The sequence below is a fragment of the Corvus cornix genome, chromosome 3 (assembly GCF_000738735.6).
Source record: "Corvus cornix cornix isolate S_Up_H32 chromosome 3, ASM73873v5, whole genome shotgun sequence".
NCBI lineage: Eukaryota > Metazoa > Chordata > Aves > Passeriformes > Corvidae > Corvus > Corvus cornix.
This window is the reverse complement of record NC_047056.1, coordinates 27,142,700-27,388,823: the sequence shown is the minus strand read 5'-3', so window position 1 is coordinate 27,388,823 and position 246,124 is coordinate 27,142,700. Positions and strand designations below refer to the sequence as shown.

Sequence of the window (246,124 nt, the reverse complement as noted above, 5' to 3'; positions counted from 1 at the left end):
ACCTGTGGGAAACATTAAAAGAAATTGGCAACAGCCAGCATTTAACTTTGTGTGACAGGAAATGTAAGCTTTGAGGCTAGTCCCAAAATCTAGGTGATTTTGGTCCAGAAGTCAAATTTTCATTTTTAGGCACAAACCACTGTAATTATAAACAGGCAGTTTGTACCTGCAGATAGACAATGAACTGTCTGGTTGCCCAAATGACACTTAACACTTCTGGTGTGCTTTTGAGTGAGATGCCTTTTGATGTACTGAATCTGGATATGCTTACCTTGGGTTCAGTAGAACATAACAGGTTTTCAGGTACCTTGTGGTCTCACTTTGTGAAATTAAAACATTTCAGGTAGCTTTGCACTCTTCATCATCTATATGATATCACTTATCAACCAACTGAAGACTCTATGTTTTAATCCTTGGAAAGACTGCTACACCTCATATTCCTCAGAATCTCCTCAGGCCACACAAGTAAAATTTGGATGGTAAATCTGAGCTTCCCATTCAGAGCTGGACCCGAGTCCATCATTCCCTGGGCTTGGCCTATGCTTATTGAGTGAAAATTACTGTAGTGCCATCTAGTGCTACTCTGCTGATCCTTGTATTTGCTGTATAGTTCCCAAGGACATTGCTCTGGATTCAATATTCTATCTCTAAACACTGAAACATTGAAAAGGCAATTACCTTTCTTGGCAACATTCCCCATTTTTTCTCAGGCAAGTCATAGTATAGATTAAATACAATTTCTATAATAGACTTTGCAGCAGTGCATTAAATTTGGCTTTGAGCAGTGTGACAGTGTGGAGTGGGGAAGGAAGTGGAGATTATCTTGCAAAGAGCATGTGTTCCCATATCTTCAAAATGTGCAACTTATAAAAATAGGAATGCGGAAACTGCTCTGGAAAGTATGCTTATAGAAGGGAAGGAATCCTTGCTTGCAAAGATGATTTTGAAGCATCAAGCCCAGCCCAGTTAGTGAAGAAACTATTCTTTCCCCTGTATATATGGGGATATATTTTTCAATCTCTGTTGAAAAACCTACAGGTATTGTCACACCCTAAGGAGATGAAAAAGACTTCAAAGAGTTTTTGTGCAATTCTGTTCACTAAAATGTACCTGGTTCATGCAGCAATTCTTCCTGTTAACCCATCCAGGTCTCCTGCATTCCAAGACTGGGAGAACTAGAGGATTTTGGTCTGGATATGGGACAGCTGCCCTAACTGTAGTTGAAAACCAGCTACCCAAAAGGCAGCATCTGGCTGTCTGCAGCCTGAAGCAGTGTGCCTTGAGACACCTAATCCCATATTATTGAAATGTTTCTAAGCTATTCCTACAAAGACAGTCCTAGTGAGAAGCCAATTGGAAACAAGCACTTGGGGGCTTGTGAAGATCCTGCTGGCTTCCCATCTACACCTGCAGAAGTTTTTGAATCTGACCTCAAGGCACCTTGTGGTCAAGTAAATGTGCTTTGTTGAATGTGACAGTGATTTTGTGAGCTGTGGTACAATGTGACCTGTGGCCTGTTAGATTAAAAAAGTAGCTGCTGTTGCCAGATGTTCCACGTGTCTCCTCAGACCTCTTATTTAAAGTACTGGCAGCAGCTACCCACAAGCAGTCCAGCACCCAGTGGGCCAAATGACTATTTCTGTTTTCTTGAAGAGCTATAATGTCAACACATTCATCTGAAGTAGTTCGAAGCCATGCCCATGATAGCAACTGTGGGTAAATAATTTCAGGTGTGTAGCAGGTTCCACTTAAATCAGTAAAGTGTGTCCTATGATTTCTTTCATCTCACAATCATTATATAGTTCAAGAACTATACTGGGCTTGCTCTTAAAAAGTTCTACTGACACTCCCAGCATCCACCTTTTCATCATACCTTCAATATGGAACTAAAATTAGACTCTGTTCCTGAAATGAATATATTGCTCTTCAATACACAAGCTGCAAATTGAACAATAAATTCTTGTCTTAGCATGGAATTAAGTTGAGCTAAGATAGGAAATTTTATGTTTCGCCACCTCTAAAATAATAAAGTAAGTAATAGAAATTGTTTTCCATGCTGTCAGCTTGAAACTTACAGCAATTTACTGGCTAACAGAGCAAATTTTGCCTGATAGGAGAACTATATGTATGATAGTAAAATAGGTAACAGAGGGAAGTTTATAAAACTCTAAATGAATATTTACAAGAATTTAACCCAACATACAAATCTAGAAGCATTATCACTATTTTTTTTTACCTTAGGAATAGGCACAAACTTCCACATACTTGATATAAATGTCTAGACCTTATTTTGTTTGAGTGAATCCATGTCTATTTAATAAGCAGAATAGTGCCAACAATTTTATAGAGAGCTCCACATGTTTTTTTTTTCCTCTGGAATGTCTCCAAGCAAGTCACACTCTTAAAAAAATATATTTGGCCCTCATCCTGCAAAGCCTTGTGTGTGTGTCAAGTTTTACATGCTGTGAAGAGCCTCATTGATTTAAATAGAGTTACTCACAAAGTAAAATGTTAAGCCTCTGCACAGATTTCACCAGGTTCAGAACTTTTGTTTGAAATATATTTATGTGTTCTCAAGTTTCCTTTTGAAAGAGCCCCTACTGTCCATTGCTCCATTTTTGTGTACCCAACACTTTCTATAGCTGTTCTAGCATTACTCCAGCCTGAATTTGCTGGAACATTTCGCAAGATCCTGTGAGCTGTGGAAGAGGAAACTGCAAGTAGGAAACTTACCCAGTCTATATTTTTCACAGATCAAGACTGCAATACATGACACTTTGAGCAGTATTAATATATTTATGTGAGTTAGTGACAGATAGAATTTGATCCAAAAAAAGTGTCTAAAATACACTCAGCAGGATGCCCCCTGCTCCCCACCATGAATGCCAATAACTTTCATTCTTACAAAAGTTTCTAGTGCTGTTCCTGAAAAAATTCCAATGTGACTTGAGAGTGACACAGTATAGTACCATATTCCTCACAGGAGCTCACAGGAGATTATTCCAGAGTCTCTGCTGCTGCCCAACACCTTCTCAAATCGCAAAGGGGTGAAAAACCCTCACGTGAGAAGACACTTCTCAGATTTTGCCATGTAAGTCCTACAGAACGACAGCAAACCTAACATCTTCCTGAAGTCTTTGAGGTGACAGTATAAGCTATTTCAGAGGTGTTCACTGTCTATCTTGGATCATGCTTAAGTTAGAAAACTGAAAGCAGTGATTTATAATTACCATCTGACAGCCATCCCTTTGGAACATATCACAGGAACTGTGGCAAAGACCAATATGGTTTAATTCAGGGATATTCGTACTGACTTTTACTTTCCATTCTATGTTAGCTCTGATAGGAGTTTCAATTTTAAGACCGTGCTAAACATGTCTCAGCAGTAAAATATACTAAGAGTGTAAATGAACTATCTAAATTTTACCCTTTTTTAAAGGTCAGGATTACATTCCTGTTTTATCTAGAAAATATTTCACACATTTTGTGAGAACAATGTATTAAACAAAATTGAGCTGATTGACAGTGGCACAGCTAAAGACAGTACACAACTGTCTCATTAATTTAAAATGTCAGATACATGTTCTGCTCTGGTATACTTCAAACAGGATAAGAGATTTAAATAGAACAGGTGTAGATGAATTTTCCACTGTCAAGCAATAAATATAACTTAAGAAACAATATAGAAGCAGAAGACTTTAAATACAAGTACTTCCTTCCCCTAGGAGTTGCACAGAGGAGCCAACACATGTGACTTCGGAAGATTCAGTGACATCTGGCTTCACATTTTTCCTGCATATTATGTGATATTTGGCATATAAATTTGTCTTCTTTGATACTGTTCTGACTGCTAAACCTTTAACCTGACTTAATTTCTGTCTGAAGGACTTTTTCTTATCTGCTTTATTTTGCATGTTTTGTTGGTGGGTTGGTTGGTTTCTTTTTTTTTTTTTATTACTCTTTGCTGCTTTTACCTGTGGGACAGAACTGGTCTAATTTGTCCCTTCTTTCATGGATGATCCTGAATACAGTACCAAGCAACAGAGTAGGGAACCAACCACTGCTCCAATACAAGACCTTTCCAGAGACCTGTGTGAATAAATGATCCTCCACTCAACCTGATGAAGGAAGATAAATAACCATCTACTTCTATATTAAGCATGTATTTATTGTGTAAGAGTCACGTAATGGGTGTGTGCACATGAGCATGAAGGGAGAGGTCAAAACACTGTTCTAGAAGATACTGGTGTTGAGTGCTAGAGGTTGATGCAGCGAGACATGGAGGCTTAAGAAGGTGAAGAAAGGAAGGAAGAGTAGGAAGAAAGCTGGAGAAAGGAGGGTGGGAGTGAAAACTAGGATGCACAGGAAGAGAGAAAAGTGGGTGAATGAACTAAAAGAGACGCGGCAAGCAACAGCAATGGGCTGGCAAATGGAGGCTGATGCAGAAATAGCAGAAGCCGAATTTTGGAGTTCAGGATGTGGTTGGGTCCAGAAGGACAAGGCCCTTCCCAGCTATTGCTGTGCATCGCTGGACAATGGGAGAAAAGAAGGCATTTGAGGGCTATGGCTTTTACTGCCTGATCTCAGCCTTAAATGGATGCTTTGAGGAAGGATAAGATTTTAAAATGCTGAGGGAGAGAGAAAGAAACAACAAGGGAAGGTGAGATAGGAGACAAGCCTCAATGTGACTTGTGATTTTATTTCAGGCTGCTTGCCAACGCATGTTTTATTTATTTTTCTGGTTACTATTGGATAATGTAAAAATGTGTGTCAAGTTGTGACCTGTCAAACGTGCTCAGAGGGTTTTCAGTCCTTAACAGGGAAAAGATTCTGCCACTCCCCAGGTTAAAAATTTAATATGGCCAAGGGCTGTCTGTGAGTACAGTGGAGAATCCAGTTGTAGCAGTGGAGGTGGTCTCCGATAAAGATACCAGATAAAAGTGAAAGCAAACTGGAAACTCAGCTGTGCAGAAGCCTGTAAGTGGGAATGTCATCTGTAGCCTAACATCACACTGAAATAAAATACATCTATAATGAACTCTTCCAGCCTTAAGAAAGATTCTGATACCTTGATGGCCTCGACTATGGCACACTGGTGCCTGGGATCCTCTTCCCAGCTGCTGCTGCTCTTCCAGTGGGAGGGAGCCTGTCTGATCTGCACTGAGACCTTGACTCGTAGTTGTGATGGCAGCAGGAAGCCCATTTCAAACTGTCTCGCCCCAGATATCTTCTTTATCCCTAACCCAGAACCTTTAAGAGTGAAGAGGAAATTGCACACTGGATGCTGTCATTGAGCTTCAGGGCTCAGGGCTCAGGTGCAAAGGTGCTGCACCATCCATCTCCCTAAGGCACCTGGTCCTCTACCAGGCTCCACTGCTGGGGCAGGAGAATTCCAGAGCCAGTACTGCAAAGCCAGCCTACAGAGCAGAGGAAGGATGGAGGGAGTTATTTCACCCATTCTCTGTTCCCTGTTGTCAAGTAATAGTGCATGGGCAAGTTGTTTTCATAACTCACTGCAGATTATCTGGTATTTAATAGGACTTGCTGGTTTTGCTTTCAAAAGAATTGACATGTTGCAGGATTGTCAGCTCTGAAGCCAATCTCTGGCAAAGCTATCCCATTTCACATTGCTGACTAACACACCCATCTCTCAGTGGCACTGTTTCTTATCCCTTCTGTTTAATAGTCAGATTGATTTTCATTCTTTATTACCATTTCTTTAGTTTTACACAGTTCACTGCTGTAACTCCAAATAATCTCCATCTGGAATATCACTTTGGCTCTCTTTTTTCATATTACTGGGAACTCATTTAGTTTTGTCAGTGTTTCAGTTTAACTCTGCCTTCTTTTTTTTTTTTTTTTTTTTTTTTCCAATTTTGGTAGTGACTTGCTGGAAGGTTGTTAGCTGAGTTTCTTGGGGGATTGCATTAGCTTTTCATTCTGGTTTAAAGGTACAAAATGCTCAAAGTTAACAGATTGTGTCACAGCAGAGGTGTCATAATTTTTTCAAAAAACAGGAATAATGCTTGTAACGGATTCCTTTTTTGTCTTCCCAACACTTGCTGTATATTTGTGATGGACAATATCAAGTTAGCAAGTTTAGATATAAACTTTCACAACTGTTCAGTTGTTTTCCCAATCTCTGTAACTCCTTTGTGGAAGTGGAATGCCTTTCCCCCCGCTCCAATATTTATGCAGTTTCATGTCTCAGTAAGTTTAAATATTATTTTTATTTAATAGCAATAATGTGGACTTCTATATAACTTTACTTGTCTTTCCATAAGATTGGTTTTTCTCTATTATTTTTTCCCCTTACAAATGTAAGAGACATCTTAGAACAGACTTGCCTTTTTATCAAGTGTTCAATTAAAATCAGTTAAAGGCTCCTCTTTATGATTTCTGCACATGCAGAGCAGAAAGCAATGAACTGATTCAGGACCAGGCTCGGTCCTCTTTTTCACAGCAGATCCAGAGATCTCTGCTGACTGCTCTGGAGTTGTGGTGTCTTCGTTCACATGAGAACAAAACTTCTGCTTTAATGTGTAGCCAGCAGCACAGTTCTCTTATTGTCAGGAAGATGTTAATTCCTGTTAGTGTTTAAACTTTGCTTTCAGAATGGCAAGTTGACACCTACTGGTGCAGCAATCAAACTCTCTCAGATATGAGGGATTAGCTGTAGATGTCTCTTAACCTTTTTCCCCTTCCTTGGGCCTAAAATTTGGCAGATTCATAATCTGCTCAGGAGCCTTTCTGTAATATGGCTGAAATGTGTTTTACAATGAAGTGAGGCAAGAAATGGACACAGAAATTATTCTTTTTATTTTCTATTCATTTAGCACTGCTGTGTAATTTGAGATTCTCTGGCAGAAAAAAAATACTTGGTTTGCTGATGTGACTTCTGTGATCTCCAGTAAATATTGTCAGAATTGAAAAGTTTGAAAAGGAGTTTTCACTCTCTGAGTTTTCAGTAGTCTACTCTTATCCAACTCTGTAGATTTCATTCTAGGCTTCTGCATGTAAGTTGAAGAAATCCTGTCCCAATAAATAGAGCTTCCCTTCAGTAAGAGAGACACTGACAGAATCCTTCCCCCCACTCCACACAGATAAAATCCCTTCTTTTGTGGGGCCAGAGCTCTTGGGTTTACCTTAAGGGTTTCAGGGAAACTGGAGAAGGCTGGCCCTTGGCGTTTGCCATTTCAAAAGCCAGGCTGGGTATCTTTCCACTGGAATTGGTGGGCTTGGTTAGTGAAATCCAGCTGCCTCTGCCATGCCAGAATAAGACAAGATGATCTGCAATGGTTCTTTCTGGCTGCAGGGCTTATGAATAAATGAAGTGATTAAGACATATGGAAAAAGCCCACGTTCTTGAGGAGTCTTAACAGTAAATATGTTCATGTCCATGAGAAGCAGAGTTAGAGAGGCTTAAAGGACCTTCAAATTATTTCCCAAGATCTGCAAACTTTGCTTTCTATTTTTTTTAAGGTAAAGGTTTTCCATAGAATTCATCTGTAATTTGAACACATCTGGCACCTTTTATTATTTTTGTGTAGTTAATTACCTTCTGCTCCTGACAGAGGACTACTGACATGGCACTGTAACAGCACTAACACTGTGGCTGCAGGATTCCCATGTCCCATTCATTCTGTCACAACACATTTTTCTACCCCTGGGATATTTTTCAGCTCTTACTGACTGATCTCTTCTACAGTGGAGAGACACTAAAAACAGTAGTGGGTTCTGCTGTTATATGTTTGCTTGCTAAAAAGACTTACTCCTTTTGTTGAGATATTTACAAAAACTAATTCAAGTTGGTTTAGAAAACATATGAGTTGCATTATTTTTTCTAAGAATTTCAATGGTTTAAAGAAAGTATCTTTTTATAGCTCCTAGGCTCTGAAGGAGCATAAGTTTTCCATAAAATAATGCTTTATTTTTCAAAAAGAGTTGGGTTTACTCCACATGCCAGAAGTTAAGATATTTGAGAATGTGAAAATCTATTTCTATTTTCATTGGAAAAGAATTCCCATTTCTGATGATATATGATCTTACAGCTTTGTAAGGTGATATTAGCCTCTATTACTGCTAACATTTATTTTGGACAAAAAGTCAGTGGGGAAGACTATGGGGCTTAGCAAGAGAGTTGAGACCATAGTAACTACATTAATTGTCCTGGCACTTCTAATATTTCTTCAAATAAATTTGTCTTAGTGTTACAGATCCATTACAATTAAATGCCAGTCAGCTTTACAGTGTTGTAATGTGGTTTTTAGGATTTAGAATGACATCATATGAAATTTTTTCTCAGACCACCGTATTTTTTTGAAATAAAGCTCATTGTTAAGATAATTATTTACCTTGTCTTGCCTTAGAGATTTGCCTTTTCTTTATAACAATGCTGCCTCCACATCTTTCAGATAAGGGCCATGCATGGAGCTGGGCACCTCAGCTGCAGCCCCAACCTTGTTTAAAAGTTAGTGCAAAAAAAAGGAAAATTCTGGAATGAAGTGAAAACAATTAAATGGAAGGACTGAACTGAAGTGCAATGAAATGAACCGAAACTTAATGAAATAATACTCATAGAAATCTTGAGATATCATTTCCTTTCATACAAATAAAGAATTTTCATAAAAGGAAATTAAATGAGAAATCAATAAATAAAGTGAAATAAAAAGAGAGGAAAGGAAATAGAATGTAATTAAATGAGATTGAAAAAAAGAGAAAATTCCGAAATTAAATGAAAACAGTTAAACACAATGGAATGAACTGAAGTGCAGTGAAATGACACGTACCTTAATGAAATGATACTCATGAAAATCTTAAAATTTCATGTCCTTTCATGAAATGAAGAATTTTCTCTTCATGAAAGGAAATGAAATAAGAAAAGAAGGAATGAAGTGAAATGAAAAGACAGGAGAGGAAATGGAATGAAATGAAATGAGATTGAAAAAAAAGAAAATTCTTAGGAGAAGTTGTATCATTGAAATGGAATGGAATAAAGTGAAGTGCACTGAAATGAACCGAAACTTAATGAAATGACACTCATGGAAATCTTGAGATTTCATTTCCCTTCACGAAATGACAATTCTTCATGAAACAAGAAATCAGGGAATGAAGTTAAATGGAAAGACAGGAAAGGAAATAGAATGACATGAAATGAAATTGAAAAAAAGAGAATTCTGAAATGACTTACAGGTGTTCTAAGCCCTTTTGCAGCAGCAGCTGGAGTCTGCTTGGTGTGTAAGAAGACAACAGATGCTTCTGATTAGTTAACTGAATCTCAGTGGTTCCACAGCATGTGCTTCAGGAAGGAGTTTCTCTTTCCTTGAAATATTTGATGGAATTTGCCAGAATCTGAACTATTAAAGCTGGAAAGTTACTCTCAAACTTTGAATGCATCCCTCTCGGTCCTAATTTTTTGCCAGCTGTAATCTTGTTGAGTGGTCAACTTGAAATAAAGGGCATAGAATGTAACATTCAGCTACAATCAACCCTATGTAATCATTCTATATTATTTTTTACACTCGTGAACATTCAGGTTGCCTGTACAGTCTATATACACCTATCCTAAAGTGTTAAAGTCCCTGAATGCAAACACTAAGCAAACAATCTGGGGGTATGAGGGGTGTGGGGAATGCTACAGACATCTGTGGTTGTGATAAAAGGAGTTAAGTACTTTGCTCTGTCTTCAGTTTCCTGATGACAGGAGTGGAAAACAATTACCATTTTTCCAATTGAGTCCTAAGTTTATTGTCTTGGGAACATTCCTTGCAGATGACAGAAAGAGAAGAAACTATCCTACCAGATGTACTTCCAGCTATTCCATTACTTATCTCTCCTGCCACTTGGAAGTCTGTTTATTTGGTTTATTAAATATTACAGCTTACTGTTTAAAATGTCATACAGCAGGACTGGTAGAACTGCTGTGTTATCCTCCTTTGTTCAGCTCTTATGTGACAAGGTCATTGTTTAATGAGTGTAGGCACATATAACCTTCAAGACACAACAAGGCAATAAACTGTTCTCTTTTTCCTGTCGGCTGTAAAATCTGCAGGATGACTGACAATTATAAACACCTCAGGAGGTGAGGTATGAGATTCCTTTTAATACTGGATTCTGATATATACACTCTGTGTTGGAGGCATGGTCTCCCTAGCAAAGAGCTGTGTTAAGCAAGTAAATTGGAACATATGAAATGTTCCATTCTTAAGGCTCCACTGCATCTTCCTGTTACTAATGGACAATCAACATCAGTAACTTCCCCCCCTGCCCCACTCTTCTGTTTCTGCATCAGACAGAAAAAGCTAATTTTTGTCTGTCAGATTCAGACAAGGGCAGCTGGTGAACTTCTTAAGCACTTTACAATAAAGTATAAACTCCTGCCCCTGTGCTTCCTACATGGCACACACAGTTCAATGAGGAATGCATCATTCACAGGACCTTACAGTCGACATTGGTCTGTACTTTAAAAATTCACGTGATACAAACATTTAAATAGGTTAGCTCCATTTAGTTTCTACTGTCTCTTCACTGAGATGAGCAATGCAGTGATTAAACCCCATGCCATGATCTGTGTATGATACAAAACAGAGTACAAGTGCACACTTGTGAATTAGCTCAGATTACCTTTGTTCTGATGAGAATGAGTGCAGTGATCTGGGACAGAAGTGAGAAATGGAAGGACAAAGGCAGCACAGTCATTGTCCAAAACAGGTACTCACAGGTTGGTAGTCAGGCACAAGAGGCTTCCTGCCACCAGTGCAATTTGCACATCCAGAGGCAGCCAAGGCATGGCAGCTCTAGGGGGAAAAAATGGGCAGGAGTATTGTTAAATTGATGGGAAAGGTCATTTATAGCTGTCACTCCATCTGAGCAAAGTAAATACAGGTTTTCCTGAATTCTGACAGCATTAACAAGACTAGAGATCTATAGCTGGAAGGGATTTCCTGGTATCATTTACTCCATTCTCCAGCATCAGCACAGAATAATGCCTATCATGCTATTCCTGACAGATGCTTATTTTTTAACAGCTGCCAGTTAGGGTGATTCTGCAATGATCACAAGCAGCATTCCCTCATGCTACTTCATTGCTCTTCTAACCTGACATTTTTTCTAATTGCTAATCCAAATCTCTGTGATTACAAACTAAAGTAATTATTTCTTATCTTTGTATCTGGAGTGGTACAAAGCCAATTGAATCGGCTTCATGACAACTGAAAACATACTCAGCAGATTCCTGTAATTTCCCTTTTCTCAGTTTCCTCTTTTTTTTCAGCCTAGATTCCTTCTATTCTTTCTCAGAGCTCAGGGCTTCTGAGCTGCCTGTCAACTTTTCACTCAGCTCTCTCTAGGTTTTCATTCTTTTAAAAACACAGTGCCCAAAATGTCTGTGGAAGAAAAACACAGTGCCAAACAGATCCCAAAAATTATCTTCTTTGGCTTATGTGTGGTCCTGTTATTAAAACTTCCCAGAACATTGTTGGTTTTGCAATCCTGCCTTGTCAGTGACTCATGTTCAGATTGTGACCCACATAACCCAGGGTGCTTCGTTGCAGAGAGGGCTGTGGTGAGTGAGCCCTGCTTAAGGGTCTTTAGCTGACTCTGAGGGACAGATGAGGGTGGATCATGGGGTAGATCATGTCATGCTGTGACAGCTGTGAGGGAAGAGGGCCTCAGGGCCTGTATCCACCAGCCACAACCAAACTAGACACAGCTCAAGGATAATGCTGTCAAATAGTTTGCACGGGGACCTGGATGCTATCAGTCCCAGAGAAAGACTTGTTCCTGCTGCTGGTTTTATGAGTAGATCCTTGCATTCATCAGGTCATTTAATACAATCAAAATGGACTGAAACAGAAGTAAATAGAGTCCATGGGCAGAGGGCAGTGGGGAACAGAGATGTCAAGGACATGCAGGTCAGTTTAGATACCTACAGGTCATGGGTCTCAAGACTGTCATGCCTATGCCTTTCACTCTCAGTGTGCTGAAGAAAGACCAGAGGAGGGAGTTCGCGCCACTAATGGTGTGCTTTTCTTCAGGGCTTCTTCTCACCTTGCTTCCACCTCCAAATTAGTAGAGGTTTCATCCCACCTAACATCTAAAACTGGTGTCATATGTAAGCCCCTTTTGGGAAAGGGAAAAGTCTGGGAAAAGAAGAACTACCTTTTGAGCCCTGGATTCACCCCATTCCAAAATAAATGTCTTAGAGATGAGGTATGAATCATCTCCTGAATGTGCTGCCTCTCTCCATTGATCAGTGAGGGAGTGACTAGGTCAGCCTTAGGCCAGGTGTCAAATTATTTGACAGCCATGGAAAGGCAATCCCAATTATTTCCTTAATGATGGGCCAGACTCTCTAGTCAAGCTGATTACTTTTCCAGAAAAGCACTCGTAATCTGTTCCATGCATAACAAAATTCACTATATGTATGAGAATCCATAAAGTTAAGTTTAAATGCTGAATATCCTCTCTGTTCTCTGTCTTCCACACATCCTCTGCCTCTAGCTCCAGTTATCTATAGCAGATTGTCTTTTCCCAGCCATTCCTGGCAATACCTCAATAACCAGCAGCTGGGTCACATTCATGGAGTCACAAGAACAAGACAAAGCTATCAGTTAAAAACTGTATCTCCTCTCCCTGGCTTTCATTGGCCTGCCATTAACTGACAAAGGGATGTCATTTTATTTTGCCTGCCCACATTTCTTGCAGCACGTAGAAGGAAGTGCAATTTGCTGTCACAGCAATTTTTCCCTTTCACGCTTGGCTAGACACACTGTACATTTCACACAGATCTTTTCACTCAGCTGCTGCAAGCAATGGCCCCGAGGTACCAGAAATCAGAGACTGCTGTCTCAGCTTTGTTAGAAGCCATAGAATTCTATGCTAAAACAATACACGCTTTACTCATCTTACTAAAACAAATACTTTGGTAGCAAACTCATGAAGTGCAAACTGTTGGCAGAAAGGTTTTGCTGGTAGATTTTTGCAGAGTAGCACTTGTACTAATACATACATTTATATGTATCTTTGGTTCTGTTTCTGCCAAACTTCATGAAAGAACTGGAAGGTAAACCTCAATCCCTAGAAAGAAGGATAATGAGCAGCTAAATGTGGAAGGCAAAGGGCTGCTGTTATGGTTGGGTCAGAAACTGCAGAACAGCTCCAGTCTAGAGCAGAAGCAGAAGATCATTTTCTCCATCCAGGCTGTGCTTGAAGATTTATCTAACACCGTACTTACCTCCATGAAGAGTACTGTGCATTTGCCACTAGTGGGCACACAAATGTTCTTTTCTGACACTGACTTGATCTACTAGTTCCAGTGTAACATCATGGGAGAGACAAGGGACTGGAAATCACAAGCACAGGAAGTCTTTTCTGTATCCTGATCTGCTATATTTGTATTTTGTAACTGGAAAAACACAGTTGTGTGAAATTAATTAGGTGATGGTTCAGAGCACCGTTAGCTTTTATTTTGGCTGAAAGCTCTTTGTAGCGATGTTCTGTACTCAGTGGTTGAGAGTTGGTCTGCGTTTTCAAACGCTAGATGGTGCCAAGGGTTCACACATAAAGAAAAGCAACAAAAATATTCCATTTACCAGCAATACCAGCATAGTTTGGTCTTTCTGTAGTTCTGTGAATTAGTTCAAAATCTATTCTTAGAATGTCTCAATACCAAGGAAGTGACAGTGAAAAAAATCTGTACAAGAGGGTACTAACCTAAGTAACCCAAGTCACAGCTAAATTATTGTTAGAGTCCCCAGAGAGAACAGCAATTCAGACATGAAGTTTCAATACAGGGACATTATCAGCACAGATCTAGTGTTTTCTTCAACAGAAATTTTTATATTTGCTCATTCAGTACTCTTACTGGTCTCACTATACAACCAAACTCTCAGGAAAGAGAAACAAATTACACCAACTTTAAATCAGAAATGTGTAATATCCACTGCATACTGCTTTACAGCAATATTTGGGGGAAAATCTGTAGCCATTTTTCAAGCCCGTATCATACTTTCTTAAGGCAATTTGTATAAAACTATTATCTGTGAGATTATCATACTGATAGTTTGCAGGAAGACTGTTATTAAATTAATAGCAAGCAAAGGTCAAAAAAAGGAGTATTTCATACCTCATCAGCTTTTTTATTCTAATACTCTATTGTTTCAAGTTATTGACACTGTTTGATTTTCCCAGTCCAGATTTTCCTGTTTGTACTCAGTCAGAGTTCTGAGGAAGAGGAGTGTCTGTCTGCCAAGGATATGCAAGACTGTGGAGTTATCTGAGTCTTGGGGAAAGTGCCCAGTTCATGCAGTTACCTGTCAGTACAGGTGCTAGATCTCAATCCTGCATTCAGGATTCTCGTAAGGAGCCTCTCGTGGATATCAATGTAGCTGGAAGAGAGTCTATCTTCTCAGTGGAGAGAAGCACCATTTCTTAAAGCCTTCTGATCCAAGTCTTTAGGAAGGATCCTTGGATCCACACTTGATGTAAAATTGTTCCCTGAAACCAGGCTGTGATGCCTCCCCAGTGCTGTCTCTGTGTGTTTTGTGGCAGTTCTGTGTATGTAAATAAAGGAAGTTCCTCCTCGATGACCGGCCCGCAGGACCACAGGTGCCTCTCCCCAGCAGGCTGACCCAGCCCACAGGACACAGGAAAAACATGCTGCAGCCCAGCACAGAGCAGGCTGAGTAAACAGAAGGCACCTTGTCTCTGTTGTTTGTACGTGTTGCATTTACCAGAACTCAGCTGCCTCAACAAACTTGTGTACAGAAGCTGTGGTGGGGACTGACAAACATTCCAAAGGGGGAACAACAGTGTATCTCTGCCTAATGGACAATGGCATTTGGAGACACAACAAAGTCCAAGGAGTTGTGAAGAACGAAGACAGATCAATAATACAGAATTATCTGGGTGGCATCATCAACTGGACACAGAAGGCATAATCAAACAAAGTTTTACATCTAGGATGAAAGCATATCCCTCATACTCAGACAACAGGTGAAGGCTGGGAGAGCTCTCGTGAAAATGTGACATTGGAAAGGATTTGGCAATGAGTAAGGTGGAGCGTCTGCTGAGCATTCAGCCTCTGCTCTGATTCTGCAGCCAAGAGCACTAATGCAATCCATAAATGTATTTATAAATCAAAAATGAAGGGACGTATTTGACATTTGTGTGATTGATCTCCACTAATTTCAGTGTGGAGACCCTGAGAAAGTTTAGAGTAGACTGAGAGTTGCCATTAAGAATTGGAAAGCAGTTTGCAGTGAAATATTTCAGGAATTTGCTTTGCTTTTCTTATGAAACATACGTAAGTCTATGACCTCCTGTGCAGTTTCTCTGCAGATTAATTCACATGCCCACTGGGTGCCCTCTGTCATTTCTGTAGATCAGCTAATTAGGGTGAGGTCATTTCAATCTCATTTTGACTCTGTTGCATTTTGCAAAGTTAGGTTAAATATTCTTTAAAAAAAGAGAGGCCCAATGACAGGAGATGAATCTATTATCCATTCATTATGGATCTAATATAAGAAATAAGGACTTTGTTTAAAAACTCACTTCTGAGAACCACCCACCGCAAGTTTCATGCCACACCTGTCCGTGCAACTGATTGCTGCAACACCACTCCCCAAAATCCAGGGAAGTCCTGAGTACACAGGTGAGTACTACTGACACAGGACTACAGTTCACATGTTCGGGGGATGAACACAAGCTGGAGGGTACTGCTGCATTTGCAGGCCAAATGCAGCCTTGCTGCCCTGATGCTGAGCAGTCCTGCCTTTAAGCACTCCTTCACAGACAGAGTGTTGTTTCCTAACATTGTCATTGCAGATCATCTGTCAAAGACTGAATAGCTTCAAAAGACTAACTTCAATTTCTAGGTGTCCTTGCAAAACCACCTACACAGCATCAACTCAAGCCCAGAGCCAGGAGTCTTCAAACTAAATGATACTGCAGATAAATGAGCTGCAGTGCTCAATAAGCAAAACTTTCCCTGTAACAAGCAAAACATCAAATAAATGTTTTTTATTTATCCTTTTTTAATGGGAGATGAGAGGAGATAAAAGAAAAAACAGCAACAGATCCACTAGATATATGTGAATAATACATAATTCACAGGTCAACTACATCACTCCCAGCATAAGATTAGAAATAGATCCATCATAATACTCCTTCAAAAGCTGTCAGGAATGACTGAGATAAACAGCTACTGCTCTCAGATTGATGTTCAGGCTCAAGAGGGATGAACTGGTGAGTACATCTATGAGCAAGCTGTGAGAAGAATGTTCATTGTCTAGAGTTGGCGAGCAGCTTACAGAAATAAGGTCATTTTGTGATACAGACCACATCAGTGTTCTCAACCTACAATACAGTACTATTATAGATCATTAGAATGGCCTTGGGCATCAGAACTGTGTTTCCTAACTTTCCTTCCCAACTTAAACTGGCTATGTGATACCATGCCAGAATTTTCACTTCCACAAGTGTGAGTTTTACACACATGTTCACCTAAAGAAACTCTGTTTATATACCAAGTAAGTGTTAGGCTAAGGAGCTAAGGAATAAATAAATACTTAACCAGATCACCGCCCATTTACCAGTTTATAGCCATTAACAAATTTTATAAGTTATCCATATTTGAATTTTTCAGCTGGAAAAAAAAAATCTTAGTATTTCCATGCTTCATAGTGAAGTTACGAGGTCTAATCCATGACACTGTGAAGTGTTATGAGGGCCTCAGCTAGAAGATAGCTAGAACAGTAAGATTTATTTGAAAGTACAGAAAATGATCTGAACAATTAATAGGAGGGAAATATACTCTGTTTCACTCTGTTAGGATGAATGGCATTTTGCCTGGAATATGAGTCATGGAGAACATTATATTCTGAGTGGAAGACATGGCTAGGCAAGAAGGAAGGGGGAATAGTAATCTGGAGGATAAATTTCAGGAAGAAATAACTAAGAATACACTGAGGTGGAGATTAATGCATGAATAACTACTGTAAGAATAAAAGCTCAGTTACATCTTATCACTTTGAAAGTCACTCAAGTTAAAAGGCTCAAGAATTCTGCTGAGAGAATTAATCACATCTCAAAGCCTGTCAATACAGCACGTAAGAGCATAGGACACCTGCCTCTACAAAGAATTTTCAGTACAGGTTTGATGAATCACAGTCAGAGCTTTCCTGAGTCACTGCGAAATCTTCATTAACAGTTTCAGACCCAAATAAACATTTGCAAACTGAAACTCACAGCTTTCCCACAGAACAGTAAAGGTTTAGCAGAAACAGCCTGGTCCAATACAAAGCTTTGAGGGAAGTGAAATGTGAGAAAAGCCAGAGACTCAAAATTGTAATGTTATTCATTGCTTCTGTACAGAATCCCCCAGAATTACTGATGGCATATTCATCTTCTCTGGTCACACGTAGACATTTTATTGGTACTCAGACAAGTACTTTGGCAAAAAGACAGTAGCAATGCTGGCACCTATCACCACACACAGTAGTCTCAGATTGTGGTGGCAGCAGTTTCCGTTTTCTCTTTTTTTTGTGGACTAGGGTCACTCGGCCTCATCTGGTACCATATGGTATTGCTGTTATCATCACCAGTGACTGTTCAAAAGGAAGGACTGTTCAAAAGCATGTCAGGACTGAGAGGGGGAAAGCTTTGGGCATATCTTAGTGACAGCAGGAAAAAGCAGAAAAACTGCCAGTGCACAATGACTAAATCTTATTTGAACTGCTTGCCAAATGCAGGCCTATGCACTGTCATTAACAGAAACCAGTCCTAGTAAATGTCATTTGTGTAGAGTTTTTGTAAGCCCTGATTTGACACATCTATTACTGACATCACCCAAGTCCTGCTTTGAGGAATTTTTGATTGAATGTGCTGATACAGACTGCATCCAAAGCTGCTGATATTATTTCCAGAGGACTTTCGGAAAAATATTGCTTGCAGCAATAAGCTGGAAAAAAGATGCATCTAGTATTTTTCACACATTATATAGCTTAAAAATACATTGGATAATTTAAGTTTGATTTGCTGCTATAGTTGAATCTATTCACTTATGCTATGAGCACAAAAGCAGCTCACACACACACTTAAATGCACTCTGCCTTATTTTTTTTGTATTACTGTGCACATGGCCTCCGAATTTTGGCTTGGAAATGTAGGAAGCTTATCACCTAGAACCTCTTTTTAAGGCTATCAGTTTTATTTAATTATATTCAGATTTTAAATTTATGGTTTTGATTTTTCTGTCTTGATTCAATGCCCAGTGAAGTCAATGGAAAACTCCTATTGACCTAAAAGGAAGTTGTTTCAGGCACTTTTGTGTGCCTGGTTTGATTCAACATTAAAGCTCTTCTTTAAATATGTTCCCCACATTTAAAATGGGTTTGGAACTGTCACAAAGTACTGAACTGTTTTCTGAATGCAGAGATGTGACTAAACAGTGCTGCTTGTGAGAGCCTGCCCCACCTCTCACTGAAATCAGCGGGAGCTATTTCATTTACTGCAGGGGAAGCTGAGCTAGAGCTGAAGATCAGAATGAAATTTATTCCAGGATTTATTCCAGAAAGTGAAAACCTAATATAAAAACCAGATGGTTTTGCCCTTTCTGGGTCTTTATTGAGTTGGAGAGAAGGTAGGATCCCAGTGCTGGTCACAACCGAATGACTCAAATTAAATGAAATCTGCTGATTTAAATTTCCAGAGTTATGTGAAACTCTCCACTTTCATCTTAAAAAAAAAAAAAGAAAAAGAACAAAAGCAGAAAAGTAAACAAACTGCTTTTAAAACTACAGAGAAAGGCGGAAAACAATAAATCCTAAGAGCTCAAAAATAAGGCAGCCAAGTCTCTGCTCCCAGAATGATCTGTGGTAAAATGCTATGATTTTTAAATCAGCTGCATAGTTTGGAGGACTGATTCACTCTGAAATGCTTAGTGTCATTAATGCCTCTGTCTCATTATGCTGGATAATTATTCTCTGGGCCATGACATTTCTCTCAACAGAATCCGCACTCCACTAATGCCAGAGGCTGTCCAAAAAGCCAAAATTTAAATAGGGAAAAGTCATGCAAGCATGTCAGCAAAATTAGTTTTATCATGAACTCACGTGCAAATAGATTAAATATGCTGTTTAAATGACAACATTATAGTCTGCCTTGTTCCTTGTATGAAATCAAAGTGGAAGAGAGGTTAGAAGACCTTCTGCAAAACTATGTAAGAAGGCACCAGATCACGTTTTTTCTAGAGGGAAGCCTGTGCCATATACAGAATGTATCTTTGGTGAATGGATGATGTTTGGAATTCCAAGACTCTATTACTGTTACAAGAAGGATTACTGACAACCCTAATTCCGTATGTGATCTGCTGCTCATCTGCTGTACTCAGATTTCTACAACACAGGAACTATTGCAAGAGCAGCTATACCACATACTGCTCATAAAATGTCTGAGTACTTTATCAGCCCTGCATACCTCACTAGCTTATGCTGCTCTGCTGTTCAAAAGGAAAATGCTTGTTGTTTTCTCACCTGTGAACATCTTCAGGACCTTCTCCCCCATTGTCTCCTGCAATATGTGAAATATGCCCTACAGACCTGGGCAGTAAGATTTTCACTAAGGCTAGGAAAACCAGACATTCCTGATATGAAGCACGCAGCCAGCAGCTGGCTGCTTTCCTCTTTTCTTAAAGCACCATATTACCACTTCTTGAGAAATCATTTTTACTTAATGAGATATCCTCTTGCTATCATGGGTCATGGTTAAACCTCATGGGTCTGCCACATCAGATGCATAAAGAATCTTTTTAATGGAAAACAAGTTTATTTTTTAAAAGGTCCTGCTGCCAAAAGCTGGAGGGCTTTTATAATTTTATGAATCCCTGAGCTTTTGCTTCCTTTTCTCCATTTTTAATAACAGGGATGATAAATAATCTGACTTTTAATCCCACAGATTACATTTGTAAGGTTTAAAATCTTCATTTTTCTTTGGAAACCCATTGTGCACATTACTTCTATCACTGCCACTGCTGGGTTTTTTTTAAATTCTAGATATTCACATAGCAGTTGGTTAGAAAATTCTCCTATTTTTTTTTTTGTTGAAAGTATGTAAAGGATAAGCCTTTTAGTAGGGACCTTTATGAGTCAGTATTTAAAGACCATTTAAAAAGCTATCACCATGCAAAAAGAAAAATCAGCAAATAGTTACAAACACATCGGTCATGAATGAAATGAAAGTAAGAACAAACAACAACCCAATTTTGTACCAATTTTGTTCATCCACTGAGAATCTATTCCAGACCCGCCTTCTAAGATGCTTCCCTTTCAATTACGTGTAACAATTTGATACCAAAACCAAAGGCCAAATCTTGAAATTGTTCACATATAGGTATTACCTCTGTTCACATGGAATTTGCTTGGGCTAACATGATTAAAGTGATGGTGGTCCCAAAGTGTTCACTGAACCAGGTCATACAGCAGGCCAGAAGGAACTCACAGACAGTGATCTTAAGACCAAAGAAACATCTAGGAGCAGTTTAAAAGGAATGAACATTTAGAGTGATGATGAGAAGAGATATTTGCAGAGCTCATCCTTCATACTTAATCTGACTGTGCTTTCCCTTTCTTTTGCTAAGGCCTTCTGGGATTCACCTCTATTTTTCCACTGGCAAGCTGCTCAGTTCTTTGGCCAGTTTAAGGCTATGATAATACTGTAACTTTGTTAATAATTGGCAAAAGCATTTTTTAGGGAGTACTGCAGCGATGACTTAAAGGAAGAACTTGAATGAAAAAAATGGAAGACAGTGCAGGGAAGAAGTGCACACAAAAGAAAGGTACTTTATGGAAAGTGTGAAAAATACTCAAAAAAATCTCCTTCAATAGATTGCACCTTCTGCTCATTTTCTCTAATGCTGGAAAATTTCCTTCTTTTTTATCACTGCTTTCTGAGTTGAACCCTTTTATTTGTGAAAAGAAAGAATGATTTATCCAGTGCTTTTGCTGTGGCTCACATTTCATTTGGGGATCATGGCTTCTATGTGTCAACTTGATTTTGCTCTCGTTGTAATTCAAATGTTTGGGAAGAGATTCCTCTACTGCTGCAGTGCATGGGAGACCTATTTTCTCATGCCCTCAGCATACTCACTACTTGTAAACTTGGGGTTCTGGTTTGACTTTTCAGAGTTTATTTGATTTTTTTTCCTATATAATAAATCCATGTAATTTCTTCAGTATTTTGAAAGTATTCTAAGTATTCTAAGACTTCACATTTAGAAGGACCTCTCACTGTGCCTTGATTTGCCATCAGTAGAACAGGGATAAAGTTGCTGCTCTTCTTCAGGCATTCATAATTCCCACTGAAATTAATGACAACAGGGCAAGTATTGCTCATGAAAACACTATGCAAACTACACCAAGGAGGTACCTCTGCCCAAAGCCAGAAAAACTTAATCCAAATTTTACATTCACTGACTTAATCTTCAGATCCTTCCACAACTGAAACACCTGCTACATTTATTCGCTAGAATGCCATTTAAATTAAAAATTCTTTTTTTCTAACCAGTGAACTTTCTTTTTTTTCACTTTCAGCCATACACTTTTGCTGTGTACACACTGCTTAGCTACAGCATGGCCCCAGTACTTACTCCATATGAATCTCTGGCAGCTTAAATGACTTGGAACACACAAAAATATACCTACCTGCCTTAGGAAAAATCCGGCTTCTGATCCAGACTCGCATAAACTGCACCTCAAAAGAGACTGATTAATAACTTGAATCACTGTTTTAATTATGATTTAATACAGCAAATGGAAATTCCTGACTTGGATCATTTTATCGTTTTCCATTTCCATGGGGTTTTTACTTCACAGGAAGAGCTGGAGTCTCATTGATTAGTAATGTAGCATTCATTTGCAACAGAACCTAGCTTTTGCATTACATTGGGGCTTCCTTCTGCTAATCAGTAAGACATGTTCTCTTCATGCACAATCACTTAACATGGCATGTATTTATTCTGATTTCTCATGTCTATATTTTATGCTAGAAAAAACTGATATTAAGAGTCAATTCACTTTTGATTCCTGATTAGTGTTAAGCTATGCTTACATGAAAATTGGAATTCAAATATATTATAAACATTCAGAATATTGAAGTAGTGCTTTACTAGCTGAATAAAATCAGGTTAAATACTCAGCTATAGGAATAAAAATGCCTGTCAAAATAAAATTTCCATTTAAAATGTCACCTTGTCTTTGTGAGCTGGATGATTGTTCCTGGGCATTCCATCCTTCACAACGTTATGAAGGTAATGTTATTCTGAAACTGGAGGGAACTAAGTTTCTCAACTCCTTAGCATCTCAGCTGTAAAATACATGTGCCCTGTTTACCTCTACAACTACTAGGCTCTATTTCAGATGCAGTAGTGAATTTCCTATCGGTATTGCTGGGAAGACTTGCAAGCTTGAAGACCACAGTTTAAGAGCTCAGTGGTTACAGTTTCTGATTTGTACCGATACTGCTGTGATCACAGGTTGCTCCACAGATTTAGTTGGCACAGAAATCCTCTTTTTTCATTACTTTATTTAATCTTCACCTTCCCTTCTAGGATCACTCCTACTGGTTATTCAACACTTAGACCCTTTCTTTTTGCAGGTGTGTCCTTGAGTCATGACAAAACTGGCAGATAAAAAGCTCTGCATTGCCTCCCAACCTGACAAAGAAAAATTACCTTCAGGGAGCAGCTGCAAGGTACACAGGTAAAACTCTATCTCCACCTCAAGTTCTGCCCTCTCATAGCAGGCAAGGGTCATTCACAGTCAACAGGAACAGTGCCAACGATAGATTGTGATTTGTTTAGACCAGTAACAAAGATTATCTCAGAATTTTTTTTTTTGTAGGAAATTACAGCTTACATAATACGATTTTATTATAGTTTATATGGGTAATTGCAGCCTTTTATTGGCAGGGCTGTGTCGTGCCATAGAAATGCTGTCTTTTGTGAAAGCATTTCCCAATCAGACTTCTTGAAACCTTGCACACAAAACACTTGCCATCATCTACAAGGAAAAGATTGGCAGGAGGGTGTTCGGTGTGAGAGGTACTTAATTGAGGAGTTGGCACCTCACCCTGAATTGAAATAGCTTCAAGGACATGCTGCAAATATTTTCCTAATGCCCAGACATCTCGGTGGGCAGGGACTTGGCAGGAAGCTGAGGCCTGTATGAAGGGTAGGTTCTGTGGTCTGCTTAGTTAAGATCTAACCACCATATGTACATATTTTACTGGCACCTGCTGATGGCCCTGCTGGGCATCTGCTAGGTTTGCCAGATCACTTTTGCAAACAAATCAAGGATACCTGTAACTTCCAGACTGGTGCCTCTTTCTGGGTAGAAAAAAAGAGTTCTCACAATACAGGAGCTCTCCTCTCTGTTGAAGGGGATGATGCTGTCAAATAATGAGCATACTCCCTACACTTGAAAAAATGGTCCATATACCCCAAAGCCAAAAAAAGCATTTGCCAGTGACCCTACTGTATTCCTACTGTAATTGCAACAAACAGACTGTGATGTTGGAGGTTGCTTTATGACAGTGACAGCAAGGCTGATAATGCATTGGAAATAGATCACACTGGTAAAATAAGATCTCTTTGTTGTGGCTGACAGACATGTTACAGAAAAAGCAAAGGTTTTCATAGTTGACCTTAGAAGATTGTAAAATTTATGAATGTTTAAAATATGTATTAAAATAAGTGGGTGCTGGTTTAACTCTGGCCTCATAGACTTGGCTGGAGGGGAGGAACAAATAGGTTAAACCACAGCTGAACTGCAGAAAGAGAGGCAGGTATTTCACTGGCTAATACAAATGGGACTGGGAGTCCTTAATGTCCCCTTTAAATGCACCCCAGAACTGCCACAACAGTCACATAATCTAAACTGTAACAGCAGCTGAGTATTTTTTTAAACAAAAATATTTTGAGAGATAATTCTACAAAGAATATAGCAATGGTGACTAGTACATAAGATATTATGAGTAAGCCTGAATGCCTTTTTAGTCAGATTAGATATGGTGGTGTATGATCATCTATATTCCCAGCCCAGAACTCCTTCTTGGTACTACACCAACTGGCTTTTCAAAGCATGACACAAATGCTTTCAGCACAACAGACTACTTCATTTCTTGGTGTTCAAATCTGATGGTGTGTGCCTGGAGCACAGCGGGACCATCTCCATGCTACTTCACAAGTACAAGCTATCAAAGCTGATTTTGGACCCAGATTCCATGACCTTGGTGAAGTCATTTGCAGCTAGCTCCACAGAGGAGACAGCAGTGCTCCAGTGCTTCATTTTAGGCCAATTCACGTGCAGTGGGATATTCTGTCTTGAGATGGGCACCGCTGCTTATCTGCACAAAAGTACATTTCAGAGCTGTTCTCAAAAGTTAAGAATGATACTCCTGTGAACCTTTGTCCAGACATAATATTCTAGAATATCAAACTCAGATTGAAGATTTAACATATCATTTTATGGATGCATATGCATTGTATTGCTCATTGTTGACAACAGCAGGACAGTCACCAGTATCTTTAAGGGCAAATGGCCTGAAGTTGTGCCAAGGGAAGTTCAGGTTGAGTATTAGGAAAAATGCCTTCACTGAAAGCATTTTTAAGCATTGGAACAGCCTGCCCAGGAAAGTTGTGGAGTCACACTCCCTGGAAGTGTTCAAAAAACAAGCAGACCTAGTGCTTTGTTATATGCTTTAGTGTGCATGGTGGTATTTGGTGAAAGTCTGGACTTGAAGACCTTGAGGTTTTTTCCACTCCTAATTGTTCTATGATTATTTTGCAGTCTTGCAAGAAGATTCAAAATCCAAAGAAGAATTTTCTCATGCTGATCAAGAATTAAATGGAAACAGACTCCAACAGTTCGACAGCACCAACAGTAAAAACAATTGCCAGACACTAGAGCTACCATATGTGGTGTTTGTGTTATGTTTGGAGAAACTGTATCAGAGAAACAGCGACTTCACAGCTTTGTTCTCACTATTTGTTAGCACCTTGCAGTCTCCTAAAATTCTTGCTAGAGAATAAAAGTATTTAATTCACAGCCACGCAACAAAAAACAGATAAGGTATTCTCTCACTGTTCGCAGCACAGTGCCACTGTAACTTTTTACTAGTGAGAATCTAAAATGACCTACTCATTCCCACACAAGAAAACAAAACCAAACCAACTCAGCCTACCTACTACCAAAGCCTACAGAAGAAAAACTTAACTACATATTCCCAAAGACACACAGGCATTACCCAGATGTCAAGGAGAACTGGATGACCAAACGTCCTTAGACCAATAAGCCCTGCTCTTGAGGATTCAGCCCCACTTAAAAGGGTTTTATGGATTACTTTCTAAAAGATGCCTTGATTAAAAAAGGTGTCTGTCTTGGGGTGACTTTATGATGTGTATCCCCTATCGCTGCTCTATGCCCAGACATGATTCCTGTGCCTGTCTCTGTCTTTAAAACTGGGTGCAAGAGAAAGAAAAAAAGCCAGACGAACTTTTCAAAGCAGTTTGTGCTCCAAGGTCACTCTCTCTCTCTGCGTGCTTCTGTGGCGGCAAACGTGGAGGAAAGTACCCTTTTTGCTGCTTTTCAGCCAGCTTTTGGCTCTGTTTCTCCGGAGAGAGATGGAGAGTTAAACTTTTTTTTCTCCCTGGGACTTTGGCTTCTTCTTCTCTTCTGGACTGTTCAACAGTACCAGAACACACTGGGAGACCTTACATCTCCAGCCTGGAGAGGCCTATGCCAAGAACCCAGCTCCAAAGACACACCCACAGAAAGGACTGACATCTTCCCAGGTTTCTCTCCACAGCGAGAGCTTTCATTATTTAGCATTATTCTTTTCCCATTGTGCATTGTGTCTGTTAAATAAATAGGTTTTTTCCCTTTCACCTTCCTCTGAGAAAATTTTTTTCTTCCCAAACCCAGTGGGGGAGGGATGGCTGTAATCTGCACTCTATCAGAGCACGTTCAAATTTGGACATTCCTCCGAATTTGTCTCAAACCAGGACAGTCTCCCCAGACAGCATTCTGCCTATGAACAGCCAGAAAATACAAGATTGATGTAATCTGCTTCTCCACTGTGCTCTATCCTTTCTGGCTGGCAGAATTCGGGTGCAAGCTAGTATTCCCAGCTGGCATGGTTAGACAAACACGCCACAATGCTCCAGAAACTGCTACCTGTTAAGCTGCCCTTTGGAATTCATGGCCCACCAGAAAAACAGCAAGGCAATTATGTGCCCATACCTAAAAGTCACTAGCAGAAATTTGGTTAAGTGAACTACAATGAAATATGGATATGTGGTTGTGGAGAGCCATTCTCCTCCAGAACTGCCCCTTTCCTCCACACAAATGCTTCTATATCCTGAAATTAGGACTCTCTAATACACAGAAATGTTACGGGGCCTTCTGCAGAATCCAAAGAAGAGTACAAACCTATATTTGTTTAGCTCTCAAAAAACATTTTTAATAATTTTCCTTAACCTAATCTTCTAAGACAACTTGGAGAAGGGTTGAATGACATACTGTATCATGCAATGAAGTACCATGCAATGTGTATCAGTACTGCACTATCAGCCTGCTTTGATTTATCAAAAATGTTCAGTCATCAGTTAACAGGCCGCCTGATTCCTCCAGTGAGGGCAATTTATTTACCATTAGCTAGAAATTCCAGCTCAGAAGCAGTTTCCCACTTTTTGAAGGGAATACAGAACCAATAAGGTAACACAAAAAATCAGCTTCTATTGTGTCACTACATACCCACTAGCAGCAAGCTGAATTTTTATTAAAATTTTACTGGAAAGAAATCTGCAGTAACAGTAAATCAGATAGTGATGGTATATAAAAAATACCACTTGTTCTGATATGCCACATGTTGTACCTTATTTAGACTGTGCAGTACCTTATTACACAGCTTGATGTGAGCATGCATTCTCAATGAAATAAATTTAATGGGAATTAGGTCCCTAACTACCCTTAGATATTTGCACCTCTAAACCAAATGAGGAGCAATACTTGGGAGAAAGAGATACTATACTGCATCAGGAAGAGTGACAAAATCTGACTGTTAACTTGAATTTGAATCAAAATTTTACCTTCTTTAGATTTTGGGGGGTTTTTCCTATAGGATTATTGATTTATTCAGCATTCCTAGTTTCACCAGTTTTATGAATACAGCATTTTTCAAATGCAAATGTACTTTCAGATATAGTTGTTCTTCAATGCACTGTAATCCCATTGACCCAATGTCTTGACAAAACACCCTACAACAAGCTGGATATGCCTTAATCTTTGGCAGAATTGGGATAATATATCATAGCCCATATGTGTTCAAGTAAGAACAAATTGAACTGATAGTTTTATGTATGAAATGTTCAATGAATGTCAAAATTCCTACCTAACTTTAATCAGTGCTGAAAGCTGACCAGTTATACAGAGGAAGTGTTTACATAAACAAAACAGCTGCATAGCCCAAAGCATTAAGTACTGGTATGAAACTTAACACATAAAATGTTATGGAAAACTGTTTGAATGGACCTACCTCGAGGGGGAAAAAATCCCATATGAAAACTCTGCTCTGTTTTTCAAACTAATTCCCTCATTAAAGTGCTTCTTGTGTCAAACTCCTGTCGTAGTGTGTCCTGGTCACACAGGTACCAAAGTATTGCACATGGAAAGGGCGCACAGAGGCAAGCCATCTCCCAGACATCTGCATATGCCACAGCTCTTTTCAGTGAGTTCTAGCCCCAACCTGACACCAACTTCCTCATCAGCCTTGGACAGATCAGCTGAATGCTTCCTATTTATCCACCTGGTGTGGGATTGTAGGGGAAAATGAATGCTTACCAAGTGCTCAGTGACAGAAATGTGAGCCTGTGTTCCACACACTTTTACTGCTCCTAGTCCGACCATTTTCTACCTCAATCCAAATGGTGATCTTTTTTATTACGAATATAAAGGCAGGAATAAAGCCAGAGCATATGGCACTTTATGGCTGAGCAGTGTTTATAGAATTGCATTTCACAGCTAGCATGTGACAAGCACACTTGTCAAAACCTGGCTAACCTATATATTCACCTCTAAAGAATCTTCAGGACCTTGCCATATATAATCTCATACTGGAAAGGACTTGAAACTTTTAATTATTTGCTTAGATAAACTTAAACTTTAAAAAAAAAGTCCCTGGCCCCCAGCTGTTTCTGAAGAAAACCAAAACAAAACACAACACAATCTTCAGAAATATTTCATGGAATAAAAAAGCATGGAGATTGCAAGCTGGTTTATAACCTTAATATCTGCGTGATCATTTGTTTTTAATTCAGCTAAGATAAATAATTTAAAAGGTTTTCTCTTTTATAATGAATGTGGCAGTCTTTAAAAACTGTTTTTTTCTTTTTAATTCATGTGTCATAATACCTAGTCATCTATTTTTTCCTCAGTGCAAGTATTAGTACTGCACTTACTCAAAGTTTACCAATAACAAGTGCTTGTATGTTACCCAGGAAATCTGGATCCAAAAAAATAAAGGGTGGGAGAGGAGTGTTGTGAATATTATCAGCAGAAACTGGAGAAATAAATTGCATTTGCTGTTCTCTAAAAAGTTTTTCTAGAAGCTTCAAAGACAGTTCACTATTTGTAATGTTTTAGAGTTTGCCACAGAAATTAAATTTGAATACTAGAACCTGAATTCTGCTGCTTTTACTAACAGACACTTCTTTCCTTAGCTACCACCAGGAGCTTCTCTGCCCAGTGCCTCCACAGTAGCACTGCAGGATGCCACACAGACTGAGAACATGATGCCCCCTTCTTCCTCTCCAGGGCAGCCCTCCCAAATTTATGTAAATCCATACTGATCTACTTACCTGCCCACTATTTCTAAGATAGGCTGGGAAATGTGCCAGTTTGGTGAGTCTCTGAATTTATATGTCACATATTCTGATGAGAAGGGCAGCAATTAATGTTACTAACACCTCATTATCCAAACCAGGATCTATTTTAAGGTAGAGCGACTCAGTCACAGCTTCAGGCTCACTTCAAATTCAGGCTGACACCACTGCATAAACAAAATATGCCTGATCTTTCAAAGATATCTTTGGAACTCTAATAACAAACAAACCAAACCAAACCAATCTAAAAATCAGCAGAAATAACTGTTCTCCTATATAATTTTTTTTTACTTCCCATCCTTTAGGAAACAACGCCTTTGAAAGCCATAAAATGAAAGCTATTCATCACTGAAATGTCATATCATCATTTTTTCAAAAGCCTCCCATAGAAAGACAGACAATTTAAGATGTCAGAGTAAAGACTTTGCTTAATCCAATTTTAATCTGTAAAAGACGACAATTGGACTGGGCTAGAAGCCAGCTCCCAGAGAGCCAAGCCTTTTGTCACACATAGTCTTATTTGCACTGCTGTGTTACTGAACAGTAGTAAACATATCAGAAGAGTAAATATCCATGACACAATCTGGGAGCTCTATCAACTTAAAATCTTTACCTTCTATGGCAGCAAGGAACAAACAAAAATCAACAGCAAGTAATGATTTCCTGGACACTGGGCTGGTTATGATATATTTAAGATGCATGTGATGAGACCCATTAGCCAGTAGAAAATGGCAAATGGGAGTTTTGTGTGTTTGCATGTGACCTGAAACAGTTAACAATAATGATATTTAATCATCAGCACCGTGATGACGCAGAAAACAAACCCTCCTCAGCATCTGTTTTCCCAATGGCACATGGCAGATGAACATACAGCAAGTGAATTTGCTGGAAGTGCTTATGCCTAGTGAGTCACTAACATTGCTAAATTCAGTTTGCATGTTTTAGTGCAAAGAGAGAGACAGAAAGGAAGGAGTAGTTTTGAGAAGTTTTCTACTAGAAAGTCAGTCTGAAAATGCCTGCTCAATTAGGTACTTATTTGGTCATCAAGTCACCAGTGCCTGAAAAATCTACTTGCTATTTATCACAAATGAATGGCATCAAGGCAAAAAACCAAGAGTCAGTAGTGTCCTCCTGAACCATGTAACAAAGTAACCTTTTACTACCAATGCCCACATGGAGAACACCTCATCCATCTCTTTCTTCAGTTTCTTGGCAAGATTTCAGGTTCCTTCAACAGAGCTTTTTCTGTTGCCCTTAAGTGCGAGAAGTAAGCGCTCCCTGTCAACAGAGCACTTGCGTGTTCTGCATTAGCCAGACATGATGAACACACATTCTGCAAAGTGAACTATGGCCCCTCCCATAGAAGTTGATAAAAAACCAGTTCCTGATGAATTTTAGATGACAACTTCTTCCATAAAAGCACATATTTGGGAGGAAGACAAGCAGTTCAAAACCAACTGGTCTTCCTATGAGGCACAGCTATAATCCCCACAAAAAGGAATACTAGGATTTGTTATTTGGAAGGCCTGCCATCTGGCTTTCTCATATTGTCCAACCAGTCCTGCTAATTGGGAGAGCAAAAATACTTTTGCTTAATAGCAAACCTCAGCTGTGAAGCAGCAATCTGTTCATTCTCCCATGATATTCAGGGTCAGTTTTTCTGTCACTACTATTCCCTTTTGCACCTGGCCACCTTTATTTTCTAAACCACTGATCTAGTAAGAAACTCTTAAGCAAAGGAGATATGCTCATGATCCCACACTGAACCAGTGCTCACTGAATAGCCTGTTCTATCATGCAACTGGTAGGTCAGTGCCTGGGGAACAACATGCCAAAAACCACTCTTGGATTCTCCAACACCCAAAGTAAATGACAGAAAAAGGTCCATCTTTAGGCCATATATACTTACAGGAGATCAGGAAGCCCAGTTCCAATCCAGGAAAAGCAATGACTTGTCAAGAGGATTTCTAAAGACTTCAGTAGCTGCAGAATTTCATTCACAGCATAGAGGCCCTACCATAAGCTAAATTTTGTCATTCTAGATGTAAAGAGCTTATGCTCCTGGCTTGTGTCTTTCAATGAATAATGAATCTCCCATGCTGGGGAATCTTCTGTGTCTGGGAAACGTACAGCTTTGTATTAGAAAAATAAAGCAACATGGTTCATTGCACTATTTTGAACAGCTGTCTTTCAATTTTTGCACATCCCTCTTATGACCACTGACAATACAAAGGCACCAGCCATTCTTGCCCAGAACTGTGGGGAGATTGGCAGAGGGCTGTGGCCTAAGTGTCTCTGGGTAGAGCAGAACTGGAAGATTTGTACAATCTGAGGCACTGCAGAGAGATGGGCTGATGATAGGAGTGATGCCAGAACAAGCAGGTGCAACAGACTTACCATTTGAAACCTGTATATCTCTTATTTTGCCAAAAAATAAAAATTAAAAAAAAAAAAAAGAGAGATTTTGGTGCAAGTCTGAGCCATTTTCAAGAAAAACTGAAAGCAAAGTGGTCAGTGACATCCTTGTATAGAAGACAAAGTCTTTCTGGTTATTATTCTGCTAATGAAGGAATGAACCCAAGATGGAAAAAACCACCACCACATTTCTACAAGTAAACAATTAAAATAGTCTTAATGCTTTGGAACAATATTGCCAAATGATCATACTTGAATGGTCCTTTTTCCAGCTCCTGCAGCAGGAAGAGCAGGGTTAAAAAAACAAAACAACAGGGGGAAGAATGGGAGAACACCCTGACACAACAAGGACCCTTCAACAGCTCCTGTTTAATTTTCATCTGATTGGCTTCTCCAGTCACAGTAGCATTATGTAGCTAATTGTTCTCTTAATAGTTTGCACCAAAATGCTGCTTATACTTAGCTCACTAATAGCTCTGGCCAATGGATACACAAAGGAACAGCAAGGACAGTGTAAGAATTCAGCTGTACCAAAGAAAATTCTAGTCCTACTAAATTTGGCAGCACAAATCTCTTATGTTACCTGTGATTTAGAGGACAGGCTGATCATCTGGGAATATTACTGTGTTCTTCTCAGTATATTAAACAAAACTGGCAACTTTCCATTACAAATTTTATTTTGTTTTTCACTGCATAATGTCTCAGGAAAGACGTCCCATCCTTACAATACAATTTTAGCATCAACAATATGCTTTTACATGAAAATTCAATTATACTGAGGGTGTATATAAGTTTAATAGCCACCCTTAAGTGCTCCTCTGTCCAGGCTGCCTTGAACTGTGGTACATCTCTGAGGTTTTAAGGAGATGGATGCCTTGCGATCTAAATTTAAAGCAGTGAGACTTCAAAATAATGCTTGGAAAATGAGCTTTTCTGAAAGTTCACTGTTGCATCAGCAAATTTTACAGATCTCTGGAACTGATACTCTCATGAAGCTGAGGAGCATTAAGAGCTACAGATGAAAGATCCTGAGCACATAAAAACCACTGGAAAAACAAAAGAGTTTGTATCCACCATTAAAAAAACCAAAACAAAACCTGTCTTTCTTTTACAACAAAAGGAGATTCTAACATGCAAAAACAGCTTTCCAGTAATAGGACACAAATGTACAAAAGCTCAATTCACTAAATAATTATGAACCAAGCATCACATTATTTAAATTCCTGTTGTTCTTTAATTGGTTTCAAAAGGAGGTAAGAGTTCATTCAGTGCCAATAGTCATAGAGTGCAATAAACATCCAGTTCATACCAATTCATTCAAGAATTATGATGTCAGGCTTTTGAAATAGAGATAGTGGCCAGTTGTAGGAAGACAAGTTTTATTCACAGAATAGTAAAAATCAATCTTATTGCACATACCCATAAAGGTTGAAGAGTTCAGGGATTGTTGGGGAATCTGCCATCTGAAATTTTCACACACACTGCTGACAAGATTTGCTGCAAAACGTGAAGCCAATTACAGACAATTTCTTTTCACCCATATAAAGGATGAGTCATAGAGATATACACTAATATGAGAATTCCTTGATGTGTTTGGAAACAAGAGGCCAGCACCAAGCTCTCCCCAGCTAGCTAATCCATGTATCTCCATGCAATTGTTGCAGTAGGAGAAGCTTTTACAATAAAAAGCAGCAGCATTGCTCTCTTCTTTTAGGAGACCCAGCTCATTCCACTATCCCAACAAAGCTTCTCAGCAAATATAAAATGCCAAAAATAATTACCTCTTTAGCAACTGCAGGAAGCCAACACATTTGAACAAGAAACTTTGGTGATAAATGCTCAACAATGGATAGTTAAGGATGACAGAAAATGTCAGACAATCCCCTTTAGAGGGCTACTTGCAGCACAACTACAGCATGAGGAAGGCAACAGCAAAGAGGATAACTATGTGCCCAGTGTTCTTCATTTTGCCCCACAGAAAGAAAGCAATTTTTAAGTTTCCATTAGTCATGCAATTTCCTCAGTAATGAGAACAAAAGGAAACCTAAAAGAATATCTATTCATAGGGAAATTCCCATTGATAGTTTTTCTGTTACAGTTGCAGAAGCATAAAATTGCCAAGAGGAGGCTGCAGGGAGGAATAAACACTTAAATAGGTCTAGTAAAATCTTTACCATGAATTAAGAATGAATAATTCTTTGCCCTTAAATTAAGAATTAATTAAGAATGAATGATTCTTTTTTCTTAAAATACATGCAAAGGCAGTAGTTATTATGCTCCATGACAGAAATTGCTTTAATATGTAGAAACTAAGCAAAGGACAAAAGAATCACAGAGCCACAGTCAGCCTCTCATGTTCAGAGACTCACTTCAAGTCTTGTATCAAACCAGAGCTGAAAAGCAGGTAGCCTGCTTTGATCTTTCAAATTTGACACGTATGTAAGCAATTACATCATAGAATTCAAGAGCCAGTTTCAAAGCAAGTATTTAAAAGCCAGACTAACTTAGAAAATGACGAGACTGAGATATTTAGAAATCGATGCTCATTATTTTATTGCCCTGGGCCACCTGATACTGTATGTAAAGTCACCTTGGAGGCTAACAACAGAATAGCTGATCAGTCTTAATGCCTGTGCTGGTTTTGGATGGGGTGGAGTTAGTTTTCTTCCCAGTGGCTTGTTGGGGCTGTGTTCTGGATTTGTGCTGAACACAGAGCTGATAATACAGAGATGTTTTTGCTATTGCAGAGCAGGGCTTACACAGAGCCAAGGCCTTTTCTGCCTTTTGTACTGCCACAATGGCAAGGAAGTTGGGGCTGCCTGGAGGTTGGGAGGAGACACAGCCAGGACAGGTGACCCCAACTGACCTAAAGGATATTCTAGACCACACAACACCATGCTCAGTGCATAAAGTGGGAGGAAGAAGAAGGAAGGGGGGATATTCTGAGTGATGAGTTTGTCTTCCCAAGAAACCATAATAGGTGAGGGGCCCTGCTCTCCTGGAGATGGCTGAACACCTGCCTGCCCACAGGAAGCAATGAATTTCTTCCTTGTTTTGCTTTCCTTATTAAACTGTCTTTATCCCATGAGTTTCAAACTTTTACCCTTCCAATTCTCTCCCCAATCCTGATGGTGGGGGAGTGAGTGAGCAGCTCCATGGGGCTTGGTTGCTGGCTGGGGCTAAACCACAACAATGCCAAAGAAAGAACTGGCAGGGCAACACACCAGATTTCAGTAGCTTAACAATTTGTGATTTAACCAACCATACTGTAGGCAGAAACAAAATACAACAGGACAATTGCTTTAAAATCTGAAGAGCAAGGACGTACTAGTTTGGGAAGAGAATAATTATAAATACTTATAGGCACGGAACTAAATGAAGATACTTTAATGAGGTGACGCAAGCTCATATTTTATACATCTACGAAACATTACCGTAAGATAAGCAGAAGACTTGTGATAGGCAAAAAAAAAGAGTATTCATCTCAAAGATCTGTGTTCTGATGGTAACATAGTTTCAACCTATCCACCAGGATCTTCTCATTCCTGTTGAACTGTATCAGTTGCTGAAAGCCATTACCTTTAAATACCAGCTAATATTAGTGCTAAACCAACAATAATCCAATATTATGTACATTTTAGGCAAATAATCAGGCTGTCTTTACCTCTCATTCCAAGTAAATGTACTATCTTCCAGAAAGCACTATTCACAAATGATTTTGGAGAAAAGTTACTGTACAAAGACACAGAAGCTAAAGTTCATAAAAACACTAGCCAGTACAATTAGACAGAAGTTTGCTTGTAGTTCTTCGTATCCAAGACCTTCTTGCCACACATGGAGCAGATGCCTATAAGCACACAAAAAGTGTGTAAATTATTTTAAAATCATTAAAGTCTTTCTTCAAAAACAGTTGCTGTTTTTGTAAAGATCTTTTTAAAAAAAATTGTTCAAATGGGCTCTCACTGACAATCTTATCTGTGCATGTTCTCAAAAGATACTATGAACTTAGAAGTAACATTGTAACTCCTAATACAAATTAGTATCTGCAGCATATGTGTAATGCTTCCACTTTAGAACATAAGCTCTCTTTTGAGAGCATTATGATTCACGATACTGCCTGAAGCCTCTGTAATTTGCTGGAATGCCCGAAGAGAGCCAGGAGAGGCTCACATCTGACAAACAGGTAAAAATGGTGTATTGTTAATCGTTTAAAGTCCTGTAGCCAAATGAGGCATGAGGTGGACAGGAAGTAGCAGGACTAAGAAAATACAGTCACCAACAAACTGACTGCTAAATGGGGCATTAACAGGTGGGGGGCTTCAGACAACTGAGAAAGTTTAGAACACGTTTTCACAGAATTAAGGTATTTATGGAGCAAGAATACTTGAGAAGTGAACACTGATGTCCCAAAGGACTCCTAAACTCTAGGAGTGTCAAGTCAAAAGACCAGAGCACCAAAACGTACACAAGTTTGGCAGAGGAGTGGGTTGTCTCAATCTCTCCCCCTCCTTCCAAAGCAGAAAGGTGCTAAATCTTTTATCCGTAGGACCACTTCTCAATTTACACAAACATTGACCAGCAGACAAAAAATGTCAAGTGGCATCTGCTCCTGCTCTCTCCAAATCGTGTGCTTTCATATACTGACATCATGACTGGACATGTATCTAGCAGTCCATTAGGGAAGAGAACAGCAGGGAACATGCCACATGATTTACTCTGGAGACCAAAATTCAGCCCACTAAATATTGACTTCAAGTCTAAACTGAGGAGTAATTAACTTAAGATTGCCTCCCAATTTTGGAGATATGCAACAGCTGAAGCACTAAGCTGTATGACTGCATTTGCTTCGAGAAATATGCCCCAATTACATCTTTGATGGTTAGAGCTACAACCTAAAGCACTTAGAAAGGTCTTAATTTTATGAAGAAGACAGGTTCAACCTGGAAGGATACACAAGCAGACAAAGATCAAATCCCGAAGCCCACCCAAGCCAGCCACAAATTTAAGAAAGAGAACAAGGTTCTACCACTTGGGATTCAGCCATCTGGTGAGCACCTAGCAGGCAACATTCCTACAGCAGGCTGCTAAACCACTGGCTTAGTGACACAGGACATATTTATTGAACAATTAATTTCATAAACAAAGCTTACTACTGGTTAGCTGTAGCTCTACATCTAAAAATCAGTTCACCTTATGTGCTATAATGACTCCTTGGCCTTAAATCATGATGCTTTTTCCCCACCCAGGAATTTTAGATTTAGCTGTTATAAAAAGGGGAGAAGAGAGAAGTGAGCAGAAGAGGGACTGCAACAAGCAATTGAGTTTTACAAGACCTGGGATTTTTTAAATTAAGGAAAATCAAACTTGTTAGATGACAGTTCTCCATGCAATTGCCAAGATTAAGTTTAGAGTTATTTTTCCAAATCTACTGATTTAGATACCACAAACATTCTAAAAGAAGCAGAATTACAGAATTACAAAGGTTTAAAAGAATCTCCTTCAGTCTCCAGTCCTGCCCCACTCAAAACAGCCAACTTGGATAAGGCTGGCTCAGGACTGTTCAAGTCATGCTCTGAATACCTCCTGTAAAGATTCTACAACCTCTGTTACTAGAATATTTGATCACTCCCACACTGAAAAATCGCTTTCCTTTTATGTAATTAGAATTTTCCACATTCTAACCTGTGTACACTATTTCTTAATCTATTACTGTGTACCTCAGAAGGGTCTGACTCCATGTTCCCCGTGCCGTCCTATTAGTAGCTGAAGACAGCAATTAAATCTCATCTTAGCCTTCTCTTCCTAATTACAAATTCAGGTGTTGTACTTCCTCTCTGGTTTCAAGCCAAACTGGGGTATTTTGGCACTCAGTGAAACTCACCTTTTTTATAGGCACATCCTTGACAATAGTGGGACCCTGGCTGATGGACAGAACTCTTACAAATGCGACATATTGCAAATTTGTTCTTTCCATAAGGATCAAATCTGAGAAAAAGGAAGAGTATTTTATTTATACACCTTGAAATGAAGTATTTTTTCTGCCTCATCCTAAAAAGTCCAAGCCAGAGGGTGCAGTCAGAAACTCCAGCAAAAACTGTTATTTAGAAAAGGGACACACAAGAATTATTTCTAATAGGCTGCACAAAGTATGCAGAAAAGCTCCCACTCTCCCCATTAAGAAACATTTCTTCCATCACAGACAAAAACTTCATGAAAGCAGAACTAAAAATATGTATTTTTATTAAGATACTACATGACTTTGAACTTAAACACCTTCCAGCAGCATTTTGCCCCCTTGCAAACAGACAGTCCCTCAGACATGAAGGAAATACTCAAGAGATTATCCTGACAATATTAGCACAGAAAATAAGCATTTCCCGGCTTCTCTCCTATAAAACCATCAAATCCTAGCAATTCCAGTGAGAACTGCAATAAAATACTTGCCCAGACTCTCAGATTGAGCAGAAAGCACCCATGAAATATGGATGGATGCATTTGTACTGACAAATCAAACACCATAATCCCCACAGTTATTATTTACTTAGTGTGTTTTGGACAAGTCTGGAGTAGTTGCTCAGGTATGCAGGAAACAGGCCTCAGTTAGTTTGCTAACCGATGTTCTTAGCCAAAATCAGCGTTCAATACTAACCTTGCCTTCTTTGAGGTCAACGCCTTGTTTTCATTTAATTTGCGACCACCGCTTTCTACAAAAAGAATAAATCAATAACTGAATAAATCTCCCAGTTCCAAGCATACTTCAAAAATCTTTGTTTACAACTTTTACACATATGCAAATAAAGTTACAGAGAGAGATAAAACACTCAGCACAGCATTAGGGGACAGGATAACAGAACACTTTATACTGCCTTTAAATACTCTGTGTATTGTCCTCGCATACAAGAAGGAAAAAAACCCAAAAAACAAAACAGACAAGTTCAACACTGAAGAGTCCTGGACAAATAAATTCCCAATGCATTAAATTAGCATGGGAGGGAAAGTACACAAGTTAATATTTAACCTGATTAATAATATAAAGTTTTGGTCTTAAGATGGTGACATAGCTCGGGTGCCCAACTGGCTTTAGAATACCTCAAAACCAAGTTGTTAAACCTTCCTGAGGTTACCTGTAGTGTTTCTTGCACCATCTTTCCATGTATCGGGAGTGATCACTGTCCCAAGCTTCTTCTCGCCTACATAAGGAAACATTACAAAGGAAAAGACTCAGAAGCACAGAATCAGTTAGGGTGGAACAGACCTCTGAGATCATCGAGTCCCACCCGTGAGCAATCACCTCCATGTAACTAGACCATGGCACTGAGTGCCACATCCAGGCTTTCCTTAAGCACCTCCAGGGACGGTGACTCCGCTGCCTCCCTGGGCAGCCCATTCCAATGTGTAATCTCCCTCTCCAGGACGAAATTCTTCTGAATGTCCAACCTAAGCCTTCCCATCCCAGTTTAAGACCACATCCTCTTGTCCCGTCGGTGGTCACCCGGGAGAAGAGGCCGACCCCCGCCTGGCTCCGCCCTCCCTTCAGGGAGCTGCAGAGAGCAGCAAGGCCATCTCTGAGCCTCCTCCTCTCCAGACTAAACCACCACAGCACCCTCGGCCGCTCCTCATCAGACTCTGCGCTCCAGACACTTCCCCAGCTCCGCTGCCCTTCCTGGGACCTGCTCCACAGGTCTTTTTTTGTAGTGAGGGGCCAAGAACTGAACACAGCACTCGAGATGCGGCCTCAGCAGTGCCGAGTTCAGGGGGGACAATCACTTTCCCGTTCCTGCTGCTCACGCTACTGCTGATAGAGGACAGAATCATTTAAACTATGTGTATTAATACGCTCCACAGGCGGAGAATGACAGCTCACACGGGGCCCTGCCGGGAGCCGCCACCCGCGGCCCGCCCTGAGCAGCCCAGGACCCGCGGCTGCTGCTCCGCTCGGGGCAGCCCGGGACCCCCACGGGGAGGGCAGGGCAGGGCAGGGTCCGGCAGGTCGGGCAGGGCCCCCACACCCCCGTACTCACACTTGTCGCACACCATGGCAGCCCCTCCGCAGCCGCCGCCGCTTCCGGCACCGCCCCGGAGGTGCCGTCGGTCAGGCCCCGCCGCCTTCCGCTGCCGGGCGGCGCCGCGCGCTCCGCGGTGAGGGGCGGGAGGGGCGCCTGCGGCCCGCGCGGGATTTGTTTTTTTCAGCGAGCGCTCTTCTCCTGCCCCAAAATCCGCACTTTCGCCCCCGGCCTGCGCTCAGAGCTCTGCCCTGCGCCGCGCGGCTGGGGAAGATGCTGCCCTGCGGCGCTGCTGCCGTGCGTCGGTGACGGGGCGGGACTCGGTGTCTTGCAGGTGGCCGCTGCCCGGACACCATGAGAGGGGCGGAAATCAGGAGGCTCCTGGCTGCCAACCTGCTCTGCGCAGTGTCCATCGTCCTGGCCGCGGTTGGCCCCGCTTTCTTCCTGGACGGATTCAGCGTCCTGGGAACGCACCTCACGTGGCTGTGTGTTTGTTCTGTTTCTGTTGGTACCCTTAATATAATCTTGCACTTAGTCCTTAAACCAAGTCAGTCTCCTAAGAGAAGTTCCTTTGCTCACAAGGTAAGATTTTTTTTAATTCTTAAATTGCTACCAGACAATACAGAGGGGAAGCAAATTCTCTGGTGGTGAATTTTCATCTTCCATGAATGAGTTGAGTGTAGCACCTTTTGAAACAAATTTTTCAGTATTTTCATGATGTTAAACTTTCTCTACCTGTAAATAACCTGTTCAGGTGAGTGATTCTATGCTTTCCGTTTTCGTGTCAATACAATGTTGTTTGCAGTCCCAAGAATTTGTATGTTGGCAAAACCTGGTAAAATGAAATGGCACAGAACTCATTTTGTAGTCCAGGCCTGACTCATCTTGATAAGTGGATATACCAAGAAGAAATGTTATCACACGTTTTTCGTGTGATGACTTTAAAGGAAAAAAACAGTTTCAGAATCTGAGACATAAAAGAGATACTACATTACATTTAAACAATTTTTTAAAAATCATATGGAAAATATTAAAATGGCTGGATTTCCTTGTGTGATGAAATCTGCATACAGAAGAATCTGAAGTTGGGAGAAACTTTTTGTAGTGACAGTTTGCAACAGGGAGCGTTGAAGGTATGAATCCCAATGAAATACTTTCGAACAGAATGATTTTGGAGCAGCACACGACTTGCCCAGCAGTGGGGGAGTACCCCAGAGCTTTGAAATCAGGTGGATAGTCTTGCACTCCTGACCTGCTGAGCCAGGCAAGATGCAGTGAATTTAAGATGCCAAGTTCAAAATATAGTTTTAGTTAATGTAATTTTGATTTTCTGTGTTGCAGGGTTTTTTTATATTGTATGTTTTCTTGCTTTGAAATATTTTTTCACGTTTTGTGAGAGTTGCCTTTTAATGAATGGACATGACAGTCAGATGTAAAACAAATGTAAAAATATCTAATAAAATGACTTCTGTTTATCTTGTCATTTCTGGTTATATTTTTTGTATGTTTGCCCTGTTTAATGGGGTGCATGAAAAAAATTTTAGATGGAGTGCGATCTTTTAAAATTAATTATTTAAAGTATTAATATATGGAAAACTGTTTTGAAATATGCCATGCTATTGTATTGTGCTGTAGCTGAAATTAAAGAAGTAGAGTACAGTGCTGTTGATAAGATATAGACTGTGAGTGTTACTTATGTTCTGTTTTGAAACATGATTCTGATATTTCGTTGCTCTTTTTTAGATATCCAGATTTCTAAAATGCTGTATATACTTTTTCATGTCTTGCATACTATTTCATGCGATTATTGTTCTTTATGGAGCACCTCTCATAGAGTAAGTCAGAAGACCCTCTCTTTCTCTAAACATTCTAAGGGGCAGCTCTCCTTGCAGATGTTGGTATAAGTACTTGTGTATTTTCTGGTACACTGGAAGTTAAGGGATAAGCTCCTAGCTGGGGGATGAAGGGTGGCTGTTTTAGCTTTCTCTTGTTGGTGGTATTTTTTTTGTTGGCTTGTTCAGTTTTTTTTTTTTTGGAAGCCAGCTCTTAAACAAGACTGCTGTAAGTAAAAATTGTAAGACAGTTACAAACAAACTATTTATGGTAAACATAAGGGCACAAACATTTTTTGGAGTTTCATTTAGTCATTTTTCCCATAAGATTCTAAACCACCTGTCTTGCATATCTTCCATCCTTTTGATATTAGTGTTTTAACTTTTATGAAAGTTTAAAAAAAATACGAAGCAACCTGGGTTTTGAGAGATAGACTAAGTTACTGACTAATAATAGCATCATGTAGTTTGGTTTCATGGTTGCTATCATAACACCAAACTGGAAAAATAAATGGAATAATGAAGTAAATATCCAAGCATACTTCAGTTTAGAAGTAGCGATCTATGTGAGGTACACCTGTGGTTTTACAAAATGTTACAGGTGTCAGGCATTTCAAAATATTACCACATTTCACTCTTGAGGTAACAGCAGAACTGTTTCCAGCTTCCTTTACTATTCTACAGAGTAAGAAGAAAATAAGTTATTTTTCTGCATGAGGTTTAAGAAAGCACACACTTTCACAAGTTGACTTAGAGGGGCTTTTTTCTTCCTAAATCTTGGAACTCTTAGAACATTAGCAACCACCTCACTTAATTTTGTAATATTCTGGTTTTTTGTAGGTCAGTGACTGAGACATTTTTGTTTGCAGTTCTCCTGTCTACCTTTACTACTTTACAGTGCTTGTGTTTGCTGGGACCAAACATACAGGCATGGATACGGGTATTTAGTAAAAACGGGTGAGTTCTAATCTAAAGTTTCTGATATTTCTCTGAATAGAAATGGACAGAATTGATGTCAACAATATCTAATGGAATTTTTTGTAAAGAAAAGGAAACTTCCTGAATGATGGATGGTTTTTGTATTTGTGATTACAGACATATGAAAGCTTCTCTGACAAAGAAAGATTTATTTGAAGACACTGTTTCAGAAAAATGGCTTTTTATTTTTGGTGTCCAGATGCTAAATCTCACTTTGTATGTGTTTGAAGGAAGTAAAGTTTCCAACACATATTCCACTGGGGTAAAAACATTGTGCAGTCCTACATGATGGTTGTCAAATAAAGGGGAGACCTGACACTGAGCTGTGCATGGAGAATCTTGCACATGATTCAATAGTACCTTCATAAATACAACTTTTAAAGTAGGAATAGGAGGCCAAAACAAGCACTGTTTTAAACTTGAATATAATGTGGAAAATTATACATAATTACTGTGTTCTTAAGTATGTAATCTTAACCCATGCTCTTTTTCCAGTTACAAAGAAAGCTGGTTTTGGTGTCAGAGTTTTCAAGCATTAATTTTTTTTTCAGGAGTGTGTTTAAAGTAAAATGAGCCTTCTAACCACATTTTTGACCTCCAGTGGCAGCCATGGCATTATCATGTATCAAGGATAATGTATTTTTCAGAAGATTTCCATTTCTTCTGCCTTTTTTCATTCCATAAATAATAGCATGGTTGAAAGACTGGGACACTGAAGCAGGCTTCACATATGCTTGAGATTGAATAAGATTTTAGTATTCATTCCCTTTTAATAGTTTGTAATGGTGAACTCTCATCTCAAAAGAAAGTGAGAAGTTGTATTATGCTGCTGACCTATGGAATTATTTTTGGTTTGCACTCCTGTAGAACAAGGACAAAGCTAGACTTTAATACCAGCTTCACGTATTGAATTCTGGTTTATCTCAGTTCTCAACTTAATGAAAAATATCTTGAGTCCTTGTTCAAGTAATTTACACAGTTTTTTTCAGTGGAAGGCTTAAATAGAGTGTAATAAAAGCAAGGAGTTGTTTAGCCAGAATATATCATTGCTGATTCCCTTAGTCATCTTGGGAGGTTTTACAACAGGAAATAACAGCTGAATTGAAGTAACAGATGTTTGACAATATCAGTCTGTGCCAGGTAGATTTTGAATGCCTGTCAATTTCTTTCTTCCCTAGTTTAGATCTTAATGCCATTTCAGCACAATTTTTGCATAGGAAACAGTTGTCTTGTTTTGACATTTTTTGTTGTGAGGACTTGTAAGTACTTCATACTAGTGAGCCATGTGACATTATTGGAGTAAAATGTCTATTGTTAATCATGTTTGTTTACATTTGAGTGAATATAGACTATTAAGAAATATTGTAGCAATTTTTTTTAATGGATTGTAGCAGGCTGCCCATTTAAAAATAATCCTGTGTCTTTTCATTTGACCTCATGAAATTGGAACCTCTTATGTCTGGGCATGAGATGAGTGTAGACATGATGTATTAAAAGGCTGTCTCTAACTGAGCCATGTGGAATGAGATGGGACTGGTTAAATGGAAGAAAAGGATGGTGGGGTAAAATCAACAGAGCTACTTGCCTTGTAAGTAGAGTTTAGGGAATTGAGTTGCACTGGAACAGTAAGCTTGAAAGTCTGATTAAGTGTATAGCTTAATATGAAAAAAGAATGTATTTTAAAAGCACCTGAGTGCAATTTAGACTTAAGTAACCTTAAGCCTATATGCACATAGAATGTGTGAGAAAAGTAAGTCCGTATATTCTACATCACAAACCCTTCCATTCTTAGGTGGCTATAAATAGGGCCCTTTTCACTAATTCTGCATTTGGAAAGGGGTGGGCCCATGCCAGCACTTCTGGACTCCTTATTCTGCCATCTAGACTTGTGGCTGATGTCAGTGTCATGACACTGACCATATGCTGTCATGTGCTCTGTGAGCAGTTAGAGGGAACTGAAAGCTACAGAAAGGGTTATCAGCATTAGTGGCAGCACGTGGTTATTATTTAAATAGTGTTTCTTAGCTGAAATAGCCTCCTGCATAAAAGTCTTTAAGAAATCAGTTTTCAGTGGCCTTTTTTTATTTTCGTTCTTCTGGAGACTGTTTATTTCAAATCACTGCTCTGAGAAATGGTGTTGAAATTTCTGGTATAATAGCAATTATAAGGTGTCACCAGGGTAGATGAGATTTTTATTTGGATATTGCCAAAAAATAGTATAAAACCATGGTGTTAGGGCTCCTTCCAGTTTTCATTATGCCTCTTCTGTCACTTTGTTTGTGAACTGCACACTCTTACAGACTTGAAATGTCCCTTGTAAATGTGGGCATCATCACACACCAAGGGCTGCTTAGTATTTAGTCCTGCTGCAGCCAAGAATTCCAAACCTTGTCTATGAAGGAGCTGTCTCAGTAGATTATTTTATGTCAGCTAATGTCTTAATTCAAACATTATTTAAAGCTGAACTGAATGTATTGTATTATTTAAAGGGGTTAAATAGTTACTTTAGGCTTCAAAAGACCTTTCTGCCACTAGTGTTCATTTATTATCTTAAATATTGCTAGTTTGTCTGCAGTTGTATCTTAGTTATTCATAGTTTAAAATGAAAGAAACCTAGAAAATGCAAAGTTTATAAACATTGCTGCAGTTGTTAGCCTCATGAAAATGAGGAGTTTATGTGGTGGTTTAAAGAATACCTGCAAAAATCCCAATAGCTGTCATTCCATGGAGAAAAGTGAGTAATGGAAGCATTGCTCCTTCAGGATAATGCTGGAGGACAAGTCAGGTTGTCTTTGGGTAGCCAGCCCATGCTGCAGAGTGGTTCAATTAGCAGCTGAAATAGTTGCCAAACTGCCAATGGCTGTTTTTCACTTGGGCACTGTGCCTTGCTAATTCTGTTGTTTTGCTTTTGGACTCTGATACCTCCATATGGTACAGCACTCTCTGGTGAATCTGCCACACACACAAGATGTCTGGTGAGGTATAACTGTACCTCGGTTAGTCCTTGGTGTATTCTGTTGTCCCTTTCGCTGCTTTAAGGCTGTAGTGAATGTTCTCTTCCTCATTCTGCCTAGCAGCTCTGCTCAATTATTCAGCTTCTGAAAATAATTCACAACAATTTTCTTTGTGCAGACTGGTAAACAGTTTTACAGGTACATCAGGACTTTTCTCTTCAAGAAAAAAAATCTCAAACTGGTAGAATTGTGAGTTGGAGTGTTCTAAGTTAAAGGGATTGTGTTATTGCAGAAGAAAGAGTTCTGCTCAAAATGTCAAACTTGCACTGTCAGTATTGTAGTCTGCAGGACCTTTTTTTGCAAACATTGAAAAACATTTGCTTTAAACTTGTGAGCTGTTTAGCCAATATCAAATGCAGCAGTGTGTAGTCAGAAGTAAAGTCAGAAATTTTATTCTCTTCAAAACCAAGTGTTCATATCACGCAACCTCAACAGCACATGCAAAGTTCAGAGTTTACTATGAATATAGTCTTCAAGCCATAAAAATGCACGTATTTTTCCTCTGTTAGCTGAAGCTAGGTGTATATTTATAATCTGAGATGTATCAAACTTAAATCTCAGATCTTGTACTGTAGTGATTTGGAGCAGGGATTCTAGCCTGGTTCTCCTCTCTTGGAACTGTACCTACTGTGTTCTGATCTTCTGTTGCTCATTTCTTAATTGGTACCAAGTACCCAAATGTTCGTGGCCTGAGCAAAGCAGAGCGATCCATTGGTACACTGATGGTAGCAAGTGCTCATCTGTTTAACAGAAATCCAGCTTTCCAAAAACTTTTGAAATCAGTACTGGTAGAAGGCTATAAACTGAGAACTGAAGTAGTTCAATGTCTCTTATAATATGTGCCATGATTGGTAGTGTAAGAGTTCTTTAGTGTGCAAAAAATTTATCCTGCAGCCAGTGTACTTGAACTTGGATGCCCTGGCTGCAATGTGCAGTTGCATTTACTTGCAGTGTTTCTTTTCAGTTGATGGAAACTTGTTTTGAAATATTCTCATAGTGAACTCCTATTTTAAATTTCAAATTGTCATAGTCATCAAATATGTCTGCACCACAGAATCCTTTGTGACTGTGCTTGTGCTTTTCTGTGCAGTCCTACAGTACCCTTTCATGTCTGCCTCTCCCTGCAATGCACACAGTTATTGAGGTAGATTTATTTGCTCAGTCTAGCAGTGTTTCAAGCTCAATAGGAGTGTTTCCAGGTAAAATAAATTAGCTTTTGCAGTAAACATCTCAAGAAAAAAAAATTCCCGAAAGTGTGGTATAAAAAGATTGTAATTATAGCTAAAATTTGCAACTTAGATTTTACCTATAGTTTGTATGTTTTAGAAAAAACCTGCATGCTATTGATCAAATATGTGAATTTTTATTTCTGTTTATAGCCTCAAAAGTTTTGGGAGAAATCTGATCTAACTCTCTGCCATGATAACTTTTGCTGTTGTTGAAAACTTTTAACACACTTTTTACAGAGCTATGTCCGTCTGGGAAAGCAGTCTACAGATTACTTCTGTGTGCAGTATCCTTGGAGCTTGGTTTGGAGCCTTTCCTATTCCTCTTGATTGGGATCGGCCTTGGCAGGTTAGTATGTACACCCTTATCATAAATGTACAAAATACTAATTTTCTGGAGATGCATGCTACACAAAATTGTTCTGAAGCTGTACAGGTGTATTGGACTTAGTCATAAGCTGTTTCTGCAGAGTTATGTCAACTCATTGGAAGCGTCTGTGCTTAGGGTGTAAGGAAGTAAAATATGTTATTTTTACTTCCAGTTTAAGTAAATTCTTTGTTACAGACTTGTGAGTGTCTGTTGCATGCAAACTTTATAAAGAAATAGAGCTCTAAGGACTTGGATAAGCAGAAGCTAGACAAGCTGGAGGAGAAATGTGAAATGGTGAAGATGGCTTCAAGCTTGCCTTCAGGCTAGTAGCTTTTTTTGTTCATGGGTAGGGAAAGAAGGATGCTTTCCTTGTGTTTTAGCTCCCCTCTGTCTCCCATAACAGCACTTAACAGAAGGTATTTTCAATGGATTTGGATCGATTTATTAAAATGGTGTAGCCAAAGCACTGTACTAAACACTTCTGATTTCAAAGGAAGGCAGACAGTAGCTTTGTAGTTGAACAAGAAAAATGTGAAGTTGGCATTGCAGATTCTATTTTTATAAATTCAAATGTTTATGCTATTTTCTTACTGTGTTTTTGGCATGAAGACATGATTCAATTAAATATAACTGAAGTCTGCAATTGCCATAAAATGATGGTACTAGTAACTAGTACTTCTTCTTAGATGTGCTCACTGGATATTTTTTTTCATCCAGTTACCAAACTCATACACTCTTAGCTGAGTAGTGTCTACCAGGCCTGTTTGTAAGCAGATGATTTCGGAGGTTTCTTCCAGAAATCAGTGTAACAGGCAGCACACTTTCCTCTGTGATATTGTAGAGATGTTGTGGCTTACAGCTGCAATTAAAATTTGTCTTCCCTAAGTAGCTCACAGCCTGCTTTTTTGCCATTAGTCTTCTATTGCAGTAGTGTAATGAGACATTAAAATTTGTATTTCAGAAATAATGGAGGAGTAGGTTAATATTTTGAGTAAAAATCTGGGGTTTTCTTCCCTGAAAACACTTGGTTTTACTCTTGCAAGATGTTTTATCATCAGTCTGACGTAGGTGTGTGTTGGCACTAATTAATTGTTGACAGACATGAATGTAACCCAAAAATCAAGGGATTCATTGAAATACAATCTCCTATCTTCTTGCCAAGCCATACTCACTTCCCTGTCCCAATGAAAGGCAAGCACTTTTTCCTTGCTCAGGTGGGATTTTAAAGCAGCGTGTCACATCTGGCAGGTTTTGTTTTATTCCTAAAATCTCAGACTTTGCTAATACGCTGTGTATAAAAACTTCACCTTTTATGCAGCAGTGATATGAGGAAAGCTCATATCACATGAAGTGAGAGGACTCTGATTAACAAAACAAAGATGCTAATAGCTGAAGACAGATACTTAAGGTAGAGTTAATTTTTAACTTTTTGTCCATCCTCACATCTTCCTATAGTGGAAGGCAGAAGTTTGATAATGGTCTGAAAACTTTTCTGTTTGAAAACTCTTCCAAATCAATAAAAGCCAAACATGATTGAAAATTTAGCTCTGTAATCTACACTTAAACATCTAAAAATACTGACTCCTCAGAACCGCATAGTGTTTGCAGAAACTTCAGATGCCCAAACTTGTCACTGGCTGTTTCTGGGTATGAATGCTCCCCAGTGCTCCCTGTGTGTCTGCAATTTCCCTTTTCCTTCACCATCTCCACCCTCATATCTGACATACTCCTAATACCAAAGTTAGCAGGGGAGAGTTTCTCACTCTCAGATTAAGTCCCAAGCGAGGTCTGAAAGAAATCATGTAGATCTTAATGTGGACTTAAAAGTAATCAAACCCAGTCAAAACCAAATTAATTCTAGACATCTGCATGAGTAAAGTATTAAGCTTCTGACATCAGCTCTTTCTCATATTAGCCTAAAAACAGAGAGCCTGAGGATTACAGTTTTGGATTTACCCTTTTCCTATCCAAAAATGGACTCAAATGGAACAGCTTAGTCTTTGAACTCAAGACCAGCTTTTGAGATAAAAAGAGGTTTCATTAGTGATTGTTTTCCTTTTTGTATTTTAGCCTTTGTGCTGTTAACAATTTTTTTTTTTGATCTGTAGTAGAAATGGTTCTGCTTTAAAGCAGAAAATGTGTTTTAAATCTTACTACTCAGGCAAGACTAAAGTGGTATTACTATTTAGAAAGCAGTGTTGAGGCCTTTAAGCCTGCTTATTGCAAAATCTGGTTCTGATGTTGGTATTGATTATAGTTAGTATTTGTGGCGTAACAGGTGATGGAAACACAGCTGCATTGCTACCTATAACTTCAGACAATTCATTATTGGGGGACTGTCACAGACAAGGTGAAATTGGTACTACAAGAACTGGATGGATCAGCAATAACTGAGAAATATCACGTGATAAAGCAAACCAAAGGGTTGTTGCTGCTGCCCTTGGGCTCTATTAGTAGCCCTGGAATGCCAAAAGTTGTCAAAAACACGTAATATCCAGCTGGTACAAAAAAATGCTGTGAGATTTGGAGGAAAAATGCTATTGCTATTGATTTAGCTCTGTTAGAGCAATATAGTATGGCACAAGGTTCACACAAAAAGTTAAGCACTTGAATTGGCACGTTTTTCCACTTCATCAGGATTTAGCACTTGATCAAATCTGGTATCTACGCTTTAAACTGTGGACAGTTTGAGAGTGTCTGCAGTAAACTTTTAAATTGGCAAATCATTGAGGAAGGGGAGAATGTAAAGCTGCTTCTGTGAAGTTGGTTTGTTCACAGAAATAGCTCCAAATGCACATGGTCTGTAGTCACTCACCTAAAGCACACAAGAGGTTGAGGGGAGCAGTGAGAATGCTGGAATCCCGGTAGAGTATTAGCTAAAGCTGTCTGCACTATTCTGTAAGATACTTGGCTGAATTGCCACACTCACACGTAGGGCAGTTCTTCTGCTGTCGCTTTGCCACTTTGTGTCCTTCAAAGAAAAAGCAACATTGGTTTCATTTTTTGCTAATCTGCTTCCCTGCCCTTGGCAGTCTGTATTGGGACTGGCATATTTTCCTGCAAACTTACTAGAAGAACTGGAAAATTACCTGGTAGTCATTGCTTTACATCGTGGTTGAGATGTATCAGTAGAAGCTGAGAAGTCTGTTGTACTGTTACCTGGATCTTACCTGGTCAGAAAATCAGATGTCAGTGTCCTATGCATCTTTCACTAGAATTTGCTTTTACTTCAAAGTACTTCAGGGCTCTATGGAGTAAACCTGATGATGAATTTTATAACAAGAGTTCCAGTTCATGTGCTAATGGCTAAAGCCCAAATGCTACTTCATCCTGAGTTATTTAAAAACAAAAGGAAACATGTTGCTTCTTTATACATACCTCTTGTGACATGCAACAAAACTGAGATAAATACAGATGTCTCAGAAAATCTTCACTTTATTTTCCATGTTTATGTTTGAAAAATACTGCATACAGGGGATATTCAGACTAGTGTGCCTCTCTACCCTTAAAAATAATAATGTTAATTGCATTTTTTTAAGCATACAACAACTTTTATGCTAAGTAAATATTACTTAACAGGAACAGAATATTGTTTCAGAAATAAACTAACATTAATTATCTGAATAATGTTTGAGAATGGAAATGAAAAATATATAAAGCACTTCTGTTAGAAGTATTAAATATATTGCTGAAAGTCAGTTTGTGTCCTATGATTCATTGTTTTTCATTATTCTGTTGTTTTCTTAAAGCAACTTGTAAACATGCCATGTGCGTTACTCCTCTGCTAGCTTTAAGAAAAAAATTGTAACTATGCAAAACAGTTGGTCAGGGAGGCCTAGTCTACTGTTGTTCCTCGTTGTAGGTCTGCAGAATTCAGCCTGTCTTAGATAAAGGTAAAGATCACTGTCTTACAGGAATGCAGGTTAGGCGCTATAATAGTTACATTTCTGTATTAAAAACAAGAAAACCCAAAACAACAAACTTTCCAAGACTTGTTCTTCCAGGCATGTTTCAGTTAGACTGGTAGACTAATTTTGCCAGTGTTTTGAGATTGTTATCTTATTCTTCAGCAATTTTTATAATAGTTTGCAACACTTAATTGTGATCATTTAAATAAGGCTATTCTAGACAATTTAAAGAGTTGTACATCCATCTCCAGTTGCCTCTAGGCTGCTGAAGCACAATGGGTATGTAAGGGTTACAGTTAGCTAGGACAGTTCTACAAAGAAATAGAAAATAACTTCCTTTGTTACAGTTGCTTAGTTTTTCCAGATTGCCTGTTTCAAGTTGATGGTGTACTTTTAATAACCACATGTAATTAGGATCCTGGCCTCACGTGTCACTGAGAAGTGGAACCTTAGACTAGACACATCCTTTCTCTACTTAGCCTGAGGAAGTTAGTTGCAGAACAAGATGGTATAGTTAAAGATCACAACTTTATCAGCACACTTTATATGTGGTGGAACTACTATTCCAGACACAGCATTCGTCACTGACAACAACTGGATTTAGCTCACTGGGAAGTTCCTGGGTTTATTGCATGTTTGATAACAGACTTTTAAAACATGTCTCTGGGTTTGTTGTGTGCATACCCTCCCAAACATCTGGGTTTTTTGTAGCATTATTTTGAGCTGTAGTACCTGTTACTAGTGGTAAAAAGTGAGTTTGAAATAATATTCTGCTTACAGTGTTATTATTAGGTAGAAGTAAAATTGCTATATTCCTACTTCGTGGTGGATGCTGCAAACATAATAGGTAGTGCTGATATAGCTCACCTGAGTTGACTGACTGCCATGTAATTTAGCCAATATGACTGTAAATATTAGCCTTAGATACCTCTCAGACATTTGTAGCCTGAAAAGTCATCCGGAGAATCTTGGGTACAGTTCTTGGTGCTTACTCAAGTAAGCTGAAATGGGACTATAAACTTTCACACTACTTTGGTTCTTAACACAGCTCAGAGGGTTTCCTTCTTGTATTTCTCTTTGGATCTACTACTTACTGTGAAAGTTTTGTTAGAAGAGAAGTTGCTTAATATGAGAAGAAGGGATAATATGCAGTTGTAGTTGTTTTAAACAGAGGTAGAAGCTTGTTCCACTTTAGTGTGGTTATCATTGTTTATTTAATAAGGTGTTTTCTAAATGTAAACGTTAATGGTGAGATCAAAGGCAGTTATGCTTGCTATAACTTTAGAACACAAATCCATGAAACCAACTTCTAGTTACAAATGCCAGCCTGAAAAAAACCTCACACTTTCTTCTTGGTGTGTGCTTGTCAACACACACATTCTGTACAATGTGATAAGACACTTGTAGTTAACGTGTGCACGCAACCAAAATAGATTAAAGGCATGTACTGAAGTTTTTAAGACAGTACAGACTAAACAATTAGGAATTTAAGGCATATTAGAAACAGGGAGGGAAAATAATTGTGCTCATTTATTCAGTTTAGAATGAAACAAAAATAATTACATAGCCTTCTAATTGACAGTCAAATGGGTCTTTTGAAACAGTAAGCATACCAAAAAAAATGTGTTTAGGAATATGAGAAAAGCACTCTTAATTTTACTAAAAAGAAATAAGTACAGTAGATTGCCCCACTGTATTTGCATTTGTATAATGAAAGTTCCAGCAGGCAGCTGCTTACTTCGTGGTATTTTTAAAAACATTGTGTTGCTCCTCTGATCTATAAGAATCTGGCCTTTATGTCCTTATCAATGTCTATGTAATTCCCCTTGCATGGGATGCATGTTACAGACCTGTAATAGATGACAGAACTGTCATGCAGTCAGAATTCTGGTTTAACTAGCTACATGCACAGTCCAGCAGAGCTAGATACCTTGCTGAGATCCTGCAACATGCTCTGCTTTCCATGCAATATGCTAAGCATTCTCACGTTATAGAATCTTAGGTGTTCTAAAGAGTGCTGAGGAAACAAGCTCACTTGTGTCCTGAAAGGTTGGCAATTCCTATTTCAAGTCATTATTCTTAAAATGAGTTCTAATATATACTAAAAACCTTGCAGTTCTGCAGTGTCTGTTTAGCTAGACTAAAGAAATCCCTGTGAAGTCCTAACACTGCTGCCAGATGAAAATGCAAAAAGAAAATTTAAGCTAATAGCAGAAGTCAGAATAATTTTGCATTAACCACTGGCTCATGCTCCATCCTTTAAAATGTGTTTTTTGTTCTTGTTAAGATTTGTTTTTGCCAAGCTGCTGTTCAGGTTCCTAGTAATCATCTACAGGTTGTTAAAATTGCCCTTTTCATCCTGCATTTGATATGTAAACTGATTCTTGTGTTAGGCTGTGAGAATGGTAGCTGATGCTTCCCAGCTGCTGAGACAGATAAGGCATTTCATGACAGTTTCATGAAAAATGTTCTGTTCTGTCTCCTGTAGTCCCCACACTTTCCTCTCCACATCAGCCTTTTTCCCCTCAACAAAAGTGCAGCTAGGCCATGTGGCCTAAGTTATTCCCTTGCTGCTGACCCAGCCCAGATGTGACATCAGTACTGGGGTAGGATATGTCAGCTTCCTCAAGGCAGAAGGGAGCATGAAGTAAGGAGGAACTGAGCTGAAAAGTTCTCAGAGATCAAGAGGGGTGTATTACAAGTTGCATATTTTAAGCAAGCAGAATGGAATCTCTTGGAACAGGCAGACAGATATTTGCTGCTTAGATTTTTATCACTTACAGGCAGTTCATACCAAGTCAAGGACATTAAACCAAGTTTGAGGTAATATGAAAGACGGGGCAAAAGCAGGCCAATCGAGTAAGTCAAAGTCATTTAAAAAAGTCCAGAAGAAAGTGAGAGCCTCAGAAAAATGAGGCCAGCAGCTAATACAAAATAAAGCAACCCACTTCCACAGAAAAAAGCAACCCATTTTCATATACAGTCACAAGCATGTGGAAGTGGTGTTATTTTAGTGCAGCCAATGTGCTTAAGAGCCATATCTTATCTGTCTTTGACAACTTGCTGCTTTAGATATACCCATGGGTGCATTGGGCTATATGTAGCCTAAAAGCCATCAGCCAAGAATAAAAGGTGCAAAACTGGTATTATTACCTGTTTGTTAGTGGATTTTGCCCTGTCTTGAGGGTTAGAGAAAATAAGGTAAGGACAGCAACGCTCTTAAGTCCAGGCTTTTAACTGCTGTGCTTAGGGAGTTTTCAAAAGGCCAGTCAAACTGCCTTCAGAACTACTTTGGGCTGTCCAAGCAGCACAGTAAGAACAAGAGCCTGGCTTAGTACCCCTCTGTTCCATGCCACTAGAAGGGAGGAGATGGTGTCTCTTTCTGTCTTATTCATAGATGCGGAGATGGAGTGTTTTATGGTTTCTTCCCTTTGTTCCCTATCTTTGTCACCTGCCATTCGTGAGTGTTCAGAGGTCAGAGACTCAACTGTTAAGAGAGAGCTTGAAACTTATGTAAGGTAACACTGGTTTTTAAAAACCAAAGCAAAAATTGAATGTTTTAGAAGACAGAGGCATAATTAATATTAAAAGTTACATAGCTATTGAAAAACCATGTCCCAAGTTGCAGTTCAGTCAGGTGAAAGAGGCTACATCATCAGAGATCTTTTTAATCATACCAATAATCACCCACTATACACAAAATAGCACAATATACAGGGTCATTGAGTCATCAGGGATATTCACTCTCTAGTTAGGGGAATATGATCAATTCAGAGTCCATCATCTACCTATACTTCTGCAAAGCAAATAGGCAACTACAAATTCACCTAATGTAGGTAAAAATTTCATGAAGGGTTGATTATTGATCACTCAGCAAATCTGATGTAAAAGCAAGTTAAGTAACTTGATGTAAAAGTTAAGAAGCTGTTGTCCGTAGTTTTGTGGATATTAGGGTGGTATTTGACTTCATCAGTGGGTAAGAAAGTATGACTTGTGTTCCATCTGAATGTTACTGAGTGAGCGGAAGGGTTTCAGGGACTTTTTTATTGTTTTGTCCTTTAGACGTGTGTAATATGCAAAATGCTAGAAACAATTACATTTCATTTAAAAGCTGAAAAGATCCACCTGAAGTGTAAGTTTAGCCAAGGCCACAAACTTATGTGAGTTTTGAATATGTGTAGTACCTTACCATGCCAAAGCCTCTCAAGGCTTTTTATGGATGATCTACAACACACAGTAAATGAATGAAAACAAGCAAATCTTTGGCTTGAGAGGCAACTGCTGAAATACTCAGCAACAAAAACAAGCAGCAGAGACAGAATGTATGAAAATGAAAGAATGAAACAAGGTCAATAAAGAGTACCTAAGGCACCTTGTTTAATAGTCATCTTTGCTACACTCCTTAAGACCTCCAAATAACATATAAAGCTGTAAATGCTAAGGAATGTGAAGATGAAACAGCTGAGGAGATTGAAGATGAAAGAGCAGAGGACAAAATACATTACTCTTATTCATAGTTAAAATTCCCATGATCAAAGGATGTGAATAAATATATTCTTTTAAGTGATAATGAAGAGAAGAATCAGAGCTAGGAAAATGAATGAAAGGAGGAACCAGGACCGTTAAGAGTAAGTTCATTTGATATTCATGAATTGCAAGTCAAAGTGAAGTAGAAAAGAAGGCTGGAGATTGGGATATTTCCTCTATTGTCTAGTGCATTTCTCAGTCTCAAGTACTACAGAGGGGGGAAATATCCCCCTTAATTTAAAAAACAAAAGAATAGGAGAGTCCAGTCTGTACTTTGTTTAGGAATATGCATAGTACAGCAGGAACTGCAAAACTGTCCTTGCAAAAAAAAAAAAAAAAAATTCAAAGGAGAATTTTGAAGAGGCGTGGGAATTGTGTTTATTCTACAATAAATATTTTAATCACCACTTAGTTGAGACTTTCATCAAATGCAGTATGTAGTGGACTGGTAATACGAGCTACATCTGATGACAGACTGGTTAAGTCTTGGTTTGGCCACTCCTCCCCGCAAATCAATACCAATTAAAAAAATAAAGGGCAGGGGAGAATTCCATTACTACTCTGGTTCAGTACAAGATGGTTTGTTAAAGTGAGTCGGCTCTATTGAGTTGGCTTCCTGTTCTTGCAATAGAAAATAAGAGCTTATAATTAAAGCTCTCTTTGACATAACTGGCTTACTACAAGTTTGATGATCTGGGTGCAAGATGTTCAGTCAGCTTCCAAATTTATGTTCCCTCCCTACTGCTAGCCAGAGGGAAATTTATGCTTTTACATACTTTACAAGAAAAAAAAGCCAACAAGCCTCTATCCATCTCAGTCTCTGGCCTTATTTGAATACTAGTTCATCTCTACACAGCTAAAAGTTTCAAAACACCATGAGAGATTGAAAGGAGAAATTGCTGAGAAGTCTGTAGGTATCCAAATGTATGCAGCAGAGTAGGAAGTTAGGTCAGCTGAATGCTTCAGGGGATATAAATACTTCTAAGGGGTTTTTTTCACATAGTTTTTGGACTATCAAACTAAAGTCTGCAATAGCCAGAAGCCTGCTTACATTTTAATGCATATTAATTAAAAACTGTACAACAGCATTTAGTGTTCATGAAGATGATTGTTACGCTTTTGGCATTTTTAGGAAAGCACATCCAGCTTTAAAGTAGAATAAGACTACTGTCTTTCAGTACCTAGACTTTGTGCTCATGAAGTACAAAAAGCCACAGACATTTTCCTCATTGTCTGCTTTTACCTTGCGTTCTCCCCTCAGGTATGGCCCATTTCCTGTTCCCTCGGAGCTACCTTTGGCTATACGGCTGGTCTGATTATTGCACCTCTGTGGATACACTGGAACCGGAAGCAGATTACATACAAAAGCAGATAACTGGAGCAAAGAGAGACAAGGTATTTCTTTGTGCAGATTCCATACAGACTGTGCAAAAGTTGGTTTTTTTAAGATAGATATATATATATATATATATAGTCAAAGCAGAAGACTGTCCAAATTCAATTAAAGTATTTCAGGCCAAGCATCACCACTCAATAAAATCACATAGTTGCCATTTCAGCATGGTGCAGTTTTTGCTTCCTCTAGACTGTGTAACCCTGAGAGACTGTACCTTCCAGTCTGAATAAAATACTTGTAACAGATGTGGTGGCTTCTTATTACAAGTTCGTTGAGTTTGATTTTAATCCTCTGGATTTCACTGGTTGTAGAAGGCAGAATCGTAGGTTTAGCTTTCAAACCTGTAACAAATTCTCTGTGTACTTAATGCATTGTATTTAAAATCAGTAGAATTTCACAGTAAGCCTGGCCATTGTCAAATGTCTCTCACGTGATCAAACAGCAGTTTATGCATCTTGAGCCTATTCTCTTCTTCACTGTGTGTTTCTTTGGAGTTAGAATGGCTATAATAGCTTCATCAAAAACGGTCTTCAGTCCTTTCTGTGTTAAAGCTGAACACTCCACGTAGCAGTAGGCTCCTATCTGTCAAGAAAGTAAGTTATTTCAATAGCAGTACGTCTCAGCTGTTCAATTCCATCTGGGCACTGCTGCTTTTTTTTTTTCCCCCCATAGTAACATTACAATGTTTGGCTGCAATCTAAAAAAGTTATATGCATGTGCACCCCCTGTAGGAGAAAATAAGATTTGTGTTTCATCCAAAGATCTGGAAGGTATTTAATTTGGTTGGTTTATATAGGAAACAAATATGGTCTTTAGATTGGCAGTGGGGGCCTAAGATATGTTCAATAATTAAAGAGCAAAAAAAGAATTACATGACCCATTTGTGTTTCAAAAATAAAGGCTCTGTAAGTGTCCTGGTAAGAATTATCCACACAGTAGTTAAAATGGTAGTATGACATTTTCAAATAATTTCTAAAAGATACTTCCAGCATTTTGCTTAGCAGGAGAGGTCCCTTCCAGCCTCAACCAGTCTGGATTTTAATTATATTGACTAATATTTATATAGCTTGTATAGCTTTTACAAGTGTCTACAGTGAAAATTAGAACTACTACTAACAAGAAGTGTAATTACATAAGTCTGCTTGTTACCTTTATTCATTAATGTAAGTAAGTACTGTTAACTGGTAAGCAGTCACAAGGTTTCATATGTGGACTGGTAAAAGATATGCAAAAAGTGGTAAAGGAAGACAAAGTCAGGTAGAAATAGGGGGGTTTTGTTGTTGTTGTTGTTGTTACTTGGTTTCATTAAGGAGTATCCAGTTTACCTCTTTTGCTAACTTCTGTCCTTGCTCCACAGATATGGGCTTCTCTTTCATATCATTCAGTCTTGCCAGAGTTTTTGGGTCATCACGGAGATCAATCTAGCAAGAAAGATTGAAGTCATGCTGGAATACTTCCTCTAAACAAAAGTCAGCAGGCAATATGATACCCTCATTTTAAAGGAGAATTATTTAATGGAATATTATCTCTATAAAAATGGAGTCATGTCACGATTCAAATCATGGACCCTTCCTGATTCAGAAGCCCTGTATTTAAGCTGTGAACCCTTAATCCAGAAGGAACAAACATTTATTCTGTATTCAGCTCTTCAATTAGATGTGATCATCTTAGAATACCAAATGCAGAGCTGAAAGATTAACCCAAAGGTAACACCAACATGTGGGTCACTTCATAAATGAAGCCCAGTCCACTACCCACAAAAAACAAGAGGAAATTTTCTCACTTCTCCCCTTCCTCCTCTGCTTCAGCAAATGTTGCATGTGACTAATAGTTGTAGACCCAGTAATTCCAGTAACGTGGGCATGAGCAGACAATTCTAGTCCATAAGTCCCGTGACTTTTTAGAAAGTCACATGGGAGACGTGCAGCCAATCTTGCCACCCTGTTTACAATGGACATAAGTTTTTTTAACAAAGTGGAGATAGCTCATTGGAGAACAAGATATATCTAGGTTTTTCTGCCACCTCTAAGGGTTGTTCCTCCAAAGGCAGAAGGAGGTGCTGCTCAGGTCCTTTTGGGCCTGAACTTCCAGCCCAGAGAAAAGGCACCATACAATGATCCTAATTGTTTAAATAAAGTAGAACAGAACCAAATATACCTGTGTTCCTACTAGTAAAAAGGGAACATTAGGTGCATATTCCTTCAACTCTGGTACCCACTCTTCCTTCACATTTTGAAATGAAGCAGGGTTTACCACTGAGAAGCAGATAAGGAAGACATCGGTCATAGGGTAAGATAAAGGTCTCAGACGATCATAGTCTTCCTAAGGAAGAAAAATTCTGTTATCTGCAATATTAAATTGTTGCCTGTATTTTGTTAATTTTAACAGTTATATTCAGAAACTGTATTTGCATTTCATGAAGGTTGTTGAGGTAAACTTTCTGAATGTTTAAAACTATTCCAGGTTAGTGTCACTGTTAGAGCAAAATCTACATATGAAGATAACTACATGTCAATATAAGTATTTTGAAAAATGTGTTAATACTGATAGAAACTTCTCTATGAGAATATACAGAAGACTACCATTTAAAAAGTTTTTACTTAAGGAACAAAACCAAAAGGCTTATGGTTCAAACATACTTGCAGATCAAAGATTAGTATTTGTAGAGAAATGAGCAGATGAGACTGCTGTAGAGTCATTCAGGTTACACAAAGCTAGGCTAGATTAAGGCTATTCAGTGCATTTAAATGTTCTATTTTGGATCATACATAGAGGTGATATTTAAAGCCCTCTTTAGAATTTTCATTGTAGAAGCCTTACAGTCCTGTTGCTAATGTTCAGGGCAGTAGGAAGGATCAGAAGGGACCTCTTGTCTCTAGACTGTGCTTTCTATTAGCAAGCCCAGCAAAGGATCAGAAGGAACAGAAATTCAGGGTCAAGAACACTAACAGGGTTAATTAATGCCTTTGTGTTCGTTTGTTTGTTGGGGGTTTGGGGGAGGAGTTACTGTGAAAAGTTTATTTAGGATGTTTAGAACCACAGCATTTAAAGCCAGCAGCCCTACTGCCAGGGCATACAATAGTGTGGCAAGACAAGTACCTGGGAGCATTGCCTGCACTGTAAATCAAATTTCTCTCTGGCAAGGGAGAAAGTGGATTCTTGCCCTCTGTTTTAGCTAACAGCCAGAGGGAACATGCCCCAGCTTCCCTCTGCAAGGCTTCCTTTGGTCTTTGGCAGTGAACCGACGCCTTACCATTCCTACCATAGGGTTTTGGTGGTTTTTGTAACGTAGATAACTAAGACTGAGCCCAGGCATTGCAGAGACACTGATAAATGCTGGATTTATGCCTTCCACAGGAAACACCAGTTTATTATGGCAGCTGCAGCAGTCTCCCTCTTCCCCATGTAAACTCCCCATCTTAATTAAATCTCACAAATAATGGAATGATTTGTTCATTAAACATAGAGACAGAAATGTAATTCAAGTCCATGTTTGAAATGAGTCAGAAAATTAAATTTTTGTTTCCTTGGCAACAGCCACATTACCAGATTATTAACCTACAGTCACACCCTCAAAAACACCCTTCATTGATTTGTTAGGTTTTAAACATGGTCACTAGAATATCAGAAAAACTGTGAGAACTTCCTCAGAAAACAGTTTCTGCTATACCCATCTTTCTATTTGGAAGTCAACAGCTATGGGAAGAGAGCTGTTACTCTCATTGTGAACTGGAGGAAAGACAAGCACAGGCAGAAATTCTGCAGTGGCAAGGAGGTGATCATTACTTGTCATACTCTTGTGCCATTTTGAGTATCCACTCTACTGTCACTTTTGTACACAGGCTTGTCACTTAGCTAGAGCATTCTTAATTGTTAACATGGCTTCCCAATTCCATAACCACAGTAACTGACACCACTGTGAAGCTACCGCATTTGACAGGCCTTTTCCCTGCCAGTGTCAGGCTCTTGTCCTGATTCAGAAGAAAAAAACAGTAACCCTGTCTTTTCCAAATCTGTGGACATTCATCACAGAAAGCAGAAATAACTTCAAGAACATCAAGACAGGAAGTTGAAACTCTTCAATATTCAGTTGGGGTTTTTTTGGCATGTATTTTACGTTTCACTTCTACTACTGAATATAGCTAGATCCTGCTCAGGGTTGCACTCTGTTTTCTGGGGTGGAGATCAAAATCCTAAAAGAAGCTTCCCAACTGCCAATTACTCTGTTCCCTGGAGTACACAACCTGCATGAAAGAACGTACAGTAGATCCATCAGTTGCTCTCAAATTCAGCTCTAAATCATATGTGGGGTATTAGTGTATAGGTTGTGTTTTTTAAAAATCTAGTTTAAAGCTGTAATTTATTCCTACCACCAAAGAGCTGCCATCCCTATACTCTACATTTTCTCAAAATGTCATATTTGGATTACGATAACTAGAATACTGCCTGCACTAAACGCTGGAGTGGAGAAAGCATTTCATGTCAGCAGAAATTACTGTAAGTCCATTAACCTTAAAATAGCTCTTTAGTTAATCCATTTCAAATTACAGATGGACCTTTATTCATAGCAAATATTAATCATTTTCTTAAAGCCAGTCTCAGGTCTGATCTCCTTTCCTGCTCCTGCATTTGTTTATGTGCCTTTTGATTTATACCCTGTCCCACTCGCACTGGGTAAGCTGTGGGTCCATGCAGTGTAATTAAGAAGTTAAACTGAAGGCAAGTACAATGTGATTGGATACATCATGTACCGCAGCCAAAGATGTGTATGGTATTTGCTACAGTGGCTTCACTGCATTTACTCTTCCTTAAATTATCAGAAAATTTGGCTGTACCCACCAGTCCTGCTGCTTGAAACATGTCTGTGCTCTCAGGCTCTCCTTTAAACCTTGTCTGTGCTCTGAACATTAGGTGTGCATCAATATTAATAGTGGCAGTAGTTCTAACAAAGCCTCCCACCACATGATTGGACTGGTCCTGAGTCCTCCTGTGAGAAACCCAACTTAAATTTTGTCAGCATCTCGTAGGCCATCTGTGCTTAAAGACTCCTTCCGCTTCCCAACAGCCCCTCAGAAACAGCAATAAACCTGTAAAACTGATGTATTGGGCCAACATAACTGCTGCAATTGGTAGAAGAATCTGAAATACCAAATTAATTTAGACAAAATATTAGAGAAGCCTGGAAAAATCTTATTGCTTCAACTATAATTTATTTCCTGAATCTAGTATAAGGGAAATAAATGTGGTTTATTCTAAAATTAAATGCAACACCAAAATTGATTATCCTAGCCAGTCAACATAAATTCCTATTTGAGTGCATGTACACACCACCCTATACAGCAATTAGACTAATTAGACAATCTGATTGGGGGAGGCACTGCATATATATTTAGGCTTTAAAAATATTTAAGGATACTAGCAGGAATATTTTAAGAATGTGAATAAGATGGGCAAGAAAGCCCCTAAGGATCAAAATAGTCAGTATAAGTCTCAAAAACTCCAGGCTATAATGGTGAAACAGCTCATTCTCCAACATACTCTAGAGTTTTTAAAAAATTGTTTGCTGAAGCAGGTGAATACAGACAGAAAATACGAGGGCTGTAATAACTCCAAACAAAATTGGACACAAGGATGTTGATTTAATTAATGTTCTGTGGAGCTGTGATCCCTCTAAAAGACATGACACTGCAGCAGGGCTGTTCATCATTTCCCTAGTATCCCTGCGGAAACCCAGGACAGCTGCCAGTACACAACAGACATGAAAAAGGAGATGAGATGGACTAAGGACTTGGCTTCTCAACTACTACAAATGGGGCGTTTTGTTTTAGAGTGGAGGGTGGAAGTTCAGACTTTTAAATTACCATGTCTTCTTATGGTAGGCTACAGTTATGTCTAGCATTGCCTTTATCTTGGTTCCTTAAAATCTTGGTTCCTTAAAATCTTTAGGTCTCCTATGTTACAGTACCTAAAAATCTGCCTGAGATTTTCTGCTGCCTTATACTTGAATACTGTATTTTGGATGGTGAAGTGGATTTGCTCTAACATGTCCAAAATCTGGCTATTTCCAACATTTACCTGTTCATAAACAGAGGTCTTGAGAAACTTTTTGTATGCAGACTGAAGAATGGTATTGCAATTCCACAGCATTATAATATTCATTTCATGGGTTTGCTCAGACCAAAAGCAGATTGCAGTGCCCCATTTCAAGTCATGCATTTGATTTTGAACTAATACTTTTACCCAGTTCTATAGATAGATATCAGCTGAGAGACACAGCTAAAACCACACAAACTGTGTTCCTAACTCTGCCACTGACACAGTATGTAGTCCTGAACAAATCATTATCCTCTCTCTATTTGCATCTTCCCATCTGTAGGGGTTTGCTAGTTTAATAATGCATTAGTCTTTGCAAAGTACTCCAAAAGCCTTTGATGTACACAGCTTATGTGCAGTGGGATACTTTTTAAAAAATAAACTCAGACAAAGTGGAGTATAATTATTTCTGGACAACCTTCTTGACCCACAAAAAGCATTATTTCCTTATATTTATTAGAAAACTGAAATGAGAGGTGCAGGCATACAGAGATTCTGTCATACTAGAGACCTTGTAGCTTCCCTGACTTGTGGTATCACGCTCCTCCCAGCTCAAGTTAAAGTGATGGACACAGAGACAGAGGTCCTTACCCTGCTGTCAGTAATGTGAGACCACAGGCCTCCTTCTCATCTGGAATGGTATTAGGGTCTCTCTGTCCACTTTGGAGAGATGAAAGGCAATTAGTCCTTTGCAGCCAATATCTTCCCTCATCTTGACCAAGACCTTTGAGGAATTTCACACCTCTCAGGTCTGCCATTGCAAGTAGCAAAGACAATGTTAACCTAGATCTGTCTGTTTGATTTTTATTTCCTTGCTAGTGTTTTTAAAAAAACAGGAGAAACCAAATTCTGATATGTCATTAACACTGACGCAGGGGCCTAAGATGTGTCATGTTTTAATACACAGTGTCTTGTTCTGACAGAACCGAAGTAATGAATTATTTTATGTGTTTTGCAGCTTAGGAATGAAATTTTAACAATGCACCTCCAGTTGTTATACTGACATACCCTTGATAAACCTATTTCTATTCCAAGAGGTATAAAGTAGATGGGTGGAAACAAAATAAAGCTTGCACCACTGGAAGAAAAACTGGAGCTCAAAACCGCTGGGTTTGTGATCTCTGTGTTAGCAACCATCTGTTGCTTTCACAGCTTACAACACCAATCGTAAGAAGAGGTTCTCACTCCCAACCATCTGTTTTTAGAGGGGAAGCCAAAAATAGACATCAGGCAGAGTTGCTAGAGGAATCCAACCTTCATGCAGCAAAGGGTAAATCACTACTGCTCAGAGGGGCTCAGTGAGGCAGAGTTTTGCAGAGTAAAATCCCAGGTAAAAGTCTAAGTTTTAACCATTTCATAGTAACAAGATTCAGAAGTCCTCTCTCACTATGAATTGCCATATTTCAAGTTTTGAAATGCATTTCAAAGCTATCCTTCAAGACTGCATTTTTCAGTTTTCCTACCTGAAAATAAGTTTCTGTTTCAGAAGACTCCCTGTAATATTTTGGAAAACATAACAAGTGAACCATAATGACTGCTGTACATAACATATGGACTTAGTAACAGCTCCCAGCTACCTCTGGACACATCTTGCCATCTCCCGCAAATTGGAATTAAAGGCTGATCTGCAGCTTTGCCATAAGCACCAGGCAAAGCCTCTGAAGGCTTTGAAAGCAACTGCTTACTCCTGAAGCACACCAGGAAACAGACTTCACTCTGCTGAATCACCCTGTGGTTTCTGATTCTATGAGATGCTTGGTGGGGGAGGAGAGAGAGGGAAGTGGCCTGTGCTGCCCCATGCCAAGCATAAATTGCTTCCCTGGCTAAAAAACACACTTCAAATTTTTCAGTCTGGGCTGAGTAACACTGTAACCCTTTGCAAGGAAGGGGAGTGGAGTGTCCCCCAGGATGCTGGTTTCCTGGCACTGCCACTCACCAGGCACCATTAACGCAGGACCATTTGGCACAAAGCTGCAGTTTGGACTGACACTGCATTGCCATAAAACGTCTGCTTGTCCAATTCCGCAGCCCAAGCTCTGCTACGCTGATGACTGTATTTGATTATCCAGTTGCCTACATCTGTAGCCCCTAGCTTCTGAACAGCAAAACAAGAGCGATGCAGTGATTATTCCCTGGCTGCAGGGGAAAAGTGCACTACAGACCCTCTGTCTCTTCACAGGCTTCTGAGGATACAGCTTGCATTGCTAAAGAAAGCAGAATTGCCCAGTTGTGGTTTGTTCGCACAGGTTTCCCAGAGAGTGCAAAAAGCTGCTGGTTTGGGCCCAGCATCTATTTTTAATTTTTAGAAAAGGCTGCAAGAATGCAGGGTAAGTGCTCTTCCATTGTATTCTAAAAATGAAGTAAACTGATCTAAATCCATTTCTGAATTCCTGTGAGGAGGACTGTTCAAAGGACATATGAATCATACATTGAAAAAGCCCAGGGTTTGTGAATTACCTTTTTTTTTTAAACAAAACTTTCCTCGTAGCATATTTGGGAACTGTGCAGGTGCTTACATGTCTGAAAAGCTTTTCTGGATAGAGAGAAATAACTAGCTGGAAGATGGAGCCTAGTAAGATGGATTTTAGAGCATTAGAGACAGGAAGAACAGAATGTTTCTTTTATTATACACAAAATTTTCATTAAGCGATCAGATTTGATCCCAGCCTTAATGTGGGATTCAATACTGTCCAAATGCTACATCTAGCCATGTGGTGATGCTAAACTACTTTCCTAGATGGTCTCAATAGCACACTCCCTTCTCTCCATCACCATGAGAACTTCGACTTGCTGGTTTCTTCTTGGTTGTCTAAAAGTGAAAGTCCATGAATTTTCTCTGTAGGGCTTATTATTTTAGCATCTGTATCAATGGAACATGTATTCAGCTGACTGCAAGCACAGTTCTACTTCAACACATTCACTTAAGCCAGTTGCCTACCCACTATGGAGCTCCTAAGAAGTGGCAGAGTAGCTGCCATGGACAAACCTTTCACTCCTTGCCCATAAGAAATCTCAGTCCTGCAGTGTGTTTCTTTCTCACTGTCAGTGACTTTATGAACAGCACTCTTTCCACACCGGATTTCCATTTTCTCCAGGAAAGGAATTCACCCCAGTTGTTGTGTCTGCAGCCATGAACAATCAGGATTTTCCATTCTTTCAGATACAGCAAATCAAAGTTAAAAAATTTAATGCACCCTGACATGGAGATCTGGTCAGATCCTCTGCAGAACCTGCTCTTTGGAAAGATGGGTTCTCTCACTATTTTCACAGAACAATATGACCTGTTCTCACAGGCAAAACAGCCTATAGAATAGAGTTGGTTTAACACTGTTATCCCTATAAGACATGTCTTTTAATTTGCTATCTATATAAAGACTGATCAGACAAGCAAGACTGATCAGTTAAGTGTCCCACTCCCTTTCACCTTTTATAAGTAAACCCCTTCAGTCCAGTGTTGAGCAACAGATAGAAGACTACAGCTTCACACTGCCTCCTCAAGATTAGCTCCCATCACACAGCTTCTCAGGAGAGTGCCAGGGCCATCATCTGCACCTTGAGTGAACACATCACAATGAAAGAGTTTCTGGAATTAAAGGAGTTCCTAAGAGTCTTCTGCACCTTGTTTTATATCAAGTCCCATTTGGTAGGACTAACAGCTTCCATTGAAGAACATGGTAAAACACTCAGCAGATGTTAAGGCAATTGAAAAACTGCCTATGGTTTTTCTTTCTTAAATAGGGAATTCGTAAGCCATCTCACTGCCCGTGGCTGGCCTATCTCTTGGTCGTAACTGAAGATGCATTCCAGGTCACACCTGGCATCCATCCCTTGTTGATTCCAACACTGAATCCCAACTGGAAATCAGACCAACAAGGAATTAGCATTAAGTTCATTCTAATGATGATCTTAAAGTCTTGATGGCTACATCTAATTTAGAGCACAAGCTGCCTGAGGTTCTCTGAGTCTGTGTTTTATTCACATGAAGCAATACACTCACCTAGGATGCTGACAGATGTTGCTTTGCTCTGGAGAATAATGCTACCACCTGCATTTTTATGTGCACACCAGCGAGTGCCAGACATAGCAAAGAATTATTGCACACGTGCCACAGCACAGATGCAGCATGGAGCGGGATTAAAACAGACTGGGGACAGTAACTTAAAAGTGTCAAATGACAAAACCTCTTCAGAACTGCTGAAAGTGTCACATAGCATTCAGACATTTTTCTTAACGCAGCTCACCCAGTCACTAATTCAAACAAATAGACTGCTTATAAAACCATGGAACAGAGCAGTAAAAAGATACAGTTCTTCTCCTCTCTGTCCTTATTTTACATTTTTTCTCATTAGAGGAGGAGCAGTTTGTTAGAAATGCAATTGCTAATTTGGAGGCCTAAAAAAAAAAGTCCTGATGTTCTGCCCCAAAGCATCCTTTTTTGAGATGTTGAAGATTCACAGTAGAACTGCAGGATGTGGAATCGGTGTGCTTTATATTATTTAATTACCAGGTTCCTGGAGTCTCTATAAAGCACATCCTTTTCACCTTTAAATGAAAGATTAATTTCTAGTACCCCACAGATACAGAGAAAGCTTGATACATGAAGATACATGAAGGCCAAAAGTTTAAAGACATGCAGCAAAGGGCAAAACCATTTTATTTTCCTAGGTTTTTTAGGTAGTGGTGTATGAGGACAGGAATAGCTGACTCGTCATTTTGCATACCTGGGACTGACAAAACCTTATTGCTGAAGTAGGTTTTACATCCACTTTGTCCATGTGTTCTTAATAAAGGAACTGGAACAAAGTTTACTGAAATCAGCAGTAGGGTGCCAGCTAACAGAGCTTTGGATCAGACCCTAACACACTGTAAGCTCTTTTACACTGCAGGTCCGTGCTACTGAGACAGTGCTCTCATCTAAATGATATTTACTTTCTTTTAAGATGTAGTTTGGAGGCTGAGTCAGGAGTTAGGCTATAAATGAAAACTGCATTTTTTTATACTTCTCCTATTTACCAAAATACAGAGAGCTCTTTGCAAAGGAAACAAATTTCAAAGGAGAAGTCTGACTATGGACCTGATGAAAATTCCCAGGATCTCATATGTTCTCTATCAGAAAAACTCTGCAAGTCATGCTACCTTACCCAGTTGTCCCATTCCATCACTCCTGCCTCCTGCAGCACAGCTGTAGATTATATGATACTCAGCTGAGTGCAGGTGCACACACCATCTTAAAATGAACTTGGGCAGTAAGAGGATATGCAATAACATTGTGCTGGAAGAGCAGTAACTATTGCTTGTATTCAGTATTTCCTTTTTAGCTGGTGATGTTTGGACAGCATTGAAAGAGGCCACTGTGCGTCAAAGAAATTAAAAATAAGTAAAATTCAGACAGAATTCTGTCACAAACTGAAAGATATCTACTGACTCTTAACCCAGGAAAAAAAAGGGCTTTTTACTTGCCCATGTAATCAATGTTTAGCAAGGGTCTGCCCTCGGTCAGTAGTCTTCATAAAAATGTGCTTTTAACATATCAAAAATGGAAGTTTCAGAGAACTGTCAAGCTTGGTTTGCTTTGTGTTCTTTATTTTGGTCTGTCATTAACTTGCTGTTAATGTGGCAAAGATATTCTGGATCTAGATTTTCGAATGCATCCCTCAGGTTTGATTTTAACATAACTCAGTGTCGCTATTCAGAAGTACTGTGGGGCTTTTGGCAGTCCAAAAATGAAATGTACCTGTCTTGAGTTTCCAACATCTATCTAGTGTATGCTTCTGGGAACTCAGAATGCCATCTCCCATTCTGCAACTCCCCATCTGGTGATAACAGTACTTACCTATCCTAGGAAAGCTACCGTGCTTTCAAAGCATGAGTCACAGCTCACAAGGAGGCGTTTAGATGCAGGCTTTGCGCTGAGAGTATTATTGTTGCAAGGCCATTTTTAATAGCAAATCTGAAGGTATAAAGTCCTCTTCCTTTTAAAGAGAAAGCCTGTCTTTGCTTAAACCTTATCTAGAGAACTCCAAATATAGAGATTGTTAGCTCAGGCATTTCACCTCCTCTTAAAAGGAGAAAAACCTAAATTGCAAAGAGACAATCTAGGCATGTTTTTATTTTATCTGCATACATCCAGTTGTTAAATCTACGTGGCTGGCAACATCCTGAGGCACAGAGCAGCTTCAGCGGAGGCTGAGCTATTCATAGGCCAGCACGCTGGGCCGGGAGTGAGCTCATGAGCTCACAGCCTCCCAGTGCCAGCTGCCAGCTCGGCTGGGACATGTAAAGGGAGCGAGGGAAAATACATGTGGGAGGAGGGAGGCGCGGGGGGGCAGAAAGGGGACATGATGTTAGTTGCTAACATATCACGTCTAGATCTGCCAAAATCATGTTGGAGGTCTCTGTGTTTACACCTCTGCAGTAAAGGGTGGCAGGCTTTGCAGTGTGTGAGACTGCTTCGCTCCAGGCTGACATTTGGAGCTACAGCTGCCTGGTAGGGGCAACTCAGAAGTAGCAATGTGCTCTGAGGAGGGACATTTCTTATTTCACAACAGACCAGCAGCTGCCTCTCTTCTCAGTAAGAGACTGGAGTGGTACCTAGGGCTAGACCAGGGCTACCTTCCAAAGCCAAGACAAACAGCCACCAAGGAGTATAAAGATTACTGCTATTTATTTATAGCAACCACCACAAGTTTAGGGACCACCCATTTTAATAACCACACCTCACATTTATAACCGTTTGTTTTTAAACCTCTCCTTAATGTGGACACTCATCTCCCTAATACCTGAGTTAGCTTTACACACTTAAGCAGCCTGGCCAGCTCTAACACAGAATTGCTTTAGCATCAAGGCTTCAGTTAACAACCAAAAAATCAGTGTTAAGATGAATTAAGATGGCTATGGCTGCAACCAGTGTGACCATCTGAGCTGAGACGTGCCAAGAAGTGGCTTGTTCTGCGCTTGTGCTTAGCATGTTTTGTGGTACTGTTCTGGTGACAGGTGAGAAGGTACCAAGAGCTTCATTGTATCAGACCACGTATTAGGGCCTTTAAGGCAGAGGTATAAAAGCAGAAAGCCAAGGAACACAGTTTACCTCAGCTTTGTCTGACCAGGCCCCACTAGTATCAACAGTAAGTGATGCTGAGGGATGTAAATGTTATTATGAGGCACTGCACCATAGTAAGATTCACCATACCCTGCTCTGCACTGCCCAGATGCTGGCTTGGTGCCAAACCTGCACCAAGCAGCCATGCCATGCCTCAGCATCTCTCTTCCCAGAGCAACACGAGCAGTACAGGCTCTGCTATGGCACCTCCCCCATCCTTCCTCTAGGTCCCAACCATCCTGCACAGCAAAGACATAGGAGCAGAGCAAGACTTCCCCCTGTACATGGTCAGCACACACTGGAAGAAAGGGACACCATGAATGAAAATCCTATAGCAAAAGGAACTGGCAGGAGGATGGACTCCAACTGCCATTTTAAACAACAACGTTCAATATAGAGCAAAATCCCCAAAAGGCAACTGCTCTGTGTCCTACCATTTATCCCGACCATTTGGGACATGGCAAGGGGACATGTGGCACTCCTCTTTGCTAGTGCTTGCAGACTTTTCTCCAAAAGTGTTTAACATCTTGAGAGTTGGGAGTATTACTTGTGATATTACGGAAGAGCAAGATGATAATCACTTGCCAGCAGTTCAAAAGCACTCCAACATGGTGATCTTAACAGACCCCTGATGAAGCCATGGTTCTCTTCCCAAGCTGATTTTGCCATGTAGCCCTGTTCAATGAAGAGCAATATTGACACACAGTCTCCCAGAAGAGGCTGCTGCAAGGCCTGACGCATCCAAGCATCAATATCACAGGCACCTCATGTTTAAACTTCAGTGCATTGATGCAAGTCTTCAGTGCAGGTAGGTTCCACAGTTCTCATCTTCTGCGGAAACCAAGACCTGCTCTAAGCCCACCCAGTGCAAGCAGCAAGGCTAAAAGGAGCTGCTGGCTCCACCTGTGGGAAGAATTGCTGGAGGAATGGCACCAAATTCCCACCCACCTCCTGACATGGGAGGCCACCTCCACAGCTGCAAACCCAGATGGGCTCTCAGAGCCTCCACTGCCCAACAGCTGTACTGGCTATTTTCTGCTGAACCAGGGCCTCAGTATTTTCAGCCAGAGAAAAGCCTTCTTGAACTCACACACACCCAGAGGCCTGTGTATAAACTGAACTTTGTGAACCACTAGTGGCATTCTTCCTTGCTATATATATTACCAGGGAAAAGAATGGGATTTTAATAGATTTATTCTCAACCTATTTTAAACTCATGAAGATATGAGGCCTTATGTCATCATTATGGTTACTACATGTGATCCTGTGTGTGTTGTGAAGAAGTGAGCTAGAAATGAGTACTGCAGGAACTCAAAAGCTTGCAACTCCTCTGCCAAAGCAAAGTCTGTCACAAGTTGCTAAATACATAACCACGCCAAGTTAAAGAGACCCACACATTGATAAGTCAGTATTTTAGGGTGATGAGCCTGCTGTTCACCAGCTATGAATCAAAAGGTCTTTAATCTTTCTTCTTCTATGGGCTTTCCGCATGGATTTAGAGTAGGTCACTATCTGAGCTTTCATTTACCCCTTCACTCCTCTTCCCCCTGAACTGAGACCTGTAGATTGTACCTATTTACTTTGTCCAGAGCTGGAAGTATAAACATGATGATGATTGTGGACTGCTTAGCTACCACAGCGATCATGCACAGCCAAGTTTTATAAAATTCTACTCTCAGGCCAATATTTTGCAATAAGATTATTTGGGGATGACAGAGACAAAAGCACTGATGTATGCTGGCATAGAAATCCCAACTTTGGGCAGCAATGCATCCGATCCATATGGAAGTCTATGGAAGCACCAGGCATGTACCAGGTACAGCATGCTGTTTCCTCAACACAGAGAAGACATTATCAACTCATGTCTTTTCTGCTCTTTACTGAATATATTTAAGCTTTAGTGTAAGTTTTCTATTACTGCACAGCTTTGAGAAGACAGGCTTGTCAGCTGCTCTGACAAAGCAGCTTTTAACTGAATGAAGTTGCTGGACTGGCATCTTGATACAGACTCCCTTCTTTAGTTGTACTGGATGTTGGGATGGGGCTCCCATGGGCAGTCTCAGATGTCCACCAGTTCCCCAAACATGCTGAAGTGGGATGGGGATAGTGGTAAAGATTTTATTAGTACCACAGGTCTGACTAAAAGGGGAGTTTTGCCAAGACCGGATATATCTGTAAAGGTAACCTCATTAAAATACCCTGTGTGAACTGAGGGTCCTCTGAATCAGGCCAACAAGATCTATTCCTAGGTGCCTCAAAAACTGCCCTGGAATTCAAAATGAAGATTTCAGCTTTTCAGGAATGGGGAAAAAAGCTTACCTCAACTTTTTCTATATACAGCTTCACAGTGAAAAGTTTTTCTTGGTATAACAAGAACACCTTCATTTGCTGTTTGTTGTAAACTGGCCAGTTTTCCCTACTAACTTTTGAGGAGGCCAAAGGTCCCCTGGGTTCGCACTCAGCACATTCAGGCAGTTGGATACCACAAAACCACCTTAGTTAAGGTTACACGGAGCTAACAACACATACTCACATTAGTAGCAACAAGCCCAGCACAAGCAGTTTGAGACGGCATCCCCAAATACATTATGCACACTTACAGAAGTGCTAGGGTTGCTTTTACACTTTCCAATGCTCATTATAAAAAAAAAATTACTTGCACACTAACCAAATGCTTTGTCTGAGCACTACATCCTCACTTGCAACCTACTTAAGCAACATTTTAAAGCCATGTTCTGAACCAATTACTACTGAAAAACAGGACTATGATAGTAATAAGAAGTGCATTTAAATGTGACTAGTTTGTGTTTATGTCAATGAGATGACAACCATGAAGTCAGTGTTTGTGGGAAGAGTCTCACCCTTCAGGGTATCAGCTTTCTGGAAATGGCACTGTTTCCTACAATTCTCATGGAATTAGGTTTTTTACTTATTTCAGGCCTAACAAAGATATAAGGCTGGTTAAATGCTGATTCCCTAACTCAAGGCTATATGCAGATCTAAAAAGGTACACTGATTCAGGCAGCAGTTGTTCAATTAAGTATAGGAATAACATGGTTAAAAAGTACGGCTTCAGTCTATGCGAGTTCAGCGAGATTATCTTACTAGTTGCTCTTTACAACAAGGAAGCATGTCTGAGGTCATGTGAGACCAAAGCACATGCTCACACTGTAAGAAGAAGTTTTAGTATAAGGAATGCACAACTTTACAGAAACCCGTGCTGTGTTTCCGTATATGCTCTGCACCTCCTTGGGAGACGCCTGCACCTCCTGGGACCAGGCCCTTCACAAACTGTTTCAAATAAGGGATCCCCAGAAAGCTGGGAATACTCCGGAGACCATGCTCGGCCCATTGCTGGCGCCATGCAAGTTAAGCTAAGGAAGAGATGACTTGAATCACGAAGCCCTTTAGAAACCACTAGGCCAGTGACCCCTCCAAACATCCAGCATTTTATCCATCATTAAAGTTACTTAAGAGCCATGCTGACATCAAAAGCATCTTTCACAACTGCCTGTAATAATCTTAACCAAATGAACCATTTGAGTTGTCTGGGACAGCAAAAGAAACCCAGGTTATCTCAAAGGCAGTGGCTGAGAATTACATGTTATTATTTTCCACCTTTAGTTTGAACAACTCTTTGTAGCTATTTGAGTGCTGTAAACCACAACCAGGGCAAGCTGCGGCCGCCTGGCTCTCCATCCGACCCGAGGCGGCTGAGGCAGCATGTGCCCTCTGTGCTGAACGGGGCGCATTTCCCCACCTGAAGGCCGACGGGAGGGTCGGCACCCCGGGGAAGGGGGTGGCTGGCCGGGGGGCGATGCCCGGCCCGGAGAACTGCCCTGCAGGCGCCGGGCATCTTCCCACCCCAGCGCCGGGCGATGCCGTGGCGCCTCGGCCCCAGCACCGCTAAAAATAAAGCCCGTCTCCTCCTGTCCGCCCTCGGGAATCGAGGTTGGATCGATGGTTTTCTTTCAAAGCCGGATTTTATCAATCGACCCCCACCCTCGCCGACCCGCCTCTGAACTGCCCAGCCCGGACCACAGCTCTGCGAATAACTTCAGCGCCGGGATCGCCGCCCGGCGGGGGAACGGGGCCGGGGGTCCGCGGGCGGCGCTCGGCACTCACCTGGCCGGCGGTGTCGTACAGCCCCAGCAGGTACTGCTTGCCCCCGACGGTAACGCTGACTGCGAGGGGGGAGAAACACACCGGGTGAGGGGGGGAAAACCCGGCCGCTCCCCCCCCCCGGCAGGGCAAGGCCGGGGGCTGAAGGGAGGAGGGATGGGAGAGAGCGGCTGCCGCCGCCGGCGGTAGCGGGGCCCCCCGCCCGCTCACCTGCGTAGTGGTCGAAGACGGTGGGCACGTACTCCTCGGGGAAGGCGTCGTTGGCGTAGCTCATCAGCAGGCACGTCTTGCCCACGGCGCCGTCCCCCACCACCACGCACTTCAGCATGACCGCCGCGCTGCCATGGGCCATGGCCGGAGCCCGCCCTCATGGCCCCGCGGGCGCGCCCCGCCGAGCCGGGCCCCTCGGCATCGCCGCCGCCGCCGCTCAGCGGGCGCCCCCGCCGGCCCCCGCCGGGCGCGGCCCCCCGCCATCCGCCGCCGCGCTGGGCCCGGCGGGAGCCGCCTTCCCCGGCCGCGCCGCGCCGCGCAGGGAGCGCCCGCCCGGGCGCGGGGCCGGCGGAGGCGGGAGGGGCGCCCCCGCGGGGGCGGGCGGGCGGCGGGGCTGCAGGGCCGGGGCGAGGGCCGCTCTCGCACCGCAGCCCCGGCCCCGCTGCCCGCACACGCATGCACGGCAGCACCCGGCGCTTCCCCGCCCCGCAAGTTACTTGGGCGCTGCGGGCACCCCTTGCCCCGCGCAAGCAGCGGGGCCGCGTTGATTCTGTGGTGATCCCCCACCGCCGCCCTATGCGTACAAAGGAAACTCCGGTAGCATCCTCTGGTATTAGCCCCTAACTGTGCCGGTAAGTATGAAAATAATCAACGGGATGAGACAGGATTTTGTTCTGCACTGAGCTTATTGTCTTTGGGTCTGAAATTCTGTAGTGGGAACAGATGTAAGAACACCAACGTGTGTCATTTGAGCAGGCTTGAGTACCCGTTTCAGGGCTAAAGGACCGGAGGACAAGATCTAGAAAGAGTAGATACTACATGAAAAATGAGTGAAATCATGCTCCCACTAGTGTCAGTGGCAAAAGTTCCACTATTCGGTGGCACTAGGCTGTCACCCTAGCAAGCTGTTCCCAACCTCACGTTTTCAAATGGTGTGAAATACGTTTACAGTCAGACAGAAACAATTGCTTTTTTTAGTTTACAGTTTTCCCAGATTTATACTATAAGCCCTATCCAATTACAGCAAAACCAGCACACAACAGTGCAAGCCACGAGGAGACCTCCGTGTTGTGTAGTTTGTGTTTCTATTTGATCTGACATGCTTCAGGGAGAAAATAAATGCAAATCCCACATTGCACAAAGCTTATCTGAATACCCAATAAAACACATTTTCAAACCAGGAGAAAATACAAAAGTTATTACTTTGCAAGTTTTTCAGCTTAGTCAGTCAAGCTTTCATGTCTTCAGACCACAAAGGGTGCGACCAGGACATCCAAGGCTGCTCTGGTGCAATCTCTTCATAATTCACCAGAGAGCATCAAACCCAGGAACAGACAGAAGCTGCCCCAGGAGGAATTTCCTCAGCCCTTGGAAAATGCCAGCTATAAAAGAAAGCTGGATTTACTGAAGAGTCAGTCAACTGGCAGCCAGCGCGGGACTCAGTACACAGGTGTCCTAGACAACAACTTTTCTTAATGAGCAGATATGTCCTACATGAGCAGCTGTTTCAGGATGGGTTATGGCACCACATCCAGGAAAACTGCTTTAGAGGTTTCCAGGGATCCATGAGGGACTTGAAATCATGCAGATACTCAGTGGCCCTGGTGACATCCACTTCCCTTTTGCTGTACTTGCCAATGTGTACATTTAGGAGTACCCAACACTTGCATTCCTGGGCAGCAGCACTCCAGGCTGCCGTCTGCACAATCGATGGGAAGTACACTTCTTCCACTCTGCTGCTTGCTTAATTGCTAGTGTTGCTTCCCAAATCCTGTAATCATCATTTTGAACTTGCACAATCTCAGCCAAATGATTCTCATCCAGTCCTCCCTCTTGCTCAGACAGTGGATAGCCAATTAGTCTGCTCTAAATATTTAGAGAAAATGAAGATACAGAACTGGCAAACTGAAACACTCACCTCGTCCCTCTCCTAACCATTCTGGCTGGTTGTACAGCCAGGGAGTCATGTAGCTGCAGGATTGGGACTTCATAAAACCTAACAAAAGTCCCACAGTGATATGGCTCTATGGAATCACCCGTAGGAGCGCAGGACCGTTGGTTCCATCCACAGCATAAGTACTTTGTTTGTTTTTCGCCCTTTGCAGATGTCATTTTCCAGCCAGCACCTACAGCAGTGGGATAAGGAGGGTGCAACTGTAAGGAGAATATCCACTCTGAAAGTTCCTGGGAATTCGTTTACTGTCTTAAACTTCTCTGACTTTCAGCAGCTCCCTAAGAACGTGTTAAAGCCTCTGCTCAGTGTCAACTGACTGGCTCAGTGGAGGTTTTCAGTTCAGCTGTATCGGCACAACGGATACCTTATCACATCCTTCTTTCATATAGATTAACAATCTGTTCTGTGTAATATGCTTCCATTATTCAGGAGTCCAAATATAAAGAGTGTTAAAATAATTACCTATAACAAATATTATTTTAAATATCTTTATTAAAGACACTCAATCTAGCCATTTTCCCTGAATGTCTTTCATAAGGTTGTAAAATAAACCAGTATGTAATGTTAAAAAGAAACTCTTATCATCTTATTGACATTTAAAATGTATTTTTTATTCCTCATTGTTTGTTATAAAGTTGATAGGAAATGAAAAACAGCTCCATCTAATTTTTCACAAAAGAGAGAGTTTCTGACTAGTTCTAGGCTATGTACTGAATGGTTATTTTAGTATCATGTATAGTACTGAACAGCCCATTTTTTCATTTAAGGAATGAAAATTTTTCTTTGTAGGATTTCTGTAAGATTTTTATATGCATATGAGGCTGAGCACAGCCTCATATGCATATATGGGAGGGAGGAAGAAATGTAACTAGATTACCCTTAGAAATAATTCCAAATTATTCAGGTTCCAAATAATTCAGGTCGGTAGTGGAGGAAAATGTGTAGAGAAGGTCTAATAAATGATGGGAAGCCTATGAGGACACAGGTCTAGTGAAATTCCATAATGATTGTGCAGCTAAACATTTATTGGAAGTAATTTCTGGGGTACACAGACTTTGCAAGTAGGAACATGGAAGTGGACAATGAAGTAGAATCCTTCAAAAACCCTTCATCTGAGTTACCAGCAGCAGGGAAAATAGAAGAGAAAGGGATGGAGCAAGGCCTTAGTACAAGCAGCAAAAGACCTGTTTGGTCTATGGAACTAGGGAATAAGTGGTGTTAACCATGTAATCAACATATTTTGAAAAGATAGATCTGTCCATGTCCATTATTGACATGTCTCTGAATTTAACCTAGAAATTTACACAATATAGTACTTTTCATCAACTGTGCTGCCACTCTGTGTTGTGAGTGCACTCCAGCAATTCTCTGTCCCAATTCTCCTGTTCAGCTGCCAGATAAACTGTGGTGCCTCGGTTTGTCACTGGGTTGTTGTGCATCACTAGATTATGGCCATGCATCTCACTACAGAGGTGGACATCTTCCCAGGTTGGGTGAAATGACTTCATGGAAATAGCCAATATTTGAGGAAACACCCCTAAAAATGCCAAGTCCCAGTCAAAGCTCAAAGCAATGTATGAAAACCATTCGAATTAGTCCCACAAACTCCATCAAAGGATTAATTTTTTAGGCACCCCTGTCTGTGGAAGGTTGGAACCACGGTTTATGGTTCTCTAAAAAAACTTCTTGACTTATAAGGAATGTTAAGTCTTCAGGACAGTCAGTGAAAAGGGCAATGTCATCTGAATGCCCTGTTTGCACCATATTGTCTTTCAGACCAATCAATCTCTCATCCTCGAGCAGAGCTGTCCCTAAGCAGAAGGTTACACCTTAGTGAACATAACACAAGACTGGTTTTTAGTCAGAATAACTTACTGTTTTCATAAATGTTGAGAACATCACTTTTACAGTTTATGGATCTGATCATTACAGGTTTGTTTTTCTACCCAAGATTAGGTAATGCTGAGAATGTGCCTGTATCTCAGCTAATAGAGAGGAAAAAAATCACATATTTCTAACGTGCCAAAAAAGGACAGGCAATTCGATAGTTGCAGATCCAATTCCTTCTGAATGTCAGTTTCCACTCTAATTTCCTCTCAATTTAAAGGGTCACAGCTGCGTGCTTGCCTTCCTCGTGTCTTTCAAGAACATGGGGACATCTCCAAGCAAGGACCTGCACTATATGAAATCAGAATGACAGTATGACACATTTTAGGTCATCTGTGGCAGTCACCTGCTAGAGCATACTGGCTCTTTACTGTACCTGTAGAGGTCCCCTTCTCAGAATGGGGATGAATGTTGCAAACAGGGGAAACATCACTTGTTCTCTCAGGGGAGCAACCAAGTGTGCTCCCCTACCTGGAAAGCTCCTGCACAGGTCTCATCTTATTCTGTTATGCTGTTGCAGCTTGTGATCCTTTATTAACATTTCCTTTCTTTTTGCATGGATGTAACTGAGATGGGCGTTTTCACAAAAGCAAAATAGTAGCAAAATAGTAGCAGCAGGACCAAAACCGGGCATTGCTGAGAATGAGATACAATGTTTTAAAAATAAATTTGCACTTGCCACTGAGAAGTGTCACAATCACTGCTCTGTGCTTTTTTTCTTAATAACTCTAGAACAGGAGCTTTAAAAGTGGTCAAAGAAAATACATCAGTGGAAACATTTTCTCTGAAAAATCAGATCCTTTGAGAAGAATACCTTTTGAAATCATGTCAATTCCATGAAAATGTTTTAAGAAAGGCATACAAATGTTCTGACAGCTTCAAAGCATCCAATTTTTACTTTTTTCAGAGCAAAACATTTTAATTTCTAAATCACCATGGTTTCAATTTAAGTTAGTATAGTGTTAGAATATGGTGTAACATAAATGAAAAGGTACCATCATCAAACATTTCAATCAGCTTCATTTTTCTTGCAGAAGTTTTGGGGTTTTTTAGGGATTTCAAAATTTTCAGATTGCATTGTTATTTAGACCAAAGACAAATCTAAAAAATATTCATAAAAGTGAAATTTTATCCTCTGAACAGCTTGTGTCCTCCCTCATACTCATGGCAGCGGTAAAAGAGATATTAAGAAAAATAAAAAAGAAACAGCCAACCAAAAAAAGGAACAACAGTGTCTGGTTCAGATAACTTCTGAGGGGGTACTAAATTTCAAATATGAGAAGTCCACAGATCCAGGCCCATGCCTAAAATTAATCTTGTGGTTTTTTCAGGCCAACATAAAATTCAGTTTTCTACACAAGGATTTAAAGCACCAGAGAGAATAAATCCATTGGAAACTTGGTGAGATTAGGGCACCTGTCTCCCACAGTTTTCTTGACAAATCTTGAATTTCAAGATAGAGTATTAAAATATAAAATAAATTATGCCAGAGCACTTTTGGTACTATTTCATGTTCAGTGAAGGAACCCGAACAGAATTAAATTTCTACTCAGCTACTTAGCACTGGGCTAAGTGTCAAGAAGCAGCAATTCTTTTTCCTCAGGCCAACGTGAAAACAGTGCCTTGTAGTTCACCAAGCATTTTGTTGGAAATAAAATCTGCATCATGGTGGGGCTTTTTGTATGGCTAGAGTCACCACGAGTTCCAGGCACAGAAGAGAGGACTAAGCACTCAACATCCTCCGTTGATGCCACCTCTATGACTCATCCCCACAGCATCAGAGCATCCCTTTCATGGGTGCTCGGAAATACACACCTCTGACCCATCCCAATGCTCAAGACTGTATAGTCTGGCACGGCTGTTATGTACCATGGTGTACCAAAAGGAGAATGAAATGGAAATCTTAAACCTTGGCTCACTGCCAGAGACCAGAAGAACTATTGTTACACGAACCAGACAGAATTTGCAAAAAGAATACCGGCTCCTTCCTGTATTTTGAAACAAAACAAATCCTCCAAAATATCTGGTTCTGGAAAGTTAAAATTGAGTCCTACATGGCATTGGTGAGTTCCCTGGCAGAATCATGGTGCTGCTCCACTCAAAACTACCCTGAAACATGTTCTAGGGATGGCACAGTGCTGACAATTGAGTCTTAGTGTTTGATAATACACTTTGACTTTGTTTAATTTACTAGGATAGATGTCATCATTGCAAGGCATTGCAAGGCCTATGTGTTCCAAATCTCATTTTTATTTAGCTGCACTAATTCCAATGCAAATTATTTCCCTTGATTCTTACTAGTAATTACTATTTATTAATTCTGGTAAATCTGGTAATATTTCCCTTTGTGCAAAAAACAACTAACTAACCAAAAAATCCTCCAGCTCTAGATTTATATATGCATGAAAAAATACCTTTTAAATTTCACTTAATAATATAAATGAATCTGAGCCTAGAATTGGCATATGGATTCTCCCCAACCTTTGATGAAGCCTGGATTCAAGTTTGAATTTTAATGAAGTCTGGACTTCTTTCAACAGGTTCTTTGAATTTGATTCTACATCTGCTTGACAGACAGAAGCAAGTCCCTAAAATAGTTAGTCTTCTATAGTCAGTAAGATTCAGTTGTAAAGCCAAATGGTGATACAAACATCTTTCTTGATTTAAGATGTTTCACACATAAAAATGTGGCCACATGTTAACCCACAACAGTTATTCTGCTTCCTAGTGAAATAAAGTCTGGCATCATGTGGAGGTAAGGAATGGTAGTGGATGGGATACTGGGAAATGGGGGTGGAGAACATGAGAAATGAGTGGGAAGGCAGGCAACCCCGCAATAGCCCCACTCAGTCCTGCTTTAGGACCCAAACCCACCTTGCACTGGGAAGGAAAGATAGGTCCCTCTTTGGCTGTCCTCTTCAACAACTTGTCATGTAATCTGCCATGTGGTGAATGCTGGAGTGCGTTAAAAACAGCCCTGAGAACAGAAATCCAGGCTTGGGGAATCTAGCATGTGCAGGGGAGCATGGGCTGGAAGCAGCTCGCTGTGAAGCATTAGGAACTCCTTAGGTGCTAATAGCTTCTAAAAAGCTAATGGTTTAATAGGGCTGGAAGAGAAGAGCATGCTGGAAATTTTCTCAGGCAGGGTTTTGTATATCCTGATAGGAAATGGAGGGGAGGGAGAAGAGACCCATTATTTTCTTCTTAGGTATTTATTTGAATAGAAGTGGAACTGTAAATTCTGAGGATTCTCTCACCACGGTTTTGATAACTTCACATGCCAAAGATTTCAGTGAGTGGTGACAACCTCCTTCCATATAACAATGGAGAGAACAGGGCTTCAGAGTCACATGTTTATTTAATTTCATTAGTGCTGTTGTTGCAATAGTAACTATAAGCACCTAAAGAACCTCTAAGATCTAAAAAAAAAAATAGTCCTTATTAAAAACATTACTTTGCTGGAAAACTTTGCTGACATATGGTTAAGGCTGCTCACTTGTTTCCATGAAGTTGATATCAGCATAATTCAAACTTCTGAGAAACCAGGAAATACAGAGGATAATAAATTAATATTCAATTCAACCTTTTTAACAATGCTTAATATATCTGTAATGGAAATAATTCACCTTTTCAGTGAGTGGCTTTCAGAGAACATAGTCTGTAACTACTATAGTTCAGGCACCCCTTATCTTTGGAAAAGTGGACTGTATTCGAAGTGACACTTCTTTTACATGCATGCTCTGACCCAATTTCCTAGAAAAAAATTCCATGATAATTAAGTTTTATCTTTTCCCCCGACTCACCATTAGCCACACATGTATTATTAAGCCCACAGAATATTTTTCCTACTTTACTTTGCACTTTTGATCCCACCCACAGGAGTGATGAGCGCTGTGGGCCTGAGGCCCCATCTGAAGGTATGGCCTCCCACTTTCACTACAATTGTAGTTTACTAAGTTTTCTACAATTTGACACAGCAATAATCAACTCCCCAAATACTGCCAGTTCCCTGTTCCCACTGCCAGCTCTCAGGAGGGAGAAATAAAGGGTGCTTGAATGTTGACCTAGACTCTATATTTCCTGGCTTCCAGAAGTCTGAATTCTGCTGAAGCTGATATTTTATAAGAGCTCCAAATACTGCCAGGAAATCCTAACTCTGCATTAATTAAGGGGTTTTGTCAGTCAGTAAAAAGGAAAGATGCTTTAAAGACCTGATATTCACAATTTCCTTGTTTCTTAAAATATATTTGAGAGAGCATCTTTGCAATGTGTCGGTCTGTGATTCAGGATGAGAAAAAATTTCTGAGGAGTCCTGAAATTTCTAGGAAGGACTAGATGCATTGGTAGACTGGGTTGGGTTTTTTCTGTGTGAGGGATGGTAGCTTGGTTTTGAACACTTTTCTACTGACTGACTCTTTTATACCAGGTGAATGGTGTTCACCACCATTTTGCTATTTTATTCATTGCTCTCATGGGTTCTGTTTTAAATGAGAGTCAGAAAACAAGCTAAGGGTGAGCTGGCTTCTTTAGCAGGTATAGAGAGAAACCAGCTTTTACAAATGTATGCATAACTGTTTGAAGCCACAATCGCCACACCAGTTTTCAACTGAGCTCAGCTTTTATCTCTTCAGGAAAAAAAAAAAAAAAAAAGAAAAATAAAAAGGATAGTTATCACAAAATACTTGGTGGATCTCACTGGCACATTTTACAGCTGGGTTTTCAGAACTATTTGAGTGAGCTCTTTGTGAGGTACATGAACACCTTTCAAAACTGATCCAAGCTGTGTATGGATGAAAGATAGAGTCTTGACCTAGAACTACAGATAATCTAATCCTTTAGTTCAAGTTCTGTCAAAACTCAGTCACAAACTCATTACTGAATTTTTCAGTTCTAGAGCTCTGTAACAGGATGGAAATGCTGTGGCACAACAATAATGCTGACAGAAGAGAAGAGAGGAAGGACCAGTGGTGTCAGTGGAAACAGGGGATGAACACCTCTCACCGCTTCCATCCTCTGATGTAAACTTGTATACCACAGCTATCTCTCAAAGGTAACTGAAACCTTCTTGACCTTCCATTTCCAGAACCTGAAAACTCTCCTTTCAGGATGGCTGGAAAATGCTGTGGTGGCAAGGGCAAAGAAAAAATGTTTTAAAGTCAATTCAAGCATTTGAAGTTTTCAAAGAATAACATGAAGAAATGTTTTTCATTGGAAAACTGGTATTACTGTGCCAACTTAAGAATGGTGAAACACCTCAGGAGGCATTTGTGAATATTCATGAACATACAGGAGCACACCTACCACTCACTGCTCCTTCCACCCATTAAACCATCATCAGAAAGTGGTGGTAGATGCTGGGCAGTATCAAGAGCTCAAGGAGATAAAACCGATGTAGATTTCAGCTTATAGTAACAGACTTTGAAAAGGATTCAGCAGTGGCATGAGTCAGCCCAGTTGCATCAGCTCCTGTGATGTCTGAATTTGGTCAGAGGATGAATCCAAACAAAACAAATCTTGCTTTAGAAATAAGTTTTACATAGCCTTTGTGCAGTTGAGCAGTGCAGGAGAGGAAAAAAAGGTATTCAAGCACAGACGACTCCAGCACTCTCCCTGAGAAAGATTTCTGTGGCAACCAGTGATTAAGTGTGATTGAAGCCATGCAAAATATTTTCAGAGAGCTGTTTCTTCACAGGTCAAAACGCGCTTGCTTTTGAATTCACAGATTCCTAAATGAAACTGGCCACCTCCTCACATGCTCCAATGTGTGCCCCCTTCCTCTCCCAGAAGTAAGTAATATGATCATCTGTTCACTAGAATGACTGCCAAAATCCTGGGAGTAATGGTTGTAAATATTTTTAATTTCAAGCTGGTTGAGTTGTTCTGAAGTCTGTTGGCTTCAGACAAATCCCAGTTCCCTTAGTCACCATCCAGCTTCATGTTATCATAAAAGCCAGTAGGAAATTCTCCTTCATGTTTTCAGACAGGGAACTGCACTCTTCGAGTTATCCTCTAGCTGGAAAAGATAAAGAGGCTGCTGCTTCCTGTGTGTGAGTCTCTAATATCTATCTTACTGACCACAAGAAATCCAAAGACACAGACACAGGGACATAAGCATTTGCAGAAATAACTGTACATTATAAAGTCAGGAGAGGAAAGTAATATTGGCCACCTTCCCCCTAAGAGAGTAACACTGCTGTGTTTATGAACGCCCTTAATTTTGAACGACCTTATAGACTACTCTGAAATCAGAGATAACATCAACACCTCAGGTCCTTTCCTGGCAGTAGGGCTGGATGTAGCACAGTTACGTGGAAGTCAGCTTTGTGTGTTTGCATGCAAAGGTGCTGCATTAACGCACAGACTGCAAAACCACTGCTATAGCCATTAATTTACTTCTCTTGCAGCCACAGTCAATCAGTCCTGTTCACCAGGTCATGCCTTCTCAGATGGTAATCTGCAGTACCTTCCATCTCCTTTGCATCACCTACACAAACACAGACTCATCCCCCAGACAACTCCCAGATTTGGGACTTGATACACCCATCCTTTCCAGAGAGCTTGGAAAAGGGTTAAGTGCTAAAAGCAGAACCAGCAGAAGAGTGCTTATGCTAATGGCAGCTTTTATGCAAGTGCCCTGCCACCTGTATGACTGACTGCAGGATGCCAGCCTTTGCTCTGCTAGGGTATGCCTAGAAACATTTTAATGGCAAGTGGCCTGCTTTTTAAAAATCAGTAATAGAGGGGGAAATTTTGTTTAAAAAAATGGAGCCATGCTATAGAATAGCAACTGGACAAAAGCATTTCCAAACTTGATTCAGTCTGTATCCGTGTGTTTTTCCCACACATGCACAGCAAGTACTTTTTTGCAAGAATTGTATTTTTCTGCCATATTGTTTTTATTGAGAGGTTTCTTTTTCCTCAAAATCTGTGCTCTGAAGCTGTAATTTCCAAAGTCCTAACTTAGTTTGGTTTTATTAAAAATGTTGCCCTCCTGATTTGGAAAAAGAGGTGGAAAGCTGAACTGTAAAGTTTTAAATACTAGAGAATTTTTCAGCAGATCTAGGGATGGAAGTTTAGGGCCTGATGCTCAGTTTCTGGTTGTTGGAGTCAGCAGCACTATTAGCCTCAAGACCAGAAGGCTTAAAAACATTGGCTTAATGCTCATACAAGGATTTGAGCAGGATGTTTTCTTTCATTCTTCCTTCCCCACCCGTATGCTAGTATCAAATTACATACATTGCTTCAGATTTCCAACATTTCCCAATCTGGATTAATTTACATTTGGAGAGAGGGTGTGAATTAAACTGTTATAAAAGGCTTAGATGCAGTGCCAACTTGTTACTATGCTCTTTCAAGCATCAAATGCTTTTTCTATTAAGGAAGCTCTCAGAGAATTTCTTGCATCTGGAAATGGCTCTCATTGCGCAGCTCATTTATCAAATGCAAAGCATGACATATACAAACGAAGGCATTCATAGTAACACATCTCCTGCTGCAGTTAGAGGCTCTGTCATACTATGGCCTGCAGTAAGATATTGCTGTCTTCAAGGAGATTTCAGTCTGAGAAAAACCCAGCTCCTGCAGGGATGCAGGATGCAAGGGAAGAGTCAGAAGCAACCAGGAGACAAGCAGAGGACAGAGTGCACACCAAACTGCCACAGCTGACACACTCAGAACTCTCGGCCTTTGGCTTGAACTGCCTCAAACAGTCCAAAGTGAGAAGCTGGGCCTAATAGAACTTCCTAATTCATTAAATACCTAGGAGTGAAGATAAAGCCTGCCCTTGTCTTCTACAGATCTTTTCCCTTGAATTTTCTCATATGTCAAGTTCCTACAGACATACAATTCCATTTTCTGCCAAGGGATGTGATACGATTCCTATCCCTAGTTGGCTGCAAACACCACATTCACAGCATGCCTTTTAATTATAACACTAAAGCATGGGATGAGGCAGATTCAAATTTGGGTATGCCTAGAGGATGGTGTCACTCTTGCTGTTCTTGGTACTTGTGTCAGAGCTGGGTTAGTCACTAAGGACTTTGCTAGCAAGTTGTATTCAAGGTCCACATAACTTCTCCCTTGCCAGCATTAGCCTCTGCCAATTTGCTCTGTGAAAATTATTCAGGGATCACAAATTTCCCAGAGATCGCAATTTCCATCCTGAAGCATTATGGGCCAACACAACCTCAGGATGCTTTAGAATGTTCATTTACTTATGATCTTAAGCCTGCCTTAAGCTCATACTCACTGTCACCTGGCTAAGTGTCTTCTTCAACTGAGGGAATACAGGCAGGAGCATAGAGCTGAGTATCTGGTTTATTTCTGCAGAAGCAGAAGGGATTCAAAGCTTTGAGGAGAACTGCTGGTGAACTTTCTTTCTCCGTTGTTCACCTTTTCCAATGAACAGCTACAAGAGCCTTAGAGGTTCTGCATTCCCCCTTTACCAGATTTCTTTAGGGGCATGTGATGGGCTTTGTAGGGTAGCTGCAGAGAACAGCTCTTCTCCCACATCACCACTAGCCATCGGAGACAGCCCAAATGCTGCCAGCAAGGATCATAGTTCTTCTTCCCACCAGTTCAATAGCTTGCTTACTGTTCTCCCTGATTCTCTACTGAGTGGGGAGAGAATAATGCATCAGTTTATAACTCATCAAATGTGACCAGTGGTTTTATGGTGTTTAACAGATGAGATAAATGTGAACTGAAAAGTAAGGAAATTGCCAAGCAGAAGGTTTTAAACAATCAGAAAACAATTGCTTTAACATGGTGCTTAATGCTGTTGTGACTCATAGCCAGCAGTTGTAGGAGCAAAAATGGGTAAGTGTGCTTTAAAAAGATTGGAAAGATTTGTGAAGGATGATTACACCCTTGGCTAATAAATATGATGATGCATATGCAACCTCTGACTCAGGAAACTGTTCAACTTTGCCAAAAAATGCTACAATGTTCTAGGAGAAAAAAAACTCTTCTGAGAGAAATGTTCCCTAAGCATCAACCTTGGTCTCTGCTGATGTTAAGTTGCTGAGCTAGCTGAACTCTGGCATATTTCTTATATTTCTCCTAAAAACATCTGCATTTGGGTAACATAATGAGCAATCTGTGTCATACAAGGGCTAATCTATAAGGCCTTGTACAGTTCTGATGAATTTACTACTCACAACAAACACTTGGATATTGCTGGATCCTATGCAATTAAATACATCTCTGGTTCTAATAACTGGGGGGCTACCCAATACACAGTCTGTATTCGTTCTTCTCTGCCATGGCTCACCAAATAAAAATGGAAACTTGTAAACAATGGGAATGTGTTCACACTGTGCTGGCAGTGCTTCTGAGTCTGCAATACAGAAGGCTGGCTGCAGAGAGAGAGAGAGAGAAAACACTGGTGTGCTGCTGCACCTCCTGACGTAACCCACAACAGATCTGGCTATCCCCGTAGTCATAAAACAGTCACAGAAAAAAAAAACCCAAATCCCGAACTACTTTATCCAATGATTACATAACCTACACAGCCACACTGCAGCTGAGGTGAGAATCTTGCAGATAGCTTGGAAAAAGTTCTCAAACCCCAGCTGCTCCAGGCAGGAGACTGCATTCACTCCTGCTCAGCCTAACAGGCTCAGAGCTATCCTGAAGCACAGTAGTTAAATTTGCCACTCCAAACAGTCCCACCCAAGAGACTGTCCTGAAGCTTTTTACAGGGAAAGGATTTAATTAGAATGTGATTTTTGTGGTGCCATATTCAGTACAACAGAACCATCAAAATGTATGCTTTGTGATTTGTGGAGCAGGTTTGCTTAGGCAACTTTTAAGACAATCCCTAGGTAGAGAAAGGGCAAAGGCACCAGAGAGGAGGAGAGACTTTGCTGAGCAGGTTTGAATGTCATAAATGCACAGTTATGGCTTAGTATTTGTATCGCAGTTGACAGATGCTGCAGCGGTCACATGACTAGAACATGACCTCATATTTCGGCTCTCTCCCCTCCTCCCCCCGTGATGAGGGCAGCGCTGGCACTTAAATGAGCAGAAGGCATTTCCAGAAGGCTAGTTTGGAAGTTACTTAAAGGAGAAGCCTGAATTTTGGCACAGAGATATACTTTATACAGACTATTAACAGCGGCAGTGAAGCAAAACTCTTTACCTCCACTTGGGAAGTGCACTACAGTTGTTGTTAGGGTAGAAACATTGAATCCCAAATCCCATGGGCTTAGATCATTCCTTCCCAAGGAAAAATCTGCAGTAGGCGCAGTAGAGGGGAGAAATGCCTCCATGACCCTTCACAGGTTTACCCCGCAGACAGTGGAGCTGCTGCAAGCTCTGATGTCCTCAGGGGATCTGTGAGAGATGCTGCAGCCACGAGGAGGCCATCTCTGCCCTGATGCTGTCCCAGAAGCCACTCTGGATGCTCTGGCAGGGTGATTTCACAGGAGCATTGAGCATCCAGGAAGAATATATAATTTTATGGAGATTTTTCAAGGGTACTGAGTGAACTCCTAAGCCCATCCACACCTTTTTGCATAGGTTTTGGATTATGCAATTCCCAGAAGGGTCCTGGGAGGAAGACCCAGTATGATACTCTCTCAACAGCTGAACACCACTTCAGCAGGAAGGGGTAACCCACCGTTTCCAAATTTCCAAAGGTGCAATTGGCTCCATGGGGATAATTTTCTATAGCACTGTTAGAGAGGAACCGAAGTTGAGACTGGCTGAGAGGTAAAAGTCCTGAATTACAATCCCAGCTTTGGCACTGATCTCCATTACAAGCTATATCAACGGGAAGTGTTCTAAAAGTGCAGAGATTTTTGTATATTTTAGAGTCTTCCCAGTAATGCACCTGCATTTTGCAGCTATTCATGGACTACGGACCTGAAACTTTCCATACAGCTTTGCAGCTTTCCAAAGGATAAAAACTAAGAATTTTTTGTACAACTACTTGCCTCTAAGCCTTCTTTTCTTTAGCCTGGTGTTCGATTGAAATGTGGCCCGACTATTCTCACCTATGAGGAGCAGTAATTCTTTGGAGCCATAATAGCCCACTCAGCCACGTTAATGTTGATAGCACACCAGAACTGGCTGGGACTTCTCTGCTTCTGATACACAGGGGGTTTCAGTCACGTTTGGGTTTCACCATGAAGGTCTTTGCTTGAAAAGTCCTGGTTGCATACAGCAGTGGTTATTTTGATTATCCCAGCTGAAGCACGAGCATTCCCAGAAGGACCAGCAGCTCAGTGCCCTGCTGCTCGTGTCCTGCTTTGTCGCTGACCTGTTACAAGACTTTGCCGAACATCTTTGTATTATTACTTAGTTTCTTAAAGGAAAAAAAATTAAAAACTGATAATCTGGGGACAAGAAGAGGTCTGCGTGTGTGTGTCTTACACATATGGCAGGTATTACTACTTGACCATAAGCAAGGGTCTTCCAGTCCTTTGGAGTGTGCTTGGGTGGCTGAGCCTTCATCCCCAGCAAGCGCAGTGTCTGTCCTCCATCACACTTGAGGCCAAGGGCAGGGCTGTCACACCCGAGGCTCCGGGTTTTCCCTCAGGAAATCGAGCAGTGCCGGCGACAGCGCGCTGCTGCCAGCGCCGCTCCTGCCGCCCGCCGCCGCCATGTTGGGCGCCGCGCACGGCGCCATCTTGTGGCCCCTGAGGGCTGGTGGCGGGGGGACGCGGCACCGCCGGGCCTGGAGCGGCGCCGGCTGAGGACGCCGTTGTCCTTCTCGTCGTGGAGAGAAAGACAAGCATTTCCCAGTGTTGTAGGGCCGCCTGGTTCTCGGCACAGCGAGCGAGCAGCAGCAGTTTCAGTAGCCCACCTGTGATGCCTCCCTATGCTGGGTGGAGATGGGGATCGGAAGGCACCTTCCCGGTGGAAACCACACCAGCAGCCAAGAACTGCTGCTCACACTAGAATGAACCGGTTGCCGAACATCTGAAAAACCACGGTGATAAATATGCACCATTCCTGTTCACGGTGAGCCTGCCCCCAACTCCTCCTGAAAGCTGAAAACTCAGCTCTCAGCATCTCACTGAGATTTAAAATACTCAGGTGCCTTTCTTTCACGTTGCCTGGCCCGTGATAAGGTGTTTTCTGGTACGACGTTGAATTGAAAGTGAGTATTTGGGAAAAATAACCTGTTGAGCAGCTCCGTCATTCCTCAAATGCTGGTGGCAGTCGGCAGTGTCACCCTGATGCTGGTGGAGCAAGCTGACTTACCCCGGGTCGGAATGGGCTTCCCCCTCTGGAAGGCACCGAGCACCTCAGGAAGCGCTGGACAGAAAGCTCATGCACCTTCTGAGGCCTTTCATAGACAGCCTTTGGAGCTGGATTTGAACTGAATGAGATTGCCTGGAGTAGGATAGAGAGCAAAGTGGGATCAGTCATGGTTTTAGGTATTGACCTGTTTGTCACAACATTGTCCTTCGGGGAGTCTCACTTTATCCACCTTCTTGCTAAAGCTTTCCAAAAAGAGTTATTCAAGGCTGTGTACAGTCTGCTGTCCTATGTCACTGAATGAAAAGTTTTCAGAGACAGCGTATATTCATTATGTTACAAACACTGATCAAAACATCTAGGTTTCTACAGGTTTATGCCATGCACTTAGGTGCCAGTAAACATTTGAATATCTAGCTCTTAGTGTTTATCTCTTTTTCCCCCCCCCATTAATTTTCTTAGCACTGGTAAATTAAGTAGATACCAAATTATTGTTGCTATTTGGTAAAATGCTGATAGGGTGAAAGCAACAAGCAATCTTTCACATATTCTGTGGCATTCACTTGACATTTTAATCACTTAAAAGTAGTTAAAAAGTCACTCCTAGGAGGTAAAGCAGTACTGTGTGTGAGCCCCACCTAAGCCATGAACATTCAGGAGTGAAAAGAGATTATTTTCACAAGGTTCTAATAAGCCTACATGGCTTGAGTGTAGGCCATCCATGGTTTGTATCACTTACACACCCGACTCTCCCTAGCCAGTCTAGGAAAGGAATATAATCTATTGGTGAGGGCCTCAGGATATGCCCCCTTATAAATGTTGTGTGTCAGTGTAACTAAAATTTTATTCTGGGGGTAAATTAAATGATAGTATCATTGACATTATGTCTAGGGCTTTACAATTTTCTCTTTTGACTTGAACTGGGACATAAATTAAGCTTCAGACTCTGCTTTTCTGCTCACAATCTGCCTAATCAAAGAAGGAGATCCTCCTGAACATTTCAATGCCCAAGTTGCTGGTAGGAGTCCCTGATAGATTTCTCTTTTAAATTTAGCATAGCCCAGAATAGTAACTCTTACATAACGTATACAGAGCAAATATGGGACTTGCTATAATTTCAGTGAGAGACTGCGGATTTCCTGCTGAATAACTAAGGCAGACAGCGTTAGAGTCATGCCTCAAATACAAATCTTGAGCAAGTAAGCTCATTCGTACAAAGCAAGGGATAATGTTTCTTGTAGGTATCAGAATAGAGCTGACAACCAAATGGACTGTGACAGATCCCAGCTCCTCTCATGTGTCTGTGCATAGCATTGTGGCCTCTGGTTACCTCAAAACTTGCAGATGCATTGGACTCCCTGTTCCTGAGGCTAGAGAGAGACAGCAAGGCAAGAATTTGCACTCCATTGTCCACACGCCACTGGGGCTACTCAAGAATGGGAGTTCTTAAACAAATAAGATCTCTGCTTATTGACAGCTAGCTGGGGTCTGTGGAGCATATACTCCTCCACACAGCCCATGTGTCAGATGGGAGGTCTTGAAGGAGCAAAGGCCAGAACTAGACCTTTCTGGCATTGTATGTTTAGTAGGCCATCTAGCAAAAGAAATGAAATAGACCTTCAATCAATTTTCACCTCCTCCTGCCTTTTGTTTTCCATAGCTTAACACCTCCCCAGCAATGAATTGCAGGGCAATTGCAGAGTCGGCACATTATGTGTGTATCACAGCTGGAGCTTGATCCCTGCCATGTTCCAGGGGTGAATCTGTGAAATACTGCATCCTCTGGGTGCTCTCTGGCTCTTCAGGCTGTCAGCCTTTGCGGACTGTAGCTTACTGAGCTGAGTAGGAGTCAGCTGTTCCAGTAGGCAGGACACCAGGCTGCCGCAGCATCCCAGAGTTACTCCAGCGCTGTTATACAGGAGGATGCAGCAAGGACCTTCACTGTACTTAGTAAGATGGTAGTAGTCATGTGGACTCTTGAACAAGGTTTCATTTCACTGGGATCCGCAGATACAGAGTCCTAGAATTGCTGGCACCTTGCATACAAAGCGCAGGCTGGACAGAATCTGTCCCTGTGTCATTTGACAAAATTATTTACACTAAGGAATTTGCTTAGCTAAGAAACCTGATGGAAACACACACATGGCAAATAAGCAATTACCCCCATACTCATAGGCTTATGGAGATCAATCATACTGACTTATAGTCCCTGCGATTTCCTGGATTGCTTTATAAATAAAAAAACTAACAGGAAAGCCATTAAGTCATTATTAGATTAGCCTTGATGTTGCCTTGAGAATTTTTGATCTGATAAGAAGTATTCCCCCAGCTGATTTGGTAAGGTACCCTTTTTTTGTCGATATAAATGATGGTGCAGACAAGGCAGTGGAGTCTGAAAACCAGTTCATTACACAGAGGAAATGTATCAGTTTCATTAGAACGATGATATTGCACCAGTTTTACTGTGTGTTTCCTTTAAACCCTGCTTACCCTGGTGAAGTTTCCCTCAGACTAGTACAGAGTATGTACATACACACACTGCTGCAATGATTGAACTAAAGAAGCGTGATGCAATATTTTTTAGCTAAATGATTACAACTCTTCTATGAGTATTTAAGTGTGGCATTTATCTGTCCCTCAGACCGATAGCGATGCACTGATCCTGCTTTCTTGTGTCAGGAGCTAGTCTGTGACTGTTTTCTATGCTGATACAAAAGGCTGGGGATTGAACATGTGTGGTGTTTTCCTTCCTGCTTGCCTCCCCACAGACTCTAGGTTTTCTGGACCCATAGAAGTAACTGGAAGGGTAGCTTGAGTGTCCCACATTGTCATTCATAGCCGCGAGTATGCCTTTTCTGCTCCCACAGAGTCCCAGGAGTCCCAGCAATCCAGAGTTTCTAGATTCTGTGCCTTTATTCAGTGTCATGATTGCTGCTCAAAATACAATTTCCCTAAGGGGTAAAAAAAAAATAATCAGAGGAGTTTGCCTTTGTGAATGCAAAGATTGGCAATAAACCCCATGGTAAGGTGGGAAGGAAGACTCCAAAAAATTAGAAGTGAGAGATCTAGCATGTTATGAATATCTGAAACTCTTACTACAATTCATGCATGCATCTGCATGCTTTTAACAGTGAAGGATATTTGGGTGTACTGAATTCCTTGTTGTTCATAGTCTCTGTGACAGGAAAGGGTATCTTCCTAGAAGACTGCCTACTTTTCAGAGGAGAGCTCTGGACTTTAAACAGGAATTCCTGGGTTACTTTCTTTGCTCAGTCCTTTGGAAGAAGTCAGACTAGAGTGTCATAATTGATATATATGACTTAAACTCTTTGTAACTGAGATTTTGTTTCAGTAACACAGGGGAACAGTGCTATTGACCTTAAAGGGAGTTTAATCTCATGTGTCCGTGGAAGACTGCTGTACATATGCTGGCAGGTAGGCTCCAGCAGAAACTCCAGCATGCCAGTCTCTGGCAGCCTGGGTCTTATTTTGGATAACTGTAGAAAGCAAATGATTTAGGATATAAATCAGCAATAAACGGTATAATCCAAATTTAGAGGTTTAATTTAAAATAAAAATAACTTGATTTAAAGGGTTAGATTAGAAGCAGATTCAAAAGTAGTCATGTGGAAGACATTTAAATAATACAAATACCTTTATTTGTAAATTTTTTCAATAAGCATTTAAATAAAATACTTATGTTGAGGGTTTTGCCAGAAAACCCTTGGAGAATTCTTGGTTCAATCAGGTTCTTGCTGGTGCTGTAAATCTGCCTGTAAGAAGAGTTTCAGTTCTCTCACATGTCCTGGCAGGGGCCAGATAAACACCTTGGGGTACTCCTGCTGTGCTAAGGTCACCTTTATGCAGAGATACATCACAATGCTCTACTTAGCAGCATCAGAACAGGACTTAAATGATGCATAAATCTTGAGCTATTCAAGAGTTATTTTCACCCTCTCTCTATGAGAAGAAAAGCAAGTAGTTCCTTTAATCCTGTGTGGCTTCTGTATTAAAATAAGCCTTGATACTAATCCCTGGCTATCTGGATTTAGACTGACATATATCCTACAGCTTCAAATACCAGAACATCTGAGTTACCAATGTGCCCTTAAACCCAGAGCATTTATGTGCTTAATCACACCAAAGGACAGAAAAGTCATTATATTCCCAGTGTTTCCCTAACACTGCACAGGATTCCTTCAAAAACCCAGGCAGTTTTCCTGAAATTATTTCCTTTTGCTGCAGTGTTCTCAGTGTTCCCCATTGTGACTTGAAGAAACATGCAAGGTAAATGTCACAGAGCAGCACATCAAGGTTGAGTTGGCATCTTGCGTAAATTCAACTACACAATTTACAAACGGGCTTGCACGAAGTTTCACAAAAGGCAGGTGGCTTCACTTGTGTGTGAGCAGATTTTCTCCCTAACAGAAACATCAGGATTCCTAGGTCCTCGTCCTAACACAGTTGTCAAACTTGACCAAAAAGAAATATTAGTAAATTATAAGGCATCCATACTTCTGGGTTTTATGAGTATATATGTGATGGTAAAGTAGTGGTAACTACAATGCTCCTTTAGTGGTAACTTCAGCAGTGTCACTTCCTAGATGTACTGTGCACATTATATAAGATAAATAGGCCACCAACTTGTATCTCCTTGTGTCCCTGAAAGTGCAGAGGTACTTCATAAGATGGTGCTGCTCTGCAGCAGTTCACTTTGTTCTTTACCTTGTCTTTGTGTCCATGCCTTCCTTTCCATCTTCTGTTTCTCACCCCCATCTGTTGATAGGCACAGAAGTGGTTAACAGTGAATGTCCTGCCTCACTCAGTTCTGAAGGGCAGGGTCACTCTTGGGGTTGCCCACAATAAAGAAGTTGCACGTGCTAGAGCCACATATGTGCTTTATGCTTCTTGCTCCCCTCTGCCTGTATCACAGCAGGGTATCATGTCAGACAAACTCGGTCAGTTAGCAGGAACAGGGAAAAAATCTCCTTCTTCTCTCTCTAAAGTTTCTGCTTCATAAGCTCTCTTAGGCAAGGACTACCTGACTGTGGTTTCTCAGGCATCTTTAGACACTAAAAAAACCCAGCTACTGAACATCAGCAACCTCACAGATATGGGCAGCCAGAGGCAGCCAGAGCTCATCTCACCTGGCAGGTATGAAACCTGTCCTCTAAGTAAATGTAAAAGTCCTTAGCAGGAGGCAGCTAACATTGAAGAATCCCAGGAAATTAAGTCAAATCATAATGCTTTTTTGGAGATGGATACCAGTACTATATATGCTCCGATGCTAGAGAATCAGCAGATGAACAGCAAAGATTTCAACATACAAGAAAATATTGGCATGACCTCTGCTGGCAGAGGAAAGTTCTCAAGAGATTTTAATGCTCAGAGTAATGAAACTTCAGCTGCAAAGCACTCTGCCATGAGGCTTCTCACTAACTCATGCTAACCAAGAGGACAAAGCATCTGTTTCTGAAATCTCTCCTCTTCAGGTTACTGGAGAACCTTGGGCACAGATTTTAAAACCTGATCTCGAGATACCATATCAAGCCAAAATCACATCAATACCACTATCTTTTTTCCCATCTGAACTACAGCAACTACTGTTAGCTACAGCGAAAAGTGTCTCTGAAGGCAAGCTCCAGAAACACAATCTTTAATTTATGTATAGCCATTAATAAAGATGGAAGAGAGTTTCAGCTCCTTTTGGCACAATTTTCCAAAGATACTGCTTTTCCAAGAATAGTATCTTTGTAACTAGTAACTTTCCAAGAAAGTGTCTACACCTCAATCAAAGAAAAATTGCAACAGCTTTCTAAATGCCAGGATCATCTCCTTCCTCTTGTGACAAAGCATGGAGTAGGGAGTCATTAGGACACTGAGGGAGAATTGGGTGTTCATGTCTTCACAAGTGACTCGATCCGAAAGAACCTGTCAGGTTCTGGAAGAATGGATGTGGAGGTTCTTATGAAAATCAAGCTACGCAAGTTTGTTGCAGAACTGAGCACAGGCTGAACTTCTGAACTTTGGGGGGGGAAATGTACAGGCTTAAGAGACTTATGAATATTCACTTGTCTGCCCAGGGTCGCTTAAAACAAATTTTAATGGTCATACTGCATGATGGTCCCTGCATGATGAGCAGGGATACATATTAAAGGGGGAATATGTAGTAGGTGGCTGTACCTTCCCAGTACCTCAGCCAATGGGGAAGGGAGGAGGGCAACATGTGGTCAGGAATTTAGGATTAAAGGAGGCTGCATCCACCAAAAAATCAAGAGAGACCCCACAAGGGTATGGCCGAGTGGCCTCTCTCCCTTTATTTGAATAAAGTTGATTCTTGCAGGGCTCCTCTGTCTCCTTTGGGGACACTGGCCTTTCACAGTGTTGTGATTTTCCACACAACACCATCTCCCACATAGTTAATATTTCCTTTGCAGTGACTAAACAATGCAGCTGCTAAAGCCTACTGTGATGCCTAAAAGGATCTGATTGCTTTGAGCACTGCCTGGCTGAGGAACTCTTGGTCCTTGACAGTGAACACTCACATAATCACATGAAAAGAGAGATGCACATTTCTTCCAAAGGGTTATTTTGACAATTTTCACTTGTTTTGTTTGCAATTCAAGGATTTTTTTTTTGGTTTTGAAATAATGGAAACCTTTAAAGGAGTCAAAACAAAGCATGTTTAGAGAAAATTCCATTCTTTTGAGAAAGGAGAGGGTTTTTCTAATAGTTGTTTGTTCTCATCTAATTCTTACTTTAGTGACTGGCAGCAACTGAGACCCTCAAAGTAACCAAATATCTTTCCTTGGTTAAATTTTAGTAGGTAAGTTTACATTTGAAAGCTATATGCCAGGGGCAAAAAAACCCCAGACAAAAAAACCATGAAAACCAGGGACAGTCTGTTACCGTGCCAGTTTCAAGAGTGTCCCTTGGGATATACTAGCTGATGATATGCCCAGTGAATAGCTGCATGTAAGGTATAAAGTGACTGATCTCTATACTTCTAGTCCTCAGGAGTTTCTGTTTCAATACTCATGTAGTGAATGATTACAAAGTAAGGAATGTTTCTCCATTGCCTCTTCAAAGATGAAGGCTTGAAAGTTAAAAGTTTTAAACTGTTTCTAACCAAAACTTTAGAAACTGATTTATTTTAGAAAATGAGGCACCATGTTTGAAGGTCATTGAAATATCTTGTAGTTGATACATCAGTAGAGCAAGCAGTACACTCTTTGATACATCAGCAAACTTTGGCTGGATATCAACGAGCCAGCCACGGAACTTTAAGCCAGCAAAGATGAGTTCTCCACGGACCTGCTGTTGCTATGAGCTGGATGTGATGTTGCCACTCTCAAAACCCTCTGTAAGCAAGTGCCTAACCTGTCACAGGGGCTGCAAAATCTACGAAATGTCAGAACCTCTGCTGTCTGTGCTGTCCTTTGCTGTCCTGGTTGCTCCTATGAGGCTGCTCGTGCCCCACTCTATTGAGGACTGCATGCACCACATTTAGTGCTACAAAATCAGTGATTTCCCCACCCGTGCTAAATATTCAAAAATCATGACTCAGATTCTAGCATCGTGATTGTCTTAAAAATCATGAGATTTTTCTTTTTAAGGATATAAGAGCCTTAGAGCTTTTAAAATTGTCATCTGGCTTCTTGTTCTGGAGTTTTCATAACTATGAGAGCTGGAAGCCTGAAAAGAAAGTGTTTACTTTGTAATCACCTGACTGGTGTCTGTGACTTAAACAGAATCTTTAAGAGCCAGCAGTACCGGATTTGATTTGTATATCCCATTTTCACTGGGGGAAAAAAAAAGGAAATTGAAGAAATTTGGCTTCTATATCCTAGTGCTGAAGAGGGTTTTACACTGTTATTCAGTTTGTGCACTGCAGGCCTGGGAGCAAAATTGTCTGGTTACCTTTGGGGTCATGCCCTGGAGTCCTGCAGGGGCTGCAACAACGCTTAGTGTTGGCTGGAGCCTCCCCAGGGCCGGGGTCATTTGTGTTGCCCCTCCTAAGGTGCTGTGAAGCAGTGACTACCCCGAGCTTAGCAACTACAAGCTGGGCTCCTGATCTTCCCTGGATGCTGGAGCTGGGACAAAAGCCAATGTGTCAGTCCTCAACCAGTTCTTCATAGCCCAGAGGGACCCTTGGAGCAGAAAGTACTCTCAGCAGATTACTTACCTCTGTGTGATAATGCCAAAACAGATTTCAAGGCAGGAAATGCCCAAGTAAAATCTGCAGCGTTCTTAGATGAGATGGTTGAAATGTGCTAATTGTTTTGCATTTTCTTTTTTTAATATATTTTCTTATACAAGTTCCTTTTTGAAATGGAATTAGAAAAATTTAGAAAGAAAAGGTTTCCTGAAAGCCAGGAAATTATGATAAGAGGGAAAAACCACTTCATTTAAAAACACTTTATTTTAAATTTTGCACACCAATACTCAGAATTTTTAGCCCATGTACACATTTCACACTCACACATGCACAAAGTCCATAGTTAAAATGACTTAACCTTTTGTTAAAAAAAAAAAAGTGGTGATCCAAAAAATTACCTGACTGTATTTTGAGACAAATGAACTATGAGTTGGGTTCTGTTTTAGAAATGAACATATGTAGATGCTGCATCTAAATGTCCTGATAAAGTTTCATATAAGGAGCCCGTGTGCTCTAAGAGTGAAGGCTCAGAGCCCTGCCTGTTAGTTTTCTTACACTGCAGTCTTCACCATTGGCTGCTGCTGTGAGGCAACTGCAGAAAAATACACCACACAAGGTTTGGGGTTGCTGTTCTAGAGCAACAGGAGGTGCTGAGTCATTCTGGTTTGGTTTAAGAGCAGTGATGCAGGGCAGCAGTATCTAAGGCACAGGTTAGCCCCCAGACTTTAGAAGCAGCCTGTAAGTGTTCCTTCTGGGAAGGCGCTGCCCTGCCCTGCCCTGCCCTGCCCTGCACACATGTTCCCTGGATGGAGGCTTCCTTACTCCCCTCGGCCACAGGGCTTGGTTTTGTCCTCACTCCAGAGCAGTGTCTAGCAATTCAAGGGAAACAGGACTCCAGAAAGGGTGAGCCACAATCATAAAAACTATATTGTGAGTCCACTCCAGATGGAAAAGATTTTTATCTGTGAACTCCAGGTAATAGGGGAATCTGTGCTGTTTAATTCCTAAGTCTGAGGTTCTGCTTTGCAGTCAGCAAGTTTTGAGGTGGAAAACGAAGGAAGGATTTCTTACAAACTTTTTGTTGAGTGCGTAAATGAGGACATTTCAAGGTACATGAATCTAGTCATTCTTTTCTCAGTTGTATTGGGGACCTTGAGATCCATGACACAAGGGGTTATCTCTTAAACTCAAGGACTGACAAAATGACCCAACCAAGGCCACTGCTGTACATTAAGATGTGCACTGTAAGGTACAGTACAATACATTTATCATTAGTGTGACTTGCTGCTATTTACCATCCAAAAAATGCTGGAATTGAGACTCTTTGGTTCTTCCAGTGCTGGTAAATAAGCTCCATCTACTGGTTGTTGGGCATGACAAAGAGTTAGGACTGAAGACATTATTCGTTTATGTAACACTTGCACTAAGACAGTCATCCATGGAATTGTTAGAGTTGTCTTCTCTTAGATTCAATACAGTCAAGAACCTAAGCTTTTGCTTTTGGAATTCTGAGGGACAGCATAGAAAATGGATGCACAAATTTTCTGGCCAAACTAGTCCAGAATGTTTTTCCAAGGCAGAGGAGGAGATGAATATGCTGGAGATGACCAAAAACTGGGTGCATGCAGACATGCCTGGGTAAGAGTCCTAAGACTAGCAGGCTTAACTCACTGCAATAATGACACAGAGGTCCTGGAGTGCTCCTGACTTGCCCTAGGAAGATGGTGGCAGAGAGCATGGCGGTTGGGTCCCTTCCAGAACTTCCACACTCAATTTGCATTCATACCACTCAGCATTTCTATTACAGTTGTCTACAACAGTACTACAACTTTAAAGAAATCATTTTCCCAGGCCATTAAAATTTCTGAAGTCTTGAAGGTATTTCTTCATTTTGTACCAAATGAAACCGTGAACTTTCCAGAAAGCAAGGGTTTATGGTTTTTTTTCATAGCTTTCTTAGACTTTCCAACTTTGCATGCATCTGAGCTTGACCTAGACAATCAAAGTTTTAGGGCTAGTAACTAGGTCAGAGGGAAAACAGCCCATTAGGATGCAGGTGTAGATGAACCAAATCCCCTGTTGCAATATTGCAATATTAATGGGACAGGACAAGTATGTTCCAGGTGGATCTGGTAAGTCTAGGCATGGTAGCTAAAGTACTCACTTGGCTTACAAGAGAGCTTTGTGCAAGATTGCATCCTGAGTCCAGAAGGCCAGAGTCTCGTGAGTCTCAGACCTTCTAGACGACCACTCTTGTCAGCTAGCTGTAAGGCCAGGTTCCTTCTGCTTTCCTCAATGCCATATTTACTCTCTGATTCACAATAGAAGTTGCTACAGAAGGAGAAACTCCAATCCTAGAATCATCTATTGCCTATGGATTAGGACACTCACCTAAGAGATGGAAGACACAACTCGTCCCTTCTCTAAATCAGGCTGTTTCCACATCTCTCAGGTGAGGTCTCTGTTACTGGATTACAGGTTTTCTCTCTTATTACTAGGCTTTCTGCTGAACTGTGAAGAGGCATCACTTGGCTTTTTCTTCTGAGACCTCATGCCTGGATAACTTGTATACAGAAGCATACCTTTGGTATAGAGATAGATATTTAATGCCTTGGGGGAGCTCCCATTTTCTTCTACTTCCTGTCAGCTACTTTCAGCTAAGTCATGAGACTTTTAATGTATTTTCAAGCATGTAGCATGTTAACCACAATTTCTGCCTTCATAAAACATTTACGTTTCATAGCTGAAAAGAGAAGCATGTAAGCTTCTCCCTGTTTAGATAGAGTCTGAATGAGTCAACAATGCAAGACTGAGTTAATGAGTAATGTCACCAAGAGACAGGGTCCTTAAGAAATAGCTGTTGCCAATTTTAAGTCATGTTTTAACATGGCCCTCATGTCTGAAAATACTGTGTGATCATATAAAACTTCTGGCTTCAGTTTTTGTGTCTGTTGTTATTGGCAAACATTCCTTCTTTAATCAAACACTTTGGGACCTTATTGCTCTTGCACAAGAAATGTTTATGCATCAATACTCTCTGGACAGTTAAAAAGCACAATTTTCACCTGTGATTAAATGTGCTTTAATTTACATCTATGAGCATTTTTATTTGATGGCTCAGTTCTCATGGTTTCTCTTTACATCTAATGCCAGTGTGGAGATAACTAAAAACTAAGGGCAACTGCACCACTGTTTTGTTGTTCCCCACCGATAAGTTTCTGATACCATTTTCCCCTAAAGCTTTGAAGTACTCTTATCCCTCTGACCACTAACAAAGAATACAGCTCTGCCAGTCCATAAAAAGTGAGCAACTAACCAGTAGTGCCTCTTCTTCCTTGCCATTGCCACTGCTTAGAGAACAGGGCACTGAACTGCCTGCCAGTCCTCAGTGTATCAGCACCGAAAACCTGAGATGATGCTTGCCAAGTCTTTACTGGGGCTGAGGTTTGCACCAGGGAGACAAAGCAGGGCCATTTACCCCCCTGCTTGCTCAGTTTTCCTCACAAGGGCAAGAGAAAATGGAAGTTTCCACTGCTAAAGGGTGTAGCTGTGGTCATTGCAGTCCCATGTTAATACTGAAGAAACAGACTCGTAAATTGTGCTCTGTTCTTCTTCAGTGCACACTCACAACTGGAAATCATCAGCCCAAAGGTTAATGTGAAGATGCTCCTTTCCCTATTACCATTTTATCTTGTTGTCTGGGTTCCTATCACAGTCTAGCACTTATTTTGCTTTCTGTAGGGAGATGCAGCCAGAGTAGGCGGTAATGAACAGACAAATTGTGATGACTGTAACTTGGCCCTAATGCTACTCTGCCTGGAGAGTACTTTGGAAGTGGGACCATTGGCCAAGACCAGGTAATTTAGAACAGTCATCCTAACACAGTGAGATTGAATATGCAGGAAACCAGAAGACAGAAGAAAGCGAGCTCTTGAAATTGAAACAACAACAAACCAAAGATCCACAGCTTTTCAGATTTCTTGGGTAAAAAACCCAGTTCCACCAATGAGGGAGACACATGCCTTTTAGTTTCTGTGGAAAGATTTCATTGCAGACGTTCTGAGTTCCTGCATCTCTCCATAAGTACCATATTCCTATGCGTCATCTTTTTCACGCATGTACTTCCTTTGTGACATGAAGAATCTGCTCAGCTTCATATTTTTCTCTCCTGCCTCTTCCCTCCCAAGAGGGAGGCTGCCACTTACTGTCTGTGTATACTCCAAACCCCATCTCCTTCTCTCAGAACAAGGTACCTTTTCCTTCTCGTGGTACAATGGTCACAAGACTTCCCTTGGTCTGTGTGCTCCTTTGAGTTCCTTGAACTCTTAACATCTTTGTTTTCAAAAGCCACTTCCTGCTCTTTGTTCCTCCTTTTTTTTTCTGGGATTTTTCCATGACACATCTCCAGCTCTTACAGACCAGTGGGTGCAAGGACAGTCATACATTTTTTCTAAGACAGTTCCTCAGTCCTTTCTAAATGTACGACTATTAATGGCAGTGACTCACTTAGACATTTTTCCCTTTTCAGGGAGTTATATGACACCAGCTGTGGTAGAAAATTGCTGATTCACTATAATATTAACCTTCCCATGGTACAGCAATTTTATAGCTTTATCCAGCATTCATAAATTTGAAATAAATAGGTTTTTCTACCTGTCATTCTTAGTCATTTAGGACAAACTTTGGCCTCACGTGAGTTTATAGAATTGTTTGATGCAGGCATAAATACAAACATGACTAGTGCTTAGAAACATGGGGAAATTATACTGTATGTGGCAAAATGTGAAGCCTAGAACGTGTGAAAAAGGATATAATATACAATGCTCCAGTGCTTTGCATTTGGCATCATTTATACAGATCCAGGAGAAGGTTTCCACAACCATTTCACTTGGTGGCTGCTAGCAATGGTGTAAGTCACTCAACAGCAATGCTACAGACTCCAGACCAGAATTTTTTTCTGCTGTATGTGCTGTGTCATGATGAATGCCTCACAGAAAGGAAAAATGATGTCTGCTGTAGGAAACAGGTTGCTTTAAGCCATTTAAAAAAATTTCTTTCATTTAATTTCCCAGGCAAAGGAAGTATGGAGATCTGTTTGCAGAAACATAAGTAGATAGGATTAAAAATTATGAGCTCAAGCTGTCCAATAACTCACCTGTAATAAAACTCACGTAAACAGATGCCATTCCATGGGAAATGTCTTGTCTCTGGTTGACAAGAGACTCAGGAGACACTCAAACATAATGAGATTAAAATGAACCATTATTTTTCCAGGGGAGAAAACTGACAAAAAGGAATTCACTTGTGCAAACACTGTAGCAAATCAATGAAAGAACTAGTACGGACTCCCCAGGTTTACCCAGCATCATGGAGGAAGGTCAGGTTCGGCTTCCCACTAAGTGGAGTGCTGTGGGTATCAGAAGTGCTAGAAGGTTAAAGTGCTGGGGCTCTGCTGGGGTCTTCTAATGCTTCAGGGAAGAAGATGGGTATTCAAGGAACAGAAATATAACCTGTGGGGGAAAAGTGAAAACAGCAGAGAACCTATTTTAGACTGATGCATTATTTGCTCTCTACAATTTTTTTTCAGCCCAGAATTCAGGTATAATGGGAGAATGTTGGTTTCTAGATGAAAAGGTTTGTGTTTTAGCTTTGCCTGAGACCACTGAGTTGGGGTGTGGGACATGAAGGATTGTGTGAGAGCAGGGAGAGACTTCGCCTTTTTCCCTACTGCAGATGTGTATTTTGAGAGCTGGCCTTTGTTATGAGGGCAGCGCCTACACAGGCAGACCAACACTTTTCCTTTGATGAATTCTTAAAAGCCTGTCACTGAGTTTTGCTAGTTGGTTGGTTTTGCTTTGTGTTTTCTTTATGTGCCAAGTTTAGCAAAGGAAAATGTCTGCTTTTTCACTAGATTGCCTGTAGTTACAGGCTTGTGCTGATAGCACGGACAAGTATGTGGAAAGTATGGGCCAGTGAAGAATGGCTGATGCAAAGTGATTTTTGTTGCTGGTTGAATGTAAATGAAGACTTGCATTTACTGTGGTAAAAAGAGAATTTAGGGTCACTGTGGTTTCTTTCAGTTCTGTCTCTAACATTTTTTTTTTCAGTTACATGGTTCTTTCACTCAGGAGGAACACTGTTCCATTATTGTGATGTGCCCAAGCAAAATATAGAGCCACTTCAAGGCTGCTTTAATTGACAGAGAAGCTTCTGATTATCTTCTATTATCCCCAGCATATAAAGAATACAGTATTACAGTACAACATAGGCCACTCCTGAGAAACTGACAGGGTCCTCATCCCCTCTTAAGCAGTGGATGGTTCCTAGAGCAGGCAGGTATAGACCCCTTTCTTGTTGCTCTAGGAAAGCTTTTTACGTGGATATTTGCCCTCCAGAGCTTGTGTGTTGCCAGTTTAGCCCAATGGATCTTTGTGGTTACTGAAAAGAAAACCTGTGGAATAGACTCATACCAGATACTCAACCTCTCTATACATCAGTGTTCCCAGCTCAACATGAAGCCCATAATACCTGCTTAGCATTTTGCTGAGTGATAGATATGTGTCTGGCATTCACGTTTGCACAGCTGTTGGAGGCCCCTGCATAAGTATATGAGGAATATCATTATTGTTCATGTATTTACTTATTTGCATGATTTATCACTGAGGTATCTAGGCACTCCTGGCCCATCTATCAGATTAGAAATTACACCCTGCTCAAGTCCAGTTCTCCTGCTACTGCAAATATCTATCTATCTATCTATCTATCTAATCTGTCATGAACTAATAGAGCTCTAGCTAGCTAAGTATTCACTATCTTCTATTTTCCCTCTCCTTTTGTTTTGCAAAAGCTTCCATCCTCCTTATCTTGCTTTTAAATCTTCTCAGCAGGTATGCAAGTCCCAGTTCACCTGTATTTGAAAGTGAGTGACCAGAATCACATGACTTAACCAGAGTTGCAGGTAGCATCTCAGCTATGGCCTACTGAATATTCACACTTCTGCTGTGGCATTGCATACTGGGAGTACCTAGGATCACATTTCACAGAATCAGAGAATTGTTAGAGTTTGAAGGGATCTCTGGAGATCATCTAGTCCAATGACCCTGCCAAGGCAGGGTCACTTAGAGCCAGTTACACAGGAATGCACCCCGGTGGATTTTGAATATCTCCAGAGAGGGAGACTCCACAGTCTCCCAGGCCAGCCTGTACCAGTGCTTTGACACCCTCAAGATAAATTCTTCCTCATGTTGAGATGGAACTTCCTGTGTTTTAGTTTATGGCCACTGCTCCTCATCCTGTTGCTGGGCACCACCAAAAAGAGTCTGGCACCATCCTTTTGGCACCTGTGTTTGAGATATTGATATGCACTTAAAAGATCCCTCCTTAGTCTTCTCTTCTCTAGACTAAACAGGCCCAGCTTCCAGTCTCTCCTCATAAGAGATGATCCAGACACGTCATCATCTTTGTGGCCCTCTGCTGGATCCTCTCCGGGAGCTCCATGTCTCCCTTATCCCGAGGAGTCCAGAACTGGACACAGTATCCTTTTTCTCACAGCTGCAACCATAGCAGCCCATAGCCCGGATCCCTCTTTCTCAGTCACTTCCAAACTGATGAATCCCCAGTCTTCATCCCTAAAATGGACAGACTTGGGACTCATCCCAGTTCTGTGACCTCACCCTCCGCAGGTCAGCGCTGCTCCCTGCGCGATGCGCACCTCCTCGCGTACGGACCGCGCCTCCCGGCACCGCGCCGTGCCCCGGTTCCGCCGGCGGGGCCGGGCTGCGTGCGCGGGGCCGCGGCCGAGGGCCCGGGCGGAGGGGCCGGGCGGGCCGGCCCTGGCTCCCCCGCCGCGGGCGCTGCCGGCGCTCACGTAGCCGGGGGGGCGGCGCGGCGGCCCCGGGGAGCGGCGGTCGGGCCGCACGTAGCGGGGCCGGCACCGCGCCGCGCCGGTCACGTCGGCGGAGCCGGGCCGACGGCGCCTCGGGGGCGATTAAATCGAACTCTGTGTGCCGCCGACTGTCTCTTCCTTGGCTCCGGCCGCCGGTACCTTCCGACTTCCGCGGCTGCTGTCGGTGCAGCGCCTGCACGTGTGAGGTGCCCCCGTCCTGCCCCCCCAGCCCGGGGCTTGGCCGCTCCGTCCGGCGACACCCCCCTGCCCCCCTCTCCCGCCATCGGGAGCGGAAAAACTGATCTTCACGTTTCACCGGGAAAGCGGAGTCGTGGCTTGAAAGTCTCTCCTTACTGTTCCCAAAATTCTTAGGAAACGCACTGAATTTTCACATTAGGAGAGCTGTTTTTTCACCCAGAAGGTCCCGTATTCCACTGGGCTCAAGGAGGCATTTTGAGCAGAATAAGGACGTTTCTAGTGTGTCTCAATATGTAAAATAGGTTCCTAAATGGATTTTTTATCAGACACATTTAATAAGTCGCTGTTACGTGGACTTTATACACAGATAAACAGTTTCCCTGTATACCAAGTAGGTTCTCAAAAAAAGTGGCATCTGAAAAAATACAAAAAACTTCATTTGACTTGAAATGGTGAAAAGTATTTAAAAATGGTGGCCACTTAATTTTCCTGCTTTGTTACCCTTGTGTCCCGTAGGAAATGCTTCACCTCATAGGCATTCTAGTGATGGCTGTTTCAATTCTCATTTTATGGTTATGCATAATTTATGTATGCTGAACTGCATGTTGTTTCCTCTTTTCTTATAGCATCATCATGCCTGTCACCCTAAATCTGCTGCTTAATTCTTTCCTGTCCTCATGGCACTGCTGCTTCTTTTAATTTCTTCTTTATTGTAGCAGCTTTCATCCACTTTTCCTGTTCCTACGCACACTTCCACTACATATGCCAGCACCTGCCATTTAGCTCATTTCATCACCCAAGAAAATGAATTAACAATGGAAGATTAACAAACTGGTTTCCTGTCCTGAAAGGAATCCTTAATAATGCGTGTAAGGACCTGACTTTCGGGTCTGCTTCAGCTGCCATCAGTCTGCATGGATAATTAACAGTGTTCCCTAAAAAAAAATTTTAAAATTGTGCTCTATTGAGGGAAGATAATCAACCTTATTCACCCACAAAGATGGCATCCCTTAGAGTAAGGATGCAGGACAAGAGATAATTCCACAAAGGCCACTGGCTCAGTGAAGCAGGCTCTGATTGTAAGAAGACAGAAAGTCATTTTAAATCATGCCAGAGGCCAGACCAGATCCTTTCTGCCCCCAGATCGAAGAAAAGAGGAAGGCCTGTGCCTAACCCTGGTCCTGTTCCTGCTGTGTATTGTAGAATCTAAGTTTAGACTTTAAGAGATGAATATTTTGCAAATAGTCATCTCAGAGCTCAGACTGAATGGCTGGACAATGTTTTGTGTTTGGGAAAGAATTGTAAAACTGTCATAGTTCATCAATACTTTAGGGCATGTTAACAATGCACTTCAGTAAGACCTGCTTGGAGAGACTAAATTGGTTAGTTTCTGGTTTTCTGCAGTGGCAATCATATTGCATGTTCTAACTTTTATTTCCAAACAGTTGACATTCTTCTCTGAGTTGCCAAGATGCTTACAGAAATCCATTGGCTTAATGGTCAGGCCCTCTCCAGTTTTCACCCTGCAAAGAGAAAGGAAGTAGTCTCCATACATCTCACCATACAATAAATTAATCTAATAGCTAAGGTGTTTGACAACAGGCTAAGGTGTTTGCCCAGAAACAGCTTTGGCTTTCTATTACAGCAAAATGTTTAAGCTTTTGTCAGTGTTCTTTACTGTCCTCAGAATTTTTTGGTCTTGAAAATAGCTAAGAATTCTTGCTACTGCTTGCTGCTCGGTGCAAGATGCCTATCCTTTATTTCACTGCAAATTGTGCTTCAGCTGTAATTTAGAGGTCCTAGGACTGGTATCTGTTTTTAATTGTAGATAGTAGTGTGGTTATTGTGCACACTGAGAAGCACATGCAAGTATGAAGCTTTCCATGGGATAGCTCTGATCATAATTTTTGTGTCAGAACACAATTTTTTTGGTGAGATTATAAAACAAACCCTCATCAGTGGAATTATTCCATGAGAAGTCTGTGGGACAATACATTCATAAAAGGGACTAAGATGGAGGTAAGACCACAGGCCATAGCTAAAACTGGCAGCATATCTCTTCACTCTTTAACTAAAGGTAAAACTTCCTCACTGCCCTCCATGGTCCTGTAGATCAGCTAGAGTTACTTCTTACACCTGTTAAGAAGTCCTTCTGGATTTCAGATCCTGAAGGACCTAGATCTTCAACACAATCAGTAATCTTTAAGGCCTTATATTGAAATCGAGGTTATTCTCTCAATAAAGTAAATAATTTGTTTGGGCTTGATTTGGTTTATTTTTTCAAAAGACAATGTGTGTATGGAGATCAGAGTCTGTCTGGGAAACCATGCCTATAATTCCCTTTTCTTCTAGGTTTTTAAGAGAGATTATGAAATACATATCTTTATCCTCATGAGAGGGGATTTTGCAAACAGTAAACTGTTGGTAGACCAGAAATTCATGGAGGTGTTGGAAAGAGAAAGATTGTAGAGAGCTTATAAGCCACAAAGACTTCCACAAGGGGAGTGAGAGAGATAATTTATGGTGAAAGGGGGTGATACTATTTAACAGTGGGTGTCTAGGTGTCCTCTTGCAATAGAAAATTAGTGGACTGGAACTGCAGTATGGTAGTAACTTTCTTCATCCTGAAGTGAAAAATGCCAACCTAGCTGCAAAGCAACAGCATTGAGCCAGTAATGCAGATGTAAAATCTGTTTCTTCTGCATCAAACTTTACATCAAACATAACATTCCTAATTCACCTTCTAGTGGCTGTAAAAGTTCTTCCTCTTTATTAGTGTGTGTGTGAGCTGATAACCCGGACTTGCATGGGTGATAAAGTTTAATGGAAAAGAACCAGTCAAGAACATTTGCAGGATTTATGGCTGGTTCTATTTACCAAATTGAGTTTAGAAGTGGGGAATGAGGTTTTGATATACGTTTCTTCTTTTCGCTTGCTCATTTTGAGGTGAAGTCTAAGCTTGCATAATCTAAATAGTTTACAGTCATGCCAAGCTGAGGCTCATAGAGAACTGGTAAAAATGAGTACTATGATTTATTACTGGAGAGAGACATGAATATTCTCTTTCTAAATGGTTTCTAGGCTCACAGCACGGATTTTGTCTAATTCAGGCTGAATTACAAAAATGGGACTAGAACTGACTTCCTCAGTTTTGTTCTCAGATATTGAGTGCAGCCTTGCCTTGTAATCCCTTTTATACCCTTCAGTTGGCTCTAATCAGTATAAAAAATGGAGAGTGTCTTGGTGAACTGGTTCACCTCTCTGAATAACCATGCCATGCTCTGGTGATCCCAGCAGTACGCTAAGTACCTGGGAACTTCAGTCTTCCTTTAAACAGATCTTTCCTAGTATTTTCTTGCCATATCTACCCTTTGCTCCCCTGTTCTTTTGCTAATTTTTTCCCCCTTGCTTAGCAGTCTGGCAGAAATCTCTTTAATGTAACTGATATAACTGGTCAGCATTGTTTCAAGGGAGCACAGCACAAGATCATGCCAATACTTTTAAAAAGTAATGGTTCCCTTTTTCCTTGGTGGTGGCTTCCTTTTAGAGTAGTAACCCATTAAAAGAAAACATAGAATTATGGAGAGAGAAATGCATCATGTCAGATGTTCCTGGCAGTAGCTGTTGTGTATTCTAGAAAAACCTCTCATGGTAAAGTCAGACTGGTCTTGCTTGGGGTATTTAAGATGGTATTGCACATAGCATCAGGGAAGACAGTTTTCAGCTCCCAAGAAACTGATAAAATGTTGTGGTAGATATTCACTTCATCCATTCTTATACCATACTCAATTAATTGTTTTTTTTTTTTTTAAAAACCAGTTTATTATCGGTGAAATATTTTACAGGGCTCATAGGCCATCTGAAGGACAGAACGAGTTCTCCAGAAGTGAAGTACCAGAAAAAAACACGTACAGCTCATATCACATGCTAATCCTCCTCATAAGGTGTCGTTCATCCTTACATCTGAACGTTGTGAATTATGATCAGAAATTTCAGTGAAGGATGATATTGGAGAGGAAGAACTAATAGCAAGTAAATAATTCCAGAGTTTTTAAAATTATGTATAACAGAGTCAATACAGTAACAAGCAGCTGATGCTTCTCAATGAAAAAGAACAGCAGTTCCTTTTCTGTGTAGATAAGGAGTGTGATGATGAAGCAGTGCAAATAACAAAGCAATCTGCTTTTGGGACACATAAATGTCCTGTGATGTTTCAATAGGCTGCAAGGCAAAAAGAGCAAAAATAGATGATACATGTAGGAGGATTTAATCAGGTGGGGAAAACCAGTGCATTCTTTCTGCCTTCCCCAGCACTGCTCATACAGTGGTGGACAGTTGACCTCCCATCTGAATGACATTCAGCCATGAATATTTCAAGGGCAAGCACTTGTCAGTGACACTTGTCATGATCCACTGAAAAACATTTGAACTGCATGGGAGAATGTCAATGAATTGCAGGCTAATGGCATTACTTAGGGAAACCATTCAGCTGGTGTTTGATGATGGATATTAAATGTCTCTGAATATTCTGGCACTGAACTCTGCCTTTCTTGTGCATGAAATTCTTCTCCAGTACCAGAGGCAGAAACAGCAACATTCTGTATATTTTTATATCAGCTGCAGATTTTTTCTTTAAATCCCAGAGGATGAGTTAAATCATAGAATCATAGGGTCATAGAATCATTTAGGTTGGCAAAGATCTCTAAGATTATTGAGTCCAACCATTAACCCAGCACTGCCAGATTCACCGCTAAACCATGTCCCCAAGTGTCTCATCTATATGTCTTTTAAACACCTCCAGTGATGGGGACTCAACCACTAATCTGGGCAGCCTGTTCAAATCCTTGACAACCCTTTTGGTGAAGAATTTTTTCCTAATACCAATCTAAACTTCCCCTGGTGCATCTCAAAGCCATTTTCTCTTGTTCTATTGCTTGTAGCTTGGGAGACTGACCCCCACCTCACTACAACCTCCTTTCAGATAATAGTAGAATTTGCACAGTTTCTAGGAACTTGTATGCAGAGTCACTTGAAATCATTGCTACTTCTCATTTTTCATTCCTTTGGAGATTCTCTTCTGTAGCCCACTCCCCCAGAAGAGACTTCTGGGACATACAGCACACTGCTCTAAAACTGAAACACTGCTCCATTTACTTCTGTTACTGTAAGAACAGCACCATGCTGCATATTGGGTAGCAGGTAGCTGCTAAATTCTAGCATGAAAGTTAGTAATTTGATAGCACTGGTGTCTCTGAAGAATTACTCTGATTCACATGAGAATTGACTTAGACTAGTGTTAAGATTTTCCTTTGTGGCTTTTATCACTGGTAGACTACAAGCATTCACAGATATCACAGAAACTACTACTACATTTTCCAAACTATTTATGGATTTGTTTTCCTGTTTTCACACTGAATCATCCATGCAGGTATTGCATGACCTCAAAAGATTTCCTGGAACTGATGTTAACTGGATAATCCAGTACCAAATAAAGTTATTAGCTGTTGAGTTACTTACGGTGTATGTTATATTTCTACTTTCTAAAGTGTCTCTAAATCTGTGTCATAGAAAGAAAGAGAGGCTGTGGACATTCTTGTATGGCTCTTCATCTGACTTGCCGTAGCAGATTTCTTACTATCACCTGCTCCCTTTTGCTTTCAGTTGGGTAATTGTTAACAAGCTGCCACTTGCTTGAGACAACCAGAGCTTGTTTTGCAGTCAGTGGCTTGGGTCTGCAGTCAGCAGTCTGAATAACTGAAGACTCATTTCAGAGCTAGCTGAGTTTCCCCACAGCTGTACCGCCATCTGGCCTGTTTCTGTTACATCATGCTCCATGCCTCATTATTCTTTTCCTATGAGCTGTCCTTGTGTCTATTAACCATCACAACTGCTTGTTTTCCCTTGCCTGGGATTTGGTCCTCTAATCTACTCTTCAGTTTCTTCAGAATTTATTCAGTCACAGAGTATTTTTGATCTGACTGAATGAGTATTCCCTTGCCTCAGAAAAAAATGTGACCTCTGTAATGTAGGTTCCAACCTCTGCCATGCCTTGCTTATATACCCCTTTAACCAAAGAGATTTGGGGCTATACACTCCAGGCAGGCAGTCACAGCCTGGAGTGCTGTGGAATTCTGGAAAGATAAGTGGCTGTATGTAAATGCTCCAGAGGGAGTGTGGGAGAGAATGGGCTGTGGGCCTCTCCTCCTTGCAGAGGGTATGACAGTATATTCAAGGTACCACACAGCAAGTTAGCTGAAAAGGAAATTGCAGAAGAAGCTGCCTGTTGGAGGACACTGATGAGACATCAGGCATCTGTGAAGAGTGACAGTTCTGGGCAAGGAAGGGAAAAATGGATTTGCTTCCTTTAGTCAGATCTCAGAGCTGAAGATAGTGGTGAGTAACAGGAACCTTCCTGCAGTTCTGCTGGGCTAGAGAGAAAAGGGACTCTCTGCTTGTCAGGAGGAAGCCATGCTGAGGAGTGAGAGATGAGCTTCTCCTTGTTTCTCTACCACTTTGTCTTTTATCCATTCTGTAACTGATCAGGATTAGGATAACTTAATTGAGGACCCAGATTCCTGACATCAAGGTAAAAAAAAGCAGAGGGGACCCAGTAAAGTAAACTGAGAATGAGATTGAAGTTTTTTGCATTTTTCTTGATATTTTAGCATCTCCAAGGTGAATGAAATAGAGTTTGTCAATGTTAACTGGTTTATTGGCTGTCATTTTCACAAACTTATTTATCAATTTAAGAGGCTCGTGTCCCTTCCCTTGCTTGAAATGTCTCCCCCTGTCATCTGTGCCAAATGCCAGAGCAGCAGCAATGTAGGACTGAGCTCTAAGTGATGGTACAAAAGTCTGTCAGGATGACTGTGGCATGCTTGCCTTTCTTTTCTCAGAGCAAAAGTCACTTGTGCTTATAAGCAGAAAAAAAAAGCTAGAGAAAACTAGACTGTTTACTGTCTCACCTCATTTTTTGAAGCTTACCTCACTTCTGAGTCCTGTCATATCACATGGACTCTTCTGCTTTGCATCCCCTTCTGTCTTCTGGGCCCTGTATCATGTTGACTAAACCTTTAAAGTGTTTCTTGTTTTCAGGACTGAAGGTTTCTAGTTAGACTTGCATATAATGTTTTAAAGAAAGGACTGTTGAATACTGTCGTCATCGTGTGTAAACTTGCCTAATTCTGTGCCCTTTCAAATTGATGTCAGTTGAAGTAGGCTGGTGTCTTGGGGTGACTTTGTGATGTGTATCCCCTATTGCTGCCCCACGCCCAGAAATTAATTTTGTGCCTTTCTGTGCCTTTAAACTGAGCCTGAGAGGGGCAAGGAAATCTGAGCAAAACTTCTTCAAAGCAGTTTTTAGCTTGTTCAAGGTCACACAGAGACAGTGACTTTATTTTCAGTTGCAGCAGCAGAGTGAGAGTGGGGAAGGCACCCGGCTTGCTTTCGGCCAGTTTTTTCAGCTCCTTTTTCTTTCTCCAGAGAGAGACCGAGAGCTGAAGTTTTGTTTTCCTGGGACTTTGGTTTTTTTCCTTTTTTTTTTTCTCTGCTGGACTGTTTCAACATCAGAATACATCGGGAGGACTTTCTACCAAGGCCTTGGCCCTGGAGGTGGGCCCACCACCCCATCCCAGCTCCAAGGAGGGAGAGAGAGATCTACGGAAGGACTCTGAATTTTCCCCCAGGTTTCTCTCAGCAGAGCAGGAGGTTTTATTATTTAGCATTATTATCCTTTTCCAGTGTGTTTGTTAAATAAATAGTTTTTATCTCTCTCACTTTCCTTCGAGGAAAAAGTTTCTTTTTTCCCGAAGCTGGTGCGGGAGAGGTGGTTTGTGGCCTGCCTTCTCTCAGAGGATATATTTCTAAATTTGGCCAAACTGGCACAGCTGGTGGATGTTGTCTGAAGATCTCTTTATTTAGCAGGTGCAGGAAACCTGGACAAGCACTTCCATAAGAAAAGATGAGAGGAGAAGGAGATAGAAAACGGTGAAGAAGCTTGAATCTTAGACTATAACAACAGGCCTGCAGCAAACCCTGAAATGCTGTCACCATTAGATAGACATCCACCATCTATCTTTGAGAGTTTCACAATGTGTTTCTAAGGTATTGATTCCTTTATGCCATTTCTCTCCTCCCTGTGAACTGAAAAGCTAAGCACAAATGTACTTTTGAAATATCTGGTTATTCTCCATTTCTTATGAACAGTTTTAATCAAGACAACTGAGAACATCAAAAGAAAAGAAGATGATCTGTGCTTCTTTTGTAGCATATGAAGTGAAACAGACTTTAGGAACTGAACAAAAAGGAATAATTATGAGAACTGTTCTTCAAAGGAACTGAGACAGGAAAATATCTGACAGGCAGGCAATTTTCTTTTGTAATAGACATGGGGCAAAAAGAAATACTGGAAGAGCATGAGTCTACACTGCTAAGTACACAGAAGTGATAGAAAGAACTGACGAGGGTGATCAAACTACTCAAAGCCTGTTGTTTTCCACAGGGAAAACTATAAAAGCTTGGGCTTTGGCAGATGTAGTCATTGTTGGATAACTTCATGGATCTCCAAAAGAAATTAAACATTAAAAAGAAGAACAAAATCAGTGTCAAAGCTATTTCAGAAGAGCAGATGAAAGTACTCAGTAGCACCATCACAATGTGCATAGAATAGAAATGTGAATACAACCAGCAATCGGACTCACCATGAAGAAACTTAGGAACTATAGCATTCAACAGTAGCTCAATGGAATTCAGAAGTTGCGCATCAGTATCCTGACCTTCAAGATAACCATCTGAAAATGCTAAGCGGAGGAATAGACTTTTCTGTGTTTCTTCATAGACAGCTTTTTGCTCTCCTCATAGGATTCACGTTTGCTGGAGCTGTGGGTTTCAAGCTGTGACATTCTTCACAAAACTGAAATGTAGAATTGGGATTTATTTGAATCCTTCATCTGGTTTGGAATAGAGATACCAATTATATGTTCACATGTCTCCAAGTGAACAGTCTAATCGCTGTGCTGGTAGATGTTAGGATTGTCAAAGTGGAAGGCAGCTTTTATGGTTCTATTTTGTGCAAAGTAGACAAACACATAATAGGCCCATGTCCACAGGAATTAGAGTTTTGATGCCCTGTCAAGCAAGGGGGGATGAGGACCTGAGGATGTAATGGTATAAGGCCTTGAACAGTCTGTGTCAGGTGATCACTTTGCTGCAATAACTTTCCTTAGGACATAGGTAAAAAACTGAAGTCATTCATGAAGTGAATTATTCTCAGCAGTCTGAATATATTTTTTAGTTGGTTTTTTTTTTCTTCTAAACCTTTAGCCTTCCTTCTTCAGGGCAGAACTCATCATATGTTCATCATATTTTAATAATCTACCTCATCTACTTGAGCTTTCCAAGGAGTGTTTTGGCTTTGTCTGTGAATATGTTTGCACTATTGGCATATTTCATGATCTAATTTAAAACAGGTTAAGATGATTCTGAAGAGTAATTTCTGAAGGAAGGAGGTGTTAGCAAAATGCAGAAGCATTTCACAACTGAGCTGGGGATGATACTTCCTTCTGTGTCTGGCCCAGCCTTCCTTTTCCCATCCTTGCTTACTGGTTTATGGGCTGACTATTGACATGATTTCTCCATTTCCTCCTCAAACACCTTTTGCATTTAGGAGTTTTGGTTTTTTGTTTCTGAATCCCACCACATCCTCCATAATATTCTGTAAACTTCATGCTTCAAAGATGTTCTAAGTCTTTCAGATTGTTTGGCAGCAAAAGCTCTTTAATCAGCTTTGACAAATGTTCATTTAGATGTATTTTTCCATATATTATCCTAATGGGATACCTACAGGAAAATCCAATGACCTATTCACATTGCTTTTCCCCTTTTTGGAAAATATCAGACTGTACAGATAAGGCTGAAAGGCTCTGACACTGTTCACAGCAATGAGCTTATTTGAGCTAATAGAGAATCCATCATCTCTTCTTAAGAGTTGGCACAGGTTCCTTTCTCTTTTATAGATATTTTCTTTTGAGCATCATTTCTTTTCTCTTTCACCTTCCTTCAGATATTGGGTGTGAAACAGCCATAACTCTACTTCAAAATCTCTTCCTTCTATTTTCTTTTTTTGTTTTCTCTTACAACTGCTAGCAGAGAACCTGATGGTCATACACAGTAGCTATTATATATCATTTTGCTGGTATGTATTGACTTGAAACCTTTAACCTCACCTCTAATTTCTGAAAGCTCAAGCATAATGCTAACACATCATATGTCTATGATCTAAACAGGCATTTATCACCAAAATGGTGCTAAAATCAAGAGCTGTTATGGGTGCAAAAGATTTATTCTCATTCCCAGTTAGTTGATTTCTGGAGAATACCATGGTTTACACAAAAAAAAGCATGTATTGTTGATGGCTCCAATACTACTGATAAAAACCATTTTTATAATATTTTCAGAATAGTCTTTAGGTTTTTTGATTTTCACAAAAACATAAATGTACTTTCTTCTTCCGCTTTCTCCATGGCAGGTGATTAAAAAAAGCCATGAGATTTTAAAATCTGGCTCATGAAACACCGAGTTTCTGGGTATGTTTTACTCCTTCCATGAGAGAAAAGGCATGTACACAGAAAAAGAAACCCCTCTTTTATAACCTACTCTATTCTTCACTCTTACAAATTGTCTTCTCAGTGCAATTTGTGAACTTGCACCATCAAATCAAATTTCATACTTCTCTCCTTCTCATCACACACCAGCAACCCACATCCTCCCACATCCTGAGCCAGAAGTTCAGCTCCCAGCACAGCCTGAGTTCCTCCACAAGCACTGCAAATGAAGCAGCCAGTCAGCATGGAGCCACTGGCACACACAGAAACAAGCTGGTATTAATTGGTGGGCTGAAGGTAACACCCTTCGTAGAGTGATGGCTAATGTTCAGATCAGCTCAATGCTTCCCCACACAAGGAGTTGGAAATTGTTTTTTCCAGCTGGAAGTGGCTCTGAGCCTGTGATCACAAGGACTGTTTGGTCCCTCTGGGCACCCGCACCAGTCCCGGACTGTTCTCACTGTGAAGTTTTGCTAGAATTTACCAGAATTTCCCTGGATGTGACTTGTGCTCCATGCCTTCCAGCCTTTTCCAGTGTGTCTCTGAGAAGGATCTGGCTTGGTCTTTTCTACCACCACCCATTTGGTAGTTAATATAGCAGGTAGATACCTGCACAGACATTTCTCCTGTAGGCTGAACAAACACAGATCTCTAATTCATGTATTGCAGTTCTCGAGTCATGTTAGGATACCTCCATCGACCTCCTTCGGTTTGACAGTGTCTTTGTGTGCACTGGGGAGCTCAGACTGGGTACAGTACTCTGGATGTCATCTCAAAAGTCCTGAACAGAGAGAATAAGCACCTCCCTTGACCTTCTGTCTACACTTTCACTAGTGCAGCCTAGTACGCCATTGACCGTCCTCCCCCCAGGCGTACTGCTGACTCATAATCAGCTTCTCTGCAAACACAAGTTGCAACACGAGTTTGTGGCAGGGCTGCAGCAGATGTTCTCTGCTCTCTCACCACGACTGTTTATTTCTGGGTTTCCTTTTCATGATCTAGATGAGATACTGCTCCTTTAGCTTCCCCACTGGTGGTGGGGCAAGGGGGGGTAAATTGTGTCCAAGAGTAAGTTAGTGATGCTGTTGCTTGTTTCTGGATACTGATAATATATTATGTGGCCATCTAGTCAATATAGTCTATAATTAGGCACACACACCAGAGCACCAGAACTTTTCAATGTAGAGTGCTTTTGCAGCAAGCCCAGTAATGGAGGAAAGTCTCCTATAGGCTGTTCCTGTCCAGTTACATATCCATATCTACTCCAAAGTGCCTAGTTGCTATTTAATTGGAAACACAGATCATGACAGTATTCAGTGTCAGTGTGTGCTCCATCTCCCAACACGACAACTGTTTATAACTGTATTGGTGATGGACACTTCCCTGAAGTTTGTTATGTCTTTGTCCATACAGCCTAGTCACTTCATGCTGCTACATCTGGCTGTGCAAACCCATTTGTCATTCCTGGACTCACTCCAGAATGGTTTGCCAAGCTTTACAGACTGATGCATTTTCTTTGCTGTTATTATGTTGCCACAGTAGTTTATCTGGCAGCAGGAATGACAACTGCAGCAGGTCACTTTAGGGTCATACAGCACTCTTCTTCCTCATTATATAAGGCTGTCATTGCTTATAAGTATTGTCTTTTAAACTGGGTGTAAAGGAGGCTTGACTGTGTTGGGTGGTGAGCACCATTTCTTGGCTTATGCTGTGTAGGTTTTGTTATAACATTCCTTTCTGCGCTGTCCCACAATTGCACGATACCACCATTTAAAGAGATGGCTGCCTGTGGCAGCAGCAGAGATGCTGAGGAATGGGGCCAGGTGCTTACCAGGTAGAGACCTCCCAGTTAGTATTAGAAGAACATCTGTTAGTTGCCTCAGAGAACTATTGAAGGGGAAGCTCTGTGATCTGCTTCTTGAAAAAGGGAGATGCTTAGGAAGTTTCTCTAGAGATTGTGGCTGACAGAAAATATGTAAGGAAACAGGAGGCTGATAGCCTCAATGATAAAGACGAGTTGTGCTGGTAGGAATTATACTAAGGAGTAAGTACGAAGATCTAGAGCCATCTGGAAAGGCTGGGTGGATAAGCTTGTGTTGCTTGTTAAATTTTTCAGTAAATGAAAATCTCCAAAAGGCAGATGTTCTCTAGGACTTTTCTAACTTGCCAGGAGAATGAGGCAAGTAAAGGGGGCTGTGAGACATGATGTTAGCAGGGTTACAGTCTGCCAAGGGGATGCGTGCCACGGGATGGTGCAGGGCTGGCTTCCTCTCCATGCAATACACACAAATGCAGACTGAAGACAGAGACTGCCTTTCACATCGGGAGTGTCTATGTTCAGTTAATATTTCATTGCTCTTTTGCTCCTCTCTGAGTCATCTATTGTTCTTTGTTTCTGGGTCTTCTCCATGAGGGAGTTGAGTCTTGGTGATATTCATTTTCTTTGTTTTTTGGGAGCTAGTGCCATTTAAAGCTATTTGCTAGCTTGCTTTCTTTATTCAGTCCAAGTATTGGACTTGTTTCTTCTTTTGTGTCTTTGTCCTACATGGGTTTTCATGCCTTCTTTTTTTGCCTTGCTTCTCTAAAATGCCAAGCATCATCTCCCAAATTGCTCTTTATATGTGTGTCCTGAATTATCAACTTCCACCCAGTGGACTGAGAAGTACTGTTGTGCTTCCATTACTCTTATTGGAATTCTGCTTTGTTTTCAAAAAAATAAATCAGCTAGATAAATAAGTAATGTGCTCCATTTACAGAAGTAGAGCTGTGCCAGGAACAATTTGGCTTTTAACTGAATAATCTGACTTGGTTTATATGGTAATGTTCTGGGAGAAGAGACATATGTGTATCAAAACAGACATATTAGTGTCCAGTAAAGTTAGTCAAAAAGAGGAAGGCACCACCCCAAAAGCTTATAGAAATGTCAGATGTGTATATAAATATATATTTGAAAAAAGAGAAGAAATGGAGAATGTTCACAGTATTTCGTATCCAAATATAAAGGCATGCTGTAGTCTTGATATCTTGGTAAGTGATTTTTTTTCTCTTTAAAGTAATAACTATTTTTTTTGGAGAAGAATTGCTGATAACTGAGAAACACATCTCAAATGTTAATGTCATCCTGAGACAGTTCTGACCACGTAGTATGAGCTGGAGCACGCTGAGTAACTAGGCTGACATTTAATGTGAGTCGTATTAGTGTGGGGGTACTTCCAAGTACAGCTGTCATCGTGAGCCAGCTCCCAGAGTAGGAGGATAATAAGAGCAGGTATCCAAATAAATCCTGGTGTCAGCTCTGTGATGGTGTCTCAGGCTTGAGCAGGGTCCAATTGGTAACAGCATGAGTGGTACCGCTCTGCTCTCAGAATGCTGGAGATGGCTTCTCAAGTAGCTACATTGTGTATGCTAAGTTTTCTAAACACTAATTTTAGTGAATTATTTCATCTGAACATAGATATCCTGAATATTAAAAAAAAAGAGATTTGCCAGCTTCTATGTCTATAATGAATGCAATAAGCTTTGGTTCTAGAGAGAAAAGCAGAAAGTACCTCAAATGTGAAGCATCCCCCAACCAACATTTACACAGGAAGAAATGACATTTTGTCAGTTGTCATTCTCTGAAGGGATCCTGTATTCCAACACAGCTGCAGGCAGCTGCGAAACTCTTGTAGGTGTAAACAATGGGAGAAATAATTTCTGTAGTGTTGGCCCACAGCCAGCAGAAGAAAGGATGTGTTCATCTTTCAGGATTGGCCTTTTCTTAGCTCAGACTCAGTGATCCAGAACCTAAACAAAACTTTGGACTTAGAACATGGAGCAATACACTTGGAAGCAAAAATTTCATTAATGCTTCAGTGATACACAGACTGACTGCAGTGAAACCAGCAGCAAATGTAGCTCAGGTTTTGCAAATAATTTTATGGTTTTTTCAGAGGTAATTTCTAATATTACCTTGAATAACTGCAGAATTTAGTATAAAATTTCAGGAAAAACAAACTGATGAGGCTTTTGACCTGGCTGTTGACACATGTTGGCTTTCTTTGCTTTCTCAGAGGAGTCAGACACAACAAGCACAGCCTTCTACTCTCATCTTTCAACTCTCTTTCAAGCTTAAACAGCTTGACAGCATTGTTTCAATACCTGCCGTGGGAGAAGCCACGCTGCACCTTTTCACCAAAGTGAGTGGGGCTGGTCCCAGGCTTCAAATAAGCTTTTCTGAAGAGTAGTTAGAATTTTAATGAGTACAGAGTAAAGTGTGAGATTAAGGAAGCTCCAAAATACACACGTAATAAAAAAATTCTGTCATTCCATTAGCTACTGATATAAGAAGTTACCTGGATTTGGGTATGTCATTATTTTTGGGGTAAAAGAACACTGCTTTAGCTATAGTGCCTCAGAATTGTTGTGAAATATTCTAGGTGAAATTCTCAGATGATGAAAAACAGCAGAATATCGTGGAAGAAAATGAGGTTTGCTAAACAAGTCTAGATGATAGTCTGATCCCTGAAGGGTTTTAATATCTTAATAAATTACTAAAACACCAATATCATTTAACCAAACCATCACTCAGAAAATTAATTTTCCCTAATGGGTCACAGTATTATATGTATTTCCTGTTCTGTCCTTCATGACATACAAACACTTTAAAATAATCTTATATGTAGATATGTAAGTAGGTTTGTATATGGTAATTAGATTTTACAGGTAAATAGTTTTGCACTGTTTGTACAACATTGAAGAGCTCTTTTCTTGATGCGCAAAGAAAGACAACCATGGTAAATCAGCTCATGAAAGTGAAGTATCCCAGTGCTGGCAAAGGAACAGATCCTGAGTTCATTAGATAAGATGTAGAAAAAACAAAAGAATGTGTTTCATGGTAAAATTAGATTACTCTCTCAGTACACTTTAAGTAGTATTGTCTTTGTTATCTAGTATGTACAGCCAGGGTGTACATACATACGTTTGTCCTTATCTTCAGGAAATTCAAATGTATATTCCGAGTGGTCATCAAAATTCACTAAAAGGAACAGTGAAGCAGAGTACGTTAGGATAGTTTTCAAAAGTTCATGGGGATTGATCAAAAACTACATAAAGAAAGCATCTTAGCCTTTAAAGGGTTTGGGAATGTTGGTTATTGCCATTTTCTGGCCTTTATATTTGATGAGGGTTATGTGTATTTCAGTTTTACTGAAATATGTACTGTGTTCTTGCATGTAAATTTTGCTTGACCAAAAGAAGAAGAACTTGGCGTTTGTCTGGAATTTCTAAATGTTTGGCATCCTGGAAGTCCTGTTGCTGTTGCCAGTATACATAGATTGACTGTCCAGTGAATGCAGTGTGATCCCAACATGGGAATGATTGTGCATGTAGTTATTGTATCTACTCAGCATTTTCCTCTGCACACAGTTCTTTCTGGAATTAATGCCTCTGTGCATCAGGAACTTTATGTCTGCTTTTAAAAAGCAATGCACATAGGAGAATTGTGATGCTTGTTTCCTTTCTAAGAGGAATTTTATTTTATCTACTGCTGCAGTTGGAAGGAGAAAATATGAGCAAAGAAGGATGGTTGTACAGGTAAGGTGTAAGACTAAAGATTAGGCTCGGGTATGTCATTTGTTTTAGCCAGTGACTCAATTCCCCATATGGAAAGAGGAGATAACTCCCCTCACCATACCATTAATTAATATAATTGATTAATTTGTTAGCCACAAATGAACCCAACTGCATAAAAATCTATAGCAATAGTGTGTGTCCTGCAGAGCAGGTAATCATTTATTTCCTAAGAGGTGCTTGAGGAAGACTACCTGGCTACTTTAACAGCCTAAAAGCTGCAGTCTAAGGAAATACTTTGCCAGCCCTATCCCATTTTTCCAAATAACAGCATTTTGATCCAGTGTATTGGAAGGTTGCCTAAGCTGAGTGGTCTGAAACAGCTGGTGTCTACATGCAACACCATTTGCTGACTTGCCCATTTATTAATATTATGTAGGAATTTTTCAGTGCCTGACTACCAAAAATTCAACTCCTGGAATTCCTTTGGAATTCTTTGCACCTACTCACAATCTCTTATTACTGACATCCTACTCTAAATTTGGCCTTCAGCATAGATGCTCATATGAGATGCACTAGGCTTTACAGAGAAATTATCTTCAGATATTGAAATATGTAGTGAAGAGACACTTCCTACTCAGGCATGAACATCTCTGACTCCCTTAACATATGCAGTAATCCCAGCTGTTATGTACCTTACTGTGCCCTTGCAACTATGGAAAACTTATATAAAAAAGGAAATGAAAGTAAAAATTGATAATAACTGCAGCAAAAATTAAGGCAACAGTATATTGTCCTACTATGTGTTAGTTTCAGCTCTGCTGGCAAAGTACAGCAATCTTGGAGAGAGAAAAGGAAAGCAAAACAGCGCAATAGAGACCATAATTTGAAAATGGGAGTTGCAGCTTCCTCTTCTTTGGGTGCAAGGAAAAATTACATTAGCTTCTTCTCTGGTTTGTATATGAAGACATATTTTAAAACAGTAAATCAATGACAAGAGCATGTTTGAAACTGAAAGGTCTTGGGTACATGGAGAATGAGTGATTTTGTAAGTACCTATTTACTGTAGGAGGTTTACTGTTATGTCTGCCAAACAGTATCCTATGCCTCCCACTTGCCAGTTAAGTCATTCAGCAAAACCAAATTGATTTCCTGACTGCATTACAAGGTTTGATCCCTGGACAGAGATGAAAATCTTTTTTGCAGTTCTTGAAGATTTATGGGGAAAGAAATTCATGAGGATGTCTTGAGACTTGCTGAACAAATATGTAATTAGAAAGCATTTAAGGCATTATGATATGTGCATTCTCCATAAGGAATTCAGGGAAGCTAACTAATAAAAGCAAAGAGACTGCCATAGCTCTATTTCAGTGTCTTCTTAGAAAATACACATATGGCAAGCATAAGGTAAATATGCAAATACACATGTATCCTCTATCCCTTCTTGCTCTTTTACTGATTATTCAATAACTAGAACCTGTGTTTAAGTATGTAATTGGATCATTGGCAGCAAAAGCAATTAAAAACTAATATATTCAGCTAGAACTAATGATGGAATTCTAGAGAACTGTGTATCATTCTGTCTTCAGTGTGCTTTGGGATTTGGAAAATCTGTAAACTGACAAAACACTTGATAAATGATTCAACAGGAAGTGGTCTCAGTAACTCCATTAGTCTTTCTTATCTTCACTGTATCTGTCATCCAGCTCTCCACACATCACCTACCAAGCAAATATGCTCGCTTTGCCCTAGCATATGTGATAGATGAACAGGGCAAAAAGCAACGGAGGTCCTGTGTTTATTTATATGTTATAATCTGGAATTGATAGATCCTTTTCTGGAAGGTTCTTTATATAGAGTAATAACAATAGAAGAACTTTGTCTCCCTATGCCTGAATAACAAAGAAGAAAGTCTTTTGTAAGATTGTTAAAGGCCTCGTGTTACCTTACTACAGCGACATCTTTTACTGTATCACAAAGTCACAGTAAACTTGTGACCGGTCTCTGCAAGGAATTCCAGTTCATAGTTGGCAAACTGAAATGCTGGCATGTCTACAGTAGGGAATAGGGAAGAGTGCAGTGATTCCTGGGCTAACTATATCTATGAGATTCAGGCCAACACCTTGATGAGAAACTATTCAGGAACACTGAAATGGGGATAGCCATTTTCATGTTGCTTTATCTGATCCAATAAACCTGCCTCCCAGAAAAAGCTAACTTGCTTGTGCACAAGGACATTCTGGGAGCACACAAATTCTGGCAGAAAGCTTCACCACAACATATATATTCACCACAACATATTTATAAGGGAGAAAACAGTGACTGAGTAGGACAGTCTGTGACAGAGGTGGTAAACTCTGTCTCCCTCGAGGAGCCTGGATTCTGCCCCAGGGTCAAGACAGAAATGTGACAGAACATGACCTTGCCAACAACAAGCATTAGTTTGTTGTGGCAACACACCAGTCATGAAGTCAGCCAAGGGCAGAATCTCTGTGGCGGTTGTGTCCTGGCCCTTGAACTGGGACAGCTGGTTTCACATTTTCTGTATGGAAAAGTTGTGAAGAAGAGTCTGTTGCCTGCTGCCTACCCTGTCATTGCACATCAGTTAGCCATGACAGTAACTTGCTTTACTTTCTTTCTCTTCTGCTCCTCTTCCTCAAACTCAATAACAATTTGATTGACTTATTTACCCAAATCTTTTCTCAGATATGAAATCTATGTCTTATACCCACTTCTATGAATTGCAGCAAGTACTACAAACCTGGAAACAAGGGGTTTGACTTTCAGTTCACATGCTGAAATGTCAGTCTGGTTCTAGTCAGTTAAAAGGATAGGACTGGCTTCTAGCTAATGACTAGATATAGCCTACAAGTTGTGCTCTGACTATACTGGAGGCAGTAAGAAACCTAAGGTAGATTTCCATGAAAGATTTCCTTGTTTGAGCTACAGAAGGATATCGATTATATTACATTTTAAAGAAGTGTGGTTCACTGTTCTTACTTCCTGGTGGCCCCTAGCCAACTCCACAGGGAGTGCTGTATAAGTACACAGTGATTTTTGACAAATTCTCTCTTCAAAAGCCTACAGGTGAGATTTTTGGAAGATTTACCTACAGGCCCATATTCAGTGATCAATTTTTACATTCATATCTAGGCAAGGAACGTGATGAACATAAATGAGAATTAAGCCCCTAGCCACTATGCTATAGGCTCCAGTATGCCTTACAAGTATGTGCCTACTTTACTCTCAGTCACTCCTTTCCTTAACCTACATCTTTGTCAGCACATAGATATCCCCATTCTGTTCCAGAACATCCTTGAAGACGCTTTAGCATTATTACCAAAATAAGAAAAAACGTTCTTAAAAAAGGCAGCTCTCTTTGCCCTTCTTTTTCAGCTTTTTAATTATTTTTTTTCCTCACTACACCAATTATACATGGAGGATTTCAGCTATTATACACACAGTAGCCTAATTATGGAAAATGACCTAATTTCCTCAAGAAAACTGTGACTGAGTGACATCATTTGACTTCATGCTGTCTCACTAACATATTTGGCATCATGCAAGGGCATTCATCTATCCAATAAAGTTATGCACAATAAGAAATCATTTTGGAATGTGTTCTATTTTATCTCCTTAGATTAACACAATGACTTGGGCTTACCTTTAAAAAAATTATCACAGAGAGATCTCAGAGCTGAGTTTACTACCCTGAAAAGAGGTCCTCAGGAGAATTTAACATTCTGCTGTGTGTTCACTCCCTTGTGCTGGGCAGGCACCTTGCATTGCATCAGGGCTGTCTGTGCCGCGGGACAGAAGCACTGTCCTCTGCTGTGCCACCCTCTGCAGTTATGGTGTCTATCACCAACAGACCAGCAAGTACTGGGAGTGCATGCATTCTCTGTAGCTGAAGTATTGTGATTTCTGAGGTTTACATACTGATAAGGGAAGATATCAAATACAGCCCAAATAAAAGGTATTTTGTCTAGTGAGAATATGACTGGACCCTTTTCATACAGCTGTAGTCATTCAGTAGAGGACATTTCCAGCTGAGAAAAGGTAAGGAGTCATCTACCATATGGTATGTCAGGTTAAAGTAAGTACAATCTTAGCAACCTTCCAGCGTTGTTAGGATCAGAGCATAATTCATCTATATATCCTCATATACATGCCTTACTGTCTTTTATTTAAATAAGCCTTGTCTCAGTCTTCATTTTCTTTGTATTGTGTTTCGACCAGGAAAACCACTTGAGGCCCTCTCACCGCTTTAGTATTTCTGTGGGAGGCAGTGATTTCACTTTATTTTTTTAATTACTTAAAAGCAAGACCTGAAAATAAGCTGCTTTCAAATCTGTGTTCTTCTTGCACTGAAATCATTAGAATGTCACCCAGACAACTGGGTGGCAAAGCTGGTCCTTCTGCTGAATCTGACAACATTTCCTGTATATAACCTGTATAGAAATATGATTTATAACACCATGAGCAAATTCGAATACTTCTTTTCATTGCTGGTAACTCCTGGGTTTTCATCAACAGGAGAGATGATATCCATCTACATCTAATATAATTCAAATTCACAGTCACAGATGTGAGACTGCTGAAAGTTTCAGAATAGAGAGTTTGAACAAAAGCATTATTTTTAACACTCATTCAATGCTAACTTATGAGGAGGGGAAGAATGAATCTCTTGCATTTTAATTACTGCACACAGGAGGTAACGCTAAATAGTCTCAAATATATCCCCAAATCATAAAATCAAGGAGCAAAATAGGTTAGCCTTTCCCTGATAGGTTCTCTCTGAGCCATTGTGGGTACCTATGCTATACTTCCAAAGTTATTCCCATAATGATGAGAGCTAGATTATTTTTTTTAAGTGGCAATTTCTGTGTAGCTGCCTAGCTTCTGGAACCTGCAGCTCAAAAAGCTGTTGAAAATAATTGCTGATAAAGTCACGAGAAGTAGCAATACAGCAAAGGACAGAAAAATCCAAGATCCTCCCTAACTGCTTCAGGCCCTTCTGAGCTGTGATCAGTTCTTGCCCTTCAGTGGGCTGACAAACACCCCTTCTGAGTTGCCTGACCATACCCTGTGCCCTTATTTTACAACAGTAGGCACACTCATCACCAAGTGTATGTTTCATGTGAAACCACAGGAAATGGTGGTTTCAGCTATTTTAAGCCTAAACGTGGGCAGTATTTTACAGCTGGTTTGATTTCAAGAGAACCACAGCAGTTAAAAAATACTTCTTAACCTTCAGGGCTGTACCTAAAATTTCATAAGCCACATGAAGAGCCCCAAATTAATGAATAATAATTCCCACATTTTTGGCAGCTGATTTGTGATTTATTAGTACCCAAGTTGGGAACTACTGACCTTGGCAAAACAGTTTGTTAATTCAGTCAAGGCTACATTTCACGCCTTTTATTTGGCATTCTCCCATAGGCTGCAGCAAATCAAAGGGCAAATTTGGAAGCAAAAGGAAGGCACTGACTCACGAGTTGACTGAAACTTGTTTCGAATTTAGCAACTTCGTTCTGGGGCCCTCTAGCCAGAAATGTCTCTAAACTCAAAGCTGGAGGGGGCTTTAGAAGGCTTTAGGGTTTGCTGCCAGAAGTTTGCACAGTGAATTGGTGACTTCAGAGCTCGGACGGATGTTTGGACCCCAAGGTGAGCTCCTACCTCTCACAGGCTTAACAAACCTGATCAAAACCTTCCTGTTTTTTAATTCTGCAGTGGAAGGCTAAGGAAAGGGGACGAGGACAAGGGCAGTGCAGCAGCAAGGAAGATCGTTCCAGGAGATCGCCCGCAGTGCTCAGTCCCAGCGCGGCAGAGCTCGGCTGGCCGGGCGAGCCCCGGCTGACGGCGGCCGGTGCGCCAGCCGGAGCTTTGGCTCCCGCCGTGCCAGCAAAGCGCAGCCACAGGAGCCGGGAAGGCGGGACAACACAGCGATCCAACTATCCAACTATCCAGCGATCCAGCAGCTCCCGTGCTTCGCCAGCGAGCCCCGGGTGCTCCGGGACTGCCCCACAACAGGCGTGGCGGGAGCCCCGCCCTGGCCGCGCGGAGCGGGGCAGGGCGGGCTGTGAGTCTCAGGGGCTGGCTGAGAGCGTCGGGAGTGACCGTCGGAGGGAAAGCGCGGGCTGGCCCTGGGAGCGAGGCGCAAAGAAACTTTGGAGACCTTCAGTACTACGCAAGGGTGAGTGATTCCAGCTCTTCTGTAAGAGGAAGGAGGATGCTGTGGGTGGATTTTGATGTTCTGAAGAGTGTAATGTTAATTTCACTTATTTTCACCAATGCAATCCCAGAAGTGTTGCTCAGATAGAAAACCTGTACTAATTTGCTAAGAGTGATTTGCAAGTTGCTGTTATGAGGAGTGAGGTGAGATAGGATGAGAAAAAACTGTTTCTGCCAAGCAGCAGCTGTGTCCCAGGTGCTCAGCAGTGCCTGGGTGCTCAGGTGTGTGTGCTCCTTGTTACCCAGAGCATGGTAGGAACAGGTGAGGAAGGAGGGTGTCAGTAAAGGCAGGTGGTAGGACTCCTGCCCCGCTGGTTTTATGGAGCAATTTGTCTGTGGCAGAGTTTGGTGCAATTCTGCTAGTTGAATAAAGAGTTGCTGTTGGTCTCGATTGGATGCTTTTGCTCCAAGTCCATTTGGGACTGGCTTAAAGGCCAGTGTAACACTTGTTGGTAGTCATAAGTAGCCAGCTTCTAGCTGTAATGGATGTACTCTGGGTTTGGGGGGAGTGGGGAGAAGAGGCTTTCAGGTCTTCTGAGACTACTTTTTAGATTAACATAAGCTGCTGCTGGAGAAAAATATTTTAGGTCCTGCCTGCTGCCTTCAGCTATAGAATCTTCTTTGTAGGTCTTACAGAATGAGGTAGGTTCCCATTTGCATTACGGTCCTGAGGATGACTCTCCAAAGTACAATATTAAGGTATAAAAAGTGTGGGTTTGTGTATGCAGGTGGCTTCCTCTTGGTGGTGGGAACTGAGGCCTGACTGGGTAAGTGTTTGAACCTGGGATGCCATGGATCACAGCCTTGTCTGGACTCAGACTCCTTCAAAGAGCCTCACACCTTAAATCCTAGTGCTCTCTGTCACCTTCCATTTTCTTTCCCGAGATCCATTTAACCTAAATTACAACAAGGTTCTTGAATTATCCTTTTGTGTGTGCTTGGTTGTATAAGGGCTGGCTTTGACATGTTGTTGCATGTTTAAAATCAAGATACTACCCTTCTGCAGAAATGCACCATGTCTGCATAAACACTTGTGTTCTTGGCTTTTCCCTAAAAAATAAGGTGTCTGTAGTGCTGTGGTTAGGGTAATTAACTCTGCACTTCTGGGATTCCCTACTTGTTTGAAGCACACTTAGCACTTCATGGAGTCAAATCCTTTAAAGTGACCTGAAATACTCAACTTTGGATGTGTGTTATTGAAATGGGGATTTGGCTTCTTAAAAGCCATGATATCCTGAGATATGTTCTTACTTTATTGCTGCACAGAGAATTCCAAAATTCTGCCTTGATGCTTTTGTCCAAGGACCTTACCATGTAGATGATCAGACTAGCACTGAGGCTAGCTTTCACTGAAACCAGTGAAAACCATTCTGTTAACCTCAGTGGTAGCTACCTTACCTCCTCTGGCTTGTAAAAGCACTTGAGAGGATTATCACTGTAGAGGCCAATGGCGTATTGTAGCTGTAAAAGTCTCATTTCAGACACCAAACTTTTCGGGTCTGCACACTGGGCACCACCTTAGATAAAAGTGGTGTTTCCCATGGTGCTGTTCTGTTGCAGCAAAGGTGGAGTTGGTTGCGGCAAAGGAGTATTTGTTTGTTTGAAGGATTTTTTAGTATCTCAGTGAGAGAAACAAGAAAATAGGTCCTTGTTTGTTTTCTTATGCAGCCTTGAAATCACACTAAAGAAGTTCAATTTTCATTAAGATATCTCCCCCCTGCATTTTTTTTTTTTTTTTTTTTTTTTTTTTTGCATTCTGCACCTGAAAGTTTCACTGCTGTCTGAAACTCCTGATACCCACATAGGTCTGCCTTACTGGAGAAAACATATGAGTGTGTGACTTTTCTCACCATTTTATTGAAATTAATGAGATGGGACTTCATTGAAGTCAGTCACCAGCATGAACAAAGATGTGAATGTGTTAGGGAGCGAGATAGAGAAAAACTACAAGATGCATCTCTGAGATGATGAGGGTGATTCTGGTTGAAGGAACAAGATTCACGGGACTCTAGTTTCTCTGACTGGTGAACCTGTCTGTGGCTTTGCCACCTGCAGGGCAAGAGCAGATGAATCTCACAGGTGCTAAGTGTGATGGTGTGCAGCCAGACTAAGGGCTTTAGCAGGACGTTCATAGACATTAATCAGGATCTTGTTACTTAAATAATTTGAAGTAGTGCCATGCTCACAGCTGTTCCTCCATCCCTAGTTTGGTAAGCACTTCTCCAGTGCTCCTGAGGGCAGCCTGTGTCTGTCCCCAGTGCACTGCTGTTCTGCATGGCTCCGACACAAGCACCACCACCCCTGGTGCTCAGAGCTCTGGGTGCTGCTTCCTGCATGTCAGCTGGTGGCTCTGCTTTTCAACACTGGTGTCAGTAGAGGTAAATGGCTTGTACAACTTGGGTTATTTCCAACCAGGAAATAATATTTTTATCTTCTGAGTGTAATCACCCAAAATGTGGTGTCTCCCCAGGGCCTGGAGACCACCACCAGGCAGTTGGTGCTTTGGCTGGAAGTATCAGTATTAAAAGGAGGGGTCTAAAGCTTTGGAGGTGTTTGAAGTGGTGGAAGTTAGTGGAAAGGTTTGCATTTTTCTGGAAGCCAGTCTGTTCACTGGCAAGAAAGAAGATTCTGGACTGTATTTGGGGGCTGACATGGCTTTGAAGAAAAGTAGAGAAGGCTCTGGTCTGGTGTAGTTTTCTCTCCCCAGTTGTTCAGGTAGTCAAGCCTGTGCTCAGAAGGAAAAATGGACAGCAGGGCTGGCACAGTCTAGCTAGCTCCTAGTGACTTGAAACCAACCAGACAAAGAAGCCTCAGAAACCTTTGTCTTTGAGGGGAAGTGTTACATAAATTGCAAATTTTTAACTAATCATTTTTGCTCTGCTGGTATTTCATCTTGCAGAATCTGTGTGATTGTATCTCACCATGACCTTGCTGCCAGTGACCTTGGAAGCAAAGTGAGTTGGCTTCTATAAAATTGAGTGTGTGTTTAAAGATGAGCAGTATTTATGAGCCATTTTTGTTGAACAAAACCCGTGTGTGGGGCGCTGTTCCTTCTCTTACAGCATCTGTAAAAGGGAAATATCTCCCTCCCCTTTGAAACTTGCAGCAGCCAACTTGTAAGTTTTGACTTATACCCAAGATTTTTCGGTGGTGATATATAAACATCAAGCTTCTTAGATACATACAGTAAAATATGGTAGAGAACAGGTGTAACAGCACTGCTCTCTGTGAATCATCCTTAGTCTGAGACTGCCCTCTCTTGGAGGCCATCAGTTGCTTTTACACCCTCCTTTTGGTTTTTTTCTTTTTTTTTTTTTTTTCTTTTTCCTACCGGAGTAGGGGCTTGGTTCTCCTTCCAGAGGAATCACTAGAAAGTTTTGAAATAATCAAAATACTTTCTGCTATATTCAGCTCCAAGTAGACAACTGTCTTCTAGGTCTTGGGGTTTTTTATTTAATTTTTTCTTTTCCTTTAGAAGCAAGGGAAATTGATGGAAGATTAGAAATAAATCAACCTTTTGTTTTGATTCTAGCAAGGGTAGAGTTCCAAGGAGCCAAAGGGATGTAGATGATCAAACCTTGCTGAATTATTGGGAGGAATTTCAATGCCATAGGATGTCAATGCCATAGGAAATCTTGCTCTGTGTTAATATGCAGTGTCCTAAATCTTCTAGCTGATAATGTATGATGATTTTGAACTTCATTCTACTTAAATGTTACAAGTAACATCCTTTTAGTAATATGACCAGGGTAACAAGGGCTAAAAGTTTTCTTTAGCTAAAATAATGCTGAAATATTTGTTTAAATTTAGCTAGATTGACAAGTTAGTCTAGACCTGTTCATTCACCCTCATTCTGGCGCCTAAACCAGAAAACGTTTATTTTATTCGTCTGTCAAGGTTTTAAAAAATAATTTTCTGAGGTGATTTAACAGGACACAAAGTTGGTATGGTTGAGAACACTCTGCTATCCTGCTGTTAAAGCCTGACTTGACAGATTTTGGTGAGTAGCTTATTATTTGTTTTAGGGAGAAGACAAATTTGAATGCTTCTGCTGGCCTAGGAGCATATCCATTTTACTTTGCTACAATACTCCCCTGAAACCTGATTTTTGCGCAGTTTCATGGGATATCCTGAGGCCAGGGGAGAGATTCTTGACGTTCTGATCCATGTTCCCAACCAAACCAAACCAACATGTCCTTGACACTGAGCGTAAAACAATGGGTAGAAGACAGTCAGGCTTGCGGAAGGGAGGCAGTCCAGACAGTGCTGAAGGCACCTCACGGAGGCCACAGCAGCTCCAGTTGTTTTCACTTCAGTTGTTTTCAGGGGCATCTTCTCAGAGTGAGCCTACCTGCCTTCAGGTTGCAGACTTCAATGGGTTAAATTAGTTTTTTTGTTTGTCTGTGGTCACGTTATATGGCACTTCTTAACAAAATACTGGAAACTTGGGATTATCCCAGATCCTGTTTCTTTGCTGAACAAAGGTTCACTCAAGCCTTTACTGTCACATATTCCCAACAGCGTTCTTCAGCTCACTGCATTGGTGTCTGTTGTTGGTTTTGCTACAGTAACTCCAGTGGAGAAAATGCTTTATCTTTTCACAGGAGAACAAGGAAATTAATTGATTAACACTGGTTGGCTCACCAAAATCACATCAGCCTTCAAAGATATCCAGCTTAAAAAAGAATATTCTGAATGTCTGTCTCTGACAAGATTAGGTTTTCAAGGATGAAATAAGTTATCTTCTGTGTTCTTCCTGTGCAACGAACAATTTCTCTATTAAGACAAGAAAATGCCCGATTTTTTTTTTCCTTTTACCCCCACAAGTGGATGGATGTCTGAGAACATTCTCCTACGGTGGTGGGAGCATGTTACTTCCAGAGCCTGTAGGGGGTGGAAAATTATTTTGGCATCAAACCATAAGTCAGAGGTGCTGAATAAGTAGCCACTCTAAAAGCAGGAGTTTAAGAACATACTTTCCTAAGATGCTTTAAACTTTCAGCTATGGTGGAACAATTTTTTTAAGTTCAGTTGTTCTGAACCCTGGCTAACATCAAAATTGGAACAAGTGCTGTTCTGATTGGATACAATCTAGAATAGCTGCTGCAAAATTTGGCTTGGGCTTTGAATTTATATAGGGTTCAGTTGCTTGTAGCCACCATGGTATTTCAGCAAAGAAAATGGAAATAAGTAGCCAGTCAGTTTTTGGTAGCATTTAACACATCTCACTGCATTTTGAAGACTAGGTCAGCTTGTAGTGATTTATATAGAGTGATTTATATTTGTGTTCTTCTGATGTTTCCAGATCTGGGGCTTGTGGCTTCTAACCAGTGAGCTCTCAGCATGCTTCATGTGAGATGAGAATTTAAGCTTTTTCTCTTGCCTTCCCTTTCTTGCTGGAGAGGAAAATCATCAGCACAGGAAGAGCAGGGTGTCTTTTAGCTCCCACTCCACTGCCATTCTGGGGCTGGTACAGTTGAATCAATGTTCTTTTTCCTCCAATACCCTCTTCAGCTTGAGGACAAGGAGCAGGATGGAGAGGACAAGAAGGTAGCAGCCTAGTAGGGACAGCAGCTGGGAAGATTGCTCTGGGAGACACAGCAGATGACAGTATTGTGCCTTATTCCCTTTCATAGTGCAAGGACATCACATGGGTGCTTTTCACCTTCTGAAAGGCAATGTCCTTTCATTCTTCTGAATGTAGAATTGCGATAGAAGAGAGCGTTTCACAGGGTTGGAAGGTAGTTTAGTTGGAGGGCAGACTCCTGTGGAATGTACTCCTTGGCATCACTGCCCCCAGGGACTGTACAGAAGATTTCTGCTGTGATTTGAGACTGCAAGGAGAGAGTATTTGAGACTGTTTGAGAGAGCAAGTGAGGGAGAGGCAGTGTCAGTGCAAAGACTGTTTTTTATAAAAACAGAAAAAGGCAGGTCAGGAGAGGGATTTGAGTGGGGCACAGCTACAGATTGTGCTGTGAGATAAAATGTGACACCTCGTTTCCTGCACAGCCCCTGGTATCTAATGGTGTGGCTTAGCTCTGGCTGCAGTCTGTTCCTCTCTGAGGTATTCAGGCTCTTTCCTTTCCCTACGTATAATCAGAACTCTTACAAGAACCTAATATTCCTGAGGTCTCAGTCAAATTAGGATTGGAACTGGGCAGATATTCATTTTTAAAGGGAAAATAAAACCCAAAGCCTCTCTGTCAAGAGATGCAAGGACAGCAGAAATTACTGAATTTTCTGCTTCTACTTCAAAGATGTAGTAAGAGTATTTTCCTAAACAACAGCTGGTTTTTTTTTTCATTATTGATTTTTTTTTTTTTTTTTTTAACCCAGGGGCCACTTTTGATGTCAGACTGCATGTAAAACATATCCAAAAATCCTAGGGCAGTGTCTTTAACAGTGATGTTTCACACATGCTCCAAAAGCACCCATAAAAACATGTGTGAAGAGTAGAAAGTATTAAGTTTTCTCCCTGTGGGCTCTATCCTTGTGCATGAACAAGTCAATCACTAAAAGAGCAGCAGAGTCAATGACATTTTAACCCAATTGATCTGTGATCTATTTTACTTCTTGCTTACCTACTGTAATGACCCCTGTGTTTGTGTGTCTGGGGTCAGCACTGGGGTAAAAAAGAGTGTTTTCAGTGGTTATTGGAGAGCCACATCCAGGCTGGCTGGCTGGCTGCTCCCAGCCAAGAAGAGTCCTAGCTAAGTTCCTCCTTTGCTGTCCCCAAATGAAGCATGAATCTGAATATACCTCATTTTCGCAGCTGCTAATACTCAGGAAGCGAGTTGGGATTTGGAGATCTGAGGTATTTCCTCTTCTGTGAAATTTGATTGAGTTTTCCTAGCTGGAATGGTATGAATCATTAGTAATTTTGAGATTCAAAAATATTAGTAGCAGAGATGAACAGACTGAACAAAATATACCTTGCTTTTTTAGAAACAAAGGAAAAACCTAGCAGAGCTTAGTGATCCTCTTCTAAATATTCTTTTTTTAGTTCTACTGGAAGTTGAGAAGATAAGGCCATTTGACTCTGACATACACACAAATGCAGAACCAAGCTTGGAAATTTATGGGAAAGGTCGAGTGTCCTCTTTGCTCGGCCTCTGAAGCGGTTCCCCAAAAGGTGGCAGTCTCTGCTAGCGGGAATGTGTCTCTCGCTGGCAGATGGATGCTTTTCCTTAAGGTTCATCCAGTTCAATGTTCTGCATTGGCTGGGTCCTTTCCCCTCCCCTCCCCTCTGCTCCCCCTCCCCCCATAACCTTTATCTTTCAAACGAGAGCAGCAGCCTGTATATTTGACAAATATTTGTCTAGCACTGTAAATGCACACAGACTTAAAAATGACCTTTGAGTTTAACCAGAGCAGATTCCCACACGAAAAGGAATTAGTTTTAGTTGGGTTTTTTTTCCTAAGCTGTGTAAACAAAAATTATTAGAATGCATGCTATGAATGCTTCATCTCTGCATCTGTGGCTGGGCTTCCACAGTTTTTTGAAATGTCATCACAGCTATAACTATTCCCTAAAAAACATGCCAAAGGCCTGGACCTGTACTTTCCGGTTATAAGGTAAAGGTTCCTGGCTTATTCAGTGTTCACTTGACTAGGGGTGAGATCTGAAGGACTTGAAACTGTCCCTGTGTTGTAATTCAGACCCTGTGGAGCTGGGACTCTTTGCTTACTGGTGTGTTTCTAGTGGAGCTGTATTTACTTGCCAGCTTGGGCTCTACTACTCCACGAGCAGAGTTTTTCCTGAACCACTGCTGGGTCTGACAGCAGTAACAAGCTCTGCATCCTCCTGCAAGACCCAGCCAGTGGTCATTATGGGACAAGAGGGAATGCATTTCATACTCTGGTGTTTCCATTTCCATCCCCATCACATCCTTACACACATGATAGAAGAGCTCAGTGAACTTAGGGAACGGAGTGGAAAATGTCTGCAAAAGCAGATAATTCTGTCCTTCCATTGACAGAAACCCAGGTTTACCTCTTGGGACACTCAAAGGCACGTGCTGGTTATTCCTTTAAAAAATATGGAAAAACAGACTTTCCAGAATGGATCTTTTGCACTCAGGAGCCTGACATTATATTTTTGGTCCTTTTAAAAGTAGGGTTAAACTAACAAGTGTATTCTAGAGACAGTTTCACTGGGACTGAGCTTTCTACTGTGCTGGTTCTCTAAAGTAGCTTTGTCTTTACAGCAGGACAATTTCTATGTTGGTTTGGTTGGATTAAAAGGATCTTCATAATAATAATTCAAACTAGCATGGTACCATTAGAAATTTGATTTAAGTAATCTGTTTATCTAATTGGGCTTGTTCTAGGATTGTCTTCTCTTTAAAAAAGAAATCAATTGGTTAACAAATCTGACTCAGCCTCACTCAAAAATTACATGACTTGGAATGAAAACCTGGAATTCTTGGATTTTTTTTTTTTTTTTTCTGGTGCAGAGGGAATTTGGGAGTGTGGTATTAGTTTGTTTTTAAGAATGCATTTATTTGGTTGCCAGACCCTGAAGAAGTGATGATGGTAAAACCCAGCTTTCCTCACTACTGATCTTTGGAAGGGCCTTTGGTTCCACTGTTGCCTGCTTTAAGGCTTCACAAAATGGGATAAATAGTCAAAAGCCAACAGCACAGAAAACATCTAAGGGCATCTGATCCACATCAGGGAAGGTAGATCAGAGCTAGAGAAGATTCAGATCACAGAAACAGTAATTGTCAAAGGCACCAAACAGCTTCTGTACAGCAGATAGGCTTGGGACTTCCTTTCTTGGGAAAGAAGCTGCTGAGAAAGGATGGACAAGTGTCTTTTGATGCCACAAGGAAGGAGAAGATGAAAAGGAATTTTCTTGCTGCTGCTTATAATCAGAGATCCAGGGAATCTGAAAAATTTTAGTTCGTTTGGGATTTAAAGCAAGGGGATGTGGTTTGTAATGTCGTCTAAGCAGTTGTGCAGAGGCTGGAAGTACTGGAACTTCACATGGATTCAGGAGTGCAGGATTAAGGAGTCCCACAAGAGACCTGTAAATTGTGCTGATCCTGGCAGAGTAACTTGCATTAGTCTCGCTTTTCCCCCCCCATCATCTGGTATTTGCCAGTGCCAGAAACAGATTTACCCAGGCTGCAGAGACTGATGTTGCCAAAAGATGGGCCCATCTACTGTGTGTGTCAGTGACTTTTAGACACTGTAATAACTAAATTTCATATGGATAAGAACCAGTTTGAAAGTCAAATCTTTAAAGGTTCTCTTTGTCTTTAGGCAATCATGACTTCTAAGTAACTTTTCTCCTTTCAAATAAATATTTCACAGACGTAGAAGGAAATTAGATGATCTGGATTATTTCACAATTGATGTAGAATTTGCTTCCATTTTTTTTATCCTTTCCCCTCTTGGCTTGGCACACTGGAATTTCTCATTAGGGGCCAGATTCTGGGAGATGAATATTCTAACTCCCACAGAAAGTTTTCTGGAGGCATTTGGCAGAGGAAAAAAAACCTCAGGTTTTTTCTATTATAGAGGGGTTTTCTTCTTTTTTTCTTTTCTTTTTTTTTCCCCCTTTTTTTTTGTTTGTATTTTTTTTGTTTGGTTGGATTGGTTTTTTGTGGTTTTTTGATTTTGTCTTGTTTGGGGTTTTGTTTTTTGTTTGGTTGTTGTTGGAGTTCTTTTCTCTCTCTTTTTTTTTTTTTTAACTGATCGCATTCTGGACCATTTACTTTTCTCATATCTGTATTAACCAAAAAAAAAGAAAAAAAAAAAGAAACACCCACACAAAACCCCTCTAAACCAGTAGCTTGTTCCTCCCCCGTGGACAGAAGTACCATGACCACATTGGCCCTGCACATGCTGCAGAGGTCTTCAATGTAGACAAGCTGACACTGTCATTAAAATAATTAATAAAAGTGTTTCAATTAAAGTTTTTCAAAACTCTCATTTTTTTTCTTTCCTCAGTTAAATTTCATGGGGTTTTTGTAAGCTGACATTGGGAGACCCATTGAAACACTGGAAACCTACTTGGTTAGATGCTATCTAAAACTTGCTGGTGGTGGAATGGTCAATAATGTTTGTTCTGAAGATTTTTTTGTGCAAGTTGGATGAGAGTGACCCTTCTTAAAACAATAAATAGTCCAACAGCAAACTCGATCAGGCATAAGTTATAAGGCATCAATAAACTTACGTAAGTATAACCTTTTGTTGTTGTTATTATTTTTTATAATCTACTAGGGAATAAATTTCCTAATCAGATAAGGGAAGGAATGAATGTTAAATGCGCATTGCTTTAAAATAGACCTGGAGTCTTAGTTTCTTTGGATCTCTGTTGCAAAGATGTTTGGATCAAAGCTTATTTCTTTAATGACAAATAAATTGCATTAAACACAATTATATGCCTTTCATGAAGAGTCAAAGACAGAGCTTGTCAGCCATGCAAATATTTTGGCATATGCATTACAGGTTTCTTCTGGGCTGGGCAACCTCTAATTTAATTTAAGAAATGAGTGGGGGAGAATCATATTTATAATAATAAAATCACCGTTTCAGAAGCAAAGGATGGGAGCCTGTTTACTGCCTTCAGTAGGCTTCAGATCAGAAGCAAAATTATCACAGTTATCTCTAATGCCCTTAAAATTATTGTAATAAACTTCCTTTTCTTCTCTTCAGTATCCACGTGGAAAATCTTGTAATCTCTGCTAATTTTGAGGCAACAGTTTCCCTGACTTTATTAGAGGCTTTCCAGAACTGTGTTAATGAAACAATGATACATGACAGGTTGGGTGTTATGGTCTAATAATGATCTGCCTTGGAGGTTAATGGCATTTGGCTCGCAGCCTCCGAGTAATAGGCCGCGTGTGCACTCAGTGCCCAGGTGTAGCGTTATTAATTCACTTGGGTTTACTCCAGGCCCTATGTGCATCATCAAAACATTTGGCCCTTCCTTCTTCAGCCCCAGTGTAGCCTGGTGTTCGAGGAGAATGGCAAGATTTTGCCAAGTGGGAGTAACACACCTCAAAAAAGAAATAGGATGAGAGGAGCCTTTCCCCTGCTCCTCCCCAGGCCACAGCCTGCCCAGCATGCCTGGTGCCCTCCTCCCTTGCCTGGTGCGAGGCTGCAGCTGGGCACCGAGCTGTGCTTCGCTGTCCTCTCCCCGTGCCCCACTCTCCTGGGGAGGCGGGAGCCTAGGCTGTGCCACTCCTGCTACATGCCTAGGAGAGCTCAGCTTTGACAATTAAACCTCGAGGACAAAGAAGTTGAAAGGCCATGGGAAGCAGGTGACAGCAGTCTGCTCCCAGGGCTTGGAGGCTTTACAGGTGGATTTGCTTCAGCCACAGGGTAGGAATGTACAGGGTGGAGGCAAGGGCAGAAGCAGAATAGCACGAGATGGCATGGGGCAGGACATGTTCCCAGTGACACTGGTGTGGTGGTGATGCATGGCTGCATGCACCGAGGCAGGGTGCGCTCAAAAGTGTTACATTTTTTGGTTCTTGAATGACTGTTGTTACTGCAAAGAGAGGTAGCAACCTGTGGGTGCAGAATAATATGGATGTGTAATTAGCTCAAACCTGGAAGAGAAGGAGGGGTCATTTTATTTAGCTGAGGTATGTTCCTTCTGGAAGAGAAAGCAGCCCAGAGGCTCAAGAACAAACTTTATATACAATTTCCTTAGGTTACAATTCAAACCCTCCCCCAAATCCTTCTGCTACAGTAGGAATGAGAAAACTGAAACCAAAACACCTACTTATTGCATTAACACAGCCAGACAGTCCTGGGGGTATGAAGTAGAGCACCAAGTGCATATGCTGCTGGGTGGGAATGACGCACACACTGCTCTTGAGTGAGACACCACTGCCTGCACTCTGATTTTCTGAGTTGTTTGATGAACCCAAGCACTGCCCTGCATCTGATAGAAAAGGGCCAAGAATCAAAAATACAGTTCTCATTCTCACCTGATGAATTTTGCTTGTGGGTATACAGGCCTGAGACCCCAGCATTCATTTCAGACACTGCCGTTATCACACAGAATATGAGGAGAATGAGTACTGTACTTCAGTTGCTTAACTAAGAATGACTTCCAGGGTGAAATATCTCTGCTGTTCACAGGGAAGGGCAAACAATAATGCTGTGTATTGTGTTTGATGTTTGTCTAGTAGAGTGATTTCTTCTTGTGCTATGATTTTTGGTTTATTAGTGCTTAAAATGGGAGCTTTTTTTAGCAGACATATAACTAGACTCTGTGGTGATGCTGTCCAGTGATTAAAAATAGCCTCTTACGTGGGTGGAGAAACTATGAGTTTACAATGAAGAACAAATCCTTTAAATGCTCTCCAGGAAAGGATAGACAACTGATTTGGAGTTAAGAATATTAAAATATCATCATTGTTGTGCAATATGTCCTATCCCAATACTTTCTCCTAAAACTTCAGTTCTTGAAAAGAGTAAAGATGCTGCTCCTGTGAGGAGGCTGCTGCTGCTCTATTGTCCAGATGCACTGATGTCTGAAATGGTGTCTCTAGCCAAGACTGATGTCTGCAGGCTAACTGTGTGGGAGACCAGGTGTGCCGTGGGATGGAGGGGGCTCAGGAAGCCAGAGTGCTATTTCTGGCTCTGTCAAGGTTCTGGCGCATGACCTGGGGAAAGGCACTCAGCCTCTCCCTGCCTGTGTTTCCTTTCCTGTTTATATAGCCTGCACACGCTTCAGGCAGAGTCTTCTCTGACTGCTTTCAGTATTGAAAGTCTACTTCTCCTCTTTGCTGAAGGAGAGCTATGGCCATCTCTATTAAGGGCTGTAGCCCTTAATGTGTGATAGTGGATACATTAAGAGATATGGAGATTCTTCATGATCCCAGTCAGGGATTTGCCTGTGAACAGCAAACACATTTACTCTTTCCTGTGAATAATAGATGGTTCTTTCTCTCATGACTCTTCTTTTCCCCAGTTGAATTGCCTCGATCTAAGTTCCAGAGAATTATTAGTATAGTAGCCATCGCATATTTTTTTTAAAAGTCAGAGTGAACTTGAGAAGGCAAGATGCTGAAACAATAATTTGTTGCGTATAGGTCCCACTTGATGATTAGAGTACTTTATGAAACCTACCTGTGGTATGGAGTAGTGACAACAATTTGTGTGCAAGTCATAATAATCCAGAAAAGAGTATTGTGTTAGGGGAAAATACACCACCAGTAGTGCGAGATAGGTGAGGCAGCTGCATTCCCAGGTCCAGCCATCAGTGAGGCTAACAATGTATTCCCAAGCATTAGTAAAGGCTGCATGCCGCTCCCTTTTCCAGCTGAGCAGGGCAGAGGCCCTCTACCGAGGGGTTGGGAAAAAGCATATGTATTTTTTGCCCTGGTCTTCAGTGGCTGACTCCCTTGTATTCTAGCCCCTAGAGACAGTCCTGGCTTCCAGGCTGGTTCACTTCCTCACTCACCAGCTAGTTCAGCTCAGGCCTTGCTTGCGCTTGCATGCTCCCCTGCACACCTGCGCTCACTCCATGGATACATGGACACTCTAACCCAGGATCTGACTCCACTAGCTGCACTCAGATCCCTGTACACACACGTGCATAATAAATAGAATCCCTCACCCAGCATAAAAGTAAGAAATTAATTTGATAAGAAGTCAGGGTGGGTGCAGCCAGGCAAGTGTACCAAAGAGGCAACTGGTTGCATGTGACCAGTCTTTTATATTCCTTTATCTCTTCATTTTCCCCACATCCATTCATCCCAAATCACCTAAATCCATTCCTTTCTCCACCTCTGGTGCCTTCCCTAACATCCTGTAGAAAGTCTTGTGCAATCCCAAATTGCTGTGCCCCCATATTCCGCAATGTGTGCTATACCCCTGGGCAGCAACCCCCCTCCATCCAAAAGGCATTCTAGTGTTGACCCATCTTGATGGGTTGTCTGCCTGGACACTGGGCCTGAGGCCCTGCTGGGACAGCCCTGGGAGGGGTGTAGGTAGAGTCTCCTCTTCTTAGTTTGGGTTCCTGCCCTAGTGACTCTGTATTCCTCTAGGATTGTGAAGATCAGGCTGTGGTGAGCTCATGGCTCCTTTGTCTAGCCAGGGCTGGGTATTATTTGGGCTTCCCCTCCTGCTACCATCTCTCTATGCTTATTTGGGTGTGTGCAAATGAATTTTTATCACATAACCTAACACCCCTGAGCTTTTCTTTTCGACTTCTTAAATAGCTAAGGGAAAAAATGTGAGTCAGCAGGAAACCCCAAATCTGTAGCTGTCATGGCTACCCAACGTGCCTAGTGCCTGAGAAATACATGTATCACCCTTGTCAAAACTATATGGCAAAACCTAAGGCAAACCAGCATAACTACTTTTCCGTATTAGCAATTCTGCTCTTGCTCGCTATTTTTTTTAAACATCACTCTTCAAACCATAAGTACAAAACCATAATTAGTACTCAGAGCAGATACAGCAACTTCAAAAACAGAAATCAAGCAATAAACCCCGGGGCAACACAACCACATCTTGGTTGTCACTAGCATGTTATACAGGCAGTAATGATAAACGGAAGCGTATGGCTTCATGGGGAGATGAGATAGGAGGCATTTATGAAGGTTAACACAATTTCTGCTTTATCTGATGATGATGGCAACAAACTCCCAGGTTTGTCCTTGTGGTGGATTAGGTTACTTATCCTGCTAGTTATTTGTCAGGCTGTTTTCTGTAGCAAGGTGAAACCTGCAGATGCCCTCTCACTTCTGTATCATCTAGTTACCAAATTCTTCTACAAGCTACCAACCTCCTTGTTCGCCTGGGCAAAAGTCAGACCTGATAACAAGTTTGCTTTTCACCCTTAGTTGTTGCAGAAATGGCTTCTTTTCCAAGTAAAAAAGTGAGCTGGAAGAAAGACTCACAATTTGTTTCTTTCTCTTCCATGTGACGCTGAGCAGTGGTTGCGTGTTTAGCACAGAGCAGCCTTTTATGAAGAAGTGCTTGCTTCAGTTTGAGCAGCCTGAGCTGAGGGCTGTGCCCAGTGAGAACTCGTGCAAAAGCTTGGTGTGGACATACAAAGGGATCAGTTGACTGCAAGCCAGAATCTGATAATGACAGTCAGTATCTTGGGTCTTGTCCATGGTTAAAAAAAAAAGGAAAAAATATAAACACACAGCCTTAACTATTCCGAAGGATTGTATTTTATGCAACCCACAAATACAGTTGAACTGGTAGTGCCAGTGTCGTGGTATTTGGTATTAGAGTATCTTTCCCATTCATTCCTGTATATGAAACCATGAACAAATACCAGTAGAAGACACCTAAATGAAGCTGTTTCCGTGTCCTTGTACCAATGGTCTCAAACAAATGCAGTCACGCAGTCACAGTGACTGCCTGATAACCAGGGAGGACCCTGTGTGGTGACACTACGTACAAAGTACCTACAAAGCCTTTGGGTGAAACCCACCTCAGACACAGTCATTCCCCTACGCCTTTGGTGGGAAAGGAGCTGGGTGTGCTGCTTGGGCAGGGAGTGAAAATCCAGCTCTGCCCCATCAAGGAGGTCTGAGAAAGGAATGAGTGGAGATGAGGATGAGATCAAAATGTGTTACTTGAGGAGTAATGTAAATTATCACAAAATTTGATCCTGAAACATAACATGGAAGACAAAAGCTATTTTAATAACAGTGCTTTGAGGCACAAGGGAAAGGAGGAATAGGGTAAATTACTCTGGTTTTTCTTTAAAAAACCCAACAAACCAAAGACCCCCAACTTGTATTTTTTTGGTGATATTATTTTCCAAGTGCAAACACGTAAGAGAGTTGTTAGAGCAACTCTGTGAGGTGCCCTGTGCCAGAAGCCTTCTGTTCTCTCTCTAAGTGGGAATTAGTTATATTGTTCTGAGCAGTTGTACAGGAACACTACAATGTTTGCCCTCAGAGAACTTGTTATCTATGATAATCAGGGTAAAGCAACAGCACTTCAAAGTGAAGATAAAACATAGATAAAGATATTTTTCCACCTGTGACCCTATTATCCCACTCTGTATTTCTTACTCTCTTTTTTGACCAGATAGCTTCTAATTGCTTTTCCCTTCTTCTGGTAAAATAATTGGAGGGTTTAGTTGAGGTTTTCTGACGTGAAAACTGATGTCTAGCACATTTTTCTTTTTTTTTCTTTTTCCCACGAGAATGTCTTGCTTTGTGGTTGCTTGAGGAAGTTGACTTAAGCAATTTAAAATGTAGTCGTGGCTTCTTTAGAAAGGGACACTGGCTGTTAACTCAAAAATATATGCCTAAATACACCAACAGGTGCAAGAGCTGCTAATCGCATGATTGGCTACAGGAAACCTATTAACCATAGTGTTTGGGTTAAAGACGGGTCATGCTGATAATTAAATACAGAAAGTAATATTTTTGCCATATTTTTTCTTTCTCCCCTCTCTGTTCTATGTTTCTGTGTTCTAGAGCTAATATGAAAGGTTGTGACACTGATTAAAATCAGTGACAGTCATAGCTGTAGTAGGAACAGAAATAGAGGTGTGAGGTTAAGCAGATGTCAGCGTCACTATGAACTTCTGTGCTCTTTCAGGTCACAGCTTTTCAAATACTTTCTATGTATTGCAAAAATAAAGCTCTTGAAAATATATTGTGGAAAATATGAAGCTAGGGGTCTTATGTAAGGCACCATTAGGGTTCGGTTTCTAGGGCTAGGACTTTTCTTTCTCACTGTTAGGAGAGGGCACACACACAAAAAAAATCTTTGGGGTAGATTCCAGTAATTATACAGAGGGGCCCTCTTCTATAACTACCCAGTCTATCAGGTCTACAGTCTGGACATAGAAGTAGATACAGCCCATGTCAAAGCTCTGTATGAACTGAGTAAAATCTGTTAGCTTTCTGCATCACAGGTTTCTGTAGGCAGAGGAACCCTGGCAATTCATCCTCAGCTGTGTTGTGAAGCATTTCACACCCTTGATATTGTTGTGCTTGCTGGTTGAATATTCGAAGTGCAGGTTACCATTTTACTCTCACTTTTCCTCCCCCAGTCATTACTTTAAGATGATATAAATTGCCCTGGAGTTGGTTGGTGCCATCCTGCCGCTCTACCTAATTTGGAATCATTAAAACATGTTTGTGGAGCACGTGGCTACATCTGGTACTTAGTGTAGCAACATTTCTGTTTGAAGTCTACTTCCTAAGGATGTTTAGGGAAAAATCCCAGCAGCATTCTCCAGTGCCTGTTCTTTCCAGGACTGGAAGAACATCTGCCTGCCTATAGCAAAGGCAGTGCTCTGAGAGGATAAGTCCACCAAGCCTGCGTAGCAGGGATTGTCTTCCAGCAACAAACAAGGTGATATAGGGGATTCTGTCCTGCAAGTGGAAAAAAATAAGTATATCATCTGGTTAGAAGTCTTCTTACCATGCTTGTCTTCCCTCGTCCCCAGCAGAGCAAGGCGATGTGAAGGGTAGGATTTTTATTTTCCAAGACTCCTTCTGACATGGTGACGTGAATTCATCCCTGTCTGGCCTCTGCTTGCTAAGACCTGAACTGGCCTGCAGTGTACCCTCGATCTTGGGACTGAAATCTGCAGTTGCAGTTCAAACACCTCGCTTCATTAGTCAGCCTGTGCTGCTGTCCACACCATTAAAGCTGTACAGGAGATAGAAATTCCTGGGCATTTCCCTTAGAATCGTAACCAACCTATTTCTTTCAGTATTATAGTGGAAAGTTGATCGTGAGGTGAAATTACTTAGAAAAAACGAAATCTAGACTTAAGTGACAAATTTTGTGCTTCTGCTTGAGGCTTCTTACTTGCAAGGTGGGAGTGTGTGAACCCTGCTTCTGTAATGCAACAAAACTATTGGGATCTTTCATTACAGACCATTTCCCTTGGAGTAAAATCCCATGCACAGTAATGCTGCAGTATGCAACTAACCTCTGTTGTTCATCCACTAACTGGTCTTCCTCTTTAAACTGCCACATAAAGATCTTTATATTGCAGGTGTTGGTAAGGAGTGATGACCCAATAATTAAGGGATTGAGTTCAGCTTGTTCTGCTACAAATTTCTTCTCAGGCTTCAACACATTGCTTAGACTGTTTGGCTTTAGAGCACATCCTCCTTGACTGGCAAGATAGCTTAAAAGATAAGGAGAATATGAGAAACTCCTGCCTTGTAGTCAAGTAGTCTCTGGTTCTTCCTGCCTGATTTGTCCCCCACTGACATGTCAGGATCTCCTGTGTGTTGGATAACCCAACCCTTTATTATACAACTGCTTTCGCAAGAATAAAATTTTTATTACTGTTTTGGTAAGCAATCACTCTTATTCTCCTGATTATTCCTTCCTTATGTTGCTTAAATGTTCTAATTTGTATGAACTTGATTTGCCTACCTGATTATTTTTAAGATTTCAGTGTATTTAATCACTTTTCCAATGTGATACTTGTGTTATTTACGTAAGGTGAAAAACATGTCTAAGGTAGAGTGTCACAGTATATTCCGAGTTGGAAGGGACCCACAAGGATCACTGAATCTTAAGTGAATGGCCTGTACAGGGATCAAACCCACAACCTGCTGGTATTAGCACCATGCTTTAACCAGCTGTATCTTCTGAATGTTCCTTGGAGATTAGAGCAGCATATTTGCTTGTCTGGATTCTCCATACTTTGTGTGTCTGCTTGAAACTGCAAAGCACAACCCACTCCTGGTTACATATATTTTAATTGTGTAGCTGTAGAAGAAACTGTAGAGAGAAGTGGGCAGAAGGGTGACTTAATACTATTGCAGCTTATTCAGCTGTGGTCTCATGTCCATTACCATACATGATTGGAGAAAGTATTCTGAAAGGCTCTGCATTTTAGAAAAGGCAAAAATAAACAGCATTTTGAGCTAAATATTACATTAATGATGACGGGGGGGGGGGGGGGCGGGTTTGTTAGCGGAAAGTAAGGGTGGACACAGAGGTATTGGAATATTATATCATGAGCTGGAAATGGGGCGGATCCGGGCAACTGGGAGGTGAAAAAAAGTATTTGCATTGCAAAAGGTGCACAGTTCTCTGCTGCTCAGCAGTGTTGAATAAAGCCACAACAGATGCAGCAACATCGAATCTGTTCCCCAGAAAGGAGGAAGCCACCTTTTTTTAGTTAGTGACTAGTCTTGAAGAGAGCAAAAAGACTACATTTTGTTTGCATTTCAACATTGCTTTTTGCTCCTATATCAGCTTTTAAACAGCGTCCTACTGTTGCTCATCTTGCTCAGCCTCATTTATTCTGTACCTGAGGAAACCTTACATCCCAGAGATACAAAATTTTTGTTGATCGCTCGAGGGAGGCTTTGAAGTTGGCTACGGCAAAAAACACTAATCTGTGGCAAACTGTGCCTTTCAAGGCAGCTTTACCAAAAGACCTGTTGATACAAGATCTGGAAATTACAGAGCATGTATATATCAATTGCAGTGGGCTGAACTAGAGCCCTTAGTTTCTAAATACATGTCCATGTGTGAGGATTCACAGGAAGCCTGTGCGGAGCTGTTGTTGATGAGTCAATATCTGTGCTGTGTTTTCCTGGAAGCACTTGAATAGCCTGTCAGTGCCTTTCAGTGTCTATTCCTGTCTCTCCAGTACAGACCTCCATCAAATGCAGTACTTGGTATAAACTTCTGCAGTTTGCATGCAGGTTGCTGGCAAGTGTAATAGAAATCCAGGATTCAATTTAGATGAAAAAGAGATTGATTGCACTTTCCATGTGAAATTGGAGCACACCCCAGTGATATAGCAGATCTCAGCACTTCTTTTCACCTGCTATATTCTCTTTATCACTCTCTCCTCCTCTGTCTCAATCTGTCATTCCTGCTCTTCTCACCAAGAAACTGAGCACTGAACAGCATTCCCTGAATATACAGCTTTCGTACTTCTCCTTTCCTCCCCAGGTTGGATCTTCCCACCAGTGGTATTTGTCTTTCTTCATGAGAAAAGGTAGCCCTTGGAGGGTTGGGGAAGGGACAGATGCAGCTGTGGTTCAGTCTGCTGCAAGGCAAACACAGTGTGTTTGGAGATGTGTACAGCTCTCTGCCATGGCTGCAGCACTGTGGAGGTAGAGCAGAGGTTAAAAACCAGAACCCCTGTTGTGCTCTTGCCTGCCTGAACACAGTGCAGGAAGTCTGGATTGCCTGGAACTGAGGTCCCTGTTATTGCTTGCTAACACAGACACTGTGCTAATACACAAGTCGATATGAACAGCGAAGGGCAGGTAATGTATTTGGCCTCCTGGAAAAGGGAAGATATTTTGTTACATGGAGCACAATACAGCTTGGTTAAGCAACATATGTGAGCCAAGAGGCACGGGGCAGGTGATCTTTTAGGTGTGTGAGATGTGCCAATGAGCCTGAATATGGCCATCTGCATAGGCATGAATCAAGTTCACCCGGTTCACTGAATGTGAATCAGGATTGAGACATGAATACTAAAAGCAACAGATGTATCATAAGATACTAAACCAAAGCACAAAAAGTATTTGAACATTGCTATGGTCCTGTTGACACAAGAAAATGCCTTTTTGCTCTACTGAATCCACGCTATTCCATAATTAGAGGCAGAATTGAAAGCCATAGATTTACAAGATCAGTATCTGATGTTCCTGGTCCTGTTGAGCTGCTATTTTATTGGCATTGCCCAGTAAAATATTTATCTTCTGGGGGAAAAAAAGGTTGTTTCTTGTCTAAAATACTGAACTTCCATGAGATTGGCTCTGTGTTTGGAAATAACTAGAAAAACACTAGATAGGTAAAGAGACGGAACACTCTGAAATACCTGCCTTCGAAAGAGGTTACACAAGTTGACTGTAAACTGGAATCTGGGTGTGCTTCTCACATCCACACTTATTTTGTGTTTAAATCAATAGCAAGTCTCATAGGTATTCACCTGTGACCTGTAGATATGCACAATAAAAACAGCTTGAGAAGTATTTTTCTTATTCCACACTGACAGCTGCATGTGGGATAAGACTTTTAACAACAGGTACTTCAAATTCATGGCCTTTAAATGCTTGCTGTGAATATCGAAGGTGGGAGAACAGTGGTGCACTTTATAATGAGAAATATTACATAGAGCACTTTTGTCTCTAAATACTTTATCTTATTCAAAATAACCAATGGTTATTTTCACTTTACTCCCTGAAAAGCTAAAGCAAAGACAGGCTATGTAATTTCCTCTGTGAGCTACCTTGGAGCTACATGTTGGTGTAAGGGATAAATTTCATTCTCAGAAGAAGGAATCTGCATTACTACATTTTATATTTCAGCTTATATTTTAGCTGTGAATTAAATAAAATGAAAAATCACTTGAATGCTACTTTGGCCAGAACTGAATAACTCTTTGTTCCATTTTTCCATTTATGACAAAGCAGATAGAATTACTAATGAAGTCTCCACAATTGTTTGGCAACACTTACAAAAGACATTGCATGTGAAGACATTCTAGGTTCGTAAACAAAAGAAGAATAGCAAGACTAATTTAAGTGGTTTATAGTTTTGAAACACCTTCTAAGGTATGAGAATCCCCAATGGGCAAAGGAACAAAGGAGGTTAATCTTGGGCATGCTCACTTCCCATTCGTAGCAAAGCATGGTTAAAGTCTGTGAATTCAAGCTTGAAAAATCTTGAACATAACCAAAAACACAGGAGGTGAATACTTCAACTTTGCAAAAAAACCCTAAACTCAAGAGAGGAAGTTAATGGTCATACTTTACAAGAAAGAATACAGTTTTAGAATTTGGCTAGTAGCTCTCAACTGTGCATTTTTCACAGGCTACATAGGAGAGAGTTGGTTTGGGGGAATGGGAAAAAGGTAAAATAATAGCTCTGGCAATACTTTTACATCCTTTTGTCCCCCGTAACAAATTATGTAGATGACCTAATGAATAAAAACAAAGACGGTTTATGGAGACAAGATACCTGTGAATTCAAGACAGGCAAGCCTTTGACTACAAACTGTGAGTGATGTTTGAGCTTGGTGATAGGATCACTTTTGACAAAGAAGTGTCCGTGTTCAGAAAAGATGGGAAAAACTTGGACAGAAGCCTTCCTACTGGATAGAAAGCTATGTGAAAGAGGGGAATAATTTCTACCTTTTTTGCCAATAAATATTAAATAATGTAACATGAGGTTTTTGCCTGCCCAGCAGCTTCTCAGCAGTATTAGAAGTTCATTTACTCCTTTCCCTTCTCAGCATCTTTCTCTGTCATAAATTTGCTTTCAGAAGAGGAAATAATCTTAAGCTATATCAAATGTTACACTGGGAACAGTTCACACTCTCATCTTCCAGACAGGAGAAGCCCTGACTGATTTCTGGAGGAATATTGGGACTAGTATGTGCTCAAAACCCATGGGACTATCAAAGTCAAACCCATGTGGGGTGTGAAAAATTTGAGATAGCAGAGAGGTTTTGTTCTGGTATGCAAAGGACAAGAGTGTGAAACCTAACAGGAAAAATCAGCAATAGATTAGCTAGTCCAAGGATCTTTCATCTTTTTTTCATTATGACTGTGTGTTTTATCAGGCCTTTGTACAGTTAAAGAAAGGTAGGCCCTTTCTCAGGACGTTTCAGAGGCGGCTCTGAGTAGCCCTGTGTAATAATCTGTCTCCGGTCCTTGCCAATAGAATGAACCAGGAGAAAGACTGGTATTGAAAGAATGATGTTTGGTGGTTTGGGTTTTTTTAAATACTGTGACCAAAATGCACATTAAGTCATATCTTGAGATGACAGCTTTTGCCACCTAGGTCTAGAAGGGAGGAATTTTTCTAGTCTCTAGTTTCTCTCTGATAATTGCTGTCCATTATTTGGGTAAAAAAAACATACCAGAAATTGTGATTCTTGCCAACATCTCAGGAAGTTAAGCATTATAGATGATAATTATGCTCCTGGCAACAGGTTAAGCCAGATGTTCAGAAGCAGCTGCTGTTGACCTGTTGGCAAAGTTAGTTGCTTCATGGTATGACGCAATGATTCTTGGCATCCTTCTAGGGAACAAGGGCATAAAACTGAGGGGAAATTAGACTGAATGTAAGTTGCAGCAATATGCTGTGGTGATAGAAAGGTCTATCAGTAGTGGGTAATGGAGAATCTTGAAAATGATGCTGATGGCTCTGCAGAGGGTAGAAAAGTACCTCCTGGGCATCATTACTTAGTGATTTCAGCTCGTCAAAATCACTGTTAGGAGTGGCATATGGATCTGTTTCAAATAGTCTAGCTCTGGATTGTGGGAATATGACCTAGAGGCTTTTCTTTCATCACAGGTACTCAGAATTCAGGGACCGGAGATTTCTTTGCTAGCAAGTGTTGTTGAGGAAAAGAAATAAAAGGTTGTAGTGGAAGGTCACAGGTACTTTACCACTGGTCTGACATTTCTCACACACGTCTGTAATTCCTGACTCTCCTTCATAGAGAAGGCATCTTGGCAATTGTGGGAGCAGTTGCAATGATGATCATACTTGTTATCACAATGAGGGTTTTATGAATTTCCCGTAGATAAGTAAGCCATGCAGGGAAATGTTCTGAAGGGACTTTAGTCCTCTGTTCTCTCCAATGGATTCAGAAGTGAGTTTTAAAAACTTGTCTTTATGGATAACAAAATGTAATGAAGTTTTGTTTTCTTTGCATTTCATACTATGACTGAAAATGTTCTGAATAGGATGGTTTCGCATCTCTAGGTTTGCTCAAAATTGTCTAAATCATACATTTACACAGATAATTCAGTCTCCAGGCCAGAGCCCATTTGGGTTTTGTCATCCCTGAGAAGGGTAAACAATTCCCTCTGTCAGTGAAATGCATCTTTTCAGTGCAGTCTAGGAAAACTGAGTAGCACAGACAAAAAAAAAAGGTGTTAAAGTGTTTTTACATATATAAAACTGAAAGTAGACAAGCTTTATGTATAGTGCTGTGTATGTGTAACTAAATTCAATATAATTTATCTTTATGCATGTCTGAGATTTATTTAGCTAAATTGTCAACATTTATATATGCAAAACACTTGATGCCTTCAGAAGCCAAATATTGACTACAGCTGCATGTCATCATGACCAAGATTTCTCACCATGGGAGTTTTAAGTTCCAGTCAGCAGAACCTCAGGTGTTAAGATCTTGTTTGCACGAAGTCAGACGTTTGCACTCTAAGTACCCTCGAATAAGATCCCACAGTTTCAGCCTTTGGTATTTATGCGCATGTTTGCACATGAATGGGCTTACATAAACCGGCATTTGTGTTCTTCATTGCTTCACTTTTCTTAGGTAAATGCTTTCGACAAAATATGCGTGCTTCTGGGAAGAGCCCGTTAAGAACTTTTTATCAGGGCTGAACTATTTCAGGGATCCTTGGGGGATGATCAAGTTCGTTTGCCTGTGGTTTGCTGTCCTTCAAATGACAATTGCTAAAGGGCAAGCTGTGTAGAAAAATAAGGTCATTTTCCCCAGTGCTTACTGGAGAGGCATAGAGTTTGCTTTTTCAGCTCAGTGTTGCACAGTTGTTTTTTTGAAGAAACATACGGCATAGTTGCACTTGTCTAGATGTTCTTTTCTGCTTACTCATCCCAGAGGTCTTAATCTGTTGTGAGGGTTTTTTTATTGTAAGTATAAACACTGTCTAACCATTGGGGAGACTTTGTCCCTGATCAGATCAGCTGATGTTAATGTTTCTTGGAAGAATGAGTAAGAACACTTTAAGAAAAAGAATGTTTTTATATTCAGGAAAGATTGTAGAGTAAAATATGCACAAGTTATTGCTGTGTGTTTCCCTGGCATAAGTATGAAGGGTGGATGGGTGAGAACACGTTATGAAAAACTCCAAGAAAAATGAGGTAACATTGTGATGTTCCATTATTGTTGTTAAACTATATGGGTCTGTTTCATAATGTATTTGTGTCATTCTGTTCCCCAAAATGTAACTAATTTTGGGATGTGTAAACTTTTTCAGGTCCAAAATCTTGCCTGAACTATATGGGAGGAAAGGGGGAACCTGTCTTCCCTCACTGCCCCCCTACCTCCAGTTATAATCACTAAAGCATTTTACTCTATATATTTCCCACTGCATAAGTATTCTGCCTTTAAACATGTTCTTTTAGATCTAAAGCAATTGAGGGGAGAGATGGTAATCTGGGAGTTTCGGTGTTTATTTTTCTTTTGTTTCCAAGTCTGTACCCTTCATGATATTCTATAGTATTTCTTGACAATTTCTCTGCAGAAAATATTGGAAAAAAAAGTGAAATAAAATTTAAATTTATTGAACAGCTGTAGCTGAAAATCCTATGGTAGTACAGTATCTCTTGTTTCTTGCTTTCCTGAGATGGATAATAATTCAGGATGGTTTTAAGGTCAATGTCCTATGTTTAAATCAGTGAAACAGTCTTTCAGTCTTTCACGTGTTTTGGTTAAATTCTGAAAGTCTCCGTGCTGAGGTCAGACTGCACTATCTGTGGACATGGAATGGAAAAACAAATGAGATGGGAAGGGTTAAGCATGAAGAATAACTATAACAATGTGACCTTTCCTGCTGGTGAGCTGCAGACTATCATTTGTTCTGCAAATGGTTTTCCTTGTCCAAGCTATGTACGGTTGTTAGTTTTGAAATGGAATTGAGGCACTGTTACTTAGTTTTGTTTGTCTTTGCTCACTTTGTGCAGCTGAACTTCCTTCAGAAAGATATGGTGGTTCCTCCAGAGTATTTAAAAACTGCAAGAACAGCAGCTGGGCCAGGAGATGGTGAAGGAACATCTGCAAGACTGGGATTCTAGATGAAATTCAGCATTTTAACTTCACAGGGGCAGGTCTGTTATCTTGCCTGGGGCAATGGGTGGGGTGTCTGCTGACTGCCTTGGACCTCATTGTGTCCAGGGTGATCAGTGCATCAGGCTGTAGTTTGTGTGGTTTAAATTAATATATATTAACTGATGCTGAGGGACTCAGCCCTGCCACTCTTTATGATATGTAGATAGAAAGGCTGTCCATCACACAGGAAGAGTGCTATGCCCTTGGGAACACGGGGGAAGCTGTGATGCTTTTTCTCTAGTTTGGAAGTGCTCTAGTCAGCAGACTTACGGATTATTTTGTGTGAAATGCTGGTTTTGTAGATGCAAGGGAAGATGGGCTGGGCATGAAGAGGTAACCAAAAATTGCCTGGGGGATTCATACGTAATGTTGATGTAATGCATTGCTGGGCCAAAAAAGAAATGCACACCAGTACAGTGAAAGCATTACTGGTGAGTAGTAAGTGCTTAGAGGTGGAGGCTGATTTAAATACCTGCTCTACATTGTCATCCTGTGACTAAAATTCCTCTTTCTTGCTTAGTATAATTTATATCTATGGAAATTTCTGCAGAGCCACAAATGCCTTCAAGGTACCATTCTTGGAGGTGCTTAGAAAACCAGCATGGAGAGAAAAATCCCTGCACCAGAGATCTTCAGATCTGAAGGGACCCATGAGGCAAGGAAGACAAGGTCACAGCCCCATCATCCTTCCACACCTTGGGTGCCTCCCAGTATGGCTGCAGAGCCTCCTTCCTTCCCATAGTCAGCAGCCAGGAACCTGCTGTTCCCCCTGCAGCACACCCTCTCAGTTTCTGAATGTAGCCTCAAGACTAATCTTCAGGGCCTTCCTCAGCACCCTCAGAAGGTCTGCAGACCTGGTGCTAAAATAAAGCAAAAGCTGCCCTTGGAGGTTGCTTGGCCTGGTCACCATTTCTCAGTCCTGCTGCTAAAACTGATGCTCCTGCCACTTGCCCTGGTGACTTTTGGTGCACCCAGGAGGCTCTTGTGGCCATGGAGAGGGAAGGTGAGCCCCTGTGGCTTTCTGGGGCACAGGCTTTCTAAGAAGAGGTGCAACGTTGTGGTAAGGGTGCTGTTGTTCACTTCTCCACTCTCTCTCCATGCTGCTTTTTGGCTGTCTCTGTTGTGCCCGCCACCCCTCCCGTGCCAGTGCGTGCTGGTCCCCCTGGCCGGAGCAGTGCCCAGCTGGGCCGTGCAGCTGGAGTGGTGGGGGCAGGATGTGGGGGCAGCCCCCGTGCCAGCTGCGTCCTCACACAGGAAGGTCTCCGCAGGCTTCCACATCTGCTGGAGAGGCGACGTGTCTGCTGCTTCACAAGTGGCGTGTGGCTTGCTGCCCTTACAGCTGTGCCAAAGCCATGGGGCTCTGTCCTGTCCTCCCCCTGTGCCCCCATGGGAGGATGAGCGTGCCTGGGGATTCTCATGAGGTGGTGACTCTCTCCGGCTCTCCTCAGTGTGGGAACAGCATCTGGCAGCACAGAAGGGACATTCTTCAGGTCGGCAAAACACAGATTGTGCCAAAAACCAGAGAGAAGTCAGGAGGTGTAGTAGGATGGTAGAGGCTGTGCTCCCTTGGTGTGAGGAGTACCATCATACTTTTCTATTGGTCTTCCTGTGTCTCTGATGGCTCTAAACAATATTCCATCTTCGAGCTTTAAAGTTGCTTGAGCGTGTGTTGCCATATCTCCTGCTCTTCAGCCACATACTCAGTGACCTTCCCTTGCAGTGCTCCCAGCAACATGACTGGTATCTTTTCAGCAGAAGGTAGTTTGTCTTAAGGGAGTATTTCTTACATGTGATACAGTCTTCAACTAACATCTGACATAAGCACTGCTGAAAGAAAATGGATCCCACCTATTGAGCAGCAGGTATAATGGGGCTTCTTAAACAGCAGGGTTTGGGAATAACCCAACTCCTTAATTAACGCTCTTTTTCTGTGCCAAACCCAAGCTGCTCAGGCAGTTTTATTCTTTTCCCGTGTCTGGGAGGCAGTAGACTGTTTAAAGACTTCAGTAAAGCTACATGTTGATTTTTAATAACACCTGTGTCTTGAGGCTGGTTTTGGGGGATCATTGTCTGTCATTAGTCAGGCATCTTGTTTAAGCTTCCTAACCAGTTTGTTGACAAAAATTACCACTGTTTTGGAAGAAATCTGACACCTTTTTGCTCTATTTCTTTAACAGATTAGTTTGCTTTTCTTCGGCTCCTGTGCATAGGGAGTCTGGCACCCTAGAACTGAGCTCCTGTTTGAAATAACTAGCATATACCCATGAAGTATTCATGAAAGGATTCAGGCTTTTTGTTTGCTCTTTAATTATTCCTAATTAAACATCAGAGGATCATTTGGGATAGTTGAAAGCTAAAATGCTTTTTCTGCACAGAATTCTTCAGATCCATCAGCTCTCAGTTATTTTCCTGCCAAGGTACTGCTGCTGAGGGCTCAGGTTTGTTTCCGATGAAGGTGGAAAGCAAAAACACTTTCAAATGTCTGGTTACTCTGGGTGGTTGCAGGCTCTGGCTAATAGTCATGCACACATGCTGTGGGGGTAGCAGCCATCAGACTGGTGCTGTAACCCACCATGGACTCTGCTCCAGTTCTTCCACATTTGTTTCTGCAGCCAGGCTCCACCTGATATGGAGGATGCTGCTACGTGATTGGTGGTTTTGCTCCAGGAGTGGGAAAGAGCAGGAGGTGAAAAGCCTTTTTTGTCTTCTCACCAGTGGTGTTCTTCCTCTCCCCAAGGAAAGTGCTGGAGGTTGGCCAGGCAGAGACCATACTGAGGTAGTTTTGGCCTCTGCTGTGCAATCATAAATCTGTCTTCTGACATCTTCATCCCTTCTCTATGGTCTGGCTGGGGACAGGAGGGTTAGTAATTGGTATGACTAATTCCCGAAAGCCCTACTGATGTTCTTGGTGATCTGTGAAGGACTTAAAGCTTCTGTCATACCCTGGGATGTATTGTAGCAGGAGTGTGCTTCTATTTTTGACTTACAGCTTTAGGAGGAAATGGATTGCCTGGATTTTGTCTATAGATATTGTGCTTTGACTGGGAGTGGGACCATCCTCAGATGTAAACCATGGCACTGTGCTGCTTGTGCTGTCATCATGCTACAGGCTAAAAAGAGAAACTTGCCCCCTCTCCGTTTCTATGCCCCTTTACAGGTATATCCAGCTTCTTTCAGAGAACTCTGAACCATAGTTGAACCTTTTATATTCATTCTGGGCAGGTCTAGTGGCATAGTAACCTTGGTGGAATGCTCCGTGATCCCCTAACTCTGCAATGTACTTGTCACTTGTTCAGCAGGTGGTCCAGGCAGCTCCTTAGGCATTTAGAGGATCAAAACCAAACCTTGCTTGTATGTGATGTCAAAGAAAAAAAGAACCCAACATCAGAATGAGCAAATTCAATTCTTTAGAGATTGTGATTTCAAATTTATTAGAGCTGTTGGAAGGTAGACAGTGTTGCCTTTAGTGGCACTGTCCCATAATTGGGTGTATTCCCTTGTAGGTCTCTCGGTGCATCTCTCTGTGTTCCTACTGACGCGTGACAGAAAGCTCCGAGGAGCGCTGGTGGGCTCTCTGAGTAGGAATTTCCGTTCCTCACCTCTAGCTTCTGTCTCATGCCATGGATTATCTGTATATGTGAGGTTGATGGTTTAGATGGGCCAAGGAGCCAGGAAGTTCCCAGTCCCCAGGCAGGTCCTAGACATGTTGTACACAGGCATGTGGGGTATTGATGGCTCCATGTGGGAGTGTGCTCAGCACAGCACAAATTCCCTGCTGCCTGCAGACAGGCATTTGCTCACTGGACTGTCTTAAGCCCCCCGCTTTGGAGTATATAGAACATATTCGTGACCCTCCCAAAGAAGTTAATAAGATTTTACTTTCATTTAAGCATGCTCACAAAGCAGAAGGCACTGTGACTCCCTTACAGGAACATACAGCCTGAGCTCCTGCAAATTACAGGGGATGTTGTACTACAATGGCTTTCTGCCTTTAGGGTTTAGCAGAAAAACACTGTAATGCCTTTTTTTTTTTTTTTTTTTTTTATTACTTGCAAACAGGAAATGAATAAGCAAAGAAAGACCATTGTAACTGTGGTTTCAGAGGCTGTTCAGCTTGAAACAAAGGGATTTCTTCACATTCAACCTCATTAGTCTGATTAGTGGGCTTGTAAAATGAAGCATGAAAATGAAACATGACATAGACATGAATTGATTGTACTAAAATCTACACAAACTGCTGCTTGGAAATGAAAGGATGACAGACATCTTCTCTGAGCTGTCTAAAAAGTTAAGCTTTTAAAGTAGCTCATTTTTTAGAGCATGTAAATTACATTTCTGTAGCTTTTAAGAGGAGACACAAGAAGCTGAAAAATCCAAATGAGCCTGTCACGTGATTTTTTTTGGTTGGTTGCTTGGTTGATTGGTTAGTTGGCTTTTTTTTAATAGAGCAGAGAAACATGAAGATGTAATAAGTTATCAGTAGACAGATATGTTGGGCAGGAACATGTTATAACTGTGTAGAAATGGATGATGGGCTACTTGTTGTTTCTATTTAAAAATCTGAGAGAGTACTTGGCATTGTTTTCAGAAAGGACTCTTTGTATCTTCCTGACTTCTGCTTTCAAATACACTCTGTCCTGTTTCCTTGGTTATTGCAAAAATACCTGTTTGGATCTTGATGGGAGATCCTGAAGAGAGGTGATTTTCCTCTTTCAGCATTAGTTCAGTTACTGGCACTGTGTGGTACAGGTGCAGCAATCTCCTGTTTTTAGTGTAGCTGTACAGCTACAACATAGTAGCTTTAAAATTTGGGTTTGAATGCCTAGTTTTCTTAGCAGAGATTAGTCACACAAGCCCATATCTCTTTAGGTATGAACTGATTGATTTCTGCATGCATCTCGTACTGTCAAAACTAGGTCTGTCCAACTGCAGTGTGTGTGCTGCACGTCACTGTGTGACTTCATGTCCTTTTTCTTCTGTAGCTCACTTAAAAAAAAAAGAACAAGTAATTTGAATGTACGTTTTGGTGTATTTTGAAGAAGTATTTTGAAATACTTCTTTCAAAGATGAGTCACACTAGTACAGTTGGGATCCCAGAACTCCTTTCGTAATTGTGGCGTCTGCATTTCCAGTAAGAGCATCTGGAAGAGGATTTCTAAATGCTGTTGGACATTGTGGAAAAGTGAGCTGGAGATGTTCATTCAGGAGGAGAGTTTGCCATCTTGGTAGTGAGGAAAGGAAGGGTATGGCTGAGGATTCCTGCAAATTGGAGAGGTGTATGATCACCGTGTGATCATTGTGAGTGAGGGGCTGAGCACAAGTGTGACTGTAGTGCTGCTTTCAGCCCTAGCAAGTTGCTGTCTTGGTTTGTCTCACTGGGAAGAACAGGGTAGGACATTGGTGTAGGAGGTGTGCTAAGCTGTTGCCCTTTGGGCAGTGAAGCTTGGAGGTTTAGTGTGACAGTAGAATGTATGGGGTTTGGAAAGCTCCCTGGGGCAATTTCGTGTTAGGCAGCTTTTGCTGTGAATGGCGTTGCTCTGTAATGCACAGCCACAAAGTATTTCCATGAACCATGGAAGTAATGCATTTCCAGGTGTATTTACCCCCTTGCTCCATATATTGGATTGTGCATTACCGACATCAAACCTAAGTAGGTGGGTGTTGTAGAGGTGACCTGTGTTGGGGACAGCACATGAAATGTGCAGCTTCTTCAGCTACCGCCCTTCTGGCCCATGACTCGAGGAGCAGCAGTGTCTGCTGGGCACAGCCACTACTGGTCATGCAGCATGCTGGGTGCTCCCATGCCAGGATCAGGAGGGCCTATGGAGAGCATGAGCTCCTGCCACAGGCTGCAGAAGACCCGTTTTTCAGGGTCTTGTGAATGGTCACCCCTTAGCAACCACTTTGTAACGTAGGTTTTGTAGGTACATGGGATTTATTTCCCAGATGTGAGTCAGGACATGATTTTGCCTATAAGGATCAAAATACTCTTTGAGATGTTTCCATGGAAAGGGGGGACTATATGGGAAAAAGGGAAGGGGGAGGAAGGAGGATCACTTCTTCGAGCAGGTTTTGGGACAAGTGTTTTGAGTATGGCCATCATGGCAGTCTGCCATCCAGAGGCACCTGTTGTGGCTCTTGAGTGCTGGGCATGGGCACTTTTCACTCTGTTTATTATTTTCAGCATAGGTTTGTGGAATTTGTGTAATTTAGCTAAGTGTGTGTGTTTCTAATACAAACCTCAGTGCAAACAAACCCTGCCCAGCAAGGACTGTTGCAGAAAGAAGAATGAGAGTACTGTTGACTTGAATATTCCCTGTTCCCTGTCTTTCCAAGGAGTTCCAGATATTTCATGGGCTCCTGGTTCCTCTGCTGGTTACCCAGACAAGTGTTTTAGTGACTTTAAGATGATTTCTTCTTTGTTTTGAATGAAGGGAGGGAGAATGTGTAAGGGGGGATGTTGAAGAAGTCCCTCTAAAAATGAAAGTACAAGTTAAAGTGTTTGTTCAGTATATTAAGATACAATTGATGGTTAAAATAGCCAGGTTTATGTCCACTTCTCAGAGTGCTTGGGTGGCTGTTTGCTGTCGATCTGGGGAAGGCAAAAAGGGGTGCTGGATAAAAGCGAACCCACCACGCAGTTTTTCAAGGTTTTGCCTGTCATTAAACAATCTCTTCTGCAGGAGAGAGGTTTTGAGAGGGAAGAGGGAAGTTCACCAAGAATTATTCAGTGTTGGTGTCACTTTCATCTTTGAGATTTCTGTGGTGATCAAAATGGCCCTGAAATAGATCATACTGCACACTCCAAAAACTGACTAAAGATTAAAATTGAAGTTGTGAGCAACAACCTGTGTTAGAAGGTGTAAATATGTTTTAAAAATAGCACCTCTGTAGTTGAGCAAGGCACAGGAAAACTCTTCATGATGTTTGCAGCTGAAGTTAAAATAAAGAAGAGCAACCTGCTTTCCTGGTAAACTTCCATTGGTTTGATTTCTGTGAACTCCTGGTGTGTTCTGGGGGCTGCAGTTAAGGACAGCACTATCTGTGTTAGCAGTAAAGCATAGACACAATTAGTATTGCCTGCTCTTCCAGGAAAAAGCCAATGGATGTCATGTGATGCATCTGAAAATGGATGGTGACGACACCCATTTTATGCTTCGTTTGATCCAGTGTAGTACCGTTGTGGTGCTGCTGTGTGGAGGAGAGGCTGAACTAAAATAATATGTATTTGTATGGATCATAAGGCTCATTATATGAGGCAACTTTTGTGGTTTGCCACTTAGAATTTTGCTCAACTTCTGCTACAAAATAATGCCAGGGAGCTGTGTGCTTTGGTCTGGGGGTTTGACAGTTGTGGGATTTTTGTAATTGTGCTTTCCCCTTCTATCTCAAATTTGGTGTTTACCAACATCTTGAGAAAAAAAGAGCATAATTTTCAAGCTGCTGGGTTTGTTTGATTTTTTTTTTTCCCCCACTAGAGAATATAAAATATAATTCAGTTGCATAAACAGTTGTAACTGGGAAAATGCATTCCTGCCAATGTCTTTAAAAATAGCTTTGTTCTGGAAAATTCTGCTGAATTGGCATTGTAATCACTTTCCTGTCACTCTCTCCAGTGGACATATGAGTGGGTTTTCGTTTTCCTGCGTGAGTCTTAACTTTGATTTTTCTGACTTACGGGTTATAACTAGACAGAGAGAGATACCCACAGATCACTCTCCTCTGGGGCACCCCAGGGTTCTCCAAATTCTGCACAGCCAAACTCTGGAGTGAGCATATAAGGATTGTCCAGGGCTGAAAATACTGATGGATAAGTTGGATTTGGAAATCACACCCTTTGTGAGCTTGTTGGTGTCCGTCAAGTGCATAGCAGCATTTGGCAGCAGTCTAACAAGTGTATGCACCTCTCTCTGTCTCAGGCTTAACTCTTGTCCTGAACAAGCAAGTATTTGTATGGGAAGAAGGTTTGGGGAGCCACAAATATGGATTCTCTTCCCACTAGTGTTAGTTCTGTGGTGCTGATAAGACTAAAAGAGCAAACCCATCCTGCTCCTGTTATGGCTGGGAAATTGTTCTGGCTTTACAGACCAGAGTTCAGCCATCTGGGAAACTTGCTCAACTCTGCTCTGATTTCCAAAACTGCAGGATAAATTATGTGCACATCTGAAATTTGCTGGGATTTTTCTTGAAGCACTGTGTCAAGGGGCTGATAAAAGAGACACTACATTTTCTGTGAGCCACCAGAACCTTTTTCATTCATACCCCACCACTGCTTTCCTGAATAGCAAATGGAAGTAGGCATGTAACAGCTGAGGAAAATGTATGAAATGACTCAGGGGTGGTGTTGCAGCTCTTGGGAGAATGCACTGACTTCTTGTGAGCTGGAGCATTAAATCTGCTTTCATGTCAGGCAAAGGATTGTGATCTGTTATGCCCCGTGGTTAGAGTGGGAATGGGGTTTGGACATTTTTAACACGAGCTCAACTCAAGAACCAGAGAAGCTGAGATTTGGGTGAAAAGGGCTGGGAGTCTGGCTGATAGTCATATCAAACAGGAAGCCAAGGCAAGGACATGATGAGAAAGAACCCACACTGCAACTCCCCAGATCCTCACAGAAAACTGCTGCCTGCAATGAGGGCTGTGTAGAGATGGGACAGATTGGAGCAGGTTTGTCAGGGAAAGTGAGCTGGGCAAGGGGAAGGCAGCATGAGGCAGAAAACAGAATAATGAAACCACAGACCTATGTAAGGACCAGGGGCTAGTGGAAGGAATGGCATCAGGGTTGGAGAAAAGGACAGGAGTCAAGACTAAGTGATTGTCTGCAGTTGCTTGCTGCAGCTAAGAAACCTGTTCAGCTGTTGAGAGACGAGAGAACTTTCCATGTTTGATGGATGAACAAGCCATCAAGATGGTGGTGCCGTGCTGCTGTGGTTTATTTAGGACCTTTAGTCCTGGAACTGTGCACTGGAGGGTGACACCAATGAGCCTGGAGGAGGCAATGCTTGAGGTAGTTTTCTTCTGGTTTGCCTTTGCCAGTGCTGTGGGGAGACAGCTCCAGTCCCTAGAGCCAGTGCCAGTCCTTCAAAGATCAACAGCCAGACCCCAAATATTAAAATACGCCTGGTGGGGCAAAGTCACTCTGGTTTCTGGTGCCGGTGCCTTTGAGGATCTATCTTGCCAGCTTTGTCTGTAATTCCAAGACCTAAACACAGGCTTTTCAAGTGAGGAGTTTGGGGGATGATTTGGGATTTTTTTTTTTTTTAAATAAAGCTAAAAGGAGTTGGGATTTTTGAGATGCAACCCAGGTGCAGTTAAGATGCAGGAATTTCCACATCAGATAGTGCACAAGGTGCGACACAGCTGCTGCTGCTTCCAGCGTGTCAAGGACTGGTGTTGGTTGGCTTGCAGTGTTGTAGTCCTTGCAAGCCAAGCTCATGCATGTGCTGCTGTTCCCTAATGAGACTTCCTAGCCACATTACTAACTGGGAGGAATGACTGAAGGGAATTAAGTAGCTTCTTGATTACAGGAATTTAGGACTTCTTCAAGGAAAATGTTCCATGTGAGACCTGTGGCACATCACAAGCTTCCAAAACTTCAGGCTGGCTTTCAGACAAACAACAACATAAAAACAGTAGCTAAGGTTTTTCTCACTTTTGAAAAATTTTTGATTATTTGAATGCATTTTTAATGCAAACACCCAAAACTGGGGTATGTCCCAATTACTGGAGCCTTCTGATGGCGCTTTTGTTGTATCAGTTAACTAAGGAAACATCAATGAACTGAGCCTGGAGCAGCAAGAATCCACGCCTGCCACCCCCCCCCCCCCCCCCCCCCCTGCTGCGGGCAAGGGTGGGCTCAGATGCAGCCCCAGGAACCCAAAAGGCAGCCTTTGTGCTGTGTTTTTGCTAAGGTTTGTGCTAAGGGAGCAGGACAGGGATGTGGGACAGACAGTGTCCTAATAAAATATTGTTAAGGACTTGCTTTTTTTCTTAGAAATTATTTCTTCCTCCCTTTGGAAGCCTATAATTAGGGTATGAGGGGGAAGAAAAAATAAGCTGTTTATTTAGAAGTAGCGGAATATTTCCAGTTCTCCACTGTACTTAAAAAAAAAATTAAAAAATATATACACACACACATGCATGTGGCATGTCTGTGAATAGCTTTATAAAGCTCCTCAGGTAGAAGTAACAGATGATACCTTTACCACCTAGAACTGGAGCATCTGTGTGTTAGTTTTCCTGTACTCTGCATGCTGCTCCAAGTGAGTGTGATGAATCACGTAGTGTCTGCCGATCTCAGTATGGCTTAGGAGCCTGTGTCTCCAATGAAAAGACAGTTGGACTTTGTTATCCAACTTTACTGGGCTTTCTTGGTTTTTTATTAGTAATCACATGTATTTTGTTACAAGCATTTCTTTGATAGACATTATGAATCTTACCTGAGTGAAATCTGTGTTCTAGGAAAAATGGCTGCTTGATCATTTTAAAAAGACGATAGACTTGATAATCAGCCAGAGACTGAGACCAGCCCAAGTCATGAGAGCTTGGCAAAACAGGCCAATTTTTCAGCAGAATGTAATGAGTGTTGAATAACATTGTTAGGATCAGTGCTGTGCTGTTAGAGATACAAAGTCTGATGCCAAGAAATGGTGCTTTTAGGCAGTGAAAGATGATGTACGCTGAATTTTAAGCACTTCTGGCCTACTGGGAAGAAAAAAAAAATTAAAAGCTGCAATAAATCCCTGTTCAGCAGAACAAAACTCAGCTCTTAATACATAGGTTGCATTGTGTTTCTGACCAGGGTTTGGGTCTTTGGGGTATGTAAATTGTACTGTCAGAGTTTAGCTGTCCACGATTCTCATATATGTAAGGAAAAACCACTAAAACTCACTAACATGAGAAGTGTTTAGCTGTAGAGGGGGAAAGAAAAAAAGCAGCTCAAGGCACTACTAATATGTTCCTTCAGCTATTTGAACATGGGAATGGTGAATGCAGGACCACCTTAGGTATGAGAGTGTGAACAATCAGCTGTTTGGATACCCCAAAAAAAAATTTCCTGACAGCAATATTTATATTAACAGTTAGCTATTACAATCTTTAAAAGGTAGAAGTTGATCTGAACAGGTTAACCTCCATTTTAGAGATTGGTTTTTTTCCAATACTCAGTTGGATTAAGATCTGCTATACTGAGTTAGTCTTTGTCCAAACGTCCCCAAGACTAAGGGGATACTTTAAAAGGGAGAGTTTTCTATCGTTAGTTACAACAGACATAGAGGCAAGGATTTGGTTTCTACTCCTACTGAGTGTCCAATCTAAGAAAGGAGGTAATGATAGCCCACTTTTGCAGGCTCTTCACAGGATTTGCTGCTGTTTGAGCAGCTCGCTGGTGCCTGTGTGGGCACTGAATGTTTCAAAGGCAGTTATCAGAAGGGTCAAGCATTAACAGCTTTCACACAGCCCTGCAGTTGAAGTGCATGTTTGGAAATGAATTTCTTAATGTGTCTGTCCTCTTACTATGCAATTGGTGTAATTACACAGGAAAAAACTGGCATTTTCTATATGGAAAAGGATTGACCTGTTTAACAGCATTGGGATTATCGACTGTGAGGGTGAAGCAGAGGCTTGGAAGGATTTGATGGGGAAAGCCCATTAATCATGGGTTTGTCAGGACTGCTAGAATATGATGGCTTCTGTTTCTCCACCAAAACTCAGGTTGGGAACTGTGGCAATTCAGCCTCTAAACTGTGATTTGGTAGTCTTAATTTTCCCTTTTTTTTTTTTTTTTGGTAAGTGTAAGGGTAGCATTACAAAAGGCACCCTCAGCATGGAAGCAGCAGTCTGAGACACAGGACAAGTTTCAGAAGGGCAGTGGCCTTCAGGGCATTAATTCTTCATTTGAAGAAAGATGGGTAAACTCTACAAAGCAGTATGGACCTTTGGCAGGCTCATTCCGAGCTCTCAAATATGGGTGACATTTGATTGTTCTTTCAGTCTTCAAAGATCAGTGCAAACCTTTAATTTCTATAAATAATTTAATAAATACTTTTGTTTTACAATGATACAACAAATAACAAATTCATAGCAAATGAGTCACAAAGAATTTAGGATCAGTATACTTTAATAAGGTATCAGTGTCAAAATACATTTCCTTATCAAGTTAAGGTTCCCATACAGTTATAATATTGTCAATAAGAATTCAGCAATATAGATTATGAAATAATTATGATAAAAATATGATTAATATTAAGACATGGAATATTTTTTCAGAGTGTTTTAGTAAACTGTTAGGGTATAACATCTTTAATGCTGAAACTACACAAATAAGAAACAGAAGAGCAGTATTCAAGTGTCTTTAATCCTTGAAGCCTTAAGTCTGTGCTACTGCAAATTTGACAAATCTGGATGGCCAATTTTCATCACGTTTTGATCCTTACAATAAATTTTTTCCACACAGTAATAACTTCACTTTAGGAGTAGATTATTTTTGGTAATAAACTCTTGAAAGGTTGCCTACAATAGGGAGTATATTTTTTTTACATCATGTACCCATAACAAAAGGCCTTCAGCTTTTCTAGGTATGTGTGGTTAAGACTCGCTTAACACAGCGAACTCTGAAGTGCTCTACGAACCCAAGGCTCTCTCTATGCAAGTGTCAGTGCATGATAAAAAGCAATTTTATATACCAGGCTTCAGCAGACTCAGAAGTCTCAAAAATATTTTTGTTCTAAGTTTCTGGGCCAGAGTTTTACCTTTAGTACTTTGCCACTGTTTCATTTTCTTCAGTGAATCTACAGTGATTTATACCAGTGGAGGAAGCAAGATGATACATCCCAACATAGATCTAAGTCTGTATTTTAAAGTCAGAACTGCTCATCTGCCTTTTACTTATATTTCCTGCTGTTTAGAGATGTTGTAACTTGAACTTTCAAAACCTTTTGAAAGGATTCAAAGCCCTATTTTTCAAGTACGTGTATGACAATTAATGATAGTTGGAAAGGAGCTCTGAAAATGTCTGGCTGCCTTTTAATGACTTTTTAGCTACTGATTAATGCAAGGCAAGTAAAAATGAGAGACCTCCCTGCTGGCTATTCATCTCACTATGCAGTCCCTAATTCTTTTTATCTAATTATAACTGAGTTAGCCTAATACACTGGGAAATACCACTTTGAGATTTGTTGATTCAATATTGCAATTATATTGCTAGCTAGCGTACAAAATGAAAAAGGGTAACATTAATCAGAGGTGTTAGTACTGGCCACTGCTCCGATTCCTGAAATATCAGCAACATCATAACAAATACTGCAAGTTTCTAGCAGAAACAGCTCTTAAAGTAGTTGTGTCATAGATATAGCAAAAGTACCAAGAGATGATTAACAACTGACCCAGAGAGAAATAATAATTAAAAAAAAAATCTGTTTTGTGTAAAAAATAAAAGGCAACAACAAAGAACAAAACAAGAAACCTCAACACAAACAAAAACACAGGTCTAAATCCTCCACTGGGGCAAATCTGTAGGACTCCCTTAGCTGTAGAGCTAAGCCAGGTTAAGGCAGCTGAGAATGTGGCTTGCTTCTGAGAAAAAAAGCTTAAAACGTGCAACTTTCACAGATACCCACAAACATTGCATTTCACCATTCACATTTCTTTCAACAAAGTGTATAAAAATGAAGGATAGGGATGGGAGGCAGAAGGCTGGGATTTTTCCTTAGTATGCTTTTCCAAAAGTTATTGAAGTTACAATAAAATAAATGCTGGAAAACAGAAAGACTCAAAGGATTTTAATTTGGCAGATCAACAAAAAACTGTGGTTGGAGATCAAATTTGTTTCATTCATCTTTGGCAATAAAAATATATCTTTGCAGTACTGCAGCCAAAGTATCACATGATGAGGCATTTATACCACAGCTTTTTAATAGCATGAAATTTGAAAAAAAAAAATTCAGAATATAAATTACAGGTAATGAGATAAGGGGAGGGTAATCAAACTCAATCAAACTAAACACCACTTTAATTGCAATAGAGAAAATACAGTAGATGTATTTCTTTAATATGAATAATAAAGTGAGTAACTTCAAAAGGCCACTATTTGGTAATGTGGACAGGTTCAATATCTAAGTAAAATCCTGTAAAAGTGTACTGGTATTAGAAATTGTCTACTTGCAAAAATATATTTAAAAACGGAAGCTGTTTTGAACAGTATAGGCCACGGAATATTGCGGGATCGCTCAGGTCGCCTGGTCCAGTGCTCGGAGCAGTTCGCTGCCCTGCAGCAGCATCGAGCTGCCCAACACAGGCACGTTCACCTCACAGTCATATCTCGTCAGCTCAGGCAACAAGTAGGGTTCAAAGGAGGGCCCCAGCAGGCGACTCGTCATACCTGGAACACAGCAGTGAAGCAAGTTATGGTGCTGAGACCAGAAAGGGCACTTTTTTCCTCCCACCTCTTCTGTTTACACCAGTTTCATTCTGGTTTTATGTCAATAAAACCACCAGTAGTTCCAGGTGTCAGAGCAAACCCGTGCTCTGCCTTAAACTGCTGCAAGGGTGTCACACAAACAAGTGCAATTTTTCACCTCCACCCCAAATTCTGATTGCTCTGAGAAAAACTGTATTGGTGCAGATGAGGAAAGCTGTAGTAAAAGACATGGTCTCTGAATTGACACCCACTCCCCTCGTGTATTAAAAAGAACAGATACACGTCCCCTTTAATTACTTATTTCAACATTTAAAAGGCACATGTTAAGACTAAGCTACAAACTTCCGTATCAGTGTTTCAGCAGAGTTGTTTAGTACAATGCAATAATCAATTCCGTCACAAGACAAGAGTATGGCTGGAGGATGACAGGACCTCCAAGGTGAAAAGGTGTTAAGTTTAATTGAAATGAAGCATAAAAATACTTTTCTCATATACTACAAATGTAAACATTACAGTTTCATACTAAACCACACAACTAATTTTTTGTGCTATATTTGGATCTTGCTTTATTATCCTCCTCCATATTTTTGTGTGGTTTTTTTTTCAATCAAAATTTCCTTTTATTAGTATTGGAACAAAATACCAACATTTTCCAATTTCTGTGTTTGACAGGTCTTACCTGATGCTTTATGAGCTGGCTGGACACTGTAGTCCTGACAATGGGAGCTGTAAAACAGAGGGGGAAACGCTCCTGCTTTCAAATTCTCACCCAGACTTTCACAGGTGGGTTGATGCTGCTGCTGTTGCTGCAGTTGATTCATTGGTTGGCTCAGACCTCTCGAGTTACAGAAAAATTCATCTGTTATTTACATAGTAGGGAAAAAAAAGAAAGTTAAATGAAGCCATTGTAATAATTATAGTAGATTATACTGATCCAAAGCAAAGTGAACCTCGGTGTGGTGGTGTCACAGCATAGGAAAATCTGCATCTTATCACAAAGGAAGTCTAGAAACAGCCCCAGCTCTAGCAGTAGTATTGCAGTCAAGATATGCTTGTGTAAGGAAGCACAGTGCTGCAGAGCAGCAGTATCTGTTCTAGCTCTGTGATATTCACACCTTGGATCAGCAGGAGGTAAACACAGCTCCATTAAGCTGATTTCTGTTCCCTCCAAAGCAAGTGTGTGAACATACATGAAGCCAACTAACTGGTATTTATCAAATGTACCTTTAAATTGTTCAGCTCTTAGTGATACAACTTGATCTTTAATTTTAGCTTAGTGTAATATTTACACAGCTTATTTACCTTTCCTTTTGAAAGAGCTTTTTTCCCTATTCAACTTGTCTTAAAACGGTGTTTCAATATGTAACATTGCAAAACCACTTTCTTTTGTCTTACCAGTAAGAACACTTGTGCTGAGAGACTTCTTTTCTGTAACCAAGGAACAGTTTTCCCCCTTGAGAAATTTCATTCTCTTCCACATTAAGTGAGATGGGTTAATGACAGATGGATCTCCCTAGAATGAGAAGGGAAGCAAAACAAACAATTACACTGATGACCGTGATGAGTCCAAAGTTGTTAAGGGGATGCATTCCTTATGATTACCCCACTCAGTTGTTGCAAAGCTTGTTCTTCATAATCCAGCTGTCGCTTCAGTTTCAAACTGTTGGACAGAGCAAGTCTTGCTGGGTTTACATCTATGCCTCGTTGTCCAAAAGCATCCAGGGGCCTGTGGAGAAGAGATCCTTGTGAGTGCCCAGGGAGGCAGATCGAAATCATCTTGTTCATATATACAGATTCTTCTTTCATTTAAAGACATTTAAGGTGTCTGAGATTTGTCAGTGGACTGATCTAAAACATCAAATGTTTGTATTTCCTTTTATTAGTCATCCCACCATCTTTAGAAACTTTTGACGTTTGGGATCAAAGACTTAGGAAAGTTTAGCATAAACAGCCCCTAGGGATCTCCAGGCAGACAGAAAAATGCTGTGGAAAAGAAAGTCATATAATTCTTAAGAATTAGATTTGAGAGCCATGCATGTCCCCTTGCTTTATGCCCTAAGTATGAACACAGTTCATACTTTACACATTAAGTATGAACAAGCTGCTGACTGGGGACAAACCCTTTCTTTCCAGATGCGCATTCAGACACTGGTATTTCTGCCAACAAGAAATCCCAGGAAGCAAACTGCACAGCTTCACATTTTAAAATGACCATCGCTATTTTATGTACTTCCTGAACATGTCAGTGTGACCAACGCTGAAAACACAAGAGCTAGAGAGAAACTTCTAGTATGGGGCAACTTCTAGGACTACGCCCTCTGATCTACATCTCATCACATACCGTTCACATGTGTACGAAAGCAAACAAAAAGGTTGTAGAAAAAGAGCCTGCAATTTAAGTCTTGGCTGTAGTATCTACATATGCCAGCAATAATGTACTTTCATTCCTCCCTCTTCCCCATTTTCTGTTGTGCAGAAAATAAATGCAAGGTAAGAAAGTATGTGTGTGTCCCTGCTACTGCTGGACCAGTAAGTCTTTTTGGTACTGTTCTTAAATTGCATAAAGCTTTGCAAAATTACTGGTGTAATTTTAACTGGACCAGCAGGAAATTCATTTGCGTATCATTACAGGCAATGCAAAATTAGCCGACTTCTGCTTCCTCCAGACTCACTGCCACTGGGAGAGCACCACAATAATTTCCCCAGAGCTGCAGTCTGATGCCTATCACAACTAATTGTTTCAGCTGAATTGAGAAAAATTTATTTTCAAGATTATGACCCTTCTCATTTCCCAAAATATTTTCTGGATAAATATACATAGTTATACCACAGAAACACGCACCTTTTTTTATATATGGGCACCCTCTGGGAAGTTATTGGTGGCCCCGAGGGGGAACTTGATAGGGATCCTGAGTATTTATCCATGAGTCTCCATTTTGCAGGAACATATTCTAATGGGGGATCAGGTGGCCACTGGATGTTTGGTCTTCCTCCCATCGAAGACAGGGGAGTGCTGGCTTGGTCATGGTGTGGTGGCAGTGATGACCTACTCATATTGTTGAAGAACACTGATGATAGGGACCCATGACCAGAGTTCATTTTTTCATTTGCTAGCTGTGGGCAATATTTCTCTGGGAGGAACTGATTCTGTGAAGTAGGAGTGAGGGGTTGGAAGATGGTACTCATGCTACTTAGACTCTGCTGGGTATTTTGTGCACTTTCAGAGAGAGGATGTTCTTCTTGGCAGATGGGGCTGAGCTGGAAATCTTCTCCATCCATAGGAATGTAAGGAGCCAAGGTTTCAAGGTCCAGTTCACTAAAGTCAGTCTGTGCAAAGATAAAGGAAGTTCATAAAGAAACTGTAAGTTAGTAACAGTTGTGGCAGTTAGTGTGATATGGAATACTAACAGATGCAAAGATGAAAAATCACTGTATGCCAAATTTACCTAATGAAACTGGCCAACTCCTGTTTAAAGACGTCTTAGTTCTGTGCTAGCATACATGCTCATATCATCAGCAGCAAAATTAAGACAACAAACCAAAGGAAGAAACCTCCCAGAGGAGCAATATTTGGTAAAGCAGCTTGCATGCAGCCTCCAGCATCACTGTGATCTGAAGTAGATATTGTTTCACTAAGCTTTGAATAATTTGTCTGCCAAGACTCTGCAACATGTGGCACATAGTTCAACCTCAGGCTTTTTCATGTTAAAATAGAAAATACAGCTTTCTCATAAACCAGCTACATAAAAAAAAAAGGTGTCTAAAAATGCAAAAGTTGAAAAAATTTAGCCAGAAGGATACTATCACACTGTATTCTTTTTTCCCTTGGAGGACTAGTCATACCCACAGTCACTTCTCTTGGCATTTGACCAGAGCTGAACAGAGGGGATAATCAATGTTGGTCCCCCAGTCAGCTCATAACACCTCTGCAGCACTTTTCTAACACTCGTTTTTCCCACCAAAGCAGCTGATGTGGTGGGACACACCTGAACAAGCAGATGCTGAATCTGACAATACTGAAGTTTGCACATGCCAAGTCTTGCACCAAGTTTCATCCCGATCCACACTTTTCTCCTATCTGTCCACTCTTTCTCTTGCTTTCATTTCTGTTTCTATGTCCAGCCTTAGCCAAAATTTCTTCAGAACATGGATTACAACCTACCTAAGCCTGTACATTGTGTTGGCAAATTTGGACCCCAGCACCCCAAACTTTCTGTAGGATTAATAGATGAAGATGAGTGTGAGGTCTGCGCTACCAATCAGTGATGCCTGTTCCTTTCTCTTAACTATAAAGTATAAGCTCTTCACAAAGGCATTTCAATTAAGTATCTAAAGTTACATAAGCTGAATCAGGCCCACACCTTTTACTCACTAGCTCACTTGCTGTAATGTTGCAACAGTGGGTTTATTTATTTATAGGGGAAATTTCTACACTTACACCATGATTAGAATGCGGGAGATGGAGACTGTGTGTTACTGTTGTGCACATAATAGTCAAGTCTCTCTGAAAACCTTCAAGAGGCAAAACAGGAAGAATATATCTTAAATGAGTTTTCATTTTGTAGTTAAAGGAGATATATGCTGTGGGGGGCATTCCTCTCTCATTTGGTTGTTTTGCAAGAATCATTTATATTTTGTTCTAGAAAGGATGTTTACTCATTAGTCATTCGGCTGGATTTAAAAACAAATTGCTGCTGCTTATATTCCTTATCCAATCTACAGAAGGCTCCAAATTTTGAAAGCTCTCTGGTGATCCTTTCTTAGCAATGCCACCACAGCAACACTCTAAACCTCGTGCTTCAGAGAGTAAGGGACAGAGATTGACATGGCAGCTTTTGGAAATGCACTGTTTTGTTAACGTGCATCCAAGATTTGGTGTACATGATTTGGTTTACATGCTGTATCCCAATATCTGCACACAAAACATGCAGCTGTACTGTCTACCAGCAGGGGACTGATTTTGGTGGCTTTTGGAAGACAAAGTTCATTACCTGGGAGGTGCACTGACTTTTTGATTCGGTGTCCATGGCAAAAAGTTTTTCAATCACCTCGATCTTAAGATCTTCATTCACAGAACTGTAATAATCTCCTGGGCTGCTGGGCTGCATGGAAATAACAATTTGTTATAGGCAGGAAGACAACCACAGTACTGCCTCAGCATCATGACATTTATACCACACTGTTATTCAGTAACAGATCTTTCCTACAAAAAGTGAATGACCAGACTGTATATTTAGTGTCCTCAGAATCCCAAACTGTCCATTTCTATCATAAGCTTTTTTCTGACACAAGATTGTCAATACAAAACATAGGCACCCATTACAGGAACCTATTTGTTCTCTTATTTTAAATGTTTTTTGGCAACTTAGACCAGGAGCAAGAAATGTGCACCATTAAATACTACTGTCGAGAAAGAAGGTACTTAGCAATACTTCCATGCTTTTCTTAAGACTGGATAACCTCTGGTAAGAGTGGCTCTAGCTCTTGGGGGCAGTGCCACGAAAGCATGTTCATTCCTTCAGTGGGAAACTCCAAGGAGCTGCTCTCAAAAGTCTGACTTGGCTAAGCTTCCTAAAAGCTGCAGCTTCTATTTAACAGAAAGAGGATGGGTCTGGGGCAATGCTCCCAGCAGCCACTGGCTTTTTATAAAGCCACTGGCTTTACACTGGCTTTTTATATAAGGCTAACTACATGAAAGGTGGTAGCATGTTCTCCTACTAGTTGTTTTATCTGTTACAGTAATTACTGAGGGACAGCTGGGCAACAACGAGAACTGCAGTGTGAAGCCAGGATATTGTTCCCATTTGATAGTTTTGCTATTGATTCTTAAGGCACGATGCAATATAGGAAGGATAGAGATATGCTGGGCCTTGCTAATAAGGAGTGAGACAGGACCGTTAACACAAAAATGTCTACATATATTGATGGGATTTGCATCCAAAACATAACAGGCTTTTAATGTTTTTCAAGCTCTTCTTACCGTGGAACAGCTACTGTTGCTGCTTGCACTTGGAGTACTGCTGCCAGGTGCAATCTGAGGCATTGTAAAGGATGGTATTGTCAGTGTTTCACCTTGAGCAGGGTGGCTTTTCACTTCCACTGGCCATGCTTTGTTTGGTGTCAAAACGGCATTGGTGAAGGCAGGGGCTTCCTCAAACTTCTGTGTTCCTGGATGGAGTTTTAACAATATTAATGAATACTTTTATCTGGTGCAGTGTTATGATATAACTGCAGCTATTCATTAAAAGTAAACACTGCTCCTAGTTGCCATGACAATAAGTTGGCATAGACTTAATGCATGTTATTTAGTCAGCAAGAAAGCCTGATTCTGCTCTCATTCACGGAAATTTTCCACTGGTGTGAGCATGTGGGCTCTTTTAGCCATTACTCCCAATTTGTACACACGGCAAACAGACCTTGTCTATTAAGTTTCTAAATGTAGGCTCACACGTGGTTCTTTGTTGCACAAAAATAATTTATACAAATACTAACCAAAATCCAGGGAAATAATGGCATCACCAGGTGTTGGTGCCAGCTGAGCAAGTTCCTCTGGTTCTTCCTTTAGCTTAGTAAACAAGAAGTCACTCTTCTCTGTCGCAGGGATGCCGCTGTCATAGGCAGTCTTCATTGTCAGCAGGTGAGGCTTGAAGAGTGATTCTGTTTGGTCCATGGAGAACACAACATCGTTCTTCTCAATTTCACTAAGAAGAAAATAGGTTTTAGGCATTTTGTACTGTAAAGATGAAAGATGTGGATAAAGTAGGCAGTACAAACTTTCTGAGGCTGGGGCTATAGGAGCATTTCGGCCTCTCGGTTGCACGCCAGGCTCTCGACAGGCGAGGCACAGTTCCAGCGTTGCTGAGCCACCACCATCTCAGATGACGCAGAGAGTGTGGTCAGGACTTCTGTGGGAATACTCGGGGCTTTGTTGCTCTGCTTTTTAAAGGGATGTAGTTGAGGCTGTAATGACTATTACTCAAATAAGTATTTCCTATTTTGGCCCCAACTAGGACCAAAAAACTTGAGTTTTGCCAAATGAAGGCAAAACTTCTGATTGGTCCTGATTTTTGAGGCTGTAAACAGCTTCTCCTAGCAACATGAGATACAATTACTACGTAGTTTTATCTCTTGGTCACAGCATTAGAAAAACAAAACACATTAGCAGTTGTGTTACACAATAAAGTACTCGGTGCAGACCTTACACTGGGTTGCATGAGCACAGCAGCCGCTCTACAGAGGAGAAAGGCTGTGGTGTATTTCAACAGCGCATATGTGAACAGGCATGCCACATTTTTCATTGATGTCTAACATCAGTAAACAAGACTGAACAAACATGACTAAGCTGATTTCAGAACAACAACGCTGAATAAATAGACCCTTGAAAAGCTCCTCCAAATACTGTGTTTCTCCGGCACACGAATGCACACGTGTTCTGAACCCACCTCAGCACGTAGTTGACGCAGACGATGCACTGGGGCTGTAGGTTTCGGGTGTTGTAAATCACAGTTCCTTGGGTCTCCAGCCATACGTATCCCCCGTGCTTGGCAAGCATACGGTACTGGCCCGTCACTACTTGACCTTTTGTACACACTGAGAAAAGGGGCAGAGATATAAATAATGCAGCAGGACAGGAACACACAACATGTAACACTTGTTTTAAATACACCCATTTCTGAGTTTTCATTATGCAGAAGTGCACTAAGGCATTTCTTAACAAGGATGTGCTTAACTCTGGGGAAATTCAGCCATTTTAAACATGAAAGGGGCTGTTCATTTGAGGCTTCTACTCAAGACTGAAAATTTGAGTTCCGGCATTTGAGTTCTTGAGATGGTCTGGATCTTCAGATCAGAATGTGGAATTTTAAAAATTTAATATAATATTCCAACTGCTCCCAAAATAATGCCTGCTGACTGCATGTTTCTTGAGTCCCTGTTGTACTGTACACATCTCAGTTTGGGCTTCCAAATTGATCTGTAGAAAAGTGAATTTATTGAGGAAACTATTTTGGTTTTTAGGAATTATTAGGAAATTAAAAAATTAGGAATAGTTTCCTTATTTAGGTGATTGATAATATAAGAATCAGATGATTTAAAAGCTATATTCACTAAGAATTTTTTTAAAATTAAGATCTTGTGGTAGTAATACCACTCTTAAAAAAGTATAAAAATTAAGAATAGTAAACAGGACTGCTTTGTCTAGACAAAAAAAAGCTGAACTACTGTATTTCTCCCTCTGGTTGAACTGTGTTGTTCCTGTGCAAGCTTGGAATTAGCAGCCTAGAAGAAACCAAGATCCATGTGACCAAATCAAATAATGTTTATTTAACTCTGTTTTTTGAACTGTCCTGTGTTTTTCAAGCAATAAATTGACAATAGTCCAACTTGGGTTTAAAGCTTCTAAATGTTTGAACGGTGAAATCTGTAGCCCTGCTATCCCCCAATTTTGCAGTAGTTGCAGAGAATGAGTTTTCAGTGGGGAGCTTTGGACTTCTGAGATGTAAAGTTTTATGATGTCCTGTCTGTTGTAATTCAAAGTTGTCAGTGAAGAAAAAATAATGTCGATCAATGGCAATAAAATCAGAGCTGGAGTAGACAAGCAGTACTCAAACTAATAAGAACTTGTACTTGTAAGCAGATATAGTCACACTGAGTAGCAGCAGAAATGGGAACTGGCTGAACTAAACCTGACCACACATTGGCAACCTTTCCTTTTAAACAGCTTTTACATCCAAAAGAAGTATGCCATCAAACTAATGCCTTAGAAATAATGCAATTTGACTCAGGAGGACTGGGAAATTGATTCTGTAGTCTTTCTACAGAAAAATTCCTTGTGAATGTGGCCATTAACAGAAGCTATTTATTGTCAGCCTCTCCTACATCGCCACCATACAAATGTACAAATCCAGGCCTGTAAAATACAACTGTTTTGCAGATAATTGTTGCTGTGTTTATCCTTCTATTTCTGAAGTTTGTTTGTTTTCTTCCTAGGAGTATTTAATCATCCTTCATTTAATTTATTTAGACAAAGTAGAACATTACTTTTATTGATTAAATACTTCTGGTGGAACAAAATCAAAAGGCTTTCATTTCAAAGTGTTTTAGTGACTGGACTGTTCTGCTCTGATTGTGAAACATAATTACACTGCTTCCTAATCATCAGTTCATCAATAAGAGTCACAGTGTAGGCGCCTGTTACATTACAAAGAAGCTTTTTACTGCTTTAATCTTTTTTATTATTATTATTCAAAGCATGTCATGTTCTGATATAATAAAGTACAGCAGAATCCCTCCATGGGGTAATCTCATAAATTACTAATACACTTGTAACTGCTGACTTTGTTATCAATGCTACATTTAAGGTCCTGCCTTCAAAGTGAACTTCTCACTTCTCTCTTTATTTTTTAAAACTTTTTATAAAGTATACATTACCTGTATCTGTGCAGAACTAGTTACATGTCAATGAAATAGGCTCCAATTATATTCCTTATCTTTGTGTGGAGAGGGGGAAGGCAGGGATGAATTTAATAGAACACAAAACCATGATTCCCTTGCAAGGCTTGCTGAACTTCTGCTATGTACTACCAAGTGGCAGGTCCCAGGTGGTGACAGTCAGCTCCCCACTGAAGTCAGGAGCTAAATTCCCACTGGCTTTAATGGCAACAAGACCAGCTCTTAGTGGAAAGATTCTTAATTATAGATTATAGATTCTTAAATATAGATTATAGATTCTTAATTGCTGAATCAGAAAATACAGTTCTACAGTCAATCTGTTTTGTAGATTTATGTAACAAGACAGAAATTTGCATCTTGCTTGTGTAACATAAAACCCGGGGTATGTGAAGCACTGCCAAGCGCACGCTCATCTTCCACGCGATAGTGACTAATTAAGGCTTCCGTGCTCGCTCTGCAGTTGTACTTCCAGCCATGAACACAGGCACTATTGTGGCTTGCTTGAGCGTGAGGCTATTTCACCTCAAGAAAAAAACCCCAACCCTGCAGTACAGTAAAGCTGCAAGAAGCATGATTTATCACTAAATTAGAAGGAAGGAAAGGGAAGGAGTTCTGCTTTGTGCAAGAGATTAATCTGAGGTTTTTCCTTCCAACTTTGGTCTCCTTCCTCTATTTCCCATACATCTTTACAACACTAACTGGTGGGCACTCAGAATTGATGACTGCATTACTGCAAGGAGATATACTCTATACGTAGCGTATTTCTAATAAAAATTATTGTTTAATAAATGCAAGTGGGCTGAACATGAATTTTGAGCTGGATTGAGGACGTGGCCAGGGAAAATGAGTAAGTTCTGTATAGCTACATGCTTGGAGGAACAAGTAAGGTCTGTATAAGCTCTATACCTGCTTGGTTACCCTGTGCATTACACAGCACCTCAATGGCACACAATGGAATCCAGGCATTTCCCGTTTGAAGGGTTTATGTGTGTTTTGTCAAGTTGCAGCTGGCTGTCACTTTGTCTTTGTGGTTGTTCTCCGACTTGGTAAGAAGCCTGATGGTCCCAGAAGACACAGGTACTATTTATCTTAGAAAAACTAAAGGGGTCAAATTTGCTGGTGATTTAAACTGATGGTTCTGTTGTGGGCAACGACATTTATCACAGCAATAGACTTTGGTCCTGTGCTTTGAACAGTAAAAAGATAATCCGTGCTGATCCTGTGCTATCATAAATCCTATGGAACAGTTTGATCCTAAACATTTATAACCTCTACGGTGCCTTGAGGACTTTTGCTGGTGCAACACCACCCCTCTAAGACTTACTCTTGCATTCATTCTGCTTCTTGATCAGACCTTGTACCCTGCAACAAGTTTGCAGGACATGGCCCTTTTCAGTGGGCACAAATGGCATCTAGACACACACCCTGCACTTCGTGAGGTTAATTGAATTGCTGGAGTGAGGAGAAACATCTGTTAGTGCCTGGTCATGGTGAGTACTAGAAACTCTCCAGAAATCTTTACATGGACAAGTAACTCAGTGCTCCCGTTTCATTAACTAGATAGGGATAACCAACAAGGGCTTGCTCACTTTCCTGTTACCAAATGGATTGCCAGCTCCCATTTTATTCCCTCCCTGGTGGTGTCCCATTCTTAGAAATCCAACTCAATGATTCAAAAGTACCAGTGCAGCACACCCCCTGATTTCTCAGGATGACTTTTAATAGCCCAGCATAGGGTATGAACATCCTATCTATAAATACCACTTACTCATTTTTATTGGCAAAACCACTAAAATATTACCTAAGAAACAATTTTAAAAATTACATTCCCAGATAACTCTCACTAAGTATTGGCTGATCTATTTTTTTCTTTTAAGCAGCTTTGGAAACAGGATGATTCATATCAACACTGTTTTACAGCATACAACTTTCAACACTGCCAAACATTTTTTTCAAGAAACATTTCAACTTAAAACTGTCCTGAATTTTTGCCATTGGAGCTAACCCCTTAAGGTCAGACAGCTATTCTTTGCTGCAACTTTTCTCTGGGAAGTACAGAAATATTTTCTGTAAGTCTGTTTGGCAGGCAATTCCCCACAGATGTGACCTAAGTAATGGGCTTTTTCCTGAGGACAGAGACCTTCATCACAGCAACTACAAGGCGTGTGGGGTTTTTCTTTATGATCTTCTAGGTTCCAGTCTAGCTGTTTTGCTTTGTTTCTATAAAAAGAGCATCTGCAGAGGTTTTAGTGATGTTGCTAAGAACTCTCCAATAAACTGGTTCGGGGGCCATAACAGCCAAGGGTGGGAAATGTCATTTGTACATTAGTGTACCACCTTGTCTCCAGCCAAAGCACCAACTCTTAAGGACAGAGACTAAAGATTTAAATCCAATTATTTTAAGACACCTGATGTGAGAGAGATGGAAATTTTAGCTGTGTGGCCTGCTGAAGAGAGGGATCTTGGATCTGATCCCTGCTCCCAGAATAATTCAGGTACTTTACTTTAAGAACAGCTAGAACAGTTTTAGCTATGGGAGCAGTTCCCATAGGCATAACAATAACAAGAAGCAGCTGTTCCTGGCAATAGGTATTATTTGTATAACGAATATCCCTTTTGGAAAATCTCCTTGCACATCTACTTTGGATGGGGAAGATAGTTGTTATTTGATAGCAAAAGAAAGACATTTGAAAGAACACTGCAATAAGCTCTTCCTATTTCCCTTTAGCTCTGCCTGCTGAGCCCAACAGCACATGAGAAAGATAAACATAGAATGGTTTGGGATCTTTAAGGGACCTTACAGATTGTCTAGTTGCAGCCCCTGCCATGGGCAGGGACACCTTCCACTGGACCAGGCTGCTCCGAGCCCCATCCAGGCTGGCCTTGAGCACTTCCAGGAATGAGGCAGCCACAGCCTCTCTCAGCAACCTGTTCCAGTGCTTCACCACCCTGATACTAAAGACTTTATTCCTAATATTTCATCTAAACCCACCCTCTGTCAATCTGAAGCCATTCCTACTTGTCCTGTCACTACATGCTCTTGTAAATAGTCCCTCTCTATTATTCCTGTAGGCTCCCTTCAGGTACTGGAAGATCAACCCAATTCCTTCTCTTTTCTGGGCTGAACAATCCCAATTCTCTTGGCCACCAGTAAATGCCCTGCTCACCAGGTTAGAACTGCCTACCTCAGCTTTTCAAATTTTCAGCTGAACCTTGCACTATACCTTAGAGGGGCAGTGATTCTCTCTAACATCCAAGTTTAGTTTTAATTATGGCAAAAAACAGACCCTCGGGAAAGACCAGCACCAGATTTCAGCTAGACAAGCAGAGTAACCTGGTGTAAATACTGCTCTTGGAGAGTATCTGCACACAAAATGCACTTGTATTTTCAACTGCATATTGAGGTACCCACCATTTATGCTTTACATGCAAACTACAAACAAAAATAAGAACACGACTTACGGTTCTGATGACTCTTGGTCATACTCTCTGAATCCAAGGCATGGTAGAACTCATATGCTGAACGACCCAGCAGCTCCTCTGGATGGTATCCAATCAACTCTGTTATTCTTGTTTAACAAAAAAAAGCAAGTATTTAAAATTCAGGTCACTGTAGCCTTATGCTTACATGTGCAGGGCAGCTATCAGCTCGAGTCCTTAGACTAAGAGAATTAAAAAAGCAATACGAGAAATTCTGAGCTTCCAAACACATGAGAAGCTGTAGAGGACTTCTGATCACATTCTGAAATATGTCCGTGTTCAGAATAAACTGCCTTGTACTACTACTGGAATAAAAATTCCTAAGGATGTCAGTATGTGCATTGCCAATTTTCTTATACCTATTGCATGCTATCTGTAATAGAAAGTATCAAGTTTCATTACTGACAAAGTTCTCAAGCTGTCCACTACATGCAGAAACTCCCAACGACCACCATTCAAAATCAAATATGTGTGAGGGGGTAGTGGTTGGCGCCACCAGGTTTAAAAGTATGCATACATTTTAAAAACATACACAAAAGGGTTAAATCACCACTTTGAGCACTGTTTTAAATAAAATAAAAATGCCAGGTGAGAAATTATGGGCAGTTAAAAGAAAAAAATGCTCGTCTACTTAGTCTTTCCTCAGTTACCTGAGAACTTTGGCATATGGATTAGGTTACTTGGGTGACTAATCCACAAACTAAGTAGGATTTTACACAAAGAAAGCTATGATCTCAAAAACTAGACTTTTTTTTCAGAGTATTTCTGACACAAGGCAGGATTTCTCACAAGTTCCTGAATCAATGAAAATAAGTCATCAAACTGTGCAGATGATTTTCTCTAATGAGGGGGTGGAAAAAAAATGTACTTCAATTGGAAATACCATCACACACAACTTTACAGGAAACACGGTGAGTTTAAAAAAGTACATGAAATTAATTCAAAAGCAAAGATTATCTTCTGGTTTACAAGACAGTGACTGACACTCTTGCATGCATCTTCCTAGCTCCTAAATTCTAACAATAACCTGTAATACAGAGAACAGCAGCAGAAAGGACCCAAACTGATTGTGAAGCTGTCAGAATCCTTTAAAAGCTGGGAGGTTTGCAAGGAATGGTCACATCTTGCAGCACCTCACAGCTGTCAGTGGCAGTGCCCAGGTTTTGTGCCTCATCACTAACTCACTCGGAATGGCTTTATCTGGCCACCACCAGAGTTGATTTGTGGTGTTGCTGCTTTTAAGAGACATCCTCAGGTTTGGGTGCTCCCTGGAAGGACAGCTTTGGCCTAGCCCTCCAGACACAAGCATGTCTTTACAAGACAGACATGTAAATACTGTTAGACAAACAGAGCAAAAGCATGGTATTCATCTCCTGGGTCCCCCTCCAGCAAGGAAGACACATAAGATGGGACTATTTTGTGTATGGCTTGAACGCCAAGGTATTGAGTCAGCTTTTCCCTCACCTCCCCCTCCAGAGAACTCTATAGCTCATAGCCCCAGGACACCTTGGTTTTGTCACTCTGAAAACTATTCTCTGTCCTGATTTCCATGGAACAAACATGGGTTTATAAAACTTTAGTTGAGCAAAAGCTGTAGCTTGTATTGGGTTCCCCTCAAAAACTTACTCTTCTGTTTATGTTTCTAGTTTTATTTACAGTCACAATTATTGTGTTTTATTTACACAACAAAGGGGAAATGTTTGAATCCAGGTTTCAAAGAGTTTTTTTTACTCTCTTTGCTGACAAACTTCTGAGCTTTTAAATTGCATCCCACTCAAATCTACCTTTTTTCTGAAACCACAATTGTTTTTTCTTTCTTATTGAAAAGTAGTTCTCATCATGAGTTGGTCATCAAAGCTGAATCATCAGGAGAAAACAACAAACACTGAAGGAGTCCTAACAAAATTAAGGCTCACAAAATACAGTTGCTGCTAGCCTTTACACAGCCAGCTGGGACACAAGTAAGTGACCAGAGGCTTTGGCAGGACCAGTGTAAACATATGGTCTTTAAAAACAGAAACGATGGCCTTTTGTTATATAATGGCACAATATCATAAAGCCATTCCAGTTATTTTGGAGCTCATCGCAAGGGGAAGGATTTTAAAGTTCAGGAAGTTGAGTATTTACTCTTAATCCAGTCATTGGGAGCTGAGAGCCAAGTGGGGGTTGAGCAGGGAGAAGGAAAAGGAAATGAAGATAATGGGGAAAAAACAGAAGCACCATGTACCCAGCAGCACCAGTGCAAATCCAAACCCACATTACAGCCTTCGTGGATGTGAACAGTGGAACTGAGACAGCAAACAAAAACTACATGGTACAGCAGGCTCAGGGACTCTTCTTATATGGGAATTGTCATCTCTATACAAAATTTATGTATTCCAATCCTGTAATTCCCCTTCTCAAACTGCTCCTTGCTGTTCATAATGAGCACCCTCACTATAAAATTACTCTTCTTGTCATTCCATGGCACAAAATGACTTGTGGTGCAATCCTGCTGTGACAATGACAAATCTAATTAGATTTAATGTAATCTTGGACGGAAGTTAGCAAGTGGTCGGTTGGTAGTATCTTTTTACTACAACCAACTACATATTACACGAAAAGATAAAAATAAGGTATCAAAAAATTACCCACAAACCCCACAACACTGGCTAAGTTCTAAACCGATGCCTGGTAACAGTGAAATACTGATAAAGAGTAATTGTTTTAAAATAGTTACTTTAAAAAATAATAATAAATGGCTAAACAGCCTCTATGCTCTCATTGACCTATCTGTTCATCTGTTAACACTATTCAGATTCATTATACTTCTCGTTGAAGACTCCTAGCATTGACATGATTTTTTAAAAAAAATTGTAGAATGTTCCTTTTTCCCACACACAAAACCCCCCTAAAACGGGCTGACAGTGTTTCCTAAATACCCACTATTTTATAACAAACTCTCTCCAATAATTGTTATCTCTATTAGTTTTGGGTGCATAAATTGGCAGCTCACACCCTCTAATAATAACTTTCTTTATTCCTCCAGTGGTGCTGCTGACCCTGAAAAACTTAAAAAAAAATCTTACAGGCTGCAGGCTGTGCAGGGCTGGAAATCAGATTAGCGTATTTCGTGCCACATTATACACCAGGCTCAAGGCGGGCAGCTATCCCGCTATCCATCACATCCATCCTGTGGCTCTCCCAAGATGTTTGTGGAAGAAGACTGGGCACAGCCAAGAGCCTGAGCAGCCCCTGGGCCAGGAGGCAGTGAGTGTTTCAGCACAGGTCCTTGCCCTGACCTCACCTGAGCATCACTTTGAGGTTTGCCAGTGAGGTGCACCCTCCAAACTCCATGTGCTCTCCACAGGAGCCTCAGCAACACAAAATGCCAAGTGAACACACAGAGGACTAAATGCAAAGGAAAAGGCATCCCACGGAGCTATGAGAAGGAGGAGTACACAGCTAAGGAAGTCAGGGAAACGTCTGTGTCCCATGGCACCAAGGGATCATTTACAAAACTGAGTTCAGGCACAAGACTTCCACTTTTGCTTAGACACCAGACAGAAAATTGCTCTTTGTGCAAGCTGTGGAATGACAAAATTAGAAAACAAACTGTATGGTGGTTTTGGATGGCATTCCTGCCATGGTAGGCTTTGTGTTTCCTTTGCATCTGTAGAATGCTAATTAGTAAGATAATAATAATTTTTTTTGTTGAAGACGAGAGGTGGGCTGCAAGGCTGTTTATTTTCCTGTTACCAGCTCATTTCTGAGAACATAAAATTTCTCACAAACACACCTTTGGGGGAATCTTAATTTTTGCCAGAGTGGCACTTCAGTTTTCTGAGCTAAACCTGTCATCATGATGTACAGAGGTCAAAATCTCAGAAAACACAGTGAAGAGGTGGGCAATACCCATCTGCAGTAGCAGATCTGTCCCAGCTGCCACCAGTCAAGTGCGTTTTGAGCACTGTTTCAGTTTCCCTTATATATACAATATATATAAGTATCTTAATATTTTATTTTTGGGACACAGAAAAATGGCAAAGTTTTGTGCTTAGGGTACACAATCAAGAAACAAGTGATCTGAATCCTATTTCTAGGTTTGCACAACTTTGCCCTATTTTATCTCTTTGAGACATGGCAAAACAAACAAAACTCACTGCTTTGAGGGTGCATTTCCTACAAGATGAGCTAGTTCAAGTATTTTTCTTTTTCTTAAAATTGTGCTTTTCTGTCCCTTTATAGGAACACAAAGCTTTTCATTGTATACCATTTCTTGAGTTAAAATAGTATGGTAAGAACCATCAGAACTGAGAAGTCAGGCTCTGTGAAAGACTGCTCTAATGTTTACTGCTCATAAGAAATAGCTGGGTGTATATTTGTCGGGCCCTGTGCGGACTCTGTGTGTGAGGGTGTGGATCTCTTAACAAAGTCCTTCTGTATTCAAACTGTTACCAAGGTATTGAAGTTAAAATGGTCTTGGAGGGAACAAACAAAACAAAGTTATACTTAAAGCAGAATGAGTTAAAAAAAAAAAAAAAAAAAGAGAAAAAATAATAAAGCCTAACACAGACACCGTGCCTGGGGTAAAGCACTCTGTCAGCCTGCTAGAGCAGGCAGCAGGGCAGTCTTGCCAACTAACCACATCTCCTCTCAAAAATATTCATGGCTGCTTCTACTCTAACCCAAGCCAATGGAAAAAAAAAAACCCAAAATGCAAAATCCTGGGATTCCTGGCCACTCCTGAGCAGTATGGATGGCCTGGTCAGGTGTATCTGCCCTGCGAGGCAAAAAAACTACACATGTACATGAAAATCTCCACCAGGACTGTCACTCCTACTTGTTCTGTCTACCTAAATCAAGGTTTTGTTATTAACAAAAGAAGTAGGTCATGTTTTACTCTTAAATATGACACATACCAAAAGTCAGTCTTGTCAAATGTGGATCTTTGGCTTCAGATATCACCACTTCACTCATCTTCATACTGCATTTTCCCCCGAGCAGGAGTGAAAGGACAGGAGGTCCATTCAAATGTTTCCTTGCATTCTCATTAAACTTAAGAATATTCCCCAAGTATAGGTCAAATGGCAAATTGACTTAAATCCTCATCCAAAGTCCTATGCCTGCATATTTCTTATTTACTGGGACATGACTGGAAACACAAGAAAACTCAGTTTCCTCTCATTTGGGCACAGCCTGGATGCCACATGAATACTCATATGGGAAATCTAACTGGGACCAACACTACGGCATTGCATCTTCCTACACCGTCCTATTCTGAATCACCACATTATCCTCCACTGCTCCTTTTGTCTTCTTCAACTTTACCATTAAAATGTCCCAATCAAGAAAAAGCAGAAAAGGGTATATAATTAATTTGGTTTCTAGTATTCAGGGACATACGATTCCCCACAGCAAGCTATGCCTTCAAAGTAACGGAGACATACACCATTCAGTGTGCCAGTGCCAGGGCAACTGATGACGCAGCCTCTGGAGTTGGCACCTGTGCATCTCACCCCCTGCACAACAAATCTGTTTCCTTATCCATTCTTCCCTCCCCTCACACATGCTCCCCAGGGCAATTACAGGCAAAGGGAGAGTGCTTCCCTCTCCCCTCCCCAGCACTGCACAGGTCGCAGGGACGAAGGTTAAAGGCGCGTTGCCCTCACAGCTCTTGAAACCCTGGTTCCCTCCAATCCACAGCATATGGTCTTCCTTTGATGTACTTAAGGCATAATGGCTCAGACTAACCGTCTGTGCTTGGGCACCTGAAGCAGTTTTGGGGGTTTTTATCAAATTCAAATACAGTTTTCACTTTCGTTTTGTGGATTTTTCCACAACAGGAGCACACTGCCACTATTTCTACCTACTCCTTGGCCCCGTGGCCCTGCACATGAAGATACACCAAGCAGTAGCTATGCCACCAAGGTAACAAAATTGCCTTTGTACAAAGACATGCCTTTTCTTCTGACTAGAACACGCTCACTGGCAAACTTTCCTGACACAAAAGCATTGTGCAGCTGAACTAAGCTTTCACTTGGATTATTAAATTGTACCACTGATCAGCATTTCTGTATTACAGCTAAAATAATCCTTCCTGTAAACCACTTAGCCAAGATAAGTGGAGCAAGGGAACATTTTTAAATCACTCTCCAGGAATGGCTGAAGCAGGCATTTAACAGAACAACCCTTATTTATTATTCATATCTCATGAACCTTTCTCTACAGGCTCATCACCTTGCAAAAACTGTTTTAAGAATACGAACATATCCCACCTAACCACTGCCAAGTCATAGGCCCACATACATAATTTATTTTTGGAAGGCAAATTATATGGGCTACTGTCTCACATGTTTTAAATGATGGCCAGTCTTGCCTGCTTCATATTGCATCTACCCTGTACCCTCCGAGGCAAAAGCCAACTAGTTTTTGTCACCAAGTGCTGCAAGGTTGCCAGCCTGTATTTTGTATGTTGCTTTGTCAGACAGAGACTATGAGCCTCCCTAAGGAGATTATACTCAGAAATCCGAGAGCTTCTTTGACTGAGTGCTTTGAAAATAAAAACTTAATGCTCCCTGGAAGCAGACCTGTCCATGATGCCTGGAAGTGGCTACCTGAAAACAGAGGCTAAAGATTAAGAGAATAAAAGGAGGTATTTATTTGAAGGGCCTTCAAAGGTACAGCCTGGGCAGTCAAAAGACCACACCCAAGATGGACCCTGGGTCACAGGTTCTTCACAGTTTTTTAAGTTTGGTTCATTTGCATACCAGGGTTAATTCTCCAATTATAATTTCAGTTAATGATGTAATTGCCCCAAGTTTGCTCCTCCTCTTCAAAGGCTTATAGTTTACACATTTTGGGGCCTGGGACAATCAAAGTGCCCTTGAAGAGAAAACGTAGAGATGGATTGTCATGTCTAACCAGCATGAGAGAACAGCAGCTAACAGGCTGTATGAAGTTTCAGAGTTACAAACTAGCCAGTACAGGATTTGAAAAATAGAAAAGTTAAAACCTAAGGCATCATCCACACCAGATGAACTGCAAGGACAATACCAGGACCACTGCAGAAGCCTGGCAGAGGAGGCACACTGCCCTCAATGATACCAGCCCTGAACTGGAAAGACACCGTCTGCATCACTGCAGAAAGGACAGAGTACATAGGAAAGACACTGGCATATGCTGCCTTCCCTCCTCTGCTCCCCAGCCTGGACTTACATTCTTGGCATAAGCTGCTCCTTCAATGCAATTTGTCTAGCAGCACTGATTTGATAAGAACAGCTGAGTGTTTTGCATTTTTATGTGCCTTGTGAAGTGTCGCCTGCTGGAGAGAAATCAACATCCCTCTGGAAGGGAAGTGGGAGCCAGGTAGATCTGCTGTGAAGAACCTGAAAGGTTTGTGAGGTCTCCTCCTTCTCTGCCCTGGCTGGCTTTTTGCAGCTTTATCAAGATCTGAATAAAACAGGAATGAAACATCCAACCAAAACTATCTAGTAAAAGATGTACTACTTTGTAGTCTGGTTTTAAAGAAAAAAATCTCTAAAATCCCTACAAGTTCAATCCTCCACAGGAAGCTGTTGTATTTCACTGCCATGTGAAACATTTTCCCTGTAAATCAAACACCCACTGTTTAAGACAGGGCCTAATATATAATTTTTTAAAAAATAAGCATGTGTATCTTTAATGGGATAGTATCAGTCCCTCTAATTCTCATTTATAATGGCTTATGCATTAGGACTTGCAGAGACATGTGAATGCTGCAATAAAGCAAAATCCTCTGCTACTCTCCTGTAGCCTGCCACTGAATGACCCCAGTAATTCAGAGTCACATTGCTTTTAATAATGAGTCACTACCATATTGTTGCTTCTCCCTCCAGCAGCAAAATCCTATTGATATCTCAATATTTTCATCCTGAAAATATTAACAAAGAAAGAAGTCTGACTGTGATTACATCAGAGACCATTTCTAGTTAAAGCACACTTGCTGCTCAGTTCTCAGAGAGTTCAGAAGGTCAGCCACAGGTTTCACACTTAAAATCTTGCTTTCATCCACAGCTGCTAACACTGCAAGTTTTATATGGCCGCTTCATCACATTGTTTAAAAAAATAATCTTACTTAGCAAAGTTTAAGAAAACCTTTGAAGGTTGAAGAAAACAGCAAAGCTGTTGGTCCTGTGAGTTTCTGTGTAAGTTGCAAGCATGTGTATAATCTCACTGATAAGCCTCCAGACCTCAGAGGTTGCTAGCATCTCTGAATTTCAGGAGATCAATTTCTTTAGGCAGTTCAAAAGTTCATCTTGAATTTAGGGATGATGTCATAAACTTAAAAAACCCCAAAACAAACCCCAAATCCACAGCAGTAAAGACAAGACTTTTCTCTGGGCAAATGGGGGACTGGAAGACACTTCATGGGAAGGGATCTCTGGCTCGCTCGCATGCATGGAAGATTGTTAGTACATAGACAAGCAGAGGAGGCAGATGGCATGAAAGGCCATGGAGGTCCCAGCACTAGTCAGGCACATGGAGACTAGATGGATCTCCATTTTTTCCACTCAAGAGTGAAGCGTGGGGAGCAGAGGACAAGCCCCTTGCCTGATCCAAGATCCTCCCCCCCCACCATTTCGTCACTAAGAGGCGCATGTAGATAACCAATACAGGCTGTTTGCTTTTCGTTAAGCAAGAGGCTGCAACTCCATTTCAGAGCAGCCAGGTACTCTGGATGCCTTAGCAATTCCTGGTTAATTTAGAGCATGAAGTACTTGCCAGCTAAGTGATAACAGCATCCTGGGCCAAACCAACCGTAAAACAGTCCTTGACTAAGGTCCATATGGTGTCCCATGGGGCACGCTCTAAAACATGGGAACAGAAATCCTGTATACCCTTCAGTGTGTTAAACCCCGAGAAGCTGATGTTTGTGGCTCCAAGTTGCCTCACATTTCTCAGTAAAATTGAATTTCTCACTTGGCAGGAGGAGGAAATACATCAGGAGTATTGCTTTGCCCAAACTGAAATTTAAAGTGAATTAAGTAAGCCATAAATAGCCATTTTGGTAACAGGCTGTACTTTCTTCTAGTCCTTGCTTACCAGGACCACAGAGGACATTTGGAAGACCTGCTTGTTTTGTTCAGGAAGATAAAAACACCTATGGAAAGGAAAAACCAGTGGAGCTTACCTGTCATCACAGTAGGTGAATTTCATGTCCATGCTATGGCGACTCAGGAAGGTCTTGCTGTCCAGGGGGATATCGATGTTTGAAGGGTGCTGAATAGGCTCGCACATTATTATAAGGCAGGTGAGAAGAGGCTCCTTATACCCACACAGAGTGTGAGGAGGGCAAGTGTTATATACTTTAACTTGTCCAGTGCAGTGCAAAACCTGAAATAATGAGAACCAAACTTAGGATGTACTTTCTCTACACATCAAAATGTCAATAAAAATCAAAACCACTTAATTTGGCTCAAATATGGTACCTTCCATGTGGCAGACTTGAGGTTAACAGTTCTGCCTCTGTTGGTAACAGTGCATTTCATCCTCATGAAGAAGTCCCGCTCAGTTGACGTCTCTTTGCTTTTCTTTCCGAAGCCTGGACCTGAATCAGGAAAAGGCAAGTGAGTTTTCTCACTTTCCTTCTTGCTTTCTCCTACTTATAAGCATGAAGCATTCAACAGAAATAACAGACTAATTCTCAGATAATTTACCTGCAGAGACCATCAAAGATTCATCAACCATTGCAGAGCAGTTAGTAGAGCTCAGACCTAAAACTTTAAGTACAATGTAAATAGGACTTTGTGCGTTTTAAACCTATGTTTTAGCTTGCAGCACATAAAACTTTCCAAAGAATGACAGTTGAAAACATTATACCCATCTAAACTTGATGGAAGGAAAATACTAAACAGACAATTCCTTAGTAATATCATATTTTAAAAATATTTGGCAAAACAAAACAAATCTGCAAAGCATTGAATAACACTTAATGATTACTGGAAATTCCCTTTACCATGACTAACAGATCTCTACTAGCCATTTACTTCATTTGGTTATTTCAAAAGCAAGCAGGGACTTCTGTATTTTCATTATTACCATTTTTCAGACTCAGATTCTCTCGAATTTCTTCATGGTCACATGGATGAGTGAAGTCAAAAATGCTGTGTCCAGTGAGTTCCACCTGTGTAGAAGTAAGAGCTACACTTAGCCAAATCAGAGCAATTTAAAGTATTTATCTGGTTTTAAATACAATTCAAATGAAACTGGTCACTAGAACTAAGTGCATCAACAGGATGCTCATGGGCACAAATCCCACGACCCTCCCTTTGTTTATCCTATGCATAACTCCTCATTTTCTCCCCAGAACAACTCTCTTATCTTTGAATTTGCACAGTGCAGTTAACAGTCAACACCAACACCACTTGCTATTTTCAACACAGGAGAAAACTCCCAATCCACAAAGCAGAAAAAGGGGGACCCAAAAGAGCTCTGTCCCATAGTCTAAGGCACAAGTGGAATAAATGCCTTCTCTTCTCCCCAGTAATATCTAGGAAGGCAACTTTGCAGTCACCAAAGACACTACAACTTGGTAGGAAGGGAGAGGGAACCTCCAACCCGTGTTGTCTGCTGTGCAGGGTACCTGCCTGAGAAAGAAGACATTTTATTTCCAGTCTTCTTTGCAGTGACACACAGATGGGTTTTCTGCATTTAGGCGTAAGAATTGTTTCTATGAACTGTATCTCACAAAGAGGAAAGCATAAGGGAACAAGTTACCTGGGTAAGACCCATATATTTGTTGACATTCTCTGACAGAAAGATCATGTCTCCATCCTGTGTCACCACGGCAATAAATCCCTCCAAAGCTTTCAGGTACAAGTTGTCCATCTGCTGGTCTGCCTCTAGTTCATTCTCATTGTCAGCACATACTGAGAAAAAAAAGCAAAAAAAGCATTTAAAGCCTTCAGCACCCCAGCCAGCCTTCTGCAATGCAAGCACATCTGGTTACAAAATTTCTGCTGTTAAAATTTCCTTTCAACAAACCCCTTTTGGTGGGGCCTTCTGAACAGTATATGAAAGGGATACCCTTATCACTAGAAAGGCAGGAGATAATTTTCAAAATGTTTTGGCAAATGCAAGATCCTCTCTTCACCTTTAGCATGTTTCTGCAAGATGTGCTTTCAGTCACTAACACCTACAGACTCAGGCACTGAAGTGCATCTTCTTTGTGCACGTTCTCTTGGCCACATGCAACATTTGTACCTCCTAACAGGAGGCACAAGATAGAGGGCAAATCTTACAGAAGGTACATAAATCTGTGCATCCCTTACATCTAACGGGACTCTTCCATCAGGTCAGACTTTCTAAGAAGTTCAAACACAGCTCCTACAAAGCATGTCTAAATAGACCTCTTCACTCAGTACAGACACATCTGTTAACACTACTTTGAGTAGAAAAACTAGCAAACTGCTCCCTTGAAGTCATCTTGGGTGAATCTTTTTGTCATCCCATAAATCTCAGTATTCCTCAGAAAACCACAGATCCATCCCACTGATACCTGCTTTTTCATCTGCAGACATTAGAACCTCCTATGCTCCACTCCACCAAACTCTGACAAGCTTTGTCATCCACCCCCACTTCCTCTGTCCTGCAAGGAGAGCCTCAGACTCTGCTTATGTCCCAGATGTCTACCTGTGCAGATTCATGAGCCCAGTGCATCTTACTCATTTTTGGGAAAGACATGCCACTGTCCAGCTGAAATCTAAGGCCGTGCTAGAATGTTTATTACAGCTTTTTTTTTTTTTTTGGTTACACATTTTTCTGGTACCTTTGGGCTGCAGTGTAGCGACAGCTGATGGCACCACGATGCCCTCGTCATGTGTGCTCCACACAGCCCATCTCGTGCCATGGGAGGTGACACGTGGCAAAACTGCAGGCAGGGAGGGAGGGGAAAGGCACTGCTCCTTCTGCTGCCAGTCACACAAATGCCCATTTCCCTTCTATGCTTTTAAGCATGTCTCAGCTCCATGAGTAATAAGCTGTCAGGGAATGACGTGCAGACAACTAGCATTGAAAAACTTCTGCGTAGGAGCCAGCCCAATAATTACTTGATATGTTTTATGTGAAACTTCTGGAATAATTTTTTACAAAACCACTTAGAGATATTGTATCTGGTCTGTGTACCTCAGAGATGCTGTGATGAGCTTATCTTTACAGTTTTGTCAGTTAGCCTGCTCATTTGTGATCAGTCATTGCAAATGTCATAGTAAAGCTCTGATTTTGAAGGGAAAAAGCAGGTAAATGAAGAACAAAACCCCACCTAATTGTCTCAGAATAAGGAATAACCAACTTCAAGATACAAGGCCATGAGTAAGTCTCATCTAGATCAAAGCTGCCCTAGAGCCCATGGCAACAAGGATGATGGGAGAAGAGCTGAAACAATTCTGCTTTCTATGCCCTTTCCTGATGGCACAGGCTCGAGGCTGGGCCCACCACCAGTTTTGCTGTCCAGAGGCTCCAACCATAATTGCATCAGCCTTACTTGCAAGAACAGTGGGACACAAACAAGTTTCTTGGAGAAGATGCTCTTCCTTGTTGGTTTAATGTTGCAATTTCAGCTTACAGTTTGTTCTGTGTTACATACTCTTAGCGCTTGACAAAACTAATTCATTTTTGTTCTTTTCCTCAGTGAAACAGCACACTGATCACTTTCCTTCGTGTTTCTTGTTGAAATACTCATTTTGCAAGAAGTCTAGAAGCAGGAATAGAGCAAAGCTTTGTAAAACATTATATGGTTTGGGTTTGTTACTTTTTTGAATAGGGAAGAGGTTGAGCCAAACTAATGCAGTTTGAAGTACTAATGAGTGATGATTAAAGGATAAGTTTGATCTATACAGCTCCTGGAACTGCATCTGCTAGTGCCTGAGGATGGACTGCAAGTGAACCAAGAGGGATGAACTTCTGCAATGCAGAGCCCACCGAGCACTGTTTGGAACAGATGAAGGGTGACAAAAATGATGCTGGCTGCTGCATCCTCCTGCTTCTCAATATCCCTCCCCGCAGCAGCCCATCACGCATCGTGCAAACAAGGGAAGAAATGGACTCGGCCCCAGAGCCATGGGGAGCACTTGGTTTATCACCCTTTGCCTCTCAACAAGACTGTTTAGTAGCAGGGAAGAAAGGACACTCTCCAGGGATGGCCAGCACAGGCTGGGGATTTATCATTTCATGTCCCTGCACTGCAATTCTGGCTACACATGCAAGGGCCAGTTCCTCCTCAGTACAAAGCAAATGACTTCAGGAAATTACATCAGGACTAGCATTTAAAATACAGAAAATACACAATAATATATTTGAATAGTATGCACTTTGACCAAAATGACATTTAGGGAAGGAAAAAAAAAAAAAGGAAAAAAAAAAGAGGTAAGTGACCATCTGCTCCCAAGCTTGTTTCTACTGCGTAAAGAATGTCAAGGGTCTTTTTTTACTTTTCCGGAAGCAAACAAATGGTTTATTCAGCAGGGATCATGGCTATAGCCCAAGACAATCAGCCAAGTGTGGGTTCAGAGAAAAAATGACTTTTCAGCTCTAACCCCAGACCCTCCTTTCCATTTTTTTTTCCCAGCTCATTAAGTTTGCATTAACAAAACATGACCATTCAAAGGCAGGAAGGCTATTCAAAGCATTTGTATTCTTAAATGCCTCCAACAGTGAAAGACAAACACTTTACTTGTATTATCAGATGATTGAGTTTGCTTTTCCATGTATATAAATTATATTACTTATACAAACACACACAGAGGACATGGATCACTCACATCAGGGCTGCAGGTTCAAACCCTTAAGGTCCGAGCTGAGCACAGCACTTAAAGATATAGTCAGCTTTAAAGCATGTAGTTACCGGGGTTTGTGGGATCAGAGTTCAACTGTTTCTATTAAAATTATCTTTGTCCAGCTGGAGGCATCTGTGATGTGGATGGGGAGGAGGGAGAGATCATTGTTTGTGCTGCTGTGCACCCCATCTAACCTAACCCAAAAGCACAACCAAGGTGTTTTGCAGACACACTCCAGCCTCCCTGGTAACTCAATAAACCCCACTGCACCCCCTCCTTTCTCCTCAGCAGCTTGGCTGCAGCAGGAAAGGGGAGCTGGCAGATACGGGTTTCTTGTAGTACTTAATAGGGCGTGCTCACGTTTCAAAGCTGAGGAAACTGCAGGCGCTATCAGGCACATAAAGGTGGGTGCCAAGTACCTCCAGAGCCACTCTGCTGCCCATCTATTCCTTGCCTGTCCCCCGTAAGCAGCCCCCAGCAGCCTACCCAGTGCAGCTGCAGCACTGGGGGACACACCAAAGGTGCTCGTGTCTCCGACTGTTTCCCGGTTCTTTGCGGTGGCTGCAAACACAGAGTCCCAGAAGGTGTCGTCTGTGCTAACCCGCTGAAGCAGATCAGCTACCTGAGGATCCTTGGTCTGCAGCAAAGAAATGTGCTGGGCTGCACTGTGGCGGCTCTGGTATGCCCTGTATCAGGTAACTCGGTATAATTATAGTAATATAAATAATAAATAGGAGTCCCTCCTATGGGTGCAGTGTCAGCACTAGAGCACGTTCCCTTTCTCCTGTGGAAAGCACTAGCTACTAATACTCAGAGGATATACACACTTTAGGAGAGTGATACCTCAGAAGCAATTCAGTCATTGCCACTAGCAAAAATCTGGTTTGCTTTAGAAGGAATCTATTTTGCAGATGCAAAACAAATAATGGCATGGCTACTGCAAGCTCCTCCCTGAAATCCCTATTGTGTTTCACTTTGCTTTAAATTGTCTTCATTTATTTACCTTTGGGCTGAACTGGAGCACAAACATAAGAAAATTCAGCTTCAGATGGAAAATATTTGAGAAAGCTGGGACCAAATGGAAGTGCGAAGTTAGCATGAGGAGGTGAGAGCAGAACTTCAACCTTTGGTTTCCAGTAGGTCTGAGGTCACTTTATTCAGAGAGCAGCACCTCATGCACACTTGCCAGGTTTTTGCACATCTTCAAGAAAGGTAACAGTGGGACTCAGTTTATACTGATTTTTAGGGTGGTTTTTTTTTTAAATTTTTTTTAAATTTTTCTTTGTTAGCATTGCATTTCAAAATAGCTTCTAGCTAAATTTTGAAATAAAGATGTGTGTCTGGTTTTTTTCTACAACTTTTTCCACCTCCCCTCAACTAATAGGAGTCTCTCATGACAGTGTAGCAGGGAGACTGGACTGCAAATATGCCAGTTTAAATTAACAGCACATTCAGCAGAATGAAGCGCTGTAATATTGTTGTTCATACTATAGCTAGATTGATGGAGCCCAGGCAAGATTGTGTTCATTTAACACTGGGAAGCCTATACAGGAGGAGAATCCCTGTCTAGGTGAGATTGGGAGATGTTGAAACCTGTAAAAAAGCCTCATAAAACTGCCATGGCCTTCCTGGGGTGACTGAAAGAGCTACAGGAGAACCAGGAACAGAGCAACAGTGTCCCATGTCCTAACATTTGCTGGGTCATCCACTGTTCACTTTGCCCCAAGGCAGCATTTCTTACTGCATTGAATTTTGATACAGTATTTTTCAGTCCATGTCTCAGTCTGTATTAAATTTTGGTAAGTATTTATTTTGACAAATTTTCTAACCACCAAACAGAATTTATTCATTGACAAGAAACTTTGAACTGTAACAGCAAATGGTTATTGCAGTGTTTATGATAACCTTTTATGCTAAAAATAACTTTTGTAAACAAGCTTTGATTAATTCTCACTGTCAGGATGTGCACTGTTCCCAAGTTTAAGAACACTTTTTCCGTAGATGCTTGCTCATTTCCTTCAGTCCAACCTCTTGGAACAAGTCTGAAGGCTCAAAAATCAGGCTGCTCCTTACAAGAAATAACTGTGCAGGTATAAACAACCTCCTAGCAAACAGCCTATAACTCCTCTCAACACCTTTGATCTGACTCAAAAGGGTCTTTTTGGTCTGTTCAGAGGTAGACAATGATAAAATGTGTTTCTACTGGAGGTCACATCCTCACCTGCACAGAATTTTCCTGGCTTTGTCTCTTGTCCTGGTTCCTGTAAGTACCAGTAAGTTGCTTACATGTTGTGCATAACAGATACCAAGCTACAGCTGCCACTCCAGAGGAGGGTTGTAAAAACTGCCTGATGCCAGCAGGCAAAAGTTATGGAAGATCTAACAGCAGCTTCATCCTGCATCAGCGAGAGCAGCTTTGAGACAGACTTGTCTCTTCCTGGTTTCTTGTTTTCCATCAAAGGAGAGTGACTGATTTTTTTCCCCCTTTTTTTCTGTCTTGACAGGGCAGTACATCCTGTTCGAGGGGATATTTTCAATGTGTTCAATAAAAGCTTTCAATTTAGATACATCAAGAAAAAGCTACTCTTAAACTTGAAGCTTCCTGAAGGGCTCTTATCTCCAAGTGCACAAGCAATCTTGGATAAAGAAAACACTTATGTTAGTGTTGTTTTGATTGCAGAGTTTGTATCTAGCCAAATCATTCAGATGCTGCTCCCAGGAACTTGCTGGAGTCCTGCAGCCATCAGTGTTGAATGGTGGGAATACAGCACCCCATCAGACCAGGCTTTGAGTCCCATAGGACCTTTGGGTGCACCTTCCCTGAAAAGGGACATCACTTCAAGCAGCTGAAGCACTCAGCACCCAGCTCACTCTCATTCCTAGCAGCATGGTTGGCATAAAACTATTTTTCCAATTTAATAAAAGCAACCAAGTAGACATGCTATTTTTAAAGCACTGTTTTATGCCACAATGGTCTGACATTAGATGCAGCTTGTCCAGACATTCAAAAACAATGCCCACATCATTTCTCCCTACAGTCTGTCCTCTCCCTTAAAAGCCCAGAGAAAAGCTATTTTTTCCCCTTCTGCTCCCTGCTGGCTTTCCGGCTCTGTTGTCTCCCTCCCTTGAAACAACTTCACACTGGCTTCCTTGTGGCCTCCCTTCTCCCAAACAACTTCCTGTCTGCATCCCTGTTCCCTCCCCATTTCTGCTGCTGTCTGCCTACACAAGAGCAACTCCCAGCCAGTTTCCTTTGCTGGATTTCTGCACAGAAAAGACACCCAGGTGACCACACAACAGGATGGGATTAAGGCAAGCCAATAAAATTGTTGGCCTGATTAGCCTGATTAAAAAGTCTGTAGTCCCGGCACAGAGAAACTCACCGTACTAAAGAGTTCTGGTTCCTGTAACACCTTTAGCATCAGCATGCTTCAAATAAACACTTAAAGTTATTGGCACTGCACATACAGGCTTCCTAAAATGGATTCTCCTCCTCATATTCAGACAAAAAGAGAATATTCTGAGGCAGCCACAGCAACTATCACAATGCTAGCTGTTAACCAAGGCAGCCATTCTTAAGCAAAAGGTATTATTTCTCTTTTGCCATCTATTAGCTCCCCCAAAAGCATTAGCCTTACTTACTAGCTATACTAGAAAATAACATGGGAAGAGTACTGCTAACAGTTTTTCTGAGTAAACTAAAGGACATAAGATCCCAACTCCAAAAGCTCTACTACTGGTAAGCATCAGAATGCCTATTTTCAGCAGCAACTTTACGGGATCAAAACCTTTACTTGAAATGAACAAAGATCAGGTCTAAATTTATCCCAAACATTTGAATGTGACGATGGCAAAAATGTACTATGCCAAGAGAATTAGGAGACATCTTGAAAAATATTTAAGATGATCATAATTAAATATTTCTACTTAGCATTCCAATTATACTGTGTACTGTTCTGTGCACAACATGGAAACAATATTATAAAGCTATTGTTTCAGTTTGCTTCCTGTGATACTAATCTCAATCAGGCCGTCAGACGAACAGCCTGCATTTCTAAATGTTAAAGGCTTCCTCTCCAACATTCCCACACAGAATTGCCTACTGTGAAAATCAAAGGGAAACGTGTTACTAAGTAAAGCAGCAACTTTTATAAAGCAAAACCTGGTATTTTTTACCCTTTTGAACTCTGAGATATACAACCAGCTATTTCCTATTATGATAGGATACAAGGGCCAAGCTCGGGCCCTGCAACGCCTGCAGGAGACGTGCACTCTGCAATCCAGAAGTCGGGATTTTTCAAGGCACGTAGCGGGAGAGCTTTCAATGAGGGCTCAGATTCAGAGGCTCTGCCATTCACCTGCTGGAAGAATGTGGGCATAGATTTCCCTAGGTCTTGGCTTCCCAACAGATAAATGATCACTATGCAGACACAGCTAACAAAACAGCCCAAGTTACACAAGTGAAAAGCCCTATTCCAACTCAGGGAATAATAGGAAAGGGCATGAGACACTCAAGGCCAGTGGAGCGAGACTCACAAGTTGCCTACAGCCATCTCCAAAATCCCACCTGGAGCATCAGCTTGCAGAAAGATGAGGGTACAGTCCTGGGAAAGGCCTTGTTCTCTGTGCTTCAGGCAAAATTGCCTTGAAACAGAGAGATGTGTGATGTGTTTGAGAATCATGCCCACAAACAGTAATACAAAATAAAATATGGTGTGCTAGTAGGTTTTGATAGACGAAATTAGAAACAAGAAATATACTCTCACTTAACTCCAGTTTACAGTAGGTGTCCAGCCCAAATAATCAAAACCATTTCAATAAAGACAACATAAAGCAAAGAGGGAATTTGCAGGCTGAGGTTGGAATTTGCTTCTCATGCACTTCCACCTCCCCATTTCCCAGTTCACCCATCAAGAGATGACAGTGTCCCCCATGCTCCCTGTCAGTCAAATCAGACTTCTCAAATGCAACAGGAAATTTATGGTCAAATTCCAAGCTGCTGAACATGCACATGAAACCTTTGCTGCAGCTTTGCTTGGGGCTCAGAAAGGGTCCAAAGCAGAAGCAAGAACAGAACCAGCACAAACATCGCCCAAGCCCATTATCCATCTTGCTTCACACTTGTCAAAACAGGATGAGCAGCAAACCTCTTGATCCGTGAGCCTCCAGCTGCATCAAAACCTACCACTCTGAATTACATTGGATGGCCTTCTAGTGAAAGCCAGTGTCATTATAAAGACTGACATTATTCAGAAGTCCACAAAGACAGGAAATTTAATTTATATGTTAGCTGTACTCAGAATAGTAGATGAGCAGCAGGCAAGGTTTTCTGACTTGATTCTTTAATTTTAACGTATTTTCATTATCAGAAAACAATACCCAAAACTTCCAGAAAATATGTCCTTTTACAGTTCCTTAAGTTCAGTTCCTCAGAATATAAGTATGTAAGATTTTGAAACCCTTACCTGCGCCTCTGGTGTCTAAAGATGCAGCCACGGACAAATCTGCATTTAACTAACAACACAAATTTTCATGAGAGGACTTACTCCGAATTAATATTTAGACTGAGGAAGTGAGGGCATCAGATTAAAGGCTAAGCAAATAACTAATACAGAGAAAGCATGAAATATTAGACCACAGCCTGTCGCTTCTGTAAGATTTTATGTCCAGATTCTTTTCTGCTGCTGGGTACTGGTGGTACTTGAAGAAAATGTAAATTATCTACATGAATCACATTGTTTTTCAAACACTGTCACAGAAATACCACTCAGATATATCATATCTTTACGTGTATGTATGAATATTATACATGTGTACTGAATTGTTATCAAATCTCATCAAATAATGAGTCTAAGCCTTAGCACTATAGAACCATCAAAACAAATGTTTTAATCAGTAGATTCTTTCCTCACTGAGGAATGTAAATTCATTTGAAAAGTTCACTTTAGTCTTAGCAGGTAAGCAAAGGTATTTTTCTGATGATGACTGCATCCGACTATTTCATGTCAATTTTCACAGGCACGCACATTACTTATATTATCGGTTACAGCCTTTCAGAAGTTTACTTTTCCTATGCTGTGTCAGTCTCTAGTTCATGCCATATAAATATTTGAAGAGCTGAGGCTGTGTTTTTATGAGAAAGTTACTAACAAACTGGCTTTGTTTAAGAACATTTACCTATTTACGCAACTTCAAGTATTAGTTACATGACAAAATCAGAGATGATTTCCAAACACTGTTCAGCAAATAAACTTCTCTTTCACAGAAGTACACGATAAAATCACATTCTATAAGCTAAGATGAAAACACCTACATTTTATACAGCAGGCTTCAGCAAAAGCCAAAAGTGCTACAAGAAATTACAGAGCACACAGAAGCAGAATTAAATTTGCGATATCTTTCAGACTAACCAAATCCAACCACAAAATGGGACACTTCCTAATAACATTTATTAAAGTAATTGCTCTCGTATGACTCAACTTTTCTGAGGAGAGGAAGTGCAGTTGTGACCTTATTGGGAGTCCTGCCATTAATGAAGGAAAAGACAAAATTTTGGGTTTACCATTCACAAACAGTGCAGGCATTGTTGTGTTAATGTATTCTCAACACTTGTAGGTCACCGTGTGAAAGTTCTGGAAGCATCAGTTATTTTCATTGATCTTACAGGCTACTCAAGCCACATATTTCCATCAAAGTGCTTATTCAAATATAGGGGCAAAATAAGAATATTCCTAATTTTACCAGTTTTCACAGGCTATAAATATTATGCTTGTTTGCATTTCCTACTAGTCCAACGTGAGCAAGGCTCTGATTGTGTAGAATCCATTCACATCAAGTATTTAGAAGTTGTTTTAGCTATCTTAGTGTAGCTAGTTTTAAACAACCTACCATTTAAACAACCTACTCATTGCCAGTGGATAGCACGATTACTCCTTTCAAACAAAGTATTGGACCTTCAGAGCGTCCCAGCTGCTGTTTGAATGTGCAGGCACAAACACGCTTGCCACGCCAAATCAAAAGTTATTTGTTTCAGCATGGAAGCTTAAGGCATGCATTTGAATTCTGATAGAACTCTTAAAAGCTCAAAGTCTCATAACCGAGATTAATAAACCACATTCAAGGGTTCTCAGAGGGTTTTTAGAGACGCAAAAAAACCTGCACTAATTGTTATTGTGGTAACCCTCTAGTCAGAGAAGAGCACGCATAATCTTACCAGGCTGCCATCAGCCAGCCTGACAACTGACTTCTTTTAGCCAGATCTTACCTGAAGACAAAAGCTTATGAGTCCGTAGGAAACTGATTGCCAGGCGCATTATGGAGGCCTTATCCAGGTGGGAACTGATGTTGTGGGGCAGGGGCAGCTCGTGTGCCAGTTCATAGAAAACCTCAGTCTCTTTGCTTCTTCTGCATCTTGCTGCATCTCTTGATTTCTCCTTCCTCCGTTCAGAACTGCTCCTGACAGGTAAAGAAAAGAAAGGAAAAAGCATTTCTTGAAATGCAGTTCACAACTTGAGAGGCATTTACAAGAGTGTATCTTCTCAGTAATGAGAAGATACCATTCTGTCAAGTGTTTGAAATCAATTGGCCAGACTTTAATACCCATTTGTGCCCTTTAAATGGGAATTAGGAGATGACTGCCACAGCTGGAAAGGGCTCTGATTGTACATGGGTCAGCCTTTGAACACCCTGAATCCCCACGCAATGTAACAGGATTGAGATCTGCCTTAGGCAGGAAATTCAAAATGAAATTGTAAAATATTATTTCTGGGATTCAGGATGCATTAAAAATAATTTTTTTGTTTGTTCAATCTAAATTTACTTACTCTGGGATGAGGTGGTAGTCCATTTTAAAGTTAGAATAATTACAGTGAATACAGCTGTGTCATAGATACAACAATGTTGTGAAGTTTCAATGGCTGCCCTCCACATTAAAATAAAAGTAGTAGTAGAGTATTGAATTGTGTTAGTCTATAGAACTGTCTCAGCTCTTAATCCAAAACTCGTCCAGAAAGCCATCTTTCCTTGACCATGAAGGGTACAAAGAGGAAAATGCTGTTGCTTGCAAGATAGCCCTTCTTTGGAGAAGCTGTTCTAATAAATCACCATCTCTCCATTGTCTATGAAAATAGATCCTTTCGTGAGTAAAATAACATGACCAATAGAGCCAACCTCCTTCAAACTCCACAGAGAACAGAAGAGCAGGAAATAACAAAGGGGAAGACATTTTATGAAGCAAGTATGCAAAATTAAGCCACCAAGGGACATAAAGCTAAATTTAACATGTGAGAAACGCAAGGAATACATTTATAATGGTTCTGGGATAGAGCATTTTAAGAGCGAACTCTACTGACTCTAACGTTCTTTAATGAAGTACAATTCTTATTTCAGAACATGAAGCATCTGAATCCATTTAAAACCATGAGCCTTTTCAACCCCACGTAGCTCTGCTGATACTACAAGTTCCTACACTTGCATGAGTTGAGGTTTCGCAGTTGAGGATTGCAGTCACACCAACACAAAATACATTTCTTTTCAGGCTGACTCCTGCAACAGTCCACCAGTGCCACCTGAATGAGCACAGAACAGGGTGCTAAGTAGAATGTTTCCACTGTTTTTGCTGTTTTGGCTGCACATTCACTTCTAGAATCACCAGCAGCACCTCTCTCCATTCGTGAGGCTCCCAAAAATGAAGCAGCTTTTAACTTGTTTTTTCCAACATCAATATAAAATAATGAGCCTGTAAACTAAAAATGGATCCACCAAAAAACCCCACCCTATCAAAACAAAGTTTCAATAAATATATTCTGTTGCACGAAGATTATGAGGAAAACAAGTATTAATCCCATTACTTAATTCTAGAAACTGTTTCAATCATGATTGGTCTCATGCAAAACTGCCTAAAATAGAAAAAGAGTATTAATACATAGCAGAGTATTTTAAAGAAGATTACTGTTTCTGGAAGACCTAGACAGTCTGCAAAAGCTTCTTGCATTGAAACCACAGGAGGCTTCATAAATTAGTAAGAAGGAAAAGTAGCCATGATGCACATTAAATGCCAAGAGTAAAGTCACAGTGAGGTGTTTGCTGGGGCTCAACAAGGCTGGACACTCAATATCATCACTCAGAGCAGGAGGGGGCTCACAACACATCAGTAGAGCCTTGTCCTGCAAAACACATGAAGTTGGGCACATATGTGGGATCAGACAGGTGCTCACTAGTGGGTGTGCTAACAGGGCAAGGGGCTCAAATCCTTACAGTATCTTCTCAAGATCTGTGATCAGCCCTCAGCAAACTTCTTTCACAATTATTTTGCCCAAGGTGAATGTTTTATAACATCGTCTGTGTTACAGGAAGCATGTGCTGGAGGAGACCTGCACACATTTCAGTATATAATGGCAGGATCCAACTTCAATAATTACTTCAAGGGGTCTCGCTGAAGCGAGCACCAACCCACCTAAGTTTGAATCTAAAGGATCAGATATTCACAAGGTTACACTAACATTACTTTTCTCCTGGCCAAGTAAGAGTCATACTACATCCATGTGGAAAAAAAAGTCCCTTCTTACAACTATCTGAGAAGATACTACAGAAAATGCCCCATGTTCTCCTGGGGCAGGTGCTAGGTACAGGAGAGTCATGTAAAATACTTACACTGATGGTACTTTCAGAAACATGTCTTGCTCTCTAAAGAAAAATGTGCCTACCCTGTGCCTATGCAGATGATGGACCAGGAACAAATCTTCTCAGTTTCTAATTATACCAAGAAAATAAATGAGTAGAAGCAAAACAAAACCAAACAGAACAAAAACTATGTAGCAGTATTTGTGAGCATTTCCAATTGTTGCTTGAAAAATATAACTTCAACCATAAATGTTTGAGCTCTGTTCTAAATCTAGAGGCCACAATTTTCACATTAGAACCAACTTGGGCAAAACAAGATCCAATCCTTCCTCATTTAAATATGAAACTTCGGGAACCAAGGCCAAAGCCAGGTCGCAATTTATACAGCAAAAACAGGTTGTATAAGACAGGGTCTCTCATGACACCACTCCAGCCACAAAGAAAAATATTTAGTTTTCTAACCTCTGTAAATATAATTTTGAAGTGTGGCTAATGGGACAAGCTGGTTTCAATAACCATGGGTTGCTCAAGGTTTCTAACAATTAACACTATGAGCAGAGAAAGATTTTCTCTCTCTGTGACAGATGCTTTCCCTCAACACTGCTTCTGCTTGTCCTGCTAAGGTCCTCTGCAGAGAGACATCTCCGTTCATTACATACCACACAAGAGCTTTCTCACATGAAAAAACAAGAGGAGGAATCAGCCTGCCTGTTGCTTTCAAAAGACTTTTTTGCTCATTCACTATCATTTAAAATAAACAAACTACTTGCTTTTTAAGCATTTCTCCGCTTGTGGCTTCCTGCGCCTCAATTTTCCTCCCCATCTCCCCTCACACAGCACACCCTTGAGTCATGTTGCTATTGTAGCCAGCCCAGCATAAGTCCACCAAGACCCAAAATGCCCCTGTGCCATTTCCCCACTCAAGACGTCCATCTATGCTTGCTTGCTGTGCCTCCCAGGGATGTCCATGTAAAAGATGGTCATTCTGTGCTTACTTGTCCTGGTTGCAAAAGACTCCCAAAAGTGCAGTTGAGTGACAGAATTCTGCAAAAAGCAGTATTTGTATGATTTTTGTTTGCAGACTGCAGGCCATTAGTAATTCTCTCTGCAGTTACCCCCATGTGATACAGGGGATTAGGATTTCACCCTGGGTGAGGCTGGACCACCCATAGCTGGAGAGTGGCAGTGTGACTGCTCAGCGACCTACCCGACTGAAGGCCAGGAGGAAAGAAAGGCTGACACTGAACCCTCTTCACACATCACCCAGGCAATAGAGAAAAGGCCTGGGCTCTAGCTAATTTATGAATCATTCCCTCCTAGCACATAAACCACCCACTTATGTGGCAGAAAAAGAGCACACACATGCGTCACTGCTTGGAGACAGCAACGCAAGCAGAAACCTCGCTCACTCCGACAGATTTCTAAAAGCACAGAGGGAAGAGCAGAGAAAGCCACCACGAATGAAGCCACCTGTATGCTGATCCAAAGCCATGGGGTACTGCAGGGCAAGCCTCCTGGGAGCTCCCGGACACTCGCTTCTTCAGGAGTCCCAGGATCCGGCAGGATAAGACTCCACTGAGCCGTACATGCACCCTCACACTGCAATCACAGCATAACTGGTCCCAGTAAACCCAGAAAGGAATGAAGAAGGTCAAATTTCTTTTGGAAATGGGGAAGCCAAGCTGAGGAATGGGTCTGGTGACTCCATTCAGGACTTGGCTACATAAAAGGTGGTCAGGAGACTTGAGGAGAAGGAACAGGGAAGTGCCACTTCCCAGTAAGGACTCTCCCAGGGCTGCTGGATCTGATGCACTGGTGCTGCACTGCTTATGGGTGTGCAAGCCATTGGGAACAGAAGAGTTCCGGAGGCAGAGGCAGTTCTGTGACACAGAACACAAGTGTGGCACTGTACCCTCAGGACAGCTGTTTACATGATTTCCCACTCCCTCCTGGTGGGTTTAGTTTGCACTCTGAAAATAGAATTTATAGGCCAGTGCGCGTGAGAAAAGATCACAAACAACTGGCAACTACTTACACTCCCAGGCAAAGCTTCCAAATTTTTATAAGCACTTCTGCATGCTTCTTCCCAGAGTCCAAACACCAAACTAGTCCCAAGGGTACAACCATGCCCAGGAACAGAGCACTTCATCCCACTGGGTGAAAACATCCCAGGTGACATAGGAATGCCCTGCATGGATCCCAGGAGCCAGATTCCTATCCCTTTGCTCATGTCCAGCAGGCCCTTGCAACACAGCTTCACTGAAATCAGCAGGAATGCCTCCAGACAAAGGTCTTGCACACCCGGGGTGAAGATCATAATCTGACTTTCTGAAGCCTCTCTTACTGCAGGACTGGAAACTTGAAGGATGGCAACTTATTGGCAAAACATGAAGCTCCACATAACCCATCTGTTGTAAACAATCCTGCAAAACTACTGTGTCACCTTAGGAATTGCCTTCCCAGCGCCCACTGCTGTGACAGCTCTGGGCTCCAGCTGCCAGGAAAATAGCTGAGGCAGCCAGCCTCAGCCAGGGGCTGCAGTGCTGGCACTGCCCTCCTGCAGCATCCTCAGAAGGTAACTGTGACCCACTGACAGGAAGGATCAGCCCTACAAACAATGGGACACACAGATCATCCCTGCAAGGAGCTTAGGCACACGGCATCACTGATCCGGAGTTTGGTTAGGCACCCACACAACCCTCCTCAGTTCAGCAGCCACGGACTGACCTGAGGTTTCGGTCCTGTTCCCACTGCCTGGCTGTATTCGCTCTCTGCAGTTTCAATCCCACCAGCACTTCATCCCCACCGGTGATCCCTGCCCACCACCTCCACCCATACATCTGCCTGCTCCTTCCCGCAGGCTGTTCCAACCCCTGCAAAGCCCTGGGTACGCACTCAGCTGATGAGGGTGCCAGGCAGTCAGCTTCAGGGGTCCTCCCTCCTGGCAAGGACATTGGTGGTCTCCTCTTAAGCTGATGGAGGGACTTGCCAGGACAGCAATCTTCTGCTCGGGGTTTCGCTGCTCTTCACAAGTCCACGTGGGTCGATACTCAGGTTGTGTACATACACACACACACACACGCTTGTTTAAGATTCAGCAGTGCAACAACTGCACTGAATTACACTCCCACTGTGCAGGCTCCAGATCACAGAAGCTTTCAGAGAAACTGAAATGCACACCTTGCAGAAAAATATCTCCTAAGTAACCCGGTAGCCTTCTCTCATACCTATACTCTGTGTGACACATCCAGACAGCACTTTGAATTATGCAGTTCAGACAGACCCGCTTGAGTTTACTTCATGATTTTGGTGACCCTTGGACTTTGCTTCAAACTGCCATGTATGCAAGCTAGTAAAACAACAAGCATATTACTTTATATCCAATGGCTGGTTATTAAATGTTTCTAGCTTCAGCACTTTAAAGGTCAAGAATCCACAGTTAATTAAGTTGTCACATGAAATTTCTGTAGCAAATGCTCATTTCGAGTGGTTTAGAGTTAAAGTGTCAAATGCTAACTTGCAGAACAAGAAAAATACATTCTGTGGATGCAAAGATAAGAAAATACTTTACAGATAAATGAAAGATCAGATGCTTAGCATTAAAGAAAATTCATATTAAAACCTGTAAAAACTCAATAAAAGTATTTTAATAGGCAGTAATACCTTAGATAAAAAAAATATTTATTTCAAACTAGCAAATCCATTTTTTGTTGAGTTTATATTTTGCATTACTTTCTGCTTGGCAAATCCCTAGTTGGTTTGAACCAGAATAATAAAAAAGGAGTTTTGCTGACTGTGAGGCACTCTATAGCTATCTCAGAACCACGCCACTTGACTGCCCCAGAGATGAGCTTGCAGACACCAAGCAGCCAGCAGTCATGCTTACTTAGCCTTAAAATTCCTTTAAGAAGTATTTGTAACCATTCTACCTGACAAGCAGTTTATTCTGGATGGCATGCTGTGCTTTTGAAAGCTCCCTCCGTTAAAGTAATAAAAGTGACCATCAGTAAATAAAAAGTGCTAGAAACAGCAATTTACTCACTCCCCAGGAACTCAGGCCAAACTATGAAAGCTGTGAAGGAAACCCAAACACAGTGCCACGCAGATCCCTCCTTATACCTCTTTCCAGTGAAAAGAACTATTTCTAAAGCCTGAGAAGACACCGGATGCCCAGGTTCAGCACACCAGCAAGAGCAAATGGAAAGGGAAGGACACAGAGTTATTTTCAGCAGGAGGAAAAAATCCAAAACCAGTTTGAAGTATGTGGAGTGCTCATGGAGTGCTGAAGTGCTAAAGCAGCATTACTGCCCACTGGGATACAGTACCCAGTACACAGACAAAACAAACTCAAAGGATGCCAAAATGGGGAATTCGTTAATAAAGGAAATGAGAGTTCGAAGGTAACAAGCAAGAAAGGCTACTAACAGGGCTATTACAAAAACAAGGAAATGAAGTATCTTCCACCCTTCCTTTAAAGCTGCCCTAACTTAAGAGTAACTCACCACCAGCTCCTTGGCTTGTTTGAGGAATTTCTTGTGTTTCTGTACATACTCATTAAATAACAAATCCCTGTTAGTTCAGCAAAGCTCGGCACCTACTGCCATAGCAATATCGATGCAATTCCTTCACCTAAGTTTAAAACCAAAGGCAAGATGATAGGAAAATGAGAAATCTGAGTGTCTCAGGGACACAGGAGGGAGGAGACTACATTAAGAGTGAAGAACTCATTTCCATTCTCATTAGGATGCTTGGCACAACAATAGAGGATTTGGCAACTACAATTACAGTATCAAGAGATGAAGCCTAAATGAATACCAAACTTTTGGTGTCTTTGAGCATATTTATGATTCACTAAGTCCATATCACTCCAAGACCCTCACAGCTGACAGTAACATAGCCAGGAATAGGTTTTCTTTACAGGGGATAAATTTGTATATATTTTAAAGCCACACATAAGACTATAACTTCTTCAGTGTCTGAAGCTCTGATGGTACCTTTATGCATAATAATTAAACTGTACTGGATTTGTATTTTATTTATTTTCATGAACATTCTTGGCACTAATTTCTGAAAACGAACAAACAAACAAACAAAGGTGGTGCTAAGACAAAAAGCATTATACCTATACAGTTTTGCAATGTTTATAGCACTGGCATCTTTTTTATACCACTAACTGTGCTTAATGCAGCTACTGAAAGAAAAACACTTTGCAAGTGCAATTTAAGGTATCGCAGTAAATACTGAAGTTATCACAGCAATTATGTAGCACTTTGGAAGTTCAATGTTGCAAGCCTCACTGAGGCTGCAGTAACACTGACATTTTTTTAAGCATTTAGGTTCACAATATGTCAACAGAGTCTGATAAATTTAATCACAGAAAGCAAAACAATGTCTACAGGATTTATGTTCTTCCATTTTTTCTCTAGTTTTATGAGTACCTTGAACAGAAAGATAAGTATTAGGATTTCGGCAGCCATTAATCTCTTCCTGGATTATTTTACGATGCTGTGAGTGCCAGCCTGTCCCGCAGCTGCCACACCAGCACAAGCCTGGTACCTCAGATGATGTGCCAAATGCTTTGTGTCCGGGGCAAGGCACAGCCCCATGCAACCACCTGAGGCCCGCAGCGTGCAGAGAAGATACCAGGCTGCTGATCAGCTGTTAGAGCAGATAGTGGCACTGCCTTTTTGCCTTTCCAACTCATTGCCAGGGCTAGATGACTTCACTGTGGCTTAGTTTTCAGGAAGTGCAGTGTCTTACTCCAAGTCACTGCATGCTCAGAAAGCACCACTGCTGGTCACAGAGAGGGTCAAAACAGCTCTGGGTCACCTTTTAAAGCTGCTGCAGCCCACATCGAGAACAGGTCAGTGAAACAAGACCTTTATCTCCTCAAATATTACAGACATTTGGAGAGAAACAAGGAAGACAGCATATAGCCAAATCTCAGTGGACTAGCCAATCATGGCAGCCCAGGTCTTCCCTCCCCAGACTCGTTTTGCATTGCTCTGCTCCATCAAGATCATGGATTCCTTCCCTGTGGCAATCAACTCGGACACCAGCCAAGGCAAGCTTCAGAGATAACCTCCAAGACTGAAAGAGGCCCAGCACCAAACACTCTAAACAACACAACAGAAATTACTGTTTCAACATGGGCCAAAACTGAACTTGCTTTTAAATCAGCCAAGTTTTTTTTGCTGGTAATAAATGTACCACTCTGCTTTTCTCTCCTGGAATTGCACTGCAGTGTGGGGATAAGGTTGGTTATGACAATGCACAACCCCAGATGTCTATCAATGATTTGTGTTTGAGAGATTACAGATCCTTATCTTGGGGCATTACTTGTAGTAATCAGTCAATTTTGACAGCTAATCTAGAGGTCCATACACATTGTTGCTCAAAGGCTCAGCAGGTATTGCTAAGATCTGTTTTCAGATAACCCAACTATTTACCTACTCTAAAAAACACATACCAAAGGATGTGCTTTATCTCTTCACCAGCGGGTTAAAGCTAAAGGTGAATGAAGTGCAATTCGCAGGCTGGGGGGGAGGTGGGGAGGTGGGCCCCCAAGTTAAATTCAAAACCAGCCTCATTTTTTGATAGGGCACTGACCACAGCCCCAGCCCATACCAAACCCCAACCACCATTATTTATCAAGATGGTGCAGCTGCAGGTAAACAGGGACAATTTTTCAGTTAAGCTTTATTTCACGCCTAAGGGACAAGCAGTGCCACCGCATGACTTCGCTATCAGTGATATGCGTACCGACGCTTCAGCCCCAAACCCACTCAACCGTAAATGGTTCAGAGAGACGCGCAGAGCATTGTTGACAAATCCCAAGTTTTACGATCTAACCCTGTGTTGGGCCTTGGGCAATACCCACCAACATTTGTGGGGCCAAACCCTGGTGCTTCAGCAGGCTTGGATCAGTATCTCACGACATTTAATCTCGTCCTGCTGGCACATTTGCTGACAGGTTCACACAAGGGGCCTTTGTGGGTAGGAACAATGAGAGAGTCGTGCACAGCACAGGAAAATGGGTGGTGACCACCAAGGGCTGGAAAAAAGCCTCTTTCAAAGGAAGGTCTTTGAAAACATTCATTACACCCCACCCAGCTATTTTCACTACAATATTTCAGTACATAAAAACAACACAGGGAAAATAAACAGCCCACCCTTCAATATGTTGTAGGTTCTCCAACCCCTGAAGAGAAATCAGCAAGCCATAAAGACATAGAAATCTTCACCAAAAAGAGCCATGTTAAGAGGCCATCCGCCAAAACCTCTCTGCACTTTCTTCTCTTGTGCATCTCCAGGCTCTCCATGTAAGCTGACTCAAACAGACATCCTAGTTTTCAGAGTAAAAAAATTGAAATTTTAAAGTGTATTGGCTAGTAAATACATGATAGTGAGCATTTATAGCGATTGAAAAGTAAATATATAATCACAATTTAAAAAATTGCTATACAGTCTGCCACAATGCATTTTAGCTGTGATTTTTTTCCTACCAACTTCAGCTAGAACTAATAAAATATTTCAGATAAAACAGCAGCCAGACAGAAAAGAAGCAATAAATAATCCATAATTAAATGTGTCTCTGAAATCAGCAAGCAGTTGTAAACTGGAAGCCAGTCTTTGGAGGCCATGCTTTCACAGAGGCTTGTCTCCATCACAGTCAGCAAGGTTTCCAGCATAGCAAAGATCGAGCAGGTGAAGCCCCTAGCCTTGGGAACACAAAAATAGCTCCTTCTCCTAAGGCTTTGGGCTGCTCTCTGATGATGCTCTCTACAGCATCCTTACTCATTAGCTCTGTACAGAAAGGCAGCAAAGCACTGACAACAGAAATTCAGCCACTTTGTCTCGCCTTGTTTTCAAGAATGAGGTGTCTGTGCCGGACGCTCTAAAGACTGCAGTGGGAGCACAAGCCTAAATGAAAATGTTTTGTCTCCTTTAGAGAACATTCAAAATACTCATTCAAATTACTTTGCAACATTGTCTGTTAATAAGTCGTGCTTTGTCCTCCCAAAGTGTCAAATCTTTTAATAATAAAGTTAAGAAAACAGATCTTGCAATAAAATCTGTATTAAATAATGCCGACGCTTCTTTACTTTTTGGACCTTCATCATTTTAGCCTGCACTTGGTAACGATGGAAATTAATGATTTCTCCTTCTCTATCTCTTGGCCCTCCATGGTAAGATGATGGATATCCAGAAAGACAGATTTAACAGCCATTTCTTTGGCAAGCAGGGAATAATAATTCCTGAAAATAACAATACAGATGCTCTAAATTTTGATCATTCCTTGTAACACAGCTTCCTCCACTTCCTGCAACAATGATCAAGTGCAGATTCTGAGGGCCAGGCTACATTTTTTGCCCTCTGGGGTGTGGGTTTTGTCTGTACAAACATCCCAGGACACAGCTCATTCTTAGCCCCTGCTTTCTTTTCAGAGGGCTGTTATTTTACACAGTAGCTCTTCAGTTGTCTGTCTCCTCCTAAGTCATCAGGTAAACTGGAACAGTGATAACTTTGCATGCTGTGATTTTGAGTTCTCATTAATATTCAAAATCTGCCACTAGTTTAAGTCAATAAAAATGGAAATTTAGTAGCTTGAGCTGGGGTAAATTTTGTTCTTCGCTTACTACAAAGTAAAAGGATTGAAACTGAAGGGTCAGACTACTTCAGCTACCTGGCCAGAAAAGCAGTAGCCACTTCAGCCAAGTTCGGCAATTCCTCTAAATTTACAGCTAAAATCAGAGCCTGGAGTGATGTAACCTGGGGCCAGCCAGTAACCCCAAAACACACACCTTCAGCTCCTGGCAAAGTCCTGAGGAGCCTTCTCACTGCAGACCTGCCTCCCCACACCCACGGCTGTGGCAGAAGCCGGAGGGACATCGAAACTCCAGTACTTGAGGAGGAAACAATTGTGGCCCCTCAACACTCAACTGCAGTATTTCAAATATTTTAAAAATTAAGGCTTGGTTCTCTGTCGGGAAAGGGCCGCTAGCTCCACTGACACATCACCCTGAATAATTACTTGCTGAACACTAACTTTCAAAGGGAACTGATATAAAGGCAGTCTGTGTTGTAACTAACTGGATGCACCAAACTTCTCTTTTGGTGTTTCTTGCTTTATTGCTGCCCTACTCCTACTGTACTAACTCCTTAAACTGCTATGTAGCTACAATAAAAAATGGTTACTCTGGGAAAAGGAAAAAAATAATTATGAAAATGGGAAGCAGCAAAGCCAGGAAGAAATTCTGTACATATGCAAAGATAAATTCACATGGCCACTTTTTTTTTTAATATTTTCTGGGTTTTACTTCAGAACTATGAATTAACATATCTGTATTTTGGCATTATTCCTGCTGGAGGTTTTGTTCTCCTTAAGTTTAAGCAAACAAGGCACATATGCATATATTGGGCCTGATTCTCATCTCCACCATGGTCCCATCACCCCAAGAGGGCAGGAGGCAGGAGTCAGCTGTGATAAACTCTGTTTATGAAAGGCACAGATAGGAAGAACTCAATTCTTCCAGAAAAGAAACAAGACTTTTTTGTTTCATTTGATACCATCTACAATTGTCAGCTTACCTAACAACATCTTACAACCAGGCAGGTCTTGGAGATCTATCAGAACTGTGCATCTGTCAGGGTGTGGTACCTCAATATTCACTGTTTCGATTCTAACCATATATAACCAAATTTCTGATGAGAATATCCAACATACACACACTGAAATGCATGCAACTGGATCAGTACACACAGAAGTGGCCACAAGAGTTACACAAAACAGATGGCATCTCCCAAGGCAGGGGTGAGGGTGTTCTCATCCCAGTAACTACCAACACTACTTTGTAAACATACCTTGTGCCTCCTTACAGTGGCTCTTGGAAAATAGAATTTTTATTCTTCTCATCCTTTCCCTAAATTATGTAACTTAATTAACTGAACTGCACAATTTCCCAAAACCCAACTGCTTTCTCAGAAAAAGCAAAAAAATAAAAAGAAAAAAATGAAGGAAAAAAAGAAAAAAAGCTGTACTCACTGCCAAAAAATCATGGTTTTGTTATTAGAAAACACAACTGGGATGTTACAGAGGCCAAAGCTGAGGTAGGCTGAGAAACAACTGTACCACCACCACCAGAGGTGCAGGGGAGGGCTGAGGCAGGCGCAGAGAGAGCACCATGTACACATGTTGATACAAGCTGAATCCAAAAGGGAACATGGCTTCTTGTGCTAATGTATTCTTTTGAACTGTGTGCATCTGCAGTTAGCTACATTTGTACAGAACAGGCTGCTGGGGCCAAGAGCAGTTATAAAAATATATTTACCCCTTCATAGACAGGACAAAAAAAAGTCCTTTCATACAGAATACAGAACATGAATAAATATTTAACTCTTTTACTGCAACAGCTTTATGCTACTGTAAAACACATTCAAGAGTAAGGCCCATGGAAAACAAGAGTCATAATTAAAGAGCAAGGCATAGTACATCTAACAGAGTCAATCTAAATTGTACAAATATGACTTAACCTGATTTAACATAGTTTTTAGTCAATGGTACATTTATAAAATAACAAGCCTTGGAGAAGTACACTTCATGTACATACTATTGACTTTATTACACATTTTTAAAAAAATTAAAGCCATTTTAGTCATGATTGTGTATAACAATTACCTATATAAACTTTTCTCCCTTGTTCTTATTATCATTTCCTCATACAGATAATGGACTTCTATCAATTTCTGGTTATTTTGAAGAAGACTTGAAAACATTGGGAAAAACCTTCAAGGACTGTAAGACAACAGCCATTACCAAAACAAACCGATGTGGATGAACATTTCAACCACAGTTTCTCCACTTAAGAGGAAACCAGTATCTCAGACCGTAAAGAATCAAACAGGTGATTTTCATGACTGATAAAAGTTTAATTATCTACCAATAAATTTTTACCACAGCTGAGAACAGGTAGTTTAGCTATAAACAACAAAAGCCTGACAAAACCTTTCTAACAACACAGTGAACAAAATCAATCCACCATGTAAAAAGAAAGAGGCTCTCCTCTATCTGTATATTTTCAATTAAGCTCCAAATCATAGTGAAGTAGGGCGTAGGTCTGTGCCTCTGCACACACAGGGATTTTGTTCATTGTGATTGTTACAGCATGTTTTATTAAAAACCTGAATGAAGATTTGTTTCCCTGAAGCTCTAGCTTGCTAACAGCTCTGGGAGAAGGATGAATGACAGCGTTAAGCCTCATCAGCCCAGAAATGAAGAATGCCAACAACTTGTCTAACCTGTAGATCAGAGGTTGCAGGATTCACTTGAATTAATACAATTTGAATCGGAGCATTTCTTTAAAACAACAATCTGACCAACTTAAGCAACTTTCAAGGATGGGGAACCAAAGCCAACCCACTGCAACATTTCGAAAGTTGCTCTACTGGTCAGTCACCTTCACTGTCAAAATATTTGTACAGATTTTCTTGTTCCTCCATTATAATTTATTTCTTACTGCCTATTTTTAAAGGTCTGAAGTTATTTTGGGCCCATAGGTGTACCAACCCAATACCGCTTCATTTTCAGTCTCTGTTTCACACTCTGAAAAACCTCCTAACCAAGGAATCTTGCATCACTGCTATGTTTTGTGCAGAAACTAGGTGCAAATTCAAACCCAACATTTAACATGAGAAAACATCAGGCCAAGCAGGAAAGAGCAAAGAATTACAAAGTCGAGTTTGGCCAGAGGGGAAAGGAGAGACAGAGAAACAATCAAGATAAGCTGTGGGGTTTAGGGAGAAAGAAAAGCCACACACACAAACACTCCCCACCCCAGTTCCCAGAAAAAACAGTGTTTGCATCTGGTGAATGCTATTTCCCCTTCTGCCTTCCACAGGTAGCAGCCACAGCAAGTCACTGCTAAGGTGCTCCCAAAGTCTCTGCGCTCACTCGTACTCACCATCACGCACTGTCAGCACTCGCTGTGCCGGGCACAAACACTGCCACAGACAGATTGCTCTGGACAGTAAAAACTAAAGAGTGGCTACAGGCTGCAGCTGCAAAGCCTGTTTCTGTGACCTCTCCCTCCCTAGTGTTTACATGGGAAGGATGGAATGCCATAGAGCATACCCTCTGATGCGGAGTTGACTGAAACAGCTTTGCAAAGCCAGTCTCAAAACATGTCTTTCCCACGTTTTTTGGGAGCTGCAGCTATTTAAATTATCTTCTTGAAATATTAAACTCCTCACTTCCTCATTTTAGCATTAAAAACAAAACAGCAACAAAACGACTGGGAAAAACATCCTTGACATGCAATGTCCCATGTCTGACCCATCCGACTCCCGCTTGGAGCAGGGATCCAGTACTGACACTCATCCCCACACACAAACAGGGAACCCAAGAAGATGCGGGACAGCAAAAAACATCTGAAACTCTAGCTAAACAACGGTACTTGTGGTACAAAGGAAGAGGACACAGGGGGGAACCAACAGAGTTCAGGATGAAGGACTAGCTTGAGATAGTACAAGGGCAAGGTCTTCTTCCCCCCCCCCCCCCCAGGTGTTTCTCTGGGGAATCACACCACACCTGTCCCTGGGATCAATTCTTACCTTATCACATTAACTTAAATAGAGTTATCCTGACTTGCGCCAATGGGAGATTGGAATACAGCTCTTCAAAATAAGTTCTATTTTATGTTTTCTTGTGTTGTGTTAATGCCAATAAAGAGGAAATACTTTGCTCTCAGAGTCTCCTGGGACATGTCACACTCCTTACACCAGATCAGATATTAAGAAGCAGTGACTGTTCAGCATGGGAAGGAACATCTAGATATCCACATCAGCTCTGTTACTTGGCTACCAAGAAAGAAAGATAAAGATTTAGAAGAGAAAGTTGGTAGAAACAACAGTTTTGGGAAATGTTTAAACAAAACAAGGCTCTGCAAGGAAAAAAAAGTAACTCTTTCTATAAGGCTATTATAGAAAACAATGAAAGTTTCACATAATTCCAGAGGCCATGAACAATGAATCTCTAGCTAGTCTGTGATACAGTATTTCCAAATGCCTCAATACAAATCTATTTCAGTAGAGAAAAATAAATAACATATTGAGCAGCATTTGAAATTAATACCATATTAAAAAGCAAGAAAGACCACAAACAGAGGTTCATTAAATGATGTTCTCTTCCACACAGAAGCCTGAAACATGGAGAGAACTGGAAACCAGATTTTTATCAAACCATCTCTGGAGGAAGTAGATAACACAATTCAGAAAATGGGATAAAGATTTGGGAGTGCCATCAGCAGATTTAGAGAGAGGAAAGGGAAAGCACACAACCAAAAAAGAATCCCATGAGTGTAGAAAGACTTCAAGAATATGGGAAACATTTCCAAGTGCAGAGCTAGAATTAGATAAAGAGAGGAGTCAAGAACTTTTCACCCTAAGTGTCTTGCTTCACAGAGGGGAAAAGGTGCAGGTGTGCCTGAAATACAGGAATATCTGGACTTTGTTAACAAAGTTGTAGTTATGCAAGCACTGATCATCTTAATTAACCAGGCTTTAAGAACTGTCAGGAGGACAAAGATTAATTCTGTTTAACTCCATCAATAACACTTTTTAAGAACAAAAGGGTTCAGCACACACAGTAGCTTTGTCAGGAAAGATACACTTCTCATTCCCACAGGGGTATCATAAGGAAGAGGAAAAGATACTGCTAAAAACTTTTTAAAAAAGATAAAAATGCACCTTCTATTAAGCTGTACCTTCATAGAAGCATACATGACTGCAACTGTATACAGTTGTAGATACAACTCAGTCCTCAAAAAACCACCAAACCAACCCCACAACCGAAAAAACTAAAACTAGAAGAAACCTTATATCAGGATCTATTTTCTGTATGCTCAAGTATTTTTTCCCATGCTTCTGCTCACCATCTTGCTGTATCCTCACCCATGGCAAGCTCCCATGGCTATCTGCTCAGTGAGCCCCATGCTATCCCTTGCACATTCAAGACCACTGCCAGCCCTCCTCAGAAAGGTGTGTGCTCCCCTAGTGAGAACAGTTGTCCTGTGAAGCAGAGACCATTTCATTTACTGAAAAGCCTTTTCCAACTTGGCCTGAGTGAACTTTTCATGGCTGTATATGCTTTATCCCTGGTCCAACTGATCACCTAAACTACCTAAACTGGCTCATTTTCTAGTGTGCTTCTGGCACTCACATCACAGGCCAGGAGGAGCTGAGCCCTTGAATCCTCCCTGAAGGCAGATTGGAAGCTCAAACCAGAGCTTAGTCTAAAACTAGCTGTCCTGAGGATTTAATTCTACATCTCCATTTGTGTTTTACACTGAGTTTTCAGCAGAGATGTTGCTTTCCTAAAGCTCTCAATCCTTCATGCTGCTGTTTCTGTAGTTTTGGGAGCTACCTCTTTGTCATCAGGGAACTGAGGGCCATTTTCTGCAGTGAAATTGCTTTGTCCAACATCCATTCATACCTACAAGATCACAAATAAGTAAGTAAATATGACAAGCAGCCAAGCTTCCCCTGTATCTACTTGTGCATTGGCATTCACACTCTGGCCCCTGTTTCTAAACACAGATCAGTTTTGCTACTCCATTTTGTTCTCTGATGTTTCTGTTCACCAGGTGTAAACAGTGCCAACACATTGCACTGCTTTGTTATCCAGCTAGGTAACACAGCTTTGATGTTCAAAGTTTAACTTCATTGAGGTTGTGTTTAACACGCCATGAACAGAATCACCTCGTGCATCACATCCTGCCTCCCTGCTAAAAGCCTGAGTACACCTGGTACTCTACACTGCAAGCAGAGCTCTGCCACCATACCTTCAGGTTATTGCCCTAAATTTGCATTTGTATCAGTCAACTAGAATTTAGAGTTTCTTCCAGTATGGCATTGTTATTACTCCACTGTATTGCTATCTAAATATTATGCCACTAAGTTCATCTTTGAAGACAACTTTCATGTATTTGATCAGTATTGACAAAGAAGAATTTAATTACTTGTTCTGCCATAAACACATTTTTAATAACACACTACTGTTTTTTCTAAACACTTTGAAGCTGCAGAGGGAATAAAGCATTACCCACAGAATGGGCATAACACAGAAGCAAAGCTCAAAGTATTATAACATTATACATTTATAAAAACAGTGTCAGCCACAATAAATGCTAAGGCACTACAGTACAATACAGACCCATATCACTTACAAGATTAACACAAAGGTTTTTGTCAGATAAAAGTACTTTAGAATGTTCATACATATGATATTTTCTCCTACACTACACATGAAAATATCAAGATATTAATGCATAATAAAACACAAACAATAGTAGTTTTGCACATTGTATCAGCCTGGGCCTGTAAGGAATTATCTGACCAAGACCAGCAAGACTATGTGCTCTAGCTAATAATCTGCACAGCTACACACATGAAAAGACTTTCCCCAGCTTCTCAGGCGCCCTTGTCCTAGTATTTTGGGCAAGGAGAGGGAGTTCATGTACTTTACAGACTGCCTGGACCAACAAGACCCAGGCTTCCCAAGGATTACAGTCCTTGCAGTCACACAGCGAAACAGAAACTGGCAGCAGTAGCTGGAGAAGGAGCTGGAGAAAGGGCAGGTATTTTGAAGGATGGGCAGGAGCAAGTCATTTAGGAATGCAAGAGGGTAACTGCCCTTGACATTTGCAAACTGGCAGGCGCTGTACAGCAGTGCCCAGGCTGCAACTAAAAAATACTTTAAGTACTGCAGCTAGAGTTTAGCAGTGGTTCCCTATTTGGTCACTCAGAACTCAGTATCTTTAAAGAAATACTTTTACAAACTACAAATGTACCAATGAGCATGTCCACCTTTTGCCAGATGGCGAACATCCTTCACAAACCCTGTGGCTAATGTTTTACCCGGGACACTGGCTAGCCATCACCAAAGAAGTAAGAAGTCCAAGCATTTAAAAAATAATGAGAGGTAAGTCTGGTTTACAAGAAAATGATAAAATGTAAATGTTTGTGCATGTGTGTGCACATTCATATACGTATGTATTAGAATCACCACGAACACAGAAACACACGGGGCTCAGAAGTCTTTGCCTTCCCATTTCTGAATTTTTGTGAGCAACTGGGACACAACTTCAAACTTCTCTGTCTTAAAAATATTAAATTAAAAAAAAAAACAAACAAAAAAAAAACCACACAGACATACAGAAAGACAGAAAGGAAAGTATGTGTCTCACACCTAAACACCAAGAATGAAGACCTTCACAGTAACTCATGCTAGGAGCTACCAGCGCTGCAATGACAGAAGCCATTTTCTCAGTTTTCATCCTTAGCAGACACATTCCTCAAGGTGGGATGGATAAAGTTATACTGATAACTGCACTTCAAACTGAGTACAAGCTTTGACTTGGCAATACTGTAGTAGAGAAAAAGAAGGGGAAAAAGTAGTAGTTATCCCTCAGAAACTTACCAATGCCAGGATTTAGTGTACCCATAATTTTATTGCCTGAAGCCTCTACTGAAAAGGCCCTTCCTCGCATGGGAAGGGGGAGAAGACAATAAAAACCAGAGGACAGAAGTAGGTTACAAGAAAACATTATCCATTTAAACTGCTAATGGCAAGCTCTGTTGTTATATTTTTATCAATGCTTTTCTGCAAATTACTTTTATCAGTGATAATTTAGCTTTTATTTCATTAACTGGCAGAGCAGACAAAAGGAAAACAGATTTGTTTTACAACAGCTCCAGCACTTGCTCTGTCCATTAACGTTGACAGACAAAGGTAAATTAAAGCTCTTAGACCACATTTTCAGCATATGTGGCACTGAGGTCTCCGTTTCTAACCAATATGTGTTTCTAAAGGAGAACAGATTTCATGCTAATGCTTTTAATCTCTCCACACAGTTAATGCAAGTTTTTGTATTTTCATATTTCATATTTTTTCTCCATTCACTTCTGTGTGCTTCCAAAAACATCTCAGGACAATCAGGGAGGATCAATATTTTAAACAAGGAAAATACCACATTTTAGTCAGCTGAAGAGTGAAATAGCACTTTCCCTCCTTCCAGTTTTCTCAAGACCACAAAACCACAGAGAAGTTGTGCTTGATTAAAATAATAAATATGCATAAAGAACCCTTGGAGGACTTTATTTTGTTGCAGTGCTCCTGTCCATTCTTTTTTTAGCAATGTTTTCAGCTATTCTACTTACTTCAGTAGAGGTAAACAGATTGCTTTATAACTTTCATCTAAAATAATAAACTTATTTATAGAAGCTAATGTAGTGAGCCAGCTGTTCTGGGCAAACAGTGGGCTCTCCATTTAAATGACAGCTTAATGGCTTTGATTACAAACAGTTTTGCAAGAAAAACAACAAAATATTATTGACTGCTCTAGAAGTGCAACTAATTAGTCATTAGTAATAACCATTCTAACCAAATAATACAGTCACTTCTCTTCTTTCATGAAATAGCCTTTCACTTGGACTTAACAAAAAAGCCGTATTAGAAAACCAGAGTTTCAAAGTCTGAACTGACAGCCAGATATTCTGGCTTGCTCTGAAGACTACTTGTGTTACCATTTAAAAATATATTTCTTTAATTTTAGATATTTGGGATAGTTCTAATTTGTGATATACAACCCACATAAAAGGGCTCTTTCTCAAAGGCAGTAAATAAGGTCATTACCAGTTGTTCAGTCTGAAATTGCTGCCACAACCCAGGCATAAACATTTATTAACATATAATGCAAAATTAAAAGCTCGTAACAAAGTATTTCAAAGAAAGAATATTCTCCTTTGTAGAAGCAAAATGAAAGAGTTCTGCTACCGTAATTTCTTTATTGACTATTCAGGTTTGTGACAAATTACCCCAATACTGTCAAATGTCTTTTTATTTTCTAATAAGCCCCTCATTTCTCTCAGAATAAGATTTTTTAAAGCCGGAGATAGATTTAATTTAGTTTTTATGTCTCTTCAGCAAACATTACATGACCAATTACAAACAAATGTTACTGCTGGGGCAGGTCACATTGATAAACATAGATTAATATTAAAGCACGTGGAAATTTGGAAGAGCAAGAAAATACTTCTTGGACTACCACCAAGGCAATTTTAAAGCACAAACATGAATATAATTTAATCATTTCCTTACAAGCAGCCTTCACTACAGGGCTCCCAAAGAAATGACAAAAATGAAGTGTCAGAGCATGTATTTTAAGAGGACCTTTACTGAGATGGGGGAGGAGGAAGAACATAGTAGTTGAATATTTTTAACCAGCTTTCCAGAGATGAGTCTAAATCAAGCTCTTACGAATCTTCCCTGTCATAACCCACTACAGAGGTCAAAGGTTGAAGCTTTCCCAGAGGTTCACTGTGCATAACACACACTAAAAGTTCCTTAAATTTAGTTTATATATAACAGCAAAAGTGCTGTGGCCAGTGACATCCCATAGCCATACAGTCCCATTAATACTGAACAGGGCATAAGCAGGGCAGGTAAAAGCACAAAATGGCCACGTTTTCTTTCAGCTGGTACTAGTACTCCTGTCTGCACAAGTTAGTGCTCTTACACTCTTTAAAACATGCTGTGAAAGGATGACAGAACCAATCCCTTACTCCAGATATTAGACATATTTTGCTATAAAGTGTATTTTTTTCCTAATGTATTACAATTATTTGTGAACTATTATTAAGCTTTACAAAGGGACTTGGGGGTGGCTCACTCTTTTTTTGCTTGTTTTGAGCAGAGATCCAGTGAATAATTTTGAGTGATTTGAGATTGTGAGCTCTGCAGGCTGGACTGGAGCAGCAAGTTCAATACCCTGCGGCTAACCCGGGGGACACCTGGTGGGAGCTTGGCCACTCGGCCAGAGCTGAAGCCCTTGGCTCTTGTGCTAGGCACCTCACCTGTATGCTGTTTCATGTCTATAATTTATCTTCAAACAACATCAGGGAAATCGGTAGGAGAGGCAAGGCTGCTAGATGTGTGTGCTGAACCTGACATTCCAACTGCACTTAGGACTCATGCTTCTAATACCATCTCCAATCAACCAATAAAATTAAAATAAAAAAACTTAAACAAAAACCCAACAAAACACTCCTCCTTGAACTTCTTGAAACACTTAAAAAAAAAAAAAAAAAGAGTCAGCATAATGGAGGTGGTTCCAGAAGAAGCTATCAGCGCGATCAAAAAGGCAAAGAGAAACTACCGAGTTTCACAAGACATTGTCATCATCAGCAAGCTCAACATAAGGAGACTTCTTCTGCCCCAAGCTGTTCATACAGCACTGGGGAAGAACAAAGGGACATTAATGATGCTGTTGCACGTACTGCACAACCTGACCAGCATCAGAGAAGTGTTGAAGGGCCCGAGGCCACCAGTCTCTTGCCCCACCAGGCGCCCTGCCTACAGCCACCCACCCACCACCCACAACATCTGCTGTAGGTTCTGCAGAAGCCAGCGCCAAATACTTGAAGAAAGCTGAGTTTTCACAACATGATGCAAATGAGAATTTAGCTTCAGCTGGTTTGTGAATACAGCTGCTACCCATAAACCTATTTTTTTCACGCTCAGGTGATCTTTGACATTACCATTCCCTACAAATATCTACAACTTGTTTGGCACACGATGTTTCACAAACAAGAACAGCTTTGTAATTATGGTTTTGCTTTGTATATAAGTAGTGGCAACCACAAAATGTATTTAAGGCAATTTGCTGTACATGCAATTCTATCAAGCACATAAACATCCCTCCCCTAAACAGGGCCTATTTGCCTCCATTAACCATCCTGGTGCCCCCCGCGCCCCAGCTTTTTGGAGGACACATAACCATCTCCTCTCTTCATCACTCCCTGCTTACACCAGAACCCTCCTGTCTGTCAGTGCCTCACTCCTTCTCCTTTGACATCTCAAAAGTCTCCACCACAGACTTTATACTTTTTAAATAGTAACAGATATACAGAAGAGTTTCAGCATCTGCATATGCTAAGTGCCTTCAGTTCCTCAGTAAAGTCACCCTACAGGAAGCAAATGCAAATTACTGTCTTCCAGACATAAGGCACAGTCCTGGGGACCTTGTTATTAAACCATTAACCTTCGCCTTTCATTTTACCTATGTTTCCAGTATTCAAATGTTGCTTGAAATAGACAACCTTAGTATTTCCCCATGCTGCAATTTGTTACCAAGTGCTTCACTCCAATGATTGAACAGTGACAAACAAATGAGAGTTACCAGTTCTCAAGCAACAAGAAAGCAGTTCAATAATTACTGCAAAAGTTAACAATGGTGTCCCCATAAAACCTTGCAAAAATGTTTATCGTTCCTATGCACTCCCTAAACCAAGATTTTCAAAGAGCCCTAAATACCATTTTCTCTGCCTTTAAGGCTATAGCTCTGCATCCTACTGATGCGCCAGTTTATCAGAAGATGATGCTAACCATGGTTGGTATCTTATCTCTGTAATCCCCCAGAGTTAGGCCAAGGCTAGTGTTGTGCTATGGGTATGTAAAAATATGTTTTGCTGTGGAAAAAACCACATGTAATTTGGTGAAAATGCTGAATAATGGGTATGGAATAATTATGGTTGCTAGTACCAAATGTTTGTTTTCCTAAAAAAAACAAAAAAGGCAAAACAGAATTTCGTAAGAGCCCTTATGTATTAAACATCAGACTAAAAGTTGGTTCATACACGTATTAACATATTAGATATACAATGATGAGATGTCTGGTCAAAAAGCATGTATGGCTACTGAAATCAGTGGGAGGGGGTTTTGCTGTTCATTTGGATGGAGCAAAAGGGAAGCTGGTTTGCCCCTTCTTCAACCCTTTCTGTCCTCTTGGTGTACCCTTGCCTACAGAGGTATACAAGGAAATATCCCTGGCAGGCAAGGTGAGAGCCCAGCATCTTCCCATCAGCCCATTTCAATCAGCAGACACTTCAAGAAGGACACAGAAAGCAGAGATGCTTCCCCAAAATGTTCTCCCAGCTTCCTGGCCTCTCAGCCTTCCCCTGAGCACCAACCCTGAGAAAGTCTGTTCAGTCAAACCTCCAGCAGTGGTTACGGGTGCTTTTGACGACTGAAGCCCAGCACACACCCAGCCTCGGCAGAACCCTTTGAAACTTCCTAGTGCGTGGCACTCGAGCTGAACTGCTCATCAGCCTCCACAGCTCATGGTCCTGTCCTGCCAGCCCTCCCTTTGGGCCAGGAACCTGTGGCAGGCTCCTCAGGAGAAAGCCACGCTGCTGAACAGAGCTCCCTCTGCAGGGAGGGCAGAGCTCCTTGGTTCCTTCCCAGCCCCAGGCAGCATCAGTGCTGCAAACACCACCTCCACCCAAAAGACAACCTCGCCAAGCCTGCAAGGGCTCCAGTAACAGCAAAAGAAAAATGTGCCTCTTGTCCTCTCTTAAAGCTCCCTTTGCATTAAGCTTTTCTTTCAAAAAATGTTCCCATATTTACTTATTAAAGAAAACAAAAAAATTTGGTTTTTTTTTTCCTATTTAGAGAAACTGAAGTGCGAACACTGTGTAAGATGTCATCGTTCTTTCTGGGACTTTTGTGTTAACATTTTGAAAAGGTGCATTTTCATAATTCTTATTGCACAGCCCCACATCCCCATCATACCCTAATGCTTTGAAAAATTCAAACAGAAAAACAATACACCATAAGCAACAGTTAACATTTACTATTCACTTCTGCTTGTTCTGACAGATCTGTCAACCAGGGACCTTTTCAGATCTCTAATTTTTGTAGTATGGCTAAGACTATACTTCCTCACCATAGCATATGCTGGCTTTTAATGTTAATTTTACTGTTCTTTCATTTCACTTTTTCAAACCACATTCATTTAAGCTTTTTAAGCATACTTATACATACAAATGTACTAATTGTTGTTATTAGACCTATCCTCTAAGAGGCTAAGTATACTGAATTACTACATCAGGCAGTAGGAGAAGCTCTTCCAAAACTCCTGAGGTCCTCAGTACTTAATGAGACTGAATTTTATAGTATACATTAAAATTGTTGTTACACACCTACAGTATTTCCTCATGTGCACAGGTCCCTAATGACAGCGTACAAGTTACATTGCATGAGACACGGCGTGTTCTGCTGTAATGTCACAAGGTTGGCTTTCCCTGCTGACAGGGAAAGTCTCTGGGCAAGTGCCATTAAAAAACTTTAAATTATAAGAATAAAATAAAATAAATATTGGCAACTCTCTCTCAACAGCAATACCTGTATGAGACCTGTATGTCTCTCATTCCCCCCTGCACACTACCTGTGGAAGAGGTTTACAGATGTTGCCACTTTGCCAGCTGCAGCATACAGTTCATGAAAAGCACTCTAATGCTCTTGGGCACTGTGAGCCCAGCCCTATTTCCGCTGTTTCCAGTCAGCCTTTACACACACTCTTCCCTAGATAAGAAGTTTATTCCTGCTCCTGTAAAAGTTCAGCCTGAGAAACACCAAGCAAGCTCTTCAGCTTCAGGAAGGGGCAGGCATGCAGGCTGAAAACACTCGGTGTTAGGCAAGCTGCTCCCATCTGCCTTTATCTGTGAGCACAGGCATTTTGGAAGTGTGTATCTGCCCTAACACATCCTTCAAAGGAGAGCAGTATCTCCGTGCACCAAGAGCCGAGTGACGGAGGCTGCTGTACCCCCAGAGATACCTATCACTGCTCTCCTGCAGCAGGACACACGTTGGATGGGCCATTGGTGTCCTTAACACAAGCCTGCACGAAGCTCCAGATGTGGCCATGTCCCCAGCGACGCAAGGGACACAGGGTGTTCCCAGCTCTGCAAGCAGATTAACGCGTACAGCTACACGCGTGTTTACTTGACTGAGACCCATATTTAGACATGTACACAAGAGAACAATCCCGAGCTGTTTACTGGGACAGAACTCCCACTGAATGCAGCGGGTATCTGCCTGCCTGTACAGCTGAGGATTAAACCCTCAAACCTTCTGCATTGCCCACTTACACACTTCTAAATCATCAAAGAAAAAGGAAAAGCCAACATGCCCATGTGACCATGGATCTCTCCAACACTTGGCTACATTTGGATTCAGAGAGCACGTGTGCCTTTTGAACACTGCTGAAAGAAGGACTAAGGCTCAGCCCATCTTTTTTGAACAAGAGTTTCTAAATCTTGTTATTCTATATGCTGAATAAATTTCTAACTCTGACTTTATAAGCCAGAACAATTTTTCTGAAATAATTTAAAATTGTTTACACAGGAGGGACATATGCTTATTAAAACAAGTGGACTGTCAGGTCCTAAAATATCTCTCTAATGGCTTCCATTTGGAGAGAAAAGCCATCTTTACTGACAGTGAACTGTGTTCTCCAGCTGGCTAAGCAGCGCTCAGCCCAACACCTTTTGCAATTCTTATACTTCTTCCCTAATCTTAGGGCCAACCCCAGTCTACTACCATCAGTCTACTTCTACCATATTTGTATGGCTTATCCATTACTCCAAATCCATCACTGAGGAGCAAGCTTGTTGCTCTTCTCCATCATTGGTCAAACCATGTTGAGGTCAACCTGGTTTATTTGGCAACCATGCTGCTAGAGCTATTTGGTCAAGACATACTAGGATTTCTGGCTTTGCATCCATCTGTCAAAAGTGCAGCATATGTAATGCATGCTCCCCAGAAGTGCTGGTATTCTCAATACTACAAAATGGTTTGCTAGATGTCAGTAGTATCACCACTCTATTGCTTTGACAATTCTCCAAGCATCGTATTAGCTGGACCGTAGCCATTAAAATGTTGATCCTAAGAATACAAGGTATTAGTGGTTTATCCATTTTTGAGTGACCAGGAAAGCTGCCTCGTAACACACATTAACCAGTAAAAGTTTATTGTCCACTAAATTAATCAAATTAAAAGACAGTGTTGCAAGAAGTCATGTGTAGGCAGCATGACTTTTTCTATGGCAAAGTTACTATGACAACTGGATAACCCGGATTCATGGAAAAGATGATGGTATGAGACAATTTAAACAAAATCTCACGTAACTGTGATGACTAAGTCAATTCTAATGTTTTCCCTTAAAATGATTCTTCTGTTTCTTCAAAGCAGATAGTATGGAAGATCCTACATAACCTGGGAACTGTAACAGAAAAAATCAGTACAGTCTACTGAGTAAGTTTATAAACATGCTGAAGTGACTATTTTGTCATCTCTACTCTTCAGCTTTTCAAAGCCATGCCAGGAACAGGTTTGCCAAAGAACATGAGTAACAGTTTGAAAACTGTGTTTAAACTGTGCAGAAAGTGTCAAGTTAGACAAACCTGTTTCTGAAAAAGAGTTACTGACAAAGCTCTAAGTACGCACAGTGCTCTACGGACAACTACACGTGCAAACACAAATATTCAGAAAATAATCAGCATAAAAGCAGTGACATGGCACGAGCTGCTATGAAATACACTTTCAAAACACATACAAATAATCTAGGCTGGTAAATGGTAAACATTATTAGATACATTTGCTTCAACAGTAATGCAAAATTAATGCGTATTTTAACCACAGACAAGTGCAGAAACAACTTGTGTGGAAGCATTAAAAATCATCATAATGAAAATACTATTTTCTGAAACTCCTTTCTGAAATTCCTATCACTGTCTTTAACACTCTGGATACCTGGAACATGTTTTCAAGGCAAATGTAAGGACTTCTAACTGAGGGGCTATTAGCAATAACAAGGATTTCAGAGTACGCTGAAAATGTGCTTTCAGTGGGTGCTGCCTCCCCCATCCTTAAATAGCACCTATACTTGTTACAGAACTCAGAGCAACAGCAGCACATATTTCAAAGGTGCAGTCAATCTGAAGTCGTGCCTCACGCTTATCTCGTCACAAGGCTGCAGCAGCCAACTTTATTGCCTTCAGCCATGTCGGCACTGACATACGCCCCCGCTGCTGGCGGTTTCCCCACGGAAGGGGGCTTCCACTGGCGTCACCAGCGGGACGCCTCCTGCCACTGACATGGCTCAGCTGCACGTTTGCAGGACTGGCCTTTTAAAAAGTCGACCGTATAAACTGGGCAGTGACCAGAACGAGCTGCAGTTATACAAGAAGCAAGGAAATATTATGCAAGACCACAGGAAGTCAGAGGAGACAGCATTCTGGGCAGGCCTGGCAAAGAGTCTGTGTGAACTTCAGCTAACAAGCAAAGCTCGGTCATTGGCGCCAAATTCAGCAGAGAACATTCCCAGTGCTGCAAAGGATAACACTCCCCATGCTTTTGCCAGTGGGCTGCATTCCAGGACGCCATGTACCTGATGAAAGGCAGATAAACCCGGGTCTTACTTTTCGCCAAGTTTTCACTTATTTTTAAAATTTGAGGCATATTTTGGTCCAACACTTGTTAGAAGTGGCAAATGGTTTGTTTTCATGGCTTTGCTAATAGATCACTTGCTCTTACACTTCCTGTAATTTCAACTACAATAAGTGACCTACAAAGAAAACGTTCGGCAGAAGCCTCATTTTTTCCACACATCTTGCCCATCTCTACCTCAAGGCTCTCTGCTAATAGGATATGTGAGGATTATGGATTCCTTTTCCCTTGGCATTTTGGAATGACCTCTGAAAATACACTTGGTGCAAAAGGATGGCACCCACCTTGCACATAACTGCACTATTTTAGTCTGCTTTAATGTCAAAAGTAATTGTTTTGGGGGTTGAGTTTGTCTTTTTTTTTTTTTTTTTTTCCATTTTTGAAAGCTACCTCACACAGGTCCTAATTGGAGAAGACATCCATTAAAATGCAGCAAACTTGATTTCCAAAATGACTGAAAAAATTTGCCTTAATTTGGAAAACATTCATTGTCTAGCAATACATGAGTTCCGAGAGGTTTTATGCTTTGTTCCAGGATTCACCTTTAAAACATCGGTGATAAAATGCTGGAGGTGGAAATCCAGGTTTAGGTTCACACACACACACTGCCAAATAAGAAGCACAGCATGCAAAGTCTTACACAACACAGAACAATTACCAATTGTGATGAGAGTAGACAAAGCGTCCTCAAAAGAATCTATTTTATGTTTGTAATCACCCTCAAAAAACACACAATAGCACTCTCCTTCCAGCAAATACATAATACAAACAAAAGCCAAACAGTAGTACTGCCTCAGCTGGGGGAAGTGATTCTGAGAAGTATAAGAGATCTTCAGTAGATACGAATTGCCTAAGCCAATGAACCGATTTTAAAGGTTTTCATCATTACCTTCGCTTACGGGAACAACAAACAGATGCAACTCTTAGCAGGAGATTCCCACCTTCAACACATTTGCACATGAAAAGGTTCCCATAACCTGCTGCTTTTGCAAAAATAATTAAACAAGCACTGCAACAACATAGGAAAGTGAAAATGTTAGTGGTGACAATGCCTTCCTTTTTACTGCCAACATAACAATGCCCAAAATTAATCACAACCCTGACAATCAACACCAATGCACACACAGTTGGACCTCTCCAACCAAAACAGATCTTTCTTCAGCCAGACCCAGAGTTATAGCTGTTGAGAAGTGCAGTTGTTTCGCCAGCTGAAGTCAGAGATTCCTGTCTGGCAGAAACAAGTCTAGCTGCACTTCTCAAGGCCCGAGTGAAGGATACACTGGTGGTTTTAATGTGGCCACTCTACAATAGCCCACAGTATTGAGTTAGTGTTAATCATAGTTGCACAGCAGTTTCTTCATCCAAAACCAGTAAGGAAGGTCTAAGCACACTGAAACACTCTGAAAACACCCAGAGTAAGGAACAGCATTTTATCTGTATCTCTTTCTGCTAAATAGTGAAACAAGTATCTCACAGTAGGTTTTGAAAATGCCACAGGGGTTAATTAACTAGAGAACCACGTTACAAAAACAGCAAGCTGTTTTGCCAACAGGGGCGCTAGCAAAAACACTTCTCCAGATTCTGCAGACTCCTGGTGGATCCTGGAACCTTGCAAGCTGCAAGCATGTAGCTGGCTGGCAGCTGGACTTCTTCAGCCGTAGGGAGTCTCTTTTCCCTACAGGGAAATCCACTTGTGGCTGCAACTTTTCCCTGTAGCCATTACAACACCTACTCCCAGGTATTTCATATCCTTGAGATCTTTACAGCTCTATCAGAAATGCAGATAGACACACTCTAACCATGTAAACCTTGATTTCTTAAGGAAACAAGCTAGAAGGGGATAATTCATCTAATCACTGTCTTATCATCTTTTAAAATTTCTTTTGATTTCCAAGTAGTTCACTGAGCCACAATCCTTCTCCAAACTTCCTATATGCAATTCATATTCAGCTACAGCAAGCTACAATATACCTACAACCACAAGCACAATAAAGTATTTACTTCCTCCAAGGTGGAGGGGGAGATGTTTTGACTCTCAATAGCAAGTATATCTCCATGTTGAGGCCTTCTCTTTATTTTCCTTCAGTACAGTGATTTTATATTCCACAGCTTCACTAAAACATCTCCTGGTATGTGGGAAAACTAGATACTTTTGAAACAGAGGGCACTGAAATATATTTGCCCACGCAATATTCCTTCTCATATGTGTAAATCAGAACTGACTTCCTGTACAAGTAACAGTGTAAGAATAGATGCTTGTTTTACTTTCCTCATACCTTAAAAAGGTATTTCATTTGCTTAATCCACCAGCTAAGACCCAATGTGGAATGATCATGAAACCCTCTTGTAAGAGGAATGAAGGTTTATATCACACACAGTTGAGATTGTACTTTTCTCAAAGACATTTTCACAAAACAGTACCCAGAGGTCTGAGGCAGGAACTGAATCCCATTTTGATAAAAGTTCTAGACATTATGGACATGGAGGTTTTTTTGGTACAAAAGCCAGACCACTCCAACTGTTACTTAAGGTACAAAGAGAAACTTAGGAAACCAAATCAACAGGAGTGCATAGCTCAACAAATGGCTCAGTAGGCTCTTTCCATGGCTGTAACCTACTCAAAATGCAACACAACATGAAATCATTTTATATTTGCACTGTATTCATCACATGACTCCCTCTGAAGGAATGCTCTGTAATGACTTCACAGTGACACTGTTTCTTATTAAAAGGTTTTAACAGGTCAGGTGGCAGGCACCCTTCTTCTTTCAGCTCTGCCTTCAGGTGGACTTCTGCTCCACATTAGCTATCACTGCACCCAAAATCCTTGCTGTGACCAGCACTGCAGACTTTGCTCCCTGAACATTTTATTCCCCAGGTTAGAAGAGCTCTGAAATGTCCCTATTTGAATAAGCACCATTTGCTGTCATCTACTTCCTTTAAAATACTTCTTTTTAAAACTGTCAGAATGCAATAGTGCTGGTCACTCTGGTCCATTGCTTCATATTTGCCTTTAGAGAAGCTGGAATTTAGTTACACCATGTTTACAGTGACATTAAGGTTTGAAGGGCGGGGGATGTTGTCCTAAGATTTGGCAGGCAAAGGGACAGAAGCACCGTTATGCAGATAACACGGCTTCTTGCACTATCTTCTTCAGGGCCTGCGCACACAGCGTGCAAAGCTGCCGAGTCTGTCTCAAATGGTAGGCTTTTCTCACTATTTCTTCTTTACACTAAAGACTGTGTGGGCTCTGTCTTCAGGCCCACCGTGGCACCTGTATGCAAGAGAAGCCTTAATTGAATGAAGATCCACAGGCTTCAGTCTCCAAATGAGATTGCATATGCCAGCCTCTAAATCCATGTCACCTTAGCCCTGTACATCAGCACTGTTCCACTTTCTTACAGCTCTCAGTTCAAAGAGACTGAGAGCAAATGATTGCCAGCTGAAACCTTGCTGAACTCCCCATCTGCAGAAAAGACTGGTTTTGTTGTGACGGTCAAACCCTCCTTTTCACTCCTATTGCCCTGTGGGTTGCTCACCTGCCTGCTCTGTGATGAAATCTGAAAGAATAAGGGGTTTTATCATCTCTGAGATGCTTTCAGGGTGTTGCATCCCCTGCTGCTGCCACCAACACCCCACCTTCTCAATTGCTTGGGGTGTGTAAATTGCACATGGATCTTATATGACAGGAGGGATAAATACAAAGGTGAAGCAAATGAAGGCGTAGGTCACCCGTCAGCACGTGGGTGTAACCTACATATAGCGGGATAATATGGAGTGGTGCAGTAAAGAAAGCAATTAACCAGGCAATATAAGAGTCAGAGATAACCAAACTCCTTCCACTTGACAACCCCCTATTAAAGTATTTCCAAGTTAGGTTTATCCTACAAGCTTCTTGCCAACATATCTACAGCATTGTGTTAGGTGTTGAAATAAAAAGTCCCTATTTTAAAAAGTTTACAGTTTAAATAAATAAGACACACAAAGGGTGGAAGGAAGGATGTACTACCATCCCAGTTTTCCAGACTGGGGAGCTAGCATAACTATAGTGATCAGTCACACCACACTGTCCAGACTACATTATGAACGCAATGCTCTGAGTACCCAGCAGAACAAAGACCTGGGCCAAGCAAGGGGCTTTTGGAGAGGGTGTGGAGGGGAAAGGAGACAGGAGAAGCAACTGCAGAGGCCAGACCCACTTGCTGAAGCTGCTGCTCAGCAACCAGACGTAACTTTCACAGCCATCTCTACTGAGAGTGGCAAACAAGCTGAAGAGACAGAATCCAAAACATGATTTTATTCAGCTTCACTGCGCTTTGTCCCAGGTCCCCATGCCAGAGAGGCTTTGTTTGGGCCAGTCATGCAGCTGACAAACAAAAGTAGGGTTGGGGGGTTGGTTTTTCTTAAATGGGAAATAATGGCTGTTTCGAAACACCAGCATTAAGTTTCCCTCAAGATATCTGCACTTGCTTCTATTTCATTTTCAAGCCAGCACACGCCTAAGCGAACGGGATAGTCCCCTTTTGTGAATCACTAGGAACATAAATACAGCTTTGCTGTTACGTAAAAGCCAGGAGAAGCGGTAAGATAACTTGAGCACATAAAGGATGTTCCCATAAAAACGTCCCTCTGATTAGTAATGGCAATAAACACGTTCTTCAAATCATTCACAGGGAAAAAAACCCCCAAGAACCAGATTTATTAATACAAACTGATAATCTTACAGCTGCAGCACAAAAACAGCCCACCCGCTGAACCAAGCTGCATTCCCTCAGTGAAATGAGACATCTTCCACTTAACCACTCACATAAAAGTGCTGCATTAAGCAATAAAGGGGGTCAAGATCCCCAAATGTCTACCCTCCCTTAAAAGTGTAAACGACACTTTTTTGTTAAGACCAAGCATCATCATCTGTCTTGGTTAGATGAGGCATTGGTTTCCTCCTCTGCAAACAAAAGTCAGCCATCCCATGTGCAAGAACTGGCAAATTCCAACTCTCTGCATTCTTTGATGTGCAAGACAACCTTACAGGACAATGGGAAATGTGTCTCCCAGGTCAATATGGGGATAACTGGAAGAAGTAAACCAAGAGCCATGTTAGTCATGGTTTTCCTTTGCAACAGAAGAGGAATGGGAAAAGCCGGCAGTAGTAGAAGAAAGCCTCACTGTTCTTCCAAAGACCTTACAGTGAAGGCAACAGGCAGAGGCTATTCCAAAATGCTCACCCTTTCCCAAAGGCTCTCCACCTTCACTGAATTAGACAAATGCAGCTTTTCCAGAAGAATCATCTGGCAAAAACAATAGGAAAATACCAAAAGCACTTTCACCAATTTGCAATCTTCTCTCACAGGTTATGAAACAGTGGAGGCAACTGAGACCGTTTAAAAAAATCCTGGAGTGGAGTACAGCTATAATTGGTCACTGGATTTGTATTCCAGAGAAATACTGACTAAGGAGTCGTGGCATGATAAAGCCACTTAATGTTGAATTTCTTCTCACACATCCATGTATGACGCTGACGTTCTGTAGATCATTCAAAAGCCATTTTTGTTCTAAGCAAACTTCCTATCAGCTTTAAGTCAATACTCGCCACAAATACCTAAGAGTCTGGAGATACTGTCACTGCCATCAGCTAACGAGATTGTTATTTCATCATAATGCCATAAAAAAATCTAACCAGAAACAACAATGCTTATCATCTCAGAAGATACTTTGCTATTTGCAATGATTTTTGGATACAAATTGCACAGACAGCTAAAAGTTGGGCACATTCCAAGCAACGTTCCCCATTTACAAGTGTAGAAATACGGAGTGGGGTGGTTTTCTTAATGTCTCAAAGATCTTTGAAGTATTTTGATAATAAGTACTCAATAATACCTAGAATTTACTGGCGAAGAGGATGATACAATTGTGAATGAACAGACAGGGCTTGAAGACCAACAGCAGCCAGAGAATATCCCAAACACAATGGCTGAACAGGATTGCTTTGTAGTTTATCATACAAATGCAAGTGCAAATGACTACAGCTGTGATACCAACAGTTTAAGCACCTTTTTATGGCAGTAAATACCTTAGATATGCTAATGGTGAAACAAAATACAAGGAATGTTCTTTAAGGCATACTTCCACCACCTTTATAAAAGCTGCCTAATAACCATCCCACTTCATACTTGCTTCAGCTTATTACCTAAGCAAATATTTATCTTAAAAGAGCATGAATATATCTTAAAGGAAAAATATTACACAGTAAATTTTGAACACCATCAGATGACTAATACCAAAATTATGAGCCCTTAATGGATTTCTTCCATGTAGATTTTAAAAAGTTCATAAGGTCTCTGACACAATACATTAGCACTAGCTTTCCCTTTTAAGAAGGGAAGAATAGGGCACATTTTTAAGATTTCATGCAACTTATTCAGGCCATTGAACTGTGTTCTTAAACTGAAGCCATTCAGCAAAACACCTTCTGTGCATTAAATTAGATATATATATGTAAGGGATTCAGAAGCTGACTACGTAAAGAAAACACATGTACTAGGCCAAAGGTGGATATCACCTGGGATGACTATATTTCAAGATATAATAATATCTGCTACTTAAAGCAATAGCTTTCCTGGGAAAGGCAAACATTTCTATCTCTCAGCATATGCAGGCAGGTTTTCGAGAACAGGGCTCTGAAATTATCAGTCCTTTGAGAACAAGTTCATCTCTCCCTTATTTTGACTTTCTTGTTTGTCATGTGGAGCCAGTGAGGGGTTATGGAGGGCCTTCATTGCTATGTTTTCAATTATACTACAGTCTTTAAAAAGCTATTCACATAACCAAAGCTAGAGAAGACCTTTGTCATTGCCAAGTCACACTTCCTGCCTAACCCAGGGCAAAGACGACTAAGTATTTTCATCAGACCTGGTAACTTGTCTAAGCAACTGCAGTTTTTGAAAGACCGGGACTGTTTTGAATTCAAGGCCTCAGCTAATGAGGGCCTTTTGACTAGTGTAAAAGGAATACCTAATATTTTGGTTTAGCAGATAAATTTTAAGATTTCTCCTGAAAGGAAGACGGGAATTTGACTGAGGTCAAGCCACCAAACCAGACACATTTATGTGTGTTGTAGACTTCAGTACAGCAAAGACCTGGAAAAAAACCCAATTGAGTCTAACACCAGAAAAGAAAGACAAAGAAAAAATAAAAAAAAAATCCTTAAATTAACATGAGACTAATAATTACTTAAGTCTCATTCCAGTGAATTTAAAACATCTGTTTTTCAATTAACAACATAGTGCAACACAGGAAACCTTGTAAAAATGAAGCCAAATCTGAAATGTTTCAGCAGTCTCCAAATGTCTTGACAATTTCTCAACCCAACCCATTCATTTTAGTCTAGCTAAAACTAGAACACTTAGCTCTTGTTTCCCCCTTGTGCTCTGGAAAATCATTTTCCAAGAAAATATTTGTTTTTACAGAAAACATTCACCAACTGCATCTGCAGCTTTTCCAGTGCTTGGTAGCCCATTGTCGAAAACTTGCACTTTATATCTTACCTTCATTTGCCTAACTCTAACTAAATATATTTTGATGTATTAGATAATGAGTAACAAATATTTACAATAGATTAAGTTCACATTTTAGTAGTTCCAAATAGTTTCTTATGACACATATACCTTCAGACAGACTGCTTGCTATCAAGTGCCGTAAGTTACACCCACATGATTCATCCATTAGGAGAGCTGCTCTGTTCAAAAAAAACCAAACAAACTCAAAATCCCTCCACACCACCATCCCCCCCAACAAAAAGCCACCATGCACAACGTTCCCCATATCACTTCTAATTTTAGCTTTTCCTTAGATAACACAATTTCCTGAAACAAAAAGGGACTTTTCATACTCTTCTAGCACCAAAATGTTATTGTAAAAGTATTGCTATTGGTAGAAGTAGTTCAATGCACACAATATTTCATATCCAAATATAAAGGGATGTTTCAGTGCTTCAGCCTTCTGTTCTGCCACGGCTGTGGAGAAGGAGGTGAAAAACAACCAGGAGTTACTAATTTTTTGGGGGTGAGGGGTTGGAAGGATTTAAAGAATGAGGCAGGCAACGGAGAGCAGTGTAGGACTCTGCACTCATCACTGTTCACTCACATACATGAAAAAAAACAAGCAGCCAAATCCCAGCCAATTCCCATAAAAGTCTGGTTGTTCTCTCCATCAAATTCCTGTTTTACACTCTGTCCAAATGCTGGCCTGGAGGTTTCACTCGTGTGGGTCACAGCTGGGATTCAGGGACATGCCTCAAGAAGTAGGGACTGGAGGAATGGTCAGGCACAGGCAAGATGCAGTTTGAGAGATGCCTCTTGCTGGAAACACCAATATGTTGCTGAAATCTCTTTGGAAAAGAGACAGTTTGGTTCTACAGATTCTCCACAAATACTGGAGATTAAAACACATGCTACTTTAGGTTTGTTTGAAAGCACATCAGCGCATAAATATGTACACAGCAGAACGAAGCAGCATTTGTAACTTGGGGGGTACATATTCAGAATCAAAACTGCTGAGAAGCTCTGTTATCCTATTTTGCCCTACTTGAGAACACAAAAAATTAAAAAGTGTTTTTTCCTCCTGCCCAGATGCACAGAATACGTTCATAAAGCTGCAATAAGCCAGTATTAATCGTCCACCCACAGGCTAACATAAAGCATGTGTAAAGTTCCTGAATTTTTCAGACAATCTTCTTGGAGGCAACATCCTTTGATTCCCCTAAATCAAAGAAAACTGCTGATTCTACATATTAGCACACAGAGGAAGGGTCAAGACCAGGGCACCTCTTTGACTGAAGATCAGACATAAAAATTCAACTAAAGCAACTTTGCTTCTTGTCTGGCAAAACATTTGATGAGTTTCTATAGAATAAATATTGAATACTTGCTGTGTCATGTAAAGCAACAGACAAAGAAGCATAATGGAGATGCTATCCAACTCCAAACCTTGTAATAACAGTCAAGTTACAATTACAACTATTAAATTACAAGTCTAACTGTTTTCAGGCCTAAATATGCCCATTTAATCAAAATCTATTATGGTAGATTTTATTTCAGCTAAATTTTCTAGACACAAATAAAGTCAGAGAGGAAAGAACCAAAACCATAATTAGATTTGAGCTCAAGAAGTAAGGAGCATAATTAAGTGAGTTACTCTGGAACACTAGTTATTTATCAGCCAGTTGGCCTACTGTACTTTATTAAGCTACTTTCCAAATTCACAGTAAAATAGTTTCCCATTTTACAGACTTCAGAAAGAGTCTCCATGAAAAGTAGCCCTGTAAATGTAAGAAAGAAGTTATTTTTTCTTATATAAGCAGTCAAGGTTTTATCCTCACCAGATAACTACTTTATTATATTGCCTTTTAAGCCAATTGAGCACAAGAATGATAAATGAGAAAAAACCTGCCAGATGCATAATATTCATACTTGCACTTTCTCTTAATTTAAGAGAAGCACTCTGTCAACCTTGTGCCAGCTACTAGAAGTATTAATAACTATTAAGATATACATGTCACTATGAACATTGGAGTAATTAACACAATAGCATTTCACAAATAGCTTTAGAGGAATAAAACCATTCCATGTATTTAAATTATCTTTAAATACAATCTGCCTTTGTATTGCTCATTTCCTTACTCTAACGTTTATCCTAATAATAGCAAAAAGTTCAATGCTTGAAGAGTTCTGCCCCCACCACACCTAACAGCAGCTCCTGCTTGGAACCTGAAAACAAAAATACTTAATGTCTATTAATCCATCATAGTAAAAAATATTATAGAAAGATATAGAGAGATCCCTTTCTGATACTCGTGATGGATGTCCCGAATTCACAGCATAAACCCAAAACTGGTATTAGCAGAGTGCCTCAAATATGCAAGACATTCCCAATGACCCACACAAGATAAATGTGACAGAAACGCTTGACATCAGAAGATGAAGAGAAAAGGACATGACACAAAGATCGTGTTTACAAAGGGCTGACAGATTTTTAACTTGCTCTAGGGCTAAGTGCTAAACACAAGCAGAGCAAGCCCTTGGAGCATCCCTGCAAAACACAAATCCTCAGATGCCCAAATCACTTTGTGAGGATGGTACACACTGGGAGGCACTGACATTGCACACCATTCCCACAGCAAAAGCCATTCAGTCTTCATCAAGCTGAAATACTTTGGGTCTATTGAGATGAAACCACAAGAGCCAGCCAGCAGAAGTCAAGCGTTCCCAAGCAGGCCAGGTGGCCAAGCCAGAGCTCAGCCCAACCTCTGCTGCATGCCACTGCAGCAAAGGCAGACCCAGCAGCAAGCATGCAGCCTGCCCTTCCTCATTCCTGTACCCTTGGGCCACCCTCTGGTAGAAAAGCCAGACATCTGCAGAAATGCAGAAGGGGCAGTGAACACAGAAACAGAAGGGGCAAAACCAAAGAAGGATGGGTATGAGTGGCCAGGATCATTCAACATGACCTGCAAGCTATGGAGCGCCAGAGTTTGTGGTGCTGAAACATAAATACCAGTTGCTTAATGTTAACATGCCATAAGCATGTGCTAAACAGCCAATTTCAACAGATTGTTCAACAGGAATTCAGGAGATCACATTTCCTTTTGATAATTCCAAATAAAAAAAATTGCAAGGGCAGATGTGAACACAGAGGCAAACAGAAATAAATCAAATATGTGGGCTATGCATGGGGAGGTGTTGAGCAATAACAAAACTTGAAAAATTTTTATGAAGCCGAGTAATCTATGAAATAGTCTGCAAAGGAAAGTGTTCAAAGCTCCATCAGCTAAAGTACATAAAGTGAGGTTTACAAGAGTATAAGGACCAACCTATGCTGGCAAGAGAATGGGCAAGATCATCTCTGTCACCACCATCACAGAATAACAGGCAATAGAAAGTATACCTGGCAATACTGACACACAGAAAATGTACTGGGTAGAACAAAACTGAGACTGCGTGTTTCCTGAAATCTGCTGTTTAACACTTTGGCACGTACAAATGCTCACATTTCCTGACATCCAAATTATATCCATTATGAGTGAGCAACTACCTGAGCTCTGGAGAGCTGTGCCATCAGGACAGTTTCCTCATCCTGAGGAGGAGCAGCCAAGAGTGAACTCAGCTTGGCAAAACTACTCTCCTGAAGGAAAAGGTCAGTGAAAATTGAGGCACAAAGCATCTCATTAGAAGGGCTCAACATCAAATAAAGCCCAAAGTAAAAGGGTAAATGAAAGCAGTCTATTACCTAGACAGCAACTGGGGGCAATCCCATTACTTTACTATCCGGACCAGAAGAAGTTAAACAGATTTATGTAACATTACATGGTTATGGTCACAAAACATATTGTGTAATTACATGGGGACCACTAGCACAGAAACACCCTGAGCTGCAAAATTGGTTTATTTTTCATACAACTGGGAAACAAACAGAAATCCCCAAGTAACAACAAAATGGAAAAGGTGAAACCAAATGTTGCATCCTTCTCAGTGATCAGCCATCCTTCTCAGTCTTCTATTTGACTCGTCCTGAGCCTGGTTTCAAACTTTTCTCAGACACTCTTGCCCATCCAGAACAGTTCATTTAACACAGCATCCATTCCTAACAAAATAACTGTGTCTCTCAAATCATTAAAAAACACATCAAGATGTTCTGTAAGACTGCTCTAATTACATTGGGACCTATCTACTACTTGTCATTGTACTGCACAGCAATCACAGATACTTTTTCCTTATTTTTTTCTATTTTGCTAAAATCTGTTATGCCCTTTTTTTTCCTCCTCCTCCCAGTTTCTAATTACCGACATTATAAGAGAGTATCAAAAACTGTGCAGATAATGATTTTTTAAAATTAAGTTAAAAGAATAATCATATTAATCTCAGCTCTGTATCTTGGACTAACTTTAAATGTGGGAAATCAGCCTACTGGAAGTGCTCTAACATTTGCTCCAAATAAAGCAACTGCTCTTTTCTGCTGGCAAACAGAGCTTCAAATGAGGACCTGAGGATGTTCTTCAACTTAAATGGACCATTAAGAGACTCAAAGATTATCTTCCATAGAAGATTTGTTTAACAGTGAGAGAACTGCTCCTCTTAACATATGTTTCAGAGCTGCCTGGAAATCTAGTAACACTGCCCCACCTTTTTCCCCATGAGAGTGATTTATAAATGCTATTAGCAAGTTAGGTTAGAGATCCTAGCTGCATATCTGGATAGAGATCAAGCAAACAATACAGTAACTGTTGAACTCAAGGCAATAAACCTATTCTGTAATAGTATTGGAAAATTAAGAAAGCAAAACGACCTTGTTTCAACAGGCTACATAGGGTATATCCCCAGTAGGGATATCCACAGCGCACTGACAGGGAGGCACAAGCCAGCTATCTGAAATCCCTCATAGGACACTCTCCCAGTTGTTCCACAAACATTAATTTACGCAACAATCCCATGAACCTGATAACAATTAGCCTACTTCTGAGAGAAAGGGAAAAATTGTCACTGAATGTCACAATATTTAAAACCAGTGACAGAGTCGGGATCAGGGTTCACACTTCAGTCCTGTGAAGTCTGTGTTGTATCTGAAGAGTATTTCCACAAACCACTTCAGCATGCTGTCCCTGCAAGATTAAAAAGCACTCAATCCCTCACTGTGCTTGAAAATAAGAGGTTAAAAATGAAGAGATTAAGAGTGCCCCATTAAAAAGAGGTGATACAATGAATGCAGTGTATTTCCAATATATACACTATTTCATCCTCTTGCTGTATAAACTATTATAACACATTTTTATAACTACATTGTGCTGAACTATATTTTTTTCTTTTTCAACATAAGATGCAAAATGTATGTACATTTTGTACTCTGCACAGAAGCTTGCTACCTAGAACAAAACTCACTTGAGGCAATTGTTTAACCTTAATACGTTAGTGTCCGATAAACTGAGGAAAACAGAACTACATGGAAAAGGTATGATTTATACTACTATACCTCCCATATTACATCGTCATAGGGTGACTCAATAAAAAAGAAGCTATTATACAAACAAAAACCCAGGGTTTAAAGTTTACTGCATCATCAACTGGACAGTACGTACGACAAATAACAACATAAAATTCTTAAGTCTGTAAACCACATCACTTATAAAGAGACTCTATAGCCAGAACAGTAACCTGTGCTGATAATAGACTAGTCCTTGTTACTGCCTGCTGTATAAAACAGACTGAAGACATATCCTTTTACAAGGCTTCATAGACCTTTATTCACGGGCTTAGCTTTCCCCGTGTCAGTGCCCTCGCTCATCCACAGGAATTGTTTATAGCTCTGGAGCAACAAGTAGACAATTCTTCTCTTAATCTCCACCTGTAACTTCTGTGTTATGGACCGCTGAGTTTTATTTTGACGTTTGTTCTCAAGAACCAACAAGAAAACGCACTCTTTGGTGAACTACAAAACCACCAGTGTGTTACTTTGATTCCCTCCGGAAGGGAAGGGTCGCTCTGGCAGTGTGGGAATGTCTAGCTTTACATCCCTCTCGAAGGGCAGCGACAAACGAGGAGCTGGGCACTCCTGAAGCTCTCGGCCCTCCGGGAAAACCCGCTGACAGCTGAGGAGCTCCGTGAACCGCGGAAGATGCACCGCGGCCAGCGTCTCGGACTGGAGCGAGGAGGTGTCGAAATGTTTACACAGCCTGGCAATTTCATCCACGCGACCTTAATTATGAAACATGTTCTGCTAAGGGGGCTGCTACCTTTCAAACCCCTGTCCTCAACTGAAGAAGAGTTTCCTACTACCTCTGTCCCTCTGTCCTCGCTGATACCAAGCCCTGCCATGGCGTACATGACAGCGGCCGCGCACGGGCTGGCTGGCCCTGCCTGCCAGGTGCACCTGCCCGCCGTCCGCAGCCGGGGGCCGCCTTCGCCGCGGGTGGCGGCGGCCGCTCGGGCCGGGGCCGGGTGCGCTGCCGGCCGGCGGGGGCCGCTCCCCGGGCAGGCGCTCCCCAGCTTGGCGGCGGCCCGGACGGAGCGCGGGTTATCTCGAAGGGACGCGGCGCTGCTCCCCTGTCCTTCTCCCCGCCCGGGCGAACTAATTCACTCCTGCCGCAGCCGGTCCCCGCAAAGGCTCCGGGTCGAGCCCTCGCACGGGAGCCGTGGCGGGGGGAGGCGAGGCCGCACTGTCCCGCCGGCAGAGCCCCCTTGGCTCCTGCCCCGCGGCCGAAGAGGGCAGCTGCAAAAGGAGGACGCAGCAGCCCGAGCAGCCCGGCGCCTCGCCCGCGGCCCCTCACCTTTTCTTCTCCTTGTCAGCTGTCATCGCGGCGGCTGCTGCCGGCTCCTGCGCCGCCTCTCGGGCCGGGGCGCGCTCAGCACCTGCCCGCGGGACGCGGGGCTCCGCGGGCGGCGGAGGGCGGAGGGCGGGGAGCGGGGTCGGGTTCGGCCGGGTCGCCCCCGAGGCGGGCGTACAGTCTCAGGACACTGCCGAGGATTGTACGGCCCGCTCGGGGGAGGTGGCGATGGTGGCGGCAGCTGCTGCGGCGGGACAGGGGCTACGCGGCGACGGAGCTGTGCAGCTCGGCGCCGCCCGCAGAAAGTTCTCACTTTAAACCTTGGGCCGTCGCCGGCCGCAGGGGTAGGGCCGGCCCCCTCCGCCCGGGACCCGGCCCGGCACGGCCCGGCCCCGCCGCCGCCGCCGCGCCCGCCAATGGGGGCCGGCGGGGCGCCCCGGGCTCCCCGCCCCCGGCACCGGCCCGGCCGCGGGTCAGCGGGGCCGCTCCGCCCCGCCGGCACCGCGCCGGCGGCGACGGGGCAGCGCACACGGGCACCGGCCACTCCGCCGCCACCGCTCTCTTATGTTTTAGTTATTTTTTTAGTTACTGAACTTTTTAGTAAATTTTTTTTTTTTTTTTTTTCAGAAGCAGTATCTCCCCGCCGGTGCGGTCCGAGAGCCACCGCGGCACCTGCCCGGCGGCCGCGGAGCAGCTGCGGTGCTGCCCCGGCACCGGGCGCTGCTCCCGCAAGCGCGGAGCCGCCCCGCTCTCGTCCCCTGGAGCGCCCCCCGTTCAGCCCGAGGCAGGGGGTGTTGAAAAAATAAATTTAAAATTACGAAAATAAAAGCCGCCAGGACGGTGCGGGCTTGGGGCGAGGCCCCGAAGCCATCGCAGGCGTGCGGGACCGCTCTGCTTCGGCCCGGCTGAGCTCGGCCCGGGTCACGCACGGAGGAGAGGGAGTGTGGCTGCGGCTGGAGACAGAGGGATGTGCAAGGAGCAAGGGCTGCACTTTTGCCTCACTGATGGAACTTCCTTCCTCTCCCTGTTTTTTCGATTTTATTTTCTGTGTCGTAATGCATATTTCAATCCAGGCACTTCTAAAACTCCTGGTTGATGACACACGGTGAAGCAAGTCTGTGGCAAGAAGCGCCAAAGCTCATC

At 41.2% G+C, this 246,124-nt stretch overlaps 4 protein-coding genes and 1 long non-coding RNA gene across 9 annotated transcripts; 2 read left to right on the top strand and 3 right to left on the bottom strand.

Moving 5' to 3' along the window:
- Positions 1-34,712: 34,712 nt before the first annotated feature.
- CRIPT (CXXC repeat containing interactor of PDZ3 domain) lies at positions 34,713-39,470 on the bottom strand. Its single transcript, XM_010393704.3, has 5 exons — positions 39,370-39,470; positions 38,473-38,538; positions 37,998-38,052; positions 37,230-37,333; positions 34,713-35,195 (listed from the first exon to the last, which is right to left on the bottom strand). The coding sequence occupies exons 1-5, from the start codon at positions 39,383-39,385 to the stop codon at positions 35,131-35,133; spliced, it is 306 nt and encodes a 101-aa protein (XP_010392006.1). The 5' UTR covers positions 39,386-39,470; the 3' UTR covers positions 34,713-35,130.
- On the top strand, positions 39,445-63,101 carry PIGF (phosphatidylinositol glycan anchor biosynthesis class F). Of its 3 annotated transcripts, none has more exons than XM_010393705.4 (6): positions 39,445-39,487; positions 39,686-39,933; positions 41,095-41,186; positions 42,024-42,140; positions 46,642-46,750; positions 56,468-56,847. In XM_010393705.4, exons 2-6 carry the CDS (start codon positions 39,706-39,708, stop codon positions 56,579-56,581), a joined length of 660 nt encoding a protein of 219 aa, XP_010392007.3. In that variant the 5' UTR covers positions 39,445-39,487; positions 39,686-39,705; the 3' UTR covers positions 56,582-56,847. The 3 variants fall into 3 exon arrangements, with proteins under 3 accessions (XP_010392007.3, XP_010392008.3, XP_039425540.1); XM_010393706.4 differs by lacking the exon at positions 39,445-39,487 and adding an exon at positions 57,960-63,101 and having other exon boundaries at positions 39,495-39,933; positions 56,468-56,601; XM_039569606.1 differs by lacking the exon at positions 39,445-39,487 and having other exon boundaries at positions 39,495-39,933.
- On the bottom strand, positions 51,870-74,435 carry RHOQ (ras homolog family member Q). 2 transcript variants are annotated; one of them, XM_039569607.1, is made up of 5 exons: positions 74,127-74,435; positions 73,920-73,978; positions 58,760-58,924; positions 57,928-58,023; positions 51,870-57,184 (listed from the first exon to the last, which is right to left on the bottom strand). In XM_039569607.1, the coding sequence occupies exons 1-5, from the start codon at positions 74,266-74,268 to the stop codon at positions 57,029-57,031; spliced, it is 618 nt and encodes a 205-aa protein (XP_039425541.1). In that variant the 5' UTR covers positions 74,269-74,435; the 3' UTR covers positions 51,870-57,028. The 2 variants fall into 2 exon arrangements, with proteins under 2 accessions (XP_039425541.1, XP_039425542.1); XM_039569608.1 differs by having other exon boundaries at positions 57,094-57,180.
- An 82-nt stretch (positions 74,436-74,517) lies between these two features.
- LOC104685754 lies at positions 74,518-169,850 on the top strand. Its single transcript, XR_005604313.1, has 4 exons — positions 74,518-74,758; positions 82,856-83,017; positions 128,300-128,762; positions 169,660-169,850. It is a non-coding gene; the product is annotated as an uncharacterized LOC104685754 (long non-coding RNA).
- Positions 166,669-245,281, bottom strand: EPAS1 (endothelial PAS domain protein 1). Of its 2 annotated transcripts, XM_039569993.1 has the most exons (17): positions 244,985-245,281; positions 202,975-203,165; positions 192,655-192,806; positions 191,977-192,061; positions 191,595-191,657; positions 191,367-191,485; positions 191,069-191,271; positions 181,900-182,006; positions 176,430-176,577; positions 175,480-175,688; positions 174,968-175,155; positions 173,979-174,089; positions 171,830-172,314; positions 170,590-170,713; positions 170,383-170,500; positions 169,667-169,846; positions 166,669-168,948 (listed from the first exon to the last, which is right to left on the bottom strand). In XM_039569993.1, exons 1-17 carry the CDS (start codon positions 245,008-245,010, stop codon positions 168,797-168,799), a joined length of 2,661 nt encoding a protein of 886 aa, XP_039425927.1. In that variant the 5' UTR covers positions 245,011-245,281; the 3' UTR covers positions 166,669-168,796. The 2 variants fall into 2 exon arrangements, with proteins under 2 accessions (XP_039425927.1, XP_039425928.1); XM_039569994.1 differs by lacking the exon at positions 191,595-191,657.
- Positions 245,282-246,124: the final 843 nt, after the last annotated feature.

What these genes read in the sequence shown, in the direction of transcription:
- RHOQ (XM_039569607.1), bottom strand. Translation starts at nt 74,268, where the DNA reads ATGGCCCATGGCAGCGCGGCGGTCATGCTGAAGTGCGTGGTGGTGGGG. An exon ending in TTTTACTAGTAGGAACACAG is followed by an intron (nt 58,024 to 58,759) that starts GTATATTTGGTT and finishes CTTTCTTGCTAG; the next exon opens with ATTGATCTCCGTGATGACCC. An exon ending in GACAGAAGTTAGCAAAAGAG is followed by an intron (nt 57,185 to 57,927) that starts GTAAACTGGATA and finishes CTTTCTTGACAG; the next exon opens with ATAGGAGCCTACTGCTACGT.
- PIGF (XM_010393706.4), top strand. Translation starts at nt 39,706, where the DNA reads ATGAGAGGGGCGGAAATCAGGAGGCTCCTGGCTGCCAACCTGCTCTGC. An exon ending in TATGGAGCACCTCTCATAGA is followed by an intron (nt 41,187 to 42,023) that starts GTAAGTCAGAAG and finishes GGTTTTTTGTAG; the next exon opens with GTCAGTGACTGAGACATTTT. An exon ending in CGGGTATTTAGTAAAAACGG is followed by an intron (nt 42,141 to 46,641) that starts GTGAGTTCTAAT and finishes CACTTTTTACAG; the next exon opens with AGCTATGTCCGTCTGGGAAA.
- EPAS1 (XM_039569993.1), bottom strand. Translation starts at nt 245,010, where the DNA reads ATGACAGCTGACAAGGAGAAGAAAAG. An exon ending in GAATCTGAGTCTGAAAAATG is followed by an intron (nt 191,658 to 191,976) that starts GTAATAATGAAA and finishes TTGTACTTAAAG; the next exon opens with TTTTAGGTCTGAGCTCTACT. An exon ending in GTGCCCATATATAAAAAAAG is followed by an intron (nt 170,714 to 171,829) that starts GTGCGTGTTTCT and finishes TCTTCTCCACAG; the next exon opens with GCCCCTGGATGCTTTTGGAC.
- CRIPT (XM_010393704.3), bottom strand. An exon ending in TGGTGCAAGAAACACTACAG is followed by an intron (nt 38,053 to 38,472) that starts GTAACCTCAGGA and finishes TTCTTTTTGTAG; the next exon opens with AAAGCGGTGGTCGCAAATTA. An exon ending in TTGACCTCAAAGAAGGCAAG is followed by an intron (nt 37,334 to 37,997) that starts GTTAGTATTGAA and finishes CCTTTTTCTCAG; the next exon opens with ATTTGATCCTTATGGAAAGA.